Here is a 283,633-nt window from a genome sequence, read left to right as displayed (position 1 = left end):
GAGATGCAGGGATGGTTTAGTAATGTAAGTCAATAAATGTGATCCACCACATAAACAGAATTAAAAACAAAAGTCACATGATCATCTCAATAGATGCAGAAAAAGCATTGTCAAAATCCAGCATCCCTTTATGATTAAAACACTCAGCAAATTCAGCATAGAAGGGACATACCTTAAAGTAATAAAAGCCATCTACAACAAACCCAAAGCCAACATTATACTGAATGGGGAAAAATTGAAATCATTCCCCTTGAGAACTGGAACAAGACAAGGATGTCCACTTTCATTACAATTTTTTTTTTTTTTTTTTTTTTTTGGTGGAGTCTCACTCTGTTACCCAGGCTGGAGTGCAGTGGCACGATTTCAGCTCACTGCAAGCTCTGCCTCCCAGGTTCATGCCATTCTCCTGCCTCAGCCTCCCAAGTAGCTGGGACTACAGGTGCCCACCACCATGCCCAGCTAATTTTTTGTATTTTTAGTAGAGACGGGGATTCACCGTGTTAGCCAGGATGGTCTCAATCTTCTGACCTTGTGATCTGCCCACCTTGGCCTTCCAAAGTGCTGGGATTACAGGTGTGAGCCACCATGCCTGGCCCACTTTCATCACTTTCATTCAACATAGTACTAGAAGTCCTAGCCAGAGCAATCAGATAAGAGAAAGAAATAAAGGGCATTCAGATTGATAAAGAGGAAGTCAAGCTGTTGCAAAGTTTCAGGACACAAAATTAATGTACACAAATCAGTAGCACTGCCATATATCAACAGAAACCAATCTGGGATTTAAATCAGTAACTCAAGCTCTTTTGCAATAGCCACAAACAACATAAAATACTTAGGAATATACCAAACCAAGGAGATGAAATACCTCTACAAGGAAAACTCCAAAATGCTGCTGAAAGAAATAATAGACAACACTAACAAATGAAAACACATCCCATGGTCATCGACGGGTAGAATCAATATTGTGAAAATGACCATATTGCCAAAAGCAATCTACCAATTCAGTGCAATTCCCATCAAAATATCACTATCGTTTTTCAGAGAACAACAACAAATCCAAAATTGCATATGGAACCAAAAAAGAGCCCGCATAGCCAAGGGAAGACTAAGCAAAACAAACAAACAAACAAAAAATCAAAGGCAAAAACCACATCTGGAGAAATCACCTTCCTCCACTTCTAAGAATACCAGAAGGCTATAGTCACCAAAACAACATGGCACTAGTATAAAAATAGGCACATAAACCAATGGAAGAGAATAGAGAACCCAGAAATAAATCCAAATACTTACAGCCAACTGATCTTCAACAAAGCAAACAAAAACATAAAATGGGGAAAGGACATCTTATTCAGCAAATGGTGCTGGGATAATTGACAAGCCACATGTAGAAGAATGAAACTGGATCCACGTCTCTCACCTTATACAAAAATCAGCTCAAGATGGATGAAAAACTTAAATCTAAGACCGGAAACATTAAAAATTCTAGAGGATAACATTGGGAAAACCTTTCCGGAAATTGGCTTAGGCAAATAATTCATGACCAAGAACCCAAAATCAAATTCAACAAAACAAGGATAAATTGTTTTTAAGTTGGGACTTAATTAAACTAAAAAGCTTCTGCACAGCAAGGAAGTAATCAGCAGAATAAACAGACAACCCACACAGTGGGAGAAAATCTTCACAAAATATGCATCTGACAAAGGACTAATACCCAGAATCTATGGGAAACTCAAAACAAATCAGCCAGAAAAAACAAAAACAAAAACCAAAACAAAAAACAAAAAAAAAATTCCATCAAAAGGTGGGCTAAGGACATGAAGAGGCAATTCTCAAAAGAAAATATGCAAACAGCCAACAAACATATGAAAAGATGTTCAACATCACTAATTATCAGGGAAATGCAAATCAAAACCACAATCAATACCACCTCACTCCTGCAAGAATGGCCTAAATAAAAATAAAAATATAAATATAATAGATGTTGGCAGGGTTGTGGTGAAAGGGGAACACTTCTACACTGCTGGTGGGAATGTAAACTAGTACAACCACTACGGAAAACAGTGTGGAGATTCCTTAAAAAACTGAAAGTAGATCTACCATTTGATTCAGCAATTTCACTAGTGGGTATCTACCCAGAAGAAAATAAGTCATACAAAAAAGATACCTGTGCATGCATGCCTATAGCAGCACAATCTGCAACTGCAAAATTATGGAACCAGCACAAATGCCCATCAATCAACCAGTAGATAAAGAAAATTAGGTGTATATACACCATGGAATACTATTCAGCCATAAAAAGAAACGAAATATGGCATTCACAGCAACCTGGATGGAATTGGAGACCAATAATGGTCTTATTCTAACACCATTATTTTAATTCAGGAATGAAAAACCAAACATCATATATTCTCACTCATAAGTGGGAGCTACGTTATGAGGACACAAAAGTCATAAAAATGATACGATGGACTTTGGAGACTCAAGGAAAAGGATGGGAGGGGGTTGAGGGATAAAAAACTACACATTGAGTACAGTGTACACTGCTTGAGTGATAGGTGCACCAAAATCTCAGAAATCACCACTAAAGAACTTATCCTTGTAACTAAACTCCACCTGTTCCTCAAAACCTATTGAAATAAAAAAGAATAATACGTTTTTTTTAAAGTAAAGCCCAGGATGCGTGACCTTGGCATCTTTTCTATCACCGGTAAGATACTAGTCAATTCTTTTCTGGATCATTCACTTTGCATCACATATAAACTAATAGAAACCTAAATTCAAATAGAGCCATAGAATCATCCATAATGTATCAAATTAGTAATTGGTAATGTCAAGTGGATCATGACATATTCAATGTATCCAGCTTGAATTCACAGGGTGATTTAGCTGCTGAAAGCCTTAACTGGCCATCTTCAGATTTTGCCAACATTAAGGGAATTTTAAGGGAAAAATACCACTATAAAAGCAGATTAGAATATCCATGTTCCCTGAAAACCCTAAAATTGTAACTCTTCATAAATCAGCTGAGAATAACTGATCAGGTTCAATTATTTCCTTATCACCAAAACCATCACTGAGAGAATATTTAAGAGTAGTAAATGAAAAGGTCTAGACAGTATAAGTTATTACAGTCCATCTTCTGAGCTGACTTTCCTTTAGGTACACCAAAATATTCCGTAATAGCCAACACATTATGTCTAAAGAGTGATGACGATAAACTGGAAAGAGAGTTAAGAGATTGTTTAGTGCTTCGGATAGGAAAAACACTTTCTCCAATTTGCCAAATAATTATTGGTAGCTATTTTAGATGCATTATCTCTAAAGACAAAGCAAGTTCTAAATTTATGATCTCCATTAAGATAGAATATAATTGTGCTTATTTTATATAGAAAGAAATGGAAGCATGCACAAATTAGGTGACCTTCCCATTGCTGCAGGCGGAAAAACCATGGATGAGAATTTGGAGGATCCTAGAGTTACTTTTCAGCTCAGAACCTGGAGAGGAGGATAACATTTTACTCAACAGAACACTGGGTCAAAAGTTAGAGATTCCTAGCTTTATTATCTGCATGGTATTGTTTCTACTGAAAATAGGAATAAAATATTTGCAACTAAAAAAGAAATTGGCCAATACAACTGCTGGGGTCTCTGAAAACCTTTGCGCCTTTTGGAGCTAGATGCTGTATAAACTTATCCGGCTCATTCTCATTTAGCATAGGTTCATACCAACATATCTGATTGGCTCAGCTGGGCTTGGGGCTCAGTGCTAGCCTGCAATATTAGTGGACAATGTATTCAAATGGAGCTGCAGAAGTTATCTATTGTTTTCTTCAATATTGGAGCTTAGAAGTCGCCAGAATATTATTCATTTTATTATTCATTTCCTCTTTCTTGTATTGAGTATGCTTGGATATTTTGTATGCTTGGATTTTCTGGTTTATAGATTAGCCAATCACACATCCTCCAAAATGGAAATGTTCACGATCATTTAAAGCAGGCAAAAACTGACACGTGACTCTAAGAAAATTATTCAACCTTTCAAAATCTAGTGTTTCTTGCCTCTAAAAATGGGGATAATAGCAGTCCTACCTCATAAAGGTTTCATTTGAGATTAAATGAGATAATGCCTGCGAAGTGCATAGCACTACGCCTGGCACATAGTGCTCAATAATAGTTAAGGTTGTCATCCTTGTTTTATTGGAGTTCTAAATATTTGCATTGTGATGTAATTAATTTCTCTGCTTGGTCATACATATAAACTCTGTGAAGCAATTGAAAACACCATTGAAATGAGAATCAGGCAAAGCCTGATCATGACTTTTACAGGACTGAACACTGCAAATATCATGGTACTCTCCAACATCTGATTTAAAACAAACATATTAGCAAGCTGGGTGCAGTGGCTCATGTCTCTAATCCCAGCTCTTTGGGAGGCCAAGATGCGAAGATCACTTGAGGCCAGGAGTTTGAAACCAGTATGGTCAATAAAGCAAGATCCCATTTCTATTTTTTTGAAAGCCTAACAACACTAAACATACATGCATACTGAAGTCAGATGTTTCCTTCTTTTTTTTTAAAAAAAAAAAAGAAACCCAAAAACCTGCTTTGCTGATTTCTCTAAACAACTGCTTACTTGTTCTATTATGTAATCCAGCCATGGAATTAGCAATTTTTTAATGATTATGTTTTTATAAATTAGAGTGTAGGGTTCTATAGCCATGATTAGTATCTTGCAGTAATTATATACATAGGCTAAATGCATAAGAACTGTGAGTCAACACTGTCATTGAACTGAGTGCTAAAATCATAAATCTTTTTTTTTTCTTTTGGAATCAAACCTTTTTTCTATATTGATATAGGTCAAATTTAATAGCAGAAGTAAATGGGGAAAATTAATTTGGTACAAATTTTTAGGAATAAATCTATGTGTTAAGGCAGGTCAAACTGTATAACATTCATTAAGGAAAATTTGATGTGATGTCACATTGCTGTGCATGGTGTAAGGATAATCCTGAAAAATGGAGTAACAGGTCTGAAGGGCAAGGTGACCATAGAATTAATAAATACATCTGTAGTGGAATTCAATATTGCATAAATGACTATGGAATAGCCCCTCAGTAGATGACAGATGAGACTACTACAAAAGGAGCCATGGGCTGGAGTTATAACTAGTCTCGACAAAACATGCAATGAGTTGATTCCATGGGTGATGTTTGTCGCTAGTGGAATAGATAAGACTGACTGAAAATAGCCTATTGCATCAGCATCACAGGAAAGGCTTCATGTACCTCAGCTTAATAGACTACAAGGTAATTGCGGCGTCTAAGTGGTGGGGGAAGGAGAACTGGCCTGAGTCACAGCCAAGGCACGAGTGTGGGTTCTGTTCCTGACTACAAGTATCACTTGCTAGCCATGTGACGTTTGTATTACCACTATTATCCTTTTGACATGGGCTGATTGCACTCACTAAGCTTCAATGACCTCATCTTTAAAATGGACTATAATCATCTCCACTGCAGTTTCTGTAGGGATTATACGAGATGATGCTGAAAACCACTGAGCAGTGCACTTAGCACATATTTAAGGGCTGGATACACATTACCCACAATTCCACTTTTTTGTCAATCAAATATTTTTATTTGAAAAAATTTAGTCACATTCTAGTTAAAAATTTAGAATTATTTTAATTGATCTGGCCAGGCACCGTGGCTCACGCCTGTAATCCCAGCATTTTGGGAGGCCAAGGCGGGCAGATCATCTGAGGTCAGGAGTTCGAGACCAGCCTGGCCAACATGGTGAAACCTCATCTCTACTAAAACGACCAAAAAAAAGTAGCCAGGCATGGTGGTGGGCGCCTATAGTCCCAGCTACTTGGGAGGCTGAGGCAGGAGAATTGCTTGAACTCGGGAGACAAAGGTTGCAGTGAGCTCAGATCGTGCCACTACACCACTACACTCCAGCCTAGGTGACAGAACAAGACTCTGTCTCCAAAAAAAATAAAGGAAAGAAAAATGAATTACTTTAATTGATCTAATTCAGAGAATTATTAATGAAAAATTATTTTAATTATTTTTAAAGAAGGTTTCCCTCAACTGGGAAAACCTAATCATTTATATATCCAATAAAAACAACTGTTTGGATTATTTTGGTACATTCTTAGTTATTTCTAGATGGTAATGTCTTAATAGTAGACTGGCTTCACAAATTTAAGATAAGCAGCATTAAATGAATAGAAATGCATGTGACTGAGCATTAATGGCCAGTGTTTCAGGCCTGTTTCTGCTACTGATTAGTTGTTTGACCTGTTGGAAATTATGTAACCTCTCCAAGTCTCAATTATTTGTAAGACAAGGAGGTTGCATAACATGATTCTAAAATTTCTTCCTGTGCTGTAAACCTGAGCTGTCCAATATGGCAGCCACTAGCCATATGTGACTATTGAGCACATGCATGGCTGGAAATTGAGATGTAAGATATACACTAGATTTGGAAGACTCCATAGGAAAAAGCTAATGTAAAATGTATCATTAATATCTTTTCATTGTGCTTACATGTTAAAAAAAACTATTTTGAATATATTTGGCTAAGTAAAATATATTACTAATATTAATTGCACCTGTTTCTTTTTTAATGTGGTCACTAGGAAAGGTAAGATGCCATGTGGCTTGCATTTGTGGTGTGCATTTCATCACTATTGGACAGTTTTGTTCTAAGAATTCTCTTGAGTTTATGAAATACGTTTTAGTGAGAGCTCCAATTAAATCATACCCAGAGCTAGAATTCAGATCTTCTGGGAAATTTCTGATAAGTAGATAGTGTTGGTGGCTCCCCCTCCATCTGACTGCAGCAGTTGATTTGCATGGATATGCAGAAATGTAGCCTTTGAGGAAATAGGAGAAGGGAAGGGGAATGGATGAGATTAGAGTCCAGTGGGGACAGATAGAGACTGCAGCCAGAATCCAATGGAGCTGTTCATGGAGTGGGGATTCTGAGACAGTGGAGGACATGTAATGCACTTTTGGTTCCCGGGAAATAAAGCCCTGCAAGTCCACCTGCGAATGGGGTAGGAAAACACTGTAATACTACCATCAGCTGTCTGTTTGTGGAGCACTGGTGATAGCCCACTTCAAAGGAGTCTGCTATACTCATGACAGGCACAGCAGGCACTTCTCAGGTATTAGCTTGAAGGAGTGAAGTAAGAGAACAGAGCAGGCCACACAGTGAGAGAGCCTGATAGATCAATTCATAAACTATGGACTCTCAGACATAATCAGATGAGATTTTGCATAGTACCAATGTCTAGGACTCAAAATGTGGGTGCGATAGCATTTGGGATCTTAATGTTGATAAATATCTTCTCTGTACCAAAGGCCAGCGAGATCAAGGAAAGTTTTTATTTTACTTTTTTAGCAAAGCAACATAAAAGTCTTTAAAAATAAAAGTTGTTTGAGAGCAATGGCACACCAGGTTTTCTGTGTTGTTTGAAACAGCAGGCAGCATGCTCATGGTGTCTTGCCTAGGTCGTCTGGGTGAAGGTATGGGGTACAGTGAAGATGGAGGAAGTATTGACAGATTTGCACCTTGCCACTTCTGTGTTGCCTCCTCTGTTGGTTTATAGCCAATAAAATGTAGACAACATTCACTGTCTTTAGGGGGCATCAAATGCTCCGTTCGAGCTAATTATTGCAGACACAGGGCTCCCAGATCTTCTGGTGTCTAAAGAGAAGCTGGAAACCTTGATTTTTATGTCACATACTATAATATTTAAATGTTAGTAATAGCACAAATTAATACACACACACACACACACACACACACACACACACACACACCCCGTCTGTTGGCAGGATGCTGTCCGAGGTCAATCAGTATACACTGTGATATTTCTAATATTAGAAACCCTATAAATAAGTAGCCCTTATTTGCACATTCTGGAACAATTTTTCAAAGCTTTCCTAGTCTTTTTCTTCTTTAAATAACGCAGGGTTTTTTTGCGGGCTCACTAAGACATGCTTTTCCTGCACAAAGAACCTGAGACATGAGCTTGGCTCAGATATGCTACCACAAGGTGGAGCTCAAACGTTTTTCTTTTTTGTCAAGTTTTACATGAAGTTAATGCTGATTAATGCAATAACAAACTATGATTCTGTGACAACTTAGTGTATCTCCTGCTGAGATTGCTTATGTGCTTTGGTTTTGTTCAGAATTATTAGCTGTAAAAACAAACAGCAAATAAACACCAAACACCCTGAAAACATAACAGCCTATCCGTCTAATTTTTATTTTACTTTTATTGTATAGATTTAGGTTAATTTACTTTTTACCATGACATATGCTGAAGGCAGAGTTAAAGGAGTAAGGAATATATAGAGTTTTGAACTCTCGGGATCCTATAGGCTTACAATTCAAATTTTAAATTTAAAATAGAAAATAAACCCAAAAGAAAACATGATTCTCTGAGACAAGAAACATGTTTCCGTTTAGGTAAAAGGAAAACTGATAATTTGTCCCTATGGGCTGAGGTACTTAAATAATCTCTCTCTGCCTTAGGGCCTAGTCCTTCCTTAGGTTTCCAGCTTTATTTCCTGCCATTCACTTGGAATTTCCCTGAACCTCACTCTCCAAGTACATCAGTCCATACAACGTGCCCTGTTCTGAGATGTGGCTTTGCCTTGTTTGTTTGTTGTTTCATTTCCCAGCTGCTTCTGTTGTCTGGAACGTGCTTTGTTGGCTGCACCCAGACTACTGGAGTTTTTCCTTTTTGTTTCTGTTTTAAAATAACAGCTCTTGTTTCAAGGCTTGGCTGAAATCTAAAGCCCTTCAAGAAGTCTTTCCAGTTCTTCTAAGTCAGCTTCAATAATCTACTCTTCCATGATCATGATAGTACTGACTTAGGCTTTCTGGGCTAATACAGGACTGCTCTGAATACCTGACATGCCCATTCTCTGAGTTCCCACGAAGAGCATTCTTGTTTTACAGCTAAGACCCCTGAAGAGCAGAGAGACTGATGCAGCTGAGCCTCTGGAGCTGGCACTGGAGTGAGACTCATCTCAGTCCTGAGTCTGTGCTCTTACCTGCTAGGCTATGGCGTCTCCCTGAATCGTTACACTACATGCTTCATGGTCTTATATTGCCATTTTTAACTTTTATTATTATTATTGTCATCACAGTGGCTTATTTATCTATGTACTCTATTAATAGAGTTTGAGCTGTTCAAGGCCAGAGGGTAAGTCTTGTCACTGTGACTCAGCAGTGCCAGCTTTGGGGCTGTCCAGGCAGGGGGGGAGGGGTTACGGTTCAATGACTCTGGAGGCCAACGTCCAAGTTGACCTAGCTTTGCCATGTGTTAGCCATGGGGCCTGGAAAAAATGCATGTCCCTGAGACTTAGTGTCCTCCCCTGTAAAATATGGAAAGTAATTGCACTTCTTCCACAGGGTTTTGTGAAAAGTGGTTCAGTTAAAATCTGTGAAGAGCTTGAGATTTAGAGTCTGGCTCATAGAACTCCCTATGTGCTAGGAATTATTATAGCAGACATTTGGCACTTTGAATCGACAGTCCTGGCATTCAAACTGATCTATCACAGTTTTCAAGGCAGCTTTTAAAGCTTTAAACACATTGTCCAGCTTACTTGTTGATGTTTTACTCCCAATTATTTTTAGAATAAAAAAAGTTTAAGGGTTAGCTGGTGACCAGCAGTGATAAGGCAGGCCTTGACTTAGATGTGTGATCTACACTTGTAACCTGGTAAATACTCTGCTGAGTAATACATACAAGACACACTGATTTTGAATAACTGGATCTCAATTTTATACACAGTTAGATGAGCAGGCAACTTTACAATGAGAAAGTAAGACTATTAACTTTAATCTGTGTTTCTTATATTTAAATTCTAGGAGGTATTCTTATGCTTCTGAGTCTCCTATTGACTTCTGCTGAGATTATTCTCACGGTATCGCTGAAGAAATTTGAAATTTCCCGTTAAAGCAGATGCTTCACTCTCCAATTCACTGAAGCTAAAAAGACTCAATCTTTTAAAATTTTACAGAGGTTGTATGGATATCAAGGTTATGATAAAGAATCTAATCTTCAATCACAATATTTTCCTTATGGAAAATTTGATTGGATTTGCATAATTTTGACTTACAGGAAACTGGCCAGTCCCAAGTAAAAGGATTCTCTGTTCCTCTGTGAATTGCATTATCCAGTAATTAGTTTAACACATTGTATTAGTCCTTCTTGCATTGCTATAAATACCTGACACTGACACTGGGTAATTTATAAAGAAAAGAGGTTTAATTGGTTCATGGATCTGCAGTCTGTACAAGAGGCATGGTTCTGGCATCTGCTCCATTTCCGGGGAGGCCTCAGGAAACATACAATAACAGTGAAAGGTGGAGGGGAAGCTGGCTCATATTACGCGGCCAGAACAGGTGCCAGAGAGAGAGGGGAGGTGCTACACGCTTTTAAACATTCAGTTCTCATGAAAACTCTACCATGAGAACAGCACCAAAGGCAGAAATCTGCCCCCGTGATCCAATCACCTTCCACCAGGCCCACCTCCAACGTTGGGGTTTACAATTTGACATGAGATTTGGGCAAGGACTCAGATCAACCCATATCACACATGTTTACTGAGTGCCTGCTACATACCAGTCACTGTTCCAGTGACTGGCATGCTTTCATCTTTGAAAATAACATGGCTATAATACTTATATTTTCTTGGTGACCAATCAAAGTCAAGTGAAAAGCTGAATATTTCAAATAGGTAAATTCAAGCAGTTGAAAATTTAATTGCCTTAATAGTTTACAAGGAAACTAAGGAGGGTTAACCAAAGTGGGCCCAAATGCGGGTCTTCCGACGTTCTCTTCTTGTCCTTTCTCTAATTGAAGGTCTCATCCTAACTGCTGCTCCCTTCGACCACCCCAGGCACTGCCGCCTGGCCAGGAGAGGAAGGTGCCACACAAGAGTGACCCTTCCATCTCTTCCTTTGGGCTCCATCTGCCTCCTGGTTTTCACTGTCTCTGGGTTTAGATTATTATAGGGTTTCCAAATTCCCAACAGATAGTAATCTTTGAAATTTCAGAACAAATAATCAGAATTCCTGAAATGATATTATTCTCTATTTTTAAGAATACCATATTTACATATTTTTAATTAGTAACAAGTGACCATAATATTAAACTATGAATCATTTTTCTACTATAAGATTTTATAGAAAGTTTATTTAAAATTATTATTATAAATCACTACATTGGGACAAAATGATATGTTTTAAAATGACATGTTAAAGTGATCTTTCACTGACATTGACATTTTATAATAGAAAACATTGAAAGAAGGGGGTGTTAAAACAAAACAATTGCGAATAAAAATAATTTTAAAATGTAAACATTATATTATGTATATTTAATGTTTAAAAGTTAACTTTTTTATTTTTAAAAATTTTAATAGTTTTAGGGGTACAGGTGGTTTTTGGTTACATGGATGAGTTCTTTAGTGGTGAATTCTGAGATTTTAGTGCACCTGTCACTCAAGCAGTGTACGCTGTACCCACTCAATATGTAGTCTTTTATCCCTCACCCCACTCCCAGCTTCCCACCCTGCAGTCATCAAAGTCCATTATATCACTTTGTATGTGTTCGTGTCCTCATAGCTTAGCTCCCACCGATAAGTGAGAACATGCGGCATTTGGTTTTTTATTCCTGAGTTACTTCGTTTAGAATAACGGCCTCCAGCTCCATCCAAGTTACTGCAAAAGAAATTATTTCGTTCTTTTTTATGGCTGAGTAGTATTCCATGGTGTATACATACACATTTTCTTTATCCAGTCATTGGTTGATGGGCATTTAGGCTGATTCCATATCTTTGCAACTGTGAATTGTGCTGCTATAAACATGCGTGTACATGTGTCTTTTTCATGTAATGACTTCTTTTCCTTTGGGTGGATACCCAGTAGTGGGATTGCTGGATCAAATGGTAGATCTACTTTCAGTTCTTTAAGGAATCACCATACCGTTTTTCATAGAGGTTGTACTAATTTACATTCACACCAGCAGTGTGTAAGTGTTCCCTTTTCATCACTTCCACACCAACATCTATAGTTTTAACTTCTGAATATAGCCATTCTTGCAGGAGTTACGTGGTATCTCATTGTGGTTTTAATTTGAATTTCACTGATGTTGAACATTTTTCATGTTTGTTGGCTGTTTGTATATCTTCTTTTGAAAAATGGCTATTCATGTCTTTTGCCCACTTTTTGATGGGATTGTCATTTTCTTGCTGATTTGTTTGAGTTTCTTGTAGATTCTGGATATCAGTCCTTTGTCAGATGCATACTTTGTGAATATTTTCTTCCACTCTGTGGGTTGTCTGTTTAATGTGCTGATTATTTCTTTTGCTCTGCAGAAGCTTTTTAGTTTAATTAGCTCTAATTTATTCAATTTATTTATTTTTGTCTTTGTTGCATTTGCTTTTGGGGTCCTTGTCATGAATTTGCCTAAGCCAATGTCCAGAAGAATTTTTCCAATGTTATCTTTTCAAGGCCGGGCGCGGTGGCACATGCCTGTAATCCCAGCACTTGAGGTCAGGAGTACAAAACTAGCCTGGCCAACATGGCCGAACCCCATCTCTACTAAAAATACAAAAATTAGCTGGGCGTGGTGGCAGACGCCTGTAATCCCAGCTAATGAGGAGGCTGAGGCAGAAGAATCGCTTGAACGCAGGAGGTGGAGGTTGCAGTGATCCGAGATCGTGCCATTGCACTCCAGCTTGGGGCGACCGTACAAACTTCCTTCCCCCCTCAAAAAAAAAGAAAAAAAAAACAGAAGAAGAAAAAAGGAAAAAAAAATGTTATCTTTTAGAATTTTTTATAGTTTCAGGTCTTAGATTTAAGTCTTTGATCCATCTTGAGTTGATTTTTGTAAAAGGTGAGAGATGAGGATCTAGTTTCATTCTTCTACATGTGGCTTGCCAGCTTTTCCAGCACCATTTGTTGAATAGGGTATCCTTTCCCCAGTTTATGTTCTTGTATGCTTTGTCAAAAATCAGCTGGCTGTAAGTATTTGGCTTTATTTCTGAATTTTGTACTGAATTTTAAAACACAAAGCACTAGCCATCTTATCCAACAGTCTCCATCTTTGTTTTGTGACAAAAACTGCTGCTTTTATTTCACATTGATGTTTGCTCATTTATTAAGAATGCATCCAAAACTATATTCAAGCTGGGCATTAGGATACATGTAGCTTCATATAAGCTCATTTCCTTTTTTAATAATTTGTTTCTTTTCTATTGAAATCAATATTGCTTTTACTAATTCAGATTTTAGAACAGTTTTTTTGATTTCCCAAGGGAGACGTCTTCAATAATATTCACTTCTTCTTCTTCTTTCATTTCCTCTCTTCGTGTATTTGCAAAGAACTGTAACCTACAGCAAATAATCAGACCTGAGAAACACCAGAAAATATTCCTGGGCAATATTCAAATATTGTAATTCAGCCCTGTGTGGTGGCTCACGCCTGTAATCCCAGCACTTTGGGAGGCTGAGGTGGGCAGAGCACTTGAGGTCAGGAGTTTGAGATCACCCTGGCCAACATGGTGAAACCCCATCTCTACCAAAAATACAAAAAAATTAGCCGGACATGGTGGTGGGCGCCTGTAATCCCAGCTACTCAGGAGGCTGAGGCAGGAGAATCTCTTGAACCTGGGAAGTGGAGGTTCCAGTGAGCTGAGATCGCACCACTGCACTCTAGCCTGGGGGGGGGGTGCGATAAATCTATCTATCTATCATCTATCTATCTATCTATCATCTATCTATCTATCTATCGTCTATCTATCTATCTATCTATTGATCAAAATATTAGAATCGGCTAGCAAGGTTAACTATACTGCACAGAATCACAATTTGAAGTTGTTAATTAAAGGACTTATTTTGCTTTCCAAAACTTGTTATTTCTGGGCATATCAGTCATAGGATTTGTTTAAAGTACACTATACAAATAAACTTGTTAGTATTTATTTTATTTGCAAAAACAACTTACCAGTAGCAGCAGACAGGGCCATGAGCAACTGTTCATAACAAGACAACAGTTATAGCAAGACTGACTGATGAGATGGTTCTTGCTTTTCTCCTCTGTGTCTTGTTTAGGTTCCTGGAAATGTTGGCCTTAACCTTCAGCCACCAAATGTCTTGCTTTCAACTAGAAATCAGTGAACTCCTTCTAACGAGTAATGCCTCCACATTGACTGTTAGTCTTTAATAATTATGGGAGAAGTAAACAGTTTTTCTTTTTTTCTTAGTTTCTCAACTTGGTTTCTTAATTTTTGTTAAGATTCTGAAAAACATAAATTTCCCAAGAAAGACCAGGCAAGAATTTTCACATTGAAATACTCATGTAGTATACCCTTGTGGCTGCTCCCACCTTCTCTGCTGGAACTTTCTCACACTTATCTTGAGCTATGAGTTTCCTCATAAATCCAATCTGTTGGCCGCTTGTGTTTCCAGTATTTCTCACAGTTTCTTATCTAAGTTCTCCTTTTTAATCTTTCAGCATGGCTGAATATCTCTTAAAATATGTTTTCTGTTATTGTTAGGGTTTTGGTATGAGAGGAAAAGATCATGTCCTTTCTGCTATCTTGAAATGAAAGTTTAGCGTTTCCATTTTAAAACTCCATTACTGCAATAACGAGGTAAGAAGAAGCCCTTTATCAATACAGTGTTGGGAAGAAGGAGCCGCAGGATTCTCACCTGCTTTAAAGATAAACGGTGTTATGTTGAGCCGTTCCTTTAGTCTGTGCCAGAGGGGTAAGTAATTTGATAAGAAATGGTTTGGTTCTTCATTTTTTTATCTGTATATAAATGAACCATTCTTATTGCAATAATGGCTTTAATATATTAATCACTGCTTTCTGATTAAATGCTACATTTCATTATACTGTGCTATTGAAATGACAGTCTGTATGATTAGAGACAAATGTCCTATATGAGCAAATCTTACTTCAAATCTGTTAACTGCTTATACCTGCCTCCCTCCTGATCTGGACTCCTCCAATTAACAGGTAATTGTTAGAATATTCAACTTAGGCTTCAATCCTAATGCTCTTATGATACCTACTTCTTTGTTATTATATTTGTATTTGTGCAATGAAGGCTTTATAGGAAAAGGAACAGAATTAGTGAGAAAGAAGAATCTCCCTCCATGCCCCTCCTCCACCCCCAATAGCAGTTTCCATTAGTCTTGTTTTACAGCAGCTATAAATTAACTTCCTCATGAGAAAGAGGAGGGGACACCAGAAGTCCTTGACTTTAGTATGTTCATACTGGAATTTGTTAATGGAAAAACCAAACCCTGTAAAATATATAAAGAGGTTTATACTGAGCCAATTATGAGTAACCATGGCCCTGGGGAACAGTCTCTAGAGGTCCTGAGAAAGTTTGCCTGAGGCAGTCAGGCTACATTTTGGTTTTACACATTTTTAGAGAGGCAGGAACTTTAGGTAAAATCATAAATCAACACATGGAAGATGTACATTGGTTCAGACTAAAGAGGTGAGATGTCTTGAAGCAGGGGGCTTACAGGTCATAGCTGTTTTCTAAGATTTTCTGGTGGCTCTTGCCTGTAATCCCAGCACTTAGTGAGGCTAAGGTGGGAGAATTGCTTGAGCCCGGGAGTTCGAGACCAGCCTGGGCAACTTGGAAAAACCCTGTCTACACTAAAAATACAAAAATTAGCCAGGCGTGGCAGTGCACGCCTTTAATGCCAGCTACTTGGGAGGCTGAGGCAGAAGAATTGCTTGAACCTGGAAGGTGGTTGCAGTGAGCAGAGATTGCACCACTGTACACCAGCCTGGGTGACAGAGCAAGACCCTGTTTCAAAGAAAAAGAAAGAAAGAAAAAAACTTAAATAAATAAAAAAAATACGCTGATGATAATAAGCAAGAAAATATTTCTTGAGAAAAATACAAGAACAAATACACCATGAAACACCACCTAAAATAGATGCTAGGATTACCGAAGGGCTGCTACTAAGCAGGTGAAAGGACTCCTTGCTGTGGATGCTGGAAATGCTAAAAGATGATGATGAAATGCCCGTTGTTCCTTGCTCCTGGAAAATGCCAATAGACACTAAAATAAAAAAGGTCCCATCTCTCCACTCCTACCTTTCAAACTTCTGCCAGTACTTCTTATTGGTAGAAACTAACCAGAAGCCAATAGGCAAGTATCTTAGTCCATTTTCAGTTCCTTGTAACAGAGTACTTGAAACTGGGCAAGTTACAAAGAAATTTATTTCTTACTGTTAGGGAAGCCGAGAAGTCCAAGGTCAAGGGGCCACATCTGGTAAGTGGCTTCTTGCTGATGAGACTCGGCAGAGTCCCATGGTGGCACGGGGCCTCACGTGGTGAAGAGGGTGAGTGTGCTAGCTCAGGTCTCTCTTCCTCTTCTTATAAAGGCACCAGTCCCACTCCTATGATAACTCATTAATCCATTAGCCCATTATTCCATTAATCCATGAATGGATTAATCCACTCATGAGAACAGAGCTCTCATGACCCAATCACCTCTGAAAAGCCTCACCTCTCAATACTGCCACATTTGGGATTAAATTTCAACATGAGTTTTGGAGGGGGACAAATATTCAAACCTTAGCAAGTAACTAGGAAAATAGAATATGCAGGGCCCCTGGACACTCAAAATGCCTGACACAACCTAGAAAGTCAGAAATGAAGGCTAAGAGCAACAGTCAAATGATCAACTTAAACTATTTTTTCTTCGGGGCTTCTGAGTGCCTATAACACATCCCAGAAGGTCATCTATTTGAATTTTGGGATATGTGTTTTTTCTTTTTGAGACGTGAAAGAGATCTGATGACTTTAAAATCTTCATTTGGATTGGTTTATTTTCATAGATTTATGTATCTCCACCAGGTGGAGTCAGAGGCCAGTTTATTAAAGGGTTAAACTTTGGAAATAAATTTGGTTAAGAATTTCAGTTTCAGAATAGATGAAGGAAAGACAAACAATACTGAGGCACTGCTTCTTTCTTCAGATATTCTTGCTGGAATGGTACCTTGTTATTATCATATCTACTTTATGTTTTGTCAATGCGCCCCCGTCCTCTGGCTATAACTTAGGACACTTCGGTTGCAAGGAACGGAGACTCATTCCAGCTGGCTCAAGAATAAAGAATGTTATTATAAATATACAACAAGGAATATCACAGACATTTTTGGAAAAGAAACAAAATACAGCCAGAGCTTACCAGGAACAAGAGCTGCTCTGTGCTTCTCTTAAGGAACATATGGTCACTCTTATTTCTCTTGCTGATGTATTCATTATTCCTTCATTAAATGTACATACTGAGTCTCTACTATGGTGCTAGGGCCTTGATATACAGGGGTAGAAAAGATATTAAATGAAAAGGCAGGTGTTAAAGAAATAAGCACACACATAAAATCATAAATTGCTATAAATGCTATGAATAAAATGTGCAAATTTGAAGAGGGAATGTACATGGGGACTTAATTACAATTAGGAGGTCAGTGAATAAACCATTATCAAAGTGACATTTAAGTATAAACCTAAAAAGATGAGTAAGAGATGGCCAGATTGACAATGGGGTAGGATGTTTGATTGCTTATAAAGGATTTGAACCAGAAAGAATTGAACCATTTTCTATGCATACAGGAACACAAGCCTTATTATTTAAATAGCTTATTATTTTAATATAGGGCAAACATATTTGTGGTGAATGGGGGACATTCTGTCAGAATTAGTGAAAACACTTAGTTGTGGAAATATATGAAATAGCTACAGTTTTATTACATTCAGGTTAGTTCTTTACTTCATATTTGCTTCATGTAGTAATTGAAGATATCAATTGTAAATTTTTTATCAGCCCAATGTTTCCCAACACTTATTCATAATGTAATTTACAAGTGCATGAAAATAACTTGCCTTGCATTTTAAGTTGGCCAGTCTCCCTTCTTCTTGTGGGAGGTTTATTACACTAACTAGCAGATCTGGCTCTCCTTTGTTTCCACTTAAATGGTACAAGGGCAAACTTGAGCCAGGCATATAAACAGTGTCCAACCTGCAAGTGATTCTTCCTTCAAACCAAATCATTGAGACCACAGCACACCACCTGACATCATCTGGCATGGCTGTGTACACTGATACATACCTGTCAGAGGTCAGACATACGGTCCTGTTCTTTTTGATCCTTCGTATGTACCAGGCTAATTATGAATGAGTATTTTGGTCTCTCTCAGTCTGAATGTTGCTGGTAGCTTTTTTCTTTCCCAGGTCCTGACTTCACAGATAACAATCCACAATTAAACTCATTTATTTAATAAAGCTTCAGCGACAGTAAAGCTTCCTATGTTGATGTTTACTTATAGGATTTGGGTAATAAACCAATAGATGGTAGATACAAAAAACTGAGTCACAACGAGCATATCCTAGTAGTCTGCTAAATTAAAAGATTGAATATAAAATAATAACTATTCTATCCAAGCTGTCTAAGCCTAGATAATGAAATATTTAAAAACCCTGCCTAGAAAGCAAATATTCCACTTAGAATTTTTTGAAAAATACCTAGAAAAGTTATTTGAGGGCAGTTTACTTGCATTGCTCGAATTATACAATTGGCAATTTAAATGAAAACTTTCTACTGACCTTTGAGGTCCTCTTGAAGTTTTTTTTTGTTTGTTTGTTTTGTTTTGTTTTTAATTTAAGAAAGAAGAGGCATCCAGCTCTGCATTTTTCCCTCATTAAGACATACCAACAGAAATAACTGGCTGCATTTGGTCTTAGCCAATATCACATGACTATCTATCTTTAGGGATTTTTTTGGCCCCCACACAGTGCATAGTTGAACTGCCAAAATATAAATCAAGATATGAAACTTACTACATTCTTCAGAATTAATAAATATTTTCCCTGGTTAAAGCAAGACTCCCATAACCAAATCATCCAAAATAAACTAGATTAATTAGGTCCAGAATGGATAAGACAGAATATTCGCAAAGGATAACACTGTATACAATTATAAATATTCATTCCTTTATGTTGCTAATTTTAGATTAGGTCAGCCTGCAGATGTATTAGTCTGTTCTCACATTGATATAAAGAACTACCTGAGACTGGGTAATTTGTGAAGAAAAGAGGTTTGACTCACAGTTCCACAGGCTGTACAGGAGGCATGGCTGGGGAAACCTCAGGAAACTAACAATCATGGCAGAAGAGTGAAGGGGAAGCAAGCATGTCTTCACATGGTGGCCGGAGAGAGAGAGAGAGAGTGAAGGGGGGAAGTGCCACACACTTTTAAACCATTGGACCTCATGAGAACTCACTCACTATCACGAGAACAGTAAGAGGGAAATCCACCTTCATGATCCAGTCACTTCCCACCAGGTCCCTCCTCCAACATGTGGGGATTGCATTTCGACATGAGATTTCGGTGGGGACACAGAGCCAAACCATATCAGTGGACATGTAATGAAAATGAAAGAGGCTAGCACACTTTAAAAATGCTCTTTGTATCTCGGTGCACTGACTAAGATGGCAGGGCAGGCTTCAAATGCCCACTCTATCAGTCACTATTGTGCAACTAGGCATCCACTAAACTCTTTGTGCCTCAGTGGCCTAACCTATAAAATAGGCATCATTCCAGCTTGTACACATCATAAGGTTTTGATGAGGATGGGATGAGATCAGGTTTCTAAGGTACTTGGTGTGTAAATAAGCTCTTAATTGAAAATCATATAGTATTATTAATGGCCAGTGATTTTGTTTCATTGCTTATCTCTGCCAGGATGTAACTGTGGGGCAGTGATTCTCACTCCCCCAACCTCAGGAGACATTTGGCAATGTCCAGAGACATTTTTGGTTGTGGGGGAGCTACTGGCATCTACTGAGTAGAATTCAGAGATGCTGCTAATATCCCACAATGCACAGGCAGCCCCCACAACAAGACTCAGACAGCCCCAAATGCAATAGTGCCAGGTTGAGAAACCCTGCTCTAGGGGTTAGTGGGCCTCCTTTTTACTGAGTGTATGTTATCCAAGTGTGTGACTTTGTGTTTTGTGGTCTCTAATTTACTTTCTGCTCCTCTCCCCAATGCTCCCAGACTGTGAACTCCTTGGGGGCAAGTTCTGAGTCATCGTTACTGTGACCATGCCTGCAATGTCCAGCCCAAGGCCTGGCCTAGACGAGGCCTCAGTAAATGCTTGCTGAAGGGTATTTTAAAACTGCTTTTCAGAAACTCTATTGTAAAACACTAAATCTACCAATGGGGACTATATGTCAATTATTACAGTTCTGAAACTATGGTAGTTTCAGTACGTTTGTTCTGACAAGTTACGAGAAAGTTTATGGCACAGTCATCACAGCACATGTTTTGGAGTTGGAAAGACCTCAGTTTGAATTCTACCCTCAATTTACCACTTAGCCTTTTGTAAGTTATAAAAATGTTGACAATAATGCATTTATTCCAGGGATGCTGTGAGAGACTTTATAAGATGGTCAGTGTGAAGAGCCTAGTTCAGAAAATAGTTTCTAGCAGCTAGGATGTGCCATGACTTCAGGCAAGTTCTCAACCCCTACCTCCCCAGCCACAGCCTTCTCTGTAAAGGGGAGATAATAACTTCCTTGTATAGTGCTAAAAGGATTGAATCAGGCCATGATGTGCTTAGCAGAGTTTAATAAATGGTGACTATTATTATTATAATCTTTTCATTTCAGTGGCAAAGAAACTGAAAAAAAAAATAGTTCTCTGTCTTGTGTTTTTCACTTATCCCATCTCTTTTATTAATACTCCCCAAGAGCAGCAGGAAGGAAACAAAACAAAACAAGAGAGGCCAAGAAATGCATTTTAAAATATTTTTCTCATATTCCAAAATAGTGAGATGAATTTAAAGCTGTCTTCAAAAGAAGCATTGGACACCCTTGTTCTTGTAGCTTCATTGGCTGGAAGAGGCATTGATAGCCATTACTTGTGTTTCTGGGTATTTAATCTTTAATCTTCAAAGTATTAAATTATTTCACAAAGATTTGTTTCTTTTCATGTGACAAGAAAAAATAAATTGTGATAACTGTCACCTCCTGCCCCTTCTTTTTAAAAAAAAAAAAAATCATAGGTGAAGCTGCCAAAACCTTGAAAACTTGTATATATCAAACATGCAGCAGTGCAAGGGAGAGGAAGTAGTGTGGGAGCTTTGGAGCCTATACTTCCATATATATGTGAATATAGGCCGGGTGCAGTGGCTCACACCTGTAATCCCATCACTTTAGGAGGCCAGGGTGGGCAAATCATGAGGTCAGGAGTTTGAGACCAGCCTGGCCAACATGGTGAAACCCTGTCTCTACTAAAAAAAACAAAAAATTAGCTGGGCGTGGTGGCGGGAAGCTGTAATCCCAGCTGCTCGGGAAGCTGAGGCAGGAGAATCTCTTGAATCTGGGAGGCAGACGTTGCAGTGAGCTGAGATCACGCCACTGCACTCTAGCCCAGGCAACAGTGTGAGACTCTGTCTCAAAAAAAAAATATATATATGTATAAAATATATATTATACAAAATAAATACATATTACAAATGTAAACTATATTTTTATAATATATAAGTATATAATATACTTACACATTTTACATATTATATATGTATAATAATGTATATTACATCAAATTAAAATATATAAAATAAGGGAATAATTCCTATTTGACTGTGTCTGTGCCGGTGGGGAGGGAGGAGAATTAGTCAGGATCTTTTGGTGTGTGTGAGGGTCAGAGACACAGATGCAAACTTTATTGGCTCACTGAATCATGCCTTAGGATGGACTCTATGCTGGAATGAATTCTGTGTCCAAACCTAGGAAAAACATTGAGTAAGAAGGATGGGCAATTGTTCTTCTCCAAGCAAGAGACTGGAGTTCACTTTTGTGTCGAGAGAGTTGTATACTATGATTACAGGCCCCACTGGAAGAGGTTCCCCCAAATCATATCCTTCTTAATTTTTATTTTTCTTTCTTCTGCAATCATCTGATGGGTTCTTCCTGTGTACTGCACAGACAAAATCAATTCACTGAGAATTGAATTGGTTCAATTTCAGTGGTATTGCAGTAAAGAAAGAGTTTAATAGACATGAGGCTGGCCATATAGGAGATGGAGTTATTACTCAAATCAATCTCCCCAAAGGCTCAGAAGCTAGGACTTTTCAAGGATAGTTTCGTGGGCAGGGGAATAGGGAACGGGGAATGATTATTGGTTGGGGATGCAACCTTAGGGGTGTGGAAAATGTTCACTGAGTCAGTCTCTGGACCACAGGACTGGTTAAGTCATGAGTTGTGGGTTTGGGTGGAGTTAGCCAGTCCTCAGAAATGAAAAAGTCTGAAAAGACACCTCAAAAAGTTAATCTCTGGCTCTACAATAGTGATGTTATCTGCAGGAGTCACTGGGGAAGTTACAAATCTTGTGACATCCAGAACAATGGTTGGTTATCATTTAATGACACAAACATCTTAGCAGAACTCAGGCCCCTCTCATAATCCTAACCCTGTGGGATAAGTCTGAGTTAGGCACCCCTCCTCCATGGTTTGTACCGCCCTCTTTCATAGAACTTACTGCTTTGTGTTATAATTACAGAACTACAATAGTCAGTTTACCCATCTGTTGTGGATTAAATTGTGTGTCCACTATTTCGCAAGATAGAGAAAGAAGGAACCCTCCCTAATTCATTCTATGAAGCCAGCATCACCCTAATACCAAAACCAGGAAAAGACACAACCAAGAAAGAAAACTATAGACGGATATCTTTGATGAATATAGATGCTAAAATCGTTAACAAAATACTAGCTAACAGAATCCAACAACATATCAAAAAGATAATTCACCAAGATCAAGTGGGTTTCATACCACGGATGCAGGGATGGTTTAACATACATAAGTCAATAAATGTGAGACACCACATAAACATACGTAAGTCAATAAATGTGAGACACCACATAAACAGACACCACATAAACAGGATTAAGAACAAAAATCACATGATAATCTCAACAGATACAGGAAAAGCATTCCACCAAATCCAACCTCCTTCATAATTAAAACCCTCAGCAAAATCGGCATACAAGGGACATACTTTAATGTAATAAAAGCCATCTATGACAAACCCAAAGCCAACAAAATACTGAATGGGGAAAAGTTGAAAGCATTCCCTCTGAGAACGGGAACAAGACAAGGACGCCCACACTCAGCACACCTCTTCAACACAGTACTGAAAGTCCTAGCTAGAGCAATCAGACAAAATAAAGAAATAAGGGGCATTCGAATTGGTAAAGAGAAGTCAAACTGTCCCTATTTGCTGATGATATGATTGTTTACCTTGAAAACCCTAAGGACTCCTCCAGTAAGCTCCTAGAACTGATGAAAGAATTCAGCAAAATTTCCAGATATAAGATTAGTGTACACAAACTTAGTAGCTCTTCTATACACCAACAGCAACCAAGCAGAGAATCAAATAAAGAACTCAACTCCTTTTACAATTGCTGCAAATAAACAAAAAAACAAACAAAAAAAAACAAGAAAAAAAAACCTCAGGAATATACCTAACCAAACAGTCAAAAGACCTCTACAAGGAAAACTACAAAACACTGCTGAAAGAAATCATAGATGACACAAACAAATGGAAACACATCCCATGCTCATAGATGGGTAGAACCAATATTGTGAAAATGACCATACTGCCAAAAGCAATCTACAAATTCATCGCAATCCTCATCAAAATACTACCATAATTCTTCACAGAGTTAGAAAAAACAATTCTAAAACTCACATGGAACCAAGAAAGAGCCTGCATAACCAACGCAAGACTAAGCAAAAAGAATAAATCTGGAGACATCACACTATCTGATTTCAAACTATACTATAAGGCGATAGTCACCAAAACAGCATGGTACTGGTATAAAATATGCATAATGGAACAGAATAGAGCACCCAGAAATAAACCCAAATACTTACAGCCAACTGATCTTCAACAAAGCAAACAAAAACATAAAGTGGGGAAAGGACATCCTTTTCAACACATGGTGCTGGGAATAATTGGCTAGACACATGTAGGAGAATGAAATTGGAGCCTCATCTCTTACCTTATACAAAAATCAACCCAAGACGAATTAAGGACTTAAACCTAAGACCTGAAACTATAAAAATTCTAGAAGATAGCATTGGAAAAACCCTTCTGGACATTGGCTTAGGCAAGGATTTCATGACCAAGAACCCAAAAGCAAATGCAATAAAAACAAAGATAAATAGCTGGGACCTAATTAAACTAAAGAACTGTTGCATGGCAAAAGAAACAGTCAGCAGAGTAAAGAGACAACCCATAGAGTGGGAGAAAATCTTCACAATCTATACACTGACAAAGGACTAATATCCAGAATCTACAGCAAACTCAAACAAGTCAGTAAGAAAAAAACAAACAATCATATCAAAAAGTGGGCTAAAGACATAAATAGAAAAATTCTCAAAAGAAAATAAACGGATGGCCAAGAAACATATGAAAAAATGCTCAGCATCACTAATGATCAGGGAAATGCAAATTAAAATCACAATGCGATACCACCTTACTTCTGCAAGAATGGCCATAATAAAAAAATAAAAAAACAGTAGATGTTGTTGTGGATGCAGTGATCAGGGAATACTTCTATACCACTGATGGGAATGTAAACTAGTACAGCCACTATGGAAAACAGTGTGGAGAGTCCTTAAAGAACTAAAAGTAGAACTACTATTTGATCCAGCAATCCCACTTCTGGGTATCTACCCAGAGGAAAAGAAGTCATTAGTTGAAAAAGACACTTGCACATCATGTCTATAGCAACATAATTCACAATTGCAAAATTGTGGAACCAACCCAAAGGCCCATCAATCAATGAGTGGAAAAAGAAACTGTGATATATATGTATACACAATGGACTACCACTCATCTATAAAAAGGAATGAATTAACAGCATTTGTAGTGACCTGGATGAGATTAGAGACTATTATTCTAAGTGAAGTAACTCAGGAATGGAAAACAAAACATCATATGTTCTCATTGATATGTGAGAGCTAAGCTATGAGGATGCAAAGGCATAAGAATGATACAATGGACTTTGAGGGCTTGAGGGGAAGAGTGAGAGGGGGTGAGGGATAAAAGACTACAAATATGGTGCAGTGTATACTGCTTGGGTGATGGGTGCACCAAATCTCACAAATCACCACTAAAGAACTTACACGTGTAACCAAATACCACCTATACCCCAATAACTTATGGAAAAATTAAATTAAATTAAAAATTAAGCATAAATAAATAAATAAATTGTGCATCCCCTTCCAAAATCATATGATGAATTCTTATACCCTAGCACCTCAGGATATGACCATATTTGGAAACAGGACCATTGCAGATGATATTAGTTAAGTTTAGATGAGGTTGTTAGGGTAGGTCCCAATCCAATATAACAGTGGCCTTAGAAGAAGGCAAAGATTGGGGTGATGCTTCCACAAGCCACAGAACACAAAAGCTTGCCAGTGAACCACCAGAAGCTAGGAGGGGTCCTGGAACAAATTCTTCCTCACAGCCCTCTGGAGGAACTAACCCTGATCTTGAACTTCCAGCCTCCAGGACTGAGAGACAATAAATTTCTGTTTGAGCCATCCAATTTGTGGCAATTTGTTACTGTAGCCATAGCAAACTAATACAGCATCTATTTGCCTCTAGGCCTTAAGCTTCTTAAGATCAGGAAACTCATCATCTGGATCTCTATAGTCCCATCTCTGAGTACTTTTTCTCATGCATAGCAGGCATAAGAAAAAAGGTTAAAGCATATAAAAAGGTTTTAGAATAAATGACTATGTAAAATATTTGGCATTCAATGGAGATAATAATGATTATAATACTAACATTAATCATTTTAAAGTTCTATGAAATCCAGTGAAAGGAACAATGGCTTGTTCTGGCTGAGATTCTTTATGAAAGCCTTCATGAGCAAAGTCAAATTTATGCATGCAGAGGGTGAACAACTTGGTAATTCAAGTCGAACTTGACAGCACATGGCCATAGAAACCACCTTTCAGGCTTCTTTCCTTTAAAGCAAGGTTTCTTAACTTTGGCACTAGTGAAATTTTGGGCCAAATAAGTCTTTGTTGTTTGGGACAGTCCTGTGCTTTACAGGATGTTTTTGCAACATCCCTGGCCTTGGCCCACTAAATGCCAATAGCATTTCTCATCCAGTTGTGGCCACCAAAAATGTCTCCAGACATTGCCAATTGTTTAACCTTCTCCCCAGTCCCTGGATAATTGAGAACCACTGCTAAAATCAGGGTGACTTGAAGGTAGAAGAGACTAGTGGTATATTGAGGGCTCATTAATGTTGCTGGCAGTTGGGTGTAGTGGCTCACACCAGTAATCCTGGCATGCTGGGGGGTCAAGACATAAGAATCACTGGAGTATAGGAGTCTGAGACCAGCCTGGACAACATAGTGAGACCCCATCTCTACAAATTAATACAAAAGGTAGCCTAGTGTGGTGGCATGTGCCTGTAGTCCAAGCTACTCAGGAGGCTGAGGTGTGAGGATGACTTGAGCCCAAGAGTTCGAGGCTGCAGTAAGCCAAGGTCATGCCACTGCACTCCAGCCTCGGTGACAGAGTGAAAACTTGTCCCTAAAATAAACAGAAAATCACTGGCATTTACCTGTGTTGAGGGAATGGGTGGAAAGAAATCAGGAAAAGGTCATGTGCTTATTAATTTTATTAAGCTATCGCTCTGCATACCCTCTCTCTCTTTTTTTGTAATTTTAGTGGAGTATGAAACTGAGCTTATTATCTCTTCTATGGGGCCTATCCTTCTTTGAGAGAAATGGGAAATTTAAAAATGTGATAATCTATTGGTGAATGGGGAAAACATCTGCTTAGTGTTACATTAACTAAATGACATGACCAAGCTGTTTTTCATAACCCTGAGGGTTTTTCAGAGTCTAACTTATAGACCGAGCCTGCCTCAGGGATTTCTGGGCTGCCAAGGCAGATATGAGACCCATAAAGACTCCTGGAAGATACTTTTTACAGGATCTGGGAGGTCTAAATCTGGCACCTGCAATCCAGAATTAAGACATTCACGCAACATAAGGCGGATCTGTATTACTCAGTCTTGTTTGGAAAAGGTTTCAGGGTGTCCTGTTATGCTTAGATTCACCTCCATGGAATCTATTCTTGGTAATCATCTTTTGAATAAAGGAAGATGGGGTGAAGCCAAATTCATGGTCTCCAATTTGAGAAACAAGGTTGGTAGGCAAAGGATTCCCCAGAGCACCAAATCATACCACTCTGAAACTTTTAGGCCTATTTAATAGGGAAGTCAGTTCAGGCCAGAAGTAGTCAACCTTTTTTATAACCCCCTTTCAAATGAAAACCTGTTTTGAAGCACAATATGTAAACAGATAAAGAAGGATTGGGATGGAGGGGGGAAGAGGGGGCTCCCCTCAGCTGGTCTGCTCACACCTTGCCTTGCCTCACAAACTCTCCCTACCCTGCTCCATTCGGAGGGCTATGTGGGGGCAGTTTGAAAAACAAGAACCAGCAGTTGTTACTTTAAACATGGAGGCTTCTATCCTGTTAAGTCAAAGAATGAGAATCTCTCAGAAGTCAGCATATCAAGATTGAACTTAAAAAGCCATCACACAAAGAGAAAGAGTAGTTCCATGTGAAGCTCTCACTTCAGTGGGGCCTAAATTAAGCAGGGTGTTGATTGGACAGATCACAGCCATGGAGAAGAGGGCAAGCAGCCAAGCACAAGCACTGAGCAGTTGTATGGGCAAAAGCCCAAGCTGGCTATCATGACCCAGCAATGACAAACTTGGGAAAGTCACTTTCTCCAGTAGCATGAAAGGATGGCCCTCTGAATATCCTAGCTCAGGATTGTTGCTGCACGTAGCCTCGGACTTAGAAGGATGAGAATAAAGCCTAAGGACATGAAGGCTTCAAGCCCTTAAGCCCTCAAGCTCTGTCCATCATGAATGTAGCCTGGGTTTTGCAAGCTAATAAAGTTGGATGAAAGAGTGAGTTTGGTCCAAAATTTGTCAAACAAAAAATATCCAGCCAGAAAGATTCAGGGATTTTTGGTTAGTCTTGTTCATACAGGAAAAAGGAGAGCAAGGAGCAATTGATAAACTTTTACTTCATCTTTTGGTAGAGATGCTGAATATCTCTTCTCTACAAGGAGACCATCAGTTTTAGGGGATACACAGCAAGACCCAACTTTCCAAATCAGTTTGGAGCAGGTGTATTGGCAATCACTCTATGTTCCTCATTCCATGTCCCTCAGGGTGTTCAGGACAGGCTACCCTAACATATGGCACCTTGGCATATTGAATATTTTAGGCTGAAGGAAATTGAGAAACAACATGTGCAAGAAGGTGTCTCTGACCTTTCCCCTTCTTTCTCCCCTGAAGCAGGTCCTAAGATCCTCATATGAGAAATGACCTTCTTATGCCTGGAGGAAAGGAACATCCTTGTCTCCAAGATGAGGGACACCAAGAGGAATCTGAATGAACAGGTCTTGCTTTTCCCCCAGATTATTACTCTTAGTTCATGCTCTTTATTTTCCTCCTCTCATATTTTTCTGCAACTCTCCATTCTTCATCCACCGCACTACAAAATATTCAGGTTTAACTAATTTAACTTCACTTCCTAATGAAGGCTTCCTTGTTACATAAAACTTTAAGTAAGTATGCATATGCATGCTTTTCTCTTTGTAGTCTGTCTTTTGTTACAGGGGTGCCAGCCAATGAGCCCAAGATGGGCAGAAGAAAAAGATAAGTTTTCTCCCCTACATTCCCTCAAGAGTAACCCAATCGCTACTTTGACATTATTCTGCTTTGTGTATCTCCACCTCCTCCTCTCACTGGAGGCTAACAGTGACTGCTATGTGTCTTGTCATGTGTTCTAAGTATTTTACATGATCCTGTAGAACCCTCTTTCAACCTATGGGCTAGGTACCATCTTTATCCTCCCATTACAAGTGACAGCCTTGTATTTAAACAACTTGCTCAAGATGCCACAATGAGACTTGGTGGAACCAGGATTTGAATTCAGAGCTTTCTAGCTTTAGAGCCTTCAGAAGTTCAAATCTACTTCTTCCCTTTGCAAAATTGCCATTGAAATAAAACCGATCCGTTGATGAGACGATTTTTTTCAAGTGTTTTATTGTCAGTTGGTTTTGCCTTATGGTCCTGTGATAAAACTAGTAGTGGTCACAGTAATTGGAGAACTGGGTGTGGTTGGGTGGGTCTCATTACTCAGAGAACTGGGAAGGAATCCTCTTTTGAATATAGTTCCTCTGGGTGTGGAGGTTTGTCTAAGGAAGGAGCAAACATCAGAGCATTCAGAAATAGGGCAAACAATAAAAGAAAGAAAAAGTTGAGTTAATAAATTAACAAACAAACCCACCAAAGGATAAACGAATGAATTAGTTGAAGTGAAAGCACGCAAGAACACTGAGAGTACGTTGTGTGATCCTTGGTAACCTGGCTGGATTGTCACTCAAGACTCTAACAAAGAGACAAAAAAAGCCTCAAGGCTCCTGTCTCCCCATTCTCCTTAGTTATTTCTACCATATATTGACTGTTCCAAATGGAGCAGAGTCAGCTGTGTCTATTTGAAATGCTTTTAGAAGAGTTGCAGGAGGTCTTGTGCACTCCTTTTGAATCTGGTGAAGTTGACTTCCTTTGAGGTGATCCCAAACAGGGTTTGAATGTTAGCTTCGCAACTTAATAGGTTTATGAAGAAATAACTTAAACTTAAGTTTCCTCCACTGAATCTTCAAATGGAGATTCTTTGAGCTGAGGACATCTACCATGTTACTAGGACACTTAGAAACTGTTTAGAATACATAACCCCCACACACACATACACACCCTAATTCCATGCCTATTGCTCAATAAATACAGCTGTCATTTACTAGGGTTGGGAAGAAAAAAAACAAAAGGCAGGAGGATAAAAATCCCAATAGAATTGTCATGATTAATATAGGCATACCACTTCCAGAGTAGCAGCTTGTCTTTCTCTCCTGCTTATATTTGGGCAAGGCAGTTTTCCAACATCAGGTATTTTCTTATTGAAGGATAGGATCATTTGATCACTTCCATATTTTGTTTTAACCTTGGGGCTTTTTGTAATATCTGTTTGTGGTTGCTGTCCAGGTATGTTGTTACAGAGGTTTAACTTTTTCTCAGATTGTTTTGGTGGATTTATAGAATCTTGTTATTTTGATGTGTAGATGCTGGACATGAGGATGGTTATTCACAGATTTAGGTGTCTCGCTTGGCATTAAGGTGGCAGAAGCACACAAGTGTCTCTTGGGTTCATTGCAGATGATATACCTCACCAGAAGCCAAATATTCACAAGAAGAAAAAGTGAATATCCAATGTGCCCAAATTAGAATCACCAAAAAACTTTCCTTTTCTCACACTGCTGATAACAATTCTGTCTGTAGGTCGTGAGATGTGGGTTGCTATGGAAATGAAAAGACTGAAACATATTATACAGAAAAAAATGGCTGAGCTTATACAATATTTAGGAAAATATATTTCTTTGAGCTGGCATTAAAATAGAATGCACTGTCCTGTGATGGTGGCAAGAGTTATAAAGTTGATAAAATTTCCTAAGGTTCTGTAAACCAAATTATATGTATAATGTATTACTTCTGGGCTGAGGCAGGTAAAAGCTAGTGTGCTTCTTCCATTTCTCTCCCCTCCACTTGAAACATCTACTTTTAAGGCCACACATTCCAGATGGCATAGCTATAAGATGCAGGAAAGTCACAGTCCCCACATGAGACTTTATGTGAAAGAGTAATAAACCTTCATTGTGCAAAGCCACTGAAATTTGGAGGTTTATCTTCTGTTACTGCACATGATATACAGCCTATCCTGACTAAATCAAGGAAATTAGGAATATGCTCATAAGATAAAGCCCACAGGCAATGAGATGTCATCCTTAAGAGACTGACCTGAGTTTTAGTCCAGGTCTGCCACAGACTGTGAAGTAGACTTCACACAATACCACTAAACTTGTTTCCTCATCTGTAAAATGGGAATACAAATATGTATTTGATATTTTTATTGTTGTTTACTTCAGGTGTACTTCAGAAGATTGTGGTAAGAACAAATGAGATCATTTGTTCTACTACATTTGATTTGCAAAATCAAAGTGCTTTGCATAGTTCCTGGTGTAAAATAAGCACTTAATAAAATGTTTAATAACACCTTAAATTTAAACATATAAAATAATACAAAAATATAAAATGATTAAAAAATACTGAATAATCTTGCCTTGCTCAAGATATCAGTTAAAGCCAATTTAGGGGTCTACCAAAGAGAAGTTCTTAACTTGTAAGACCCACAGATGGATTTTAGAGGACAGTAAGCCTCATGCAATTGTATGCAAAATTACGTGTATCAACAAATGTGCATTTGTCTAAATATATTGAATCCCAGGTAAGAGTTATTGGGAGCCTCACTTGGGATAACAGACTGTAATAGAATGGAAAATCACATTTAGAAATAAAATATATTACAGAAGCAGAACATAAAAGTTTGGAAAATTTGCAGTCTGAGAATGCAATAGAAAAAAAATCCCATTTTCTGAGGAGAAATTCAAGCTGGCTGCAGAAATTTGCATAAGTAACAAGGAGCCCAATGTTAATCCTCAAGACAATGGGGAAAATGTCTCCAGGGCATGTTAGAAACCTTTGTGGCAGCCCCTCCCATCACAGGCCTGGAGGCCTTGGAGGAAAAAGTGGTTTAATGGGCCAGGCCCAAGGTGCCCATGCTGTATGCAACCTAGGGACTTGGTGCCCTGAATCCTAGCTGCTCTAGCCATGACTAAAAGGGGCCAAGGCCCAGCTCAGGCTGTTGCTACAGAAGGTGCAAGCCCCAAGCCTTGGCACCTTTCACGTGGTGTTGAGCCTGTTTGTGCATGGAAATCAATAATTGAGGATTGGGAACGTCCACCTAGATCTCAGAGGATATATGGAAACACCTGGATGCCCTGGGAGAAGTTTGCTGCAGGGACAGGGCCCTCATGGAGAACCTCTGCTGGGGCAGTGCAGAAGGTAAGTGTGGAGTTGGAGCCTCCAAACAGAGTCCCTACTGAGGCACAACCTAGTTGACCTGTTAGAAGAGGACCACCGTCCTCCAGACCCCAGAATGGTAGATCCACTGACAGTTTGTGCAGTTCCCCTGGAAAAGCTGCAGACAATGCCATCCCGTGAAAGGAGACAGGAGAGAAGCTATATCCTGCAGAGCCACGGGGCAGAGCTGCCCAACACTGTGGGAGCCTACCTCTTGCATCAGTGTGACCTGGGTGTGAGACATGGAGTTAAAGGAGATCATTTTGGAACTTTAAGGTTGAATGATTGTCCTATTAGATTTTGGACTTGCATTGGGTCTGTGGTTCCTTTGTTTTGGCCAATTTCTCCCATTTGGAATGGGTGTATTTACCCAATGCCTGCTGTATCCCCACTGTAGCTAGAAAGAAACTAACTTGCTTTTGATTTTACAGGCTCACAGGTGGAAGGGACTTGCCTTGTCTCAGATCAGACTTTGGACTTGGACTTTTGAATTAATGCTGGAATGAGTTAAAACTTTGGGGAACTTTTGGAAGGGCATGATTGTGTTTTAAATTGTGAGGATATGAGATTTAGGAGGGGCCAGGGATAGAATGATATGGTTTGGCTGTGTCCCCACCTAAATATCATCTTAAATTGTAGTTTTCATAATCCCCATGTGTCATGAGAGGGACCAGGTGGAGATAATTGAATCATGAGGCTGGTTTCCCCCATCCTGTTCTCATGATAATGAGTGAGTTCTCATGAGAACTAATGGTTTTATGAGGGCCTTCTCCCTTTGCTGGACACTCATTCTTTTCCTTCCTGCTGTCATGTGAAGGAGGACATGTTTGCTTCCCCTTCTGCCATGATTGTAAGTTTCCTGAGGCCTCCCAAGGCATACTGAACTGTGAGTCAATTAAACTTCTTTCCTTTATAAACCTAGTCTTGAGTTTGTCTTTATTAGCAGTGTGAGAATGGACTAATAAGTCCTGCACAGGTGTCTCTTATGGGGAAAATCTACATTCTGTAGAGAACACCTTTTCCTTTTCAGGTCTTTTCTTGATTCAGGAGCGATTTATCTAAGAGTCTGATACCTTTTAATGCCTGATAAGAAACATTCATCTTCTATTCTCTCTGAAGTCTACTAACTGGGGGCCTTATCTACATAACAAAACCTTGGCTTCCACCACTCCCTTTGTGTTAGCCCCAAACATTTCTTTCTTCTGACTTCATCTATTTAGATAATGACTCAACTCTTTCAACCAATTGCCAATCATAAAATCTTTGAATTCACCTAATCTTCAAATTGACCTGTAAGCAACCCTCCCCCCACCTTTGAATTGTCCTGCCTCTCCAGACCAAACCAATGTATACCTCACACGTATTGATTAATGTCTTATCTCCATAAAACGTATAAAACCAAGCTGTAACCCAGTCACCTGGGGTACATGTTCTCAGGGCCTCTTGAGGCTGTGTCATGGGCCATGGTCTTCACATTTGTCTGAGAATAAATTTCTTCAAATATTTTACAGAATGTGGCTTTTTTTTTTTCTACAAAGGTATAAAGAACTTTTTATTTTCCTAAAGTGAAAAGAAATTTGTAGGTCTGTGGGAATTTTCATGCAGGGTCAGAAGAACTTGTCTCACTAAATATATTTTCATTGGACAGCAGGAGATAAAAATAAAGCTGTATATTAACTAGAACCCTTGGGTCTCATTTGTTCTATATGCCTGATGTATTAGCAATCATTCTTGCTAGTTCCAGTAATAGTCTTGAATAGTGTGTTCTGACTAGCTGAGCTGTGGTTATGTGCCTAACCCTATACCAGTCCTGATTCCCAGAGGGATAAGAACTCTGATTTGCCAGATATGAATCATTTGCCCTGAAGTTAGAGAAGGATTCTGACTTTCCCAAACCATGTGGAGCGAGAATGGTAAAAAACTAGTTCTCCAAACACATGCTAAGCTGACAAAATAAAACAACAATCAATAATATGTGTACTGGAAACTCTTGGGTCATTTCCAATCTGAAGACGCAAATATTTTAAAAGTGACAAGTAGTATGATCTTGAGAAAAGTCTGATTCTAAAAATCAGCAATCCTGAATTCTAGTCATGACATTGCCTCTAAGTAGCTATGTGACAGGAGCCATACCACTTAACCCCTTGGGGTCTCACTATTCATATATTTATAGGTCCAAGCTAAAATGTATACTAGATCCTTTTCAATTTAGAACACTATGGCAGGCATAGAAAGGTTTTGTCTGTCTCTAGAGGGAGGAGTTTGACTTTGCGGTCATTTATTCTGACTTTCTCCTTAAATCTACGGCAAACAACCTGCCACAACCAAATGCCCTGGAAAGTTCATTGAAATGTAGGTGATTTACAGAAATGTAATTTCAGTGCCTCTCTTTTACCTGCTGGGTATAATCATGGCATAACTGCCTACATTTCTTTGCTTCTAAGAAACTTATGGATCAGGGGAAGTTCAGATGGAACTTTCGTAAGCACCACAAAACCCACCTTTTTCTTTAAATTGTACCATCTCCCTTGTGGGAAAATCTTAACTGGTTTATTTTCTTCCAGAATGTGACTCAAAAAGATTGGAGGGAAAAAAAGTGATAATGCAACTTTGGGTAAAATGTTCTGCAATCCCTTAATATCCCCTGCACAGAAAGTCATTTTCTGCCTATTCTTGCAGTTTGAGATCACAGGATTCTTGACAACCTAATAGCACTTCATGCCAATGAAGTCAGGACTGTCTTTTTGTTTGATGTTGTTTGGAACATGCAATTATCTCAAAGACAGGCTGTAGCTAAGCATTTTCATCTGTCCGCAGCCCTTTCTGCCTGGGGGTAGGATATGACATACCTCTCAGTTTCAGTTATATGCAAAGGTGCCTAGATTTGCAAGGTTCAGAGCTTTTACCTTTCAGAATGTCCAGTGCTACAAATCTTGCTCTAGGGAAGTTATCTGGACCTCTCATAATGATCCTTTTACTTCCAATATTTGTTTGCATGAAAGCTTCAGAAATTTCTATAGTGTCCCACCTCCATCACCATTCAGATTTTATTTTGAAGCTTTTGTCCATCTGTTAGATATAGAATTGGGATCAGATTCTCAGGCCCCAAGCAAGGAGCATTCTGAGTGATGTGCAAGTGTACTCTCCAACCTACTCCTTCCATTTTTGCACTCTCTACCCATCTCGTTCTATGCTTGACTTAGTATTAAAAATTGTAAAGGAACAAATAAGCATTAGAAGGTCAAACCATGGATTTTTGAATGGAAAGCAGATCGTATGAAAAGAGAGCATCCTTTTGGGATTGATGTTACTCAGTCTTCATTCCAGTATCAGTAAGCGCAGTATTCCTTATCTGCATTTCTTCCCCCTGCAACCTTCCTTTGAAATCGAGGGGCAATATGAAAGAGAAATGTCACCCTCCCTCTGTAGTATCTTCCTTCTTACTTTTCTGCAGCCTCCTCTTCTCCACCACTGAACTGCTGTTCTTTGCCATAGCTGCTTCCCTGGTATGCTCTAACTTGAAAAGTACAGTGAGAGCTGTGAGGGCACTGGCTAGCAGCCTGGAGTAATAAAATCAGAAGATTTCAGCACAATCTTTGTACCATCACTTCTTTTCTGGGTGAACTTAAACAAGTCAGTAAATTTTTTAGAACTTAAAATTTCTCGTATATCCAGGGTGATAACATGACCTTCCCAGCTCATGTAACCATGAGATGGTTACAAGAATCAAATACAATAATGTGTGTGAAAGTGCCATGTACTATGCAGCAATGTCACTATAATGAATGATCGAGCAGCTAACTTTTATGGGTCATACTGTGTGCCAAGTTAGTTATACTCTTTTAAGTTAGTTATAAGTTAGTTACATCAATTAAATACTTGCATAGATTAATTCTCACAACCCTCTGAAGTTTTCACTATTGTATCTGTATTTCACTGACAAGATGAAGACAGTGAAACCTAGAATTGCTATTTTACCCAAAGTAGCACAGCTATTCACATCAGAGTAAGAGCTGGTTCTTTGAAGCAAATCTGTGTGATGTTAAAGTTAGCTCTTCTTTGCAATGTCTCTATAGTATTTCTTTTATGTGTGATGATGAGAAAAATGACACCAAGATATCCCGTGGATCTGGCTCCTTCTTAGCCTCCACTCCCTGATCACTGATATCCATATAGTTTCATTATCTCTAGATGTAAAGGTTTGAGAAGAACAAATGGCAAAAATTAGAGTCACAGAACATCCAACATATATACTTTACATATAAAGTATTTTTTGGATGTGTAACCAATAATTTTCAAAAGACCAGGATGCCAGAGTATAAATCCACTCTATAAGTTAGAGTATATTAGAACTGCTAATAAGGTCAGGCTTAGTGGCTCATACCTGTTATCCTGTCGCTTTGGGAGGCTGAGGAGGGGGGAACACTTGAGCTCAGGAGCTCAAGACCAGCCTGGGCAACACGGTGAGACCTCATCTCTATAAATTAAATAAAATAAAGAAAAGAACTGCTAACAAGTACTAAACTCTGTGCTGAATCTAGGAGTATAAAATAAAAGTGTAGCCTCAGGTCTTGGGTTGTCATTTCTCAGTTCTAGTGTGTGAAGCAGGCAGATAAAGAGAGAGTTACAGCTGAGAGCAGTAAGTTCAAGGCGAGAGATGAACTGAGTGTGCTACAGGACACGTGGGAGCGCCAACTGACCAGAAGGATAGAAAAAAGAGGGTGGGAGGAAAGGCTTCTGGGTGGAGACCTTCACTAACTCAAATGTTAAAGCAGCACCTATGTTACCACTATGATAAAATATAGTGCTTCCTCCCCCTGTAGTATCTGTGCCTTCAGATCTTATGCCTTCATTCCTTATTTTCCCCAAACCCTACCCTGACTTTTCACCTAGTCATAGTTTGAGTATAAGAGAATTCTTAAATCTGAGGACTTCTTCCTCCATCCTTTTCCTCAAGACTTGAAATGCCTAAAAACTGGCACTTTCTTGGTTTTTGGAGGAGGTAAGTCCTAATAAAATCCTTCAACCCTTGAAAATTAACTGAGAGTAGCTTAAAAGTCTTGAAATGTTATAGAGGCCCCACAGTCACTTCACGTGGCCTAAGACCTTGGGCACTAGAGTTGTGGAGACCACTGTTTTCATTGCAGAGGAACACTTGGGTACATTTTTGGCTGGTAGGGCCAATGTGTAAGAGAGATGACAGTTTCCTTCATGTGTTCCTTTGTGAAAATGGGCAATAAAGGGACATGAAAGGATTTCTCCAACAGTTTTGTTTTCAGAGGATTACCTTCCATTGAGGCCACTGCCTATGGATCTTTTTGCCAACAGAGATTATCTGAGAGATCTAGATTTAAACATTAAAAGAGGAGAAAAATAGAATATATTTGAAATCTGAAAATCCTCAATGACTTTATGAAACATAATGCAAAAGAACAAAATGTTCTTATGACTCAAACTATGAATGCAAGAGAACAAAATTAAGTTTTGCTAGTGATATTCTATAATTTGCAATTGCTTGACTGGGCCTGACATTCAGTTATTACAGTTTAATATACAAGAATGAGGGCGATTATGTAGTTAGATTGCCTGGCTTTGAATTCCCAAGCTGTTAATTACTAGCCCTGTAACTTTGTCAAGTTGGTTAAATTTTCTGAGCCTCAGTTTCCTCACCTGTAAAATGGAGAATGTACTGCTGGTCTCACATGGTTGTTGAGAGGAGAAAATGAGGTAACGCTTGAGTGCACTTAGAATAGTGTCTAGAGCTTACTCACATGCAGTAAGGGATGCAGCTCTTCTGGACTGTTCCATGACCTTTCATTCAGCAGGAAGGGGCCTGGAGTGCTGCTGAGGGCTGGGGTAGTCTTAGCCCAAGTCAGCAGTTGGGGGAGTAAAGACAGAGCCAAGTTCATGTAGCGACGATATAACTTCTTTTGGATGAGGGAGATGTTGGTGGGGATCAGTCTGTTTGGCAGAGTGGGGACTAACATGTCCAAAAGTCCTAAGGGAAAAGTCACATGTTTTGTGCCTCAGGATTTCAGAGGAGGATTCATGAATGAAGACTCGTGGGGTTGACCTGACCCGTTTGTGCCTGTCTAAGAACATGAGGCACATTCTCTCACATGGGGGCCCTACTTAATACCTTTCAAGGCTTCGTTCCGTTTTTAACAAGAAAGTTGCAAGAACTGTCCCTTCTGTTTTCTCAAATATAACTCAGAACTTCAGAGGAGATTCAGAGACACCTACAAAACTAGGGAAATAGAATATTCCATGATTCTGTCAACAGATTCTCCTCCCACTAGCCCACCTTTGCATTGCCATTCTGCTTACATACTTGACTAGGGCATGGTAAGACACTTCAGCTACTCCCGGATGTTATTAAAGAAGAAAAGAAATAAACCTGACTCCAAAGATATCTGTCTTAGGACCTGTCAAAACAATTCCCATTGCAAGTGGAAAAATGCAATCATTTATGTGTGGGTCTTTGTTATGATTCAATCTGTGCAGCAACTTGGATGAATCTGCAGAGAATTATACTTAGTGGGGGAAAAAAAGCCAATCACAAAAAATTACATACTATATGATTCTTGAAATGACAAAATTCTAGAAATAGAGAACAGATTGCTGGAAGTTAAGGAAGGGGTAAGAGTGGGAGGGATATGATTATGGTAATAAAAGAGCAACATGAAGGGTCCATGTGATGATGGAAATGTTCTGTATCTTGACTGTAATCGCGTTAATGTTCTGGTTGTGATATTGTATTAGAGTTTTGCAAGATGTTACCATTGTGGGAAACTGGGTAAAGAGTACATGAAGTCTCTTTCTATTATATCTAACAATTATGTGAATCTACAATTATTTAAAAGTAAAAGTTTAATACAAAATTCAACTCCAATGAATTTACCATTCATTTTAAAGTTCCTCCTTGTCTGATTTTTTGTGGCTTGACTTGGAATTCAAGGTTTCCTCTGTTTTGACAAGAGAGATTATCTGAGAGATCTAGACAAGTGTTACTTCATTTTCTCCTCTCAATAGCCATGTGAGACCAGTAGTACTTTCTCCATTTTACAGGTGAAAGTCTTGAAATGCTGTCCAGCCTGATCTTCCAATGAAACAGAACCTGTCATATAAACCTGGATTTTCTCCACTTATTTTCAGGCCAGAATGTCCCTTCTGCCTGCACACATTCTGCAAATGTTCTGGTCCTTCTCCATGTCAGAGGCTAGGCCAAATGCTGCCTAGTCCATGGAAGTCACTGCAGGGAGAAGCCATTTTTTCTCCCTTCAAACAATTGCAGATTTTTGTTGCTGTAAATCTTATAACACTCTGTGCATTCTGTCTTTTATTTCCATGATTGTGTGTGTGTTTTTCATTTCCTCTATTAGATTTAAAAATTGCAAGAGCAGGATCTTTCATTTTTATATGAAGCAAATGACTTCTGTGCAGGACTCAGAACTGTGCTTGCAGAGAACAAGAACATAATGCCCATTATTCCTTTTGCAGTTCTCGGTATTTTTTCCACAGTATTTTGACTCTTCAGTGACTGTTAAATAAATATATTTTTATTTTTATATATCTAATTAGCAATTTTACCTTTGTAGCTAAATTATCAATACACTGTTTTGCAGATGAATGAAACTAGTTTGCACTGAGGACTTATAAAAGCTATCATTTAGAGCTTTTCCTTTTTAGACAAAAGGGATGTATTTCAATAAATATAATACATACAAATGAAGCGAAACATGGTTGTTATATAACTTTTTCTTTTTTAGACAAAAGAAATAAAATATAGTAAATAAGATATACACAAATAAGATGCAACAATGGATGTTACATATTTTATCAAATATCAGTTAAATGTTCGCAGTGCCACATGGAATAAAGGCAATAGTACAGAAGTAGGAGTTGGAAGACAAAGCATATTAACTAAACTCTGCCACTGATAATTTAATAGCCTTTCAAGTGTCGCTTGATTTCTTTATGCCTCTGTGAGATGAAGTTACTGGGCTAGAAGAACAGTAGTTTCTTTCCTAGTTCTGACATTTTGTGGTTATAAGAATGTTGGATGACTGAGCATTGGGCACAAATGCTAAGCCATGTGCTTTTCCGTCCACTAATCCTTCCCATTGAATTCATGCGGGCTGAGTCTTCAAATCAATCATCGGATGACCAACATCATTGTGGGTTCCTATGCTGCATTTGAAACCAGCCTCCTGTGTTTGTTGTTCCCTTAGTCCTGCTGTCCCTGACTATTAGCGTAAAGATTAGCCATGATGACTGGTAACTATGGGGTGAAAGGCAGTTGAGTTCATTTAATTAGAACTAGCCCTGCTTTGGTATTAGATGTATTTAAATTTCTAACCTCAACTTTAAGCCGAGTTTTTGGCTCACATTCTTTTCCGCCCTGTTATTTCTTTGATGGGGAATTTTAGCCTTTATCTGAAGGGAGTGATTAAACAACAGCAACAAAAAAGAATGGATGGAATGGGCAAAGCATCACAATTATGAAGTAGTAACTGAGATTGGTCTAACAGCTAGGACAAAGGAAGACTGAGAGAAAGAGGATGTAGAAGGAAGATTCAAAGTCAAGGTCAAGAGGGAGACCTTGGTGTGTACAGGAAGCTTGTATTATTTTTGTTGAAATAATCGTCAGTGCCTAGACATCCATTTAGTAGATATGTAACATGTATCGGGCACTTGTTGTGTCTTAGGAAGCCTGCTAGGCATTTTACAAATATTATTTCATTTAATAGAATATCCTAATTAAATAGATACCATTATTAATTCTTTTTACATAAAGGAAACTGGAATTTAGGAAGATTGGATAATTTTTTCCAAATCCCAAGGCCACTGAGTGCAGAATACGAATTGGAAACCAAATTGCTGGGCTCCAAGTTCCCATGTGATTATGCATAACCAGTGTTCTACATAACATTGTATTGCTTCACAAATATTAGTAGCCACTCTGATCTGCTGAATGGCTACTATATGAGAAAGGTTTAATAAGTGACGTAAGACCATACTACTAGTGCATGGCGGAATCAGAATGTAGCATCTATTTGACTCTAAAAATCAAGATCTTTCTACTGTAATTGGACTTCTAAAGGAAAGTAATTTAAAATGTTTTATGTGACTAAGGGATTTGTAACTAATTGATATGTAGGTATCTACCCAGATGACATCAGAGCGTAGGCAACCTGTTATTAAGGAAAAATATTCAAATAAGCTAGGGAATCAACTAACAAAGGGCAATATTGTAATAACACACACCAAGAGCAGAGACTAAGATCCTCAAGGGAATATTCAACTTTTCTTTACAATTTTCCAAGACAGAAGGATCATTTTCCAGCCTGCATACATACTCTCATCTGGTTTATCACGGAGAATGGTAATTAGTAATCATATATTGAACTATTTACTCTCTAAAACCATCCACCCACTTTTGGCTGATTCTTGCTCACTCGTCCCTTACCTTTCCCTCCCAAGCCAAGACAGTATTAGCAACCTGATTGATTAGGTGTGCTGACAAGTTGTATTGCCATTATTAAGGAATAGTAAGAGGAAAGGAAACCATAATAACTAAATGTAACACATGATTCAGAATTAATTTTTAGATAACGAGGGAAAACGCCATAAAAGACATTAGTAGGCTGGGTGCAGTGGCTCACGCTTGTAATCCCAGCACTTTGGGAGGCCGAGGTGGGTGGATCACTTGAGGTCAGGAGTTCATGACCAGTCTGGGCAACATGTTGAAACCCTGTCTCTACTAGAAATACAAAAAATTAGCCAGGTGTGGTGGCACGCCCCTGTAATCCCAGGTACTCGGGAGGCTGAGGCAGGAGAATCTCATGAACCTGGGAGGTGGAGGCTGCAGTGAGCTATCACACCACTGCACTCCAGCCTGGGCAACAGAGGGAGACTACATTAAAAAAAAAAAAAAGATATTAGAACAATTTGAGAAAAATTTTAAAAAGTTTTAAATAGATCATGTATTAGATGATAATGGTATTTTGTCAATATTAAATTTCCTGAATGAGATAATTGTGCTGTGGTTTTGTGAAAGAATGACCCAACTGAAGGATTTTGGGGTAGAAGGGCATGATGTCTAAAAATTATTCTCAAGTTTGTCTCAAAAAAAAGAATGGAAATGATAATGTCAAGAAAGAAGAATATTTAAGAATAAGGAACAAAGGCTATATGGGAGTTCTTGGCACTGCTGTAGCACCTCCTCTAAATGTTTGAAATTGTTTTAAAATAAAAAGTTAAAGAAGGCCGGGTGCGGTGGCTCACGCTTGTAATCCCAGCACTTTGGGAGGCCAAGGCGGGCGGATCACGAGGTCAGGAGGCGGAGACCACGGTGAAACCCCGTCTCTACTAAAAATACAAAAAATTAGTCGGGCGTGGTGGTGGGCGCCTGTAGTCCCAGCTACTCCGAGAGGCTGAGGCAGGAGAATGGCATGAATCCGGGAGGCGGAGCTTGCAGTGAGCCGAGATTGCGCCACTGCACTCCAGCCTGGTGACAGAGCGAGACTCCGTCTCAAAAAAAAAAAAAAAAAGTTAAAGGAAAATCAGTTGCCTACCTAGATCAGTTTTGTGTTTTCATATTTAGTGTATTTTTCTAGCCCTGATGAATCTTTACATAAGTGACTTGACAAAAAGCAAACAAAATCCTAAAACTCTGGTGGAACACTTCAGCATAGCACTATGGCAGCCTCCTATGAACATGTCTATGAAACTCAGAGATGTCCATTTTTAAAAAACTAAGTTCTTGTGAAACTATTCAGCACATGGCACTAAAGTATTTTCTTTTTCTTTTCCTGTTTTTTTTTTTTTTTGAGACAGTCTGGAGTATAGTGGAGCCATCACCACTCACTGCAGCCTCGACCTCCAAGGTTCAGGTGATCTTCCTACCTCAGCCTCCTGAGTAGCTGGGACTACAGGTGCCTACCACCACATGTGGCTAATTTTTTGTATTTTTTTGTAGAGAGGGATTTTCACCACGTTGCCCAGGCTGGTCTCAAACTCCTGGACTTAAATGATCCAGCTACCTCAGCCTCCCAAAGTGCTGGGATTACATGTATGAGCCACTGCGCCCAGCAGCACTTAAGTGAATGTTCAAAAAGCATTGTATTCCTTTGGTATATCTTTAGGTTATAAACTTGACTTGCTAGGGAATTGGGAATTAACCTGGATGTTTATGGATGAGACTGTTTTTCTCTGGGATAAACCCACCACCCAGAATCAAAGGGCCAATTAAGAGACAGACATGATCTTGACTTGTCTCAAGCACCCACAGAGAATTTTGTGGTTTGGTCTTCAGAGAGACACCACCTCTGCTCTTCCACAGAATGTCAGAATGGTAAGTGAACTCTTTTCCCTCCCTTGTGTCTTGACTCAGGATATTCTCCAGGATGCTATAGTCCTTGTGTCCTACAACAGAAAGCTTTCCTGCATTCCTGGCAGTCACTAAATTCTGGTATCTTGAAAATTTAGTTCTCATTGCCAATTTCCCTTTCAATATATTATTTCACCACCAGACTGGAAAAGCTCAAACATGTCTCCAGAGAACATTAAAAAATCCCAAGATATTCTGTTCTTGTGTTAGTTTGCTGAAGATAATGGCTTCCAGCTCCATCCATGTCCATGCAAAGGACATGATCTCATTCCTTTTTATGGCTGCATAGTATCCTATGGTGTATATGTAGCACATTTTTTTTTATCTAGTCTATCATTGATGAGCAGTTGATTTCATGTCTTTATTATTGTGAATAGTGTTGCTGTGAACATACGTGTGCATGTATCTTTATAACAGAACGATTTATACTCCTTTGGGTGTATACCCAGTAATGGGATTGCTGGGTCAAATGGTATTTCACATCCTGCACATGTATTCCAGAACTTAAAATAAAATTTTAAAAAATCCCAGGATAAATCAGTAAATGAAACTCTAATAGGAAACGCATTTCATTTGAAAATGTAACCTGGTCATGTAGTATACTCTGAAAAAGCCAGGAGAACTAATTTGCAGAATTGCACTTCTAAGTGTTCAAGTGAAATTAGACACTCAAAACATTACACACGTTGCCCAGAGAAAAGATCTTTTGAGTTCATTTCTCCCTCCTGAATTATGTGAAGAAATGGCTAAAATTCTCTGAGTTGGTTCTGTTTGAGTTAGTCACAGAATTTAAGAAAAACGTTTAACCTGCCTTCCATTTCTTGTTGGCTGTTTCAAAATAAAGCCAGAGTTATGTATTCAATAAAGCCAGAATTACGTATCCTTAGAAAATAACAACAACAAAAAGACAAAACAACAACAACAGCAAAACAGGAAAAAGAAAAAGAAGAAAACCCAACTAGATTAGACATTTGTGAATGAGTATCTGATACTGATGTTGTCTCTGCCTAAAAAGTGAATTCCAACCTCTGTCAGTTTGGTATTCCTGGAGATAAAAATACTTTACCGTTTGGACACTGAGGACAATGAGATCATAGTTATGACCGCAAAACTGAATTTTTCAAGATGAAATTTCTTACTGGAATTCCTGTAGCACATGAGCTAATAAGATACTTTTTAACTTTTCAAGGTTTTAAGAATTACTACCGGTATGGCTTTAATATAAATAATGAAATATAATACAAATAATGTCTAGAGACTCAGAACAAGCCAATATAAAACAGATATTTTCTGTTTAATCCTGTAATGCCTTATTTATACAATGAAAATTTTCAAATATTTAAACTTGCTTCTGGCTTTTGTCTTGTTCTGTCCTCTGCCTTCTTTGTTACACATTTTAAAATGTTCTGGTTGCATGCCATTACAATATTAACTTGTCTACCTATTAATTTATTTACACGTGGCTTTAAACACATCTTTTAAAATGTAGACACTGTCTGGCTTCAGGAAAACACAACTCCCTCTGTGTTTGGACACTTTTCCTTCTCATTGTCCAAAGACCTTTCAGTTCTCCCCAAGGCTTTGGTTTCTTCAGTTTTCAAAAGGGTAAACGTGTCCCAAATCTTATGAGGTAGTCCCAGTGCGGTTTATAGGCCAACATAAGTTTGAAAAACTCTTGAAATGGGAGTTAAATTATTTCCTGTAAAAGAAGCCGATGAACTTCATTTGTTCTTACATTGTTACACTTGACTGCAGCAGCTAGTAGTGCCCTAATAATAGAGGCACTGAAGTGTCTGTTAATGTAAAATGATAAACTTACATAAAATCTGAAAAAAATGTTATCCTAAGTTGCTAAACTAATTTTAGAATGTGTATAGTTATACACAAATGTTCATTTCATTTGGGCCTGTCACTTTGTATATGGAAGCACAACAGAAGAATGAGAACGCAAGCACCAATTCTGTTATGAGGGGGGAAATGTGTAAGCTTGGTGTAGTTTCATGCGGAGGACATTTTTTTCAGCTGCTCTCTTTTGATTCCCAGATCTCTCCTTAGAACTCTAAGTGTTCCCTCATTGCATAGGACAGCAAGGGTTTTTATTTTTATTTTTATTTTTGAAAGAGGGTCCCACACTGTCACCCAGGCTAGAGTGCAGTAGTATGATCATGGCTCACTGCAGCCTCGACCTCCCAGGCTCAAGCCATCCTCCTATCTCAGCCTCTCATGCAGGTGGGACCACAGGTATGTGCCCCTATGCCTGGATAATTTTTTTTTTTTTTTAATAAAGATGGGATTTTGCCCATTGCCCAGGCTGGTCTCAAACTCCTGGGCTCAACTGGTCCACCTGCTGTGGCCTCCCAAAGTGCTGGGATTACAGGAGTGAACCACTGTATCCAGCCCAGCATGGGGTTCTTAATGTTAATTGGTGGTAACTGAGGAGGTGAGGGAGGGAAGGCAAAGCCTCTCTGCTAATTTGGAAAAAAAAAAGAGGGTGCTCTATTAAAACTAAGAAGGTTGCAGGACTTCTTGGAACCTATAATATGCTGCCGATGTGCAACTTGAAATTCCAAGAGAGGAAAATATATTGTATAGAATTTTTCCAAATGTTTTTTCAATGGAACATGTCCCGATAAATTTTGTAGAACCTCTTTCCCTTTTATTCATTGCAAATTTGCTCACCATTAAGGTTTATATTCAGTCAAATTTCCTACCTGAGGCCATTCCCAATTCCCTCAGTTAGCCTTCCTCATGACCACTTCTGCAAGTCACTACAAGTTTCTAAAATCCTCATTTTTTAATGACCCCTCCTTTCTGTGGTGCAGAGATTGTGTCTTTATTAACCACTAAATTAAAGATCTTCAGATAATGAACCATTCATTATTCACCTATTTTCTGCAACACTTAACACATACCCAAAACTTTGTAGGAACTCAATAATTGCTTACTGAAGGACTGAGGCCATCAGTTTCAAATAAAATCTATTGATTTCAAGAATTCTTTAGGAAAATACATGTTTCTTTACCCATTTGAGAATGGGTGGATTAGACTTTTACTTTTAAATGTACCTTTATGCTCAGTTTAACACTGTTTTTAAGCGACAAGAAGAAATCACTGTAACCAAAACTTGTACTTAAAAAAATTCAAAAGTAACAAGAATCATGCAAGGTTGTTTTTATTAAGCTTTATATTCAGTTTACAGCTACATATTACAGGGATTATTTCTTTTGACAAGCAGACATGACATCCTAGGAAACTTTTCAAAACAGTCCAAGGACTTTATAACTACTGGGAACAGAGCAATTTACTCTGCAGTTAACATGTATGTTAAGTACTTCAAGGAATCACTAAGGGAAAGAAGCTAAATGCAACTGTTCCCTTTCTATAAAATGATCATCCTGGAAAAGTAGCTACAAAGAAAAATCACATAACTACGACAAAGCTAGAGAGATCATACATCCAAATTTGTCTTTTTTATTTAAGATAGGACTTGGGGGTCACATTTCAGAAGGCAAGTAATTCTTTCAGAACAAGCTACATGTCAAGTTTTCTATGGGTAGTATTAATACTAATATGATTTAGCTTATGTTTAAAAAAATCAAGAAAAGAAAAATTTTGTCTTTAAAATCTACTATATTAGTGACTGTAAGGAGATGCTTAGCTATTGAAGAGCTTCTCTCCACTCTTGTATTTTCTTTATGAGTTCTTCTGAGAGATTTTCACTGTGACTGTTTTGACCTCTGTGTATTCATGGAAACCGTACTCTCCCCTAGAGAGAAGAAAAACATACCCACAAACACCATTTAGCACAGCCGTGTAAATATACTGTAGTTCATGTTTGGTACAAGTTTGTTCTTGTTTTACCGGCTAGGGACAATAGAAAGTATTTCTTGTGTACAGAGCATTTCATATAGTAGCTAGCCAATCATAAGATTTCTGGTCTTACACAGATTCCCTTGTGGGGAAAATTTTCTTTAAAACTTTCATTTTAAATAATCATGTACTGTCAGTTGATTTCTCACAGAAATTTTCCCCTGTTGACATTATTCTACTTGATTTTAAAAACTCGAACTGAAGATGCAACAAGATCATCTTGGAGAAATGAGAACAAAAAGCTGTAAAACTACTCAAAAGACAATTCAACCCAACAAGAATTTTGTCATTTCTAGTTTAGATTGAAATAAGATGGACATAGGACAAGAGGAGAAGTAGTAATATATGATCACTACAAGGTCTACTCTAGTTCTACAGTTTTATTGTAGTACTAGAGTAGAGCTTGTATTTATCATGTGTGATTGTCATAGAAGTGGTAAGGGGATAGAAATTGATCATGGTTTCATTTTTAGTCTAATGTGACCTAAGATGGCTTTAAACAAAATATTTTGCAGCAGTAGTTTCAGCAAAATCTTTTGATTCTTGGCAAAACAAAAACCTGACCTTTATTGTTTATTTAAAGTTTTTCAATTGTTTTCTTTTTAAGAGGAGGAAGATGATAGATTGGTCTAAATTCAGGCTCGTGGGCTTTTTGCAGTTGTTGTTTTTTCCCCTTTATACAACCTCCTCTGTCCCCCACCATTTTCTTGTATAACTCTTAAGTTCAACCCAAATGATCGGGAATTAACTCGAGTCAGTTTGGACTCTGGGATCTTGTTATCAGGTTTATGGAGACCTCCCACCAGTTTTAGAAACTGACTGATTTACCCCTTGTTGAAGAGATGACTAAAAAGATTGGGCTCAGTTATTCTCTATATTGTTTTGTTGAGAGGGTCAAATTACATGTATATAAGAGTAGTCTCAAAATCCTAACACTCATGCACATGTAGGCTTACAGAAGAATAAGATGTTGATCCTTTTTTACCCCTCCGTTCTTGTGATGTAGACAGGTATGTAGAAGACATCATTTTCTGCTGGGTAACCTAATACTCTTACACTGATTATTTTCTTGGGCAATTAAGCTTTTGAAAATACCTTTTAAAAGCTTCAGTGAGCATGTTCCTTAAAGTAATTAAAGGGCTTAGCCTCAGTTGTCTGAAACCCATTAAAAGATAATATTTTAATAAGTATTTTATCTCAGGGTTAGATCAATCAACCCATGACTTTCACCAATAGGCTTTCCATTGTATTTTGGGTCATATAGGCACTTGAAGATCTCAGAAGAGTAATAAGTGGGATTTTTGTCATATTCAGGCTGAAATATGTCCTGCTTCTTAGGATTCCTATGCCTATACTATATCTACAACATAGCCCCGAACATCTGTTTGGATTTCTCTTCATCTTACTATGTCTGTGAGTTACTATTTGTATACTTCTGAAATCTTCAATGTACAAATCACCTGGGACCTTATTCAAATACTGATTCTGATTTAGCAGGTCTCGAGTGAAGCCTGAGTTGGCATTGGTAATAAACTTGCAAGTGATAGCAACCTATGCTTCTTGTCCAGGGTCCACACTGTTAAAAAAAAAAGGCACTAGTACCACATTACATCTGATTTCCTCTCTGTACCCAGGATTAAGACTGGCACTAAATAAATAGGCACAGAAGACCTGTTTGCTGAACACACTTGGTAAATATCAAGAAAAAAAATTCATTTGTGTTCTCACTATACGACCATTAGTTTACACTTCCTTGCTCCCCTTTTCTATGGGACAGGAGGAAAAAAATATGGCGTGAGGGGCTGAGAGCCAATTAAGTTTAAAATGGCATACTAGCAAAGTCTTAAAGGACCTACGTTAACCTAAGTGAAACTGAGTACAATTACACAAAGGGAGGAATTTCTGTCTTTTAACTAATCCCAGTGCCAACACTATGATCAGAGGTGCAAAATCAAGATTTGCATACTCTGTATCACCTTCAAACACATCGGGGTATGCATAACACCATTTTTGGCTCTTTGAGGACTCTGTTCTCAACTGATCAATTCTCTCTATTGTTGAGGAAAATTTGTAATTTAACTCTTGGGAGTCATTTGAGGTTATCGCCTGAGTAATAACTTGTAACTCTTGGAACATCTTGCAGGAAATGACTTGTTTATTAAGTTCACCAAATTTGATTTCAGGTAGACTTTAACTGTAGCATTCTCAAGTTGAATTTTCAAAGTAAAGAAAAACCCACAACTTTTTCCTTTGTATTTGAAAGAAATTATCTATACTATGTTCTAGATTTTTAGGAAATTACTGATGGTTGATTCCTGTTTTCAGTCCTTCTCTTGATTTCTTTATGCCTTCACCTTAAAGTCTGACCAAATTATGTTCAAAGAAATTGACACGTTTGGTCTACTTTAGTCTTGCATTCCTTTTGATTATTTTATCTTTAATGTTCTCAGTGAAATGTGTTGTTAGATAACCAGGCCAGCAACGAACCAACTGCCCTTCAGAGTAATCTAACCTTTGTTCTTAGTTTTTGTACAAAGTAATTAGTTTTGCCAAGAGATTCTCCAGTAATAGAAAGAGAAGAAACTAGGGAAGGAGGAAACCCATTTGTTGAATTTACACTTTGTGACAGTTATGTGGCTAGGGATTTAATATTCAGTATGTCATTTCACTCTCACAAGAACTCTCATTCCATCTTAAGTGGAATGTGAACATCTCCATGAAATATGAGAAAGTAGAGGCTCAGAAGTTAGGTAGCTTGAACTGGGGTGCATGGCTAGCAAGTGGCAGAATCAGGAATCAAATTCAGCTGGTCAGACTCCAGTAATGTTTTCTCAGCTACGCCATGCATTTTTGATGGGCTAATCTTTTGTTCTACTTCAGCAACATCCTAAATATATCCGTGGCTTTTCACTACTCCACTAATAAAATCTAAGTCAAATTTCTTAAATGCAGGACTTCTTAGCCTATATCATATGTAGCTCTGAAATCATATTTTTCATCCCCATATATCCACACCAATCAACCAAATTCACTAGCCCCTCAACATACCACATGTAATGTTCCATGCAAGAAAGCCCTCTTCTCTACTAATTGATATCCTACAACTTGCTTTCTGCCCTAGAGGGAGTTTCATCTCTTCTGTTAGGAGAAGTTTTCTCCTCCATCAACTGCCATTAAGTTTTCAACCACTGGATTTCCAATGGGGTCAGAACTATAGAATCTTAAGCATGGAATAGAGGCTAAAAGATCTATTTGCTTCTTCCACTCTTATCCACACTCACAATCCTTGGCCTTGTCTGACAGATGAAAATAGTGATGGTTAGAGAGAGGCCATCCTGACTTATACTCTGGTAGTGTCTAGGTTTTCTTCAATACTCTGCTCTGTACTTTAATTGCTTCTCTACCTCCATGGGATATGCAGTCCGAGTGTATTACTACTTATTTCATAGTGTATGTAGGTTATTTTGCATGTCCTGCCATCACAGCTATGTAGAGCATGGAATGTGGTGTCATGTCTCTGGGGTTCCTAGGACCTTACACATAGCAAGTGCTTAACAAATGAAAGCATATTAAGAAAGTAGACTGGTCATTTTATAATTCTCCCATTTCACTGACTCTTCAGAGATATTTGTTTCCTTGTAATTTTGCTGATTCGTTAGAGTATGGTACTCAACTATTTAATGCATTTAGAAATTGAGAAAGACACATTTTCACTTGCTAATTACAAAATGAGCAAGTTTACGATCTGTGTTTGATACTATAAGGTTTCTATTCCTTTTTTCTTCATAAATATTTACATTAATACATGTAAAAAAGTTTTAAGAAATAAAATGACTAAAATTGCTTAAACAAAATCAACTAAGCATATTGCCACTACTTTCTGTACTTACATATTATATGTGCATACTTAAAAAGTCTATATACCCTGGTTTCAAAAGCAATTGAAATTTCATAAATGCATTTATATATAAATATTCTTAATGTAGTCACTACTATAAAACATGTTTTTCTCAAATTTCCTTTTAGGTTTAAATTTTAGTACTAAAAATAACTCCTTATGGTAATTAAAAATTTTAAAGTCTACATCAATAATATCTCAACAAATGGGAATCATTCCTCTTACACTGAAATTTCCTTTACATAAGTCACCTAATTTACTTATTTAAATGGTTTATTCAAATAACTAGAGTGTTTACATTTGCACCTTTCTTACAATCACCAATTCATAGTTTCCACCTCTTTTCTGGAAATGTTTCCCAAATGGATTACATTCATATATAGAGCAAGCAATTCGAAAAGCAAGCAATATTACAATCACCAATGTAAGTTGCTTAATATAGTCCCTAAAATATAGTAGGAGCTTAGTAAATTATGTTGCCATTCTGCAATCACCTTTTGCACTTATGGAGTACACCCCACATTTAATAAGCTATTTGTGCTATGAATCTCCAGGAAAGAACAGAGGCAGGTTTTATTTAAGGTGAAAACTATAAGTTAATTCCCTGGGAATGAAAATCATTTTCATAAAAATAAATATTTATCTTAATAGAACGTTAATCTTACAGTTCTCGTCCATTTCCAGACATCTTGAATCCACCAAAGGGGCACTGGGCAGATACAACGCCATAGCAATTCACCCTGAAGGAAAAGAAAAGTGCATTATAGACAATACTTAATGTGTGAAAAAAAAATCCTTTTTGGCAGTTTTAGAAATTTAGAAAGCTCCTTACAAACTCCATTAATTTCAATATAACATACTCATCTTGATAAAAAAAAAGCAGCACTATAAATTAGAATGCAGACATATATGGATACACACTACCTAGAAACAAATAGAATAGTGCAACTACATATGTGGATAGCCATTTTGGTCGTACATTGTGCCCCTGAGAAGTGGTAGTCTGAATTTATAAAAGATAGAATAGTCACTATGCTATAGGGGGAAGGATATGGTTTGCTAGAAGCTAGAATTTGTTGGATAAGTATTCATTACTGCCTATATATTGATCAGCTTGTAATTCTCTTGATGTTTCTGTACTTAACAGGCTAGAATCAATTTTCTTTTGCAATTGTAATATATATCATATTACTCAGTTTATTTTTTTCCCATTAAGTGGTTAAATAAATTGCTTAAACAGAGGCCTTGGCAGGAGTTGGGTTTAATTATAATTTATTCCCTGTCATATTTCATAAAATGTTTAAAGATGCTTATATAAACAAACATAATTACACGAATGGTAGTAATTAGAACCCAACAAAAAATTACAATAGAAGATCAAGATGGGGAAAATTAGAAATGCAGTTTTGCAGACCATAAACAATTTGTTTAGCTTTAAATTTGCTGGTGGCCAAAGTTAGCAAAATCTAATTATTTACCTGATTCTCATTATACAGAAGAGAAAAACACTTTTTAAAGGAGATTTATGTTTATACTTTTCTATCCCTTCATGCTATTTTAATAGGTGGACAACAATGTGGCTTCCAGAGCCTGGGTTAGTAGCTGGAGACTGAGGCAGGAGGATCACTTGAGCCCAAGAGTTTGAGACCAGCCTGGGCAACATAGCAAACCCTTGCCTCTACAAAAAAAATTTAGAAAACCAACCAATCAAACAAACAAAAAACCAGGGTGGCTTCCAGATAAATTGTATTATTCTTTGAAGGTTTGATCATTACTTTTATCCTGAGATAATATTCAGATGTTTTCTTTGTTAAAACACTATCCCAGTTTCTGAAGTTCCACATTCTCACTGGACCATAAAGTTCTTAACTACGTCTCTCATCCTGGAGGGATAATTCCTTTAATAAATTTACACTTATAAAAGGCAGTATTGTCTCAGCTTTGTTTAATTGCCCTTTAAATTGCGAAATCAAATACCTACTTTGAAATTATGAGTAAAATTCCTGCAACTCTGGAGTTCAGTAATTTTCCTGAAAACACCATGCAGCTATTAGGTCTGGGACAATGCCAGAAAATTATTATCTTCTAGGATATATAGTAACAAGATGGTCCCCTCTGTTTTTCATAATAGAGGAAATTCCTGATTGGGGATTCCCAAGCCCCTCAGTGGGGTGATGTCATAACAAGCTTCATCAAACAAGCATGGAACACTTTGCTAGTCAAAAATACAAAACCAAAATTTGTCTTTGTTAAAAAGTGCAGAGAGTAAGTTTGCTCATTTTACTGTAGAGTAGAAATGAAACTATTTTACTGTGAATTAACAGAGAACTGAGAAATGTTCACTTGGCAAAAACTTTGAGTTCAAAATGTTATCTGTCTTCTGTAAGCAAGTGTTTCCTCATGTGTAAAGTGGGGATGATAATATTTAATAGGATTGTTTCAAGGTATGCGTAAGATCGCTTGAAGAGTATTCCTGTTGTAGTACTTGGTATATATATCTTCAGTAAGTGGCGATAATATACATACACACAGTAACTATGCTGAATTTTATTAATGCTTTTATCATAGGCAAATTCTATATTCATCACTAGCTATACTGACTATTCAAGAAGAACTTGCTGAATTTTATTTAAGAGTCTCCCATTAGGCTCACTTCCTATTGCTGTTACAATGGCAATTAAATTGCCACATGAGCTTTGGAGGAGAAATTTAAACTATACACTGATATAATTTGTGTTAATGTACACCCTCACCTGCCCCAAATCAGTTTATACATTTTTAAAGCCCCCGAGATTATTCTAATGAACAGCCAGGGCTGAGAACCACAGCCTTAGAATATTGTATAGGTCCAGGCCAGCATAGTGGCTCAGGCCTGTAATCCCAGCACTTTGGGAGGCCCAAGGCGGATGGATCACTTGAGATCAGGAGTTCGAGACCAGTCCAGCCAACATGGTGAAGCCCTGTTTCTACTAAAAAAAGAAAAAAACAAAATACAAAGATTAGCTGGGCTTGGTGGTACATGCCTGTAGTCCCAGCTAGTTGGGAGGCTGAGGCAGGAGAATCACTTGAACCCAGGAGGCAGGGGTTGCAGTCACCCAAGATTGCACCATTGCACTCCAGCCTGGGTGACAGAGTGAGACTCCAGCTCAAAAAAAAAAAAAAAAAAAAAAAAAAAAGAAGAAGAAGAAAGAAAGAAAAAGAGAAAGAGAGAAAGTGAGAAAGAGAGAGAGAAAGCGAGAAAGAAAGAAAAGAAAGACAGAAAGGAAGGAAGGAAGGAAGGAAGGAAGGAAGGAAGGAAAAAAGAAAGAAAGAAAGAAAGAAAGAAAAAGAAAGAAAGAAAAAAAAAAAAAAAAAAAAAAAAAAAAAAAGAAAGAAAGAAAGAAAGAAAGAAAGAAAGAAAGAAAGAAAGAATATTGCATAGGTCTGATCTAGGTGTGACTTAGTGTTGGGAAGGAAAATAATCTTGGGCTATTTCCAGGACTGAGGGGCCAAAATGAGGCTAATGGGACCAAAGCGACCAAAGACGTAGTCTAGAGACTGACGGTTGAGTATAGAATGCAACAGTTTGAGAGGCACAGACTTCATGTTTATATCCTCTTGATTAAAGTATAAAAATAAGAGATATACACTGGGTCAAAAATGGGAGAGGGAGGGGATCTTCAAAATTCAATTTTTCAAAAATAACTTCAATTACCTCTAATAATCCTAGAGCAAGACGGCTGATATAAGAATATTTGCATACACAAGAGTACCAAGTAAATATTGTTTATTGGTTAAATAGAACTTATTCTTTTACCTCCCTGTATACAGCATAGTACCAAGTGCTCAGAAATTACTTGGCAATTCTTATATTGTGTTAATCAAACATCAATACAATATTTTTGGTAAGCAATTTCAAGAAGCTAGATAAAGTTAAAGAAAATATCCTCCCTAAAGTTCTTCCAATATAGCTTTTTTTTTTTTTTTTTTTTTTTTTTTTTTTTTTTTTTTTTTTTTGAGACAGAGTTTTGCTCTTGTTGTCGAGGCTAGAGTGCAATGGCATGATCTTGGCTCACTGCAACCTCTGCCTCCCGGGCTCAAGCAATTCTCCTGCCTCATCCTCCATGTAGCTGGGATTACAGGCACCACATCCAGCTAATTTTTGTATTTTTAGTAGACATGGCGTGTCACCATGTTGGCCAGGCTGGTCTCAAACTCCTGACCTCAGTCAGGTGATCCACCCAACTCAGCCTCCCAAAGTGCTGGGATTACAGGCGTGAGCCACTGCGCCCAGTCTTTTGTTTGTTTTTCAAGGCAGCAACTGCTTTGCTAGAAGGATAGGTAATTCCAAATGAAAAATCCAAGTCTGAAAAGGTTGAAGGTAGTAATCTGTTAATGTGGTTATTATTGAAAAGGCTACATTCCTTAGGTTGGACTTACCACACTGTTCCTGCCTGCAGAGCAGAGGAGATTGTTATGGCTTTATCAATGTCTTTGGTAAAGACTCCTGCTGATAAGCCGTAGAAAGTATTGTTTGCTCTTTTGATCACGTCATCTAAAGATTTAAACTTCATGATTTGCTGCACTGGTCCAAAAATCTATACCACAAGAAATAAACAAGTAAAAATAATAGGTTAAAATGAAATATTTTAAATGATATTGTAGATTTTTTTTTCCTATACACTATCCTAAATTGATTAAGATTTTGCTTCTCATCTCAGACCTATGTGTGAGAATCCAAATAGGTAACTGCAAAAATGGTAGGTGAAAACAGATAATGGTCAGGTGTTAAATTTCCTTTGGAAGAAGAAAGGGTACAAATAATTAAGGCAATATTAAGTTTCTAGATGTTGGAATTGTGCAACAAATCATTAACTTCAGAATTTCTTTTTCACTTGGGAATATTTTAAATTCACTCTCTAGTTTTTTTATCTTCCAAGTCACTACATAGAATAACAAGCCCCAGAAAGCAATCTACTGGATAAATGAATAGGCAATGATAATCTACTGGATAAACGAATAGGCAATGATTGATAATAATAATGCTTTAAATACCTGTATGCCATTGGTAAAATATTAATACTAATTACTTTTCGTAATTAGCCAAGTTAGGTAAACATCACGGGCTTTTAATCTACTCTGTAGCAAAATCTTAGGCTTAAATATATCAAACAGAATTGTTCATTAATGCAAGAGCTTATACATTCTAAACCATCCTATTCTAATCAAAGCATGAGTTCATTGGTAATGGCTATAATTGCAGGACAGAAAACAAAAATCACAATATGCTTATTCTAACCTAAAGTACTCTTTTGCTTTCACTAAGTCCCCGGTTACTGCAGCCCAAACTCAATTCACCCTGTATCTCAGCCTCAGGTAGAAGAAAGACAACTGGATTTTCTCTTTAAAATTAAGCTCCTGCATTTCAATAAAACATTTATTAAGATCAAATAAAGACTCCTGAAATTACCAGAATTTTCTGGGAAATGTGAATGAAGGAAGACAAAAATCAGAAATGACAAATGGTTTTCTGGTGTTCACCACTGATTTAAGTATCAGAAGGGAGGGGCTACCGTTCAATAGAGGTTGAGTGCGAATCTTAACATTATAAATCTAATCATATTTGAACGTAGGAACCATATACACAGCAGCTACTCTAATAAATGTGTTCATATTTTACATAATTTTAATTGAACACAGCACAGAGCTCCAGGCTCCTACTTTGAAGTAGCAAGCTAGCTGTTCTACTATATATTAATAGATTATAGGAACACAATAAATGTTTCCTTAATTGAAGATTTTTTTCCACCTCTTATCTGGTATTAATCAAGATATGCAAGAATGACAGCTCAATTTTTTTTCTAATTTTGTATATTGTAGTTAAATACTTGGTGAGCATATATATAATGTATCTACACATTATATATATATACACACACACGCACACACATATATACACTCACCAAACATTTAACTACAATATACAAAATTAGGAAGTCTAGCAGCTGAAACAAACAGGACTAAGAACACATAGAAGGTAGGGAGTGATAGAGGGGACGAATGCTGTTTTCAAATACATGGATGGTTGTTATGTAGAAAAAGTCCAGAGGGCAAACATGGAACCAGAAAGTAGAACCTATACATTTACCTCTTCTGTGGTGAGAACACTTAAAATTGACTATCTTAGCAATATTCAAGTATACAATAAATTGTTAACTACAGTCGGGATATTTACGATAGCTCTCTTGAACTTACTCCTCCTAATTGAAATTTTGAATCCTTTGACCAACATTTCCCAACCCTCATCCTCCACTCCCCCAAGCCTCTGGTAACCACCATTCCAATCTCTGCTTCTATGAGTTCTACTCTTTGAGATCCCACATAAAAGTGAGATCCTGCAGTATTTGTCTTTTTATGCCTGTCATATTTCATGGAGCATAAATTTTCCAGGTTCTTGCTGCAAATGACAGGATTCTTTTCCATTGTCTTAAAGCTGTGAAGGCAGCACCTAAAAATTGTTAAGCATCCAGATCTGTGTTGGCTGGACATTTGTGGCTGGCCCCATGGATCCCTTACTACTTTTTAGTATCTATCACAAATAACTTAAACCTCTATCAAGAACAGAATAAAGAGTAAGGTTTAGAGGGAAAGATGTTCCAAAGAGCTGGGAATTTTAAAGTGACACTTTGTATACACACAAACAGACAAAACATGGCAACAAAAAGAACAGAAGAGAATGAAACCATTTACCTCCTCTTTGGCAATGCGCATCTCATCTGTAACATTAGAGAACACTGTGGGCTGCACAAAGTAGCCTTTATTCCCCCACGGGCCTCCTCCACATTCCAGTTTGGCCCCTTCTTTCTTCCCACTTTCAATGAGGTCAAGTATTTTATCATATTGTTCCTTGTCAATCTATTTGAAAAATATCACATGAAAAGAAAAAAAGTAGTCACTTGTAAAGATAACACATTGCTGGGCCTGTTAACAAGGTCTTCAAAATGCTAAAATACTGCAATTAAACCAAATATTGAACCAAAACAGCTAACAGAGGCTCAGATTCATTCTTTGGATATATTTTCTTCTCATGACTTTTAGGGAAAAATCTCTTGAAGACAGATATTTGTATTTAACATTTATTTTATAGTTATATAGGAAAGCATTCAGCACTGCAAACACATAAAAAACACATAAATGACAATCATCATTTATTCACTCTGTAAGAAATGCCTGTTAATCTAAATACATTTACCTGGAAACTATTGTCCTGGCTGAAGTGAAAGGAGGGAAAAGAGAAAAAGAGAACTTTGATACTGGGTTTAATTAGATCTGTTGGGAAGCTTTAAGACTGTTCTTAGAAGACTCCCGAGCCTCTGTTTGATCTCCCCATTTCTGAATCACCCACTCTGACTTGTCCGATGCCCTTGGATATCCCATTCTGACCATAGTCTGGGCCCCCTTCCCAGTTCTGGTCCCACTGGGGCAGTCAGTAAACCTGCTTCCAATTTCTGGCCCGTCCTGAATGTCACCATCCTGCTCCATTAAATGAGCCACATCTAAATATATGCCAACTATTACAGAACTTAAATGGTCTTTATTTAAACACTATTTTTATAAGGAAAATAAATGAGTTTGGAGTTCTGGTTGTGAACACCAGGAACACATACCTCTTCTTCAAGCACTGAAATCCAGGGCTAATTTTCGTCTCAATTTCTATTTTGTGACATTGAATGACTGGGTGACTCTTGGATTCCAAGTAACTGGTGAGGGCTGCCTATCTCAGGTGTAGCAGGGGTTAAGGATTAAAGGAAAAACAGGAGATCTAGGAGCTAAGATGGGTTGGAGGGTGGAAGATCTTGTAGGTTTAACTTCCCACTACTTGAAAAGTTTTATGTTTCACTTTCTCTTACTCTTCTCTGACTCTGCAAATCTTCTCCATCTTCCAAAGCCAAGAAAAAGCTTCCATAAAGTTATTTCTAACTGGACACAGCTCAGCCCCCATATCTAACTAGATTAAGCACTATTTGAAACCAGAAACTATTTTCTAAAATTTGGCACAATATTTGGTACAATGTTGCTCAACAGTCTTTAGTGCAATATTTAATATAATATCCCAGAAGGAAAATATTCCTTCATTTCCGGCAGATCAAGAAAATTGTAGTGTCAAGAAGAAATATTTAAATTACTACATAGGTTGAATAGTAGCAGACTAAGGGGTGGGGTGAGATAAATTCTGCCTGGGTAAGGTATTCTAGTTTCTCAATAAATAGTCAAGGGTCCATGTCCCTCCACATAAAGCTTTCTGTCTTATTGGAACATATTAATCTGACTATGCCCTCAACATCATGATATTTGGTTTTTATTTCAAGATATATTTCCCAAGTCATCATGTTTTCCTGTCTGTGACCACGTTGAATAACCAGTGCCAGTCAAATCCCTGCATACATACTGGAGAAAAGGGCTGAAAAGCCTTATTTGTTGGAAAACTTAGATGGCCACTAACTTATAAAACTACAGGCCTTCGTATTTCAGTGCCTTGCTACTGACAATGTGGCCCTACAACCAGCAGCTGCGGCATCACTTGGTAGCCAAATGTGCTTCTTTGACCCCACCTCAGATCTACCGAATCCCCGGGCACAGGAAAGATTGAGGAACACTGGGTGGAGCTTGGGACTACAAACAAAAAATTAAGCCCTACTTAGAGACTGGTCAGTTTTGTCTGGCTAATTTTGATTCACCACAAATACAAACCTTCTTCAGAAGGCATCAGATTGACCATATATAAACTTGACCTTCTTTCTGGACACCTGGGACTGTTCAATAATGCTAGGATGTAGCTGGGGCTCTCTTATGTGATGGGCCATTGGCCTATGGGCTGGTCTATGAAATGTAATAGGTAGGTCATGATATTGTAACAGTCTCAAAGGAAACATTTTAAGGTGTTTGAATGGGTAAATTCTTTGATTCCTTAGGCTTAATGGGTTAAAGAAGATGAATTGGGAAAAAGCACTTACATGTTCTCAAATTATGCAGAAACCATGTGTCAACAAAAGCAATGAATAGATATAGAAGTAATTGATCCCTATGATAATTGTCACCATAGGTATAAATGGAAGCATGTAATTTTTATTTACTAGACATTTGAGCATGTGGACCAAGCACCCTGATGGATACATTTTATAGATTATCCAACTGCACTGCAGAATTATTCTTCAAGATTGAGGTTTCTATGCACATTCTTCACATAAGACAATAGTTTCAGGGAGGCTGGATTTTATATCCAGCCTGTAACTCAAAAGTTCATCTTTCCGCACTATTATAAGGTGCTACTCTGTGATAATTTTAATATCGTTTATGTGGATATCACAATTTCTGTTTCAAATGAAAATACTAATTTTTCCAAGTTTAAGACAATATATATTTTTTTCTATAAAGTCAAATGGAAAATCACTTGAAATATGAAAAATATACACACATGAATGCACAGATATAATAAAAATATACAAAGTATACGTATATATTTTATAACTGCTCTAACCCCCAAATACTTTGTTTGTAATCTTCAAATTTTTTTAAACTTTAATTTTTTCCCCCAAAACAAATCGTTTTGACCATTATTTTTTCTATAACCTTTTTGATGTTATATTTAATGAGGAAGATTCTGTCATTGTATTTAAAAGCCTCAGTTCACTCAACCACCCCTGGATGAGGCAATCAATAGGCTAAAGCTTAGTGAGTGAGTGTCCCCTTTGCGTAAGCTCTTTCTCCTAACAACAGATGAATATTTAATGGTAAAGGAGCCCAGGGCCTTTTAGTCTTTTGTTTCTCCAAATTCTAACATACCTACTTATCCTACTGACTCAATGGAACTTGTGATAAAAATCTATTCATTTATAGAAACTAAAGTCTTATATTAATCAGATCACTGGATTCTATTCATTTATAGAAACTAAATTCTTATATTAATCAGATCGCTGGATTATTTACTTTAGAATCTTACAAATAGGAATTTTTAAGTCTATTTTAACTTCCTTATCTTAAAACCAATGAGGTCTTCCAGCTCAATTTTTGAGTCTTTTGTTGAATTGTGAAGATGTCCTAATGGAGGAAAGTACTGCCCAACAATTAGGCATTAGGTATCTTAGGTATTCTCTCTTCTCTTCAGATGTATCTATCAATCATCTATCAATCCATCAATAAAATAAGAAAAGTGCTTCACTTTTAGTTAGATAGATAAATAATCACAACAAAAAACTTAGAATTCCATTCTTTTTGGAAATGGGAGACCAAGTCAACATTGATTTGAATATATCTCTTGGCATCCATATAGCAAATATGAAAAAAAAAGGCAACTACTTTTACGTACTCATTAAACCCAAAGACAAATACAAAATATAATGGGATTAAGATAAAACAAAGTATTACCTCACTTGCCACTTATTTTAGGGCTTTTAGATTTCAATACGTGGCACTGCCTAAGTCCTAAGATTTTCCTACTTGGATATCTTGAGATGAACAGGAAAATCCAAGACTGTCCAACTTACTTAGACTGTAAACTCCATGAGGTCCGGGATCAAGTCCTCTTTGTTCCTTTTGGCATTGCCAGGTACCCATCTCAAGTTTTAGCTGATAGCAACGTTCACTAACTTTTAGTTAATTGAATTGACTTTTGGCTTAGTGAATGAGTCAAGAATAGTGTTTGGTTTCAAATTAACAGCACGCAACACCGTAAAACCTTTATTGTGAAAGAACAGAGCCTCTAAGCTTAATGTCTAGACTCCAGAGCAGGATTTCTTGGCAGTAGTCCTGTTGGCATTTTGGGCCAGATAATTCTTTGTCATGGGGTTGTCCTGGTCATTGCAGGATGTTTAGCAGCATCTCTGGCCTCTACTCTCTAGACGTCTGTAGAGCTACCCTTTCTCACCAAGGTAATGACAACTTAAAATGTCCCTAAACATTGCCAAATGCCCGCAGGGTAAGGGGAGCAAAATTGCCCCAGTTTAGAATCACTGCTCTAGAACAAGACCCAAAGGGCAGGAAGAAATTCACAACCAAAGATCCAGAAGCTTAAACAAACAATGAACAGAGAACTATGCAAGGAAGAGGGAAAGATGATCTTTGGATGAGAGAGAGAGAGAGAGAGAGAGAGAGAGAGACCTTTACTGATAATAAAGTCTACAAAGAAAACTGAGTGCCTAGGGGAATAATTGGGCTTTAACAACTGAAATACGAAGTTTGCCACAAAGGAAACTCAGGACATTTTAGGACCCCACGCTACAATTAGGGGGTCAGAGTTACTGATGACTTGCAGAGGATTTAGGGGAGCGCTGGTTATAACTGTGGGATGGCAGCTGAGATGAAGGATTGAGGAGGAAAAAATGGTAGGAAGGTATAAGAACTTCAAAGTAGACAGAGAACTGTATATAGGAATCAAGAGGTGTGCAGATTGAGGAAAGCAAAAAATTCAGAACATTTGTTATTTTTCCTCATGTCTTTAATTCCCAGCATGGCTGGTAAACTGTTTCTAGATATGAAAACTGGGCAACACAAAAACAGGATGATTTCATTATCATTGGGAGTTAGATTGCTTTTAATCACCAAACTGGCACAGCATTGTCACCTAGGAAGGTGTGCAGATGGGAAGTAATCTTACTCAATAAAATCTAGGTCTAAAGAGGATACTTTATTCCTGTGCCCTGAAAATGCTATCCTTTCTATTTTATACTTACCTGAGGGCCTTGAGTGACTCCTGGGGTTAGAGGATTTCCAAGGATATACTTCTTAGCCCGCTCAACACTCCTTCGAACAAACTCATCATAAATTGATTCTTCCACGAAAATCCTGGATGCAGCTATACAACACTGGCCCTGGTGGTAGAATACCCCATGGTGTGCAAATTCAACAGCATTGTCCACTGCAAAGAAGACATTCACATTAAAGATATATTTTCTAAAAATTATATATTTTATATTTTTCTCAGAGGCAACATGGAGATAAAGAAAAATTTTGAGTTGTATAGTCAGACATGGGCTCAGTATAGTTTACCTCCTACCAGCCAGGTGGCAAATTAATCTTTCTGATCCTCCATTTACCATGGAAAAAATAGCAACATACAGAATCTGAAAAAATAGTGGTTACTATTACAACTTTAATATGGACATCACCAAGAATGTAGATTTGATCATGAGATCAAATCTCTTTGGAAATGATTTATATAAATATCTCCAATTATATAATTAGATGACTGTGATTATTTTTTTCAGGCCCCAGATTTTAAACAGATAATAAAAAACCTGACATGTCTATTGAATTAAATAATTTCAAAAGATTCTTAAATACTCTACTCAATAGGAAATGTGATCTTTGTGGGAAAGAAAAACAAAATAAAACAAAAACAACTAAAAAGTAACAAAAAACACTAATACTCAGAATTACTCACTGATCTTATGATTTTATTCTAGCAAGGACATTTTCAAAATCTATCTAAAGTATACCGTATTATTTCATATGTGCCTATAAACTCTTACTTATTTTAGGTGATAAAATGTGCATTAAAAGGAAGAAATAGGTTGCTTCCTTAGTAGACTCTAAACAAGAATAAAATTTTCTTTGCATTTTAATTTTCTAAATGCTGAAGATTCAATTCAATGTTATAGCAACTGGGTATTATTATTATTTATTTTGTAGACTAATTACATCTGCTTAAGTTGTAGCAGAAGCAGTTTATAGACAATCTTAGTAAAATTAGAAATCTGTCATGTTTATAGAATATTTCATAAGGTAGTGTGTTCTAAAATACTTCAATTAAGATCAAAACAGCAACATAGGCTAATTCCGTGAACCATTTGTATTTACAGCCTCTAACGAATAATGCAGTTGTGAAAGAAAAAAGAATGTTTGACCATGCATTTCTGCTAATTAACTTCTATTTAGGAAATAATTGAGAGATTCTACTTGGTAATATAATCAGAAGGAACCTAAAATATTATATAGTGGAGTTATATCAAATTTGTAGGTTTAATATACATAAACTCCACTATACTTGCTAGGAAAAAATATTTAAATATTAGGTGTAATTTTCTTCTGATCATTTCATTTAATGAATGTATGACCCAGAGTGAAGGGAGAGGGCAAATGTGAAACTGCTGTCTCTTCAGTTGGTCTCAATCCAACATCCATTCTGGAGTATCTCATTAGCTCAATGAAATGCTAATAATCACAGATATGGAATTAAAAAAATACACCATGGCACTTAAATGCAAAATGTTTACATCATCTAGGGTTTAGCTGAGGAAATGGCAATCTATTCTAAACAAGGAAGAAATTGTGTCTATTATCTATGTGTTATAACTTTAGGATGATTTAAGAGATTTTCAAGAGTAATTTTGGACTCTACACTTTGATGTTAGAAGCAAATGCTTTTTTTTTTTTGTAAAGTTCAAGTTCACTTCTGGCATTATCAGACACCAAAAACAATGAAGGACGAAAAGTTAACAAAGTGGCTTCTACTCACAGTCAGCATCAGCTAACACAATGCAAGGGCTCTTTCCTCCAAGCTCCAGGGTCACCCTCTTCAGATTGCTTTTCCCGGCAGCTTCTTTGATCAACTTGCCAACCTGAAAGGGAGCATTACAAAGGAGGAGGCTTACCCTGCTCTCATGAACACAGGTTTATTTAGCATTCTAAATTTATGTGATGTTTGTGCCACAGTAAAATTTCATTTGGGAGAAACACCAAATGGCTTTTTTTTTGAGACGAAGTCTCACACTGTCGACTGGGCTGGAGTGCAGTGGCTCAATCTCGGCTCACTGCAACCTCTGCCTCCCAGGTTCAAGCGATTCTCTGGCAAATGGCATTTTTAAAGATCTGGCACCTTTAGATATAAAAAGCTCCCTCATCCAGGCATACAGACATAAAAGGAATCAGAAAAATGCTGATTTTTCTTCATCAGCAAGAAAGCAGAGATATAGAACATGGATAAGCGATATTGATGGCTACGCAGGTTATTTTTAATTTTAATCAGAATATCATCTCTCTACAGATTGATCAGACTTATCATGACCCAGTCGCAACTTAGCTATTTCATTTTTTGTCCCTCTTCTGGCATCTAGATAACTCTATCCAGTCAAACTGACATATTCACTAACTCTTGAATCTCATCCTTCTTCTCATTATTTGTCCACCCCAACCTGGACTGCCTTCAAGTACTATTCTTCTTAGAGGTCCAGCTCATATCTTAGCTTCTCCTTAAATCCTTCTCTGATGACACTAGGTCAGATGCTAGAAGAAATGACAGGACCATTTCTTTTTCTAGTCTCCCAAAAAACCTCATGAAGTCTCCTTCAGAGTCTGATCCAGATTGTATCATTTGTATAGAAATACATTTCCCAAATAGATTGTTAACTCCATGGTAGCAGTAACAATAACATATTACTGCATACCTCTCCTCATTAGTATCTACGACAGAAGGCTCATTTAATTGCAGATTGACAGTTGTCTCTCTATCTCTTTCTTTCTCTGTCTTCCCACCCAACACACACACCTTTGAACAGTGGAACTGGATGAAAGAAATGGGATCTGTGCAGCTACCTCAGTTAGCTAGAATCCTACAGTTCTGGCTTCTTCTTTAATGCTAGTTTGCTCTTTTCAGAGGAAGACTTTGTTTTCCATTATTTTTTCCTTTGTGGATCACTTCCCATCAAGATTATTTACTATAGTTGTTTCTGGTTTTTCTATCTCTAAAAACTTGGCTGGTTCTACAATTATTTCTTTTTTATTATTTGTATGGCAGCCTTAATCCATCAACATGTTCTTTGCCTTTCTTTTTTAAAGGCAATTCACTATTTTGCTTCTTTTATTTTCTAGGTTTCTTCTTTTTACTCCACATGTCAGATTTTAATAAAAAGTTTCTATCCCAACTAAACAAGAGAGAAATAGATGTTTAGTGAGTGTATGTTTAGATTTTATGTGGTTACTGAACTAACTGCTACTGTGCATTACAGAATAGTGCATTAATATGCTAACGTTTTCATCTTATTTAAATATTTTATGTTTCTAAATCAAACCCCTAAAATATTAATAAAAAATAAATTAAAAGGAGATTTGCACTAGGGAAATTCTGTCTGAAATTTCTCTTATATGCCATTCCACAACACACTTCTTATGACCACTTTCAGAAACTGAATTTTCATTTAAGGTGGTCAGGAGTTTTTAATTTTGTAGATAAAAAATTTACTTGCCTGTCACCCTTTGATTTCTCTAAATTCTTTCTGAATTTTTTTTATTGTTTAATTTAGGTTTACTGGAGTAACTCCATTAAAGTAGATAACTTTTGCCTTGGAGAAGGTAATAAAATCAGATATATTTTTGTAAAAGCTACAGACGTCAAAAGAACGAGGATGAAGAATGATTAGAAGTATCAATGAGAAAGAAAGGCTACACTTTTGCTTAGCACAAGTTTAGATGGCAAATAAGAGGCTTGCGTTTTCCCAAAATTCTAGCTAAAGTCAAAACAAGGAGACATTAATTTTTGTCTCATGATTTCATTCCCTTATTTGGAGAAAAGTAAACATTTATCATTTTTCTCAAAGGAGTATGCAATGAAGAAAAGATAAGAACTATTAAGACTCTGGGTAAACAGTGTATTCCATGATACTGTGGCATTGCCATGTGGAGCAGAAGTAGCAAATGCTCATGAAAATGGTCTAACTTATTATGTCTTGCACAATGTGGGTAGAGTTCTATTTTATATGAATCTAATGGGACATTGTGGTGGCTCACACCTGTAATCCCAGCACTTTGGGAGGCTGAGGCGGGCGGATCATGAGGTCAGGAGATCAAGACCATCCTGGCTAACATGGTGAAACCCCATCTCTACTAAAAGTACAAAAAATTAGCTGGGCATGGTGGTGGGTGCCTGTAGTCTCAGCTACTCGGGAGGCTGAGGCAGGAGAATGGCATGAACCCTGGAGGCGGAGCTTGCAGTGAGCCAAGATCGTGCCACTGCACTCCAGCCTGGGTGACAGTGCAAGACTCTGTCTCAAAAAAAAAAAAAAAAAAAAGAAAAAAGAAAAAATTCTTACCTTGCCAAAAGTGTTGTCAGAATGGGGGGTCATTGTTACAATGAACACAAAGGATACAGTCTATTGTTTGCCTCTTTCATGACATTTATCAAATTCCTTAATATCTGCCAAGCAACAAATGTGAAGCTAAAAGAAAATCCAGAAAGAGGTTCCAGGGAGTATGGAACTAAGTTCTAGGAGTTGAAAGTAAGATGGGTTTTGTGGCTCCTAAAATCGTGTTATTCACATTTAATTCCTTAATACTTATTTAGAATTTCTTACTGTGGTGGTTTCTGGAGATAACAATGAATAAGACTGTCTTTGAGGATAATCAGCAAGAGAGAGAGACACATAACAAGGCAATAAGCATGCACTGTTATTATATGTGGTGGACAATGGGAACTCAGATGGGGTGTTTTAAAATTTAGGCTGCTCTGCTCCTGGGACTGTAGAGGCAAGGAGAAAGCCAGAGAGGGAACAGGTGGGAGCAAGTTTAGAGTAGGTTATGGCCAAGTATGAACTAAAAGCCTGGGGGAATGAAAAGATACATGGAATAATCAGGAAGAGATGGGGCAGAGTGGCAGAGATGGAGAAAAAGAAATATTGGGACAGGAAGCTTTTTTCTCACACTGTGTAAACTAGTGTAAGAAATTAAAAAGTATGGGAGGAAAGAGGAAATATGGCATGTACTGAGCACTCAGTAGGGTGATAAATGTTTTACTACTCATCAGCTCATGTAATTGTATTCTGTACAACTCAGTAAAGTTGATCTCGTCTCCATTTTACAAATGAAGAAACTCAAATTTAGTAAGGCTACTTAACTTTTTAAGGACACACTGCTAGGAGGGGTAGAGTCAGAATTTAAACCAAGATATTTTCTAGACTTTTAATCTCCAGGGACTTTTTTTAAGGTAGGTAAAGTGCTCCCCCAATGTTATAGGGGATCATGGATGAACAAAGACAAACTGATGCTGAAGATGAGATCAGCAAACAGTAGCTCCTGGTCCAGATGACCTGGAGAAGGAGTAGGCATAGGATCTAGACCAGGGTTGTTCAATCTTTTGGCTTCCCTGGGCCACATTGGAAGAAGAATTGTCTTGGGCCACACATAAAATACACTAACAGTAAAGATAGCTGATGAGAGTGAAAAAAAAATATGTCAGGCCACGTTCAAAGCCATCCCTGGCTATGGGTTGGACAGACCTCAACAGGTACATGGATTCCCTATAGGGGAGGGTCTAGAATTCTAGGCTGAGGAATTTTCACCTTTATTCCTCTGGCATGATTTCAACCTGTGGTGTCACCATTTTTAAATGTATTGCCATGTCTTGAACATTCCCACTTGTTTTGTCTACAATAAATCTTTACTGTGGGGTTTGCTTTTCCCTATCTCAATTAGGGACTTGCAGAATGCAAACTTTTTTTACTCTGCGTCTGTGAAAAACAAAGAAGACATATATATATATTTATTTACTTCATTTTAAAAAGACCAGTAAAAATAAAGTTTGATTTTCCACCATTTCTGTCTGCTATGTAAATTTGCCTTTATATTGGGGTAAATAATTAAGATTATAAAATAATCAAATTCTGCTCACCACACTATCTGGAATGTCTTTTTTGCTTCTCAACTTCCAGGAAGTTAAAAAAGTAACAATTCCTCAAAACCCAGAGCTAGTTCTAGTACCCATTTGGACATCGTCATTCCTTCCTGTGAACCCTTTTTACAGCATTTTGTACATACCTTAGTACCTTATCACACCCTGCCTTGTCTCTTGTTGTCAGCAGCTTTCTAAGATGGAGTGAAGCTCACTCTTCACTGTCTATACTGTGTACCAATGAATAACATACATTATTTTTTGCATTGAGCATCTAACAAAGTCACATAATTTAATAGAATGACTCAATAATTTTTTTTTGCATGGTACAGTATGCTTCCACCACTTTCTTTTGCTTAGGATAGAACATCATCAATAAATGGGGATCTATTTTCCCAAACTTCACCTTCTAGTCTGCTCTCCCTCCTGCCCACCGCTTCTCCTTTGTGGTTGGGGTCTTTTTCTTTAACCTTTAGGATGGTCAAGTTCAAGCCAGAGAGGCAGAAAAGTTAGTCTAGGTACCACTGAGGGAAGCTGAGTTTCTGGCTCTCTTTCACAGTGTCCAGGAGAAAGACAACCCCAAATAAGGTGCAAAGGGTGAGGCTCTACTATTTAATTTTCATAACCTATAGGATAAAATCATATTCATTCATACAAATCACTATGGCCTAATTTTCTATTATAAATCTTCCTAATAATATGACAAGGTCTCAGCAGCCATATTTCTCATCAGATAAAGTAATGGACATACTAAAAATAGCTTACTCTCATTCTGATTTTAAATAGGTGCATCATGTCATTCAAACTACATCTGCTTATATTCTATCCATATGTTTGAAGGCTAAAATAAATAACAAATCATTAAAAAGATTTTTGTTTTAAAATTGTTGGCTCAAAAATAGTTACATAAAACATACTTCATAGCTGGCAATGCAGACATTCTTAACTTTTGCCCTGAGTAAATAATATTACCTCTGTTGATCCTGTGAAGGCTACTTTGTCTATATCCATGTGAGAAGAAATGGCTGCCCCTGCTGTAGGCCCATAACCAGGAACAATATTCACTACTCCAGGAGGAAACCCTGCCTAAAAGGTACAAAGTTTAAAAGTTACAATACAAGAATTTAATTGAAAAAAGAGGAGAGTAGGGGATTGAGATTGTCTCTTAATGTCAACCTTATGAGATGCTCTGGAAAAAAAAAATTCACCCAACTGGTTCTATTCTTTAGTCTTATTATGTCATTTCTAAGCACACATAAAAAAATAACTTCAAGGGTTGCATTATTGAGGGATAATTTCTTGTCAGGGTAAGTCCATACTCTATGAATCATTGCTCCAGTGATGGCTCTTTCAAATTTCATAATGCTAACTCAAAAAGATTGTATGTAAAAAAGTGTTTGGTAAGTTACTTATGTAGAAAGTAAGTAACATGTTTATTATTCCCATCAGCAAAAATAAGAAGCTGAAGGGATCTCACATTTTTTAGTTCCTAGCTGTTGTTGATTGTTGAGAGCATAACTGCTGAGTTGCAAATTCCCATTGGCGTTACTTAGTAAATTGTTAAGTAAGTACTGTCATCCCATTCATGATTCAATATCACAGGTGATTTCAATCTTCATTAAAGATTCAGGTAGAAGGCATGGGAACTGAGTTGGGCACATTACAATTTCACGTTATTTGCATCAAAATGTTTCATTTTGACATTTCTTTTCCCTGTTTTTAATTTGAATAAATAATATCTTTAAAAGATAAGTTCAGTTTTGTAACTTTAAGTTTCTAGTGATTAACATTTATTTTTTAAGATTTGGTAAGATGAACAAAAAAGGACAATAAATTGTTTGCAAGTATATTAACACAATCTAGATAGTTGATGAAAATGTTTTACGTGCTCTTTTACTGCGTTTGAACAGGAAGATAAATTCAGAGGAACTCATAATAGAAAACTGAATATAAACATATCCACTCATGAGTAGATTGAAAAGTGTTTGGAAATAATATGGCTCAATATTACAAACAAGCATATTGGCATAGAGGCCCTTTCAACCTTACATAGATTAGTTTACACAATTTTGCAGAAAACGCTAGGCCATCAGTGGCAGGTACAAACCAGCTTAATATTTCAACATTTGAAAGAATGCTACATTAATTTCAACATGAATTTATGTTCATGAGAGTTGGACAAAGAAGCAAAAATGTGATCCCAAGGTGACTGTTTGACACCAAGCCTTTGCGTTTGGCTTCCTGTCTGCATTTGGGCAGAGATGAATTTGGGGTGACTGCCAGAAATTGCAGCCAGCAGTCATGCTAAATGTATTCCCCCACTGAACAGGAGCCATCTGTAAATAATGTACTTTATAGTAGCAACAAATGAGGTCTTCCTATTGTAAGTTAGGATTCTTGAGTCCTTGTACATATTTTGATTTAGGGAGACTTACCTCTTTTATTAAAGATGCCACGTGGAGAGCAGTGAGAGGAGTTTGCTCTGCTGGTTTGACAACCACTGTGTTTCCACAGCTCAGTGCAGGCCCTATCTTCCAAATGAGCATAACCAACGGGAAATTCCACTAGAAAGCAATATGTAACAATAGATTCTTTGTATTGCAAAAGGCATATTTGCTAATCCAACTTCCACATTATACACCCCCTGTAGATGTTATGTAATAACTGTGTAGTTTTGTGAAATCATCTGGCATATTATACTTCATTGCTAAAAGCAACTAGTAAATGCTAAAACGCTCTGAGTAAACCAGATATGAGATATGAGAAGGAAGTAGGAGAGAAGCTCAAAATTTAATCAAGTGCTGTTGAGTTATTTTTCTACCAGGAAAAAAGAAAATCACTGCATGGTTTGGCTTATTATGAAGCACACTGTAAGTTATCTAAAAATGCTTAAAAAGGATGATTACTCTCCTTCTCCATAGGTCACTTATTGTAATTATTTACCCAATAATATTATTTAGTAGCTTTTATTTCCAGGAAAAATATCTTGCTAAAGACAAAGATGTCCAGGGTCCAGAGGCCAAGTACTTGGGTTCAAATCTCAGCCCAATCACTGACCAGTCATGTGAACTCATACAAGTTACGTGCTCTCTGTATCTGATTTCATCATCTGTGAGTGCTGATAATAGTCCTCTCTGCCTCAGAAGGCTGTCTTGAGGATTAATCAAGAAAGAGGGCCAGGTGCTCAACACAATGACTGGTCTAGCATAGACATGTAGTACATATCAGCTATTATCACTGTTCATAATTATATAGTTTTTATTGATTTATTGGGATTTTCAAATTAATAAGCAATTTCATTAAAATATTGATATGAATATATTTCAATCTCATTGGAGCAAAAGATAAGTCATGACCATTTCTTCACATAAGGACTTCGCTACCATTTTTTTGTTTGGCCTTTTAAAGCATGTCAGTTAAAATAAAATCATTTAGATAGTCTCCTTTTTGTTGGGCTTAAAAAGTCTTCACAATCCTCGGAAAAAGGCTACTTTTCTCTAAGAGGAATATGGAGGATCTGAGCCTCTTATCTAAAGGTAAAATATATTCCACGCAGTGCTTCAGATTCCTCTGGTATTTTTTTTCCATTTTGATTAAAAAATGTGTGTCATGAGTTGAACACTCTGGGAGCTACCGTTCTGCATGATGAGATGAAAGTGGGTTGGAGAATAGTAGGCCCCACTACATTCCACTAAAATGCTATCCTGCAGATGTGCAGTGGAGAGCACCTTGCCATATACATGTAAAGCATGGCTCTTATAAAGAGTACATAATACAACTTTAAAAAAAACAACCCATAGAGTAAAGGGTTAACATTTATGGATGATGTAGTATTAAAACATTCTCAAGAGATATGCCAGAATATAGATAGGTTTTCAGACTACCTAATTCATGTGCAAGAAGTTTAGTCACAGGGAGACCAAGTTCAACAAATCTTACATTTACTACACATTTAACAAATACATAAGCAGCCATCTGTTTTAGAGAAACCTTCATCATTAGATAGAATAAGAACTCTTCTTTTTAAAATTGAGAATTATATAGGAGAAAAGCTTACAGGAATGATTTGGCCACATACACCAATAGGTTCATGTCTTGTATATGTAAAAAAATTTCCATCTGAAAAATAAAACACACACAATCATATATAAACAAGTGTATTTGACATTCACAAAATTTTGGTTTGGGGCTGATGTGAGAGAAAGGTGTAGACAATAATTTTAAAAACATATATCTGGCTGGGCGTGGCGGCTCATGCCTGTAATCCCAGCACTTTGGGAGGCCGAGGCAGGTGGATCACAAGGTCAAGAGATCGAGACCATCTATATCTCCAACTATTCACAAAATGGTAAGTGAAGCCCTAAAATAGTAATTTGAAATGATAAGAACCATAAAATTGAGTTAGGTGAAATCAAAGACGCAAAATTGGAAAAAATCTGAAAGATAATTAATTCTACCTTTCATCTTCTAGGAGGCCTGATTTGAAAATTATCTTTGTTCTCTAAGTGTTACAAAAAAGGGACGAGAAAGGAAGTAGGAGGTCTCTGGCAAAGAGAAGAACCACATTCCACTTTGTTTCTGGTAGCTCAAAGTTCTACCAATAAGATAATTCTTTTTAAAGGTTATAATATAATTTTTAGAAATAGTAAAATTTAAAACAGTAGAATTAAAAAGAAAATCTCCCTATGAATAATAAGCCTTTCCCACTAACTTGTTCTAAAATGTATTTTATTTGCCTACCAAACAATAATAGCAAATTCTCTAAATACATGAAGAAAATGACAGGAGTATAAGACATTTATTTTCAATCTAAATTTGACCAATTTATGTGCCCCGAAGTTTAATGTAGTCATCCAGAGAGATACATTATGCTTTACGTTCAATTCTGTTCTAGTTCCCACAGAAGCTTCCTGGCTTCAGCAAGAACTATCTTCATCAAGATCTATTTGTGTTTTAAGTGACTTCTCCCATTTTGTCCCAGAGTAAAGTAGGACAGTTCTAAAGTAGCCACATTTCTTAGTACTACCGAGGTCTTACTCTCCTCTCAACTTTCTGCTATCATTTCTGACCTCCTGGATGCTCCAATTAGATTGCAAGTGCACATCAGGGCCAGCCCTAGAGGGTATTGTATTCCTAAAGTTCATAGGTTTGCGTGAATTAAATTCCGTCCATATTGTTTCCTAAATGTGTGTGTTTTCATGTTTCACATGAAATATTTTTAGTATTTCTACTCCATTATGTGCATACCCCAATAAAATAACACATATATACAGATTCACACACACAAACCCTTAACTCAGGCTGCAAACACAGTCCCATCTTGCTTTGAAGATATTTGAAATGAGTCCGTGTGAACTGGCTTGTTTGATTAGTCTGGTCTAACTACACTGAGTTTGACCAGGCACAGATGACCATAACTGACTTATACTGGAACATGTAAAGAGGCTTAAATAATTACGTTACAGAAAGGATATAAATGTCAGTATTGGAATAAAACCCAAATAAATAATTTCAGAGGCCAGCTTTAAAAAGTTTGGGACCTTAGAGAGGCAATAGCGTCAAATCAGTAATTATGGCCATAGGAATGTTCTTACTTTAACATTTTCTAAAATATCTATAATGTTATCTTCATGATTATGCTGAAACAACTTTAAAAGACATTTTATGAATTTTAACAGAACTTCTAAGGTAAAAACTGTGTTGTCTCAAAGTCAAGAGGAAAATAATTTTGCCTTATTTGGTTGACATCTTTAAAAGGGAGAGTTTGAAATTATTCAGCTCTATAGTAAACTCCTCGCTCCTTTCCTCACCATTAGTGGTTTCTCAAAGATACTTACCAATTGGTATTGTACGGCCCTGGATCTTGTCAGCCCAACCTGCACAGTAGCGCAATGTTTTGATGCAGCCTGCTAAATCATTCAGATATGCATTGGAATAGAGTTTTCCACCATTCATTGACTCCATTGTCTGAAAAAAATGTCAAACACCAAATCTAAAATTCCATAAAAGTTTTAGATTGAAAATATGTAGTAAATACTTTGAGTAATCACGTGCTAGGAAATTTTTGAAATAGAAGAAATCTTGTCATCTTGTCTAACCTCCACTTTTTAAGAGTTAAAATGACTTCCTTGAGGTCAAATAGCAAGATCTGGGCACAAAGGGTAGCGAGATTCTGATTTCTAAACCCCAGGGCTCTTTCTGTCTCATTTTGAATGTTCTCCTGCTAACCAACTTTCTAGGAATCGGTCACAATTTGATATATACATAGCATGTGAGAATGAAACCTAGTCTTCTAAGTCATATCAGAATTCCAACAAGATTTCTGTTATTTTGTAATCAACTGTGGGTGACGACTTAGTGTGAGTGACTATTAATGATGCCTCAGTAATAATTTTTAATTTTTGCATCCCATCTGGATATACACAGTCTACTCACACAAACTTAAGTAATGCCTGGATTTTTCATCCATGAATTTCCTTCAGCAGAATTTTAATTAGGAAACTACCAGTGTTGCCATTATTGTCATAATTGCCGTTTGAATGGTCAGGTAAAGTTCAACATTTTCTAGTCATGTGCCCTAACCATTACAAGATGACCTATCTCCCCTTTGGCTTCTCTTCTTAAGGAGGACCTTAAGCTCTTTGAGATCTAATATTCTGTTGGGGTGGTTACCAGGCAGAAATGCACAGGTGATGAACTGTTAAAGCTATTTGTTTCTGTACTACACTCTCTACCATGTCAAAATTTAACCAAATGTGACTTTTGTATGCCTGTACTTTTCCCTCCATAGGATCTTATGCTGACAGGCAGTCAACAAATCAGATAATTGAGAAAAGCCAAGTTTTAGCATTTTCTGCTTTCTTCCTACAGGCCATTTTTATTACTACAGTTTTATTGCACAAAGCTGCTCGTTCTGAATTTTTGTGTATTTCAAATTATGTTGAATATTTGAGTAATAAATGGTCCTTTGATTAACCATACTTGCTATTAACCATACATGCTAATGTTGATTTTTTTAAAATGTAGACTTCTTTGTTACTGCCACTTTCAGATTCTAAAGATGAAATTTGCTCGAAACCTGATCTTGGCATTGGTTTATGTTAAATTGGCTTCATCATAATGCCCAATTGAGACAACAAAAACAAGGAAATACCTCCCCCAACTATATTATGCTCTGACTCATCTAACTGCCAAAACATAAACAAACAAAAATAGTATTCATAAAAACATAATTTTGATAAACCACATTAATAATTGGATTTTTTTATTCTTTGCCTTTTTCACCTGTAAAAAGAACATCATTTAATTATGACCCACAAGACACATGTCAGGAAGAAAAAAAGTAGCCATTTATTAAATATCTTAGTGAGCTAGACTAACAAGAAATAAGATTTATTTTAGAGAAATATTTTGGGCACCCTTAACAAACTTGAGTTTTTCCATCAAAAGAGCTCAGTGGTCAAATGCTTGAATAAACCTAATGTATCATTCTAGGAGAGTCAAACTTCATGTGATCTTATTAAAGCCTCTGAGAAGTTTTAAGGTAAAGAAATTTTTAAAATTTGGTTTAACTTGGGTTTGCCAAAGTTTAGACCGCAGAATCTATTATGGGAGCAGAAATCAACATCATCCATAATTGAAATGCAGATTACTATTTGAGAATAGTCAATGTTAAGGGGCCTATTCATTGGGACAAAAAATGTTTATATTTTGTTTGCAGAGAGCATATAGTGATCCCTAAAATCAAAACAATTTGCCATTTCAAACGCTGAATGCTTTTGAGAGCTCTAGCTACCCATCCAGCTTGGATAATACTCACCGCCAGCAGCAGACGATCTCTTTCGATTAAATCAGCCAAATTGTATAATAGTCGTCCCCTCTCGGAAGCATCCATAGTGCGCCATGGAGATCCAATCTGAAAAGCCTGTCTTGCGGCCTTCACTGCCTTGTCAACATCCTCCTGTAAGTTAACGGGAATTCAATTCAGTAAGCTAAATATATTAGGCAAGCAAATTTAATGCCAATAACCCTATAAAATAGACTGTAGTGACTCATAAGCAGGCACTGTGTCTCCATTATCCCAAAGTCTAGCACATTGTGCACATTCAACTACTGTATGTTGGAATTACTCCTGCTGAATAATCTTTACCACGATGATCTCCACATACCTGGCACATGCTGGATTTCCTAGAATATAAATGTTTAATGATTTTAATAGTTGCTATCATCTGAGTACTTGCCCTGTTTCAAGTAATGTTCTGATGACTTTATACCTATTAGCTCATTTAATTCTCAATAATTTTATGGCACAAATATGTTCCTTGTTTTACAGATGAAGAAACTAAAGCAAAGAGAGAGGGGAGCTTTGATCAAGGTCAATAACTAAAAGTGGCTGAACTGAGTTTTAAACGGAGCCCATCTGATTGTAGAATCTTTGCTGTTTACCACACATTATACTTTCTCAGTGACTGGGTTACAGGAGTTCCAGGTCAAGCTCAAGATCCAAAATAATGAATATCTTCCTTGGTCTCTGGTGACTCAACAGCCTGTCCACTTTCATGAAGAGCCTATTGAAGGGTGAATAAGAACTTTTCTTTGCTGTTGAAGAATAAACCTTAGAAACATGTGCTCATTCCTCTTGTGCAGAGGGAACAGGGCATAGAAATAGTGGAACTAATAGAGTAGGATGTGCATGTGACAACCTCTCATTTCCCAACTGGGTACAAAGAGATCCTTTTAAATCCCTAATCCGATAAAGAAGTCAGTTTCTTATTAAAGATGCATGGCTTAAAACTACATTAATTCAAGTAAAAGTCAAAGAGTAAAGTGACTCCACATTTGGTCTAGCCTCCTGGCCTTCACTCTCATAGTGCCTCCACTCAATTTCTTCTTTCTCTGTTGTGTTTTCTACACCAGGTATATTCTCTGGTTCTTTTGCAATTCACCTCGGTTACAGATATTGCCCTGACCACTCCACTCCCCTGCAGATCCCTGTTCAGACCTCTTCTGAGCTCTTGCAGAACATACCTACTACTACTGCAAACACCATAAAGGAATATATCATTCCAGTGTTCTTTTGTACATAGAACTGGCCACTACATGGAATTGTATAGCTCCACAAATAGTGGCTATATCACAGGCCAGTACGTTGCAATATTTTGCAGGAGACACAATTCCCTTTAAGAATTGGGGGAGAGAAAAAGTAATGATCCTAGATTTTTTTAAAAAAGTTGTACGCAATTAAGCTAAATCCCATCTAAGGAGATATCTTCCCCTCAAATGGACCTCAAATTAACATCCTCCTCCTTAGGCTATATTCAATCAAGAAGACCCACACTTACAAGTCTGTGAATTAAAATTCAAAAAAACTATTCTTCTAGTATTTATCACCAAAATAATATGATCTGGGTCAAGAGAGATATTTTAGAAGCATAATCTGGTCGGATTAAGTAATAATATTTACTGACTACAACAAAGATTCTTTCAGTGTAATACATCACACACTGGTATATCTCACTGTCTAACTTTTCAGAGAATGATGATATATACAAAACATATGTATTTATTGCCTGCCTTTCCTGAGAAATACATATACAGTGCATATTTGGGGCATTCAGTTAATCACATTGATTGCTTATATTTAGACATTGTTTCATGTCACACGTTCTAACTTTTTCCTAAATTTACAGAGCACTGTTTGAAAAAAAGAAAAAGCAAACCACAAAAATCTGAGATTGTCAGCATGATCTGTGGATACCAGAGCTTATAAAATACATGCTGGTCTGTGTTTCAACAGATCTGTATGACACAGCTTTCATTTGGATCTTTCTGTTCAGTGTCCTGCTATTGGTCTTAGCCAAATATGGGCTATCATAGGGATCTTGGCCTCCCAAAGGGATATGGAGAACTGCCTTCAAGATAAGTAACTCTCCCATATGGAAAGCACATCCCTAAAGAATGCCGCTATAAATAAAGATGTTCTTATGATTATGTCCTTTGGAGCATGCGCCCCCTTTTCTCACATCTTATATGTAATCTTACAGACGCAGAAATAGAGTAATGTTAGTTAATATATAGTTTGACATGAAAACAACCCAGATTTGAATTCTGATTCCTCTTCATTAGCTATGTAAACCCTGAGGCATCTAACCATCCATCCCTCTAGCTAAAGATTTGATAAATATTCGACTCTGCAGCATTCTCATCATCCCTCCGCTAAAGACAGCAGAGTGAAGTAAGAAGATTGTCCTTTTGGAATATTCAATCAAATGGGAGAGACATACAATCAAATCACTACCCCAAAACATTATTATAAACCATGAAATATGTTGTGGCATGACTTCTCGAAGGTTCAGCTTTCTTTTCTTTAAAATCAAGATATGTTGCTGGGTGTGGTGGCTTGTGCCTGTAGTCCCAGCTACCCAGGAGGCTGAAGTGGGAGGATCACTTGAACCTGAGAGGTGCAGGTTGCAGTGAGCTGAGATTGCACCACTGCACTCCAGCCTGAGTGATAGAGTAAGACCCTCATCTCAAAAAAAAGAAAAAAGAAAAAAAAGAAATTGGGGTATGTTACCTCACAGGGTTGTAATGAAGATTAATAAGATAACACTTAAACATTTTCTATGTTAGAACACCATGTATTATTCAATGGTGGCAATTGTTACTGTAGTCCTAGCAGTCAAAACTTTAAATCTTAATATAACGCTCAGCAACTTCTCTCTCTCTCTCAATAGAGGGAGATTCACTCTGTTGCCTAGGCTGGTGTGCAGTGGCACAAACATGGCTAACCAAAGCCTAGACCTCCTGACGAGCCTCAGGTGATCCTCCCACCTCAGCCTCTGGAGTAGCTGGGACTACAGGAGTACATCACCATGCCCGCCTAATTGTTTATTTTTAGTAAAGATGAGGTCTTGCTATGTTGTCCAGGCTGGTCTCAAATCCCTGGGCTCAAGTGATCCTCTCACCTTGACCATCCAAAGTGCTATGATTACAGGCATGAGCCACCATGTGCCTTATTTTTTTGTAGAGATGGGGTTTTGCCATGTTGTCAAAGCTGGTCTAAAATTCCTGGGTTCAGGCAACCTGCTTTGCCTTCCAACGTGGTGGGATTACAGGCATGCAGGGATTATAGGTGTGTATTGCTGGGCCTAGCAAGTTCTAATGTATTTTAATACTTCCTTTCAGTTTTCACTGCCCTGAACAATTTTAGGCCCTATTATTTCATATCGTCAATGCTGTCTCAAGTTCATTCTCTTCTCTCCTCAAACTATCTTGGCTACTATCACCAGGCTAATCTTCTGCAAATAATTTTATCTTATCACTTTGTCTTTCAAATGTTTACACCTGTTCCCTTTCATCTACAATCTCAAGGTCAAAGTCCTCCCCGGTTTTCAAGGCCCAGGATTTTCAGACCATATCTCACCTATCCAAACTTAGTGTTTCCATTTTTTCTACTCTATCTGACCCAACTCCTTCTTACCTTTGTGTCTGTAGTTCTCCTTGCCTAGAATATTTTACCAGTATACTCCCTTACTTTCAAAATCCTATATATACTTTAAGACCCAGCTCAAATATCAATCTACCTAAAACCTTGCCAGACTAATCCAGCTCTATGATGGCTACTAGCTAAGAGCCTACTAAGCTCCAGGCACTAAGGAAAGTTCTTTAAAGCCCCATAGTTATTATTATTATTAAGTATCATGAACCTTGGTTTATAAATATGTAGACTATGGCTCATGGATATGAAATCTAGCAGACAGTAGAATCAAACTTTGATCCCACATCTGACTACAAAACCTAGTTCTTACATCTCTGTAAGGCTGCCCTAATAATGACCTCCTTTGCAATAAATATATACTGCTATTTGTTTTATAAACTATAATATTTCTTACAATTCTGGGTCTACAATAGGCAATAAATAAATTTTCAATAATTTGGTTACCTGTTTTATAAACTCAACATGTTGTACTGATTTTATATAAGGGGTGCCTTACATAATTAATTTAACTACATTGGCATTTAATAATAAATAATATTTTAATAGATTCCATGATACTACAAAACTTATACATTATTCAAAAACTATTAGACATAAAGTTATTGTTTTCTTAATTCCAGGACTAGCATTTTTTTAAATTTTTATTTCAGAACTGGAATTTTCAGGGATATAATTTTTTAATTAAACAGAAAACAATTCGGTACATTAACTCAGATTTGCCACCATCAATAACAATTTTGCTGATGGCACTGAAAGTGCTCCTTTTTTGAAGTAAGGGCCACAAGCTGAAAGTAAAAAGACAGTTCAAATGGATGAGATATTAAATGTCTCCTAAAGCACAGTTAAGGAAGGACTGAACTCTTCGATCACTCCCAGATGGTACATTTCCATATTAAATTCATTCAGAGATGGAGAAAATAGTTATCAGACCAGTTTTACTTTTATACCTGTCATAGGCACTTACTTTAATGGACATTTACTTTTATCCCCACCAATTATTTGTTAGGTCATGCCTTAGTATTAAAAGCAGTTTTCAGGATTAGTCAACATAGCCTAAAAGAACAACTGAAGTGAAAAGAAAACAGTTCCCACCCACATCCGTACTTTGCTTTGTAACCTCCATTTGTTCTTGCCCCTCCTCTTTTCTTTATAATATCTTTGAAAGGCGGTATATAGCCCATTGTTAGCCCCATTCTACTTATAAATTAAATCCCTAAAACCTCTTGGCTCATTATATAAAGAGTCAGATACAGAATATTAGGTTTACTGTGACTATGTAATTTACTAGATTTGTACCTTTCACTAAGCAATGTCGGAGTTTACTATACATTTGTCGGCAAAATTGTGGGAACAGCAATAATTATTTAAAAATAAGTTTTAAAATAATTCTTAAAAAGAATATAGTGATAAGAGTGGTAGATGTTTAAACAGTGGTTTACCATGAATAGTTTATATCATAAACATTTTAGTTTTAGTAACCAGATGACCAGCCAACTCAATTGGCATTGTGACCTGATTTGAAGCTTGGGTAGACATTAATGAGCATCCTTGATCTCTTGGGTGAGCAATAGTAATTGTCAAGAAGCACAGAGCAAATCAGTGGTAAACATTTCTAAGGCTTCCAGTATGATCATCAGCTTTCCCTTACTATACTTCAGGAAGGAGGTAAATCCCACAAACTTCATTAAGAAAAGTCCTCAGACTGCCCCTATGCCTAAAGGTTTCAACTGGAACTTTAGGCACAGAGATCTGTTTTCCTAATAAAACTAATCCCAGTGGCAAAGGTCGATGTTCAAGTCTCCAGAACTAAAACATCAATAATATTTTTCTGTTTGTTAGTTGCAAACTGCAAACAGATCTGGTCCTCCTCTTGAATGGAGAGAGAAAGTACGTAGCTCTCAAGGGCTCACTCTGTCCTTGCCCTTTATTGCTTTTCTCACCTTCCCAGGCCTGCTAGAGCCACTCAAGCAACTAGAGGAACATTTGACGTGGTGGTGTGTGGATCTCCTGAAGTCTCCGATAAAAGGCGTTCATTCTTCTTTGAAAAGTGAAGAATAAAGTTCTCTCTTATTTCTAGGAATGGCTTATAGGGCACAGGCTTCTGGGGCTCCTATAGACCTTGCCAGGGATGATCAGTATTTCTATGCCCAATCTTGGTTTGGTAGCATTTCAGAGAGGTGCAGAGAGATCACCACAGTACAGTTTTCAATCACTAACTTTCTTAGGTGTCAAAACTCCTTGACCCCTGTTAAATGTTAATGCTTGAGAGGAGATACAACTTAACAGCTTAACACTTTAGTTCAGTGGTTCAAGATGCATTCCCCCACCTGCCTCCCAACCAACAACATCAGCATTACCAAAGAATTGATAAAAAAATGAAAATTTTCAGGTCCCATTCTAAGATTATTGCAATGAAATCTAGGGGAGGGTGGGGCTCAGCTATCTGTGTTTTAACAAGCCTTCCTGGACATTCTGAGGCAGGCTAAATTTTGAGAATGTCTGCCATAGCCAATAGTCAGGTTAGTACTAAATTCCTAATGTGAGGAATGTGGAATATACGGAAATTCAACACTTGATGAGAAAGAAGACTATTTCATAGATTTATAGAATATACTATATCTATAGTATAGTATATCTATCGAATATAGTATAGCATACTTATAGGATATACTGTATCCAGAAACCAAGGATATAAATGAGAGATGTAGTGTTGATCTCTACAAGAAGTATATTGTCTCAGACAAATTAGCCTGTAGCTGTATAATACAAAGGTTATAATACAGGCAAATACAATGTCCTATAACCACACAGAAGAGAGTAAGTCTGCTTGAGAAGGTTAGAGAAGGCTTTAAAGAAGTATAAAACCCTGGCATGACTGAAGCTTTAGGATATGCCTGGCACCGTTGAAGCGCTCTATATATTTAACTCCTCAAGCATTTTCTATCTCCTCATTTTACATGAAAAAGAACAGAATCTCAAAGAAGGTAAGTACAAACATCGAAAATCTATGCTCTTACTATAGAGGGTGACTTGAACTAGGTCCTGAGGACTACACTGTGGATATGTACAGAGGCAGTGACTAGCAAGCAATTGTTGGGGACAGACACTGGGCATGACTAAGTTGAAACTCTTAAGTTGATTGGGTGGCCTGGGAAAGAGGCCATAAACAAAGGTTGAGTGATATTATAAAGGACCTTTGTTTGTGGACTTTTTCCCACAGACAGTGAGAAGCAGAATGGAGAATTTATGCTTTGGTGAACTCTTCGGTATAAAGAGTAAATCTGAATCTGAAAGCCAGTGACATTTGTCATCATTCTATTTTGTTTCTACTTCTCAAATTGTTAACCCGTATGGTTGAACTCCGTACTCCTGTGGCTTGAGACTTCGGTCTTACTTGTTTTCATCGTACGGAAATCCGAACCCGGGGCCTCTCCTAAATCCAAAAGGGCCCCCTCAGGTCTGTCACTGTCTTGGAATCAGTATCTGCATGGCCCAGTACGTTGAGATTTGTGATCTCATTTTTGCGATCTCATTTACTGGGGCTAAAGTAATGGAAAAGACTGGGCAGAAGACTGGCAGGAACATGTAATTGCTACAATTAACTAAAACACATTGTCATGAATAATATTATCCTTGGGTATTGCTGACTTTAATTTCCCAGAAGTCTTTTCCTGCAGCAAAAAATAATAACAATAATAATAATAGTAATAATAATAATAATAATAATAATAAAATAAAACATTACCTCTTTACAGAAATTTAAAGCTTGGCGACCCCTGGGCAACTAAAGAGCAGAAAAATCATTTCAAATTAGACTTAGAAACACTTACGTGTTCAGATAAATATTCTGAAGTTTTTTACTCTCCTCACCCAGGAGGAGAATAAAAAGTTTATTTAATATTATGCTATCTAATTTTTTATTTTTTATTTTTTGAGACGGAGTTTTGCTCTTGTCACCCAGCTGGAGTGCAATGGTGTGATCTCGGCTCACTGCAACCTCTGCCTCCTGGGTTCAAGTGATTCTCCTACCTCAGCCTCCCGAGTAGCTGAAATTACAGGCATGCGCCACCATGCCCAGCTAATTTTTGTATTTTCAGTAGAGACGAGGTTTCACCATGTTGTCCAGGATGGTCTCAATCTCTTGACCTTGTGATCTGCCCGCCTCAGCCTCCCAAAGTGCTGGGATATCTTACTTTCATAATAAGAAAGACTATTTATTTATTTATTTTTTTAACGGAGCTTCACTCTTGTTGCCCAGGCTGGAGTGCAATGGCACTATCTTGGCTCACTGCAACCTCTGACCCCCGGGTTCAAGCAATTATCCTGCCTCAGCCTCCCCAGTAGCTGGGATTACAGGAACCCACCACCATGCCCAGCTAATTTTTGTATTTTTAGTAGAGATGGGGTTTCACCATGTTGGTCAGGCTGGTCTCAAACTCCTGACTTCAGGTGATCTGCCTACCTCGGCCTCCCGAAGTGCTGGGATTACAGGCGAGAGCCACTGCGCCTGGCCAACCCTATCTTACTTTCATAATAATCACAAAGTGAAGCAGTAGCCCTACTAGGCACAGGTTATAGTGTCAGAGGAACAGCGTTTTAATGTTGATGTAATTATTTATTAGCAATGTCACCTTAAGTAAATTACTCAGCCTTTCTACTCTGCCATTTCATCATTGTTTGTAAAAATGACTCAAAATAGTACCTCCCCTATAGGGTTTCTTTAAGTTTTAAATGAAGATAGCATTTAGAACTTGAGAACAATTTTCACTAAATAAAAATTGGTTTTTGTAGTTTCTTAGCTGGAAAATAACAACACTTGTAATTTGTTAGTCAATTTAAGTTATTCTATAATTTAATTTTTAAAGGTGTTGAATAATAATATTAATGCAGTGATTTTTAATAAAATAACTTAGTAATATATTGTTCTAAAAGTTCTATAATAACTTTTAGTTTTATCTAGCAACATAAAAAGAACAATTTCATATGAATAAACAATTTCTCTCCTTTTTCCTTTTCTTTTTTTTTAGGCTGGAGTGCATTGGTATAATCTCGGCTCACTGCAACCTCTGCCTCACGGGCTAAAAGTGATTCTCCTGCCTCAGCTTCCTGAGTAGCTGGGATTAGAGGCATGTGCCACCATGCCTGGCTAATTTTTATATTTTTAGTAGAGACGGTGTTTCCCCATGTTGGCCAGGCTGGTCTCGAACTCCTACCTCAAGTGATCCGACTGCCTTGGTCTCGCAAAGTGCTGGGATTACAGGTGTGAGCCACAGCGCCCAGCTGAGGATTTCTCTCCTTTATAACATATGATCAATCCCTTCTTATATAGTCTGTAAAATAAATCTATATACTATTTCAATTGAAAATAAAGGAAAATGATGTGGAAAAAAAAATCACCATGACACCCAGAAGCACAGGTTTATCATTATAACATAACTACAGAGCATTTTTTTTTTTTTTTGTAACAAGGACAACCATATTTTCATGGCATGTCTTTTGGAACTTGCAATGGGGTTCAGGAGCTCAGAATGGCAAAAAACCAAGAAACCCGGCATAAAATGAAACTAGTGTTCAGAAACTCACCTTATCTCCTTCTTCTACCTGGCAGAGCTCCTCCTCAGTTGCAGGATTAAAGACAGGAAATTTCTTGCCACTCACTGAATCATGCCATTCATTGTTTATGAAGATCTGTAGAGATGAAGAGAAAATACACACAAGGCACTTAAATATGCAGCAAATTTTGGAAATTTTCATAAACTTAAACTAAAGCATTTCATCATGCCTAAATGATGCACATCTCTTCACCTCTCAAAACTTTCTGGCTGTTTAAGACATTTTGTGTTCACATGTATAGACATGTACTAAAATGAAGTACATAATGCTTTTAAGTTTAAGGTATGCAATCATTTCAACACTAGAAAATACATACCGGAGAAAACAATCTAGAAAACAATGCTTTTACCTGAAATGGCCATGAATTTGAGGCAAAAGCAAAGGCTTTTGTGGGCTTGGTCTTTATTAATGATTGCTGCTATTTTCCACTTTAAATTCTGAACATCCTCATTTTGGGCTACTGGTGATTTGAAATCATAAGAGACTATTTTCTAATCCTTTAATGTTTTAAAGTTAAAAAAAAGAATTTTGCTAAAGTAACGGATTCTAAAAGAAGTTCACTTAGAGAAAATTAGCTAGTCACGTTATTTCATTGGCTTTTTAAAAGCATATGGTTTTATTCTCCTTTTCAAAAGATTACCTGGTAATTTTGTTGTCTTCAGACAAAATCAGGAACAAGATTTCTTAATGGTAACTATGAGAAAGAGACATGCAGCTAAAGAAACAGTAAGCACTAAAAAATATGGAATTTTGTCTGTGTGTACTATAAAATAGAAATACTTAAAAGCATCAGTATGTCATTTAAAATATCCCAGTTTCAACTTTCATGTCACTGAATTTGTCTTTTCTTGATGACACAAGCTTTCACATTTCTTATTATTTGAAATATGAAAACAATCATAAATACAGTCTTGGATAGTATATAACTTTCTGTTAGACTTATGACAAGATGGACTAGTTTATTCAATTTTGAATCAGAGGTAGCTAACACAGGGAGTAAAGGAAGGTGACATATGTGCTGGATTATAACATATATCCTAATTCAGACATCCCTTCTTACTTGATATTTAAAGATAAGTTATTAATAGTTCAACCCCAAGGGAGAATGTAATGAAACACTCCTCCAAGGTTTAAATTAGCTACTATGCTAAAATGCAAATTACTTATTTATTAAAAATTCCCCAGTTATCACTAGCATAGCTTAAAATTCTATCAGAGTAATAAAATGTATATTACTATGTATACCTAAATGCCTGAATATAATTCATTCTATATTCTGTGATCTATTATTTAGACAAAATATACTTCCCCGGTCTCCTCTATACTTCCATTGGACAATTTGTCACTTTTTAAATAGTCATTTTGAAGTGTCTGCCTTCCATCAAGGGCTGTGTATGGTTTTGCAGTTTATCTTCAGTGTCCAACACAATCTCAGCCCTCAAGCGATTTTAGCCTCAGTAAAAAATTCTTGAATAACTAACTTAATTGAATCAAAGATCTATAATCCATCAGCTACTCATGGATATGATCTATAATGTTCTGCAAATGACTACTCTATAACACTTGTGATTTCCAACAAAATGGGGAAGAGGATAAGCCGTCTTGTTTGCCCATTCATGCCAATATAATTTTCCATACAAAAAAACAGCATTATTTCCATACAAGAAAATTATCCTGTATAGTTAGAAACATTCAAAGGAATTGTAGTACTAGCCTGAAATTGATGGTAAAACACATGGGCATTCCTAAATAAAGGGAAAAGGGGTGCAAAGCTGTTCAGATGAAGAGACTAGATGTGCAAAAATACATATATGGGGATATGAGAAAGATGGAAGAAGTATCAAGAAACCCTATCAGATTACAGAAACAAGATTAACTGAATACAGATGAAGACCATAAAATTCACTGTATTATTTTTTTGGGAAAAAACACTAGCCTCTTAGATCAACTTGAGGAAAAATAAATTCAGATGAAAGTGCTGATTTGCCCAGTGTCTCTTAGAGTGAATCAACACTCTAGCTATCAGAAATACATTTTACAGAATCGCACAATTATTCTTAGAGTGTTTCCATTTATGCCCTTACAGCTTAGTATTTTTCTTCCCAAGGGATGGCTGGAAAAGAATTTAATCAACTTGTCCCTAACTCAGCTCACTGTCATCTCTAGCTTTATGCTGCTCTCACCCCAAAGTTCTAAAGCTTGCTCATGTACACTGTCCCCCAGCCCTCCCTCTCACACACTGTCCTTCTTCTGTTAATGACACAAATAATCCCTAGGTACCCTTTTGTATCACTTTGTTTTATACAATTATAAAAAAGCTTTCCCTGTTCTCTTTGCCCCCTACCTCTGCCTAATTAAAATTTAATTTTCACCTTGTCATTATAATCTTCCTCAGATTCTGTCAACAGCCCTCCTCAGAATACTTTAGTGATCCTCTATTGTCAGACTGCTTAACATGGCACTGGAGGTGGTTCACGATCTTGCCCCAACATGCTTTTCCAGTCTTTTGCTCTACCATTCCCTCAGTTTACCCTTTGTTCCAGCCTCATTCTACTGCCTCAAACACCATGCTGTTTTTTGCAGCATACTTTTATTCGCACTGTTCTTTAGACTAGAGTTCCACTATTTTCTTCTATTTTTACTTCGAATTCTAGCTTACTATGTCATCTCCTCATGAAGATTTCACTAGTTGCTCCAATTGAATTTAACCTCTTTTTCCTTTCCAACATAACATACTAGTATCCTACTGATAAATTACTTATGTTCTGCTTTGTGTTAATGTTAGATATCTACATATCAGCCTATGAAATTCCAAACAAAAAGCTAAAGATATTGCGATACCTGCCGTAGTCTTTTAAATCAAGTCTTTCAAAACCTGCATCAGATTTACTCACTTGCGAATTCTGCCTTCTCTCTGCCTAAAGATTGTATTACCGCCTTAGATTTTGTACCTCTAAACTAAGGGAATACAGATCTCATTTTGGCAGAGATCCAGAATTTCACCCTTCTACAATGTAATTTCATTAAAAATAAAATAAAACAACATACAGAATCAATTACATTTTGCTAGGCCTGTGGTCGGACTTTCTAGTTCTCGCCTGAGTCCTCTTATCCTTAGGTCTGTGATAATCTGTGCTTTCAAGTTCTCAAGATCTCAATGTATTATAGCTTATTTTACTCTCTTTACACACTTTTTGGTAAAAGAATTATTACAATATGTATGTACCATCTAGTTCCATGATCAGAATTTGCATCTAAGCTGTACATAAAACTGCCACTTCAGATTAAAGCCAGTGAATGTTTTGTAAATGAGCATTAACCTGAAGTAATAACACATGTTTATCTGGCAGCCTGCAGGCAACTGAAGAGATCAGCTGTAGAGGACCCCAAATTACCAGCACTGTTCTGCATTATTCAGTTTTAACCTTTAAGACAGGAGGACACTGTGAGCCCAACTTGAGTTTGAACTTGTGTTGACATTTATATAATCATGATTAGTAACTTTTATCACAAAAGTGTTTGTCCAATAATGAGTAAATACTTGAGACATAGTCTGGCAGTTATTGTGGAAAAATGAGAGATGAGTTAGCCATGGCCTCTGCTCTCAGGGGCTTATAATCTAAGAGGAGAATGTATTCATGTCAAGAGCAGCCAGTACAGAATTAAAGACTGTGAAGCAAAATGGCCAAAGCAGTGGTGTTGTCAATAAATGGTGGAGAGGGGCATAGGCTGGAAGAATGCTTCTTTGAAGGATGGGACCGGATTGGTGGAAAGAAGGAAAAAAAAAAAAGAGTAAAGGGAGGGACAAATCTTTGGAGGTTTGTAACACAGTAAACAGAGCAGCTCCCAATAGAACGGAGTTGCAGTGGACATAAGTCACAGATAAGGCCTGACATTGAAAATAAAGTCAATTTGTGGCAGATCCTGATCCCCAGAGAAAAAAGTTTAGGCTCTATTCTGGATATAAAAAGGGAGAGAGACCAGATCAAATGGATGTTTAGGAATACTGACTTTAAAGTACCACAAATGGATTTGAAGTAGACCAACCAGAGTCCAGGAAATTAGCCTTGAGACTAATTTCATAATCCTTTCATAAGGTCACAAGGTTTTGAAGGAGAGTGATGTAACAGTGCAGTCTACAAATTATGAATTATGCCATTCTCCCACAAACAGAGGCGTTTCAGCATGAAAAGGGAACCTGGCATAGGTAATGTGATGACCTAGATTGTTAGAAGGCCAGGTATTGCCCAGTCTTTTTCTTCCCCTTAGCTACGGATAATTTATTCACAGGACCTACCTCAAATACCTTTTTTTTTCTGTTTTAATTATAGGAGCTTTACATTTGGCATTTGCCTTCCAGCTAACTGTGTGACCCAATGTTTTTGTATAATCACTGTTCCTATAGTTATATTTAATGGTTATATGGAGAAGTCTAAACAAATGAATGTTTGTTATAATAATTATAAAATTTACATTAGGCTTGTTGAAATGTTCTATAATGGTGACAATCTTATTTTCCATTTGTTTTTTGCCTTTAGCCAGCTTAGAGGAAAAGAGATATTATAAAAGTAAAATATTCTTGGGTTCTATGTAACCATTATATATTAACTCAATTCTAATTATGAATTTTGAACTTAGGTTACTTTTGAATAATACATATGTAAAATAGACATCAACCTTCAGTTTGCAATATTGATTGGAAATTATAAATGCCTATGCATACTCTTGGACTTCAAGTACTTTCTATATGGAGAAGCAATCAATAGAAATGTTGAGGCAACTTAGAAATTGTTTTAGATATGCCACATTTTAAGAAATGCATAATTTTACCTTTGATAAACAAGTAGCCATTTCCTGGATTCAATTGGTGTCCAAGAATTAGTCATAATTGTGAAAAAAAATTGCCTTTCCAGAGTAAAAGTGATTATGTCTTAATGTATTGTGTATAAAGCTACAGTTCTAAATAAGCATTTTTCTCAAAATATTCCTGGCTTGGATAAAGCTAGATTTGACTAGTGGGCAAAATAAAGCCCTATTTGCCTTATCTGCTGATATGAGATTTTGGAGCCTGTGGGCTAAAGTGGAGAGCCCCTGACTCCTTGCAAAAGATACTCAGAGTGCCTTAAATTAATATTGTCTCAGCAGGGCAGCAACTGGGCCAGCAGCTCTAGACTCTGTAAGGGAAGCCAATACTTTCTTGGTGGGAGAGAGATTTTAAGAGATCACATTTTCAATGCACAAAGAATTTCTTTTAGATTTTCCAAAGGAGAGGGAGGGTGATGAGAGTTCCCATTTAATGTCATCCATGTGAATTTTCAAACTTGAGAGCTGAGTCACAGCATAGGCTGCATGGGTGGTGGTGTGAACCTGTGGAGACTGGTGTGTGCTGTAAATGTGTCAACCTTTTCTCAGCTTAGGAACCTACCAAAGTACTAAAGGCCGCTGGGAGTCAGGGAGAATGAGATTGGGGATGAATAATGAGGAGGAAAGACTGAACAAAAGTCAGGTGGGGTGTTAAACATTTAAAAGAATCAAAGCTGGATCTCTGGCAACTGCTTGGCACCCTAACCCTGAGGCAGGAGAGCAAAATGTTGAGACTCAAAGTTAAAAAATGTAAAAGGAAATTAAGGAGGAAATAACAAAGGGGAGGAAAATTTTTAACTGCTGTCAAATGAATGAAAACAAAATGAGAGAATGACCAAAACAAAAAATAGGAGAAATAAAATTTTCCTTTCATTTGCTTTAAATTATAGTCTGACTTTAGTAACATGAGTATATACTCTTTTTTCTTGTTGTCTGCAAAACCCTGTCAGCCTTTTCAATTGTGTCAGGGCAAGAGAAAAGATGCCACAGCATTTGTTTTGAGCCACACCATCACTGTATCCTAGAGATGATAACAAAACTTGTCAGCAACTTCTGTACATCACGTATTTTCTGTATCAAAGAGTTAAGATGTAGAAGCAATAGAAAGTTCTGCCCATTTTTAGCAGTATCAAGACCCAGTAATACAATTGCTTGCATGTAAGCCCTCTTCCTTCTAAAAGAATGCCAAATATAAAGCAGAATTCAGTAGTTATTTGTACTCCTTTGATGTCTAAAAAAGTATCGATAGAGCAGTGGAAATAGTCAGTGGAAATGGGACCTGGGTTGGGGGAGGGAACGGTTCAGGCAAAGTTTTTAGAGATGTGAGATTTGTGCAAATTCCCCAGTGAACAAATTTCCATTAGCAAGTCAAACATTACAATGAATCAGGTAGAGATAATATCAGAAAACCAAATATTAGCAACACTTCACATCCTTCTCAAGCAATGCTTCTAAGTTTGTGGATACTTTTGCTATATACATCTATACGCACACACTCACCCAAAACATGTCAGCGTCAGGAAAACCAGTATTACACAAATTTACTTTTCTGATTTATTAGATTTTAAGTAAGGGTTTGTGAAGAAATCCTTGCTCAAATTCTTTCGAACATGGTTCTGTGTTGTCACTTACACTTGGTAAACATATAATATATTCCCTGGCTATAGTTATAATAGCATCATGATAAATCAAACCAAACTGTACCCCCACCACCACCATCCCAAGCCAGGTAATTACCATTTTCAGATATCTCCATTTGATGTCTGTATTTCTATGAGATTTATTTTATGCTGATTTGCAACCTATTGTCCTATAGATTATCCATGCCATTTCAGAGTCATTACCTTTACTGTGGGTTGGTCTTCAAATGAGTTATTTTTCATATTCTCTAAGAGTGTTTCCCCTCATTCTGGCAAGTACGTAGTGACAAATTCAATAGGTTAAAGTCCCAGTTACAAAGTTATATAAAGAGTTGTACTGAGAGCCCTTATGAAATGGGGACAATACCCTCTCTTAGGACATGTGTTCTTTACTTTAGAATTGTTAATTCCGTTTTCTTACAGTCAGGCAGGTGCCAGAAAACAAAACAACTTGCCAGGACAGCAGTCCTCAGAGATGAGCTAAGATATTGCATTCTAAATATTAGTAAATGATTATCTCCCACCATTAAAATCAATGATTGGTACTGTCACTGGTTTGTGGCCATGATCCTGTTTCTGCTTAGCTCTGGCACTTTCTGAAAGGAAAGTTTCTGATGTGGCTGAGTGCGAGTTTCTGGGAGAAAATGGAAGCGCTATCGTGAAGTGACTGGAAGGTGATTGCTGCATTGAAGTTATAAGGCTCACTCACCTAAAACTTTTAGACCCTTGCTGCTGGTCAACAGACATTTTGGTAGCATCAGCAAAAGCTGAAAGACTGTTAAGAACACAGAATCTCAGACTTCAGCCCAGATCTATTCTTTCAACCAGAGTAAGGAATGAATGATAAAAATGCAGTAATAGGTGTGAAAACAGTTGTTAGAGCTAATTGGGAAAGGGGGATAATACCCCCTCCTCTTAGGATATGTGTTATTTACTTCAGATTTTTTTCTTGATTAGGTTTTCTTGAGTGAGATTCTAGTACTACTGGTTTTGTTATCTAAGGAAACAAGGATATCATGTGGGAAAGCATCAGACCCAAGATAAAAAGATTTAGAATCCAGTTTATTCTGCTTTTGCATTTTAAAAGCTATGCGACCTTAAGTCAGTCATGATCTCTGAGCTCAGGCTCCTCGGGTTTGAAATGGGACTATGCTAACATCTTTTCTAGCTCCTCCCAGTGGTTACTGATGAGCCTCAAATGAGAAAAATATATGAAATCAGTTTTGAACTGTGATAAGCAATATAAATATAACTTACATTGAGAACAGAATGATCATATAATTCTAGGAGTCATCTTGGGAAAGAGAATCGAGGAGAGAAAGGACTAAGTAGTTAATAAGTGCCAGCCACATTCCACAAATTACCTGACTTAATTCTCACAGCCACTTTCCAAGGTAGTCATTCTCATTCCCAATTCACAGACAGAGGAACTGAAGCTCCAGGGGCTGAGAAGCCTGGCCAAGGTCATATAATTAAATACATAAAATAGCTGGAAATTGAAGCCAGGTTTAGCTTGTTCAGTCACTGCACCTTGCAGCCAGTCAGCTATTTTTTCACCTGCTTCCAAGCCCAAAGCAAACAAAATATTGCTTCAGTTAGAAGGAAGTTAAAAACATTTCCCAAGTGAAAGCAGCATCACAGCACAATCAGCTTTGCTTTGAACATAAGTCCCTTCCTGTTTTAAGCACCTCTCAGTGATTTTCCTCAAAATCTGCCAGCCAATCTGGCCCCAGCCTGTATTTCAGCTTCATCTTATCCATTCTCTCCATTATTCAGTTTACTCCAGCCAGATTAGCCTTTGGATAGTTCTTTGAGCATAACATGCTCTTGTCCTCGGGGTCTTTGCATGTGGTAAGACCTCTGGATCTTTGTTCTTCCCCACTCTTGGCCACCTTATTCTCTATATCCCTCAGGCTTACCTTTAAACCACCTTCCTTAAAGGCTCCCTTCCTAAAAATCCTCATCAAAAGCTCTTCTCCTCATTCTCTCAGCTTTCAGTTATTTTGCTTTAAACATTTATCATAATTTCTGATTAAAGCATTCTCTTCTTTTCTGCCCCACACTATTCCACACACCTTCCAGGAATAGAGGCTCCATGAGACATGAATCATATTAGCCCTCTTATATCATGAGAACTAGCATAGGGCACTCGTTCAAGGCCTTGTTAAATAAGAGGAAGGAAAATATGGGAGAAATGAAAAGCAAAAGGGAGAAACAAGCAAAGGGGACAAAGGAGGTATTTGGAAGTTCATGTAGCTGAATTTGTTTGTTGTAAAAATTTAAAGAGATAATCATGGGGGAAAAAGAGCACTTCAAATTCGTGCCTGGAATGTATTATTCAATGATTCATAACTCTTCTCCATTGAAAATATCTCTTTAACCCAGAAGGGTTAAACAAACCAGAAATCTAGGAAAGCAATCTCCTACTCTAACCAAAATTGATTCCATAGGAGTTGAAGAAATGTAGTTCACACAGACATTTCACATCCACGTCAAAGTCCTCTGCCTCATAGCCTCTCGTCCTAGCCCAAACGTCACATTTTCAATCAAAGCAGAAAACCTATTTCCTTCCAATTTTCCCTATTGTTCTCTTTTTCTAAGTTGGCTGCAAACTTTCTCCTATTGGCCTGGGAACAGCTGAGCAGCAGCTGGAAAGGCCATGGTAATCAGCAATGGGCAAATGAAAGTCAGGATGAAGAAGGATACAAGAGGATTCTGGCAAGTCAGTGTCCCAGAGTAGTGGAATTGACCTTAAACAAGTCTCTTGCTAGTGTGTTAGCTCAAACTGCCAGCATTGGCAGTGTAGCTTTGTCACTTACTTGCTGTGTAAATTTAGTAAGTTACATAGCTGCTCTGTTCCTCAGTTCCCTGAACTGTGAAACAGGAATAGTAACCTCCTCATAGGGTTATTATGAGGATTAAATAAAATCATTGTCAAGAACTTAGACAGTCATGGCAGAGTAAGCACAATAAATTTTACTTATAATTATTTATTATGTGTGTGTGTGTGTGTGTGTGTGTGTGTATGCATGTATGTACGAGTAAAATGTCATTAGCTGATGAAGATCTTTTGTAGCATGAACAAACTGTGGTTTAATGAGTGCAGCTTACTAATTAAGTTAAACATTTTGGGGTTTGAATTCTGTCTGAGAATGCTTGTCTTCTTGAATTTCCTATTTCCTTTTTATAAAAAAGAAAAAAGAAAAGGTAAAACAATAGTATTGTGAAGGAAGAATGGCAAACAAAGTTACCAAATCCTGTAAGAGAAAATTTTTGATCCCTGAAATCTTGGAAGACCCTTGGAACTTCACTCTGATACAACCTTTGTCAGATGGGACATGACTGTACAAAAAAGAGTGACAGAAAAGCTAGGAGAAGACATGAGGAATACTTGTGGGAAACAGGTCTAGGAAAGGTTGGGTAAAAGAGAAAATTCTGGAAAAACTGGAAAGGATTCAGAAAAATAGGACTAGGATCACTAACGTTAAATCATTTCCCATGTGCCAGGCATTATTTCAAGGGCTTTGTATGCATTAAGTTCATTTAATACTTTCATCGATCTTAGAAAATAGGTGCCTTTATCATCCCCATTTTAAACATAAGAAAACTGAGGCAGAGAGAGGTAATGTAGCTTGCCCAATGATCACATAACTTTCAAAGAATCTCTTCATTTAAAGGCTCAATAAAATGGAAAATGTGGGGTTCATTTAGAGTTGGAAAGAGGAGTAATGAGGATAAGGATGGGATACGAGTTCATATTAGTGAATTTATAACGATGTTTTTGAGGTTTTAAATTCCAAAAGCTTTTGTATAATTTTAGAAACCATTTCTTAAACTCTGATCTCTCTTTAATCTACCCCAACAAAGAAATAATCAGACTGTACTAGAAAATAAGTCATAAAAAGATATACATCAATAAATTCTTTTGTTTGGGTGAAAAGCAGTCCCAAGCTTGAGAGTATGTAGCTTTTCTATCATAGTTGTAATATTTTTTTTTGTTACTCAACCCTGTCTGTTCTCTCCAACTTGTCCTAACAACCAATATACTTCTAGCTACAATAATTAAAAAAAAGGACATTAGAATAGTAATAGAAAAATAACACAAGACTTTAGGGGCTGGTAATAGAAGATAATTCCTCAGACACTATAAACTCCTTGCTTACTTGGTTTGTAACCAGGGAACTTATTATAGTTAATAACCATCATTTTTTTTTAACTCCTCTTGCAAGTGCAAATTCAATCCAATTCTTCACTGGGACATAGTAAAAAAAAAAAAAAAAAAAAAGGCAAAGGCATTTGAAAAAGCTCACCCATTTAGATTTAATTACATACATAACTGGTGTCCTCCCAAGTGTGAAAATGCTGTAACCAATAAATCAAGCAATAAAATGCTATCTGAGCAGAACAGATTTATATAGAAGATGCATGAGAAATCAAAATTCACTGACTTGTTTGGAGTATTTTTACCCAGAAAAGTTCTTAAACACAGAGCAAAACGCCTGCTCTTTGAGTCTTGCCTTCTTTTGGACACTTAGGTCAGTCATTTTCCCTAGAGGGGAGCTGTTGCACAGTGACTTCGAAGTGGATAGGTTTCAGTCTCAAAATCATCTCTCTGTGTTAAGGGATCATTAGGTCTGTGCTTGTGTGTTAGATTTTTAGGACCATCTCATTTGTCTAGTACCGCTTCTTACATGCTTAATTAATGACTACTAAGTGAAGCTTAATTCAGCAGGAAGGTTATTTACATTAGAGCTTCCTTGAAATACACACAAAAGGAAGACTTTGCAAACTTCTGCAAAGCCAAAGGAGTGGGGAGACAGGGGCATCCAGACTACCAAAATGTCTTCTTAGGTAGTATCATTAAAAAAAAAAAAATTCCCATTAATAATAGTAATACAATAATCTAAGCATTGTCAACAATTTTGAGCTTCATGAAATGTATTTTTAAATGTACCTACTTTCAATTGAAATTTATTGTGAATGACAAACTTGGAATAAGAAAATGAGGGAGACTGGACTCTTGCAATCTTTTGGGCATACCTTTGCCAAATGTAAATTGTTTGAGGGTATGGATTTACTGCATTTTTCATACTACCATTTGTAGTAAAATTAAATGGAAAAATCTTTTCCCTTTAATAAAACTTCGTGATAACAATACCTTAAAATACACTTCATAGCTGCTGGTCAACCATGTTAAAGGCACAATCTGATCTCTGCTGCTACTTTCCTGAGGAAAAGAGCCAATCAGCTGAGCAACTTCCTCATTTGTTGTGCTTTATGAAAATGAAAATGCAACAGACCTTAGGATTTCAAAGCCATCCATGGTTACAAGTAAGGAAATAAATATATAACAGCGGGGACTTTTACTTTATCATTAAATTATAATGCCCTTTGTTTTTCTGTTGGCTAATTCAGACAGCAAAATGGCTCTCCCTTGAGTTGCAAGAGTTAATTTCTTACCATACTTTCGGCATCACACCATAAAGATAACTTTAAGTAATTTTGGTTAGATTGTGTTTTATTCATTTGTTTGTTTTGGAGTTCTGGGATCTGACAGGAAAGCAGTGTGAAACAGGCAAAGTTCAGAGTTACTCTCAGAACGATAAAGCAGGATCCATTTCCTAGTTCCCCCCAGCTGTGGATTTTAAAGTCTGGATCTAGCTCCTGCTCTTGTTTCTCTAAATATTTATCAGTTAACAATTACACATCTCCTCCAATGGCAACAAATTTGGCTGAACAAATAATGCTTTTCTTCTGCCCCACCAAAATATGCAAAATAATGCAAGTACATCTGAAGTTTTTTGAATCCAATTATCAGACTTAAGTCCCCCTATTTTAACACTCATTTTATTAAACATATTGGAAAGTTATGTTATTTCAGTATGCTCTCTTTCTCCTCGTTTGCTTTCTATTGTTCCTACTCGTTTGGTTCTTTCCAGTAAGCGTCTCTAGTGAGTATTTTCCTCTCTTATCATACATGCCGGCTATAGTGAAGTTAATAGAAGTGCTTAGTAAAGTCCTCTGAATCCTGGTATAAGAATCCTTTCACACAGAAGAGAATTCCTTTTGCTTGGAAATATTTTAAGAAATAAATTTATGAAAGATTGTCTGATATGATTTAGATCATATTTGATCAGGACACTAAACTGAGACCTGCATTTTGCATGCCTTTTATTTTTATATTTGCAAAGGGCTCTTTACACAAGTTTACTTAAATTGACCTTTAATGCTTTACATAAATGTAGTTTTTGCAAACCCGAGTCAAAGCAGAAAATAGAAGTTTTACTCACCTTAGTATATTGAATCTTCAAATCAGTGAGTAGGACAGGTAAGTCTGGTGTGCCTGAGGATGACATTTCTGATTCGGCTCCTGGAACACAGGTGACTGGCTCAGCAATTTGGTTCTGATAGAGCACTTGGCTTTATTTGTTCCTTTTTTATCTGCACGGGCTAAAGTTTATTTGCATACTCGGATACGATTGGATGAACAAACTCAGAGCAAAAAAAGAAAACGACACTACTTATTTGTAACACCTAGGGCAGGAAGCCTTTGACTTTAAACTTAAATCCTTAAGAAACCAGTGCTCCAGCATCGAAGTTGCACCTGGAGACAGTGCACTATTTGCAGATGAATTAATTTACAAAGCCGAAACCTGTGATAAGTGTATGCAGCAGCTGCTCTGGCCACTAAGGCCAGTTATTATTTTTTTGACTTTTCATGCTTTTTAATGCTACTGTGTAACTTTCTGTTCTCTGACAGACTTGGAATCAGAGAATTTGAGGATTGAAAAGAGTCTAAAAGGGCACTTGTTCTCAGTAGAAGCTGGTGAGGAGAGAACCCTGGCCAGGTGTCTTCAGGACAAGGCTTTCAGGAAATCAGTCCATCTCCCAGAAAATCAGGGTGCTGTTTGGGGAAGAAAGGCCCTTTATCTACACCCTACCCTAAGTTAGTTTTAAAATATCATATCAGTCATATGTATTTTCAGTGCTGGGTAAGTAGACCTACGGTGATCTCAGAAGCCCTAAATTATCTTTATTTTCTATATGTGAACAGAAAAGCCAGCAGGACTTTTAGGGAATTTGGAACACACTGTCACACACAATCACCACAATTAGAAATATGGCAATATCATCTATTAAAACTCATTTAAAATGAAAGTAATCCTGGTTTTGGAAGTTGTCTGTATTTATCAATATAGGCAGTGTACAAAGACTAAATTTAAGCAGGGCTTCCAAACAATTCAAGTTCTTAAATTGATGTTTAGCTGAAGGACAATTTTTTAAACAGTGTTACTTCCATTTTAAGTACAATACTTTATTGTATTGTAGCTCTAGCAAACGTTACAATAGGAACAAGATAAAATACTTTGGATGTTCTGATTATGAAGAATTAACCAATTTTTTCTCTAGTGAAACTTGCCAATTCCCCTGAATATGGGACTTACATAGGGAAACTAAAAATTTCTGGTTTGCCCAAATCAGGTGCAGCACTTGTTTCCCTTCCTACCCTCATTTCATATACCCATTTTAGAGACACACAGAGGGTGAGTAGCTTACTTATGGTCACAGATCTATTAGTGCAGGACCAGAATTTCCTTTCAGGCCAGTCTGACTCCCAAACCTGGGCTCTTATTTCTGTTTATTATTTCTGCCCTGTTCTCCACAAGAAAACTCCTACATGGGTTCAAGCATCAACTGCTTTGGTTTTCTCAGTGAATAGTCACCCTTACAGGCATTTAAACATAACTTTTTATTCATGTAAGACAAGGGTTTGCAAACTTCTTCTGTAAATATTTTCAGCCTCTGGGCTGGATGGTTTCTGATATAATTTACTTGACTCTGCTTAAAAGAAACTGTAGATGATAGGTAAATTAATGGGTGTAGTTGTTTTCCCATAGAACTTTATTTAAAAAGACGGAAGGCAGGCCAGATTTGGTGCACGGGCCAACTCCCTAGATTCTAAGGCAATATCATTCCCAATGCCTTTGACTCCCCCGTGTCTCATGTTTGAAGACCAGATAGAAACTTCTGTGTTCTTTCAACATTTCTCTTTCTTTCTTTTTGGAAAGTCTAATTGTTTTCTCTCTCAAAAATGTGTTTTGAGTTAAATGCACAATTACACAACAGCTGTTACATAACTTGAGAGTGGTGCTCTGGCCATGCCCAAACAGCTGTGTTTTGCTGCTTTCTTCTCCCAGAGTCACAGTTGTTTGTGGATTCAAATACTGGTTTATTTGATGTCCAGGCGATGAAAGCTCAAGGCTTCATAACATACTTGGCTTGTCATCTCACTTCTTATATGATCATTCTCAATTGTATTTTATTGGATAATTATGTAAGAACAGTCCCTTTATACCAGGCATTCCTGAATGTAGGCAAAAGGAGTTGCTTTGGAGACAGGTTACCACACCTGCCCATTTAATTTCAGCAAATATTTACTAAGTATCATTTATGCATCCATAATTCTTTAGCCCTAACCTCACTTAAGCAGATCTTTTCTGCCTAGAAACCACAGGGCCTGAGACCTATGTTTTTGAGGTAAGTATCATCCTGCCCTGAGAGCTTATTTTGTAGAACAGCATATTTCTGGGAATTGCTGCATATGAGGAAAAGATTTCATCAGACTACTTCTATCCCTTACAGAGGAAATAGTGGCTTTTGTGAGAACCTGGGGACCAAGGTTGCACATTTTAGGACTGGACCCAGGACTGTACATTTTTATGGTATGCCAGGACTATGCAACAGAGGAGGAGCTGTCCCTTTAACTTGAGGGTGATCAACAAAGGATGTTTCATCTTCTTTTTCCTCCTCATGAACAAACTAAATCACACTCACACACATACACACACACACACACACATGCAGGCACACGCACATATGGAGAGAGAAGCAAGAAACATAAGAGGATAGTTTATTCATCTCTTGAATTTGACTTCTCCAGCCATTTGTGAAAGCTTTCATTATACCAAGAAACATGTAGATTATGACTTCAACCATTCTTGAAACTACTCTTTCATTTTACAACAAACATCTCCAGAACTCCGTCCAATCCTCAGTTCCTGAAAAGATAAAAGGAACCTAATCGGCCACCCAGTACTTAAAATTTTTTAAAAATGTTGAAAAAAGTCATATGATGAATTAAAAATAGCTTCTGCAATGGACTGAATGTTTTTTGTTCAGTCACAATGCATATGTTGAAATCCTAACTCCCCATGTGATGGTATTAGGAGATGGAGCCTTTGGGAGGTGTATTAGTCCATTCCCATGCTACTAATAAAGACATACCTGAGACTGGGTAATTTATAAAGGAAAGAGGTTTAATTGACTCACAGTTCAGCATGGCTGGGGAGGTCTTAGGAAACTTACAATCATGGTGGAAGGGGAAGCAAACACGTCCTTCTTCACATGGTGGCAGCAAGGAGAAGTGCTCAGCAAAAGGGGGAAAACCCCCTTATAAAACCATCAGATCTCATGAGAATTCACTTATTATCATGAGAACAGGATGAGGGTGACCCCCCTCCATGATTAAAGTACCTCCCACCAGATCCCTCCCATGACATGTGGGGATTATGGAAACTACAATTCAAGGTGAGATTTGGGTGGGGACACAGAGCCAAATCATATTAGAAGGTAATGAGGTTATAAGGGTAGGACCCTCATGAATGGGATCAGTGCTTTTATAAAAGGGACTCCAGAGAGATCTCTCGCTGTTTCTGCCATGTGAGGATGCAACGAGACGCTGGCAGTCTGTAGCCCAACAGAGGGCTCTCACCAGAACCCAACTATGTTGGCACCCTAATTTCAGACTTCAAGCTTCCAGAACTGTGAGAAATTAATGCCTCTTGCTTATATGCCACTCAGTCTATGGCATTTTTGTTATAGCAGCCTGAACAAACTAAGACAGCTTCTTTTCATATTTCCTGATTTCAAGATCCTGGAACCATTTACTGAAGGTGAATCTCTCCTACTCCAGTTACATGACCACTCCGCTAACTATTCTCTGTTGCCTTAGCATGTCTGCCTGTTGGTAAACCTAGCAAGAAATCTATCCCTATGCTTTTGATTACTACATTTTTATCAGATACCATATCGCTTTTATGCTTATTTGAGTTTTAATAATTTGGGAAAAGTGGATCTTGTATGTAGTAAGAGACTCTGTACTTAGTTGGCAAGTTGATGTTAAAAATGGAAGTAGAAGGCAGAATTCAAGTATATGAACATATGTATTTGTTGACTAATTTCTGTTCACATGCCCTTCTTCTTCAATTAGAAAAATTTCCTCACCTCTGATTTCTCCTGCTCCTTACGTATCCTTTCATTGTTTTTCTCTTTGGCTTGTGTTACTGAGATAGGATAGATGCCCCTCTTATCTGGTCTAACCAGGACACTAACTGATTAGTAAGGTCACTAAAAGAAACAGTACTTTAAAGCCTCTGTAAGATAATTATTTGAGTTTAAATAGGTTTTTGATAAAACTTATGGGTTGAGGCCATTTCTTGGAACTGGATTTGCTGCTTAGAATTTGAAATAATCTTGCATAAATAGTGCTCATAGTGTTTTGTCTACAGCTTCCAGTTTGTTTCCTTAATGTGTAGAAAGAAAGACATGAAAGACATCAATGAGTTGATCAAAATGTAGACTACTTCGAGATTTCCACAATTTTTTTTTTTTTACAATTCTCATGCAGATTATCCAACAATGTGTTTAGAAATTTGATGATACTGTTTGTAATATATTCAGTTTAATTTTCGTATAAACAACTTTTCTTACCACCCCTGCCCTGGCAATGAATCAATATTTTGAAGCTGTTGAAGGGGACCAGAAGACAAATAATTAAAGAATAAAGTTCTATAAACTGGAAAACATAAGACAATGGATTCTTTCCTAGAATCTCTGGAGAGACCCTGACATGTCCACTCCTTTGATATTGGCCAATATCAGATCTGATTTCAGATCTGATTTCAGATCTCTGGCTTCTAAAAGGTTGTTTTAAACCGCCAAGTTTATAATTGTTACAGCAGTCATTGGAAACAAATGCACTAATCAATAAAAGTTCAAGTTCCTAGATGTCAAAATGTATATGTTGTCATTGATCATACACCAGTCATTCTTCGTGTCATTCAGGTTTATTGTTACTATCTAAATATGCTCATTTAAATAAAGGTAAGCTTTCTATCTGTACCTTACAATGAAAAACTCATCAGGTGTTTTATATATTTTCTATACATATATATTTATGTATACATATGTGTATATATATATATATATATATATATATATATATATATAGTAAAGATGGGAAAGAGGTTTATTTGGCTCATGTTTCTGTAGGCTGTACAAGCATGGCACCAGCATCTGCTCAGCTTCTGGTGAAGCTTCAGGAAGATTTTACTCATGGCAGAAGGCAAAGGGGGAGGATATATGTCACATGGAGAGAGAGGGAGCAAGAAAGAGGGGGAAAGTGTCAGACTCTTACATAACCAGCTCTCCTGTAAATTTATTACCATGGGGAGAGCACCAAGTCATTCATGAGAGATCCACCTGCATGACACAAACACCTCCCACTGGGCCCCACCTTCAGCACTGGAGATTACATTTCAACATAAGATTTGTAGGGGAAAAACATCCAAACTATATTATTCTGCCCCAGGACCCCAAATCTCATGTTCTTCTCACATGGCAAAATACATCATTCCTTTCCAATAGTCCTCCAAAATCCTAGCTTGTTCCAGCATCAACTCAAAAGTTCAAAGTCTCAAGTCTCATCTGAGACTCAAGGCAAGTTTCTTTTACCTGTGAGTTTGTAAAATAAAAAACAAGTTATTTACTTCCAACATACAATGGTAGTACAGGCACTCTCCCCATTCCAAAAGGGAGAAATTGGCCAAAAGAAAGGGGCAACGGGACCTACACAAGTTCAAAATCCATCAGGGTAGTCGTTAAACCTTAAAGCTCCAATGTAATCCTTGAATCCATGCTCTGCATTCTGGTATGAGAAATGTGGTCCTGAGGCCTCTGGTAGCCCTGTCCCCAGGGCTTTGCTGGGCACAACCCACATGGCTGTTCTCAAGGGCTGGAGGTGAATGCCTGCAGCATTTCCAGGCTCAGAGTACAGGCTGCTGGTGGCCCTCCCATTCTGGGCCTAGAGGGCACTGGCCCCATTCCTACAGCTCAACCAGGCAATGCCCTGGTGAGGACTCTGTGTTTGGGGCTGTAACCCCACATTTCCACTTAGCACTGCTCTAGTAGAAGTCCTCTGTGGGAGCTCTGCCCCTGCATCAGGTTCCTACCTGGGCATCAGTCTGAATACCTGCAGACTTAACATTGCATGGAAGCTGCCAAGCCTTATGGCTTTCATCCTCTGAATCAGTGGCCAGAGCAGTATCTAAGGCCTTTTGAGCCAAGGCTAGAGCCAGAGAGGCCTGGTATGGGGAGCAATGTCCCAAGGTTGTGTAGGGCAGCAGGGCCCTGAATCTGACCCTGAGAACCACTCTTCCTTCCTAACCCTCTGGGTCTGTGGTGGGAGGGCTTTGAAATGACTTTGAGGCCTTTCTCTCATTGTCTTGAATGTTAGCACTTGGCTCCCTTTTAGTTATGCAAATCTCTCTAGCAAGTGGTTGTTCCTCCACCTGGTGGATTCTTCTCCTGAAAATGCTCTTTCCTTCTCTACCACATGTCCAGACTGAAAATTTTCTGAATTTTTACACTCTGCTTTGCTTTTAATGATAAGTTACAACTTTAAGTTTTTCCTTTGCTCCCAAATTTGATCGTAGGTTGTTAGAAGCAGCCATGCCATATCTTAAGTGCTTTGCTGCTTAGAAATTTTTCCTGCCAGATTCTAAGTCATTACACTTAAGTTTAAACTTCCATAAATCCCTAGAGCATGGACACAATGTAGCCAGGTTCTTTGCTAGGGCATAACAAAGGTAACCTTTGCTCCAGTTTCCAATAAATTCCTTATTTCCATCTGAGACCTCGTCAGCCTGGTCTTCACTGTCCATATTTCTATTAGCATTTTGGTCATAATCACTTAACCAGTTTCCAAGAAGTTCCAAACTTTCTCTCATCTTTCTGTCCTCTTCTGAGTAACCCCTCCCCAACAAACTCTTCGAATTTCTTCCTGTTACCCAGTTCCAAAGCTGCTCACATTTTCAAGTATCTTTATAGAAATGCCTCACTCCTTGGTACCAATTTTTGATGTTAATCCATTTTATGTTGCTATAAAGAAATACCTGAGACTAGATAAGTTATAATTTTTTTAAAGAGGTTTATTTGGCTGACAATTCCACAGGCTGTACAAGCACGGCACCAGCATCTGCTCTGCTTCTGTTGAAGCCTCGGAAAGCTTTTACTCATTGCAGATGGCAAAGAAGGAGCAAGTATGTTATATGGTGAGAGAGGGAGAGTTACATTTTAAAAACCTTCCAGTTTTGGTTGCATTATAAATATTTATTATATTGCAAAAGTATTATGCAATAAATAACGATTTCTGTGAAAGCTGTTGCTTTTTAAAGTAATTATTGTATTTGGAGAATATAAAACTTTTGGTTTGCATTTGCTTGCTTGAATTTGTTTTCACATTTTAAAATTATACATACATATCCAGATGTATGACCATAATCCAAATTTATCTTCCAGGCCCTGGCTTTGCATTTCAACTGCTTTTCAGATAACTAAGCTAAATGCCACACCTCATCATGTAGCTGGGTTTGCAAACCTGAGAGCATGCATATTTGTTTTATGTGGACTGTGCAATGCTATACAAATTAGAAACATTTTAAACCCCAGATTTTAACTTCTTAAACTGTCAGAAGACCTGAAGAATAGTTTTGGCCTCTCTGCTACCCATTAAAATCACCTGGGGAATTCAAAACAAACAAAAAATAAAAGATTCTGATTCTGTAGGAGTAGTTTGAGCCCAGGTGTGTTTAAAGTGCCTTAGGTAATTCTAATGTGTGGTCAGCTGTCAGAACCATTGAAGCAGCTCTGGGTTCCATTTCCTCATAGTGCAACCATGAAGGTGAGTAGTAAAGGTTCTCAAAGTTGGAGCAACAACTACATCCACTGGGAACCTTTTAGAAATGCAGTGTCTGACCCCATCTTAGACCTACTGAATCAGAAACTCTCTGGTGGGGCTCAGCAGTTTGTGGTGTAACAAGCCCTCCAGGTGATTCTGATTCATGCTCAAGTTTGAGAATGACTGCACTCCAACATAGACCTCGATCTATCTCTATTATTCATTCTAGTCTCCTTTCACTTAGATTACTACCTAGTCCTTTATTTTATTTTTTAAGACCACTGAAGGAACTCATTATCATTTTTGCAAACATAATCTTTTTCTTGAATTTCCTGTCTCTGATTAGGACAAAACAACACCAACCGAACTTCAGGCATTGGCAGTTTCTTGACTTTTTTTTCTGTTAAAATATTAATTTTATTTAATGAAACAAATTAACACTTTCAACTTTCCAGTATCCTTATGTTTTAGATTTAGGTTTTAAAGAACATATAGCTGGACTGCTTTTTAATCCAATCCGTCTTTATTTAATGTTTATGTTTAATATGTATTTAATGTGTATATATATTTACTCCTTTATTTATATCTATTGTAATTACTGATGTACTTTGTGCTTTTTCTTTGTCTTTAGATCAGTTAGGATTAAATTTGGCTGCTCTCATAGAAAACCCAAAATAAATATTCAAGATGGAAATGGATTCTTCTCTTTATCCAGGGCAGCCATGGTGTCAGAATGGAAAGACAGAGGCTGCTTCCAGCTCACTGCTCTGACATCCCTAAGGTATGGCTCTTTGCCTCCTGATAAGACAAGACTGCTAGAACTCCAACAATTACATTTAAATTCCAGGACTCAGAGGAAAGTGACAAAGGTCTAGGGTCCATCTACATTTTGAGGAGGTTTCCCTGAAGCTTGGAGCTCATTGACCTTAGCTTAGTCCCATGTCCATACCTAGCTATAAGGGTAAATAAAGATTGTAAGCTTTCTCTAGGTAGCCTGGTTCATAGTTAAAAATCAGTGCTTGTAAGGGCTAATATCCAGAATCTACAAAGAACTTAAATTTACCTGAACAACCCCATCAAAAAGTGGGAGAAGAATATGAACAGACACTTCTCCAAAGAAGACGTTTATGTGGCCAAGAAACATGTGAAAGAAAGCTCATCATCACTGGTCATTAGAGAAATGCAAATCAAAACCACAATCAGATACCATCTCATGCCAGTTAGAATGCAGATCATTAAAAAGTCAGGAAACAACAGATGCTGGAGAGGATGTGGAGAAACAGGAATGCTTTTACACTGTTGGTGGGATTGTAAATTAGTTCAACCATTGTGGAAGACAGTGTGGCAATTCCTCAAGCATCTAGAACTAGAAATACCATTTGACCCAGCCATCCCATTACTGGGTATATATACCCAAGGATTATAAATCATGCTGCTATAAAGACACATTCACACGTATGTTTATTGCAGCGCTATTCACAATAGCAAAGACTTGGAACCAATCCAAATGCCCATCAGTGATAGACTGGATAAAGAAAATGTGGCACGTATACACCATGGAATACTATGCAGCCATAAAAAAGGATTCATGTCCTTTGCAGGGACAGGGATAAAGCTGGAAACCATCATTCTCAGAACACTAACACAGGAACAGAAAACCAAACACCGCATGTTCTCACTCATAAGTGGGAGCTGAACAATGAGAACACATGGACACAGGGAGGGGAACGTCACACTCTGGGGCCTGTTGCGGGGTGGGGGTATTAAGGGAGAGATAGCATTAGGAGAAATACCTAATGTAGATGATGGGTTGATGGGTGTGGCAAACCACCACGGCACGTGTATACCTATGTAACAAACCTGCATGTTCTACACATGCATCCCAGAACTTAAAGTATACACATAAAAAAGAAATCAGTGCTTGTTTTATTAAGAATGGGGAGAATGACTATTGCAGAGATAACTAGCAGTTTCTGCTCCACACTCTTCTTCTTGCCTATCTTCTGTTTTACTGATTATAATTTATTTATTCCTGGCCAGGCATGGTGGCTCACGCCTGTAATCCCAGCACTTTGGGAGGCCGAGGTGGGCAGATCACTTGAGGTCAGGGGTTTGAGACCAGACTGGTCAACATGGTGAAACTCCATCTCTATTAAAAATACAAAAATTAGCCGGACATGGGGGCACGTGCCTGTAGTCCCAACTACTCAGGAGGCTGAGGCAGGAGAATCGCTTGAACCTGGGAGGCAGAGGTTGCAGTGAGCCGAGATTGTGCCACTACACTCCAGCCTGGGTGACAGAGGAAGACTCCATCTCAAATAATAATAATATTAATAATAATAATAGTAATTTATTTATTCCTACTTTTTCACTTCTGTTCTTGTTTGGAAGAAATGCTTTTTGTTAACCTAAAAATTTTAACAAACTTACATGTAAATATAATTACCATTTTTTTCTTACAAAGAATTCAGGGATTTTTGAACACTCTCATTGTCCTATTCTACATGTTATAGTTGTCTGTTATAAATTTTTGTTCCGCCTTGATTTATAGCATCCAATTGGGTCATAATTATATCATTATTATTTTATTCACTCAATTCCTATTTTACTTTACCTGTTTATTAAATTTTCTTCACCTATTATTCATTATTTAATCTCAGTATTTCCTTCTTGGTTTAATTTCACTCTTTGAGAGTCTGTAGAGGTTCACATTCTTGACCAGTCTTGTCAGGAGATTGTGAACTTTGCTAGTTTTTCTTTTCTTTTTTTTTTCTTTTTTGAGACAGAATCTCGTTCTGTCTCCAGGCTGGAGTGCAGTGGCTGGATCTCAGCTCACTGCAAACTCTACCTTCCAGGTTCAAGCGATTCTTCTGCCTCAGCCTTCCAGGCAGCTGGGACTACAGGCACGTGCCACAACACTGGGCTAATTTTTGTATTTTCAGTAGAGATGTGGTTTCACCATGTTAGCCAGGATTGTCTCCATCTCCTGACCTCGAGATCCACCCGCCTTGGCCTCCCAAAGTTGCTGGATTACAGGCATGAGCCACCACGCCTGGCCTAGTTTTTCAAAGAATTTTGGGCTTTGTTGATTCTATGTTTGTTTGTTTTTATTAATTTCTGTTCTTATTGTTTCCTTCATTCTATTTTCTCTAGGTTGTTTCAATGTTCCTTCTCTAACTTCTTGATACTCAGATAATTTAATTTTCCAGCTTTTCTTTTTTTTCATTTAAAGCCCTAAATTTCCCCCTACGCATGTCTTTAGCAGCATCCATAAGTTTCTGTATAGCATTTTCTCTTTTACTCAATTCAAAATACTTTTTAACTCCCATTATGATCTTTTCCTTGATTCATGGGTTATTCTGATGTGCACTTTAAAATTTCTCTATTGGTTAGTAATAAACAACCTCAAAATCTTTGTGGCTTACAAGAGTAAGGCTGTTTTTTATGTGCTTACAAGTTTAGAATAAATAAATAAATACACACACACACAAATGTGACATATATATCCCATTTATTTCTTCTTTAATTTTTCACAGTCTTTTTTTGGCATTTTTTATATTTAGTATAAGTGATAAACTTGACTTGGATCTTTCTAAGTTTTTCCAGACTTACTGAGGTATACTTGACAAATAAAAATTTTATATATTAAAGGTATACAGCTTTATAATTTGATATATGTATACATTGTAAAATGATTACTAGTACAAACTACCATATCAATCATCTCTCATAGTTATGATTAGAATTCCTTGTTGTATTAGTTTGGAATTATATATTATTTTTACTATTCTTTTTGTGGTTATTCTAGAAATTTCATGTATTTTTTAATTTATCAAAGACTAAAATTAATTAGTACTTTTACTCTTTTCCTCAGTGAATCCAAACACAATAGAACATTTTAAATTCTATTTACATCTCTCCCGACATATATCATTGCAACATCATCGTTGCTGGATATTTACTTAAATGTTTGAATGCATATTAATATTACTGGATATTCTATTTTTTACTCCAGATTTATTTCACCATTTTTTTATGGTGAGAACACTTCAAATCCACTCTCAGCAAATTTCAAGTATGCAGTACAGTATTATCAGCTATATTCATGATGCTGTACATTAGATTTCCAGAACTTATTCATCCATATAACTGAATATCCATACCCTTTGACCAACATATTCCCATTGCCCCCACTTCCCTCACCTGGTAACCAACACTTTTCTCTTTGCTTTTATGAGTTCCACTTTTTTAGATTCTGCATGTAAGTCAGATCGTGCATGTCATTCTGTGTCTGGCTTATTTTACTTACTGTAATGTCTTTGAGATTCATTTATGTTATTGCAAATGGCAGGATTTCCTTCCTCTTAAAGGCTGAATAATATTCTACGGTATATGGATCCCACATTTTCTTTATTCATTCATCTATCCACGGATACTTAGGTTGTTTCCATATCTTGGCTCTTGTGAATAATGCTGCAATAAACATGAGGGTGCAGATATCTCTTAATGATACTGATTTCAATTCCTTTGGATAAATAGTAAGTCCTCACTTAATGTCATTGATAGGTTCTTGAAACAGCAATTTTAGGAGGAATGGCATGTAACAAAACCAATTTTACCATAGGCGAATTGATATGAAGAATAGTTAAATTCCTATAGCATGCTTCTGATCACAAAAACATCACCAAACTTCTGAGTAAAGGCCAAAACACTTCTAATATTAAACATTGAAATAAATGTGAGCTATACATACATTTAAGAAAGATTAGTACAAACAAGATGATTATTTACCTGCTGATTCCATTTCAGGGTTGTGGGTCGCCAAGCCTATCAAGCAGCTCAGGGCACCAGGCGGTAACTGGTCTTGACCAGGATGCCATCCCATTGCAGGGCAAACTCACACAAACGCACCTATACTCACGCAGGCTGGGACCACGTGGGCATGCCTGTTCACCTAACCTAACATGCACAGATTTGAGATGAGAGAAGAAACCAGACTGCCCGAAGAAAGTCCACACAGATACGGGGAGAATCTGCAAACTTCTTACAGACAGTGGCCCCAGCTGGAAATCGATTTTTTTTCCTCAGCAATGTTATAATGAAAAGATGTTGAACAAAGCAATGTTATTGGAGGACCTGCTCTATACCCAGAAGTGAGATTGCTGGATTATATGCTAACTCTTAGTAACGTTTTGTGGTTTTTCCTGCGCAGGTCTTGTACCTGATCTTTTGTCACATCTATTCCTAAGTAGTTCAGTTTGCTATGCTCTTGTAAATGGCATTTTAAATTTCAATTTTCTATAGTTTGTTGCTAGTCTGTAAAATGCAATTGTTTTTTGTATATTGATCTTATATCCTGAAACCTTGCCAAACCCACTTGTTAGTCTTATTATCTTTTGTTTTCCTGGTAGATTTATTTAGATTTTCTACATACGTAAACATGTCATCTGCAAATAAAGACTATTTTACTTCTTCCTTTTCAATCCGAGCGCCATTTTATTTATTTTTCTTGCCGGATCATGTTGTATAGAATCTGCAGTAAAATGTTGAATGGAAGTAGTGAGAGGCAAATATCCATCTTCTTTCTCATCATGAGAAAATGTCTTAAATCTTTATTATAATGTTAGCTGTTGATCCATCTTAGAGCCCCTTCACCAGGTAGAAGATGTTCCTATTCTTAGTTTGCTGAGAGTTCTTTCATTTAAATCAGAAATGGATGGTGAATTTGCCAAATGCTTTTCCTTCATATATTGGGACAATCAAGTGGTGACTTGCACTTACTGCTTTTTTTTTTTTTTTTTGGATGGAATCTTGCTCTGCTAGAGTACAATGGCCTGATCTCTGCTCACTGCAACCTCCACCTCCCAGGTTCAAGCGATTCTCCTGCCTCAGCCTCCTCAGTAGCTGGGATTATAGGTGCCCACCACTGCGTCGGGCTAATTTTTGTATTTTTACTAGAGATGGGGTTTCACCATGTTGGCCATGGTTGGCCAGGCTGGTCTTGAACTCCTGACCTCAAGTGATCTGCTTGCCTCAGCCTCCCAAAGTGCTGAGATTATAGGCCTGAACCACGCGCCCAGCCATTGACTGCTTTTTAAAAGTTAAACCAATGTTCCATTCCTGGGATAATTCTTACTTGGTTGTGAAGTAGTAACTTTGTATATACCTTTTGGGTTTGATTGCTAAAATTTTAAGAATTTTTGCATCTCTGTTTCAGAAGGATATTATCTACAATTTTTAAAAATGTTTTTGTCCAGTTTTGTTATCAGGATAATCCTGACTTCATAGAATGAGTTCAAAATATTTCTTTTTCTTTGATTTTTTGGAAGCGTTTTTGTAGATTTTGTTGTTACAGGTTTGAAGGCAAATCCAGTCTTTTTAATTTCATCTTGGCTGGGAGCAGAAATCTGTTCTTTTAATTTCTTTTAAATGTTTTAAAAATCATTTATACATATACATAGCATAAAAATTTAAGTAGATCTTAATCAGGTATTTTAAATACAACCAGACATTATATTTATATGGTTTTATACATTTATTGAGATACACTTGTTAAGCTATATTGACATATTTTTCCTTTCTATTACTATTTCTGCATCTCCAAACTCATACCTAGAATAATTTTATCTCCACCTGAAAAATGCCCTTTAGTGATTCATTTTATTTCTTTTAGTGAAAGTTTGCTGGTGATGAATTCTATCAGATTTTTTTTTCTGGTCTAAAGAAATCTTTGTTTTACCTTCACTCTTGGAGTATATTTTGGCTGGAAAAGACATTCTAAGTTGGCGGTTATGTTAGCACTTTGAAGATACCATTCCAATGCCATCTATTTCCTTTGTGTTGTCCCATCAACTGTCAACCTAATGGTTGTTCCTTTGAAGAAAATTTGTCTTTTTGATTGTTCTTGTTGATAAAAGTGTTTTCTTCTTTTTATCTTTTTCTTTTTCTTCAGCTTCACTGAGACGTTCCTGTGACTGGATTTCTTTTGATTTTCTTTTTTTTTACAAAAATAGACGGGGTGTTTCTATGTTGTCCAAGCTGGCCTCGAACTCCTGGGCTCAAGAAATCCTCCTGCCTCAGCCTGGATTTCTTTGTATTTGTCCTGCTTCATAGGGCTTCTTGAATCTGAGTCTTTAAAAAAAAAAAACACTTTTATTTTAGATTTAGGGGGTACATATGCAGGTTTGTTACATGGGTATATTATGTGAAGCTGAGGTTTGGGGTATAAATGATTCTGTCACTCAGGTACTGAGCACGGTACCCAATAGGTAGTTTTTCAGCCCTTATCCCTCATCCACTCTCTAGTAGTCTCCAGTGTCTACTGCTCCCATCTTTATGTCTATGTGTAACCAATGCTTAGCTCCCACTTATAAGTGAGAACATGTATTTATTTTTCTGTTTCTGCATTAATTTGCCTAGAATAATGGCTTTCAGCTGCATCCATGTTGCTGCAAAGGACATAATTTTCTTCTTTTTTATGTCTGCATAGTATTCCACAGTGTATATGTACCACATTTTCTTTATCCAATACACCATTGTTGGGCACCTAAGTTGATTCCATGTATTTGCTATTGAGAATAGTGCTGCAATAAATGTACAAGTGCATATGTCTTTTTAGTAGAATTATTTATTTTTCTGTGGGTATATACCAAGTAATAGGATTTCTGGGTTAAATGATAGGTCTAAGTTCTTTAAGAAATCTCCAAAACTACTTTCCACAGTGGCTGAACTAATTTACATTTCCACCAACAGTGTATAAGTCTTCCCTTTTCTCTGCAGCCTCACCAGTATCTGTTGTTTTTCACTTTTTAATGATAGCCATTTTGACATGTGTAAGATAGTATCTCATTGTGGTCTTAATTTGCATGTTCTGATGATTAGTGATGTGGAGCATTTTTTCATTTGTTTGTTGGCTGCTTGTATGTCTTCATTTGAGAAGTATCTGCTCATGTCTTTTGCCCACTTTTTAATGGGGTTATTTTTCACTTGTTGAGTTGGTTAAGTTCCTTATAGATTCTGGAAATTAGACCTTTGTCAGATGCATGGTTTGCAGATATTTTTTCCCATTCTTTAGGTCGTTCATTTACTCTGTTGATAGTTTCTTTTGCCCTGCAGAAGCTCTTTAGTTTAATTAGGTCCCACTTGTCAACTTTCGTTTTTGTTGCAATTGCTTTTGAGGATGTAGTCATAAACTTCTTCCCAAGGCTAATGTCCAGAATGGAATTTCCTAGGTTTTCTTCGAGGATTCTTATAGTTTGAGGTCTTACATTTAAATCTTTAATCCAACTTAAGTTAATTTTTCTATGTGGTGAAAGGTAGGGGTCCTAGCCACTCTTCTTCATATGGCTAGGCCACTATCTCTGCATCATTTACTGACTAGGGAGTCCTTTTACCATTGCTTATTTTTGTCAGCTTATCAAAGATCAGACAGCTGTAGGTGTGTGGCTCTATTTCTGGGTTCTCTATTCTGTTCCACTGGTCTATGTGTCTGTTTTTGTACCAGTACCATGCTGTTTTGATTACTGCAGCCTTACAGTATAGTTTGAAGTTGGGTAATGTGATGCTTCCAGTTTTGTTCTTTTTGCTTAGGATCACTTTGGCTATATTAGCTCTTTTTTGGTTTCATGTAAATTTTAGAATACTTTTTTCTGGTTCTGTGTGAAATGATGTTGGTAGTTTGATTGGAATAGTATTGAATCTGTACAGTGCTTTGGGCAGTACGGCCATTTTAACAATATTGATTCTTCCAGTTCACGAGATGGAATGTTTTTCTACGTGTTTGTGTCATCTATGATTGAATCTGAGTCTTTATGACATTCATAAGTTTGGGAAAGTTCTGAGATATAGCTTGTGTTCTATTCTTCCTCTCCTCTTCTTTAAGAACTCAAGTTATGCTTTATTAGATTATGTCATTGCATCCTTTAGTCATTCATCCTCTCTTCTCTATTTTTTATTATTGTATCTCTTTGTGATGCATTATTGGAATTTTCTTCCACCCTAACCAGTTTATTAATTCTTCCTTCAACTATGTCCAATTCCTATTAAACAGTTCATCCAGTGAATTCTTGATACAGGTCTTTGTTAGTTTAATAATTATTTTGTTATTCTTTTTTGGTTTCCAAGCCTCTTCTGAAATTTTCAGTTTTGTCTTTTAAACATAGATATTTTAAAGTCTATATAATCCAATATACGAAACCTCTCCATTTCTCTTCATATTGTCTGTTGTTTCCTCAGAATTTTGTTCAAGATTTCTTTTTTTTTATAATCCTGCTAGACATTATGTCCTAGGCATTGAATTTAACATTTTGTGTATAGAAATAATCACAGACCTATGACAATATTACCTTCTTTCAAAGAATATGTGTATTTGCTACTGTTAAGCTCCTGGTATCTCTAGCTCTTCCAGAATAACACTGGACTCTAGTATTCTGGCATCAAAGTAAGTGGCTTTCATAAGGACTATTCCCACCACTTCTCTGCATTCTCTGGACTAAGTACCACGAAGTTAACAATTGTGTAGCACAGCCTCTCAGATATTCAGGTATACCTTCTGCACCCAGAAAATGCCCCCAAAGTAAAGGTAACCAGGACCTCCATCTTTCCCTAGAATCTAGCCCAATAGTGTGCCACCATCTGGTTAGCAATTTTATATGTTTAAGAGATTTGTTTATATAAATACCTTGTCCAGATATTATAGTTGTTCTTCAGGAAAGGCTTCAGTCCAAATTATTTGTTTTCCCATTACCACAATCAGAAGTTGGGAAACTTTCCTTTTTTTCTGACATTTTCTTCATTAAAAATTTGGATTAAATAATATTTCTATATTATCAGCTTATTTTTCTCTGTCAGTCACTTATACATGTCGTCTTCTCTCTTCCTTTTCCATGATATTGTTCTTACTACGATATGTCTAAATGTTTATTCTTTTGTGGATTCAGTCTGATACCTTAATCTGGGTTTCATTGTTTTCATTAGTTTTGAAGATTTCTTAGTCTTTATTTTTGTTAGACATACATTGGACCTTCTCACTCTAACCTCTGTATTTTTAAATCTATTTCAGAATTCCTATATATTGATTTCCTCTGCTGCATCCTAGATAAATTTCTTATATCTATACTCTAGTCTACTTAGTCTCTATTCAGCTATTTTTAAATTTGCTGTTTTACACATTGAGTTTTTAATTTCAATGACTTTATTTTGTAGAGCTTAATTTGATCTTTTAAAAAACTTTGTGCTCTTTTTGGTATTGTCTTGTGTTGACTTCGATTAAAAAATAGTCTCAAATCATTGTTTAACTAAATAATTCAACAGAATTATAAGATGGATTATGTCTTCATGCATAAATGAAAGAAGAAATATTAAAGTTCTTCTTCTGGACTTACTATAAATATCTCAAAGTAATTTACCAATTTAAATAGTATTACTTAGGCAAAACACATACAAGAACATTTGGAAGACACATTGCATAAAACACAGCAGTAATCTTCAAAGTTTGAATGTTTTAAAAGGCTTGTTTGTTTAATAACACTTCCAAGGGTGTGTTATGGAATAGAACAGGATTATACTCTTATGCAAATCTTTATATGGGAAAGAAGAATCATATGGAGGTGATTTTGTAAATGTTCTCAATTTACCACATAATCAGAACTAAATGCAAGACATAAAATTATATCTGTTCCTTTGTTACCTCGGAGGACGAAGGAACATTTTATTCTATCTTTCTGATATTTCTTTGATAGACATCTAGGAGGGACTGTAGTTTTAAGTCTAAGTGCTGAAACACTGACAATGAGTATGGAAGGAGTAACTCTTTTTTCCCACCCACACCACAACCCAGGTTAAGAGCTATGATCATGTTGACTTCCCATCTAGGCATTCAGAGAACATATTTTTCTATTATATTCTTTTGTGACTGTAAGCTATTCAAAGATGTGGCCTCTCAGTTCCTGCTTCCTTTTCATGCAACCCTGACTGCTCCCCTCACTTGGCTATTAAGCTATTTGGCTATTAAAGCTGAAAATTCTCAAGGGCGGGAATAGTTTGTTTACCGCCCAATTCTTAGTTTCCTCTTTGTTCTTTTGACTTCTTGAGATTTTTTTCCTTTCTTATCTAGCAAAGTATGCATTTGATGGCTACTTATTATATTTGTATCTTGCATTTTTAACTGTGTTTTAGAAGAAGAATTTTCACATTATCTAGCTGGCTATACTGAGTGAAATGGAATTTTTTTTTTTCAATCAGAAGAGAAAAACAGTCACAGTCATTTAAAGAAAAAAACCCATTGAGCTATAAATCTGCTAGATTTTTATGGGTCTTCATTTTGAGTTTGTATTTATTTTGTGAAACTTTTTCTTATGAATAGCAATTGATATTAGAAGATGTTCTTAGTTTCTTACATTATAGTTTTATTTTTGCTTAATTGTTATATAGATACATAAACGCATGTGTGTTGGAAGATCTTTCCTAATTTGAATCTGTTCTTTCACCTTTTCCCTTTTACAGACACTCTTGGTTAATTTACCGTTAAACATTACAAAATTATCTCAGTTTGTTATTTTTCCAATATAAAGTTTTATATTTGTATTTAGATAGAGTTCCACACTGAACCTAAATTCAAGCTAAAATCCACTTCTATTGAGGCATTTTTGGGCGTGTCTGGAGGAATAATTACACGTGGCCTATCATGAGCATCTTTAAAGGATGAGATGAGATCTTCTTGGAAATAACACTCTCTAAATGAAGATAGCAGCAGATAAGTAAATCTGGGTCCATAATATGCTTTGGTTGTCAGACATGAGAGTTGAATCTGATCACAACTGGTCATTTGCTATTGAAATTTGCTTTCTGACCCAGCACCCTCTCTCCCAAAGATGGTCTCTAATTATAATGGTAGAAACAAAATAGGCTGAAATTAATTAATAAAAAAGTGCTTAATTAATGAAAAGTCATCCTCCATCATAGGCAGAGAAATTACAGGGGTAAGTGATTATTTTCTATTTCTATTACCCACATGATAAAGAAAAATGCAAAAGGGAAGAGAGACATATTCTACTCACAGTGGCTTAGGGGCATTAATGAATCCAGACAATACATTATCACTGGCATTTTTGAAGACTCCTGTATATTGCTCATGGCAGCAAAAATTCCCAGGAGACAGGGTAACCAGGGAGATTTGATAGCAGCCAGGCTGCAGAGGGATATTGCAGCTTAGTAACCACCAAGAGTGAGATTGTACCCTTGGTTCTAGTATCAGCTTTCTTACGTTGTAAATGGTGGCGGCGAGGTACTGTCAGATGACTTTATGGAAGCAAAAGCCGTGGTAAGAACCCTCGCTAAAAAGAATGAATCAAGAAAGGAGAAGCAGATGAGACATCACATAGATTGGCAATAGCCAGGGGCTGCAGAGAGCGGAATAGAGAGAAACTGCTTAATAGGTTAGGGGTTTTACTTTGGAGTGATAGAAATGTTTTGGAACTAGGTAAGGGTAGTGGCTGTAACACTTTGAGAATGTACTAAATGCCACTGAGCTGCTCACTTTAACATGGTTAGTTTTATGTTATCTGAATTTCACTTCAATAAATTATTTTGAAAATATAAAAGAGAAGCAGAGAGATACTCTTTCAAGTATAACAACCCAAGACCTACCCCAAATAATGTATGATTTTTTGATAGGGGATAGAGACTTTCCAACATCAGAGATATTAAAAGCCCGAGAAATATAGTTTTTATTATTTTGAAACTGACTCAGCAATGGATGCACTGGGGAAATGTAAATTTTATGCCATTCAAAATATTTTGTTCCCATGTTATATTGGTTCAATTGCAATTCTTAGGTATTGTGATGATATAAATAATGATTAGCATGTATTGGATAGATCTTCAGGAATATTCTAAAAGGGTAAATTTTGTGTATATTTTTTGTTATTTCTGATCATTTTCTGAAAAACTAAAGATGATTTATCTTATGTTCTCCCTCATTTAAAGACTAAAACAAAAGTAGATATTAATTTATAATATTAATAAGTCATCCTCATTAGTTTTGGGAAGGGCCTGGACAAGATCCGGATAATTAGAAACTCATTTCTCTCTGAAATGAGATTACTAGAGCTTTAAAGAAAGGAATATCAACTTAGAATATGGGATTTAAACATTTAAAAAACAAATGGTATATGAACATAGGAAATAGTTTCCCTCAGGTGATAGTATCATGATCTGTCCTGGACCCAGATTTCAAAGCCTCCCTCTAAACCATTGGGAGATATTTATCCTACGATCTAACTTTCCTAGCCAAAAAAGTAATGGAACATTTCTTTCTCATATAGTCCGATATGAAGACTGATTTCTTAAATAGATGGGTCATAAACTCCATAAACACGTATTATCTCCTAAAATTATCTGCAGGCACTCCAAACTATATTTTCAAGAAAATGAATGTCAAGAGTTAAAATTCTTGGAAAGGCTATGGTTCATTTAGGTTCACTTAGCATTAACAAGATTTTTTTCCATTTTCAAATAAGAAATTAGGTATTGAATCCAATCCGTCCAAACTGCAAAATTCTAAGAAGCACCCAACTAATGCCAAAAATACTTTTTTGTTGTTGTTGTTGTTTGGATTTTAAGAAGCATCCATGTTCATAGATTCTACTTTGCTCTACAGAATTGCAAATTATTGATTCCTTGCCACTTGACTCAAGTAGATTTCCCAGGGGAATTGAAATTGATATTATGTAACCATCCTTAATTCAACTACCATTTGAGGTCATCTGATGCCTGACCCCTTAAAAATGTTTTTTATGTTTCTTCATATCTGAGCTGTCATTGATATGTGCATGGAAAAATTATTTTACCCCAGTCAACATATAGAAAGTGGCTGGTGGAGTTCTCCCTCAAAAGTATAAAACGGTAAATTCATAAAATTGTGTTAATAAAATAATTCTTTCTAAATATAAACCAAGGACAGAAAAACCTTGGTGCCTCAGTCTCTTGTAGGCATCTGGCATAGAAAAGGCATTTCACTCAGTAAATCCATACTAAGTCCTGTGGCATTCTGGATTCATACCAATGAAATATCCAGCAGCTGATGATTCTATTCCATGTGCCTGGCATCCTACACTCCAGTGTTTTCAATTGTTGGAATCCTGTTCATCATCCCAAATCAAACTTTCAAAGAACTATGTTAACTAAAACACAAACAGCAACAATGACAACTGGCAATTATTTCTAGCTATTGTGAACATGATTCTGCTCTAAGTGCTTTAGAAGTCTATGTCCAAAGTATTATTATTTCCTCCATTGTACAGATGAGAACACTAACGTTTGGTGAGGTCAATAATACCCCCAGAGTTCTACTGCCCTCCTAACCATTCCGAGTCAATTTAGTCCCTACCTCCTCTGACTGGCTACCCACTACAGAAATTTGATAATCTTATCTTGATACATCTCTTCATCTAGCTCCCATAAATACTCTGGCTTATCATTCTAGCACCGGGTAAATTGAGGGAATGGCCTGCGTCACTCAGCTTTGTACCAAAAGTGGTGCAGAGGGAAGTGCTTTGCATATGATAGAATCTTTCATAACTATTTTCACATTTTGAAAATTATTGACATTGATGCTAAAGAAAAGCACCTAGATTTGGGTATAGACCACCCAGTATCTATTCAATGAATAGCTAATGATTTATTAGTTCTAAGTTTCTTGAGCAGTAGTTCAACCTGAGTTGGCATAGATAGACTACTCGTATTATAGTTTAGAAGCAAGACTCCCAACCAGCATACTTGGTTCAAAGTATGAAAGTCATTAGAAAAAGTCATTTAGAAAGTCATTAATACCAAATTTTCATTTACAAAACTATGCATGAGCTGCTTAACAAAACAAGAGACCTGGTGAGGGGCTTTTCTTTTTTTTGGTTAATATACAAGGCTATTTCCACAAAACTTTATATTTATTTGCCTTGTGAGACAAGGAGACCATGACCATATCACCTTGCCAGTGTTCTTAATTTGTGGCAATTTCGTATCACTAGTTGTTTTTTTTTCTCTTAGCTTGAGGTTAATTTATTCTGTGATCACATTGCTAATCTGCCAACTTTGTTCTCATGGAATAACTAAATATACAGATGTTTTGGTGACTAGAAAAAGATTATATTTCCTTCTCTCATCTCTAGTGAAAGAGACAGAAATTATGAGAATCGTTCATAATTCAGTTTGAAAGTAGAAAGCCCCAAAGAATTTTTATGGACTTTTCTTTCAAGAAAATATCATTAATATGTTATTTGATCATCTCCACATTTGGAAGCATATTTTTTACTCTCTGTTTAGTGTGGATTGGGCTGGTGTTCTTCTGCTAGGTAGACAACTGTTACTCCCTCTGAGGGAGAGTCTGCTACTTTCCCACCAAAATCGATGACCCTCATCTTTCATAGCAATAATACCGAGGCTGCCACATTACTGCACAGCACGTTTCCAGAAGTTTAGCATGCCACTTCTTGGTCTGTGATTTCAGACATTGACTGTACCTCCTCCATGTTCTCTCACTTTCCCACCAGCAGGAAGCTAGATGAGGTGGAAATTCAGGTCTGATCACATAAATAGTTACAGTGCCAAGGATATAGAAGGAATTTGGTCTATGAATGATCTCAAAGAATAAGGTTTTCCTGAAAACCTGGAGTGAACTCATATGGACCTTTATGGGAGAAAGACATGGGCTGCTCTGATCAATAGGTCACTGGATTTTGGACATCATTTATAGTAGCTTAGTCTTGTCCTGACAAATACACCTAGTCTGAGTGGATATCCCTGTACTACAGGGATTATAACACTAACACAAGAACAGAAAAACAAATACCACACGTTCTCACTCGTAATTGGGAGTTGAATAATGAGAACACATGGACACAGGGAGGGGAACATCACACCTCAGAGCCTGTCAGGGGGTTGGCGGCTAGGGGAGGGAGAGTATTAGGAGAAATACCTAATGTAAATGACGGGTTGATGGGTGCAGCAAACCACCATGGCGCATGTATAACTATGTAACAAACCTGCACGTTCTGCACATGTATCCCAGAACTTAAAATATAATAAAATAAATACATAAATAAGTATTTGTCAGTTTCACCTTTTACCTATGAGTTTTTTATTTGCCCGGAATCGATTTTGTCTTTATGTTGTCCTAACACAATTTATTAAATAGTTCCTCTTCTGTCCCTCTTTCATTCTGTCATAAATTAATTTTTAATACATATATTACTTTGTTTCTGTTTTCTTTATTTGATTGAACTCAATCTTTGTCCAAATATATACATTTAGTTTACATAATATGCATACAATTTTGTATACTGTTTATTTCAAAAGTTACAAAACCACTTTCCATATTTCCACCCTGTTTTATAACTATAATATTTATGCCTACATACATTTTTACAACATGTGTTTTATCCATTTGCTTACTGTTGGTCAGTTAAGCTTTTCTCAATATATTTGATATTATGGAGAATGCTAAATGATTATTTCATGCATATATCTTTTTCCTCTGCTGAGTAATATCCTTAGGTTATAATCATAGGGATAGAAACATTGGGTAAGAGTAAAGATATTTTATGGTTTTGAATATTATAAATTAAATATTGCCATACTCCATTCCAAATGATGATTTCACTTTAATATTTTAAGTCCCTGATTCCAAGTTATTAGTAATGAAATGATATGTTAGCTGAATTTTAATTTAAATTTATTTCATTGCCTATAAAGCTAAACAAGTTTCCACGAGTCTCTTTATTGTGCCTGTCTCTTCATGAGTGGGCCTCCTGCTCATTCTCTTTATACTGAAGTCTTAATGTTCACATGCAGATTTGAATGAGCTCTCTATAGGTTATAGGTTTATAACTATATTATATAGTTATAATATATACTATATATAGTTATATTATATAGTTATATTTTATAATATAACTATATAATATAGTTTATAACTATATTATATAGTTATAGTTATTATGTAACTATAGTATATATAACTAGATTATATGTACTAGATAATATATAATTCGATTTTTTAAGAATCAAATTTATTTTAAGCTCCTACCTAGCTTTTCTTTTTTTTTTTTCATTTCATCATAAGGAACACATCACTCAAGATTAATCTTGAATTTTTGAATAGAGGCAATGGATGCTTTTTTCAGCTGCATTTTGGCACAGACATGGCATCATCTCTCTGAAACCACTGCCACTTATACCTCTGGGAACTGGAGATTGAATTACTGCTCTGTTTGGAGTTACCCGCAAAGACTGGCTTCAAAGATGAGGGTTTAAGGATTATCCCATTCACAGCAGTGGCAGGCATGGAAGCAGAGCACAGTGAGTCATCCTCATCCATTCGTGGGCACCCAGCTTAGCTGGTACTTCACATCTGACAGTGTTCAGCTTTTAGGTGAAGGAACATCAAGTGCTATGTTAGTTAATTACACCAAGCTTAGAATGTGACTCCTGTAGTACCTGGGAGGAGATGCACACACAGCCTTTACTTCTTCACATTGGCTATTCACCGGCGTGCAATAAACCACAAAGGTTTCCTTGGACTGAACCCCAAGAAGAACTAAAAGATCTCATACTTCTTTCACTCATTTTAACTAAGAATGTACCTTTTTCACCTGTCTGAGTTTCATGATGGAAAGTGTTTTACAGATAACATCATAGCCCCTCATTCTCCCTCTCCCCACCCTCACACAGCTAGTGAGTCTTGCTCATTCAGGATTCACGCATTTTGGATATATCCTCTCTTCTTTAGTTATATTGCTATCACTCATCTGGATTATTTTAATTCCTCAGTACAGCTCTCTGCTTCCATTTTTTTCTGACTTTTGCTTTTGATATTAGTGAGAACATTTTAAACTACAAATACAGAAACTCAAACTGTGCTAACAAAACAAAATTAAACCAACAGAGCTTATCGAACCAAAGAATTGTAGTAAGAGAGTTGGCTTCAAATATAGCTGGATACAGGGGCTCAGATGATGCCATCAGGATTCTCTTTCTCCATCCTCAGCTCTACTTTCTGACACTCTTGCTTATAATCTTAATCATACTGTTTTATAATTATGATTATATATGTTTTCTCTCCTAGATTTAAGGCAGAAATAATTTTAATTGTCTACTTTCTCTGCCAAACCCTGTACTATAACTCCTAGCTAATGCCTGAACAAATACATGTTGATTAACTGAATGCATGCATGAAATAAGATCCCAGATTTTTGTGTTAAAAGGTTATTGAAGGCCTGATGTTTCCAACCAAATGAATCTAGTTGCTCAAAAAGTAATTTGTGCTGAGGGACCTCATCTAATAATGTGGCTCAACAGGGTGGCAGAAACATGTTGGCACAGCAATTTATTTGCAATGCTGAAGACATTCTGCGGTTTGGAAGCATTTCCAAATAGTGGAGTGAAACATTATATAACAATACAAGAGATTAAAGGCCTGAATAATGCAGTATATTAAAAGTATTTCCTTCTGGGACTTGAATCCCCTGGCTCCCATCCAGTACTCTGCATTTCTAACTACTTATACGTGAACAGTTGCTTTAAGACTCACACATATTAGATAAGCCAGGGCATAGTATGTGTTCATGAAATATATGTTTGAATAAATTTTAATTTCTTGTATGTTTCCATCTCATGAATATCCACAAAATGGTTATTAAAGAACAGAAGACAACCATTTTAGCAAGACTTGAACTATTATGATCAAGCACACCCTGAAACTTTTTACCATGTGGCCTCTTTCTCAGAGCAACTGTAGATTACTGCTTTCTTTTCTACTGACTCCCTCAAGTCCTTACCAAAGAAGTGATTATTTTCACTAAGACCAGGGCACAAGAATCACATAATTGTGGGAGACACTATTCACATATAAAACAATGTAGTCACATGAAATTCACTTGTGTTTACTAGGTTCTGATGTCTGTAAGCCAAGCTAGAAGTAGAACTGTGGTGCAAACAGCAACACTGACCACAAAAATGCTCTTATGGGTACCACCACACCAAATATAAACAAGACTTCAGGTGTATACACAAGGAGTATGCCCTGTTGCAAAAGACCATACATAAGGGCCTTTTGTGTTGTAATGAGGTGCAAAGTTATGCGAATGCCATGGGAAAAGATAAAGGTGTAGATTTTCATATCACATAACAGTGATATGAAAATTAGTTTATTATCTTTATCAGCAAATAATGCTGACTCACTGTGCAAGAAATGAAAGGTCAAACTCTAATATATAGATTAAATCCAAAGAAAAGTGCACTTTCCTTAGATGAAAGACATGGTCTTTGTCAAAAGATGCTGTATGAAGTCATATGCCCATTAGTGATTTTTATTTAATATATTAAATTATTATCAAGATGATAGTAACATTCAGAACCCTATGAGATGCACCTAGTGGTGCCATCTATCAGAGATGTCACAGTGCAGGCGTGCTCTTTATTAACAGAATCATTCTTTTACATATACACACATATTTATAAATAATATATATTCTAGACAAGTAGGTTTATCTTACCCCAGGGTATTAGGGTACAAGGTCTTAAGACTAGGAACTACCTTAAAGATCATCTAGCTTCACTGTTTCATTTTTCAAGTTAGAGGAGTAATAAAGAAATATACAGTAGATATTACAAACTACCTATAAAATACTGAATACCAATTATTTAGGCCAACTGGGAGCCTATTAATGATTTGCCAATGAATCCAGTCCTCCTGCAGTGATAATTTACCATAATTATTGAGCAGTTTTCCAAAATGCCTTGTTTCTCATTTAGCGCTTTACATTTTCTATAGTGGTTTCATAATTTTCAGAAATGTGAGACAAATAATTGGCAATTTAGTGGTGGGGGCAGTGATGAAATTGTCTACAGGTATCCAAATAGACACAACACTTTAGGGCCCCACATTTCAGTGGTCTACTTTGAACTGTAGATTTTTGTTTTCTTTCTTTATTTTTTTTCTTTTTCACTTCACTGGAAAGATATTTTGTCCATTTTATTCTGCTTCGTATCCTGAATTAATCTGAAGGAAGATTCTGATCTACATTTTTGGCTCTTTAACGAGTAGATTTCTTGATATAGTCTCAAGTGTTAGTTCTTTGATCTTCTACCGAAGCCTGCTACTCACAGAGGGAGTTATTGTGTATGCTGGGCTTTAGGGGAAAGTGTGCTTTGAATAACCCTACCTCTGTTCTATGTTACTGTTCAGATCTTTATCTCACGTCCCTTAGTATTTTGTAAACCCTTTTCAGCTGTTGCCAGCATTACTCGCTGATAGCTTAACTACATTAAGGGAGATGTGTTTATGAACAATGGAGAGTGTCCTTCATTCATCTTTGGGCTTTTCATGATAAACAACTGACTTTCTTAATAGCTAACCTAACATGTTTTGAAAAGACATATAAAAAGACTATGCTGACGGATTAAGGAAATGCTGACTCTCTCAAACAAAATCCAGAACCTCGAAAGATTTATCATTGGAAGCAGAGTCCCCACAAGGACGTCCATTTTGAACAAAGTGACTCCAAACTTGTTCTCTCGAGTTTCCACTTTCCCATGGGTGCTGGTGGTAGGGGGGAAAGTTCTTTCTACATTTTATGTTATTTTTTTCCTAACATTTGGCGTTAGGAAATGTTACAGTACAACTAAGCCAGGCTAGATTTTCAGAGACTTTTACATACAAATAACGAAAAGGAAATAAATGCGGAAAATACATGATGGACTTTCTTTTAGTGAAAGATGTGTAGATTTCCTTCAGGGCCAGGAATTAGCCTTATTTCTCCAAATCTCTGACACTTAGGACAAATCTTAACACAAAACAACTGTTTTATATCTTGAATTAATGAATACTCCAGTCACTAAAATATGTGAGTAATTTGGATAACAGAGTACACATGGCTAGTGTGCAAGTAGGTTCTTTCAGTTTCTAAACCGCTGCCCCAAAAGACTGGACTAATTTTTAACCCCCTTGCTTTGCTTTCTTGTTTCCTAGATCTGGCCTCTGGAGAAGTGGAGATCACCATCTTAAAACCCTCGCCCTTCAGTTGCCTTCTGGACATGCAGGCAAAGCCACAGTGAGGAGAGGCGGATCCTATTCTGCTGCTCAAGGAGGCTCCAGGCTGTTGAACAGACAGATGACACCCAGAATGTCTCCATCTCCACCAACCCATACCTTATGGTGCAGGCAAAATAGTCTTTCAAAATACCGAAAGGATCACTCCATTCCTTTGCTTAAAACTCTTCAAAAATTTACTCTCACTTGTAGGCTAAAGCATAAAATTCTTGACAAGGCTTACAACTATTTTTTAAATGGCATAAATATATATAGATAGATAGATTTTTAATATGGCTTAAACAGTATTTTTCAACTGACAAAACAGAAAATCAGTCAAATTAATTGTCAAACTAAAATGTAGTATCAATTCAGTAAGTTGAGACCAGCATTTACAAAAATAAAATGCAGTGGAATATGTTAGTGTGTACTGCATGTAGAAGGAGTCAGTATTATTCATGAACTTTAAAAAAAATGACGCTTATGTGACCATATGTAAGTATATCCTATATTAAATATGACATACAAATATCATATCACATTGTACATTACCTCAATATTTGCTGGAAATGATGAAAGTTCCTGAATGTACTATTTCTGAGAAATAACTGTGTCATGGGGATAGGGAACCTAAGCAGATTTTTGAAAGTGAAGCAGCATGACTCATTCAAAGGAACACATTTCTAAGGAGGAATCTAGGCTTCGTTATCAGCAGGACATCTGCCCAGGTGTCTTTTCAAATCTGGCCATCATAGCCAAAGTTGGACAATGATCCACTGGGTCCACAAATCTTACAGTGAGAGCACTCAATGCAGAGAATTCTTATCGAGATTAAAGTTTCCTGGGAGTAGTCCCAAGTTCAGAATCTCAAACTCTTTTCAATTCTTCACCCCCACCCGCTTCATGATGATGACGTGGAGGACCTACTTTTGTAAGTCATCTGCCTAGGCTCCTCTGTGATGTTTGAAAAATCTACAGTTTGCTCTATGTTTTAGGAGACTGTGAAACATAGACTATTTTTCGTAAGCCTATTGTAAATCAAGCCAGTCTGTTAAAAAAATTCTTTGAAAGAAAAAAATAAATCTAATTTAGATGTCTTCTGTGGTTACAAAATGGCTTAACAGACAACTTTTGGTGAATACATCACAGGAGTTACCAGAAATCAGATAATGTGCGTGGGAATGTTAGTCAATTATTAAGAATTATCCTCAAAACTGTTCCAAAAGAGTTAATTTGATTTTATGTACCTACTAAGGAACACAACGCTATGTATAAAGCTCGCCTGCATTTATGAAATTTAAGCTAAATACTGGCAATGGGAAGCAAAAAGTGGAATAACTAACTAAAATATCCCCCATAGAGACCAATCATTGAGATAAGTATAAAAATAGGTGCCAAAATACAAAGATCATCCTTTTAAATGATTTTTCACAATCTATTAACAGCTCCAATTGGGAAAATTCTCACAAAAAAATTAAAATACTGGATCAAGTGGAGAGGATCCTGATTCCAGTCAAGAGTCAGTGTCTCAGTTCCAGCCATCTGAAAGTCAACAAGGTAGGCCTGGACAAGGAGAAGTGCCAGGCTCTCAAGACCTCTGTGTTCCTAACTGGAACACAGTGCTTTAGAGCAGATGGGCCTGCCTTTCAAGCTCTGTGCTACATGATTCCATGTGCACATTCTCTCAGGCTGCTCATTAAGGTACTTATTTGCCATGGAAGATAATAATCTGATTCAAATTATGTATCTAGAGAGAACAAATTTAACATTAACATGAAGTTTTCCTACCTTAAAATTAAACTATTTTGCATGCAAATATTTAAGGAACAGCTGACCTAAGTTTTCTCTATTAAATATAATATAAATAGAAAAAAAAATCCTCATCCCAACATCAGGTTGCAGAGAAAGTTGTTAATCATCAACTTGCACTGTTAAAAGCAATTGCGGCTGAACAGCTTTCAGCTTTCACTGCAGCAATCTGTTTCAAAGTCAAGATTCAGATAGCCTCTTGATTTTTACATGTTGGATGTGTGGGCAGTAAATCTATAGATAAATATTTTTGTAGTTAGGCATCATATTGATGACACTGCATTTTGAGAAAAGTAGAGAGGAGAACTGACTACATAAATGTAGTTACATAATAACAAGAAATAATTGCTTAATGGTGAAAACTTTTGCCTATATATCATTTAAAAAGGCCATATACAAAGTGCTAAGTCATTCTATTACAATCGGGGTTAAATTAGTTTGACGGTAAAGTTCATAGATAAGAGAAAAGTTACTCTTTAAACCACCCCCTCCCCCACCTGAATGCTTGGTGATAGGATGTCATCGTTAATGATTTGAGTTCCCTAAAGAAAGCTCTGTAGCCTTAGGAGAAAGCTAACGACGTGTAACAGAAATTTACTAGAAGGATTCATTGTTTTTCTATACTTATACTAGACTGTATAGTACAAGAGGAAATTATTTTAAATAATACTTAATCTGATATTTATCGAGCATCTGAAACATTCCTGGCACTGTGCTTTACATATAAGGGAAAGAAAATGTTGAATAGATCACTTAATATTCTGCCAATCTTGGCCCTTCTAATGTTTTCTCCACAAAGGCAGACCATTCCTTGTGAAACACAAATCTAGTCGTCATGTCACTGCTAATGCACAAGCCTGTTCAGTGGCTCCCTGTTGTACTCTAGCTGATAAAATTCAAACTCCTTAGTGTGCCGTGTTAAATTTCCTTCATGTTGTAGTCCTAGCTTACCACCTCTAACAGCCTCACCTCTCTACTTCCTTGCCCATAAATTGAGCTTCCTCATGTTACTTTACCACCCTGAATAGAACTCCCTCTTTGGCTTATGGGAATTAGAATATGATATTTTCTCTATCTCTATCTTTTCCTCTCTCTCTCTCTCTTTTTTAATTCTTGCCCATCTTTCCTCTCTCTCTCTCTCTCTCTCTCTTCATTTGGTTAATTACTATTTCAGGTCTCAAACTTGATATGACCTTATTCTAGGAAAACTTCCCTGGCCCCTTAGGAGTGGGGTCAGTGTCCTTCCTTCATGTGATCTAATAGATGCTTGATCCAAAGCATCTAATGACTTCCAATCATGGAACTTACCATACTATGGTGTCTATGAATCTGTCATATGCACTCAGCTATTACAGGACTGTGTCTTGCTAGCACTGTATCCCCAGAAACCAATATAGCACATGACTTAAAGTAAGTCTGTTCAATACATAATTATTAAATATAAGAGTAACACATATCATGGTCCTAGGGGGAGATGCAAGAAAATATTTTCTTTGTGTACCAGGTTCATAACAGATTTTTACAAAATTTGTTCTGAAGATGAAGTACACTAAATGGTTAATCACCATGATTCCAAAGCCTAAAGTTTGTTCCAAGAAAGCTGTGGGCAGCAAAATATGGAATTATTTAGAGACTCTCTGGCAGTAACACTGGAATTGTGAGAAGATTGTTTAATGTAACTATGTAGAGTAAGTCCCTGGGAGGAGCATGCCTGTAAAAAGTAACTGTGCTTCCATTTTTAGGCATCTGTGTTCAGCATGGTGCCAGGTACATGCCGTCTCCTGCTTGGCAGCCCAGCGTAGAGTTACACCCTCTGCATTGCATTTCATTCCCTTTATAATTTACATAATCCTTCTGCCTGTGCCTATCATTTTACAGAGCAAAAGGAATCCCATCATGAGTACACTAAGCCATATACTTGGCTGCATCACACAAATGTTTTACCTGGATTATGTATGGCAGTGCAAGCCCCCAAGTGATGATAATTTCATTGTACTTAACACAAAGTCTCCCTAGAGACAGTGGGAGCCGGGGGAGGGGATACCTGAGGTATAGAGAAATCAAGCCTGCTAAGCATAATCACCCTTGAAAACTTGTCTCCTTTCAACAACTTGTGCTTTTAGACATGCATTCTCATCTAGGGTATTTAAAACTTACCTATTTCAATAAAATGGTTCCAGTGTCAGCCCCCTTTGAAAACTTTATACTCACACCAAACTATCACTGTGATCACTTGTGAAATACTGGCTTTGAGAGGAAAGACGGTTCAATTTTTTTTTTTTCTGAAATGATGGTGCTTATTAGATCTCTAAATATTTTTAATGATAAGACAGGCCACCATGTTAACTTTAAAAAAATGTATCAATGAAAATACATAGAAATTAGCAGAAGTAAACTGAGAAAGAAGTAATGCTCTGAGTAAAGGGATACACAGTAAATCTTGGTTGCAAACAATAAAACAATTATGAAGGTGCTCATAGTTCATTTATGTTTGCACAAATTTACAGGCTAATAAAAACAGAGCACTAATGCATTCAAAAATCTCAAAGTGCCAAAAGAACTGAGTGCCATTTCACGGGTGTACTTTAGATACATTTTTTGATAACAAGATGAAGCGAAGTAAGAATGGTATTTGAATACATCAGTGTGGTTTAGTTCACCAATGTCCTACAAGAGACATTTTACTTCTCAAACAGAAGCGCTAAAGCTAACTTCACAAAGAATTTGTTGATCACTCTTTGGCATTCAGATGTGCCCAACTGTAGGATCCTATAATCAGAGGGCCAATAATTTCTATATAATCCTTAAAGACAAAAATATATAATGAAAATTATTCATTACTCATATTCTCATTTATTTTTTGCATTATTAAAATATGACTATGCTGTCATTAATTTCTTCAAGTTAATAAAGTCCTGGAGAAGTTCTGTTTCAAGTATTACCCAAATACCCTTTAATACAGATGTAAGAGGAGCTTGATGATCACACAAATGTAGGGTCTTGGGTGATGAGAGCTAAGCTGAGTCTAGGCATATGCATTCTAGGCTGATTCTACCTCTGACTATAGGACTTTGGGCAATTCTGTTTTGCTTTTCACTATGTCAATGGTTCTCAAACTCATAATCACCTGGAGAACTTGTTAAAATATGAATTGATGTCTCCCATCCCCAGAGTTTCTAATTTAGTAGATTGGAGTGGTGTCCAAGAATTTGGATTTCCTAACAAATTCCCAGATAATTACTAATGCTTCTGCTATGGGACATATTTTGAAATGGGCAATAAACACATCTCACAACTTGCTCTTCTTTACAAGAGGGCAGCAGAGGGGTCACAGATGCAGCATCATAGAGTGGTCTTTAGATGACAACATGGGAGTAGCGTGCTTTCATGGGAATGGAGTCAGGAAAGGTGGGAGGAAGAAACTTTGGATCTAACTCCCAATATTCTCAGTTTATTTTAGCAAAAAAAAAAAAAAAATGGGAAATGAATTGCAACCACGTTCAAAAACCCACAGTAGACTAGAGAAGAGTGAAGAATGTGTCAGAGCATTCTAAGCACATTCGCTAGCTCTGTCCTTGCCCATACTTATATCCTGGAGCTTAAAAATCCAAAATTATACATGAATGTAAAGGGGCAAAGCCAGCAAACAGTTATCCTGCTGGGGGGAATAAAATGTCTTTCCTTACATACAAACTGACAACTCTCATCAGCTTTGTATTTAAAGAAGAACAACAAGGTTGGATACAGAATGTGAAGAATTACTGTGTTTTAACTAGACTATGTTTAAATTTAAACAAGAGTAGGCATGTTCTTCATGATACATATAAATACATATTCACTTTTATGTGGCTAAATATGGCATTATAAATTTATGAAAAACATATTTTCTAGTAGGAACACCACAATAAGAAAAGATTTAGTTAGTTCATAAGTTTGTAAGTGATATCAAGATGGAGCTCCCTTTTTATATTCTGGAGTGTAAATCCTTCTGTTACTATTATAATTAAGTAAATGTATGTGAAACAATGTTTTTTTCTGCACTTTAACTGGTGTATTACTTATTACAAGCAGCATTAAACACAATAAAATGCTAGTATAAAAATTGTCTGCAATGGGATTTTTTTTTTTTTTTTAAACAGTCTCTCTCTGTTGCCCAGGCTGGAGTGCAGTGGTGCCATCTCGTCTCACTGCAAACTCCGCCTACTGGGTTCAAGTGATTCTCCTGCCTCAGCCTCCCGAGTAGCTGGGATTACAAGTATATACCACCATGCCCAGCTAATTTTTGTATTTTTAGGAGAGACGAGGTTTCGCCATGTTGGCCAGCCTGGTCTCGAACTCCTGACCTCAAGTGATCCACTTGCCTTGGCCTCTCAAAGTGCTGGGATTACAGGCATGAGTCATGGCGCCTGGCCTGGATTTGTCTTATAAAAGCTATTGTCTCTTCAAAGATGAGGCTGCATGCTTTTCTTATTTGCACATCATTTTCTGCACAGAATTCTCCTTTGTCACTGCAATTCACTGCCTCTTCATGGAATTACCAGACAGTTCAGCATATTTATAGTTCCAAGAATTACATTACTGAAATAAGTATTACAATGCCACCCTATTTGGTGGACGTCATGAGCAGAAACATAACAAGACATCTGCTTCCTCTGAAGGAAATTGCATGAGCTCTCTGTGTAATTTTCAACGAGAAAGCGAACACTTTGATAACCTAGAACCGGTTTGTGTCATTTACCCATAAAGGTCATTCAAGTTCATACCAACTCAAGTCCAGACACAAAGCTGTCTGTATAGTTGTCTGTACAGATTTTGCAAACTCAAAAGGTTCAGTAAGAGAAAGACTTGCAATTTTAAAATAATTAATTGGCCCCCAGTACTTCAGACCCTTTTTTACTGACTGGCCTTGGGTAGAAAAATTTGTATAAAGCACTAGACAAGAAAAGCTTATAGTATGATCTTTTCATTACATACTTACAAAACAACATAATTTGTAAGGAAAACAATTTTACATGATTTTCTGTTATAAAAATTTGGTCTTTTTCACCTCATCAATGTGTCAAAAAAAAGGAAGTTAGTTTAAGATATATTTTAAAGGTATAAATAATTTGAATAAATAAAATTATAAATAATGAAAATAATTTCTGAAATAGGTGCACAGATTTGACAGATATTTTTACATATTAAACTAATGCAAACTTTATGTTTAAAAATTTAAGTTCAATTAAGTAAAAGTTCATCAAGAATTTTAATAATATATATCCATTTACTTGGAGAGGAAAGATTATTATATTTGACTTTGCTTCTCACATAATGGTGACAATAATAGTATAATAATAGAATAAATTTTCAAGACTTTTTCTTCCATAAAATTAATACATCTTGTCTCTAAAAGGTGAACAGTCTTCAGAACATATAGAAGGAATATAAAAGTAGAAAAATTGTATAATAAGGGGGTGGAGCCAAGATGGCCCAATAGGAACAGCTCCGGTCTCCAGCTCCCAGCCCCAGCGACACAGAAGACGGATGATTTCTGCATTTCTGCTTGAGGTACTGGTTTCATCTCACTAGGGAGTGCCTAACAGTGGGTGCAGGACAGTCGGTGAAGTGCACTGTGCGCGAGCCGAAGCAGGGCGAGGCATTGCCTCACTCGGGAAGCGCAAGGGGTCAGGGAGTTCCCTTTTCTAGTCAAAGAAAGGGGAAACAGACGGCACCTGGAATATCGGGTCAGTCCCATCCTAATTCTGCACTTTTCCAACGGGCCTGGAAAACGGCACACTAGGAGATTGTGTCCCGCACCTGGCTCGGAGGGTCCTATGCCCACGGAGTCTCACTGATTGCTAGCACAGCAGTCTGAGATCAAGCTGCAAGGCGGCAGCGAGGCTGGGGGAGGGGCGCCCGCCATTGCCCAGGCTTGCTTAGGTAAACAAAGCAGCCAGGAAGCTCGAACTGGGTGGAGCCCACCACAGCTCAAGGAGGCCTGCCTGCCTCTGTAGGCTCCACCTCTGGGGGCAGGGCACAGACAAACAAAAACTCAGCAAGAAACTCCACAGACTTAAATGTCCCTGTCTGACTGACAGCTTTGAAGAGAGTAGTGGTTCTCCCAGCACGCAGCTGGAGATCTGAGAACTGACAGACTGCCTCCTAAAGTGGGTCCCTCACCCCTGAGCAGCCTAACTGGGAGGCACCGCCCCAGTAGGGACAGACTGACACCTCATTCAGCCGGGTACTCCTCTGAGACAAAACTTTCAGAGGAACTATCAGACAGCTGAATTTGTGGTCTCACGAAAATCCGCTGTTCTGCAGCCACCGCTGCTGACACCCAGCCAAACAGGGTCTGGAGTGGACCTCTAGTAAACTCCAACAGACCTGCAGCTGAGGGTCCTGTCTGGTAGAAGGAAAACTAACAAACAGACAGGACATCCACACCAAAAACCCATCTGTACATCACCATCATCAAAGACAAAAAGTAGATAAAACCACAAAGATGGGGAAAAAACAGAACACAAAAACTGGAAACTCTAAAAAACAGAGCACCTCTCCTCCTCCAAAACAACGCAGTTCCTCACCAGCAACGGAACAAAGCTGGATGGAGGATGACTTTGACGAGTTGAGAGAAGAAGGCTTCAGACGATCAAACTACTCTGAGCTACGGGAGGAAATTCAAAACAATAGCAAAGAAGTTAAAAACTTTGAAAAAAAATTAGAAGAATGGATAACTAGAATAACCAATGGAGAGAAGGGCTTAAAGGAGCTGATGGAGCTGAAAGCCAAGTTTCGAGAACTACGCGAAGATTGCAGAAGCCTCAGTAGCAGATGCGATCAACTGGAAGAAAGGGTATCGCTGATGGAAGATGAAATGAATGAAATGAAGAGAGAAGGGAAGTCTAGAGAAAAAAGAATAAAAAGAAATGAACAAAGCCTCCAAGAAATTTGGGACTATGTGAAAAGACCAAACCTACGTCTGATTAGTGTACCTGAAAATGATGGGGAGAATGGAACCAAGTTGGAAAACACTCTGCAAGATATTATCCAGGAGAACTTCCCCAATCTGGCAAAGCAGGCCAGCATTCAGATTCAGGAAATACAGAGAACGCCACAAAGATACTCCTCGAGAAGAGCAACTCCAAGACACATAATTGTCAGATTCACCAAAGTTGAAATGAAGGAAAAAATGTTAAGGGCAGCCAGAGAGAAAGGTCGGGTTAACCACAAAGGGAAGCCCATCAGACTAACAGCTGATCTCTCGGCAGAAACTCTACAAGCCAGAAGAGAGTGGGGGCCGATATTCAACATTCTTAAAGAAAAGAATTTTCAACCTAGAATTTCCTATCCTGCCAAACTAAGCTTCATAAGTGAAGGAGAAATAAAATACTTTACAGACAAGCAAATGCTGAGTGATTTTGTCACCACCAGGCCTGCCCTAAAAGAGCTCCTGAAGGAAGCACTAAACATGGAAAGGAACAACCGGTACCAGCCACTGCAAAAACACGCCAAATTGCAAAGACCATCGAGGCTAGGAAGAAACTATAGCAACTAACGAGCAAAATAACCAACTAACATCATAATGACAGGATCAGATTCACACATAACAATATTAACGTTTAATGTAAATGGGCTAAATGCTCCAATCAAAAGACACAGACTGGCAAACTGGATAAGGAGTCAGGACCCATCAGTGTGCTGTATTCAGGAAACCCATCTCACGTGCAGAGACACACATAGACTCAAAATAAAGGGATGGAGGAAGATCTATCAAGCAACTGGAAAACAAAAAAAGGCAGGGGTTGCAATCCTAGTCTCTGATAAAATAGACTTTAAACCAACAAAGATCAAAAGAGACAAAGAAGGCCATTACATAATGGTAAAGGGATCAATTCAACAAGAAGAGCTAACTATCCTAAATATATACGCACCCAACACAGGAGCACCCAGATTCATAAAGCAACTCCTCAGTGACCTACAAAGGGACTTAAACTCCCACACAAAAATAATGGGAGATTTTAACACCCCACTGTCAACATTAGACAGATCAACGAGACAGAAAGTTAACAAGGATATCCAGGAATTGAACTCAGCTCTACATAAAGTGGACCTAATAGACATCTACAGAACTCTCCACCCCAGGTCAACAGAATATACATTTTTTTCAGCACCACACCACACCTATTCCAAAATTGACCACATAGTTGGAAGTAAAGCTCTCCTCAGCAAATGTAAAAGAACAGAAATTATAACAAACTGTCTTTCAGACCACAGTGCAATCAAACTAGAACTCAGGATTAAGAAACTCACTCAAAACTGCTCAACTACATGGAAACTGAACAACCTGCTCCTGAATGACTATTGGGTACATAATGAAATGAAGGCAGAAATAAAGATGTTCTTTGAAACCAACAAGAACAAAGACACAACATACCAGAATCTCTGGGACACGTTCAAAGCAGTGTGTAGGGGGAAATTTATAGCACTAAATGCCCACAAGAGAAAGCAGGAAAGATCCAAAATTGACACCCTAACATCACAATTAAAAGAACTAGAAAAGCAAGAGCAAACACCTTCAAAAGCTAGCAGAAGGCTAGAAATAACTAAAATCAGAGCAGAACTGAAGGAAATAGAGACACAAAAAACCCTTCAAAAAATTAATGAATCCAGGAGCTGGTTTTTTGAAAAGATCAACAAAATTGATGGACCGCTAGCAAGACTAATAAAGAAGAAAAGAGAGAAGAATCAAATAGATGCAATAAAAAACGAAAAAGGGGATATCACCACCGATCCCACAGAAATACAATCTACCATCAGAGAATACTACAAACACCTCTACGCAAATAAACTAGAAAATCTAGAAGAAATGGATAAATTCCTCGACAAATACACCCTCCCAAGACTAAACCAGGAAGAAGTTGAATCTCTGAATAGACCAATAACAGGTTCTGAAATTGTGGCAACAATCAATAGCTTACCAAGCAAAAAGAGTCCAGGACCTGATGGATTCACAGCTGAATTCTACCAGAGGTACAAGGAGGAACTGGTACCATTCCTTCTGAAACTATTCCAATCGATAGAAAAAGAGGGAATCCTCCCTAACACATTTTACGAAGCCAGCATCGTCCTGATACCAAAGCCTGGCAGAGACATAACCAAAAAAGAGAATTTCAGACCAATATCCTTGATGAACATTGATGCAAAAATCCTCAATAAAATACTGGCAAACCGAATCCAGCAGCACATCAAAAAGCTTATCCACCATAATCAGGTGGGCTTCATCCCTGGGATGCAAGGCTGGTTCAACATACGCAAATCAATAAATGTAATCCAGCATATAAACAGAACCAAAGACAAAAACCACATGATTATCTCAATAGATGCAGAAAAGGCCTTTGACAAAATTCAACAACCCTTCATGCTAAAAACTCTCAATAAATTAGGTATTGATGGGACGTGTCTCAAAATAATAAGAGCTATCTACGACAAACCCACAGCCAATATCATACTGAATGGGCAAAAACTGGAAGCATTCCCCCTGAAAACTGGCACAAGACAGGGATGCCCTCTCTCACCGCTCCTATTCAACATAGTGCTGGAAGTTCTGGCCAGAGCAATCAGGCAGGAGAAGGAAATAAAGGGTATTCAATTAGGAAAAGAGGAAGTCAAATTGTCCCTGTTTGCAGATGACATGATTGTATATCTAGAAAACCCCATTGTCTCAGACCAAAACCTCCTTAAGCTGATTAGCAACTTCAGCAAAGTCTCAGGATACAAAATTAATGTACAAAAATCACAAGCATTCTTGTACACCAATAACAGACAAACAGAGAGCCAAATCATGAGTGAACTCCCATTCACAATTGCTTCAAAGAGAATAAAATACCTAGGAATCCAACTTACAAGGGATGTGAAGGACCTCTTCAAGGAGAACTACAAACCACTGCTCAATGAAATAAAAGAGGATACAAACAAATGGAAGAACATTCCATGCTCATGGGTTGGAAGAATCAATATCATGAAAATGGCCATACTGCCCAAGGTAATTTATAGATTCAATGCCATCCCCATCAAGCTACCAATGACTTTCTTCACAGAATTGGAAAAAACTACTTTCAAGTTCATATGGAACCAAAATAGAGCCCACATCGCCAAGTCAATCCTAAGCCAAAAGAACAAAGCTGGAGGCATCACGCTACCTGACTTTAAACTATACTACAAGGCTACAGTAACCAAAACAGCATGGTACTGGCACCACAACAGAGACATAGATCAATGGAACAGAACAGAGCCCTCAGAAATGATGCCGCATATCTACAACTATCTGATCTTTGACAAACCTGACAAAAACAAGCAATGGGGAAAGGATTCCCTATTTAATAAATGGTGCTGGGAAAACTGGCTAGCCATATGTAGAAAGCTGAAACTGGATCCCTTCCTTACACCTTATACAAAAATTAATTCAAGATGGATTAAAGACTTAAATGTTAGACCTAAAACCATTAAAATCCTACAAGAAAACCTAGGCAATACCATTCAGGACATAGGCGTGGGCAAGGACTTCATGTCTAAAACACCAAAAGCAATGGCAACAAAAGGCAAAATTGACAAATGGGATCTCATTAAACTAAAGAGCTTCTGCACAGCAAAAGAAACTACCATCAGAGTGAACAGGCAACCTACAGAATGGGAGAAAATTTTTGCAACCTACTCATCTGACAAAGGGCTAATATCCAGAATCTACAATGAACTCAAACAAATTTACAGGAAAAAAACAAACAACCCCATCAAAAAGTGGGCGAAGGACATGAACAGACACTTCTCAAAAGAAGACATTTATGCAGCCAAAAAACACATGAAGAAATGCTCATCATCACTGGCCATCAGAGAAATGCAAATCAAAACCACAGTGAGATACCATGTCACACCAGTTAGAATGGCCATCATTAAAAAATCAGGAAACAACAGGTGCTGGAGAGGATGTGGAGAAATAGGAACACTTTTACACTGTTGGTGGGACTGTAAACTAGTTCAACCATTGTGGAAGTCAGTGTGGCAATTCCTCAGGGGTCTAGAACTAGAAATACCATTTGACCCAGCCATCCCATTACTGGGTATATACCCAAAGGACTCTAAATCATGCTGCTATAAAGACACATGCACACGTATGTTTATTGTGGCACTATTCACAATAGCAAAGAGTTGGAACCAACCCAAATGTCCAACAACAATAGACTGGATTAAGAAAATGTGGCACATATACACCATGGAATACTATGCAGCCATAAAAAATGATGAATTCGTGTCCTTTGTAGGGACATGGATGAAACTGGAAAACATCATTCTCAGTAAACTATCGCAAGGACAAAAAACCAAACACTGCATGTTCTCACTTATAGGTGGGAATTGAACAATGAGAACTCATGGACACAGGAAGGGGAACATCACACTCCGGGGACTGTTGTGGGGTGGGGGGAGGAGGGAGGGACAGCATTAGGAGATACACCTAATGCTAAATGATGAGTTAATGGGTGCAGGAAATCAACATGGCACATGGATACATATGTAACAAACCTGCACATTGTGCACATGTACCCTAAAACCCTAAAGTATAATAAAAAAAAAAAAGAAAAATTGTATAATATAACTTGTAATAAACATGGATTTTTTTTTTAAAGTTTGGTATATTTTTGCAATTCCTCTATTGTGCCAGGGGCTAGCAGAGTGAGTGGTGAAGAATGAATATTCTAAATTGTGTTCATAATTTTATTTTTCAAGTTGCAACTTTAGAAACATATATAGAGCATCAAACTTTTCTTGTCTCTTTCCTCTACATCAAAATACCACTCTTATTAACAAAGAAATAAGCTGAGTTTTTCACTTTTTTTCTTGAAAGTAAAAATAGGCAAAGTTTGGTCATGTTAGAAGATTTGAAAATACTTTTTTGTTACTAAGGCAGCATCTGAGTTATTCATATTTTAAATAGAAAATTATGAATGTGACTATTATAAATATAAAAGTCACTTTTTGACAAAAAGATGACAGTTGCAAAGTTAATAAGCAAATACAGGGAAACTAATATTTTAATGATTGACTTCTATTGCTCTACAAAATCTTTTATATAAACCTCATATATTTTATTGAAATTATTACTTTTTTTGTATTTGATTAATAACTTATTTTTTTTAAATGTAAAGAGAGTCTTGCTATGCTGCTCAGGCTTAGAACTCCTGGCCTCAAACAATCCTCCTGCCGTCAGTCTCTCAAGTAGCTGAAATTTGATTAATAACTTCTTTATGTGAATATCATTTAAAAATTATTTGCCATATAGTCAGATACCATATCTTTAGAAAATCTAAAAGCATATCTGATGATTACTAAAAAAATTTTGAAAAATTTTGTAGTAGCTATGTAAACTAACTGCACCACCCTACACAGTAGCCACGGGCCACATGTAAGTGCTGAGCACATGAAACATGGAAAGCATGACTGAAGAACTGATTATTAAATTTTACTTCAAAAAAATGTTAAGGCTGGGCACAGTGGCTCATACCTGTAGTCCCAACACATTTGGAGACCGAGGTGAGCAGATCCCTTGAGCCTAGGAGTTTGAGACCAGCCTGAGCAACAGGGAGAAACACCACGTCTACAAAAAAATACAAAAATTAGCCGGGTGTGGTGGTGCATGCCTGTAGTCCCAGCTGCTCAGGAGGCTGAGATGGGAGAATCACTTGACCTGAGGAGAGCAAGGCTGCGGTGAGCTGTGATCACACCACTGCACTCCAGCCTGGGTGACAGAGTTAGACCCTTTCCCAAGAAAAGAAAAAAATTAAATATACTTGGAATAACTTTCTCAAACATAAATTATATAAAATGTAAATACATATAAAGTACATCTGATGAAAATTTAGCCTTTGGATTGAAATTTGCTTTAAGTGTAAGACACACAATTACAAAAAAAAAAAAAGAAAGGGAAACAGGTATTGGTTTTTAATGTTGTTTATGAGTTGGATTAATAATATTTTGGATATATGGGATTAAATAAAATACATTATTGAAATTCCTTAAAATTCACCTATTTTAATTTTTTTAAAAAATGGCTCCTAGAAAAATTTAAATTACATACCTGGCTTATATTTTCAACTGGACAACATTGGTCTACATTGTAGATAGAAATTAAAATTCACCAATCTTTGCAGTTTATAAAATCTGTGGCCAATTATCATTATATGTGTTTTTGAGCATATCTATTAAAACTGACTAAAGATCAGAATTTCGTGATAGTCACAGCTAATCTAATCACACAGGGCAAAGATTTCTCCTTAACTTGTGGGACCATTTCAATTGCTAGTAAAGTGCTCAGAGCCCCATATTAGGTTAGTTATTTTTTTAGTAAAGACCTGAGTTTATAATATCCAAGCATCTTTGCAGGGTCACAGTGTACAGTTGGGAAGGTTATTTATGACACAGGACTGCTGACTAAAAGACCCAGCTTATACTATGCTCATGAAACCTTGGCCCTGCCAAAAACCTGCATTTGTCTGGCGTAAGGAGCTTATTTCCTAATTGGCAGAAAGACAGCATACAGGCTAGCTAACTCTGCATGTTTTCATCAACATGCAATATTGCAGCATGCAATATTATAAAAAACATTCTCAGATGATTGTTTTCTGCCCAAATCATCCAGGTGGAGTGTATTACTGTAAGTAATATGCAGTGAAAATTCTGGGGCCACCTTACATTTGCCAAAGGTTTTACTATTCCCCCAACTATCACATACATTTTATCAATGTTCTCATAGTAATAAAAGGAGATGTTAAGCAGGTATTGTCCTCATTTACAGACAAGAAACTGGAATTAAAATGTCTCTTTGGATTGGTACAGAATTCAGAATAATCACATTTGCCCTTTGCAAATAAAATTGTAGCTCCTATAGCTTGTGAAGCAGTCTCATAGACATAAACATTGCAACTAAAATTGAATGTAACATTTATAGGCTAAGAACAAACCCAACCATATGTCTCATTGAATTTTGGTTTCTAATAAAAACATATAATCATATTTTATTATTTAATTTGTGTTTTAATTAAGAGACCCAAAGAGTACATATAGTATCTCCCAAAATTTAACATATTTTTATAATTATTACTTCTATATAACTTATCTACATGAATCCATGAATAAAAATTCTCCCTTGAGAATGTTCCTGAAAATAACAGCTACCTTTAAGAAACAACTTTGCATTATAGTCAATTAAAACCTATTTATTCTTAACATAGTTAAACATAAACAATGTTTTCATGCTATATATTTTATTTAAAGATAAGGGAAACAACTTAGCTGGTGCTTTTATGAATCTAGAGGGCTCTGAAGAGAATATCTTTAGGATAATTCCTTAATATCCCTTTTGGAAGAGTATTAGTAGTTTCTTATTCAATGTAGATTTCTTAAGTAGCTGACATTTATTTTATTTCCTACCACCTGATCTTGGTACCTTAAAATCTGTTTTTTATTTGTTTTACATTTATTCATGTTCTAATGGCTCCTAGTGATTTTCAATTAGAATTTTCTTAAGGAATGAGTTTTAAGATCTTTCTCCCTATACAATGAGAATTGTTGGTACCTATATATTTAAAAAAAAATCTGTATTTTCTAAACATTGATGACTCATTGATTATACTCTTAATAGTTACTAATTTTAGACCACTAAATTGGAAGCTTATAGTTACCTGAATGCAGTAAATGGCAAGCATATTTAATTATGTCAAATATTATGCCTCTTTTGGTATTTTCATAGATATATTTGTACACTGAAATTTAGACCTGGCCTATGTCACATAGATTTTGAAGACTGTCTTACCTTTATAACAAAAGTTGGCTTCCCAAACCTATACTCCTAAGCGAAGTTTCCTTTGGGGTGTCAAACCACACCACAGCTGCCAGGTTTTCAATATAATGGAACCACTAATATTTTATGTTTATTTCATTCTCATGTTTATCAAACCCTTGTGGTCATCAAAAGAGATTATTCAGGCATATACTTTATCCACATTGATTTGAAGGGGAATTTTAATAAAACATGACAAAATGGAAATTTATTTTAAATGTAAAAATGTGAATTCACACACAACTATCACACACACTACTCATTCGGTAAATCATATAATGGACATTGTCATTTTGACATGTAGAACATTTCTCTTCCTCCATCACCTTTGAATTAATCGGATTGTAAGGGCGGGTAAAGGAAAAAGGGATGGAATTTGGAATTCCCAATGGCTCCCATTGCTATTTATGTCATTGAACCATTTTGAAGTCAGGTAGATGTTAACCTAATAAGGGAAGCCCCACTGGCTTTCTGTCTCCTCCAGACAATACAATGGCATAATTGTGTCTGTGCTTCTCTTTTCAATTGTTCTACTATAACACAGATTGAGAACTAACCACAGATTCTAATTAACTCAAATTAGACTAATGAGAGAGATGATAACTACTACTACATGAAGATTAAGAAATTAATCCTAATTTGAAACCTCAAAGATGTTGGGTACAAAGGAAATAAATGTTAAAAGGACAAACTGGGCCACAGCTTCATAAATGTTGAAAGCAAGACTAACCAATCAATGGCTGTAGCCCATTTGAATAAACGTTCCTGACTTTCTAGAAGGAAGAATTTCAGCACCTACAGAAGAGCATCCCAAGTTTCCTAATGACATTAAGCCTTTTCTTACATTTAATTCTCTATTTATCATTAGCTTGGAGATGGGAGGAGTGGAGCTGGCAGGAATAGAAAAATAACTTATCGATTTAAAAATCTGTGCTCAGCAAGTTTTTTCCAAGTATAGAAAATTTAGAAAAAACTAAAGTATTACAATATATCTTAAAAGACATTATGTAAAAGTATAATGAAAACTTTTAATTTTATTGTTTGAGGAAACCCTTAATTATAAATGTGCATTAAGGAAATTTCTTATTTGAAATGTTCACATTTTCTATTTTCCCATGATTTACAGCTCATTAAAATGTATTTCTTTTACAATGAGCACTCAACTCTTATACTGTTGCTTCTAATGTTCACTCATTTCTCTGAATTTTCAATTATTTACTATGAAAATAAACTGGTAGAGAAGAGAAGAGGTGATCTTATTTAGTGTTACAGAATTCTATAGCAGTCTTGCTTGAAATCCATTTTATATATAAGTTTATCAGTAAGTATATGTTAGTATTTTGAATCCTTGTGGTTCTACAAAGGATATAAGGCAGCAAAACTTAAATACAAATTAAGTATTATATAAAATATAGAGCAATATTATCAGAATTAAAAATAAAGGCTACATAAGGGAAGAAAACGAAAATGAAAGCTGTTTGGATGATATTAGAGGACATATAATTGAACATCAAATGTAACACAGAATTTTCTGGAAGCCAAAGTAAAAAAGGAGATAAAGTAGGCTACATGACTCAGGATTTATAAAAGTGGAATCTCATTAATTCCTCAATGCTTTCAAGAAAATTATTTAAAGTCTTTCAAATAGGAACTCATATGTAAGACACTAAGTAATCATTTCTTCAACACCTGCAGTTTATAGTAGATGCTTGGCACATTTGTAAGAAAAATTTGGATTGATATTCCAAATAATACTAAAAAGAGAATTTTGGTAAAGTGCATTTAGGCAGTTTTTCCATGCACCAATTTTAGGCTCTTTCAGTTGATTTTCTAGTACCCTCGCTTCTCTCCCTCTTTCCCCACATTAGAAGTAGCTATAAGCTCTATTTTCTCTCTCTCTAATATACCAGGTGGGATGTTACATTCAGCATATGACAGACTTATTGTCAAGTAGGTACAAAAACATTCAAATAATCAGTTCTTTAAAGCAAGTGAAATTCCATCTCTCTGCCCTTCAAGCACTGACCAGTACTTTGCATAAAATATTTTCTGGAAGCCAAGTGACAATAGTCTTGAGGAAAAATGTGCTAGTCATCTAGCTGTAATTAGGTGAATCCTTTATTATGCCAGTGGCCCACGGACAAGAACAGGAGTCCTAAGACTAGGATGCAGCTTTTAAGGATGTTAGGACCCTGGTTCCTCAGGTTCTCAAAATGGAAAAATGTGTTTCAAAGACCTCTTCTGTTCAAATGCAGATGGAGGTAGTGATATTGGAGTCATTGTGATGTGAAGTCATTGCACTGGGAATAACCTAAGTTATGAAATAACGATTGTGATCTTTCTTTTTTTTTTTTTTTTTTGAGATAGTCTTGCTCTGTCCCCCAGGCTGGAGTGCAATGCTGCCGTCTTGGCTCACTGCAACCTCTGCCTCCTGGGTTCAAGTGATTCTCCTGCCTCAGCCTCCTGAGTAGCTGGGACTACAGGGGCGTGCCACCAGACCCGGCTAATTTTTGTATATTTTTGGTAGAGACAGGGTTTCACTATGTTGGCCAGGCTGGTTTCAAACTCCTGACCTCGTGATCCGCCCGTCTCAGCCTCCCAAAGTGCTGGGATTACAGCCGTGAGCCACAGCGCCCAGCCACTATCTTTCAAATGCTCTAACCATTCCTGGAGAGTAGATCTCTAATTATAATATTTCAAATGTTAACAATTCACTCTAGCAAGTAGAGTACAGTTAACTTATTCACTCGTCTATGGCATACTTTGTTTTATTGCACTTCACTTCATTGTATGTCACAGATACTGTATTTTTTACAAATTGAAGATTTGTGACAACTCCGCCTCAAGCAGGTCTATGGGCATCACTTCTTGAACAGCATGTGCTCACTTCATGTCTCCATGTCACATTTTGGTAATTCTTGCAATATTTCAAACTTTTTTATTATTTCATCGCTGTTATGAAGATCTGTGATTAGTGATCTTTGATGTTTCTACTGTCATTGTTCTGGAGTGCTACGAGCCATGCAAGTGTAACACGGTGAACTTAATTGATAAATGTTGTGTGTGTTCTGCTCCACCGAATAGCCATTCCCCAGTCTCTCTCCTTCTTCTGAAGCTTCCCTATTCTCTGAGACAGGCAATATTGAAATTAGGTCAATGTATAAACCTACAATGGGCTTTAAGTGTTCAAGTGAAACTAAGTGTTGCGCATTTCTCACTTTAAATGAGAAGCTAGAATGGTTACGCTTAGAGAGGAAGGCGTGTCGGAAGTCAAGATAGGCCAACGGCTAGGCCTCTTGGGTCAAACAGTTAGCCAAGCTGTGAATGCAAAGAACATGTCCTTGAAGGAAATTGAAAGTGCTACTCCAGTGAACACACGAATGATAACAAAGCAAACAGCCTTATTGCTGATATGGAGAAAGTTTTAGTGTTTTGGAAAGAAGATCAAACTGGCCACAATGTTCCCTTAAACCAAAGCCCAATCCAGAGAAAAGTCCTAACTCTTTTCATTGAAAAGAGTTGTTTTTTTTTTTAAGTAATAAAGTATTTTTAATTAAGGTATGTATAATTCTTTGGTAGACATAATGCTAGCCCACACTTAATAGACTACCGTAAAGGGTAAACATAACTTTTATATGCACTAGGAAATCAAAAAATTTGCGTGACTCACTTTATTGTGGTGATCTGGAACCAAAACCACAATATCTCCATGCCTGTATCATACAATCTATGATGAAGTATTTAAAATGAATTGCAGGTAACGTAACAGGAGTTGTTGTAATCTACCCATAAGAAAACATTAAGTTTTACTGAGATGTCTACATCAAAACTTTCCCTCAAATGTCTACTAACAAACGCATCATTCTTCATTAATTACACAACATATTTAATGTATAATAATAAATGCAAACATTCTTCTTTTTAGTACTTCATTATGCATAGTATTTTGTGTTTTAAATTATTTCCCATACATCATTTAATTTAGCAACTGAAACACTGTAAATTGGAATACAATAGTGACCAGTACCTTTGACATACAAAAGAAGACAGAAGGACTCACTCTGGGAAAGTGAAGTGTCCAGAGCCACACAGCAAATCTTGATAGACCTGGCATGGTCTATTGAGACAGACCATGGTTTTCCAATGAGTAATCTTTCTTAATGATCTTTTGTAAAGTTTTTTCAACTGTTTTTCCAGGAAAGACTACAAGAGGAAAGCATTGACATTCTTTTACATGTTTCACTTCCTCTCATTATTCAATAAAATGACTTTAAAATGTACTCTTTGGCTTGGTAGAATTTCTTTAATGCTTCCTGAAAAAAAAAATTCTTCAGGATGAAATTTAACTATAAATCGAGCACCATTTTTATTTAGCAAAAAATGTGAAGCCTGTGCTTCATAAAACTCAAAACCTTCACCATATAATAAGCCTCATTTAAAATATGAGTGGGAAATCTTGTCCATTTTTGTTATCTGGGAGATAATTAGGTTGAAATTATCTCAGTTTATAATGTATTTCTTCTCTACCTTCAGTGCTTTCTTTAAAACAGAATTAGCTCCTCCTAGAAAAATACTCTTGATTCATGAAAACACACTAAGTCATATGGAATGAGTTTTTGTCTCATTTGTGCCAGTTATTTGCTAATTGACTGCCTCATTCTTATAACTGCATTAAACCTAGACTGAATCTGAAAAGAGGCAGTCATATAAATTAGAATGTTTTAGGGTTTATGGGAGTACTAAATAGGGGCAAAATATGTTAGGGTCTTGTATTTGTTTTTCTGGCAAAGTCTTATTTCTTCAGATTCCAACTCAGCATCACCTCCTCTGAGCATCTATGTTTTAAATGTACCCTCTTACCCACCTTACTGGGTACACTCTTCTCTGCTTTTTGCTTTTATCTGTAATTGCATTTTGTGCAGAGTTTACCTAATTCTTTGCTTCTCTTCTAAAACTAGTAGTCCATAGAGAGTAAGAACATGTTAGTCTGTAGCTCCACTCCCAGTGCAGTGCTAGATACAGAGCAGATTCTCAAAGAAGTTTGTTAAATGAATGAATGGATAACAAATGAATGAAATCCAATGGAATGTGGGAAATATTTGGCCATCTATCTTGCAGGATTGTTGTGAAGCTCAAAACTGATAATGTGTGATAAGTTAAATTAAACCTTGTAAAACGAAGTGCCATGGACAGTTTCCCTTAACTTGCATAACTTTAGTAAAAGGCTGGGGATTTGAAATAAACTAAACTAAACTAAAACCCAACCATACTCAGTTTGTAAATGCTGACCTTGTGCAGACTAAATCTTACAGCCCTTGAGTGAAGTCGTCTACCCCAACAATTCATCCTCCTTGGCATGGCCCTTGCTGAGGTTAATAGGAACTGTGGACATCTCAGACTGCCGAAACATAAGGAGATATGACAGGAAACCAAACGGGAAACTGCTGGCTGCCTTGGGCTCACTAAGATCTGTGTCTAACAAGGCAGACTTGTCGCTGGGCTCTTTGGAGGTGAAATGAAGCGATGGACTAATGCTGGGCACAGGAGGCGCCAGGTCCTGACAGGCTAAGGTGTGACCTGCTGAATCCTAACCATCCCAGACATCTTTGGAAGAACAGTGAGCTGGGCGATGGCCAGGGGCAGGCAAGGTTGCAGGGGAAGGAGGTGTATGCAGAGCCCACAGAGAGTAGAAAAAGAAAGGGCAAGTGAGATTACTGGTCATCTGGTGTCTTAGATCACACGCAAAACAAACGTCAAGCACAACAGCAAACACAACCTTTGAGCATTACTGTCTCCAAAGAGTATTTACCAAGTGCTGTCTGGCTTGATCTCCCAGACTTGGTTAAATATGCATTCTATTAATGTTGTGTTTCTGACTTTCTTTCCTTTCCTTTTTTGTTGTTGTTATTATTTCTATTTTTAAAAATGTAAGACTTTACTTGCTTTGACACTGAGGAAAGGAAGGTATAAGAGTGAGAAGAGAGGAGAAAATTCCTCAAAGCATTTTTTAAAAAGCTTTTCCAATAGAAATATAAAATGTAATTAGGTATATATAATTATATTCTTAAATATAATTTATTATTAAGCATATTATTAAATATAATATATGGATGATTCTTTATATTATTAAATATAACATATACATATAATTCTACAAGTTATTCTTCATTTTAAAATACTAATATTTAGAAGTGAACTGACAATTCATTTAACTCATCATTTTTATAAGCTACCTTTCTTAGAAAAACAGTATCAGTAGTAACATTAAAATGCATTTTACTTGATGACTGAAGGCATACAAATGCATTAAAACATTTAAATATATTATTGTATTTTTTATATCAAGAATAATTGAAAAATGAGAATGTATAAATGAGGTGAACATTTTTATATACCTGTATTGTGGCAACTTCATCACTTTTTTTACAGTTCTTTGTTTATGTGAATATTGTTCCAAATGAATCCAAGATCTAGGGAAATACAAATGATATCTTGCACATCCTCGAATTTTCAACATCTAGCAAAATTTGGAGGGAATAATAGGTTCTTAATTAAGGATATACAATAAATTTTAACATCATAGCAAAACTCCCATACACCCTCTTTCTCCACAGAGGCACAACTGCCAGCTATTTGACTTCCCGCACCAGAAGGGTGCATTGGTTACAACTGATGAACCTGCACTGACACATATCATTATCATCCCAAGTCCATAGTTCACACTAGGGTTCGCTCTTGGTGTTGTGCATTCTGTGGATTTGGGCAAATGTATAATGACATGGCTCCATCATTGCACTATCATACAGAACAGTTTTACTGCCCTAGAAATCCTCTATGCTGTGACTATTCTTCTCTCTTCCTGCAAACCCTGGCAACCACTAATCATTTTACTGCAAAATTTAGCCTTTTCCAGACTTCCCTGTAGTTGCAGTCATACAGTATGTAGCGTTTTCAGACTGATATTTTTCACTTAATGATATGCATTTAAGCTTTCTCTATGTCTTTTTTATGGCTTGATAACTCATTTCTTTTCAGCACTGAGTAATATTCCATTATCAGAATGTACCACATGTACTTATTTACCTACCAAAGAACATCTTGGTTGCTTCCAGGTGTTGGCAATTATAAGTAAATCTGCTGTAAACATCCATATGCAGATTTTTGTGTGAACTTGTTTTCAATTCTTTTGGGTAAATACCAAGGCGTGTGATTACTGGATCATATGGTAAAAGTATGTTTTATAAGAAATTGCTAAACTATCTTCCAAAGTGTCGGTACCATGTCGCATTCCCACTAGCAATAAACAAGAGCCCTTCTTCTTCCACACCTTTGCTAGCATTTGGTATTACTAGTGTTTTGAATTTTCAACATTCTAATAGGTATGTCATTGTATCACATTGCTGTTTTAATTCTCAATTTCCTACTGACATAGAATGTTGAACATTTTTTCCTCTGTTTATTACCATCTGTAAATTTTATTTGGTGAGTTGTCTGTTCAGGTCTTCTGTCCATATTTTAATCAATTTGTCCGTTGTCTTATTGTTGAGTTTTAAAAGTTTTTTGGTATATTTTGGATAATAATCCTTCAGCAGATGTATCTTTTGCAAATATTTTCTTCAGTCTGTGGCTTGCCATCTCATTTTTAAAAACATTTCCTTTTGCAGACCAGAAATTTTTAATTTTAATAAAGTTCAGCTTACTATTTATTTATTTCATGGGCCATGCCTTTAAGGGTGTATCTAAAAAGTCAGTATTATACCCAAGATCATCTAGGTTTTCTCCTATGTTACCTTATAGGAGTTTTATAGTTTTGCCTTCTTACATTTAGGTCTATGGTCCATATTGAGCTATTTTTTTGTGAAGGCTGTAAGGCATATACCTAGACTTATTTTTTGGCATGTGGACTTCCATTTGTCCCAGCACCATTTGTTGAAAAGACTATCTTTGCTTCCTTGTATTGCCTTTGTTCCTTTGTCAAGGATTAGTTGACTCTATGTATGTGGGTCTATTTCTGAGCTCTCTATTTGTGTTCCATTAATATATTTACCTATTGTTTTGCCAGTGCCATACTGTCTTGATTACTGAAGCTTTACTGTAGTCTTGAAGTCTAGTAGTGCAGGTCCTCCCATTTTGCTTCTCTTCTTCAACATAAAGTTGGCTCTTCTGGGTCTTCTGCCTCTCCATGTAAACATTAGAAACAGTTTGTCAAAATCCACAAGATAACTTGCTGGAATTTTGTTTGTAATTTTATTCGCTCTATAAATCAATTTGTGAGAATTTATATCTTGATAATATTGAGTCTTTCTAGCTATAAAAGTGAAATATCTCTTCATTTGTTTAGTTCTTTTTGTTTTCTTTCATAAGTGTTCTGCAGTTTTCCTCATATAGATCTTGTACATATTTTGTTTACATTTAAAGTATTCCATATTTTTGGAGTGCTAATGTAAATGCTAACATGTTTTTAGTCTGAAATTCCACTTGTTCATCGCTAGTATATAAGAATGCAATTGACTTTTGCATATTAACCTCATATCCTGCAACCTTGCTATAATCACTAGTTCTAAAATTTTTTTTTTATTATTATAATGTCTTTTTCTGGTTTTGATACTGAGATAATGCTGGCCTCATTAAATGAGGTATGAAGTATTCTCTCTGCTTCTAGCTTCTGGAAGAGATGTAGAAAACTGATACAATTTCTTCCTTAAATGTTTGACAGAATTCACTAGGGAACCAACCTAGGGTGTTGTGTGTTTTGGAAGGTTATTAATTATTGATTCAATTTCTTTATTACATATAGGCCTATTCATATCGTCTATTTATTCTTGTGTACATTTTGGCACATTGTGTCTTTCAAGGAATTGGTAGAATTTTGGGGTATAGAGTTGTTCATAATAGTCCTTTATTTTCTTTAATGTTCATAGGTTCTACATTGATGTCCCATCTTTAATTTTAATTTTATATATCTACTTATTTGTTTGTTTTTTTTTGAGACAGTATCTCACTCTGTTACCCAGACTGGAGTGAAGTGGCATAATCATGTCTCACTGCAGCCTCAACCTCCTGGGTTCAATCCTCCTGCCTCAGCCTCCTCAATAGCTGGGACCACAGGCATAGACCACCATCCCTGACTATTTAAAAATATGTATTTTTAGAGATGGGGTCCTGCTATGTTGCCCAGGCTAGTTTTGAATTCTTGGACTCAAGTGATCCTCCCACCTCAGCCTCCCAAATTTCTGGGATTACAGGTATGAGTCCCATCTTTAATTTTTCATATAAGTAATGTCTGTCTTTTTTTTTTTTAGCTAGCCTGGCAAGAACCAATTTTTGGTTTTTTTGATTTTCTCCATTGATTTCCTGTTTTCAATTTCATTAATTTTTTCTCTAATTTGTATTTTTTTTTTCTTCTGCTACTTTGGGTTTAATTTGTTTTTCTAGTTTTCTAAGGTGAAACTTTAGATGATCAATTTTAGATCTTTCTTTTTTTCTAATATATGCATTCAATCTATGTATCTTTCTCTAAGCACTGCTTTAATGCTTTTTACACATTTTGGTAAGTTGAGTTTTCATTTTGTTTTAGTTCAAATATTGTTAAATTGCTCTTGGGATTTATTTTTGGACACGTGTTATTTTGAAAGGTGTGGCTTAATCTTTAAGTATTTTGGAACTTTCTAGCTATTGTGTGGACATGTTTTCAGTTAATTTAGGTAATTATCAAGGAGCGTGATTTTTATTAAACTTGTTCAGATATGCTTTATGGTAAAAAATGTGGCCTATCATGGTGAATGTTCCATGTTAGCTTGAGAAGAATATGTATTCTGCTATTGTTAGATGTAGTCTTTAGATGTCAATTTTATTCAGTTGATTGACGGTGCTGTTGAATTCAATTATATCCTCACTGATTTTCTGCCTGCTAAATCTATCTGACTTATAGCTCTGACAGACGGGTGTTAAAGTCTCCAAATACATTAGTTGATTCATCTATTTCTCAATAAAGTTCTATTAGTTTTTGCCTCATATGTTTTGACACTTGGCTGTTAAGTACATACACATTAACAATTGTTATGTGCTCTTGGAGTTTTGCTTCCTTTACCATTATATAATGCCTCTCTTCACCTCTGATAACTTTTCTTGCTCTAAAATGTGATCTGTCTGAAAACAATGTAGCCACTCCCACTTTATTTTGATTACTGTTAGCATGATATATTTTTCTCCATTATTATTTACTTTACTTTTAATCTATATTTGTATTTACATTTAAAGTAGATTTTTGTAGATAATATATATTTAGGTCTTTTTTTTATTCATTCAGACAATCTCTGTTTTTTAACTGGTATATTTAGATCATTGACATTTAAAGTGATATAGTTGAATTAATATCTACTATATATTTTACTGTATTCTGTTACCCTTGTTCTCTGTTTCTATTTTGGTCTTCCACACCTTTTCCACCTTTTGTGGTTTTAGTTAAATCTTTTATATGATTTTGTTTCTCTCCTTTCTTATCATATTAATTATACTTCTTTATTTTAACCTTTTTTAGTGATTGCCATAGAGTTTGCAATATACGTTTACAGACAATCTAAGTCTATTTTCAAATAACACTGTACTGCTTCATGGGTAGTGTAAATATTTTATAATAACAAAATGTTCCTAATTCCTTACTCCTGTACCTTGTAATTACTGTCATTCATTTCATTTATACATAAGAACATATATATACACACACACATACATTTATATGCATGTATAATCAAATATATTGCTGCCATAATTATTTTCAGCAAACTGTTAACTATTTGATCAATTAATAATAGAAAACTTTTTTACTTTCAATTATTCTCTGATGTTCTTCATTTTTTATGAATATCTGAGTTTTTGACCTATATTGTTTTCCTTCTCTATGAAGAACTTCTGTTAAATTTCTTATAAGACAGGTCTACTGGCAACAAGTTTCCTCAATTTATTTTCTGTATGAGAGACTTTTTATTTCTCCTTCCTTTTTTTTTTTTTTTTTTTTTTTGACAGAGTTTCATTCTTGTAGCCCATGCTGGAGTGCAATGGCGTGATCTTGGCTCACTGCAACCTCTGCCTCCTGGTTTCAAGCGATTCTCCTGCCTCAGCCTCCTGAATAGCTGGGATTACAAATGCCCACCACCACGCCCATCTAATTTTTTTGTAGTTTTAGTAGAGACTGGGTTTCACCATGTTGGGCAGGCTAGTCTTGAACTCCTGACCTCAGGTGATCTGCCCACCTCAGCCTCCCAAAGTGCTGGGATTACAGGGGTGGGCCACCGTGCCTGGCCTCTCCTTCACTTTTGAAGGATTATTTCACAGGGTATATAATTCTAAGTTGGTGGATTTATTTTCTCTCAACACTTTGAATATTTTACTCCACTTTCTTCTTGCTTGCATGGTTCATTCAATCATGATTTGTTGAGGTCTGATTGTGGCAGGTAATCTAATAGAAGCCCTGTCCCTACACCCAGAGAGAAGGAATCCCTGCATTAGTAAGTCAGGGGGCAAGCTGTCCTTGGGACCAAGGAAAATGTTTTTCCCTCCTAGACCACGATCTGGGTAGCAGAAGCCTGAATTCCCTGTCCAAATAGCTCTGAGCCCCTTTCCAGTGCTTAAAGAGTTGGCTTAGTCAAATGTAATTTTCTTTGTTCCTCTATAGGTAAGGTGTTCTTTCCATCTGGCTTCTTTCAAGATTTTTCCCTTGTCTTTGATTTTGTTGTTTGAATATGGTATATCTAGGTGTAGGGTTTGGGGAATTTATTCTGCTCGTTATTCCCTGAGTTTCCTAGATCTTTAGTTTGGTTTGGTGTCTGAGATTAATTTGGGGAAATTTTCATTTATTATTGTCTCAAATATTTTTTCTTCTTTCAGTTTTTTTCCATTATGTATGTGTTATACCCTCTGAACTGTCCCACAGTTCTTCGATATTCTGTTCTGCATTTTTCAATCTTTCTTCTGTTTGCTTTTCAATTTGGAAGTTTCTATTGTCATATCCAGAAGCTCAGTGATTCTTTCTTCAGCTGTGTCCAATCTACTAATAAGCCCATCAAAGGAATTCATTTCTGTTTCATTGTTCTTGATCTAAGGCATATCTTTTTGATGCTTTCTTAGAATTTGCATCTTTCTGCTTACATTATCTGTTTTTGAAAGTAGTTCATTGTTTCTATTAAGTCTCTGCCATATTTTGAATGTTCCCTCCAAAACTCATGTTGAAACATAATCCCCAATGTGGCAGTATTGAAGGCTGGGACCTTTAAGAGGTGATTGGATCATAGAGTGCATTAATCCACTCATGGATTAATGCATTAATGAGTTAATGGATTAATGACTTATCCTGGGAGGGTAACTGTTGGCTTTATAAGAACAGGAAGAGAGACCTGTGCTAGCATGTTGGCATGCTTAGCCCCCTCACCACATGATGTTCTGAACTACCTCAGGATGCTGCAGTGTCCCCACTAAAAAGAATGCTCTCACTAGATGCAATCCCTGAGCAAATTGTTAACTATTCAATAATTTAAGAATAGGAAAGCCTTTTTTTCTATAAGAAATTCCCTTTCTTTATAAATTACCCAATTTTAGATATTCTGTTATAAGCAAAATAATGTATACAAATTACATTCTGAAACTTATTGCAAGTCAAATTAAATCACTTTTGTTAAAGGTCTAAAGGATCTAGCAAATTGTGTGTTTCAAAAGGAAAAATAAATGTTCTTCTTACTGCTTTATGTATTCTAAATATATGTTCTAAATGCCACATAAAGATAAAAGTTCGGCTGGGTGCGGTGGCTTATGCCTGTAATCCCAGCACTTTAGGAGGCCAAGTTGGGTGGATCACCTGAGGTCAGGAGTTCGAGACCAGCCTGACCAAATATGGTGAAACCCGTCTCTACTAAAATTACAAAAATTAGCCAAGAGTGGTGGCGTGCGCCTGTAGTCCCAGCTACTGAGGAGGCTGAGGCAGGAGAATTGTTTGAACCTGGGAGGCGGAGGTTGGAGTAAGCCGAGATGGCACCACTGCACTCCAGCCTGAGTGACAGAGCAAGATTCCATCTCAAAAATAGAATAAAATAAAATAATAATACAAAAAGACAAATGTTTATGGGCTTTAGAGAAAGTGCCTTATAACCTTCAATTTATTACAGTATATTCATATAGTAAATATCTTCTCTTATTTTCTAATTTTCATAGAGCTGAAAATATAATGTGATCAATTAAATACTCATTGCCAATAATAAACCCATTGGAAAATCTACCTGCTCAGACTTCTGGTTTCTGGTTCAGCATGCAAGGAGCTTACCATGCTCATGTTTGCCAGTCTGAGTGTGTGTGTGTGGTGATATTCTATTGTTACATTCATTTGTTTACATTCTGTTAGTGAAGTTGAGCTTATTAATGTTGTTAGCCATCCATAATTCCTCTTCTGTGGAATGCACCACCTGCTCTTCTTTTCAGTCCAGGATCAAAGCTACTTTTCTTTTCAAGGTCTGAGATCAACATAGCAGTAGCATGTTGTTACCACTTTATTGTAACAACAAGTTTGTCCAAGCTGGACAAACTTAAAAATCAACTCTTCCAAATCCATCAGAGAGGTGAGGTCATAGGAAAAACTGCTACTCCAAAATTTTAGAGACAGGCAGATATAGAGAATTACAACTTACTGTACCAGAAACCTCCATGGGAATCAATTCCAGGCTAGGAAAATCTAAGTTGTAATTAACAAATTGTTGGAGTCTCAATGCAAACAAGTCTGAGAGCTCAAAAATGCAGGGGTACTAAGTCATAGGGGGAGGCCCATACTCCATTGATTGTATGATTATATAAGCAATGCATAATCTTTGTAAAACTTCAAAGAATACAGCAAATCATAGGGAAGGATGAAAAAAGTCCTTTGAAATCCTGCTACTCTTATATACTGATTTGTAGTATTTTGGTTAAATTCATTTATGTATTTGTATGTAATATCGCACTTATGTATAAAACAGCATAAATGGAAAAATATCTTACATACTGGGACACATATTTAATAAATATAGTTGTTTTTTGTGAGCTGACATATCTTCTTCCTGTACTCCATCCTACCCTCCCCACCTGGTCCCCCACTCACCAATTATGCAACCAAAAGTTAACTATCTGGTATATATCTTTCTATAACTTTCTCCATTATTTTAGATTCATATACACATACATACAAATATGCATGGTACCTATGAAACACGTTTTGCCACTTTGTTTTACATAAATGAAATATTGTATCTATTTCTCCGTACTTGCTTTTTTCCTTTGGTATTTATCAAGAACATATTTCCAGGGAAATATATATAGAGCTGAGTCATTCTTTTTAATGACTAGGTAATAATGTATGAAATAACCACAATATATTAAATTATGCCTCATTGTGTAGACATTTACTTTGTTTCCAAAATTGTCAAATATCTCTTTGTCACTATATCCTTATGCATTGAAACTTTTATTTTTATGGTATAGAATACTAAGAGTGTGGTTACTGAATACGAGGCTATGTGGATTATTAATTTCAACACATAGCACCAGAATGCTTTTCTAAAAGGCTATATCTGTTTATACTTCCACCAGTGATAGACGAGAGTTTCCTTCCTCTCTTGTTACCATGCTCATGTTTGCCTGTCTGAGTGTGTGTGTGGTGATCTTCTATCGTTACATTCATTTGTTTACATTCTGTTAGTGAAGTTGAGCATCTTATTAATGTTGTTAGCCATCCATAATTCCTTCTGTGTGAAATGCACCACTTTCTCTTCTTTTCAGTCCGGGATCAAAGCTACTTTTCTTTTCAAGGTCTGAGATCAACATAGCAATAGCATGGAAAATTACAGTGCTCTCTGTGTGGCAGCGTTTTGAGGAAAATACAAGCACTATACATAAAATAGTGGTTTACTCACAAAACTCCAGGACCATTCTCTGAATTGATTTGAAGCCGGTTAACAAATGTAAAATAACCATTTTCCTGGAGTGAAAACTAAGGAGTTAATCACCTTAAGCCCCTGACAAACACTAATCAATTTTCTGTGTCTGTATACTTGCCTATTCGGAACATTTCATGTATAAAGGAAATCATACAAGATGTTACTTTTTGTGTTTGGTTTCTGTCATATGATGATTTCAAGATTCGTCCATTTTTTTAGCATGTATAAATTCTTCATTTTTTTGTTGCTGAATTATACTTCCTTGTACAGCTATATCACATTTGTTTATTTATCAGTTGGTAGGCTTTTGGGTCAATCTAATCTGTGTTCAAATCCAAGTTTTAACATTGATTTCCTTTGTGAAGATGGGTATGTTAAAAGAAAGAAGTTTAAATTCAATTTTATCAGCCTCAATACACTGAATTATATATATATATATATATATATATATATATATATATGAGATTGAATATTATATATCCAATACACTGGAATACACACACACACACACACACACACACACACACACACACACTAGACCTCACAGGGTTTGTGAAGATTAAGTAAAACAATATATGTAAAATACAGTATCTGGCCCATATAATAAGTACCCCTATCAGTCAGGAAATCAGAAACCACACTAATTATAATAACAGAAAGAATTTAGTATGGAGAATAGCTAAAGAAGTAAAAAAGGGACATGAAGGGAAGAGAGAAATTAACTGCAGGAAGTAGCTTTGCCAGTAGGGCTGAGGGAAACAGGAAGGTGTTGGGATGGGTTATCAGAGCCCAGATGCTGGGAGGCGGTCCCACAGGGCTGAGATCCAGACAGCTCAGGGGAAGATTCTGCTTGTCTTACTCTGTTGTCTTTTAAGACGTTGTTTTTGCTGCTGCTAGGGAAAACGATCTGAGTACGGAAATGCTGAAGGAACAGTAAGCAAATAGGGTGGAGTCTGCTTTCCTCCCTTCTGCCTTCCGTTCTCCCGCCAGAGCCTTCTACTAACAGAACCTAGAAAGACACAATCTGGCAAGGGAGAAAAGTAGATTGCAGAGTCTCCACTGAGCATAGAGTGAAGAGTTTGGTACTGAGAAAAGCTAGTCTAATAAACTGGCATAGTCTACACATTTGACCATTCTATATCTATACACCTTTCTATGAATTTTTGAATTTCCATAAAGCAAAAGCTATGCTATTGTCCAGAAAGATGAAGCAACTATCCATCCTTTGCTCTTTCCTCTCTGTAAAAGAGAGAGCCATGAAGTCCCAACCATAGTAACAATTTCCAGAAAGAGTCACGGTATCAATTTCTGACTGATGCTCATTACTCCTCAAATTCTGTCACAGTCCCTCCTGGAAATTGGTAATACAAAGTCTAAAGTGTAAAACCACCATGATCCAGTAAGCTATATGTAAAATGAGAGAAAAAGAGAAATAAAATAAATATAAATTAGCTAATATGCATTACTATGAATATACCTATAAGTAACAAGAAAGGAAGAAAGCTTATATCACTGCTCTTGTCCTCTTTTCTGAAACTAATCACGAGAGCATGGTTAACATTTCTAACTTTCGTCTTTTCACGTCTATTCCATGTCCCCCTTGTCCTCAGCTGACTAGATTTCTGTACTAGTGGGCTTATCTAAATTTTTGTTTCTGAGGGATGTGAATCCTCAGTAATGGGTCTTTGTGTAGTTGCTTAGTTTTCTAAGTGCAGTGGCATGATTTTGGCTCACTGCAGCCTCGACCTCCAGGGCTCAAGCAATCCTCCCACCTCAGCCTTGAGTAGTTGGAACTACAGGTGCATGGCACTATGCCCAGCTAAGTTTTGTGTTTTTGATGTTGTTGTTGTTTTGTTTTTGGTAGAAGCAGGGTTTCGCCATGTTGCTAAGGCTGGTCTTGAACTCCTGAGCTCAAGTGATCCACCCACCTTGGCCTCCCAAAGTGGTGGGATTACAGGTGTGGGTCACTGTGCCTGGCCTGGACATAAAGTGTTAATAGGTGCTCAGAGAATCCAGTCATTGTGCTCTCTGCCTCCCTCACTGTTTGGAAGCTACTCAGGTTCCCTTTGGTAATGAACATCAATTGCTCTTCTCCATACAACAACCTCCTTCAAGTGTTGGCTCAATTGCATGAGCCCAAGGTGTCCAGGCTACAGTTTTAACTTCCAGTTTAACGGAGTTTTTGGTGTCTATGTGTACATTCCTCCCTTGGGATCTAACCATCTGTGAACTAAGCTCAAGGTTTTCTTTCTCAGTTATAAGGAATTCCCTTGGATTGAGTGAGAGAAGACAATGAAGATGAAGTAGGTCTCAAAGGACATGAAGGACAAATTGAGGCATTGAACCACCTTCTCATGTGCATCTCTTAAAAGCATGTCCACTTGATGATTAATTGCTTGCCAAACTTATGGCTTGGTGGACCATATAACACCCAGTTTATGAGGGGCAGTTCAGATTGCACAGTTATTTTGATGTTCCTTGGTCAAGCTTTCAGGCTCTACAAAGATCAAAAGCATTCCAGTAACTGTTTTTCAAAAAAAGAAGCAAATATGTTGAAGACATAGATTTGCTCCCAAACCCTAGAGGTCTGCATTGTAATCCTCCTATCAGGGCTTGCCAGAGACTCCATGTGGTGCCTCTGTATACCACAGATACTTAAGATCTTAGGAACTGCTGCTGATCTTCAAGGGGAATTGTAGCTCACACTACAGTCTGGACTTGCTGCAGAGCCTTGGCTTGCTCTGGTCTCCACTCAGATTTGGCAGTTTTAGATGTGACTCAATAAATGGAAATGGTAGCTGGGAATCAGATCCTTGAAGAAAGGATACTTGCCTGCTTCGTGCTAGTACTACCAATGGGATATGGGAAGGCTTGCTCTGGGAGTGCTGAAGGAAGCCGGGGCACTGCCGGGACAAAACCTACAGAAACAACAAGCAAATAGGAAAACCATGTTCCTTCTCTTATTTCTGCCTTTAAATTTCCCTTAGCTCCTTCATTGGTAGACTTTAACAGGAAAGCAGCTAGGAGGGGGTAAGATTATTTGCAGAGTTGCGACCTCTGTATCAGAAAACTAAGCCAGAATGGTAAGATAGGAGATGACACGGAGTAGCTTAATAATCAGCACAGAATGAAACTGATCATCGACTTACTCTACTGCAGAACATTTATAAAAGAATCTTAAACTGGCTTATTTTTCATATTACAGAAGTTGTGTGTATTTATTGTGGAAAATTTATAAAAAAAGAATAAAATAAAAATTATTCATGATCACAGTATTTATAAATTTTGCTTCTACTGCCCTTGTTATACATACACTGACACATTTGAAATGTTTTAAATGTTTTCAATAACTTGCATTAATAAATAATACTGTGCTAAATACTTTTGTTGAAAATTGTTTGCAGTTATTGTTGTGCTGAATTGTGAAGAAATGTCCACTCTACCCTTATTATATTGTGTTTGAATCTTAGAGATATTTACTCTCTATATAAATTCTTCTGAAAGAAGTATTTGCCACATGAAGAAAAGCGATTTCTTAGAGATATTTACTCTCTATATAAGAAAAGCGAAATCTTAGAGATATTTACTCTCTATATAAATTATTTTAAGAGAAGTATTGACCACATTAAAAAATATCAATTTCTTGAATAGAAGTTTAGATGCAAACTTCCTCTTTCTCTCTCCCTTCCTGGCTCTTTCCCTCCCTTCCTTCTTGTCTTTCTCCTCCCTCCCTTCCTTCTTTCCTTTATTCCTTCCTTCTTTTATAATGTTATGGTGTGAATATGAAGACATTACTTGGATTATTGCACATTCCTTTCTGGAGCAGAAATTATAACTAAAAATGCATATGAGGAAAGAGTTTTTGAATGTGGGTAGTGATGAGAACAGCTGGGATGTAGACTGGAGGAAATGGCAAGGACATTCAACATAGATATAAATGGAATTGCTTAGCAGAAAAACTTGGAATTTCTTATGCTGGAGCATAAATTTGAATCAAATATATATATATATATATATATATACACACATATATTCTTTCTTATAAATATAAAATGCTAAATCTTAAAACCATCTGTGCTCTTTCTGCAAGTTTGAAACTTGAATTTAGGTAAGTCAAATTGAAAAAGTCTAGGGATGCTGTTGTGTTGCCAAGCAACATTACTAATCTAAGATCTCATAATCAAGTGCCATGAAAAATTTGGACACAATAAATGTGTTCCCAGAGCAAGTGAGTCAGCATCAGCTATTTCAGGAAGAATTTGTAGGGAGCCCAAAAGTCTCTCATGAGGATGAAATTATCTTCGGGCTATTTTGCCTTTCTTTTGCAATGCAAACTCTTACACCTCAACTCAGGGGTCCCCAAATCAGACACAGTGAAGGAGATAAAATGTATCCTAGTCCATCCTATGAAGGTCCACACATTGAAATGAGAGGATCCCCTCCATATGCAGAGACTAGAAACCCATGCCCTTATTCAGAGGATGGAAGCCCGTGGCTAGAATCAACTAACTGGGAAGTGGGTGTCCCATCTGGATCACCATATCAGACTGAAGAGCAGGAAGAGGATGAGAAAGTATGCTTGTGCTCTTGTTCCTGGAAATGTTCCATTTAAATTTCAATATTTCTTTCCTTTCTTGTCCAAATATCAGTTCCGCTTGTAGTTATTTTTTCTTTTGTCTTGTTTTCCCTGCCCCAAAGAACTGTCCTAAAATGAAATTTGTTAAAGATAGAAATTTGTCATTCTCTTTAATGAGTCTGGCCAAAGTGGAACTTCTGAGAATTGTAAGGAAATGATTCAAAATTGCTAGTGGGGCCTCCTCCCCACCTATGAAGACATATGTTTATTTAAAAGCCAAAAAACTTTAAGCCTTGATTTCCTATGGAGCTAAGAAGGAGAATTGACGGAGACAACCCAGAAGAAAACCCTTCTCCTCTCTGACAAGAATAAGAAGCCTAGAATGGATAATGATATTAACTTCTACAAATTGCTTTATATCTTTACTTTTTTTTTTTTTTTTTGGAATGCATACACCTTTCCTGGATGTTCTTGAATGAAGATGTCAGCATCTGTTAATTGTTGGCCTAGAAAGTTGTGATTGGATTTAACCCAGTAGGGAAGGTCAGTTATCTACCAAAATAATTTAATTAAACACGGAAAATACTTTTGGGTTTTACTCTTTGAGAAGGTAGGACCCTTTACTTTTTATTATTCTTCTCCCATTCAGACATATGTAGTTATTTTCCATAAGGCTAAGTTATGTTATTTGGACTACTTATTATAAATTTGTATGTACATTGCTTATATATGATAGGGCAATATTGTTAACCTGTTATTGTTAGTTATTATGTCAAATTATAGAAATGATACGATATTCCTGTATTCCTTTAGATTGCCATTGTAGAACATTATTTGAAGTAATTTTTTGAATTTTATAAAAGTGTTTCAATACAGTTACTATGAATTTATTATTTGTTACTGGAGTGCTGAAACTTATTTAATGCCAAACCAAATACCAAACTTGGAATTATATGGGTTATAGTTTTCAGGTTATTTAGGAGATGTATGCTATTTCAAATTGCTAATCTTCTCAAATAAATAATTATTTATCTGATTTTTTTGTAGCAGAATTTTGTAACACTGTGTAATGATTTAAACTTACACCAGCTGATACTAGAAATTAAGGAAACATTAGAAACACTTAAGAGAAAAAAGTTATTCTGCATTTGTAGCATTCAAGTAAATGGTTAATTTCCTTCTAGTTTTTAACTATCTTTAACCCTTTTGATCATTACAAAATATCTTTTTCTCTAGTAACAAATTTTTATGTTCTCTTATGTTATACTCTATGATTTTTATATCTTTCTATGTGAAAACTATATATAAAATATGTAAAATGCTATTGATCTGAAATACTACATGTATCCTATGTGTATATAAATACTAGGTATAATACTACATATGCAATATATATAGATAGATAAGAAAATAATCTTTTCATTTAATTTTAAAGAGTAGTACTAGTTTTTTATGTGAGTCCAATGCGATATTAATATATCTATTTGTGGTGATCCAGTAAGTCACAAACAATGAAATATGTATTTTGGTGGCTATAATGTATTTTTGCCCCATTATAAATGTGCTGGATTCACCAGTAGTGTGTAATTGTGGTTATCATTTTTAAACACTTGCTTCTGTTTCTTTGGAAAACATTTTTTGTTGTTGTTGTCTCTTAATATAGCTGTGGTCAGGAATATGGGCAAAATTACAAGTTTTGCCTTGATGAGATTTGCACTTAATCATCTCTTATTTTCTTTTTTTGATATATGAAATTAATATTCTGTAGGAAATAAAATAAATTTGTAGTGGTTTAAACAATAATACTCCTGAAGAGGAATCATAATGTTGTTTAGTAAAATAGCTATATCTAATTTGGGATGTTTATTCTGGCAAGTATGCTTTCAAAATATTAATGTTTCCAAATTTGTGGTCATTTTTAGTAATATCCTGCCTACATTGTATCTAGAGAAGAATGGTTAAAGAACAATATCGAATAAGTGCAAAGCATTGCTGTGATTCTCAAAAATAATCTAAATTTGACCTTACTTAAATGATCGATGTTATCTAAAGATAAACCATAGTCTCTGAAACTGGTAAATGTACATCCTAATGCACCTAGTATGATTCACTAACACCTCAAATTTGTTTTTATGGGGCTTATCTAAAAGTATAAATCTGGGACTTAGATAGATAAGCATGTGGAGAATCATATAAACCTGTAATGAAATATATATTATTGGAATCTTTAATCAGTCACAAGCACTCAGTGAGTAGTACAGCATAATGATTTAAAGCACTGACCTTGGACCAGATTGGCTAGCTTCAAATTCTGCTTTTGCCATTTACAAGCTGTGTAACCTCAGGAAAGTTATTGAATCTCTTTGTGCTTTAACTTATCATGTGTAAAATGGGAAAAATACTAGTACCTGCTCTTGTAAGAATTAAATGAGCTAATATATTTAAAGCAGTAAGTCTGGCATATAGTAAGTGCCATGAAAATATAAGATACTTTTCTGGTTACTATTAACTTAGCACCCTTCTGTGCTCTATGAGGACTTTAAAAATGCCTGCTTTCAAGAAAGCTTAAAATATAATACAGGAGATAAGAATCATAAATAAGATACAATAATAATAAAAAAATGTATTAGTGTAGTATTAATCTTCTACTTTTAAGATGACGTTATTTCTGACATTTCTCATCTTCAATATGGTTATAGCCTTTATACCTTCTAATACCAACAAATCTACCAGCTCTGTGACTTTGGAAAAGTTACTTAACCACTCTGTGACTCAGTTATTGTGAAGATTAATGAGTTAATAAATGTGTAGGGCTTAGAGCAGTGCCTTGCATACAGTAAATTCTCCATGAGTATTAGCTATCATTATCATAATAATCTTTTACATTTTACATAAGGCTATAGTCTTCACAGTTTCAATTTAGTAGTAACAAATCCTTACTGAGTGCCTAAAATGAGTGAGGCACTACTAGGAAAAATATGCTGAAAGAAATTTAAAAAGTAGCTTCAATTAACAGTCATAATATTTATTAACTATCTTCTGTTACCCAATGTGTACTGTTGCAAGCTCTAATTATACCATGAAGAAAGAGTCAGAGCAAGAGTGAGTGAGAAAGAGAGAGAGAGAGAAGCTCTGATAAGAAGAAATTTATAGTAGAAAGGAACCAAAAATTTTTCTTTTCTTTTTTTTTTGAGACGGAATCTCATACTGTCATGCAGGCTGAAGTGCAGTGGCACGATCTCTGCTCACTGCAACCTCCACCACCCAGGTTCAAGCAATTCTCCTGCCTCAGTCTTCCTAGTAGCTGGAATTACGTGCCCGCCACCACGCCTGGCTAAGTTTTTGTATTTTCAGTAGAGACGGGGTTTCACTATATTGGCCAGGCTGGTCTTGAACTCCTGACCTCGTGATCCGCCTGCCTTGACCTCCCAAAGTGCTGGGATTATAGGCGTGAGCCACCTCGCCCAGCCAGAACCAATAAATTATTAAATGAATAACCAATGAGGTAACTTCAGATACTTATTATAATATGAGAAAACATAAAAGGAATAAATGATTGAGAGTCATGGCATAGAATGTCCCAGGTAGGTTAGAGAAGTCCTTTTTGGAAATGTGACCTAAAGACAAAAAAATAAAAAGCTTCAAAACATAAAGAAAAGAAAGAAAATGAAAATCTTCCAAAATACCAGAACTGCCAAAAATGAGCAAAAGAAACATATCATATATATGTTTATAGTCAATATAAGATAAAATGGTAGAACCCAGTTAAAATATATATTATAACAATATGTAAATGGATTTGTTTTTAACTTACTAAAGGCAAATATTTAGATTGGTTCACAAAACAGAAACAAAACTCCACATTGTAATGTGAAGTATGGCTTTAAAAAAGTAATTCGGAAAGTTTAAAATGAAAGGATGGACAATATATTTCCAGGAAAATATAGCAAAAAGTCACATTGTTGATAACACTACTAGATTGATAACACTGCAAGGTATAATTCCACCTAAAAATAATTTAACAAGATTAAGAAGAAAACACTATAATGCTTAAGAAGTCTACAATTTATAATAAAGTTAAGATAGGTACCTCAATAATAACAAATATATCTGATTTGTAAGTATTTATGAAAACATTCACCCAAATTGAATTCTATTAGATCACATAAAAGACCTCATTACATTCCAAAGAATAGACAACGCAAATAACATTCCTTGAACACAGTTCAACTAACTAGAGAGGATCAATTAATTTCCACTTGGAAATAAGCATTTCTATCAAATAATTATTGAGTCAAAAGGGAAGTACAAACAAAATTTCAGCATTGCTAAAAACAATAAAAATTAAGACATCATATGCCAGAATTTATAAGATGCAGCAAAAACAATGCTTACAGAAAAATTTCACCAACCTTAATGAAAAGAAAATACTAGTGGTATTAAAATAGTTTCAGAGCATAGAAAAGAAATAAAAAGTCCAAATTCGTTTTATGAAAAAAGATTAGTGATGATTTTTAAAATTAATAATTGAAAAAATAAATTATAGGATAATAACACATTAATATTGATGTCAACATCTTAAATAAAATATTAGCTAATAGAATCTTACACCATTAATATATCCCAATCAGATTTGGTTTACTCTTGGAATGCAAAAGTGCTTCATTATTGGGAATAAACATTAACAAATGTAAGAAGATAAATTATATAATCATCTCGAAAGGCATTTGACAAAATTAAACATCCATATAGATACCCTCTATTATATATATACACATATTTGTGTTATATACTTTATACCAAAAGGCAGCATAATACTGCTCATATTATTTTATAGCACTCAAATGATTAACTTATAATCCATCTAGACTTTAGCTGTAGCTTCTTGTTTACAGTATGTTAATAGAGGTAGGAGGAAGAGAAATTCTAGGCAGACAGGGGTGGCTGTCCAGTGAAACCCTACCTTTAAACCAAAAAAAAAAAAAAAAAAAAAACACACAGAAAAAACTGGCCAAAAGTTAGAACTTCTATTCCTATTTGCTCGCCCTCTCCTGATTGATTTTTTCTGGACAATGTCCTTTTACCAACTGAATGTTGCCTTTTCCAAAACTACCTACGGCCCACCCCACCCCCATCCTGTGCCTATAAAGAGCCCAGACTCAGTAAATAAAGGGAGAGATGGCTGGACTTCAAGGAGACAACTGGAATTTGGGGAAGAGATGGCCAAACTTCGGGGAAGAGACAGTGGACTATGGAAGAGATGACCGGACTTCAGGGGAAGACGACCCGCCCATCCTGTCCCCTCTCCAGCTCTCCTCTCTGCTAAGAGCCATTTTCATTGCTTAATAAAACCTATTTGTTTGCCTATTGCCTCTGGATGCTTTTTTATTATGATAGCTGTGTTGAACAGTTGCAACAGAGACCATAAGGCTCACCACAACCTAATATATTTATCGTTTTTAGAGAAAGTTTGTTGAGCCCTGTTACAGGCTGTGCTAGGAGTTTTGTCTTTGTGAAAAAGTAATAGAATGCCATCATCCGTGTGGAAATGATGCCTCTTGTTATAATGCGGTGAACTCATTGAACAATTAGTAGATTGATTATGAAGCAATGAGGCAGTAGTTCAGATGAGAGATGTATCAGGTGGTATCTCACTGTGGTTTTGATTTGCATTGCACTAATGATTAGTGATGTTGAGCATTTTCATATGTTTATTGGCCACTTGTGTGTCTTCTTTGAAGAAATGTCTTCAGTTCCTCTGCTCATTTTTTAATTGTTTTTTTTTTATGTTGAGGCGTAGAAGTACTTTGTGTATTTTTGATATTTACCCCTTGTCAGATATATGATTTGCAAATCTTTTCTCTCATTCTGTAGGTTACATTTTCACTCTGTTGACAGTGCCCTTTGATGCACAGAAGTTATTAAGAATAATATAGTACAATTTATCAATTTTTTCTTTTGTACCCTGAAATTTTCATGTCATACACAAGAAATCATTACCAAATCCAATCTCATAAAGTTTTCCACTATGCTTCCTTTTAAGAATTTTATGTTTTTAACTCTCCCATTTAGGTCCTTTGATCCATTTTGAATTTTGACATATGATATAATGTAAGGATCCAAGTTCATTCCTTTGCATGTGAATATTCCAACACCATTTGCTGAAAAGACTGTCCTTTCCTCATTGAATTGTCCTGGCATGCTGGTCTAAAATCATTTGACTATATATTCAACAGTTTATTTCTGGACTTTCTGTTTGATTCCATTGGCTTATATATATCTGTCTTATGCTAAATAGTACCATACTGTTTTGATTACTATAGCTTTGTAATAAGTTATGAAAGCAGGAAGTGTGAGATCTCCAACCTTTTTCTTTTCAATATTGCTTTGTCTATTTAGGTCCCTTCAATCTCAAATGAATTTCAGGATGGATTTTCCTATTTATGCAAATAATACCATTGGGATTTTGATAGAGATTACGCTAAACCTGTGGATTACTTTTGGTAGCACTGACATCTTAAATATCAAATATTCCAGTCCATGAACATGAGCTGTCTTTCCATTTATTTGTGTCCTCTTTAACTTCTTTTCAGCAACATTTTGTGGCTTTCAGCATACAAGTCAAGTCTTTCATCTCATTGTTAGGTTTTGTCCTAAATATTTCTTTTTTTTTTTTATGCTATTGTAAATGGAATTTTTAAAATTTCCTTTTCAGGTTGTTCTCTGTTAGTGTATAGAAACACAACTAATTTTTGCATGTTGATTTTGTATCCTGCCACTGAGCTGATTTCATTCATTAGCTCTAACAGTTTCTTTTTGGTGGAATCTTTAGGGTTTTCTACATGCAAAATCATATCAGTGAACAGAGATAACTTTACTTTTTCCTTTCCAATTGGTTGCCTTTGATTTCTTTTTCTTGCCTAATTGTTCTGGCTAGGCCTTCCAGCACTATGTTAAACAGAAGTGGCAAAGTGGGCATTCTTGTCTTCTTTCTGATCTTGGAGGAAAAATCTTCAGTCTTCCACCAGTAAGTATAATATTGGCTATAGGCTTTTTATATATGAACTTTGTTATGTTGAGGTAGTTTGCTTTTATTCTTAGTTTATTGCATAGTTTTTTATTTTTAATAAAATCATGTTGAATCTTGTCAAGTGCATTTTCTATAGCAATTGAGATGATCAGTAAATTTTTGTCTGTCATTCCATTCATGTGGTGGATTGTATTGTTTGATTTTTGTATATTGAAATATTGTTCCATTCCAGGGATAAATTCTAATTGGTCATGGCATATCTCTTAGTCCATTTGTGTTTCTATAAAGGGATATTTAAGGCTAGGTAATTTATAAAGAAAATTTGTCTCAGGGTTTGGTAGGCTGTGTAAGAAGCATAGTGCCAGCATCTGTTTCTGATGAGGGGTTCAGGCTGCTTTCACTCATAGAAAAAGTGAAGGGAAGCCATCAGGTGCAGAGCTCACATGGCCAGAAAGGAGGCAAGAGAGAGAGGAGAAAGAGGTATCAGGCTCTTCTTAGCAACCAGCTCTTGGAACTAGCAGAGCAAGAATTCACTCATTACCACAAAGATGGCATTAAGCCATTCATGAAGAATCCACCCCCGTGACCCAAAGACCTCCCAACTAGGATTCACCTCCAACATTGGGGCTTAAATTTCAACCTAAGATTTGGAGGGGACAAACAAACCAAATCATTGCAGTGCACAATCCTTTACCTACACCACTGAATTCAGTTTGCTAATATTATGTTGAGAATTTCTGCACCAATATTCATCAGGGATATTGATCTTAGTTTTCTTTTTTTATTTTTATTTTTTATTATTGTACTTTAAGTTTGAGGATACATGTGCACAATGTGCAGGTTTGTTACATATGTATCCATGTGCCACGATCTGTAGTTTTCTTATAGTGTCTTTGTGTGGCTTTGTTATCTGGATAATGCTAGCCCCATATAATGACTTTGGAAGTGTTCCCTCCTCTTCAGTTTCTGGAAACGTTTGAAGAGAACTGGTGTTAATTATTCTTTAAATGTATGGTAGAATGCACCAGTGAAGACATCTAGTGCTGGGTTTTTCTTTGTGGGGAGAATTCTGATTATTGATTCAATCTCCTTACTAGTCATAGGTCTGTTCAAATTTTCTTTTTCTTCATGATTCAGGCTTAATAGCTTGTACGTTTCTAGGAATTTATTTATTTAATCTAGATTATCTAATATTTTGGCATACAAGCTATTCATATCCTTTTGTAATTCTTTTAACCTCCAATTTGTAGTCTTTGTTCAATTTATGAGTCCTTAATTGTCCAGTTTCATGTTGTGTATCATGGCTGGGCCAATGACTCTTTCCCTGCATGGCCTCATGGGATTCACCCCAGCCAGGGAGTCACACCCACACTCCTAAGAGCCAGACCACCATTTGAGCTACTATGGCCACTGTCATGAAGGTGTCTTAGAATAAGGTGTTGTGGTAGTGATGGAGAAAAGTGGCTGGCTTGAGGTTTGTTTAAGAGGAAAAATAAAAGATTTAGTGATGAATTGGATATGCGAAATGAAGAAGAAAAGAGGTCAGAGAAGACTTGTGATTTCTGGCTCATGCAACCAGAGAGAAAGCAATATCATCCACTGAGTTAGGGGATGCTTGAAGGAGGACCAGTGTATTGCTCATTGATTTTCACTCTGGGGAGGAGATTACGAGTTAAATTTGGATGCACCAATTTTGAAGTTACTTTTAGATATCCAAGAGAAGATATATATTAGAAAGTTGGATATACAATTCTGGCATTTAAAGAAGAATTCTAATTACATATACATCTTCTCCTGCGGGTTATTAAAAAATTTAGAAGCAACCCTAAGAGATAAATAAAGATGAAAGTCCAGGATCAGAATTATTCTGAAAATATTAGATATAAAGACCTCTTCTCATTGGGATTCGATCTCCCCCAACATAAGGCGGAGAAACTAGAGAATGGTAGGAATCCTCTACAGGCAGGTATCAAATGGACACAGAAGAGCTGGAGGAGAAAAACATATTCCAGTGATGATGGACCACTCCAAGAGAAAAAGAAATAGACAAGACTCAGGGCTTTTCATGAACAAGAACTTCAACACCAGTTATCTCCCCCAATAGAGGAAGCTATCACCAGTGAATGCCAGATTCTCACTGAATTTACCAAACAGGCAAGCTATTTCTCTATCCAAGGGAGAAATGGCGAGGCAGAGGGAGGAACCAGAAGTGTTTGTTCTTATACTGTTCTGTGTTAGGGAATGGAGACTGAAATACCATTTCCTTTATGGCAATGTGAGGCATTGTGGTAGGGGAAATTGAGTGGCTAAAGGTTTCCCTTTAATAAAATAAACCAAAATCATATAAAGAACAAAAAATAGGTATTTGAGTTCAAAATTATTTTGTTATATTCTAATTTTAGAAAGGAGAAACTATGGAGCTCAGTTTATATAAAAGAAAATAATATAATTACATTTTTAATAAGCAAAGATGATGGTATATTAGTTTACATAAAAAATATTATAAGAAGTCTGTAGATGGCTGCCTAGAAGTAGCATTCCAGGGCTTGGCCATTGTCATGAGCCAAGTGTTCATGGAAAGAGAAAACCTCCACAGCCTGAACTTAACCAACAATAATAAAGCCTAAACACCTTTATCTCTTGAAAATATTCACTGTGGTGAATAGCAGGTATAATGTAATTGATCTACCAGGAAATATCTTATAAGACTTCAGTACGGCTGCAAAACTGTTCCACCCTTACTTAGCTATTATTCCACTACAGAGCTACTATAGGGCTAAATTTTGAACTCTTACTACTGTGCTGGTTAATCACTGATTGACTGTATTTTCAGTGGGAAAAAATAGATATCTCGTTATAAAGTTAAACAGCCTTTTATATAAGTAATATCTTTTGTTAGTAATGCTAATGGGGAATTTTCTTTTATAATTTTAATTTTTGCCTTCTAGTTGTTCATAAACTCAAAATCTATGCATATTTGTTGTTAAAACTCAAACATTATGAAGGTAGACACAGCATCAGAATACTGTGTGGTATTCAGAACTTAGTACCAGCCACTTCTCTCCATCCCCACCAACACCTTATTCTAAAACATCTTCATGACAGTGGCCATATAGTAGCTCAGACAGTGGTCTAGCTTCTGGGAGTGTTGGTGTGACCCACTGGCTGGAGTGAATCCCATGGGGCCAGTTTTTGCACTTTCTAGAAGGCATTTCACCTTCTCCCTCTCTCTCTCCAGAGTATCGTAATTCACAGTTCCCACTGTATAGCTTTACAGAACTTTATTCATGCATTTACACATTTATATAGCTTTTTTAACATAAGGAAAATCGTACTACATAGTATTAATATTTTCATTATTTCTCTTGCTACTATTTTTATTTAACTTGCTTTTTTCACCCCACCTAAGCCTCCAAATTGGCACATATAGAACTGCTTGGTTAACTGTAACAATTACAAGGCAATATTTAGCACTGTGTGAACACAAGATGTTTTATAGTATTCAGAACCCAAAACAACATTTTTATAATAATCCTTAGCATAATATTGGCAGACCTTTGGAAATAACTATTTTAGCTGTATGTTGAAACTACAGGCCAGTTTCTATAATTAATATCATGAGAGACAGTGGAACTTAATAGAAAGAGCATTGGAACAGAATGAGCCCTTGAACTAACTTAGTCATTTGACCTTCTGGGACTTACTGTCCTTATTTGTAAACTAGAAGATGTTGGTCTAGATTTTTTCTAATAGTCCTGCTAGCTCTAGAATGCTATATATATATATATATATATATATATATATATATACACACACACACACACACAGTATTGGAATTCCTAGTTTTCATTAAGAACATTTCCATATTTGGCAAGTGTTAAATACCTACCTTCACTCAACACTATGGGCAAACTGAGTAACAAAAATATATGTTATCTGTTGTGCATGTCATATATTCATTGGGAAATTATTTTTTCTGATATCTTCTTCAATGATTGCCTCCAACAACAAATATTTTCCAAAAAGTACTGGGGCCATTTTAGATATTAGTTCAATTTAAAATAAAGAAATTAAGAACCAGAGTAGAAATTCAAGTATAAGTGGTTATGAGAGGTGACAGCGTGCTGGCAGTCCTCACAGCCCTCCCTCGCTCTCGGTGCCTCCTCTGCCTGGGCTCCCACTTTGGTGGCACTTGAGGAGCCCTTCAGCCCACCGCTGCACTGTGGGAGCCCCTTTCTGGGCTTGCCAAGGCGGGAGCCGGCTCCCTCAGCTTGCCGGGAGTGTGGAGGGAGAGGCGTGAGCGGGAACCGGGGCTGCGCATGGCGCTTGTGGGCCAGCTGGAGTTCCGGGTGGGCATGGGCTTGGCGGGCTCCTCACTCAGAGCAGCCAGCCGGCCCTGCCGGCCCCAGGCAATGAGGGGCTTAGCACCCAGGCCAGCGGCTGCGGAGGCTGTACTGGGTCCCCCAGCAGTGCCAACCCACCGGCACTGGGCTTGATTTCTCACCCGACCTTAGCTGCCTTCCCGCAGGGCAGGGCTCGGGACCTGCAGTCCACCATGCCTGAGCCTCCCACCCCCTCCATGGGCTCCTGTGCGGCCCGAGCCTCCCCGACGAGCGCCACCCCCTGCTCCACGGCACCCAGTCCCATCAACCACCCAAGGGCTGAGGAGTGTGAGCACACGGCACGGGACTGGCAGGCAGCTCCACCTGCAGCCCCGGTGCAGGATCCACTGGATGAAGCCAGCTGGGCTCCTGAGTCTGGTGGAGATGTGGAGAACCTTTATGTCTAGCTCAGGGATTGTAAATACACCAATCAGCACCCTGTGTCTAGCTCAGGGTCTGTGAATGCACCAATTGACACTCTGTATCTAGCTGCTCTGGTGGGGCCTTGGAGAACCTTTATGTCTAGCTCAAGGATTGTAAATACACCAATCGGCACTCTGTGTCTAGCTCAAGGTTTGTGAACACACCAGTCAGCACCCTGTGTCTAGCTCAGGGTTTGTGGATGCACCAATCGACACTCTGTATCTAGCTGCTCTGGTGGGGCCTTGGAGAACCTTTGTGTTGATACTCTGTATCTAACTGATCTGATGGGGAGGTGGTGAACCTTTATGTCTAGCTCAGGGATTGTAAGCGCACCAGTCAGTACCCTGTCAAAACAGACTACTCGGCTCTACCGATCAGCAGGACATGGGTGGGGCCAGATAAGATAATAAAAGCAGGCTGCCCGAGCCGGCGGTGTCAACCCGCTCAGGTCCCCTTCCACTCTGTGGAAGCTTTGTTCTTTCGCTCTTTGCAATAAATCTTGCTACTGCTCACTCTTTGAGTCCACACTGCCTTTATGAGCTGTAACACTCACCTTGAAGGTCTGCAGCTTCACTCCTGAAGCCAGCGAGACCACGAGCCCACCCGGAGGAATGAACAACTCCAGACGCGCGGCCTTAAGAACTGTAACACTCACTGCGAAGGTCTGCAGCTTCACTCCTGAGCCAGCGAGACCACAAACCCACCAGAAGGAAGAAACTCCCAACATATCCGAACATCAGAAGGAACAAACTCCAGTCGCGCCACCTTAAGAGCTGTAACACTCACCGCGAGGGTCCGCGGCTTCATTCTTGAAGTCAGTGAGACCAAGAAACCACCAATTCCGGACACAGAAGGATAAAATCAAATGAACTAAAACAAAAATTTAAGTTTAAAGTGAAGAGGGAATATCCCTTTAGTTGTGGTAAATACATGCAGGAGAAAAAAAACACAAATAAAAGATGTATGGAAATAATATGGGGGAGAATAAAATGTTTGGGTAGCAATTGCCGGGGAATGAAACTATGGCGTCATTCCGCTTCCTGGAAAAGAATTGCTGCTCCCCCTTGTGGCAAGTGTGAAAAGCTGGCATCGTGTTAAAAAAAGTATTTCATTCTAACGCAGTGTTACAAGATCTGTTTGAGTTACGGTGACACGCTGCCTTGAAGGGGGAAATAAATGGCATATGTAGGCAACTCAAGTAATGATTCTATCCCAGATATAGGCTTAACGTCACCAAAAGAAAAGGACAGAGGATGTTAGGTTGTGGCTAGAGAGACCACAAAGGCTGACTGTGGTCAACACACGTAATTGGTTAGTCAACACCTACTTAACAAATATGTGTTAAGTTAATGTCAACAATTTTTTAAGTTTGAGAAGAGTCAGTGCTGAGAATAGTACAAGGTAATATTAAAAAGTCATTTTTTAAAAGTATGACACTCAGCTGGAAAGATAAAATATAAAATAGCCACAAGGAGACAGTTAATTACAAGTAGATTCTGTACCATACTGAATGGCTTAGAACAGAGAGATTATTATGGCTAGAGAAGAATCGCCAGAGAAGACAGGCTTTTAATAAATCATGTAGAAAAGCATAATAAGCAGGAAAATAGTCAATATTGTTAGAGTTTTGTCTGTATAGACTAAAAGCAAGAAAGAGTACCTAGGGCCAGATTAAACAACCTTGCACTAAGTGCTTTGGATTTTATCCCAATTATTTTATAGATGAATGATTGTATAGATGAATAGAGAAGTGTCATATGGTCAAATGTTTCAAGAAGTTTAATCTGGGAAAATGTATGCAATAAATTTCTCTTAAGTGCATGTAAATTTAAATGTTTAAAAGAGGTGTGATTATTAAAAAATAAAGTTGTACCTCTCTAGTCCATCATTCCCTATTCCCTTACTCTGCTTTTTTTCATATAATTTGTTACTGCCTAACCTTATATTATTACACGTGTGTTTTTCTGTTTGCTTGTATCACTAACTGGCTGTAAGTTTCATGAGGGTAGGGGCTCTGTTGCTTCTGTTTACTGGTGTATCCCTAACTTCTAAGACAGGATATTTGATAAATAAATGGTGGACATTTGATAAATATTTGTTAATATTATAAATAAATCTATACTGAAAAACAAGAGGCTTGAGGCAGAAAGAACAATTGTCTGTTTATCAAGATGATAAAACTTGCTCTTGGAGAGAGGAAGGAAATGAGGATAAAAAAGAGACATTCAATATTTTGAAGAATGAATAAACTGGACTTGATAACTCACTGAATGTGGCTGATGAGGAAGAAAGAAGAATCTCAAATTGCTGAGGCTTCAAGATTATATGCATGGGAGGATGGTGACAGTGGTGAAAAACATTCGGACAGGCTGGCGTGGTGGCTCTCGCCTGTAATCCTAGCAATTTGGGAGGCCGAGGCAGGAGGATCATTTGAGGTCAGGAGTTCAAAACCAGCCTGGCCAAAATGGGGAAACGTTGTCTGTACTAAAAATACAACAACAACAACAACAAAAATTAGCCAGGCATGGTGGCTGGCCCCTGTAATCCCAGCTACTCGGGAGGCTGAGACAGGAGAATTGCTTGAACCCGGGAGCCGGGAGGCAGAGGTTGCAGTGAGCTGAAATCACGCCACTACATTCTAGCCTAGGCCACAGAGTGGGACTCCACCTCAAAATAATATATATATATATATTGGGGCAGTCAGTTGGGAAGCATGTTTTGGTGAGATAACAGATTAAACTTTTGACTCTAACAGTTAGAGATATCTGATTAGAGTCCGGGAGACAGGGCAGAGTTGGAGATTTTACTTCACGGTAGGGATGATAGTTAAAGTAGTGAGTTTAGATAAGATTTCTGTGGGACAAAGTCTAGATGCAGCGAGAAAGAAGACAGAAATATAAACCCTATGCCTATTTAAGCCATCTTGAAAACTGTCCTGAAAACCGAATTCTGGCCCATTCATAATTTATGCATTCATCCCACACATATATCTTGAGTTCTGAATAATAAAAATGATATGAGGATTATGAGGAACTCACAACTTAGTAGTGGAGACAAACAAAAAGGGAAGATTCACACACACATTTTTTCTAAATAAATCAGCCACCCTGTCTCCAGCCAACTGTGGACCTACTGTCAGGCCTTACCATCTTTCAAAACAAGCCGAATTTTATGAGACAATTTCTAATACCAAAATATAGGACATTAATTAAAATGTGTGGGCCAAACAAAACATGTTTGTTAGCTAGATTTAATGTGCAGCCCATCCTAACTTATTTACAATCAGGAAGACAGTCTTTTCTCCACCTTACCTCTTAAATTAGACAATCTGAGGGGAGAATGCTTTTAGTCCCGTGAGAATCAGATTAAACATTTAACAATTTAGTAACAAGGGACATTTTAGGAAAGTCTGGTATACGGGTAGGTAGAATCACTCTAATTAGTATGTCTTTATTTATTTAACAAATAACTATACAGTCTATACTACCTGGTAGGAACTCAGTATATAATGGCGATCAAATTAGAAACATCAACGTTTTGTTCAGGGAAATTTCATCAGATAGGAAAAGATTTAGGGTCATTACCAATGGAAGGAAGAACTCTAACAGCTAAAATAAATAACTGAGAAAGTTGGGCGTGGGGAAGACCATTCCTAGTGAAGCATTTATCTGTCTGTGTGTATTGCCTGGGGTGGGAGGATGGTGAAAACGGCCCTAAAAATACATAATGTGGATAGAAAAAAGAGACAATGAATCAATAATAAAATATAACACATTTCTTTCTTGTAGGAAATAGCAGCAAAGAATCAGTTTGGAATGAAAACTTATTAAACCAGTGTCTTTCAATTTCTCTGGATTATGTCATAGTAAAAAAATTATTTTCCCTTTCCATAGTGTACACAAGAGGAGACACACACTTAGGTGTATACACACACACTAAAACCAAATTTTACATTAATATTTACATTTACTACATATGACACCTTGAGATATTTTCCATTCTGTTTTATTTTGCTTTTTAAAGGCACTTATCATGACCTTATAATGAGTCAAGCCCTCCTCCAGTGGACTAAATAAAACGGACACATGTCACTGTATATCAGTCCTTACTTCTTCTCAATGGGCACCATGGATTTTCCAGAATGAGGTCCAGAAAGTGTACAGTAGGATCTGAGATACAGTACGATTCTTATACTATTAAGTTATAGTCAGAATTGGATAATTTCCTTATTTATTCTTTTTGATGCCATACTACTTTATATCAAGACGCTGTGCTTATTTTCAGGAACTTCTTACTTTTACCAGTCAAGTAGATCATAATATTTTAAGAGTATACAAACTGAAATTTTATGATGGAGGATATCCGGTATAAATTTACGTTTCTTTTTGTAGAACATGTTTGCATTTAAAGATATGCATGGCTGGGTGTGGTGGCTCATGCCCCTAATCCCAGCACTTTGGGGAGGCAGAGGCAGGAGTATCACTTGAAGCCAGGAATTTGAGACTCAGCCTGGGCAACAAAGTGAGATTCCGTCTCTACAAAAAATAAAAATTATTAAAAAAAAATAGCTGGATGTAGTGGTGCACACCTGTAGTCCTAGCTACTCAGAAGGCTGAGTTGGGAAGATTGCATGAGCCCAGGAGTTCAAAGCTACAGTGAGCTATGATCGCACCACTGCAGTCCAGCCTGTGTGACAAAACGAAATCCTGTCTCAAGTAAAGAAAAAAAAGAAAAAAAGAAAAAAGAAAAAGGATACTCATGACCAAAACATCAACAATAATTTACAATATTAATTGATTATTGCTTTAAGTTTCAATTTGCATGGTAAGGGTGACATTAGAAAAAGTAGCCCAAGCTGCATAGAATTTCAAAATACACAGGTCTCCCTTTAGGGCTCTTATGATTAATGTTGGCTCATGCTATTATTTTTTAAATCTACTTAGCTAACCTGTTGAATTTTGAAATAATTAGGAAAACAGGGTATTATATAGAAATTGCCACCTATGCACAAAGCTTTCAGGAGTTGAATTTCTGGAATTTGATTTGCTTTATATTACGTTCTTTAGAAAATGTAAATTGAAATACTATAGAGTAAAACTGATATTTTCACATTATGTAACAAATCTTTAAGACAGAAACCAAGACCGAAGCCAAATACGCAAGTAAAGTGAGGGACTATATAATTGGTGACACAGGACATACAAAATAGATTTAGATAAAGTTTTCCATCAGTCCAAATTTTTGAATTGCATTTCCCACATAATAGAAAATAGACACGTGGATTCTATAACGGGTTTATACTATGACGTCATTTGATTTCCCTGCTCTTACATTCTATCATGTGGCAGAGGCTAGAGCAAACCTTCAGTGATATTTACAGAAACCATTAATTTTGTTAAAGATACCTTAGGAGAAATTAGTAATTGTTTGTGATGTTATGAGTGCAGGTTGGGAATGTAGTCTTGGGATTCCTGCTGAAATTCAAATCCTGGCCCCAACTTTAACTGGCTGTGTAACTGTGTAGAGCTACCTACTTCCATTGTATTTTCCTGACAAAAATGCACAACCTGAACCTAGTCATGAAGAAACAACAGACAAAGCCATATTTAATGGCAACCTAACAAAGAATTAGCCTGTACTCTTCTGAAGTGTGAAAATTATGAGAGACAAAGGCTAACTTGCGAAACTATTCTAGATTGAAGGAGTTTACAGAAACATGACGACTAAATGCTACGTGCTTCTGCTATAAAGAACATTATCAGGCAAATTAAAGAAAACAATATTATTTTATCAATGTTAATTTTCTGATTTTAATAATTATACTATGGTTATATAAGAGAATTTGTTCATTTTTCGGAAATATACTCTGAAATAGAGGTAACAGGGTGGCATGTCTGCTACTTACCTGCAAAAATTTAGAGAAAGAAAATGATAAAGCTAAGGTGAAATGAAAGGTTACCATTTGGGGAAATCGTTTGATGAATATATTCTTGCAAATATACCCTTGGACCATGGTCAACTGTTCTTTAAAAAATGGCCTACTCAGAAGGCTGAGGCAGAAGAATTGCTTGAACCTGGGAGGCAGAAGTTGCAGTTAGCTGCCACTCTACTCCAGCCTAGGAGACAGAGCGAGACTCTATCTCAAAAAAAAAAAGAAGGCATAATTATACTGAACATAAAAAGCTCTTACTAAGGATTAAATGAGATGATGTATGTAATGCTGAAAATTCTAAAGTTTTGCGAAAAGGTTCACTGAAAGGCTTATTGGTGGTGGGGGTGGGGAAACAGGGCAAGAGGCAGGCCGTTAAAAACATATTCTTCTTTGTAAGCAGAGTACTAACATCAAAAATTTACAATTCCAATAAAAATTTCAACACAGTTAAACCTCCAGTGGCAGTTTCACCCTTTGCAGTCTTTTACCGTGGGCTCATGGTTTCTCCTCCAAATGTAACTCAAAGAGGGCCTTCATTTTTAACGGACCAGTTTCTTCAAAATAAAAAAATAGACTTCTTAATCACCACTTTAAAATTTTTAAACCACAAGAGTAACTGTTTTTGAAGAATTTTTAAACCACAAGAGTAACTAAGAGTCTTCATGTGCACTCTTAGTTCCACCAAATAGCTAACTAGGTGGACAGCAGGCTATTTGAGGATTTTCAGGATTTAAGCTTTTCCCCACTCCTCCACATTTTCATATACTGATAATGATTCTCTTTAACTGAGAAAAAGTTTACCCCTCCTTACTTCAAAACATTAATACGTTAGTCGAAATCATAAATTCAGTGAACCTACTTCTTGTTTAAAAAAAAAGCACGATTCCCCTAGCAGATATAAGCAAATTTCATTTATGGAAACATGTTTTATGTTAACAGACTATATTATTTCCTAAGTAGGAAGAATAAAAAAGCATAAATTTTATTAACAGCACATGGTCAAACATGGGCAATTTGAAACTGGAATAGTATTATTAAGAAGTAGAATAGGCTCTAATTAGAGTCTTAGAAAAAATAAAATCATAACGGACCATCTTTTCCTGAAATGAGTGAGTCCTTCTTAGAACAGACGAATTAGATGTGCTCTTCAGTTTGTTTCCAGCCTTCTAAACCAATTCACTGTATTTTCAAGTGAAATCCAGACCTATTAGTGTAGTAACAGTAAGTACTCCTAGGGTCAAGTATTCTTTAAAATTGTCTTTATAAAAGAAGAGCGGCTTTTATATTCATTTAAGAAAATTTCAAATATTCTAATGCTACCATTTTAAAATAAAGGATTAAAAAAGAGTCTTGGTGTACTCAGTTCTAAAATGTTTAGCAGTAATACATGAATAAAGGATTAAGCTAAAAAGAAATGTTTTTGCAATCAACAAGAGAAGTTGCTTGGAGAAGAAGTTTAACCACATGCCCAGTTTTTCTAGTTATTCCACAGCAACAGCTGAATGAGAAACATGTAGTATGTAACACAGAACGGTTTTATGATGTTATAAACTGAAAAGGAAGCCCAATGTGTGCAGATTATTTTTCAGTTGAGAGTTTCAGTCATTTTCAAACTGTGGTAATGTATACTTAACATAAAATTTACCATTTTATTTTTTTTAAGTGTACAGAGCAGTGGCATTAAAGGGGCATGAGGTACACTCACATTGTTATATAGGCATCACCACCCATCTCCAGAACTGTTCTCATTTTCTCAAACTGAGGCTCTGTACCCATTAAACAATAGTTTCCCATTTGCCCCTGCACCCAGCTTCTGGCAACTATCATTCTACTTTTTGTCTCCATGAATTTGACTACTCTAGAGACCTTACATAAGCGGAATCATACAATATTTGTCCTGTGACTGGCTTTTTCACTTAACATAGGATTTTGAAGCTTCATTTATGTTGTAGCATGTGTCAGAATTTTCTTCCTTTTGAAGGTCGAATAATGTTTCATGGCTTACGGATACCATATTTTGTTCATCCATTTATCCTTCAGTAGGCCTTCAGATTGGTTGAACATGGGTGTACAAATTATCTGTTCAAATCCTGTTTTCAATTCTTTAAGATACATGCCCAGAAGTAAAATTGTTGGATGATGTTAAAGAAGAAAATCATTCTGAAACTTATGAAAATGGTAAAGAAAACTTTGGACTGTTGTGATAGGTGGCAAGACTATCACCTTAGGGGGAGAGAGAATACAGCAAGGACAGCTGGGTGTCCAGAGACAATCAGCAGAGTGACTGAGTGAGTGGACAGAAAACTACTAAGAGGACACATGAAGGTAAGGTGGTTCTTTCTAACCTGACTTAACAGAATTCTCGCTGAAGCCAGACTGTGGTGATCTGATATCAAATGTGGGGGGATGAAGAACTTGATCAGATCCCAAGGGTGATCAGATATCAAGGGTGGGGGATTGTCTCTAAAGGGACTTAGCAGGACTCTTGGTGTAGTTGGACTAGGCAGGCCTAAGACAGGGCCCCAAAGATGAGAGCTAGTTAAAAAGAGGGCTGAAGAGAGACTAACTAAAGTTAGATCAGAGAGAGAGAGTCTAGTCAATTATATGTAATTCAATGTTTTATTTTTTGAGTAACCACCATACTGTTTTCCACAGCAGCTGCATCATTTTACATCCCATCACGAATGAACAAAAGTTCCAGTTTCTCCATGTCCTTGCCAACATCATTTATTTCCTGTCTTGTTTTTCTTTTGTTTTGATTTTTAATAGCAATCTTAATGGGTATGAAGCAATATCTCATTGTTGCAATTTTGATTTGCGTTTCCCTGATAATTAGTGTTGTCGAGCATTTTTTTCCATGGGCCTATTAACCATTTGTATACCTTCTTTGAAGAAATGCTTATTTGGTCTTCGTCTGTTTTTAAACCAAGTTTTTGTTGTTGTTATTGAGTTGTTAGGAGTTCTTTTTATATTCTGGATGTGAATTTCTTATCAGATACATGATTTGCAAATATTTTCTCCCATTATGTGGGTTGCCTTTTTACTCTGTTGAGAGTGTCCTTTAATACAAAAAAGTTTGTAAATATTGGCAAAGGAGAAATTGATCTATTTTTTTTTCTTTGTTCCCTGTGCTTTTGGTGTCACATCCAAAAATTCATTGCTAAACCCACTGTCCTGAAAATTTTTACCTATGTTTTCTTATAAAAGTTTTATAGTTTTAGCTGTTATGTTTAAGTTTTAATTTTTGTACATGGTGTAAGGGTCCAAATTTATTCTTTTGTATGTGGATAGCCAGTTTTCTCAGCACCATTTTCTAAAAAGATTGTCTTTTCCCCATCAAATAATCTTGGCATTCTTATCAAAAATCATTTGATAATATATGGGAGAGTTTATTTCAAGACTCTCTCTTCTATTCCATTGGTCTACACAGTCTTTATGCCAGTACCACACTGTTTTGACTAGTGTAGGTTTGTGTACTTTTTGAAAAGAGGAAGTGTGAGACTTCCAACTTTGTGCTTCTGTTTCAAGTGTTTTAGATCTTCAGGGTCCCTTGTGATTTCATACGAATTTCAGGATGGATTTTTCTATTTCTGCAAAAACACCATTGGGATTTTGATCCGTGAACATGAGATGTCTTGCCATTTATTTGTTTCTTATTTAATTTCTTTTAGCAATGTTTTACAGTTTTCGATGTGAAAGTTCTTCACCTGCTTAGTTATGTTTATTCCTAAGCATTTTCTTCTTTCCAATGCTATTGTAAAATAGAATAGAATTGTTCTCTTTGCTATGGACCTATGTATTAGATACAGAGCATATTAAGCTAATAAACCGCATCACAAACCAACACATGTGATTATGATTTACTTGACAAGCCTGAACACACATACATGAAAAATTAAAGAGTAATTTATTAGTACTGCTTTCACTTTTTAAAAATCACATATCATGCATGTTGTTTATTATTTAAAATGTAAATGAACATTCAGTGAACTCCCTGTTGTTATTGTTTTCATCTTCACTCTCAATATGTGCAATGTTCATTGGTAATCTTTCACATTACTAATGCGAAATTTACCAAAATAAAAAATATTTATAAAAAATTAGATTATAAAAAATAAAAAATGTTTGAAAGAAAATGTTTGTGGTTTGTAGAAATTGAGACAGAGTAAAAAGTTAGCACAGTAGAGCATATGCCACAAATCAAGTGTTGTTTATCTGAAGGCAAACTTATCTGTGTGATTTCTGCAATGGAAAAATTGGAGTCTCCAAGGAATGAACTAGGGGGTGTTAAATTAAAATTTATATTTCATCGTAGATAAGTGACATAAAAGAACTCTTGAGCTGAATCCTTATAACTTAAAAAGTAAAAATTTGGTAATATTTTATATTTTTGAGAAAAGTGGCTGAGTGTGGTTGCTCACGCCTGTAATCCCAGCACTTTGGGAGTTGAAGGCAGATGGATCACTTGAGGTCAGGAGTTCGAGACCAGCCTGGGCAACATGGCAAAACGCCATCTCTATTAAAATTAGCTGGGCGTGGTGGTACACACCTGTAGTCCCAACTACTTGGGAGGCTGAAGCAGGAGAATTGCTTGAGCCCAGGAGGTGGAGGTTGCAATGAGCTGAGGTTGTGCCACTGCAGTCCAGCCTGGGCAACAGAGTGAGATACCGTCTCAAAAAAAAAAAAAAAAAAAAAAAAGAAAGAAAAGAAAGGAAAAGAAAAGTGAGAATTCCCTGTGTTGTAGAATAAGAATACTTTTTTCCTTACATGAATTATCTATTTCAAATGAGTACATCAATAAAACTTAGCATGTGATTTTCAATATTACATTTCCCAATATAGCAGCAGCAACAATATTAATAAAAATAGCAATCATAGCTTCATTAATTGAGACCCTCTTATAAGTCAGCATTTGACATATACTTTTCTAGTCATCACAGCAAACTGCAAATGAGGAAAATGAAGAGATTCAGAAAAGACAGGTGAGTTTCCCAAAGACAAATGGCTAGGACCATGCTATCTTTCTTCTTCTATATACTTTGGTATTAGTAATCCCCTATTTCCTTTTGATACCAGCATGTCTATCATGCAAGCATGACAAGACAGACTTGCTGGTCCCATTTCTATTTTCCCATTGGTTTGCAAGCTAGTGTACAGGGACCACACTTTCCTCTTAATATAGAGGCTGGTCATATCAGAATCCATTGTGTGTCAGTAGCATTTCCTGGGAATCTATATGTGTCAGTATCATTTCCTGGAAAGGTTTGCATACTACTAACTTTGTATCTTCAAATAATGTTAAGAATTTTAGCACTGAACTATGAGAACAACACAAGCAATATTACAATAAGGAAAAATAAGTGAAGAACCATTGTAAGGACAGAAATGGACATACTGATAAAAACTTTGATTTATAGAAGCATGACTTAAAAATCAAAGTAGATCAACATTTTATTAACAGAATAATATATGCTCACTGTAAAAAAAAATCAACACAGCAAAGTATGAAGAGAAGGTAAATATCTTCCCAAATCTCTTCATGAACACATGAGAACATGCCTCCAGATATCATCTCTTTACAGATATATGTGTATGTGTTTGGGTGCATGTGTAATTTTATATAGATAATTCCTTCCTATGCATGTGGTGCGGTGTCTACTTTTTTACTCAGCAATGTGGCAGGGACATCTTCATGGTTATAAATATTGAGATAGTGCTATCATTTTTAATGGATGCAAAGTGTTCTTTATGTAAAATGCTATATTGAAAGAAACATAGGCGGTTTTAAAATTTCACTGTCATAATCAATGCCACAATTAGCTTTTGTGTGCATGCATTTTAATTCCCTTGGCTAATGATCTCTTCAAGATAAATTCCAATATGTTGGATATTTGGGTCCAAGGGTAGAAGCATGATGTTACAGTATAAACCTGTAAGCTACTCAGTTAGAAAAGTAGAAACATGTTGTTTAGCTACTTGTATAGATTTGCCAACCTGTATATACAAATACCTGTAACATGTAAGGAATAAGTCCATTTTTATTTTTCTATAAGATATTACTGAATAATTATTGAGTTTTTCTGAACAGAATAATGTTCTCTCAAGGCTTTGTGATCCTGTTTTGTTATTGACATTGTTGTCTAACACAGGCACCAAGTATAGCAGGCACAATTATTAACTGTTCTCAGAAGTTCCTGATAGAAGTCATAGTAATCCACCAACAAACTGTAAATTCCACACTTCCTCAATTCAGACATATCAGACACCAACAGAATGGCAGGCCAAAAAAGTTATTCATGGACTCATTAGTTCCTGATCCCAGATGTAGACAGCCAGATTGAAATAACTTTCAGAGGAGGTTTTTGTTGACAAACATTCTTGGCACATTCTTCCAAAAAGGTATCATTCTGAGGAATCTAGCCTGAACATCAAAACAGTAGCATAAAACTCATATTTTATTGCTTTCTCTTCCTATATTTTGGCCCCCAAATAGTTATCATGAGGCTTAGTTTTCATCATTCCACATCCTGATTTTTAACAATAAAAAAATGGTTGGATCGCAGTAGAGGCAAAGAAACAAAGGCAGCTAACATCTGCCATACTTCATTCACGTATGATTACCTTTAAGTTCTTGCATCAAACTCTATTTCAGTTATCAGAATTGTAGCAAATGGGGTTTTTCTGTATGTATATCGAGCAAGAGGGATTAAAGATGCTTTTCTAAAAGCAGCCAATACGGGTAGTCTATATTTGAGACTTTATGAGTATCTCCTACTCACTGTCAAGAACACTGCTTTGTGTACATGTGGGAGGTATTTATGTGTGTGGTGGTAGAGGGGTGGACTTGGACATATGTGCATGTGATCAGGATGGAGGGGCAATGCTAATAAGTAATGCAAGTCTTCTGTATACAGAAATTTGATACATTCAGATACAGACATTTGTGTCTGTAGAGTTGTGGCTTTTATGATTGCCATTTTGATAAGACAAAAGGAGAAATATTAAAGTTTTTATTTCGTGGGGAGAGGTAGTGGCAAGCTTCCTAACAGCATCTTCTCTAGAAAATCTTTCTAACTATTTTAAATGCAAGATGTGTAAAATCCTTCTAGTATCGTGGGAGTCCAGACTTCCATAGCAGAGCTGACTGCAGGGGGCAGTCAGTTTATAAATATGCCAAATATCATTATATGGGCAGCATTGCCCAAAAGAATATATTTAGTTTGGCACAAATGCCCAGAGAGCTGTTTTTATTGGGTTTTCTGGAAATATATCCAGAATGGAAATTTTTATGTCAACATTTTATTGAGAACTCTCAAAAGATACACTTTCGAGGAAATAGAGAAAGCCAATTTGGGCAGAAGGTGAACACAATCCACAAGGTATATGTGGGTGCAACCAAAGCCTTAATCCATCTTCTAAGGAGCTGTGGAGCTGGAATGAGGCTTCACAGCTTCCTTGGACTGAAGCAGAACATCAGGGCCTTTGAGTCTCTACATTCATCAATCGCTGACTGTAGGCCACCTGGAAAAAAGGAACATCTTGAGGGAGGGAGTGTTCTAAAACCAAGAGCAAAATTTCATGAGATGCAGTTAAGAACCATCAGCAGCAGAAATTCCCATCAGCTGCCTGGATGTATGTGTTGACCCTGAAGAGCAGATCTCGGCAAGACACCACAGTATCCACTCCAACAGCCAAGGAAGGAAAAAGGGAGAAAGCAGGGCTAGGTTTCATAGAATCAAGTGTGTCTTGAAGACTGGTGTTTTCAGGTCTACAGGGATATCCTAGGCAAAGGGAATATTGAACACTACAGCATAAGGACTGGTAAAACTTAAAAATGTGGGCAAAATTCTAGGCCCATACTAACTAAGAGGAAGGAGAGAGAATCAAAGCAGATAGTACAAAATGAAAGGGACCCAATAGCAAAAGATGACACTGGAAAGGCAGATAAGAGTCAGTCACAGATGATAATGAATGAAATTCAAAGCACTGTACTAGCTAAAGGAAGTGAATAAGCAATGCGATCAGATTTGTTCATTTGAAAACTGATTAGACCAGCAGAATGGAGTATGACTGGGCAGAGACTAGCAACAAACCCACTAGATCTGGAGCACAGCAGTCATGTTAGTTACTCCCAATATCCAGTCTACCTGCCTCCCTTACTAATTGCCCTTTCTTTTCTTTGCAGTGGTTGCCAGCCAAATACTTTATCATCCTATCTAACATGATAAAACTTAAGCAGAAGTCAACTGGTGGCTTTGGGGAAAGCTCAAGTGTCTTCAGTGATAGAATGATACAGATGTGACTGACATTGACGTTTCCACCCTTCTTTTCTTTGGAACACAGATACGATGGCTAGAGCTGCAGCAGCCATATGGCAACCAAAGGGAAAGGCCTAAAGAATGGCAGAGATATCACCCCAAGTGTCATGAAGGTACCGAACCAATGGAAGCGGTCACCCACATGTAGGCATTTTGTCACGTAAGAAAGATAAATTCTATTCATTTAAGCCATTTGTTCTTACTGGCTGCTGAGTGTAATATACAAAGCTATTAAAATAGTCCAGAAAATATTTGATGGGGACCAGATCTAGGAAACAATTGGGAATAGAAATGCCAGGACAATGAGAAACATGTAGATGGCTGAATCCACAAGACCAAGTCACTAGCTGTGGGTTACAAGGGCGACTGAAGACTCAGGAATCACTGAGATTCTGATTTAAGAATATTTTTTTCCATGTTCACCTCCTGCCATCTTGTATCTCACTTTATTTCTTAACCATATTTAGTTCTTTTGAACCTCTTTTCCTTTTAAAATGTTCTTCTCTGCTACATTGCTTCACTCCAACTTCACCTGGTAAGCTCCCATTTATACTTTAAATTTACTTCAAATATCACCTTCTCCTTAAAGTACCGCCCACTTAATCCCTAAAAGTAGAATATTCCTCTTCTGTGGACAAAAACTACTATTTTTGAATGATTATCATGTGCCAGATATTAAGTGCTTTACAGAGATCAAGTAATTTTTATTCTTTTAACTACTCTCTGAGGCAGGTACTGCTAGATGTATCTTATATGACAGTTTCTTACATGAGGTCACATCAGTAAGGATGGTTATTGTTTACAGTAGAAACTTCAGGTTTCAGCTGAAGAATTCTCCACTAGAAGGTGGCACAATCAAAGGCAAAGGGCATAGATATTAAAATATTTGGTTTTAAATCTTTTTTTCCACCACTTACACACTGTTAGCCTGAACAAATTTTGTAACTTCCCTGGGCTTCAGAATTCATCATATGTAAAACAGAGAAAAAAATAGCAATCCCTTCAAAGTTTGGCTACGAGAAATAACTGAAATACAAATGACTTTAAAATGCCTAATCCTTGTAAGCACACAATAAACATTAGCTGTAACGATTATTATCGTGGTATGGATTTTCCTCTTAACCAATGGGAATGCAAGGCAATTCTCGTTACCCTCTTCTGTCAAACCTTTTAAATAACACATTATTAGTCAGCTATTATCAATTGTCTATAATATGGGTACTTGCATAAATAATTTGATAGAGTTACCTAATGTTTATACATTAATCCAATGTGCGGTTAGTTACATTAGAGAAGAGACTTCATGAAAAAACATTAGGAGTAAAACTTTTTTTTTGTTTTTTTTTTAGCAGTAGCTAAGTATGACATGATTAAATGTCAATTAGCATAACGTCTGCCAGACGGTCAGAAAATTCCTGTGGTTTGTCGGCTCTTGTCAGATTTTTTTGGTTGTGTGAATTTGAAGTCTAGATATTTAGAAACCCATGATATTTTTTTGAACCTGACACCACAGTAACACAGTAGGTCACGGCCTGAAAGTTACCATTGAGGGAACATATTAGGTTGAGCACTCCCCTTGGGGGCTGGCTTTCTCCCCTCTGTGAGAAAGTACTGACTACCATTGATTATTCTTGGGCACTCTCATTAAATCTGACCTTGAAACTCAGAATATTTAGGAAGCCAAAAACTTCAATGCTAAAAACAACAAAAAACCTTGCATTATGTAGAAAAACTGGCATTTATCCAGATGGGGCAAAAATGCCTTAGTGCAGATGGGAATATTTTCTCAAACCAAAGCTACCAATATTGCACTCAGAAGTTAACTGTTCTAGTTGTGGAAATGCAGGTCTGTCTGGTTGGTGAAGACTCCCGATGAATCTACCAAACTCATCTGAGAAAGTGGACCTACGTTCCCTTTATTTTGTGTTTCATCGATCCTCCCGCCCCTGAACTTGCTGACCACTCAGAGAGCTGCGCGCATTTTCCTAGTGCCAAAATCCAGTTTGGAGAAAAGGAGTTCAAAATTCACATCACAGCAACCTCTCTGTACCGCTCCTCCCTGTTTCTCCTTCCCTGCTCCTTGTTATACATCTTTCTATCCTACCTTCGTTTGTCACCAGCAATTTTAAAATGATTTCGTCTTTCCATCTCCCTTCTTCTGTCTTGCTTTCTTCAAAGATCAATTTCCATCCTACTCCCTCCTACAGAAGCCTTTGCTCCAAATGCCTTCCCTCTGACTCCACTCACAATGGAATCTCCCGGCTTCCCAGACCCAATCCTGGCCACAAAAGCCTCTCCACCCCTCTCTCCTGCTCCCAGTGCCCTTGATCAGGCTCCAAACTCCTCCCCACACAGGTCAAAGGTCCACCCCTCCTCTCCTGTCTTCCACGAAGGGGTGTTCTCACCAGGCCTTTCCCTCCAGGCAAAATTCTGCCCCTGCCGGCTGCTGCTATGGAAGAGACTGTTTGTGTTTCTTAGGACACACACAGCTTTGCCAAAATCCTTCTCTGTCTTTTGGTTCCTGCACCAGATTCCTCACACTGACCCCCAAGATTTCTGGGCACAGGAGAGCCTTCCAAGCTGTAACTGGGCTGAGTGGGTTTGTTGAGACTGTTGGATGATTACGCTGTCAAGTAGTTTTCCCCTAAGAAAGTCCTCAACTGGAAATGCCCCATAGTCACATTGAAACGCTTTTGAAAAATGCATCCATCTCTAGAGATTTTGATGTAATTGGTCCACGTGGACACTGCTATTGTTTAACACCTCCTGAGGGAAGTCTAATGTGTGTGTCTAGACTTCAGAATCACTACAGAAACCTTCAACCTATGTATGTCTTTCTCACCAGGCTTTTAAAAAAAAATTGCTTAAAATTCACTTTGAATCCTTGGTGGTATAGCAGCCCACCCTTAGGGAGCCTCATATCCCCTGTCCTCTGCCTGAGTTTATCCTCAAAACACCAGGAACAGAATGTGCTTCAGTGCTTTCCAAGAATGTTGCTGAGAAAGTTGGCAAAGCATCTGAGCCTGGTAAATCGCCAAACAGAATTTAGTAAAAGAAATGAGAAGAGCCCAGGCTGAGGAAAAATATAAAATAAAATCCAGGGTGATCACACAGTTACTTACATTTGTTGATGAACTGCTAACTGTTCCAGACACTCTGGAAAAGTAGTATTGTTGGGCAGTTAACAATGTACATCACACTTGGCTTCTGCCCTTTTTTTCCTTTTAGCTTTCGTTATTGAAGGCTGGAGCTGGCCTTAGACGTCTTCTACTCTGACGTGACCATTTTACAGATGAGGAAACTGAGGCCAAGAGAAATTGTAATTTAACAGAAATTCCAGAGCTAAATAGAAGACGAGAGAGGCTGGAAACACAGTCATCTTTCTGAGTCCAGTGTTTTTCCAGCCCCACATACCTCCCACCTACTTACTACTCAGCTTTGGAAATGCAACTGATTATTGTCAGTGTAGAAACTGGCAGTTTTTTGTGTATGCTCAAGAGAAATCGAATTTTCTCCTAGGCAAGCACTAGATGTAAATAATTGGTAATTTGTTATTAAGCTCGAAGTGGGAAAAAATGGGAAAAAATGACTTTATCTCTCCAAGTCTCCCTATAGCAAGATGATTTATTACCTCTCAGAGATGTGAGTATTGAAAGACAGTGCAGACTTTGTTTACTGCTATATCTGCCACATGGTAAGACTGTAATTAATGGTAGTTTTTCAAATTGTGGATGTTACATTGATTAGGTACTCAGGTTTTTTGTTTCTCATAAAAAAATTTATCTCTCAATTTTAACTCCAAAGTTTATCCCTTAAAAAACAATGCCAGGCAAATTGCTGTACTTAGCCACATTTTATCCGTGAAGCTTAGAAAGATTAAATAAGGCCAGGCGCGGTGGCTCACGCCTGTAATCCCAGCACTTTAGAAGGCAAAGACGGGTGGATCAACTGAGGTCAGGAGTTCGAGACCAGCCTGGCCAACATGGTGAAACTCCATCTCTACTAAAAATACGTAAATTAGCCGGGAGTGGTGGTGTACACCTATAATCCCAGCCACTTGGGAGGCTGAGGCAGGAGAATCGCTTGAACCTGGGAGATGGAGGTTGCAGTGAGTGGAGGTTGTAGTGAGCCGAGATTGCGCCATTGTACTCCAGCCTGGGTGACAAGAGCAAAACTCCACCTCCAAAAAAAAAAGAAAAAAGAAAAAGAAAGGTGAAATAATTAGACAAGACACATGAATGAAAATGTGTTATCTTGAATATTAACAGCGGGAGCTACTTATGCTGAGTAAGGGCTTTAAGATAAATATGACTTTGATCCTAGGTTCTTTTTCTAGGAGAACAAATTGGAATGGTTTTTAGCACCCTGTCACTTTCATCTGAACTGGAAGACAAATTCGCTGCTATTTGCAAAATAATCTTTCAGTTTATTAAAATTTATTATTTTTAAAGCTTAGAAGAAACAAAGTGTTGGTCTTCTCAAAAATCAAAGAGAGCTGGACATTTACACAAGCCAATGAGTATACCCATCAGTGCTATTTGTTTCTATAAGTAATTTGAGAAGTGTGAATAGTTTAGTTGTGTTTTCTTTTAAGAGAGTGGAAATACTAAATTTTCCTTTCTAAGTCACTAGGCTGCATTCTCTACCGACTTTCCTCTTCTTCTGTTTATAGTTACCATAAAATGCAATAGTTAATAAAAATATTCTGCATGTATATAAAGCATTACTATTATTATTATTTTGGTTAGGATCCTCTTGGTCACAAGTAACAGAAACCAGTTCTAGCTAGTTTAAGTGGGAAATAATTCAACCTAGAGACAAGAGTGTACCTACTCCTGAAGGTAGAAGTGGTGAATGGAAGATCATGAGGCCTCTCTTTATCTTTTATTTCTTTCCTTTATACTTCATTTATTTTTCCAACATGCTTTCTTAGGTCCACCTGACGGGTGAAAGACCACCAAATCATATCTTCGGAACTTAGATTTTATAGATCTAGCTGCCCAGAGAAAGGATGATCTTTCACAGTCCCCTTCCCTGTTCCTAAGGAGGATTTATCTTGGGCTAGTTGCCCATTCTTAGATTAACCACCCATGGTCATAGAGCAGAAAGAATTGAGAAACTCACCCTAATAAACAGCCTGGGAAGTCCAAAGATGGAGGGAGCAAGCAAACAACCAATTAGATATCCATTAAATGGCTTGTAATTCACAAAGTACTGTTTTTTTTTTTTTTTTCTTTTGAGACGGAGTTTAGCTCTGTCGCCGAGGCTGGAGTGCAATGGTATGATCTTGGCTCACTGCAACCTCTGCCTCCCAGGTTCAAGTGATTCTCCTGCCTTGGCCTCCTGAGTAGCTGGGATTACAGGCATACACCACCACGCCCGGCTAATTTTTGTGTTTTTGGGAGAGACTAGGTTTCACCATGTTGGCCAGGCTGGTCTCGAACTCCTGACCTCAAGTGATCCACCAGCTTTGGCCTCCTAAAGTGCTGGGATTACAGGTGTGAGCCACTGCACCTGGCCCCAAGTACTTTTTAAAAAATAATAATCTGATTTGATCCACAGACAATGACAGACTACTCTGCAGCCAATTCTCTTATGGCACTTTCCACTTTCTAATCTTATTTTTATTTACCTAGTTTCCTCATTAGTCTGTGAATTTTTGTTTTGTATTCTTAGTGCTTGATATTAGGGGGTGTGGTAAACATTTACTGAAAGAATGTGACTAAATCTGTGAGGTAAGATAGTTAGAGGAGAAAACTGGGATTCACTGAGGTTAAGTGGAGGCACTGAGGTCCCGCGAATGAGTATAAAGTCATCTGCTGGAGCCTCAATCCTTTTCCAAGTCACCAGACTGCTTTCTCCATTGACTTTCGTCTTCTTCTGTCTATGGCCAGTGACTCACGTTGCAGGATTTTGGTCTGGTGATTAGAACTGTGAAAAGAATCAAATTAGGATAAAGATGCCATTCATTTTGCAAGAATTTGATTTTGCTCTTTCAGTGCATCAGGTAAGAAGGGCTTTCAACTAATCTCAAAGAGTCTGTACTTTCCCCCTAAATGTTTAAAGGGAGAGAGGCTACTTAGCGTATGTCTAAAACTACAAAAATAAGATAGACATTTTTCTGTTTTAGGTGTTATGTTCCCAAAAATGATTCTCGACCTGGCAGTCACTCCTGGAGAGGTGACCACTTCTCTCATCGTTTTGGTGATGGTTTTTGTTTTTGTAAGAGCTCTCAGGAGCAAGGGCAGAAAGCAGGTGTCTCCTCCTGGCCCTTGGTCCTTCCCCATCATAGGGAATCTTCGCCAGCCTGGAGATCATCCTTACCTTACGTTAATGGAGATGAGGAAGAAATTTCTCCTCAAATTTGGCATGGTGCCTGTCTTGGTGGTAAATGGAATGGAAATGGTGAAACAAATACTACATAAGGATGGGGAGCATTTTGCAGGCAGATCTAACATGCACACATTTTCTTTCCTGGCAGAAGGAAAGAGCCTTTCATTTTCAGTGAATTATGGAGAGAGTTGGAAACTTCATAAAAAAATTGCCTCTAAAGCCTTATGAACTTTTTCTAATGCAGAAGCAAAATCCTCCACTTGCTCTTGCTTACTTGAGGAGCATGTCACTGAAGAAGTTTCTGAACTGGTGACAGTCTTTGTAGAGTTGACTTCCAAGAATGGAAGCTTTGACCCCAGAAATGCGATCACCTGTGTGGTGGCCAGCGTTGTCTGTGCCCTTCGCTTTGGCAAGAGATATGACCACAGTGATCAGGAATTTCTTACGATAGTTAAAACGAATGACGACTTACTCAAGGCCTCCAGTGCAGCTAACCCTGCCGATTTCATACCATGTCTCCACTACCTTCCAATGCAGATTATAAATGCTCCTCGGGAGTTTTACCAGGCCCTGAATGGGTTTATTGCACTACACGTACAAGATCATCTTGCTACATGTGGTAAGGTAAGGATTTAATCTTATACCGGCACAAGGGTTATAAACGAAAGATAATGGTGAAATGCTTTGAATATCATTGGTTCTTTTCACTACAGGTTTGTCACAATGACCTGTACCCAGGCTATTAGTAAATTTGAGGTCCAGACAGTGAGATTGCATGACAGCATTACTCAGTTCTCATATAAAACCCTAAGAAAAGTTCTGAATTCTTTAATCCTTAAAAAATTTCCCCAGAAACGTAAATTTTCTCAGTGTGTGCATAGGGTATATACTTGTATTATGAACGTAAATATAATTGTTATTTAATCTAAATCTGTTTCTAACTTTTTTTCATGAAGGCTTATACTTTTAAAATCCAATTATGGTTGTCTGGTGTATTTCTAACTTGCTGCTTCTAAAGGTTGTTTAATATCTCTCGACGTGACCCCCTTGCCCCATACATTTCACCCATCTCATATGGACACCCTGATTGTTTGCAACTCCTGGCTTGCACAGAAAGTGCAAATATTGAATATTGTGATAAAACTAAGTAATTGCCTGATAAATGATGAAGAATAAGTGAGTTCCTTGAAGAAACAAAGCAATAATTTCATCTCTCCCGTTTCATATCTGGCACCATGATCTCAGACTTACAGGTATCACAAATATTAGCATATTTTTATCAGATAGTATTTTTGAATAATTACAAAGGATACGCTATAGGAAGCTTTCAAATTACCTTCATCTTCCTCTTGAGTTTATTTGTTATACAGACGTGAATTTTAAGATGAAAACACACGTATTAAGTTCCTGCAGGTGGCAGAATGGACCTTTCTTGTGAGGCTATCAAATTATTTGGGGCCCACTTTGATGGTCAGCAGAAGAATAAATTTCTGTCTTGAAATACGTATGTACTAGGAAGAATCCTAATTCACAAGGGCAATTTGCTGAGATGAAGTCATCAAGAAAAAAATAAAACATCAAGAGGTGGGATCATTAAGCAAATGAAGAGGTGTAAGTAGTTAAGTTCCTTCCAATGAAAAAGAAGAGGCAGAAGACAATCTGTTTCAAGGTACCAGACGGGAATTCTAGATCAGGTATAGTAAGTATCAGCATTTGTAAGGTGTATAAACTTTTATTCCCATTCTCTCAAATACCCCAGCCCTCTCTCTTTCTCCATGGTGCCTGAAGTGAACACAAAATCCTTCCAATAGATTTAAAAACCTTTTTTGGCAAGGTGCAGTGTCTCACACCAGTAATCCCAGCACTTTGGGAGGCCGAGGTGGGCAGATCACTTCAGTCCCGGAGTTTGAAACCAGGCTGGCCAACATGGTGAAACCCCGTCTCTACTAAAAATACAAAAATTAGCCAGGTGTAGTTGTGCATGCCTATAATCCCAGCTATTCGGGAGGCTGAAGCAGGAGGATTACTTGAACCCAGGAGGCGGAGGTTGCAGTGATTGGAGATCACGCCACTGCACTCCAGCCTGGGCAACAGAATGAGACTGTGTCTCAAAAATAAAAATAAAATAAATAAATAAATAAACTTTTTAAACATTGCCAACCAATTTCTCTGTAATAAGTTATAGAGAATGCTGATATTTTCAAGTTGTGCTTATAGATACAGGAACTCTTCTTTATTAATTGAAAGAAGTTCCGAGGAGAAAATTGAGTTTGGTAACTTGGTTTTCTATTCCACACTATCAAGATTAAGCATTACAAATCTTAAGCAAAAATGGTTGCAAGGTTTAAGATGATCTATTTACATTCCTTATATTCCAAGACTCAATGGGTTCCCTTCAAGTTATATGGTGATATGGCTCTTCCTGCATGGGATTTAAATCGATATACAACATAGACAGGGATGAAAAGTCATGCTAAGATTTGTCTCCCCAGGATCATATCCGAGACATTACTGATGCTCTGATTAATGTATGCCACAACAAATATGCTGCTACCAAAACAGACACCTTGAATGACAGTGAAATCATAAGCACCGTGAGCGACCTCTTTGGAGCTGGTATGTGAGAGAATTTAGCAACACGTAAGACCAATAAAAATTAGTTGCAATTTGTTGTTATCCATTGTTCAGAGTTTACAGGACTTTGCTCTTCCTATATCGGCCATTTTATCTAGTTGATCTCACATCGTATACATTTGTTATCTATCTTCTTACGTCATTCAGAAAACTTCATTTTGATCTCAGGAGTAGAGACTTGAGTTAATAATAGCCCACAGTTAATGGTGCCTTCACATTATTGTCCATGAAATGACTGTCCTTGTTTATTACTTTCACTTCCAGTCCCTTCACCCAATCCATTGACATTTATTCTGAAACTATTAAAAGTGCTATTGTTTTTGTTTTATGTATTCTTATAAAATAGGCTTTTTGTATTATCATGTACTTCATGTAAATATAATTGTTATTTACATCTAAAGCTGTTTCTAACTTTTTTCATGAATCTCTGTACTCTTACAAGCCAACCATGATTGTCAGGTGTATTTCCAATTGGCTGCTTCTAAAGTTCATGTAATATTGGATGTCTGGCACCCCCCATATTTTACCCATCTCATGTGGATACCCTGATTGTTTGCACCTCCTGGCTTGCACAGAAAATGCGGATATTAAATGTCGTGCTAAAGCTAAGATGACCACTCTTGTACATGAATTTTGCCTCCTTTTGAAATACAACCTTATGCTAAGAAGCAGAATTTCTGGGTCAACTAATGAAAGAATTACTGAGTTTTGATGCACATTGCTAAATTCATTTTCACAGAGACTGTGCCAATTCGTACTGCTACCATATTACTCTCATTCTTAAATTTTATAGTTTCCTTTAAAAGTCATTTTTTATCTATCACATTTATTAGAGTTCCTCTAAGATACTAGACTGCAGGAAGCCAATTCTCAGTATAAGAAAATATAAAATATCATAAGCATTTTAGCAGTTTCATTTTATGTGGAATACTCCTCAAAAGTATTTATTTTTCTTCTTTATACCATATTTATTGGTAATTGGGTTCATTTGTTTCTAGGATCTATGCATTTGTGATCATGAATTCTCTCTGCAAACAGAAGCATTTGTTTTGATTTGCATTATTTTTCCTCATGCAAATGCACGAGCCCCCACATATGTGTGTGTGTGTATTTATTATTTTAATCATGATTTCAATTTGATGGATTATTTCATCTGATTATTTATTATAAAAATGTGACCAGGCTGTACTTTGTATTTTCTTCTGACAACTTAAATAATGCTATGTACAAATATGAGTATTTGTCAGAACATTTTTAAATGCCTGAACATTAGTGAGTACTAAAGACTGTGTGTGCATGGGTGTGATAAATACATCAAGTGAGTTTTTTAAATTTATTTTTAAATTGGCACATAAAATTGTATGTATTTATAATATGCAACATGATGTTTTAAAGTATGCATACATTGTGAAATGGCTAAATCTAGCTAATTAAAATATGCATTACCTCACACAGTCATCATTTTTATGGTGAGAACACTTAAAATCCACTCAGTATTTTTTAAGAACACAATATATAATCGTCAACTATAGTCATCAGACTGCAATAGATCTCTTGAACTTATTCCTCCTGTTTCACTATAATTTATTTTGATCTTGATTCAATGAGATAATATCAATATATTTCAGAAATATATAATACTTCCAAGATTATCAAGTAATTAGCAAATATAAAATTATGGCAGATAACAAAAATGACTAGGATAGAGAATAAAACCATCTGACATGTACAACACAGTTAAAAAATGGTTTGGGTAAAATGTGCACAAAACAGTATTCAGTATAATGGATTACTATATAAAACATTTATTTGCTAAATAAACATATCCGATAGAGTTTATATTTTAATGTAAATAGAGGAATAATGAAAATTAATAAAACCATAAACTTCCACATGTACCTGCTACCTCACTAGTGAGATGTAATAAAATATTTTATTAGAATAAATCAGTGAGCTCTAAACCGTATATTTTAGTAGATAAAATTTGCAAGCACTCTGTTCCATCAGATCTACTATAATTATTAAGATTTATGTTTCCATATTTAACTTTTTTTTTATTATACTTTAGGTTTTAGGGTACATGTGCACAATGTGCAGGTTTGTTACATATGTATCCATGTGCCATGTTGATTTCCTGCACCCATTAACTCGTCATTTAGCATTAGGTGTATCTCCTAATGCTGTCCCTCCCCCATCCTCCCACCCCACAACAGTCCCCGGAATGTGATGGTCCCCTTCCTGTGTCCATGAGTTCTCATTCTTCAATTCCCACCTATGAGTGAGAACATGCGGTGTTTGATTTTTTGTCCTTGTGATAGTTTACTGAGAATGATGTTTTCCAGTTTCATCCATGTCCCTACAAAGGACACGAATTCATCATTTTTTATGGCTGCATAGTATTCCATGGTGTATATGTGCCACATTTTCTTAATCCAGTCTATCGTTGTTGGACATTTGGGTTGGTTCCAACTCTTTGCTATTGTGAATAGTGCTGCAATAAACATACGTGTGCATGTGTCTTTATAGCAGCATGATTTATAGTCCTTTGGGTATATACCCAGTAATGGGATGGCTGGGTCAAATGGTATTTCTAGTTCTAGATCCCTGAGGAATCGCCACACTGACTTCCACAATGGCTGAACTAGTTTACAGTCCCACCAACAGTGTAAAAGTGTTCCTATTTCTCCACATCCTCTCCAGCACCTGTTGCTTCCTGATTTTTTAATGATGGCCATTCTAACTGGTGTGAGATGGTATCTCACTGTGGTTTTGATTTGCATTTCTCTGATGGCCAGTGATGATGAGCATTTCTTCATGTGTTTTTTGGCTGCATATATGTCTTCTTTTGAGAAGTGTCTGTTCATGTCCTTTGCCCACTTTTTGATGGGGTTGTTTTTTTCTTGTAAATTTGTTTGAGTTCATTGTAGATTCTGGATATTAGCCCTTTGTCAGATGAGTAGGTTGCAAAAATTTTCTCCCATTCTGTAGGTTGCCTGTTCACTCTGATGATAGTTTCTTTTGCTGTGCAGAAGCTCTTTAGTTTAATTAGATCCCATTTGTCAAATTTGCCTTTTGTTGCCATTGCTTTTGGTGTTTTAGACATGAAGTCCTTTCCCATGCCTATGTCCTGAATGGTATTGCCTAGGTTTTCTTGTAGGATTTTAATGGTTTTAGGTCTAACATTTAAGTCTTTAATCCATCTTGAATTAATTTCTGTATACAGTGTAAGGAAGGGATCCAGTTTCAGCTTTCTACATATGGCTAGCCAGTTTTCCCAGCACCATTTATTAAATAGGGAATCCTTTCCCCATTTCTTGTTTTTGTCAGGTTTGTCAAAGATCAGATAGTTGTAGATATGCAGCATCATTTCTGAGGGCTCTGTTCTGTTCCATTGATCTATATCTCTGTTGTGGTACCAGTACCATGCTGTTTTGGTTACTGTAGCCTTGTAGTATAGTTTGAAGTCAGGTAGCGTGATGCCTCCAGCTTTGTTCTTTTGGCTTAGGATTGACTTGGCGATGCGGGCTCTTTTTTGGTTCCATATGAACTTTAAAGTAGTTTTTTCCAATTCTGTGAAGAAAGTCATTGGTAGCTTGATGGGGATGGCATTGAATCTATAAATTACTTTGGGCAGTATGGCCATTTTCACGATATTGATTCTTCCAACCCATGAGCATGGAATGTTCTTCCATTTGTTTGTATCCTCTTTTATTTCATTGAGCAGTGGTTTGTAGTTCTCCTTGAAGAGGTTCTTCACATCCCTTGTAAGTTGGATTCCTAAGTATTTTATTCTCTTTGAAGCAATTGTGAATGGGAGTTCACTCATGATTTGTCTCTCTGTTTGTCTGTGATTGGTGTACAAGAATGCTTGTGATTTTTGTACATTGATTTTGTATCCTGAGACTTTGCCGAAGTTGCTAATCAGCTTAAAGAGATTTTGGGCTGAGACAATGGGATTTTCTAGATATACAATTCATTTCATCTGCAAACAGGGACAGTTTGACTTCCTCTTTTCCTAATTGAATACCCTTTATTTCCTTCTCCTGCCTGATTGCTCTGGCCAGAACTTCCAGCACTATGTTGAATAGGAGCGGTGAGAGAGGGCATCCCTGTCTTGTGCCAGTTTTCAGAGGGAATGCTTCCAGTTTTTGCCCATTCAGTATGATATTGGCTGTGGGTTTGTCGTATATAGCTCTTATTATTTTGAGATACGTCCCATCAATGCCTAATTTATTGAGAGTTTTTAGCATGAAGGATTGTTGAATTTTGTCAAAGGCCTTTTCTGCATCTATTGAGATAATCATGTGGTTTTTGTCTTTGGTTCTGTTTATATGCTGGATTACATTTTTTGATTTGCGTATGTTGAACCAGCCTTGCATCCCAGGGATGAAGCCCACTTGATCATGGTGTATAAGCTTTTTGATGTGCTGTTGGATTTGGTTTGCTAGTATTTTACTGAGGATTTTTGCATCAATGTTCATCAAGGATATTGGTCTAAAATTCTCTTTTTTGGTTGTGTCTCTGCCTGGCTTTGGTATCAGGACGATGCTGGCTTCATAAAATGTGTTAGGGAGGATTCCCTCTTTTTCTATCGATTGGAATAGTTTCAGAAGGAATGGTACCAGTTCCTCCTTGTACCTCTGGTAGAATTCAGCTGTGAATCTATCAGGTCCTGGACTCTTTTTGGTTGGTAAGCTATTGATTATTGCCACTATTTCAGAACCTGTTATTGGTCTATTCAGAGATTCGACTTCTTCCTGATTTAGTCTTGGGAGGGTGTATTTGTCGAGGAATTTATCCATTTCTTCTAGATTTTCTAGTTTATTTGCATAGAGATGTTTGTAGTATTCTCTGATGGTAGATTGTATTTCTGTGGGATTGGTGGTGATATCCCCTTTTTCATTTTTTATTGCATCTATTTGATTCTTCTCTCTTTTCTTCTTTATTAGTCTTGCTAGCGGTCCATCAATTTTGTTGATCTTCTCAAAAAACCAGCACCTGGATTCATTAATTTTTTGAAGGGTTTTTTGTGTCTCTATTTCCTTCAGTTCTGCTCTGATTTTAGTTATTTCTAGCCTTCTGCTAGCTTTGGAATGTGTTTGCTCTTGCTTTTCTAGTTCTTTTAATTGTGATGTTAGGGTGTCAATTTTGGATCTTTCCTGCTTTCTCTTGTGGGCATTTAGTGCTATAAATTTCCCTCTACACACTGCTTTGAATGTGTCCCAGAGATTCTGGTATGTTGTGTCTTTGTTCTCGTTGGTTTCAAAGAACATCTTTATTTCTGCCTTCATTTCATTATGTACCCAATAGTCATTCAGGAGCAGGTTGTTCAGTTTCCATGTAGTTGAGCGGTTTTGAGTGAGTTTTTTAATCCTGAGTTCTAGTTTGATTGCACTGTGGTCTGCGAGACAGTTTGTTATAATTTCTGTTCTTTTACATTTGCTGAGGAGAGCTTTACTTCCAACTATGTGGTCAATTTTGGAATAGGTGTGGTGTGGTGCTGAAAAAAATGTATATTCTGTTGATTTGGGGTGGAGAGTTCTGTAGATGTCTATTAGGTCCACTTTGTTTAGAGCTGAATTCAATTCCTGGATATCCTTGTTAACTTTCTGTCTCGATGATCTGTCTAATGTTGACAGTGCGGTGTTAAAATCTCCCATTATTATTGTGTGGGAGTTTAAGTCCCTTTGTAGGTCACTCAGGACTTGCTCTATGAATCTGGGTGCTACTGTGTTGGGTGCATATATATTTAGGATAGTTAGCTCTTCTTGTTGAATTGATCCCTTTACCATTATGTAATGGCCTTCTTTGTCTCTTTTGATCTTTGTTGGTTTAAAGTCTATTTTATCAGAGACTAGGATTGCATCCCCTGCCTTTTTTTGTTCTCCATTTGCTTGATAGATCTTCCTCCATCCCTTTATTTTGAGTCTATGTGTGTCTCTGCACGTGAGATGGGTTTTCTGAATACAGCACACTGATGGGTCCTGACTTCTTATCCAGTTTGCCAGTCTGTGTCTTTTAATTGGAGCATTTAGCCCATTTACATTTAATGTTAATATTGTTATGTGTGAATCTGATCCTGTCATTATGATGTTAGTTGGTTATTTTGCTCATTAGTTGATGCAGTTTCTTCCTAGCCTCAATGGTCTTTACACTTTGGCATGTTTTTGCAGTGGCTGGTACCGGTTGTTCCTTTCCATGTTTAGTGGTTCCTTCAGGAGCTCTTTTAGGGCAGGCCTAGTGGTGACAAAATCACTCAGCGTTTGCTTGTCTGTAAAGTATTTTATTTCTCCGTCACTTATGAAGCTTAGTTTGGCTGGATGGGAAATTCTGGGTTGAAAATTCTTTTCTTTAAGAATGTTGAATATGGGCCCCCACTCTCTTCTGGCTTGTAGAGTTTCTGCCGAGAGATCAGCTGTTAGTCTGATGGGCTTCCCTTTGTGGGTAACCCGACCTTTCTCTCTGGCTGCCCTTAACATTTTTTCCTTCATTTCAACTTTGGTGAATCTGACAATTATGTGTCTTGGAGTTGCTCTTCTCGAGGAGTATCTTTGTGGCTTTCTCTGTATTTCCTGAATCTGAATGTTGGCCTGCCTTGCTAGATTGGGGAAGTTCTCCTGGATAATATCTTGCAGAGTGTTTTCCAATTTGGTTCCATTCTCCCTGTCATTTTCAGGTACACCAATCAGACGTAGGTTTGGTCGTTTCACGTAGTCCCAAATTTCTTGGAGGCTTTGTTCATTTCTTTTTATTCTTTTTTCTCTAGACTTCCCTTCTCGCTTCATTTCATTCATTTCATCTTCCATCAGCAATACCCTTTCTTCCAGTTGATCGCATCTGCTACTGAGGCTTCTGCAATCTTCACGTAGTTCTCGAAACTTGGCTTTCAGCTCCATCATCTCCTTTAAGCCCTTCTCTCCATTGGTTATTCTAGTTATCCATTCTTCTAATTTTTTTTCAAAGTTTTTAACTTCTTTGCTATTGTTTTGAATTTCCTCCCGTAGCTCAGAGTAGTTTGATCGTCTGAAGCCTTCTTCTCTCAACTCGTCAAAGTCATCCTCCATCCAGCTTTGTTCCGTTGCTGGTGAGGAACTGCGTTCCTTTGGAGGAGGAGAGGTGCTCTGCTTTTTAGAGTTTCCAGTTTTTGTGTTCTGTTTTTTCCCCATCTTTGTGGTTTTATCTACTTTTGGTCTTTGATGATGGTGATGTACAGATGGGTTTTTGGTGTGGATGTCCTTTCTGTTTGTTAGTTTTCCTTCTACCAGACAGGACCCTCAGCTGCAGGTCTGTTGGAGTTTACTAGAGGTCCACTCCAGACCCTGTTTGGCTGGGTGACAGCAGCGGTGGCTGCAGAACCGCGGATTTTCATGAGACCACAAATTCAGCTGTCTGATAGTTCCTCTGGAAGTTTTGTCTCAGAGGAGTACCCGGCCGAGTGAGGTGTCAGTCTGTCCCTACTGGGGGGGTGCCTCCCAGTTAGGCTGCTCAGGGGTGAGGGACCCACTTTAGGAGGCAGTCTGTCTGTTCTCAGATCTCCAGCTGTGTGCTGGGAGAACCACTACTCTCTTCAAAGCTGTCAGTCAGACAGGGACAGCCTCTGGAGGTTCCTGCTGACCTTTTGTTTGTCTGTGCCCTGCCCCCAGAGGTGGAGCCTACAGAGGCAGACAGGCCTCCTTGAGCTGTGGTGGGCTCCACCCAGTTCGAGCTTCCTGGCTGCTTTGTTTACCTAAGCAAGCCTGGGCGATGGCTGGTGCCCCTCCCCCAGCCTCGCTGCCACCTTGCAGCTTGATCTCAGACTGCTGTGCTAGCAATCAGTGAGACTCCGTCGGCTTAGGACCCTCCGAGCCAGGTGCGGGACACAATCTCCTAGTGTGCCGTTTTCCAGGCCCGTTGGGAAAGCGCAGTATGAGGGTGGGACTGACCCGATTTTCCAGGTGCCGTCTGTTACCCCTTTCTTTGTCTAGGAAAGGGAACTCCCTGACCCCTTTCACTTCCCGAGTGAGGCAGTGCCTTGCCCTGCTTCGGCTCGCGCACAGTCCGCTTCACCGACTGTCCTGCACCCACTGTTTGGCACTCCCTAGTGAGATGAAACCGGTACCTCAAGCAGAAATGCAGAAATCACCAGTCTTCTGTGTTGCTCGGGCTGGGAGCTGGAGACCGGAGCTGTTCCTATTCGGCCATCTTGGCTCCACCCCATATTTAACTTTTAAAATTGATTGTAGAAATAATTTAGTTTCTTCTTTGGGTATAGGGAGGTTTTCCCAAAATCATTGATTTTACTCTCAATGTTTCAATAATCTACCAAGATAGATAACTGCTGGTTGCTTAAGCCTTGATATAAAAAGCAAAATTTATGATAATCAAAATAAAGATCCTGATAGTCACACAGATAGTTATAAATCTTGGATATAAGGTCCATGGCTCTACCGTGAGTGAAAGCAGTGCTTTGCATGCACTATTCATGGCATGTTCTTTATTCTAGAGAATAAAGTTCCTTGTGCTAGAGAATAGAGTTGAAATATTCCACACAGAAGTCCAAATTTTCACACTACACTGTACTCTGCTATAGACATCATGGTCAGTAACTTTATTTGAACAGCTTACCTTTACAATAACTTATTGCAGTATGAAGTCATATTAGAAATTTTCTGAGTTAAGAACTGAAGAAGCCAGTTGCTCACTTTGAGAGATTGCCATGTTCAACAGATGTGAAAACAGGCTTACAAAGTGAAGTTTGGAAAGGAGCTAACTCTGTTCTGCAGCTATATCTGGGTATACTTATTGTGCATATTGTGATGCAAGTTATTTAGAAAACAACAACCTTTGTCTCTTGTGTGATCCATGTAAAATATTTTACCATTTCTATGATGCAAGTTTCTCATTTGTAATGTGAGGATAATTGTGGCCCCCATCTCAGATGACAATGTATTTAAGTGGTCAATGTTTGGTAAACATATTCATCATTACCCATGTTGTCATCATCATCAGGAAAATCTAGAAATTAAACATATTGATTTAAAAACTTATTTTTTACTACTGGTTTTATAAGATTTGAGTAGGAAACACAATAACATTACTTTTGGCATTAGGTCATCATAGAGGTGAATTTACGATTAAGACAGTGTAGAAGAGCTTTTTAATGTGGAATTTCTGAGTTTTAGGTTTTCAAGAATTGATTGAGTACATTCTTCGATGTAGTAATCATAAAGTAGCCCTTGAAAAAAGATGAAGTTCGGCATACAGAGTTCTTTGCTTTTATTTTCAGTAATGAAACCATTTAGCTGATGTATGGATAATCTCAAAAATAAAGATACTCTGTTTAAAGAGTGAAATCGAAACTATAAAATATCCATTAAAACTTATTCAAATAAATTGAATCTGGTCAACCCTTCATTATGTGCTCATATAATGTTCAAATTTAAGTATTGGCTCTGCCTTTTATGAATTCAGTCACCTTGAGCAAAACCCATAATGTCTTTGAGGTTCAGTAAAATTAACATAATTAGTTATACATTTCCTATCTATATTACGATTTATAAAATATGTATTATATATGTATGTCAACGTATCATATATATGTTATATATTGTGTGTATATACACACACACACACACATACACAGAGAGAGATAGAGAGCACACTCCTGGATCAGAGTAACTACTCAATAACTTCTTATTTTTATTACAAATAATAGCCATTATTATTATCTACATCAATGGTGTTTAATGTAATACAATGCTTCCTGTGTTTTCACTAGTCTTATAAATAGTACTTATATATTTTTAAAATTTTATTTTATTTTTAATTATGTTTACAAATATACAACATTTTAAAGTGATATAGTTCAGTACTATTGAGTATATTCACATGGTTGTGCAACAGATCTCTAGAACTTCTTCATCCTGCAAAACTGAAATCCTGTGCCCATTAAGCACTAATTTCCCCTCTCCTTCCTTGCCCTCGGCAATTTCCTTTATGCTTTGTTTCTATGATTTTGACTACTTTGGAAACCTCTTATGAGTGAAGTCATGTAGTATTTGTCCTTTTGTGATTACCTTATTTCACTGAGCCTAATGTCCTCAACGTTTATTCATGTGGTGGCATGTGACAGAATCTACTTTCTTAAGACTACATAATATTCCACTGTATGTATACATCACAGTTTCTGTATCTATTCATCCATCAATAGACATTCGGGTTGTCTCTACCTCTTAGCTATTGTGTATAATGCTGCAATGACCATGAATGTGCAAATGTATCTTAAATATCTTGCTTTAAATTTTTTTTGGATATATAACCCAGAAGTAGGATTGCTAGATGATATATAAATACTATTTTTAATCTTTTAGAAACTTCCATACTATTTTCTATAGTAGCTACACTATTTTGAACTATCCTAATGGGTGAGAAGTTCAGCAAAGCACATATAGTTTGGAAATGACCTTAATAATAATTTTATTATGATTCTATTATTTTTTGGCTAGATTTCCTTCTGCTAATTCTTATTCTTAATCTAACTTCTAAATTCTTAATCTAATTTCTTTAGATTTCTTTCTGCTAATTCTTAGCAGTCAAATACGAAATAAAATGAGCAAACTGATTTAACTATGCTTTTTTTCATGACACTCGGTCTCTTGGTTCTTTTTTAGGGTTTGAAACAGTATCAACATATCTATATTGGAGCTTTCTTTATTTGATACACTATCCAGAAATTCAAGCCAAAATTCAAGAAGAAATTGGTAATATGCTTTCAGATGAAAAATATAATTCTTACAATTATCGTTTTTCTTATTAAATCAAAAAATAATTTTCTTTAAAGATGGAAACATTGGGCTGAGACCACCCAGATTTGAAGACAGGAAAATTTTACCATACACAGAAGCTTTCATAAATGAAGTATTCAGACATGCCTCTTTTCTTCCATTTACTATTCCACATTGGTAAGCATGTAATTCTCCTTTAAAACAGCCACTAGTGGTGGGGTGGAGGCATTGAAGAATCTTAGACATTGGAATACCTGAAGTTCTTTAAAATGTACATTGTATTATGGTTTTAATATTACTTTAAATCTTATTTTATTTTTAAACACTGTAATAAAATTTTTGTGTTCAGCAAAAGCACATTTTGTGAACATTTTTCATTACTAAACTATGTTGTCATTAACTTTTATTTTATGTGTACTAACCACAGGGTCAGAAAGTTATGGAATGTCCAAACAACAGCTAATCCAACCATAATATGTATTGGGCTGTGAAGAGTCACGCAAACTTGCTTAATTTCAGCTAAGGAGTTGACTTAGCTTCCTTCTTATATGGATTCATTTTTAGTAGCCTAGAATTTTGCTGGACAGTAAACTAAGGAAGCTAATGTTGTCACAATGAGATTAAACTGAGTATTCATTTGCAGATACTTGAAACTTTACGGAATCTTACTCCAGAATCTCTAGCACGCAAATGCATGCCAGCAGAGATTAGGTAGATAGCTTCATTAAATGCATCTGTGGGGAACCAAAGTTCTAGTAGTTTGTTCTGTTTTTATTCCACATAATTAAAAAGTATTAAAAAAAAAAACACCTGGAATTCTCAGTGTTCGTTCTTCCCTCTCCCTTTAGCCAGTGGAGTGGGAATATCTCTCTTCCCAGGAGACTGATGTAATCATTTAGTAATTGGTGTGACAGCATGCAGTGTCCTTAGCTCAGTGTCCCAAAGGACAAGACCGCCAGCTGAGCAGAGTCAAGGCCAGACAGCAAGTGACATAGTTCCCTGTATTTTGCCCCTTGTTTGCTCTCTTTATTCACACACAATGGCTATTTTTTCACAGTGCTCCATTTTTTTTTTTTCTAGCTGCTATGTCAGATCCTCTCTCAGTTAAAGCAAATTTCATTTTAACATAAGTTTAAAAAAATTAAAAAGTTATACCTATTTAAAAGCAACTCTTCTGTCCCAATAACTTTTATAAGGTGACTTAGGGTGCTTCATAAGAGTATTATCTCTACTTCTGCTACATACCCAGGAGCAGAGAGGCTCTGCCAAGTTTATAGGCATCATTTGGAATGAAAGTGATCATCTAATTAGGGCCCTGTAAACTCATCTGAGGGTCTAAGTGATAGAGAGAAATATGTATTAGGACATAGATATTCATTGTATTATTAAAAGTAAGGAAATACATTAAAATGTAAAATTAAAAGAACTACTGCATTGGCTAATGAAAGCAGCATGATATGAACCAGGAATTTTGTGCACACAAAAGAGCTACCTTACTTATATTGTTTAAGACTGATTTATTCTATTACACTTGGAAGTTTATTGTTTTTCATTTAAAATGAAAATAAATCAAAGACACAAAATATGATAAAATAAATTTAAACAAACTAAATGAAATAAGCTTAAGTAAAAGCAGCAAAAGTTTTCTATTACATGTAACATATATACACAGATACAAAAACACACAGGAAAGACCAAACCATATCTTATTGCATATGCGTTTCTTAAAAGTTGTGTGGAAAGCCACATATACACATGAAATTTAAGGAACATAAAAGGAGAGAGAGAAACTTTACAATTCACTCTTATATTTTAATACCAGTGAAATAAAATTTTACATACCAGGTTTCCAAAAACTAGGAGCATATAACTTCTATGAGTAGAATCTGAGCAGCTGAATCCATAGAGGGAGTGTGGACAGGGATGTGTTGAGATAGGCAAGTGGCTATGCATGAGAAAAGGTAACCCTTCCCAAAAGCGAGTCTATTGCTTGTTTGGTCTTCCCCCTTGTTGGGTTTTGAGAAACTCAATAAATAACATTCATATTATTTGCCAAAGCTCAGTACCAGCCACAAAATAGACACAAGTAAAATAGAAATTATATTATTAGCTTTTTAAATAATCAGAGCTAGTTTTCACAATGTGGCTTAGAGCTAGATCAAGTAGACCTCGAAATTGACATACTTCTCTACTCAGTCTCCGGCTAGGTTGAACGCTTTCAGGTCTCCTGTGGAAGGACAAAATCTGACCCTCCAAGCTCAGCCTATTTCTGATTGTAAATTAGATGTACCTTCATTACAAATTGGCTAATCTGAAGAGAGAACCCAGAAGTAGTGAGACAATGCCTTCTCTCAAACTGATCAAATTGAAATATTTCTGCTTCTCTTGGGGAAGTGAGTGTGAGAGTAGGTTAGCGAGGTAGGGAGTGCCACAGGGAAACATAAAATGATTGAATCCAATCCATGAATAATTATAGAGGTATAAAGGGGAAAGGCAAACAGGTTTCAGGAAGGAGTTTGAGTATCAGACTAGAAAAATAGAATATTTGCTTTGGAGGCAACTTAGAGACCCATCCAACACAACCAACACCTTCGTTTCATAGCTAGGAAATGGAGTCGCAGAATAGATAATTTGCCCAATATCCCACTGAGGGCAGCATCCAAAGTTCAGATTTCCTTGCTCCAATTCCATTGTTCCTTCTACCCAGTACTAAAAGGTGTGACATTTTGTCTTTCTAATTTATTAATAGTAGACACAAACACATTGAGCACACAGAAGTACTTAATAATTCTCTTAATCATTTCCTGATGTAATTGGATCTGCCTGCTTATGGTCAACTCTGTCATAGAAATATTGAGATAATTTTCTATGGAAATGTTTAGCTCATGGAAGTGCTTTGAATATATTAAGTGCACAATATGCCTAATATATGCAAGAAAAATAAATTATTAATTTGACAAGAAGTGGAAATTGTTTTAATTAATGAAAGAATGAAGATGCATAAAGATATATTATTACAGTAAAAAAAGACATAAATAAAAATAGTCTGTCAGTTGCAGGTGGCAGTTTAGAGATGGGTAATTCGAATTGACAGGATGTACTGTAATGCTGTTTTTCGCTTTCTTAGTACTACAGCAGACACCACTCTGAATGGCTATTTCATTCCCAGGAAAACTTGCACCTTTATTAACATGTATCAAGTAAACCATGATGAGTAAGTCACCAGAATTAATCTTTTGATAAATTTTCTTGCCTGCTTGGTTGTTTACTGTTTCTTAATCTGGAAAAGACTTACAGTCTTCTTAGCCAACCTTCACTCCTGTTTCTCTTGAAAGATATTGGAAAGAAGTTCAGTTTCTCTCTTCATCTATAATGCAAACGGTGATATACTGACACAAATTGAGGAAAAATCCGATATAGGGCAAATCCAATTTCAAAAGTGAGCTCATTGGGAGAGATTGGGGCCGAGGACTTCATGGGCTCACCCTTTGCGTAGTCATGGCTAGTACATTGAAATGGAGTCTGAAATCCCCCACTGGAATGTAAGCCACCAAGCAGGGATTTTTTTTTTCTTTTTTTGTTTGTTTACTTGTTCCTCTACCCCAGCACCTGGATCACTGCCTCACACATGGTTGGCACACAATAAATATTTGTTGAATAAAATAGTGTTAGAAGTTCACCCACATCAGCTATGAAAGAAAGGGCTGAGATGAGAGTACCTAATGAAGTGAAAGTGAGGATAATGACAGCGGCGGTGGTGAGAATGATGATTACAGCTAATATTTATAGACTCCTACTGTGGGCAAGGCACAAAATCTTGCAGTATCTTTCCTGAGCCTCAATAGTAACACGATGCTTTGGTGCTATCATGATCCCCATTTTACAGGTAAAGAAAACTTCAGCCAGGTTAAACACATTGCCTAAAGTCGCATGTTCAGAAGGTGGCAGAGGTAGGACTCAAATCCAAATGTGTAAATTTTATATAATGGAAACCAAGTGCTTCCTGTAGTGGTCAGGGCTTGATGTCTCCAGTAACTGGCAGAGACTGCATTCTTATGCACTCAGCAGACAGTAAATATGTTATACAGTCTTTTCTCTTCACCCAAGATCTCATCTGACTGATGTTTCAGGCTGCAAGCTGTAAGAGAGGGAAGTGATTATCCTGTGTACCTAATGGCAGCTTCACAATCTCTGTAAACAGAAAGATGGCAGAAGACTATGCATATGCTGTCCCACTGCAACACTTACTGTCACAGAGATTGACACTTCCATTTTCCACACCTAGGCATTTTGAAACCACTATAAGAAGAAATACAGCAAGTGTATATTTCATAACATTTATTCTTCCTTAGTATAATCCTAAGTATTCTATCAATAATATCCTAGGAACTGGTGATTATAATGAATATTGAGTAATGTGCAAACAAACTGAGTTAACATGGGTGCTCCTAAAGAAATACCATTTGTATGGAGGCACTTGTTTAAGCTGAATGAGTATGTAATTTAAGACTTGATATTATGGGAAAATTCTTCATATTTAATTAATCTAAAGCATAGGTCACAAACTCAAGCACTTATTGAGCAATGAAAAATACCAAAAATAAGTGAATTGCACTTGGTGAAGCACTGTGAGGAGGGGAGGTCATCTGCCGCACCTAACTCAGCTCAGTAAACTGTTGGCAAGCAGGACAATGTCCCAATGTTGTCAGCTTTTACAGTTATAAAAGAGAACCTGGAAAATGCACATTTTCATGTGAAATCTTATTTTTAAATGTTGGCAATAGTAAATTATTTTTAAAAGATTATGAGAGCAAACCAAAATGTATTGGAGGACTGTGTACAGAACTAGTCCTCTAGGTCTGTGGTCTCTGGTACAGACAGAAACCAGTTTCTCCTTCTAGAGAGATGATGACATCTACACACAAAGAGGGCCAGTTCTTTGTGAAGCCAGGTGGGTCCCTGATACATGGTTTAGGACCTACAGAAAACATGCTAGCATTGGTTGTCATAAACAAGCCAAATACGGTGCCTGTAACAAAAGACAGAGATAGAAGAAAGAATCAGGTATACAGTGATTTGGGAACTGTGGGCAATCCCTCAATTAGAGCTGCTTTCTGGAGACCCAGATCCTCTCTGTATTGTTGTAAAAAGGCCATTCCCTAAACATGTTTTTTACCAGAGTGAGAGATGTGGCCCAGTCTCATCATTCTTATTCATTCTGCTTAAAGCAAAAGATATTGAATATTTATTACTTTTTATTTATGTCACCATTTTGGAATATTCTTATGAGAATTTTATGGAATTCTTCATTTAAAATAATTAAATTCATGGCTAACCCATACCTTGAAGTTAGCTTGCAGGAAAGCCGAGCTAGAACTGGCTCCTGTATAGGGTTGGGCATGAAGCCAAAACCATCTCAACTCCAAGCAGAACTTCGCACTTCAGCTAGTTCATATGCTTAGATTCTCAGACTGAGTGGAGGGTTTCTTATTCAATTCAGAAAAATTGATGAAATAGATTTTCAAGTATTTTATTCACCAATGAATTGGTAGTCATTTCAGTGAAAATTAAGTGTAATTGTACTAAATCTTATCATGACTAGATTTGTCAAATATTAAAGGAAAAAGTGACATATTCATAATTATATATAATCATACGTCTCCATAAGTACTTGTACATATATGTGTATATATACTTCATTTATGTTTACCTCCTTTCTCTATATATAATTTCTAAGGAATATTCTAAACTTAAAGTAGTTCATGAAAAACAAAATTATTGTGGAAAAGTTGCCAACAATAGCAAAAATGAGAAAATAATTTCTTTTTAAAATGTTGTTTTTGTCTATTTTATGCAGAACTACTTGGGATAATCCTAGCTTATTTAGACCTGACAGATTTCTAAACAAAAACAGAGAACTGAATAAAAGTCTCGTCGAGAAAGTTTTGATATTTGGAATGGGCATCCGAAAGTGTCTGGGAGAAGATGTTGCACGCAATGAGTTACTCACTTTCATCACTACCGTTCTGCAGCAGCTCAAGCTGAAAAAATGCCCCAGAGCCAAGCTAGACCTGACTCCTACATACGGGTTAGTCATGAGGCCAAAACCATACCAACTCCAAGCAGAACTCCACCCCTCACGTAGTTCATCTGCTTAGATTCTCAGACTGAGTGGAGGGTTTCTTACTCAATTCAGAAAAACAGATGATTTGAGTTTATTTAACTAGCAATGTGTAGTTTATTCCCCTGAGCTATGCTATGAATTCAACTCTCTGACATATTTTATCAAGTATGTGGTATAGCTTTAGTTCCAATCTGAGACTTACAGTCGTGTGAGGATATTTTAAGATAATAATAAAGTGTGATGTAAATCAGGGGGTTTAAATCCAGATCTCACACAGTGGTGTCCCGGGTGTCATGTGAGTGTGAGTGGAAGGGAAAAGTGAGTGGCAGATTGACCAGGCAGGCAAGGGGACTCTGTCTACCTTCCCTTTATGCTAGCTTCAAATAAACAGGCATACTCATCTTTGCTTTAAATATGGGGTTCAGAATAAGAAAAAGGTTCTGATGTTAAATATTTTCAGTGATCTAGGGCATAGGTGCACAGGAGGGCCAGAGAAGGGAGCTAGAGTAGCCTAGCAGAGAGCATTGCATGGTCACAGTAGATGAGCTGGGCTAGAGTTAGAGAAGTAGAGAAAAGGAGATGACAGGGATTGCCTCAAGCCAATTTTTGTATCAGATTATGTATTTTTGTGTATTAAATTTTTAATTTTAAGGCAAATTGGTGTTTTCACAATGTTACCAACTTCTTTTGGTACATGCCAAATTTATATATATATATAATTAATAGCTAACCAGGACTGCTGTAATAACAGAACACCAGAGGCTAGGTAGCATAAACAACAGAAATTTACTTTCTCACAGTTCTCGAGGCAGAAAGTGCAAGATCAAGGTGCCAGCAGACTTGGTTTCTCCTGAGGCCTCCCTCCTTGGCTTGCAGACAGCCGCCTTCTCACTGTGTCCTCACAGGGCCTTTTCTCTGTGTGCACACATCCCTGGGGTCTCTCCCTCTTTTTATAAGAACAATAGTCATAATGTATTAAGGCCCCACCTTAAGAGTCTCATTTTAACTTCATTATTCCTTTTTAAAATTTTTTTTATTTTTATTTATTTATTTATTTTTGAGAGGGAGTCTCGCTCTGTTGCCCAGGCTGGAGTGCAGTGGCACGATCTCAGCTCACTGCAACCTCTGCCTCCCAGGTTCAAGCAATTCTCCTGCCTCAGCCTCCTGAGTAGCTGGGACTACAGGCATGCACCACCACACCTGGCTAATTTTTGTATTTTTAGTAGAGATGGTGTTTCACCATGTTGGTCAGGCTAGTCTTGAACTCCTGACCTCGTGATCCACCTTCCTCGGCCTCCCAAAGTGCTGGGATTACAGGCATGAGCCACTTCACCTGGCCAACTTCATTATTCTTTAAAGACCTTATCTCCAAATACAGTCACATTCTGATGTACTAAAAGTTGGGATGTCAACACATCAATTTCAGAGTCGGGGGGGTGGTGGGGGACACAACTGAGCCCATAATAGCATGTTATGAGAACAAAACTGGCTGCTGATTTTTAAAAATGCTTTTAAATGTAAGACTCAGCACTAAGCATATGCTTTATTAATTGGATTTGTTAACGAGCTAAGGCATATAAGTGAACTTAAAATGGGCAGTGAAAGAACTAGTATTTCAGATTGAAGGTTTGAGGTGGAGTTGCATTATAAAGGATGTGCAATACAAGCTGGGAGGTAAGAGAACATCTGGGATCTAATTCAACTGGGGAGAACAGTGAGAGAGATGTGGCTCTCTAGATGATGATGATCTTGGCCAAGATGTGACAATGGAAGCAGAGAACTTTTAAGCAATTCACAGACATTGAAAATTAAACTCAGGGCTGGGTATGGTGGCTTATGTCTGTAATTCCAGCACTTTGGGAGGCCGAGGCGGGTGGATCACGAGGTCAAGAGATTGAGACCATCCAGGCCAACATAGTGAAACCCTGTCTCTACTAAAAATACAAAAATTAGCTGGGCTTGGTGGTGCACGTCTGTAGTCCCAGCTACTCTGGAGGCTGAGGCAGAAGAATCCCTTGAACCTGGGAGGCGGAGGTTGCAGTGAGCCGAGATCGCGCCATTGCACTCCAGCCTGGCGACAGAGTGAGACTCCATCTCAAAAAAAAAAAAAAAAAAAAGAAAGAAAATTAAAGTCAATACTTAGTCTTTTTTCGAACATAAATAAATTCAACATTCTCCTTGTGAATAAACAATTGAATTGCTTGTGCTTCTCTAAGAGCTTTTGAAATTATTTATATTACTCTCATGGCGTTGTGTCAAAATGAAACTATTCTTACATTTTTACCATAAGAAACTTGTCAAATTTTCTGTATACTCAAGAAACATGGGAATTATTAGAAACTGTGAAAAGCTTGGTATCTATTTATCTGATATTTTCTTGAAAGAATTGCATTTTTCTAACCACTTTATTAAAAAAAAAGCAAAGCTTATACTTTCAACACCTTGTATTGTAAAATTCTATTTTGCACTCTTCCTCTGCTCCTAAGGCATAATTAAATAGTATACTATTGGGCTTTTCATATAATTTGTGTTTGTATTTTATGTATCTTTGGAAACAAGGATGAGAATAAAACTGGGGAAAGAAAGTGTGAAAGCAAAATAAGAATAGCTTTTCTTTGTCATTTAATATGTAATGATAAGTTCATTTTAATTATGTGTGTTTGCTTATCCTAAAGTAATAATTTGTTTCATGAAATATTTAATCAGAAACAACATAGTATAACTCTCTCTCCCTCTCTCTCTCTATATATATATAAACTTGTACTAACAAAGACACATTGAATAATAATCTGGAAACTACTCACAGAAATCATTATGACTATAGAGAAGTTGATAATATATGGATATATGCATCCACTGGGAATCCAAGATGAGTGAGGTCTTAGAGTCAACATGTATGAAGTACGAAAGCAGAGTTACAGGAATTAAATACCCTGCTTCATACAAGTATATGCAGACACTTACCTCTCCCAGGCCTCCTTGTAGCCACAGTCCTTGGGGGTTCTTGGTAACGTTATAAAGACAAAGATCAGTCTGGAAACATTATCCACTCCATGATGCAAATGAGTGCAGGATGTGCCTGGTCTCAAGTCTTTTACAGAAGAAAACTTGCACCCAAAATTTAAAAGAACAGGATTGCCTCCTACATTGCAATTCTCTAATTTATTCCCAGTTAAACCTATAATTCAGATGAAACATCAACCCATAATAACACAAGAAGAAATCTGAACTATTTTAAAGAAAGGCAGAAGAGGTCTTTGGGGATTTCACTATCTACATAATTATTAATTAGGCTGTGAAATCCGTCCTGGTTTGCAGATGGTTCCAGGACTCTGGAAGTGTAGATACACAATTTGATATTTCAGATTCACACGGGACCTCCTCACAAAATTCAAGTCATGCTTTAAATAAACAAATACAAAAATCCTATGCTACATGCACTTTAAATCAGAAATAGCTAAAGGGAGTTGTTTTCATGGCTTAACAAGCTATAAAAAGAAATTCCCTGTGAGGAATACCTCCACTGCATTTCTCTTTAGATAAACAAAAAAATGCAGGATGCAGTCAACGTATTTTCTATCATATACATTGTTAACACTGGAAGAGCCAAAATACATTAAAAAATTAAGGTTTATAGGTCTTTTATCATTCAAGTTGTTTCCAGACAATAGCGTACTTCCATTCAGTTTGACTATCAGGCCCCACAAACAGTAAACTCTACACACAAAAGTGTTGTTTTTATCTGCTATCCCTATTTACTGATGCATGGTGCATGAATACATTTCCCAGCATAGTGAGACGATTAACTTACAAAACATTCATTTTAAAGGCTTTTAAAAGTCTTTCTGAGTTTCTGATGTTTTAAGATTCCTTTATTAAACATAATTTTCTCTTTTCCAGATATTATAGTGCCATTCATTTCTATATGGTACTGTGCTGGGTTGTAATCATTTGATGATCTCTTGATTACATCCTCCATCCCTGCCCCAATACCTGGTTCCATTCATTATTTTAAGGCTGATCTCTACCACCTGGCAATCTCCCCAAATGCAGGGGCCAAGTCTGTTTTGCTTCCTATTGTATCCCCAGTGTCTAGCACTATTTGAAGCATGTAATACACATTTAATTGGATTGAATTGGCTACAAGGAGGCTGAACATTCAATCCATTCACATTGGTTTGAATGTTTGGTGAATGATGGAATGAATTAATGATTAAGTGAGTGGATCTAGTGAGAGAACAGGAAAAGCTTTAGCAAAAAGGAAGTGTCTAAGAATGTCTGGTAAAGATAGTATTTCTGATATCTCTGCTCACATTTTAATTTCTACTGTGTTGCTTACAACTCCTCGGCCTAAAAATCTGTTCGGTCTTCTCACACTTTTATAATCTACAAGGTCCAAGTCTCATCAAAGAAGCCTTTAATTTTTTAAAAACATTTTTTGTTATTATTATTTTAGAGATGGGATCTCAGTTTGTCACCTAGGCTGGAGTGCTGTAGCACAATTATAGCTCACTGCAGCCTCAAAGTCTTGGACTCAAGTGATCCTACTGCCTCAGCCTCCCAAGGAACTGAGACTACAGGTGTGTGCCACTACACCCAGCTATTTTTATTTTTATTTTTTGTACAGGAAGTGTCTCGCTATGTTGCCCAAGCTGATCTCAGACTCCTGGCCTCAAGTGATGCCCTCACCTCAGCCTCCTGGGGATTACAAGTGCACGCTACTGCTCCAGGCTCTCTCTCTCTCTTCCTTTCATTTTTATGGCACATTTTCATGGAAATTAGCCCTCATGTGTCTTTCCAGAACGATAATCAAAGTATGTCCTTGGTATTTAGGAAGCTTTCCAAAGCCAACATCTCAAGTGCATTCCAAAATGTCACTGAACTTTTTCCTCTCTTCCCGTTGCATCTTGCCAACACAAATGCATGGGTAGCTGACAGTGTCATCGGCTCCACCAGAAACATTGTTGTCTGATGGCATCTGCCACGTCTTCTGTCCATTCTGTTGGAGAGAAGGATCCCTATTCTCTCCCGGGACAGTTTGTATCTAAGCATGGATATTGAGATTTACGCATTTTTCAAGGGTGTAATTGAGATTTAGCTGTGATTTTGAAGAAAATTTACTTAAAGGTTTGGGGCTATTGGAAAGGATGACTCCAGAAAAATTAAAAAGTTCTATAGCCTACTGCTTAAGCACAGACTCTTCCCAGACTGCATCCTGGAACAGTTCCTTGCATTCTTTTCTCCCTGTGGATAGGTCCCCCCACGCACTCCCTACCCTGACCACTCCAATCCCCATTAGAGCTGTTCACTCCAATTTATGAACACTTCGAAGTTGGTAAAATAAAGAAGCAAAGGAGCCTTCTCTCAGCCCCAGAGAACTGTCTTTTCTGGCCCTTGTCCTGGGCAGAACTCTGAATCTTCACTTCCTAACCCAGGATTAGCTAGGACTCACAGAGGGAAAGTCTGATCCTATAATCTCAACAGATATTTATATTATTAGTTTCCAAAATGTGGGATATTCATCTTTATTTATCATCATCTTGTTATGCCAAAATTATATAAGCAAGCATTCATCTTGATTTGTTCTGGTTCTCTCAAGCTATTGCTATTTCCTTTCACTGCCAGAGATCGAGTCCCTAACAGCATACTCTGTGTGTCAGGCAATATAGTAGATATTTCTGAATTATTAATTTTGACACAAACCATGGAACAGGCATTAGTACTAATCTTTTTTTTTTTTTTTTGAGACAGGGTCTCATTCTGTCATCTAGGCTGGAGTGCAGTGGCACCATCTCAGCTCATGGCAACCTCTGCCTCCCAGGTTCAAGCATTTCTCCTGCCTCAGACTCCTGAGTAGCTGGGACTACAGGCATGTGCCATCACACCTGGGTAATTTTTGTGTTTTTAGTAGAGACGGGGTTTCACCATGTTGGCCAGGCTGGTCTCAAACTCCTGAGCTCAAGTGATCCACCCACCTCAGGCTCCCAAGATGCTCTGATTACAGGCATGAGCCACCATGCCCGGCCTAGTACTAACTTTTCGCAGAAAAAGAGGCTCAGAAAGATGAACATGCCCAAGATACTCTTCAGTTAAAATCTACATCAAACTCAACTCAAAACTTATGTAGTTTCCATATGGCAATGGTTTCAACAGTATATGCCTTAATTTAAAAGAAATTCTAGCAGCATCTCAAAATATAAAGTTGTGTTTGTAGTACGTTCCAAAGTTATTCCGTTCAGAAAATCAATTTCAGGTAGGTTAAAGACCTTCATAAGAAGAGTCAAACCTTAGATGTTTAGAAGAATAAAGAAAAATTTCTTAAACAAGATACTGAAAATGCAATCCATAAGAAAACAATTCATTTTCTACATTGAAATGGTAAATTTCCGCTCAAAAAAAGGCATAATAGACAAAAGCTAAAGAAGCCATAGAGTGAAAAATGATATTTGGAACACATAGAGCAGACAGAGGAGTAGTATCCAGAATTAAGAAGACTTTATTCAACTTAATAAGGAAAAAGTCACTGATCTCCATCCCAATAAATGGGAAAGGCTTATAAATAGGTGAAAATATGAAGGGCCAACAAGCATAAAAAGGTACCTACCTCAGTAATAATCAGTGACATACATATTAAAGCAACCTAAAATACCATTTTGCACATAGTAGTTTGGCAAACAATCTACAATTTACAAATAGGTCAATACAAATAGTGCTAAGTATTTGGAGAAATAAGAACTTACATTCACTCTGATTGGGTATGTAAATATGTAGAAACATTTGAAAATGTTTAATAAACTTGAAGATTACTTGCTTGAGATTTAGCAATTCCATTAGAGAAATCCTCACACATATGCAGAAGAAGGCATGCATTATCCATTCCAGCTTTTTTTAAAAGTGAAAAACTAGAAACAACCCAATGCTCATAAATAAGATGCTAGATATACATAATTATGTTGTACTCATATAATAGAATTCAGTAGTATAAACAAGTATGCTAGTGTTACATAAATCAACATGAATACATTGCTGAAACATTCAGTAAAAAAGTAAATTGCAGAAGTACATATGGAGCAAGATATGATTATATATATATATATATATTTTTTTTTTTTTTTTTTTTTGAGACGGAGTCTTGCTCTTGTCGCTCAGGCTGGAGTGCAGTTGCATGATCTTGGCTCACTGCAACCTCTGCCTTCTGGGTTCAAGTGATTCTCCTCCCTCAGCCTCCTGAGTAGCTGGGATTACAAGTGCCTGCCACCACGCCCAGCCTTTTTTGTACTTTTAGTAGAGACAGGGTTTTGCCATTTTGGCCAGGCTGGTCTCGAACTCCTGATCTCAGGCGATCCGCCCACCTCAGCCTCCCAAAGTGCTGAGATTACAGGCATGAGTCACCGTGCCCAGCCTACGTAATTTTTTTTAACACCTGAAAAATCATGCTGTGTTTTGTGTGGACATATTCAAGTGTTTATACTATGGGAATAAATGCTTACATGAGGGTGATAAACACAAAATCCAGTATTCTGTGGAGAAAGGATTTAAGATGGGGAAGGTATCACAGAGTTTCAATGATATAATATATAATTTCATAGAACTTGATGATGAGTTGAAGGCTGTTCATCACGTTTTTTATTCTAGTTTTCTCTATGTTTGAAATATTCCAAACTAAAATTTAAAACTGAAGTGTGATAATGCATGCAGATGGTTAATATTTCCTGCTATTTAATGATTGTTGTGGAAGTTTATTTTTTGGAATGAAGGGATAACATATTACAAATAGCAAATGTAAAATACTGCGTGTACACTTTTATTGATTTTGTTAAAAATATAGGAAAAGAGAAAGATGTAGCAATGTGTTGTAAATAGAATGCTGACAAAACTATGATTTTTTTCAAAAAACATAATACTATAAATACAGTACTATATTTAGAGCATAAGCCTAATACAGAGCATATTGTGTTTATTTAAGATTATACATTCCCTTCACATCTGTGAACTCATGTAAATGGTAAAGAAATGTTTAAGGGTGGCAAGTATCTGTCATAAAGCTGGTAGAGCTGGTCCAGAGGGAGAGTGAATACTCAGACTCAGACTAGACAACTGAACTGTGAGTTGAAACTGCAGGATATAGAAGTTTTGCATTAATTAAATGAAAACAAAAGCTGGCAACTGAGAATACAGGAAGACAAAAAACTGTAAGTACAAAACCTTAGATGTCTGAGATTATTCATTGATTCGTCAAGAAACTGCATACATACAAAACACTTTTATTTCATGTTAATGTTTTCAGGCCCCTAGTCTAAGCCAGGCACTTTGGGTGCCAAGCATAAAAAAAAATGACTAAAATATTACCCCTAAGTTGCAGAACTCCTTAGAGTAGACATAAATAATGATAATACAATTTTATATATATATATATATATATATATGCATTTATATACACAGATACCTCTACATAATGTGTATATATAGTCATACAGTTACATACACATATTTTAGTTGTTCTAAGACTGGTCATAAATATTCAAGCTTCCTTCTACTCTCCTTACACATATAGATGGGGTATGCTGCAATAACCTCCTTTTGTAAAACAGACCTTGACGTTGATAGAGTAGGGCTGGGCTCCTGGCTGAATCCCACCCTTAAGCCTGGAACCTTGGCCCCAAGTGAAAACAGCTGACCCCATTTTTCCACCCAAATGTTGCCTTTTTGGCCTGCCCCACCCCTATCCTGTGCCCATAAAAGACTTCAGCTGGCAGAGCAACACAAGCAGCTGAGCATCAAGTATACAAGCAGCTGAGTGGCGAGCAGAGAAGCAACTGAGCATCAGAGACAACAGATAAACGTGGCTAACCTCAGACAGTGCAGCTTCGGAGATGGGCCCAGCTGGAGATGGCTGGGTTTAAGGGAAAGATCACCTTCCCATTCCCTTCCCAGCCTCCCTTTCCACCGAAAGCCACCCACCGCTCAATAAAGTCTTCTGCATTCATCACCTTTCAGTTTGTGTGACCTGATTCTTCCTGGATGCAGGACAAGAACCTGGGCGCCAAGAGGACAGAAGCTGCCACTGTGACCTTCCACTGAGCTGGTTGACACTTAGCAGTCCCCGGACTGCAGAGCTGAAAGAGCATTGGTTGTAACATGGTTTGACACCGTTGTGGGGCCCACACAGAGCCTGCTTCCTCCAGAGAGGAGTGACTAGCCAGTTCTAGAGTTCATTCACTCTGGTTCCCTCATTCTGTTGCTCTCATGCTTCCTCCTGCAAGGAGTGGCCAGTGGCAGCCTGAGTGAAATGAGCCACTTCAGTTCCTGCTGGCGAAGGGGGTAGAGGGAATTATACCATCTCAACACGATGGATGCTTTTTCTTTGATAAGCATATTTGTATAGCTCTACCAATTTACCTCTTTGCACAGATGGTCACTTTTCTAGAGTCTTCATTCCTTGACTCCTCTATGCCAACTTCACCTAGCTTACACTATTTCCTAGCATTCCATACTTGCAGTCCTCATTGGGCCTCAGTCGGCCTCTTACTCTTCTGCCTAGCATTTTGACTTTCATCTGTCTGTTTAGCATTGCTAAAGGCTTTTGCCATCTCAGAGTAGGTGAAAACAGGGTAGTTTAGAAATCCAGCAGATTAGGAAGAGAATTTAACACATTTGAAAGGCAGAATGTCACCTATCGTCCTAGCAGTACTTAGCTAAGTGACTTAAATGTAAAGTCATTGAACATGTACTGGATAATTCATGACCATTTAAAATATTTATTGATTGGCAATCTACTTCACTAGGCGTTTGTGGGTCATAGAATAGTATTGCTTGTAAAGGCTTTTGAAAGGTAAAATTGCTATGGGCAGTGAAATGATTTAGAAGATGGTATCTCTTTATTTAACAATTGATATGGTTTGAATGTATGTCTCCTCCAAATCTCATGTTGAAATGTAATCCTCAGTGTTGGAGGTGGAGCCTGGTGGGAGGAGTTTGCATCATGGGAGCAGATCTCTCATGAATGGCTTGGTACCATTTACGTGGTGATGATGAGAGCTGGTTTTTGAAAGGAGCTTGCAAGAGTAGGGATTAAGATGGTGGATACGAGGCAGGACTAGCTTGCAGCTCCCTCTCAGATGGACACGCCAGTGTGTGGAGACTCGTATCATGGACGTTTGCTCCAAAAACGATTGCAGGAACATACCAGCAAAGCTAAGAGAATCCACAGACCTTTTGAAGGAACTGGATCACTGCTGGAGGCTGCGTGAGACACTGAAAAACTGTGAGTCGGATTGCTTTCTCAACAGGGAGGCGGTGGTCTGGAGCAAGTTCTCAGCCCTGGTAACTGGCTGCCTGGAAATAGACTCAGTGCCGTTGGGGGGCACAGTGAGAGTGAGACTGACCTTTAGGACTGTGGGCTGTGTTGGAACAGAGTGAAGCCTGTGACTACCGGCTTTTTCTGACTTCCCTGGTGACATATATGACTCAGCAGAGGCAGCCATAATTCCCTTGGAAGTATAACTCCATTGGTCTGGGAATCACACCCCCATTCCCCACAGCAGCCACAGCAAGCCCTGCCCAAGGAAAGGCTGAGCTCAGACATGCCTATCTCTTCCCCTACCTGGTAGTCTTTCTCTAGCCACCCTGGTAGCTGAAGTCATAATCTGGAGCTCTATGGCTCTGCCCACTGCCTGAGAAACCTGAATACTTAACCAGGTGTTCCTAGGGCAAGTCTGCATCCTCCCTGTAGGACCACAGCTGATACACTCTTGAAAGCGCCACCTCCTGGCTGGAGGCTAACCAACACAAAACCAGTGCACTAAACAAAAACACGACACAAACTCAGGAGTCCACTTAACTCCCCTGCTACCTCTATCAGAGCAGGTAGTGGTATCCAGGGCTGCAAGACCTGAAGACACATCACATCACAGGACTCTTTGCAGATACTCTCCAGTAACAGCCTGGAGCCCAGTAGCTCAACTGGGTGGCTAGAACCAGAAGAGCAAAAAGAATCACTGTAGTTTGGCTCCTAGGGAGCCACATCCCTTGAGGAAGGGGGAGAACACCACATAGAGGGAGCATCCTGTGGGACAAAAGAATCTGAACAGCAGCCCTTGAATCCCAGATCTTCCCTCTGACATATTCTACCCCAGACTATGAGAAGGAACCAGAAAAACATTCTGGTAATACGACAAAACAAGGTTCTTTAATACCCCCAAAGGATCATACCAGCTCACCAGCAATGGATCCCAACCAAGATGAAATCTCTGAATTGCCAGAGAAAGAATCAAGGAGGCACCAGAGAAAGGCGAAGTCGAACTTAAAGAAATAAAAAGCATGATACAGCATATGAAAGGAAAAGTCTTCACGCAAATAGAGAGTATAAATAAAAACAACCATAACTTCTGGTCAAGGAGACACTTAGAGAAATGCAAAATGCACTGGAAAACCTCAGAAATAGAACCAAACAAGCGGAAGAAAGAACCTCAGAGCTCGAACATAAGGCTTTTGAATTAACCCAATCCATCAAAGACAAAGAAAAAAGAATTTTAAAAAATGAACAAAGCCTCCAGGAATTTTGGGACTATGTTAAATGTCCAAACCTAAGAATAATTGGTGTTCCTGAGGAAGATGAGATATCTGAAAGTTTATCCCAGGGGATAAACAAGGAAAACAAGGGGATAAACAAGGAAAACTTGTTGAGGGGATAAACAAGGAAAACTTCCCCAGCCTTGCTAGAGATCTAAACATCCAAATACAAGAAGCTCCAAGAACACCTGGGAAATTAATCAAAAAAAGATCATTGCTTAGGCACATAGTCATCAGGCTATCTAAAGTCAAGATAAAGGAAACAATCTTAAGAGCTGTGAGGCAAAAGTATCAGGTAACCTACAAAGAAAAATCCATCAGATTAACAGCAGATTTCTCAGCAGAGACCCTAAAAGCTAGAAGGGACTGTGGTCCTATTTTTAGCCTCCTTAAACAAAACAATTATCAGCCAATAATTTTGTATACAGTGAAACTAAACTTTGTAAATGAAGGAAAGATACAGTCTTTTCTAGAAAAACAAATACTGAGAGAATGTGCCACTACAAGAACTGTTAAAAGGAGCTCTAAATCTTGAAACAAATCCTCAAAATACATCAAAATAGAACCTCCTCAAGGCATAAATCTCATAGGACCTGTATAAAAATAATGCAGTGAAAAAAACCAAGGTATTCAGGCAGCAAATAATATCATGAATAGAATAGTACTTCACATCTCAATACCAACTCTGAATGTAAATGGCCTAAATGCGCCACTTAAAATATACAGAACTGCAGAATGGATAAGAATTCACCAATTAAGTTTCTGCTGTCTTCAGAAGACTCATCTAACACATAAAGGACTCACATAAACTTAAGGTAAAGGGCTGGAAAGAGATATTCCATGCAAATGGACAGCAAAAGTTAGCAGGAGTAGCTATTCTTATATCAGACAAAACAAACTTTAAAGCAACAGCAGTTAAAAAGACAAAGAGGGACATTATATAACGATAAAAGGACTAGTCCAACAGGCAAATATCACAATTCTAAATATATATGCACTTAATACTGGAGCTCCCAAATTTATACAACAATTACTACTAGACCTAAGAGATGAGATAGATGGCAACACAATAATAGTGGGGGACTTCAATACTCCACTGACAGCACTAGACAGGTCATTAAGACAGAAAGTCAACAAAGAAAGAATGAAATTAAAGTATATCCTAGAACAAATGGACTTAACAGATACTTATAGAACATTCTACCCAACAACTGCAGAATATACATTCTATTCATCAGCACATGGAACATTCTGTAAGATAGACCACATGATAGGCCACAAAACCAGTCTCAGTAAATTTAAGAAGTTCAAAATTATATCAAGTATTCTCTTAGACCACAGTAAAATAAAATTGGAAATCAATTCCAAAAGGAATCCTCAATACCATACAAGTATATGGAAATTAAATAACCTGCTCCTAAATGATCTTTGGGTCAACAACAAAATCAAGATGGAAATTAAAAAATTGTTTGAACTGAATGATGGTAGTGACACCACCTATCAAAACCTCCATGATACAGCAAAAGAGGTGTTAACAGGAAAGTTCATAGCATTAAATGCCTACATCAGAAAGTCTGAAAAAGCACAAATAGACAATCTAAGGTCACACCTCGCAGAACTGGAGAAAGAAGAACAATCCAAACCCAAACCCAGAAGAAGAAAAGAAACAACAAAGATCAGAGCAGGACTAAATTAAATTGAAACAACAACAAACTAAAATACAAAAGACAAACAAAACAAAAAGCTGGTTCTTTGAAAAGATAAATAAAACTGATTTACCATTAGCAAGATTAACCAAGAAAAGAAGAGAGATGATCCAAATAAGCTCAATTAGAAAGGAAATGGGAGATATTACAACTAATACCACAGAAATACAAAAGACTATTCAAGACTACTATGAACACCTTTATGCACATAAACTAGAAAACTTAGAGGAGATGAATAAGTTCCTGGAAATACACAACCCTCCTAGATTAAACCAGGAAGATATAGTATCTCCGAGCAGACCAATAACAAGCAGTAAGATTGAAATGGCAATAAAAAAAATGCCAACAAAAAAAGTCCAGGACCAGATGGATTCATAGTTGAATTCTATCAGACATTCAAAGAGGAATTGGTACAAATCCTATTGATACTATTCCAAAAGACAGAGAAAAAGGGAATCCTTCGTAAATCATTCTATGAATCTAGTATCATCCTAATACCAAAACCAGGAAAGGACATAACAAAATAAGAGAACTACAGGCCAATATCCATGATTATAATAGATGCAAAAATCCTCAACAAAATACTAGCAAACCAAATCCAACAGCATATCAAAAAGACAATCCACCATGATCAAATGGGTTTCATACCAGGGATGCAGGGAAAATTTAACATAGGTAAATCAATAAATGAGATACACCACATAAACAGAATTAAAAACAAAAATCACATGATCATCTCAATAGACACAAACAATCATTTGACAAACTCCAGCATCCCTTTATGACTAAAACCCCCAGCAAAATTTGCATAGAAGTGACATACCTTGAGGTCATAAAAGCCTTCTATGACAAACCCACAGCCAACATTATACTGAATGGGGAAATGTTGAAAGCATTCCCCCTGAGAACTGGAACAAGACAAGGATGCCCATTTTCACCACTTCTATTCGACACAGTGCTGAGGTCCTAGCCAGAGCAATCAGACAAGAGAAAGAAAAAAAAGGGCATCCAAATTGGTAAAGAGAAGTCAAACTGTTGCTGTTTGCTCGTTATATGATCATATATCTATAAAACCCTAAAGACTCATCTGCAAAGCTCCTAGAACTGGTAAATGAATTTAGCAAAGTTTCAGGATACAAAATTAATGTACACAAATCAGTAGTTCTGCTATACACCAAGAGCAACCAAGCTGAGAATCAAATCAAGAACTCAACCCCTTTCGCAATAGCTGCACAAAAAATAAAATACTTAGGAATATACCCAACCAAGGACGTGAAAGACATCTACAAGGAAAACTAAGAAACACTACTGAAAGAAATCATAGATGACACAAAAAAATGGAAACACATCTCATGCTCATGGATGGGTAGAATCAATATTGTAAAAATGACCATACTGCCAAAAGCAATCTACAAATTCAATAAAATCTCTATCAAAATATCACTATCATTCCTCACAGAACTAGAAAAAAACATCGTAAAATTCACATGGAACCAAAAAAGAGCCCACATAGCTAAAGCAAGAATAAACAAAAAGAACAAATCTGGAGACATCACATTACCCGACCTCAAACTATACTATAAGGCCACAGTCACCAAATAGCATAGTACTCATATAAAAATAGGCACACAGACCAATATAATAAAATAGAGAACCCAGAAATAAACCCAAATACTTATAGTCAACTGGACTTCAACAAAGCAAACAAAAACATAAAGTGGGAAATGGACACCCTATTCAACAAATGTTGCTGGGATAATTGGCAAGCCACATGTAGAAGAATGAAACTGGATCCTCATTTCTCACTCTATACAAAAATCAAGATGGATCAAAGACTTAAATCTAAGACCTGAAGCCATAATGATTCTAGAAGATGAGGTTGGAAAAAAAACCTTCTGGGCATTGGCTTAGGCAAAGACTTCATGACCAAGAACCCAAAAGAAATGCAACTAAAACAAAAATAAATAGATAGGACTTAATTAAACTAAAAAGCTCTGTACAGCAAAAGAAATAATCAGTAGATTTAACAGACAACCCACAGAGTGGGAGAAAACCTTCACAATCTATACAGCTGACAAAGGACTAATATCCAGAATCTACAAATAACTCAAACCAATCAGCAAGAAAAAACAATCCCATCAAAAAGTGGGCTAAAGCATGAATAGACATTTCTCAAACGAAGATATACAAATGACCAAAACAAGCATATGGAAAAATGTTCAACATCACTAATTATCAGGGAAATGCAAATCAAAACCACAATGTAATACCACTTCACTCCTGCAAGAATGGCCATAATTAAAAAATCAAAAAATGATAGCTGTTAGTGGGGATGCAGTGAAAAGGGAACACTTTTATACTGTTGGTGGGAAAGTAAACTAGTACAACCATCATGGAAAACAGTGTGGAGATTCCTTAAAGAACTAAAAGTAGATCTACCATTTGATCCAGCAATCCTACTACTGAGTATCTATCCAGAGGGAAGGAAGTCATTATACGAAAAAGATATTGCACACACATGTTTATAGCAGCACAATTTGCAATTGCAAAAACATGGAACTAGACCAAATGCCAATCAATCAATGAGTAGATAAAGAAAATGTGATACACAGACAGACAGACAGACAGACACACACACACACACACACATCATGGAACATTACTCAGCCATAGAAAGGAATGAAATAATGACATTTGCAGCAACCTGGATGGAATTGGAGGCTTATTCTAAATGAAGTAAATCAGGAATGGAAAATCAAACATCATATGTTCTCACTCATCTGTGGGAGCTAAGCTTTGAGGAAGCAAAGGCATAAGAATGACACATTGGACTTTGGGGACTCGGGAAAAAGTTGGGGGTGGTGAGGGATAACAGACTACATGTTGGGTACAGTGTACACTGCTCAGGTGATGAGTGCACCAAAATCTCAGAAATCACCACTAAAGAACTTATTCATGTAACCAAACACCAACTGTCCCCCCAAAACCTGTTGAGATAGAAAACAAATAAATCAAAAATAAATAAATAAAAATACATATTAAAAAATAAAAAATAGAGGAGCTTGCCACCTCCTCCTTGCTCTCTCTCGTCTTATGATGCACCAGCTTCCCTTTTGCCTTCAGCCATGATTGTAAGCTTCCTGAGACCTTCACCAGGAGGAGAGGCAGATGCCATGCTTTCTGTACACCCTGCAGAACTGTGAGCCAATTAAATCTCTTCTATTTACAAATTAAATAAAAGAGTTTTGTAGTCTTAGATATTCCTTTATAGCAATGCAAACAGACTAATACAGCAATATTCTTAGTTTACATAATGGAATCGAGTGCATGAAAACTATTATTTGAAGCAGGTGTAATATTAGCCATTGGCTTTGATATAACAACCAAAGATGTTGTTTCTCCTAGGCTATTGGACAACATATATATGAAGTCCATTATCCTATAAATACAAAGTTGCTGTTTGCATTTTAGTTATAAATTTTTATAAATGATTCCCTCTATTTAAGGAAAATTAACTTGCTCACTTCTCCTATTATTGCTTCCAGCTCTGTACTACACACACAGACAACTGTGTTGGGAATCTTTTTATTAAAATATAACATACATACAGAAAAGCATACAAAACATAACTATATAGCTTGATGAATTTTTACAAGCTGAGAACTACCAGCATCCCAGAACCCCTGTCCTCTGATTCCCCTTACAGTTTCTGGTTTCCGTGCTCCAAAGACAGCCATTATCCTGACCTCCAATGCCTATAGTTTAGTTTGTTTTTTAATTGTATATAAAGGGAAGTAAACAACACATGCTCTTTGTGCCTGACTTCTTTTGTGCCACACTGCATTTGAAGATCCATCCATGTTGTGTTTGCAAGACCTGTTTCCATGTTGCATAGTTGCATTTCATTTATTCTCATTGTTGTAGAGTGTTCCGTTAGGTGAATATAGCAGTTTATGAGTTTGTTCTGCTACTAGTAATCACTTGGACAGTTTCTAGTTTGGTTCTATTATGAATAGTGCTGCTTGGGCATTCTTGTGCACATTCTTTGGTGAACATTCTTTGGTACACATTTCTGTTGACCATATGAACCTAAGACTGGAACCGCTGAGTCACGAACATTCATTTGTTTAATTTTTGAACTGCCAGCTAGTTTTTCAGCGTTGTTGTACCAATTTACACTCCTACCAGTACCATAAAACAGCTCTCTGGTTGTTCCACACCTTCTTCAACATTTGATATTTTCTGTCTTTCCCATTTTAGCCACTTTGATGGAAAACATATCCTTATTAAAGACACAGATCATGAAAAACATCCCTGACCTGATACCTTAAGTGAACTCAATTTTGGCAATGTTAGCTAGTTTATTCTTTCTTAATGACATGCATCTGGGACAGATTGAGTGCATCCATCCACTGAAGTCCTTCAAAAGTTAATGATCTCCCATTCTTCCCCACCTCCTACCAAATACAAATGATATTAGCTCACAGTTACCATGGCCCCCTGAGAAAGCTGTTTTACCAGTACTTCTTTTTTATAGTTTCTTTCAGTAGAGATGCTATGGGATTTTCTCCATTAATCAGATCAAACTCTACATTTAAAATACATTTCAGTTATTACAATGTCTACATTTTGTTCACAATTTAAGAGTCATCTAAGAGTAGTAACTTATGTTTATCTTGTGGCATGCCACTTTTATGTTTTCCAGAATCTTATTTTTCATTGCCATGATTGGACTGAAAAACAGGATGTTTTTTTCTATTGACTCACATTTCTAAAATTCCTTCTTGGTCAAAAGTGCAAGTCTGTTGACCCTTTCAACTTTTGTTTGAAAGGGACATTTTTGAGTTCTTATTAATTATTTTTCATTGCCTTTGTGTTTCTTTTGCTCTGTTTTACTCTATCTTTTCGAACGAGTACCATTCTGCTTCTTATTTACTTATTTTTAAAATAAAGAATTGGAGTGATTTTTCATGCTTTTCTAGAAGTATCATTTCATTAGAAATGAAAGCTTAAGTGCTAATTGTAAAATAGTTTTATTGATAAAATTTGTAATTTCTCTTTCTGTTGCTTACACAGTTTGATAATCCTATGAATTCTACAGAAGGAATTCACATGTAATGATCCTTTAATAACTAGTGCCCCAGAAAAATAAACTTATTCTACACCTAATTTAATTTTCAACACTTTAAATATCTTTAAATTTGTTTCTTCGTTTTGTTTCTGGTATCTTTTGCCTTGCAGAAATATATAATTTTAAAAGAGCCAAATATATCTAGCTTTTCCTTTATGGTTTCTGTGATTTCTGTCATACTTGGGAATATCTTTCCCATCTCAAATTTATACAAATAGCCTTCTAAATTTTCTTTCAATATTTTTCTTAGAGCAAGGATTCATTTTTCTTCCATATGGATAATCAAACATACAAGCATCATTTACTAAATTAGACACTCTCACTAAGTTCAATTAAAATCCTATAACTACTAAATCTTTCTATGGATGCTCAGGCATATATGACTAATGTATTTACCTATTCCTGTGCTAATATTATACACTTACCTTTGATTACAGTTACTTCATAGTTATTTTAGTATCTGGAAGTCTCCTACTTTGCCTTCTTGTTATTATTCAGTATTCATAAATTTCTTGACTATTTCTAGAGATATATTTTTCCACATACATTCTAGAATCACTTTATGTTGTTCAACAGAAAAGCTTATTAAGATTGTAATTTAAGTTGCATAACATTTCTATATTAATTTTAGAAGTAGTGACATTTCTATAATAGTAGTATCATTAGGAATATTTTATGTACTTCATTTGGATTTTATAAATTAACTTTTATATAAATCTTATGCTACTCTTGCTATATTTAAGTCTAAGAATTTTCATGTTTAGTCCCTATTATAGATGAATCTTTCTTTTTTTTCTTTTGCTTCAAACTCGTTATTGACAGAGAAAAAGTTACTGATTTTCTTAAGGTATGCAAAGTTAATTCTAAGGCTTTTCAAGAGCTACTGGAAAGAGACGGAGACATCTTTATTCCTGGAACAGAGATTTTGGCAAACATCTTATCATGAGGAGTCTGAGAATCACTCAACATGAAGGGAAGTAGAATATAAGGGTGGAGACATGGCAGGTTCTGGAGCTATTATTTGAACTACTAGAACAAGCTATATTTGAAACCATTACCAGTTATCCTTTACATTATTCCCTATGTTCATTTAATTTACGTAGGTTTAGGCCAGGAACAGTGGCTCACGCTTGTAATCCCAGCACTTTGGGAGGCTGAGGTGGGCAGATCACCTGAGGTCAGGAGTTCAAGACCAGCCTGGCAAACATGGTGAAACCCCATCTCTACTAAAAAAAAAAAAAAAAAAAGAAAAATTAGCTGGGTGTGGTGGTGTGTGCCTGCAATCCCAGCTACTCAGGAGGCTGAGGCAGGAGAATCACTTGAACCTGGGAGGCAGAGATTGCAGTGAGCCGAGATGGTGCCATTGCACTACAGCCTGGGCAACAAGAGCAAAACTCCGTCTTAAAAAAAAAAAAAAATTAAGTAGGTTTAAATAGGTCTTATTCTTCATTGTTTACCAAATAAGATGGTATGGAAATTTGAATTTGGCTTCCCCAGATAATTCTTATGCTAGTAATCTTCAGAAAAAATACCAGGACCAATACACTCTATTACTATCATGAGGATATAATGAAAAATAATTTAATGGTATAGAGTTGACCATAAGAGAGTTGCTTCAATGTTATCAGAGATGTATAGGATAAAGCTGAAATTGCTTCATTAAAGAGCTGAATTTTAATAGTTACTGATATAATAAAAGTATAGAAGGCTCTAAATGCAAAACTATAAAAATGAAATAAAGTAATTGTGTGAAAGGAAGATGAAGAATATTTATTTTATTGCTTGCAAAATATAAACATATCAAATTTATATTATGTATCAAATTTATGTTATATATCAAATTTACATAATATGGATTTGATATATTTATATTTCTCTTCCAATGGAGAACTTAGAAATTCACTAGGCAATCATTACTTTATTCAAGGCAATTTTATGAATTAAACAAGATGCTAATTATACTATCAATAGCGTAACTGTGCTTTTTGACTCAAAGAAAATATAACTTGAACCCACAATGATGTGAAGTTTCTTCTATATAGATCTTTGTTTATCCTGCTGATTTGTTTCCTCATTATTGGCTTCTTAAGAAGTTATTGCTCAATTCTGATTTTGTTTGTGTTTCACTTTTAAAGTCACATTGAGACCAATGAACATCTTTCAAGTATTTGATTATATTTGTGATTATATGTAGGGAACTTCTTTTCTTTCTGTTGAAAAATGATTGGGACTCAAATAAAAGTAGAACTGACCATGTATCACTCAGGGTGCCATAACATAACTTCTGCATCATTGGTCAATTCGTTTATTCAGTCTTTCATTTCACTCCACACCCGTATGGAGTGACTATGATGCAGACATGTTTATATACACAGCAGAAACATCACTGGAAAAAATAGACAAAAGTTCTTGCTCTCATGGAACTTAGATTCTGAGAAGGAAAGATATCAAATAAACCTTAAACAAATATAAATACACTACAGATATATAAATTATGTAAAGTGGTGGTAAGTGCTATGAAGTAATGTGAACTAGAGTAGGGGGGATAGAGAATGATAGTGGAGAAGAGGAAGGATGCCCTTTCATATGAGAGTCAAGAAAATATCTGATAAGGTGACATTTATTCATGGAGTTGTAGTGAAGGAGAAATCAAAATGGATATCTAAGGGAAACACCTTCCAGGCAAGTAAGGACCCTGAGACAAGAATATTCTAAGTGTATTCAAGGAATAGCAAGAAGGTCTAAAGGGCAGGATATGATATTCATTTTAAAAGTTTGCTCTGTTTGCATATGAGAATAGATTGTAGAAAAGCAAGTGTAAAAGGCTATTACACACTTGCAAGATGTTTACTAAGAGATGATATTCAGTTTAGTTTGCTGGCATGCATCAGAGTTTAGAAAAGAGAATGAACCTGGAGGGACAATTTGAAGATATTCAGAATGACTCTGCAGATTTTGCTTGAGTAACTAGAACTATATGAAGATCAGGTATGTGTGTGGGTGTGGGTGTTTGTGTGTGTGTGTGTGTGAGAGAGAGAGTGTGTATTGAAAAGGCGTAGATTGAAATAAATCAAAGTCCAGTTTAAATTTAAGATGGCAACTTGACAGTAGATGTAAGCCAAAAAATGTATAAGTCAGGTGTATCCAGGAGATGCTGGGACTAAAGATATAATCTTAGGAATTTTAAGCATATAGTTGGTATTTAAATACTTGGAATCGGATGAAGTCACCTACACAATGAGTACAGATGGAGAAGAGTTTATGAAGATAAAGAGAAATCAGCAAAGCGGAGAGCAAATAATTTTTTTTCCCAAAAGAAAGGGAGTCATTAGTTATATCAAAAGCTGTTAATAGCTGAAGCAAGATGATTATGGAGAAATGACACTGAATTTTTCAGTGTAGAAGTCATTAATGACCTTGACAAGATCAGTGTATGAAAACATTTTCTGTTTCAGTGGGCAACTAAACATAGTCTGACAACTCTTTTAGGGTATCAGATTCTACCCCTGCTCGTTGTCTTTGAGCTATTTTGCAAATCTTTGTAAGTGGTAGGTAACAAACAAATTCTGACTTGTCTGGTAGTGACATTAATTGACTTTCTGTGTCCAGTTTGGTAGTGATCTAAATGAATGTGGAAAAATCCGTTCTGTCTGCATTTCCAATTAATTTCAACATTCTGTGCTCTAGATAAATTGGTGCTGTTTGACTTTTCCTTTGAATCAGTTATAATATCTCCCTGGCTCCCTCATATTATGTGAGTAAAATTATTTAACACATGTTCATTTTCATACCTGAATGAGGGTCATGATTTCACCTTTTTCTGAAAATTATCTTTTTAACATTAACGTTGGTGTGGTGATGTAGGCAAAAGACTGGCTCAGATGTACTTGACAGAAAATGGAAAATGGGGTCAAGATGGTTGATTTGATATTCAGAAAAACCTTTTTTGGTAAAGCACATTGAAAAATCTCAACACAATTTAACAATTTTTAAAATTATGGTGGGAAAGTAAAAACAAGGAAATCTAGAAGCTTGATACACGAAGGCAATCCAGGCCTGGCATGGTGGCTCATGCTGGCAATCCCAGAACTTTGGGAGGCCGAGGTGGACGGATCACTTGAGGCTAGGAGTTTGAGATCAGCCTGGCCAACGTGGCAAAACCCTGTCTCTACTAAAAATACAATTATTAGCCAGGTGTGGTGGTGCACGCCTATAATGTCAGCTACTTGGGAGGCTGAGGCACAAAAATCACTTGAACTGGGAGGCGGAGGTTGCAGTGAGCAGAGATTGCATTCCAGCCTGGGCGATAAAATGACACTCTTTCACAAAAATAAATAAATAAATAAATAAATAAAATAAAATAAGAAGGCAATCCAGAGGGGTGAGTGAGTACTGGATCTGCTAATGTGAAGAGTCATGAGATCTTGGGACAGGAAACAAAGCTTGAGACTAGAGCGCTGGTAGGATCCACAGCATAATGCCGGGAGTGGCAAAATCTCAAGGGAAAAACCTGACTTTTCTTTAAAATGGAGATGTCTGAAATACTTGTCTGTCCTGAACCTAGCTCTAGATAAGCCAGAATAAAAGAACAATTATCTGCTGAGAATTTCTAACCACAAGGTGGCACACACCTTGTTTGTTGAAGAGCTGAGGTACAGCAAGGTGTGGCTAGAACACTGAACCGAAGGAATTGTGGTATGACCTTAGGTCTTGGCTGTCATCTCCTTGTTACCCTAACATAAAAGGTTGTGAACAATAACTTCTCTATGTCACTGGATAATTCAGTCATGAGGCTGTCTCTTGATTCCCATCATAAAAGCCCAAACATTATTCTTTTGTTGCCATGCACACTTGCAGGTACAAGGATGTTAAAATCTACGCACCCCTCCCTGATTCTTATCTTGCAAAATTTGCCTGTTACGTAATAATGATAGTTCCTTGAGTTTTTATCAAGTAGTATGTTTACCCAGAAAAGAACAGTATTTTAAAAAGATGTTCTTATACAATTCTCCCCACTTCTTGCATTTTTTATTTTCTTTGGAACAAAAATGTTATTTGCCTTTGTTGGCATGGACAGTTAGTTACATTTTTAGGGGAAAATCTCAGAATGAGAAACTAAACTTGAACTAAAATAAATATAAGTCTTAGTAAAAAATCTGAGAAATCAAATGTATTTATTTAAAGTAAGCTTAGATCTTTTTTTGAGCTCAAATCCCCTGATAATTCAATCTGAATTTATTTTGGTGCTCTCTCACTCACACCCATCTTATGAAAACCAAAGCATTTGGGGGTCTTTTACCCATCCGGTTACCACTGAGATGCCTTGTCTAAACTTACAAGGGCTACTGAAATCTGAGAGCCTTGGGTTTTAGTGCCATCTGGAAGCCCAGTAAACTTTGCAAAGGCTGTGAAACTCAGCCTAAACTCCAGCCCCTCAGGCATACTAGGCAGCCACACCCCTCCCACCTAACCCAAAACTCTGCTCACCTCCTGCAATGCTGTGAAGGAGCAAGCTGTAGGTTCCCTGGGAGTCTGCAGATCTCTCTTCCCATCCTGGACTTCTGGGGCATGCCTCCCCTCCCTTCTTCTCTTTTCCACAAGGCACGTGTCTCCCTTTCCCCTATCTGGCATAATTCCCTCAAGGAGTGCCAGGAAGGCAGATCATCTGCTGGATAATTAGCCTTTCTGTCCTACAGCACAAACCTCCTGTGAGGTTAAAAGAATGAAGGAGCTGGCTGCCTTCTTTAAGTGCACATGAATGTAAAAAAGATCCATGAAGCACAAAACACAAATTCTGTCTCGATTAGTTATGCTGATTCCCAGCTTGTAGCCTCTCCTCATAACCTGAAAAACCTGATAAAGGAGGGCACGCTCCATCAAAACATACTGTCCAATTTGTGAATGGTTGAAGGAGTGCCCCAAACCTCTATCGGCGGTCTGGCCTTTATAATCTTGTACTCGCAGTGTTTTATTCCTGAAATCTAAAGCTGAAGGAGAAAAATTACAAATGTCATAACTCATTTACTTAAAAATTATCTCCTTCTGTATATGCAGATGCTTCTTATTCTCTTGCAATCTTTCCAAGCCCTTTGCACTAGCTGTATTCTTTAGCACATTAAAGAAATAAAATCATTCCTTGACTTTCATGGGCAGATAAGATGGAAATGGCAAGATACTGCTGGGAATAATAGGCAGAGAAATGTTGCTTTTGATAAGAAACCAATAGAGTTATACCTACTTTCTTTTTTTTTTTTCTTTTTTTTTGAGACGGAGTCTCGCTCTGTCGCCCAGGCTGGATGCAGTGGCGCGATCTCGGCTCACTGCAAGCTCCGCCTCCTGAGTTCACGCCATTCTCCCGCCTCAGCCTCCAGAGTAGCTGGAACTACAGGCGTGTGCCACCACGCCCGGCTAATTTTTTTTTTTTTTTGTATTTTTAGTAGAGACAGGCTTTCACCATGTTAACAGGATGGTCTCGATCTCCTGACCTCGTGATCTGCCCGCCTTGGCCTCCCAAAGTGCTGGGATTACAGGCGTGAGCCACCACGCCCGGCCGAGCTGTACCTACTTTTTATACATGTCTTCAATGACACATTTATGATTAAACTAAAGATGTTGGAATGAAAATGACAAGTGATCATTTCTCAACATACAAGAAAGTCTATCTCAGTGTATCCCTGGTCCAGGAAGAGACTACACTTTAATAAATGTGTTTTTTGGGGACTAGCTCAGGCTGAGAATGGAAAAGGCTCTGGTAGCTCCATCAGCTCTTTAGTTTCCTGGGTATGTATAACTCGGTATTATTTGGTTGAGAAATTAAAGGGTTTTCCTTCAGTGTATTCTTAAATCATTATACTGACATTTTATTATTCTCATGTTTTCTTTCATTATGAGAAAATTGTTGGGGAGGTGAGCATTTGCAAACCTCTTTTTATATTGCGTTTATTATGTGGAACTGGGAATCTCTAAAACTCCTTTTACTTTGTACTGACTAAGTGGCTATGGAAAACATCTTTCGAGAATGTAGGACAAAATCTCAGAGGAAAAATACTGAATAAAAGGTTTCAACTCTTGCTGGCATTACAGTATTTCCTCACAAGGGGACTGCATTTCAAATAGTCTCTTTTTTTGTGTAATACAGAGGAAAGTATAATTTATTCTAAAGTTGGCATCACTACAAAAAGTCAGTCAATGCTCAACTTCTGGTATTTGATTGGTTGTGAGGGGTTTTGCTTTGTTTTATTTCTGTACGTGGAGAGGAAAGGGACCAAGCCAGCCTTTCTGGATTTTGGAACTGATATACTCTAGCACCACCTACTGGGAAGGGATTTATAGTGCCCCAAATTAAAAGAAACCCAAACTCAAAATCTTCTGATGCTTTCTCTCAAAACTTTCATTTATTTTTCTTCTTTTCCTATTCTTTTATTTTCTGTAGATTTTCTATTCATTTTTATTTGTTTCCCTTTCTCTAGTATAAATACTCTAGCTTTCTCAATGTAATTCTCATACACAACTGTCTAAAACAACTCCCTAAAACAACTGCTTTTATGGCACGTGGAAAGGTTGGAGGTGAGAAAAAAGCAAGTCTATTTTAGGTCATATGTCTTCACCGTAAATGACGATTCATGGATATTAAATTCATAACGCATTATCTTACATGTTAAACATTAATACTTAATATCAATATTTAATATTCTCAAGACCAGAATCCATTGAATTGTAATTCTTCCACTAACTAGCTATGAGGCTATATAACCTCCCTAAGTCTTTATTTGCTCACTTGATAAAAAAGCAATGCTAATAATACATGTTGGATAGGAATGCTTTGAGAATTAAATGATATGTGATGTATGCAAACTTCAGCAGAGCACCTTTCTTGCAGTAAATGCACAATAAATATTTTCCATTATAATTACCCTTCTGAGGACAAAGTTCATGTTTTCATTCATCTCTGTAGCTTCAGAGTCATAATAGAGGGTTTATATATTTCCTTCTATGTCTCACTATATACTAGAAAATTAATTGTGTAGAGTACAGTAGAAGAAAAAAAAATTATTGCCATGACTATGAGCTAGCTACTCTGCTAAGCACTTTGTAGGTGTCATTTCATTCACTGGATAGAGGATACAGAATCTTGATTTTTTCCATTCTCAGTGTATTAGTCTGTTTTCACACTGCTATAAAGATACTACCTGAGACTGGGTAATTTTTAAAGAAAAGAGGTTTAATTGACCCACAGTTCCACATGGTTGGGGAGGCCTCAGGAAACTTACAATCATGGCATAAGGCAAAGGAGAAGCAAGTACCTTCTTCACAAGGCGGCAGGAGAGAGAGAGAGAGAGATCAGGGGAAAGTGCCTCTTTTAAACCATCTCACCAGATCTCGTGAGAACTCCCTTACTATCACAAGAAGAGCAGGGGGAAACTGCTCCCATGATATAATCACCTCCCACCAGGTCCCTCCCTCAACATGTGGGGATTATAATTCAAGATGAGATTTGGGTGGAGACGCAGGGAAAAAACATGTCACTCCATTTCATAACTAACTTTCTAGGTAAAATTTGGGCACTCCTCCCAAGGGCTTAGTTTTCTTCAGAAAGGAGTGGGCTATACCATCTTTAAAATTTCTTTCAGCTCTATTATCTTTACTATAGTTTTACCAGCCTTAAAATTAGATTTGGGTATAATTCAGCAATCATACTGGCTGGGATTCTGCCTCTTTCCATTTTAAAATGAAAGAAGTAAGAATTATAGGTAACTAGAACAAAAGGTATCAGAGGTCATCTAGCCAACCGCCATTCACAGAAAAGCAAACAAAAAAACACAAAACACACACAGAAAGGTGAAGTATTTTCTGCCCAATGTCCTAACACTAGATGTAACAATATTAAGAGTTTAGTCCAGAAAATTTGGAAGAGGTGAAACACCTGGATTTTGTATGCTTTAGTTTCTCCAGGATAGAAACAAAGGAGAATGTAGTGCTGCAGTAAAAATATGAGTAAGTACACATATCACAAATAACCTAAGGAAATATACAATATTAGATTTGGTGTAGACCTCAACAAATCTAAAAAGGCTAAGACCATCTAGCTTATAACACGTATCTTCAGAAATATTCTGAGGTATAGCATAATGGAGTGATTTTTGAAACAAGAATCCTCTTTCCTTTTTATTTAAGTCTAAATTTAAATTACATTCTAGAAAACTTGAAAAGAATATGAAAAAGTCACCCAAATTATATGACACTAAATGAATGCTTTGATAGTTAAAAATATTTCTTACTATGCATATACTTTTTCTATGCATATATATACAGTAATTATAGTATGCATGAATTAGTTTTATTATTTGATTACAGTTTGGCATATTGTTACATGATCTCTATAGGCATCAAATGCTTGCAACATTATCCAGCAAATGATCATATAATTTATCTTAACATCCACCTATATCATTGAGCATTAAATTTTTCCTCTTCTCCCCTTCCCACCCTCTCTCTCTCTCTCCCTTCTTTCCTTCTTTGCTTTCCCTCCCTCCCTCCCTCTCTCCCTCCCTTCCTTCCTTCCTTTCTTCCTGCTTTCCTTCCTTCTTCCTTCCTTCTTTCGTCTTTCAGCATTTTAAATAATGCATTGTATTTATGGCTTTCTCTGTGTTTTAGAGTCTTTCTGTCAAATAAACTATCAGAATGGTTGTCAAATTGCTTTGTCAAATTACTAACTGCCTTCTTCCAAAGTGTATAGTATTTAACAATGCCATTGGTAATATAACATTTTACACATTTTTCTCTACTCTCAAATACAAGAGGAATGAACATGTCTATTTAATTTCTTGTCATTACTGACATATTTAGACTTATTTAAATCATTTTATTTTGTATTTGTCCTGCTTTGTTGTTTGTTCATTCTTCCCCTTCCACTTTCTTTTAAATTAATGACCATTGTAATATTATATATTTTCTTTATTGGTTTGGAAATAATATACTGAAGTTTTTGTTCCCTGAACTTAAGTTAATGTATGTAACTTAAAATGTATAAACTAATTAAACAAAAACCCAAGCATACTAACTCCAATCAGATGCCTTCTGACTTTAAGTCAATATTATCCAGTATTTTAATTCCATTATGATTCTTCAACTTTATTTATTATTATTATATATTCAATGCTTACTTAAATTTACCCATAGATTTACTAATTACTTTGGCTGACGTTACCTCTTGAATCTCAGTGTCTCTTTTGGGGTTGGATTTTTTTTTTCCTGTGGTTTATCCTTGAGAAGTTATGTTCGTGAGATTTTTCTGGGTACTCATTCAGTTTTCATTTTCCTGAGGTACCTTTAGCGTGTCTTTATTTATGACAATTGTACCATGTTATTTTGGGTAATCTTCTCTTTTTTCAGAGAGATATTATCTTCGGACTACTGTAGTTTAATTCTGATCTCTTTTTTATATAAGATATAATCTGAGACATGCAATGTATGATATGTAATATAGTGGTATACATAGATGAATTATATATTTATAATATATATGTAGCTCTATAATTTATCTTTCAACACATATATTTTAATATTGTTTTAGATTCGACTCACGTTTGGATCTAAAGATTTATATTTTTCATAAATTTTGGCAATTTTTCAGCCATTATATCTTCTTATAAGGCCTTTTACCCACTCTTTTTTCTTGGACATTTCTTGGACACTCCAATTTTATCATTCTGTTATTTTATTGTATTCTATTCTGTATTTTTACTAACTTCTCTTTTGTAGATTTTATCCCTCTATGTCTCTGTAATCTGAATAGCTTCTTCGGCTCTACCTCCAAGTACTCTCACTCTACTTATTGTTGTGTAACCTGCTATTTAATCCACTCAATTAATTTGTATGACTAGAGAAAATACTTTTCTATTTCTAGAAGTTCTACTTGGTTTTTCTTTACATATTCCTACACTCAACCTAAAGAGATGGGCAGCACTCTCGTTAGCTAGTGACACCCCCTAAAAAGAGGGAATACTGTGCCAGGAAAACTAGCTCCTGTCAGACCCTGCAAGAGAACATGGCTTTTCTCTCTCCCACTATCTTCGTTAGAATATAAGATGATCATATTTTTTCTCCATTTTCCGAATTTTATGAAATGCATTTATTTTTACAAAAATACAAGTTTAAAGTAATGCATGAGTTTTTAATAAAATTATAATTAGAGATATAAGAAATATGTTTATTCATTAAAAAAGAAATTAAAAGGGCATGAATACATCTATTTCTAAACTCTGAAAACATATTAAAAGTCAACATTTGACAATTCTTAGAATGTTTTTAATACAGTTCTAAGTTTATGCTTAAAAAATAAAATAGCTAAAATGTATGCACTGGTGTGCAGTCTCAACCAGGTATTTTCCTAAGATCTTTCTATATGTTATTATCAAGCAACCCTGTAATGTAGGTTTCTTTTACTCTCATTTTAGAATGAGGATATTGTGACACAAAAGGATCAAACTCATTTGAAGTTACGTAATTAGGAAGTGATGGAACTGGTTTTCAGATGCATACTTTGGATTCAATTTACATGGGTTTTAATTCCTGTGGTATTATAATTTTTAGGTATTTGACAATTAAGAAAATTAAAATCAAATTTCAATCAACCATAGACATTCCTTTAGCAGTCCTTTAAGATCATGTCCATTCAGTCTGGATAATTCTGCTTTGATTTGGTGGTTTATTGTTTTTGTTATGTATTTGTTTTCTTTTGTTATTGATAGTCTCTGTTTGCCCGTTGACTATTTTTCATGTAATAGGCAAAAGGAATAAAAATAAAAGTAAAAAAATTTACTTTTTTTTTTGTCTCAACTTGTGCCAAATTTACTAGGAGCAGAAAGAATCTTTGTGATGATGTTTTGGAGCATAGGCAGGATGGGATGTGTATGGGGTCATAAGGAGCAGATCTGCAAGATTGGGAAGCCAACATTCTTATCAGTCTGCCATAGTGAAATCTTTCGTTCCTGGCTAAGTAATTGTGGTTACACTTTCAAAAGGTCAGACATATTTGTGGGCCTCGATTGTTGATTGGATCTTGGTAATTTTGAAACATTTTACATTTCATTTTTTTTTTTTTGAGACGCAGTCTCGCTGTCGCCCAGGCTGGAGTGCAGTGGCGCGAACTCGGCTCACTGCAAGCTCCACCTCCCGGGTTCACGCCATTCTCCTGCCTCAGCCTCCCGAGTAGCTGGGACTACAGGCGCCCGCCACTGCGCCCAGCTAATTTTTTGTATTTTTAGTAGAGACGGGGTTTCACCGTGGTCTCGATCTCCTGACCTCGTGATCCACCCGCCTCGGCCTCTCAAAGTGCTGGGATTACAGGCGTGAGCCACCGCGCCCGGCCTTACATTTCATTTTTTGATCAATATTATACTATAAATATGAAACAGATTCCAAAATAAACACAAATGCTTTCTTTGTGAAATGTTCTGTTGAATAATTTATACAACTTGTAAAATTAATTTAGATAATACAGAATTTTTTAGAAAGGCATTAATTTGAATTTCTGACTTTATGTTTTCTCCTTGAGGTACCACTTTCTTTGACGGAATATTTTCCAATTGAAAATAAAAAGATTAGGCATCTTTCCCCCTTTTGTGCATTTAGCACAGAAGATTATAAAATAGCATTTATTTCAGTTTTGAAGAGTTCAGAACACTTAAGTTAAAAAAAAGGGGGGGGTCTCTAAAACAATTCCTGGGCATTCATTATGAAGTTAAGTCTTTCCATTCATAATTGTTTTGAATTTCTAACATTTTGTGGTAAAATGATTAGATCCTCTTTTCTTCCTTATACCCCATTCCTCATACACTCATCATTTCCCAATAGAAGTCAGTTTTCAGTATTATAGATCAGGTTATTTTTAATAATATAATATGTTATAAGAGTTATATCATGAAGAGGTTATTAATTGGATTGAAAAAGCTTGACTATTTTTTTCTGAAACTGTATCTTGGTGCCAGATAATTTTGGAGGTTCTTATCTCTTTTTCTTTTTCATACGTAACACCTCAAGTTTATTCCCAAACTAGGAGCAGAAGCAGATATGGAGAGACCAAACAAAGTGCTTGGTTTGATCCAAAAACCTAACATTAAGGCTTAGCATAGCATTTATGATTTGCTGGATAGATTAGAGAAGCCACTTCCAAATCTCCACCAATGTGCAGAATTTACTTGGGGTAAATTGTATGTCTTGGACCTGATGAGGACTGACTAGACATGCTTCAGAATCTCATGTATGTGTTTAACCAGATGATATTAAGGTTTTTGCTTATGAAATAAACCATCTCATCACATTTCAAATCAAGAGGAGTTTTACTTGGTTTACACTTAGTATTGAGAAAGAAAGAGAGACAGAGACTTCTTTATTAGTTCATCTTTTCAGTCTTCTTTTAGCTACTTGCTATTTCTTTTGTAGCTTTCTGGTTCATCCAGAGTGACTTGTGTCTCTTGATATATGTATAATAAGTATGCCATAAAGGAGGACAATATTATTAATGTAGCAGATGACCAAGAGTGGATTTAAACTCATTTCAATAACTTACAGAGGACAAGCCAAAAGAAACAACCCCCCAAAATAAATTTAATGTCATAAAACATTATTACTATAACTATAAAATGACTCATATATACATTTTCAAAAGCCTTTTCTTAAGGTGGTTGTTTGAAATGATTACAGTGAACACCTTAAAAACAGAATAAGGACGAGTGTGGCATGATCCTTCTAGGTCGATGGAAATTTAAGCCCTTCACCTGTGTGGCAAAATTACCACTCTGTTTTGTTCAGCTCAGAAATGTAAGCATTCAAACTAAGAGAAAAAGTGGAGAAAGCAGGGTAAACTAGCTTGAGTAAGTTCAACGTATTACCTTGTGTGGTAGGCAGAATTGTAATATGATCCCTGGGATACCCGGCCCTGGATGTATATGCCCTGTATGATTTCTTCTCCTTGGGTATGGGTAGGATTGTAAATATGATAGGGTGTAACTTGCATGACTATGATACATTTTATGGCAAAGGACATTTCCAGATAAAATTAACATCTCTAATCAGTTGATTTTGAGTTAATTAAAAGGGAGATTATCCTAGGTAGGCTTGGCCTACTCAGGTGAGTAATTTAAAGAGAGGGATTGGGGCCCACCCTGGGGTCAGAGAGATTCTCATACTGATCTCTAGGAAGTGAGCTGCTGTGTCCTGTGAGTGCCATGTGGCAAGGAGCCATGAGCACCCTCTAGTAGTTGAACTCAGTCCCTAGGTGTTGGCCAGCAAGAAAATGGGGAATGCCATCCTCCAACCACAAGGAACTAATTTCTGTCAACAGCCACATAAACCTGGAAGGGCATCCCAAGCTCTAGAAAGGTATGCAGGCTGGCAAACACCTTAAGCTTTATTAGATCCTGAGAAGAAACCCAAGCTAAGTTGTACCTAGACTCACAGAAACTGAGATGTTAAATATGTGTTGCTTTAAGCCATTGAATTTGTGATAATTATGGAGCAGTACAAAATTAATATACCTTGTATTTCATTCAATTAGAAAAAGCGAAATCTATGTTGAGCTAGCCTAGGCTCAGTATTTTATTACTGAGATAGCATATGTCTGAGTGTATTTATATATATGTATATACACACATATATATAAAGCACTGGATAATTTTTTTATGTAAGTTCAATTAAGTTTGCATGTAAGTTGAATAAGAGTTGAAATATTGGCTTTTTCTTAAAAACAAACAAACAAACAAACCCCTGCACTTTAGGAGCTTAAAGCAGTGACTGGAAGTTAAAAACAAGTTTATTATATGACTCAGCAATCTAAGTATTTATCAAGAGAATAAAAACATGTTCATACAAAGATGTATTCACAAATATTCATAACACCTTGTTCATAATACCTTAATATTGGAAACAGTTAAAATATTTTAAAAACAGATGAATAGAGAACTTCATAGGATGGCAGTACTCAGCAATGGAGAGAAATGAGCTTCTGAAATGCAAAACTGTGGATTAATTTCAGAAATATTATAATTGGCAAGAGAAAAATTTAAAAGGCCATATATAAAATAACACCACTTGAATAATTTTATTTCTATGAAATTCTAGAATAGAATAGAATAGAATAGAATAGAATAGAATAGAATAGAATAGAATAGACTAACATATAACAGAATGTCAATCAATGATTGCTTGGAGCAGAGAGTGGAGGTGAAAAGTGTTTTAGAGGGATGAAATGTGTTGTATCTTGATTGTGGTGGTAGTTACACAAGTGTATACACCTATCAAAATTCATTGAACTACACACTAAAAATGAGTTTATTTTAGTGAATGTAACATATACCTCAAAAAAGCTGATTAACAAAAACAGTAGCTGGTATATAGTGAAACATAAAATAAATACTTATAAATGAGCAAAACTTGACTTAAAGTCGATTTTATTATTTAAATAATTTGATAATGTATTTTAACAAATGTATTTTTCATAGTAGCCCATATGGATCTATATATAAATAGCCATAGAATATACATTACTAATTTGAAAATGTAAAACGAATGTCCTAAATCATTTATCTCATCTATCTTCGACGGTGGGCTATTGCAAGAGTTAATTTGGGGTGTTTTCCATTTTTAATGCAACCCAGTGGTATTTTTTTCCACATCTTGATGATTCTAATGAACTTTGGTCATCATAGGCTTGCTGAAAATATTTATCACAAAATGATTAACAACACAGTTTACAGAGTCATGAAGACATGAAGAATCATAATGGTTACATTTTGATACTGGAGTTAATGCATTCTGAGTTACAGGGAAAATAATGACAAGTAAACTGGCTTGAAAAATTGTTGGTCCAATTATTCCTTAGGAAATAAGACTTTCATATCTTTAGATGTATAAGGATAAAGTGATTCTTTAAGTAGTCATGAATTTAAGTTGCCAGATTCTTAAAAGGAAAATCACAACATTAAGAAAGTTAAAATATTTATATAGAATTCTAAAATAAATATATTAAGATATCTTACAGGAAATTTGGCAATGCATATCAAAAGGCAGAGGAATATAATTCAGACCTCAAACTATTATTATTCTCTTTGTCTTGCTTTCAGATATTACATTAGATTGTCTTCTTCTTTATGCAAATCTACAGTAAAGTAGGATCAGTTAAAAGCTGTAATTTTACGTCGAAAACAGCAATTTTATTAACTAGTAAATGATAAGAAAATAAATCCAAGATTGTATTTCTATCAATTCATAGCTCTTCAGTGATCTTTCAAGATCCTCTGGCACATCCTTAAAGAATGCTGCATGGGAAAAACTGTTTGCCTGTGTATAATTATCTACTTTATTGTGCTCAAACCTCTCACCATCATTTTTTTTGTGAGCAGGTGATGGATTCTTTGTTGTGCAGGAATATCACAGTATATGATATGGACCTGATAAAAAAAGAAGATTAGATAATTTTATTGACAGAAACTTTAAACTCTGCACTTGCCCGATTTAACTGTTCTATTCCACCATTAGAGATTTTTGGACAAAGGTTAATTGCTCAATAGGCTGGGAAGTTATGAGAAGGATTTGAGAATCAGGGGCCATTGGATTAGATGCCATTTAAAGTTCATTGTGGCTGGAGATTCTATGATTCTGGAGATTCTGATTTCAGAATGCATTTTTATTCTTTCCCAACTCAATGTGCATAGAAAACTGACCAATTATGTTTTATATTTGCATAGCACTTAAACACTGGCTTATAAATTTTTAAATAAATCCAAACAGGTGAGCTAAGACTGTTTGTTTAATGCTTCACCAGGGTTTACGCAACTCTTGGTGCTATAGAAACAACAAGCTTTTTGTACTTACCCCATGTAACTTCAGGGAACTGCTGTTTTTTTTCTGATTCAGTTATGCATTGTTATAATACAATTTTTATTTCCATGACTTTTTGTAGCAAAATATTTACATTTTGCGAACAGTGGAGGTCTTTTCTAAAATTTCATTTTTCTTTCTTGTAAGCTGTAAGAAGTTTGTATTGTGTGCTTTAACTTCCTTGCATTTTCCCTTATTACAGAGTGAATAATTTTTGCAAGTACATATAGACATATTCTTTTAATAAATAATTCAATGATTTTATTTTAAGATATGCCTATTATTGACATTTTCTAAATAAGTGCCATTTTGTCTATGGCTGTCTTCCAGGCCCCAACCATTTAAATTATTCAGGCTCCAGAGCTCACCACTCCTGTACTTAGGTAATTAGAGTTATAAATACTAACTCTGAGAATAAACTTGACCATTAACACGACCAACTTCCAAAGTATTGACAGAAAAATAAAGAAAAGAGAGGGCTAAAATTCACAAAAATTGAAATAGAATCATGACATTTAACTGTTTATTAAGTATTTATTGTTCATGGTAACAATAGGATACTCTATAAATACTTTGTATGTACAGTCGATAATAGCCATCATAATTACAGCATCTGTTTTTAACAAGCTTTCAATATTTAAGATACCAAACCATCAACATCTCTTGTCTTTAGTATCTGAAAGATAATAGCTCCTTTAATTAAAGGCCAATGAGGAACATGCAATGCAACCCACACAAAAATCAAACCTATGATTATCTCAATGTTTTAATTAACTGCGCCGTAAGCATAAATTACAGTCTTGATGATGGTGAAGAACACAGACAAAAAGTCTATATTACAATTATTTTGCCTTTGACCTTGCTATGGATCATTCCTTCCAATAAATACATTATTGTATTAACAATGCTTTCCTCCTATAAGAGATAAGAAAAACATTTATTCTTGATTAGTTTTCTTGCTATAAATTGAATTTGAATTTGTGAAGGCAAATGTGGACTGTCTGCATATCAGTTAAATGTTTTCTTACAATACCTGTCTACTCTGGAGAGATAGGATTAAATCAGAGGAACTGGAAATGCATGAGATGGAAAGTTCAGGAACCCTAGTTCACAGTCGAGGAACCCTAGATCACCACTCACCAGCTGTATGAGTGTGGGTGATGTCACATAAGGTCATTGCTTTTCCCTGAATAGAGTAAGAGGATTGGACCACATGAGCTTCTTGCAAAGTGAGCCCCAAAGGGCTTGGTTTCCTAATGAATGTTCAAGCATTTGTCCTTTTGAGACCCCCAATTACTTTATCTAAGCATCAACAAAGCATCTCTGTTTTTTTATCATTATTTTTGTTTCAATATGTTTTATATTTGGGGTTTTAAGGGTAAGATTTTCTTAGGAGAAAGAAGCCTCTAATGTATAAAAAGGTTTTGAAAACCACTGGTCTGAGTTAGCAGCAGCACTCTTTCTAGTTCACTAGTTCTCTGTTTTGGTTTATTCTGATTTGGTGAGCCATTTGTCCCAGCACATTTGACCAGGAAATTAAAAAAAAAAAAAAAAGATAAAACACTTTCCCTCTCGTGTTCTTAATCACCGAAGTTTCATTTAGAAAATGTCACCAGTATTTCCTGTGCTAACTAAAATTTGCAGCAGTGGATTGTTTCTTGAGGACCATTCAATCTCCTAGGTTTACTTTCACTTTGTAAGATCTCTTTAATAGCTCTTTCTTATTTGAATAAGGCCTATTTCATTTCTTCCAGTGTGACAAAGGACCTTGCTATGTGTTGTTCTAACAGGATATTCTTCCTTTCCTCCACTGGGCTAATAGCCTGGAGAAAAAGAATACAAGTTTAGTTTTAATTTCTGGATAATAATGATTTTGTCTTTTAATCTATGAAGTAGAGCAAACAGTATTATCCTATCATATGATAAAAAGCACCAATACAATGGACTTATGAAAAGCTAAGTATGTAAAAATATCAAATACTTAAATTCTGACACGTGTTTTAAAATATATGTATATTTTTAAACTGCTCCAGAAATGTTGGGGTAAATAGTTTGAAACTTTAAATTGAAGAGTTTGTTTCTGTTGTCATTTAATTTTTTTCAAGTAACTGAGTGCTTATTTAAGGGAAGGAGAAAACCTTTAATAGTTACTTTACAAAACACAATACATGCTTTTAAAGGGTAATTTCTACCTGTACTCTAAATAAACAAAAAGCAAAATGAGGTAAATAACAAAAGGAACATTTTATTAACTAAAATGTCCCTAGGGAATAGTCAACATTAACTTAATAAATAATTGTGGAATGAATAGATGGGTAAGCATCTGTTTTAGTCTGTTTTGTGCTGTGATAACAGAATACTGGAGAGTGGGCACTTTATAATGAAGAGAAATTTATTTTCTCATAGTTCTGAAGGCTGACAAGTTCAAGATTGAGGGGCTGGCATCTGGAGAGAGCCTTCTTGCTTCATCATTCCATGGCAGAAAGCAGTGGGGCAAAGGAGAGAGTCCAACTCCCGACGACACTTTCATTAAGGCATTAAACCTACCTATTTGGGCTGGAACCCTCATGGCCTAGTGACTTCTTACAAGCCACATCTCTTAGTACTGTTACAATGGCAATCAAATCTCAACATGAATTTTGGAGGGGAAAAACATCCAAACCATAGCATTCTGTGCTTGACCGCCCAAAACTCATGTCCTTCTCACATACAAGATAGATTCATTTCATCCCTAAAAGTCTTAACTTGTTCCAGCACCAACTCATAAATTCGAAGTCCAGAGTCTCATCTAAATGAGATACGGGTGAGACTCAAGGCATAATTTATCCCAAAGCGAATCCCCTTCAGCTTTAGCTGTGAGCCTGTAAATTAAGTATGTTATATGCTTCCAAAATACAGTGGTGGGATAGGCATAGGATAGACATTCTCATAGGCAAGAAGGAAGAAGTAACAAACAGATCCCAAGTAAGTCTAAAACCAAACAGGACAAACAACATGAAACATGTTGTTTGATAGTGTTAAGGCTCCAGAATAACCTTTCTTGACTCTGTGTCTCACCTCCTGGACACACTGTGCTAGGGGCTGAGCCTTTGAGGTCCTGGGGAGCTCCACTCCCATGGCTTTGCTGACTACAGCCCACATAACTGCTTTTGCATATTGGAGTAGAAGGCCTGTAGCTTTCCCGGGTTGGCTTTGCACTCTGGTAGCTCCATAGTTCTGGGATTTGGAGCTGGCTCCGTTAGGCACTGCCTCAGTGGAGACTCTTTGGAATTACTCCACTACTGCTGCAGTTTTTTCTCTGGGCCTCCAGTCTATTTAGTAGGTACTTTAAAATCTAGTTGGAGGTAGTCATACTTCTACAGCTCTTGTACTGTGCACCTGAAAATTAGCACGAGGTGGATGCTGCCAAGATTTACAGCTTATACATTCTGGAGTAGCAGGTGAAGGCACATCTGGGTCTACTTGAGCCATAACCGGAGTGGCCAAGGCAGCAAGGCCTGAGACCCCATCGGCTCCCCATGACTGTCCCCTGAAGCCATTCTACCTCAAGGCTCTAGAACTCAGCTTGAGATAGGAAGGACAGCCTCAGAGATCTTTGAAATGACTTCAGAATCTTTCTCCCATTATCTTGATATATAGCACCATGCTTTCTTCTATTCATACTAATCTCATCAAAGAGTTGCTTGGCCATACCCATTGTATTCTCTCCCAAACATATTTTTATTCTTTACATGGCCAGGCTGGGGATGCTCCAATTTTTTTTTTTATATCTGATACCTATTTATTTATTTATTTATTTATTTATTTATTTATTTATTTGAGACAGGGTCTCATTCAAGTGCAGTGGCATGAATACGGCTCACTGCAGCCTGGACCACCTGGGCTCAAGCAATTCTCCCATCTCAGCCTCCTGAATAGCTGGGACCACAGGTGTACACCATCACACCTGGATAATTTTTGTTGCATTTTGTTTTGTTTTTGATTAGAGACAGGGTTTTGCCATGTTGTCCAGGCTGGTCTTGAACTCATGGGCTCAAGCAATCCTTCTGCCTTAGCCTCCCAAAATGCTGGTAGTACAGCCATGAGCCACTGCACCCAGCCTGCTTCCCTTTTAATTACAAATTCTATCTTTCAATAATTTCTCTCTTATTGAATTTTGCTATATGCTATTCGAAGAAATCGTGCAGCTCCATCAATGCTTTGCTACCGATAGATTTCTTCAGCCAGATATCCTAGTACATGGTTCATAAATTCTGCCACTCAAACAGGGACATAATTCAGCCAAGTTCTTTGCCACTTTATAATAAGGATATTATTTCTCTAGTTCCCAATACCTTGTTCCTCATTTCCATCTGAGACCTCATCAGAATTACCTTTACTATCTATATTTCTATCAACACTCTGGTCATGATCACTTAAGTAGAGTTGTCCCTCAGTATCTAAAAGGAATTTGTTCCAAGACCCCCAGTTGATACCAAAATCCATGACTGCTCAAGTTTCTTATGTAAAATGTCATAGTATTTGCATGTAATTTATGCACATCCTTTCATATGCATACTTTAAATCATCTCTAGATTACTTATACTACCTAATACAAAGCTTACACATTACTTCAACAGTACAGTATTCAACATTGTACTTGGCACACTGCAAATTCAAATTTTGTGTTTTGGAACACCGTGAATATTTTCCCAAATATTTTTTATCCATGTTTTGTCGAATCCACAGATGTGGGATCCATGGACATGGAAGGGCAACTATAATCTCTAAGAAGTTTCCGCCTTTCTCTACAGTTATCTTTTTCTGAGCACTCACAAGAATTGCCCTTAACTCTTTATCTACATCAATCTAGGCTTTTTCTAGCCTGCTCCTCCAAATTCTTCCGGCCTTTTCCCTTTACTCAGTTCAAAGCCGCTTCTACATTTTAGGTGTTTATTATGGCAACAGCCCCACATCTGGGCATCAATTTTTTGTCTTAGCCCGTTTTGTGCTACTCTAATAGAATACCTGAGACTGGGTAATTTATACTAAACATAAATTTATTTTCTTACAGTTCTGGAGGCTGCGAAGTCCAAGCTTGGTTGGCCCCTGGCAAGGGCCTTCTTACTTTACCACAATCCCATGATCGAAGGTGGAAGTGTGGCAGGGCAGTTTTCCCTGACAATCACACAAACAGGCCTTCCTAGCACCCCAGTTACACAGACAAATTTCCACAGCACTGCCTTAACATTGAGCAGATAGTTAAACCTAAGGAAATCGGTGCCCAGACATCAAAGCTAGAAATGAAAAATGTGGTCAGTAGGAGGTCTGCATGTGCTTTTCCCTCGCTGGAGCAAGGGAGAATGATAGAGACACCCTTACATTCCTAGTGCCAGGACCCGTCTCTGGTTGATGAAATCTGAGATGAGTCAAGGTAATGGAGGCAGCTATTTGAATAGATTTATTGGAGAGTCTAAGGCAGCTCTCTGAACCAAGCTGTAAAGGAGATAGGCTAGAAATAATCACTCCAGTACCACAGTAGACAGGGCTTGAAGGTACTGGGGACCTCACAGCTTAATCAAACTTAGCAAGCACTTTTTTGCCTCTGACCTTCTAGTTGAAACAAAATTAGTTACAATAGACTTCGGTGAATGCTGCACGTTGGCACATGACCCCAGCCTAGATAAGCACCAAGAAAATTGTCACACTTGGAGTTGGTCTGGTGGAATTATCGCTGACCTACTCCCTGAGTCTGGTTACAGCAGTAAATTCCCTTCTTTCCTAGTTTGTCTGCTTCTCCTTATTGGGCCCTGAGAAAATGCAGCCGGACCTGGCTAGGTTCCGGAAACAGAAGAGCAAGAAAGAGAGCTTACTCCCCAAAACCCATTTTATTAAGGCTTTAAACTTGCCCATGAGGATTGAGCTCTCAAGGCCTAATCACCTCTGAAAGGCTCCACCTCTTAACACTATTACAATGGCAGTTAAATCTCAACATGAGTTTTGGAGGGCACAAATATTTAAGCCACAGCAATATCTATTACATCAGATTTTGAAGATGGCTTTGAAGACTTTGCATTTTCAATCATAATTTTAAGAAACATTTTCACTGTATATTTTCCCTAGATCTTGACTTTCCAAAAGTATCATAAGAACAAAATGTGTTCCACATCTACCATTCATTTGCCTTCTGAAATAATTCTCCCAGAAATAACACAAAATTAATTATTTTAATTAATGGTCTAAATGTTGGAGGAATATCACTATATCACTGTAAGTTTTAGTTGCCTAGATTGATAATTAAGTTTTACATTAATAATATTTTCAACAATTAAATTACAGTCAATGGGAGTCATATTTTTATATGTCTTTACGTCAAAATCTACAGTTGATATTTTGTTACAGCAAGTTTAAGTGATTTTTAGCTAACTGTTCTCATGTTTAATTTGCTATGCTGCTATGAAATATCAGTGTTCTAAAGAACTGTGGAACTAGAATATGGGGTAGAGAAGATAAAAGTAAGTTAAATTAAAATCCATATTTATAATTACATACTTTAATTTTGTCATAAAATTAATTCAAGATTTGCAAAGTCAAATGTTCTGTGTTCTCAATATTTTCATGGATTACTTAAGCTTTGAGAAACCTAGCTTACTGATTTATGAATTTGCAAGTTATCTTGAAATATTTTCTATGGAATCTGTGGTGATTTATTAGCTGCTTTAGGGTTTAAAAGCAGAGAAATATTTAATTCATTTTAAGATGCATTTTTGGGACAAATACTATCAGAAATAATGTGATTACTTTCACAATACTTTTACCTTTTTTAAAGTTCTTTTTATGTTTTCTCTTGTAACAGAGACAAGTATTTACACTCAGCTTACATGGCCAAGATAGGGAACATTCTTCATACTATCTACTCATTCATTCACCACATTAGGTGTTGGAAACAGAACAGTTGAGGTTCTAACGAGGACACTGTTTACAGACAGGAATCTTGTAAGCAAGAAAGTAAATCTGAGAAGGTCATGGTAGTAAGAGTATAGTAAATATTTGTTACATTGAAGTGAATTTAAAAATTTATAACAAGAAAATTAATGACAATTTGTAAACGACAACTAATGATTACATTTCACCACTGAAAATCAAGATACTAGTAATTAAGATCAATTATAATACTTATCATTGAAGGGGAAAAAGCACTGATGAAGAAGAAAATGCAATTGAAATGTCCTCCCGCTTTTTCATGGCTCTCAAAGGATAGCAACATTTCAAAGTAGCTAGAAAAGAGAACTGGAAGTGTTACCAACACATAGAAACGATAAATACTCAAAGTGATGGATACCCCCAACTACCCTGACCCGATCATTACACATTCTATACATGTAAAAAATTCTCACATGTACCCCATGAACATGTAAAACATTATGTGCCAATAAAAGAAAAAAATAGAACAAGATTTAAAAATAATAATCTTGATTAAAATGGTTACTGCCTCTGGCTTGCTCGGCTCCATCATTCTGATTTCCTCTAGTTCAACTGGGAGTAAAAATAATTGTGTGTGTTTTTTTTCCCCTTAGGTCAAATGCAGTGTTCTGTAAAAAGTGGGTTATTTATTGACTTTTAATCCCAAGATCTGTTTAAGATATACGCTTCTTACATATTTTTACCAACTTTTTTCTAAATGAAATAAAGAAAACTCAGGGAAAATATATCTCATGTGAAGTTAAATAAACATTTTATCTTACCTTAAAAGTAATTAATAACCTGTGATTATGAGCCCAATGAGGGCATTATGGCTGAGCCACCAATGAGTGTGTCTTATGCATCTACTCTGTGTCTAACTCTAAGCTAGAGGCTGCTGAGTAAAAAGTATGGTCGTAGGAAACTGAATCCTAATCTCCTAAGAAAATGTGTGTGTGTGTGTGTGCGCACGTGCATAGGTGTGGATGCGGGTCTGGAGGGAGTAGGAGAGGTGGTTAGGTATTGACTCAACCCATGATAAAGAGGTGACTCAGGCAAGAGCAGTTTCTCATACTCAGGGAAAGAACATTCCGGGAGCTAAGTGGAAAGCAGAAATCCAGTAAGAAAGAAGGAGGTGATTAGAGTTCATGAATGGAATTGGGCCAACGCGGTGTGTCATTGCTTCAGGATTGGCTCTCTCACAGGTAAAAGCAAATGTGGAGTACCTGGACATGGAGCTGGAGTGAGTGTCAAGTAGAGGAGCAATAAACAGTGAGTCACATACGGACAGGAATAGCCCCATGTTGTCTATTAATTTGGATTTTGCTTTCCACGGTCAGTTATGCTTGCTATGACATGGTATGAAATGGGGATCAGCCATTCAAAGAATCCAAAATGGCAGATAACTTATTTATAAGTGCCTGCATGGGGAAGGGATGGCTAGGGAACCATATCTGCAAAGTAACCTGCCTGTTTCTTAACACACACACACACACACACACATTTTAAGATACTTTTCCATTGTATTCTTTCCCTAGATCTTGGCTAGCCACAAGTATCATGAAAACATTATATATACATACACACACACACACATATATATATACACATATAAATATATATGCAAAATTATTTTAGGCTTTGAGAGCTTTCAAAATACTACTCAAAGTTTTTATAAAGTTAATGATGGTTTTATTTCATTTACTGCATTATTCCTCTGCTGTTTACTCCAAAATTAAGTCTGGTCATTACCACTTAAGATCATGTTTTTATAATCATTGATTCAATAAAACTCTAAATTGCAGTGTCAGGCCATTTTCTACAAAAGTCAGAGGGAATAGTCTCCTCTTTCAATGATAGAGCATCTACAGTTTTGAATATTCTCAAGCCAAGGCACAATATGAATCTAGTGAGTTACTTATCTAGAAAATGTGCTTTATCTAAAAGTCAGAATCTATATCTCAACATGACATTGTGAAGTGATTCTTAAATCTTCGTGAGTCAAAAAAAAAGACCCATAGAAGAAAATGGCAAATACGCATTTTGGTATCTATGAAATAAATGTCTTCAAATATATTTCTTCTGAACATCAATTGACATGATGGTTTCAATTTGTTAATGGACTGCCTTGTGCATCAGAAACTCAAATATCAGAAGGATATTTACTTGAAGGTAACCAGATTAATGTTATTAAGAGTTATTTTAGTTTTCCTAAAGCCATGAGAAAAGATTACATTTGTAAGTTTGTTTTTATTCTCTTGTTCTGTTTCTACATCCAAATCCCAGGACATCATCTTCCCTGGGGATACTGTTGCATTTGGATGGCTATGTGCAAATTTTAAATTTTCCTGGACTTTTTCCAGCTCCACCATAATTTCTTGCAGTTCTTGGGCAGCTGATATAAGTGGAAGAATAGGAAAGAATCTTATAAGAAATTTTCATTAAAAAAGCATTGTTAATATTTCATGAATAAAAATTATAGAATTTAGTTTACAAACAGCATTGATCCAATGTGCATTTATTAATTTGCTTATACATTGTTGCACTCTCATTCATTCAATATTTATTGAATATTTACTACACGATGAACACTTAGTTTAGAATAAAAAAATGCAATGATGAACAAAAGACTCAGTGTGTCTGACAAAGTTTATATTCCAGTGAAAAAGAACAGAAGCAAATGACTAAACACATACGTTAAAAAATTGAAAGGTTGTAACAAATATTAGCAAAGATGTAAATAGAGTACTGTGCATATACATTACTGGGGAGATCTGATTAGGTAAGGCTGGTTAGAGTAGTTTTCTCAGTGGGAACAACTTTTGAAGTGAATCTTGAAGAATGAAAAGAAGTTGACCATGCTGAAAATGAGAAGGTGAGTGTGAGAGAGAATGCTTCAGACGAGAGAATAGAAAGCTAAAAGGCTCTGACGGAAGAAATAGGTTGACAATATCTTGGAACTTATCATGAGCTAGTGTGACAAGATCCCAGTGAGTAAAAGAGAGTGGCTCAGGCAGTATGACAGGGCCTGGATCAGGCAACTTAGTGCCTTGTAGGAAATAATAAAGAGTATGGGTTTTACTTGCAGTCCATTGAAAGCCACTGGAGGGGTTTAGGCAGAGTTAAAGCAGAGCTCTGTGACTGCTGAATGATGAATAAATTGGTTGTGCCAAGACAGGAAGGGGGAGACCATTCAGAAGTGGTTGTAGTTTACCAGGCAGCAACTACAGATGTTGGTGACTCAGGTCAGAGTACCGGATGTAGAGATGGATGGATTTAAGATATATTTTTGACAATTAAACTTACACTTTTAAAATTCCAAATAAAAGAAGAATCGAGAATGAACGACTCTAAAATATTTGGGCTTAGTAAATTCATAATATCTATACTCTAATTTTTAGATGGATAAATTAAATTCTACCTCATAACAATAAAAAGGTACTCATATTTGAAGGACTAATTATTTTTCTGATTTATCTTCCCACAGTGATATATTATGACATAGTCCCCTACATTTAGAGTTCCTGGAACTATACAAGGAAAAACATAAGGAAGCAAAGCATATGAGAGTCACACCTACTATTACTATTTACTGGCCATCTATTGCATTTATAACTTGTCATGCTCCGTCTTCTCAGGATCTTTTGTTAAGTTACTTTATTATATATGATTTACATGCCTCCCAAAACTGCAAGCTTTTAAAGTGTACAATTCAACTAATTTTAACGGACCAATATACATCCATAAAACCACCACCACAAACAATGTATGAATTATTTTAATTACCCCCAAGTTTCTTGTGCTTCTTTGCACATTAAGATCCCACAAGAAAATGTTGTATGTATATAGTCCTATGTATTTATTTTAAATTCAGAGAAAAAATAATATTTTTAATTTACCCAGATATTTATCATTTATAATGATTTTTTCTTTCTTCCTTAATATATGAATTTTTCTCTACTACCTACTTTTTCTTCATCCTCAGAACTTTCTTTCAGCATCTCTCCTGGTGCATGTACAGGGACAATACATTCTCTTAGTTTTCTATTATCTGAAACATGTACAATTTGCCTTCACTTATGAGGGATATTTTTGCTGGATATGGAATTCTGGGTTGTCAATTATTTTCTCTTTCAGTACTTAATTTTCCCACCTTTCCAATTTATAAATATTTTTAAAGATTTTCTATGAACTTAAATTGTGTTCCCTTCTGTGTGATGTATTGTTGTTCTTTGTTCTGCTTACTTTCATGATTTTCTCTTTATCTCTGGATTTCCACCATCTGATGAGGATGAGCTTAGGTGTGACTTTCTTCATATTTCTTCTGATAGGTGGTGCCGACCTTCTTGAACCTGTGAAACATTGACTTTCACAAAACTTGAGAAATTTATCCATTATTTCTTCACATTTTTTCCTACCACTTCTCTCTGCCTTTTTCTTCTGAGAGTCTTATTATAAATATTAGAAATTTTCATATACTCCTACAAGATTTCTGAGGCTCGGTTCTTTCTTTTTAAATTATGTTTTCTCTTTTTAAAAATTGTCTAATTTATATTAATCTATATTAAATTTTACTAACTCTTCTTTATATGATTTCCATTCTGCTGTTAAGCCTATTTTAAAAAATTAGATATTGGGTTTTTTAGTTACACAATTTCTACTTGGTTATTTTTCATATATTCTGTTTCTTGGGTATGATTTTTCTCATTTCTTTTATTATAAGCAGTTAAAAGAGAGAAATCCTTAAGCATAGTTATACCAGCTGTTTAAAAATCCTTATCTGATAATTTCAACATCCAGCTCATCTCAGGATTGGACTTTGTTGACTGTTTTCCCCTTGAGACTGACTTTCCTGGTTCTTTACATCATATTCTTTTCAGTGTGATTATTGTGTCTTTGATACCTAGAGTTGTTATATATCTTTGGTGAATTTTGATTTTTTTTGTGTGATTTAGTAGGCAATTAATTTGATTAATTTGATTAGCTACAAGAAGTTGCAGCTCAAAACTCCATTTGCCTCTCTGGACCTTAACTAAGTTATGTCCTACTCCCCAGAACATGTGAATATGTCAGGTTACGTGGCAAAGGGCAACTAAAGTTGCAAACGGTATTAAGGTTGCTAATCAGCTGACTTTAAATCAGAGATTAGCCTGGATCATGTGGGCAGGCCTAAGGTAATCATAAGAAACCTTAAAAATGGAAGAAGCAGTCAGAAAGGGCGACGTGACAATGGGGGTAATGTCGGAGACATGCTACGCTGCTAGAGGGTCATAAACTAGCAAATCTGGGCAGTGTTTGAGGCTGGAAAGGCAAGGTAATGGATTCTTCCTGAGAGCCTCCAGAAAGGAATTCCATACTACTGACACCCGCATTTTAACCTACTGAGAGTTATTTTGAATTTGTGACCCACAGAACTTTAAGATGATAAATTTGTGTTGTTTTAAGCCATTAAATTTGTGGTAATTTGTTAGAGCTGCAATGAAAAAAATACTAATTTTCTTTTGTATTTTTCAAAATATTTTCAAACTCCCCCAAAGTTTGAAAACCAACTCCAGAGAAAAATAACATTGCTGTTTAGCCAAGTGAATGGTTGATTTTGTAATTGTACAAGAAGTATTTTAAATTGAAATTATAATTAAGGAGTATCATTTCTCATACTGACTGGGGTAAGATTATGGAGACATAGTCCAGCCGAATTCCCTCAGGCCTAATCTTTTAATTCTTCCCTCATGGTTCTCTTGCATAGCTCCTATGTCTTAAACATGGGGCTGGCTCAGAGCATGAAGTTTCATAAGTGAGTCCTGGCTAAGTTCTTTGTCTCTTTTTTCAGTAGCCCAAATATCAATGTTGACACCTTAAAAGGTACACAGTTCTATAAATTATAGACAATTCCCTGTTTCAGACTCTTTTTTAAAATATAAATACATGATTCAAACAATTTTTTTTCTGCAAACAAGAAAAAAAGTTGGAATAATGCATGGCATTCATATTAAACAGTATTCATCAGCACTGAATGAGAATTGCAAAGGCTGAGAGACAACTAGCATTTATCTATCACATATGTTCAAGACGATCATTTTTAACATCTATGTGATATCTCTCACATATGTTGAAACTTTAAAGACAGTTGCTGCAAAAGTTTTGAAATATTTCCTTTACACCACTGAGAATAAAAATATCAGAAGGAAGAGAAGAAATATACAGATAATACAGCAATAATGAAGTTTAGTATGAAAAGAGAGTTGTTTTCTAGTACTGGTTATAATTATCTCTGAGGTTCAATTTAGTATTTTATATATAATTACCTTTCTAGTAGGTTGGGTGCAAAATAATTAGTGTTTTTTTTGTTTGTTTGTTTGTTTGTTTTGAGATGGAGTTTCACTCTTGTTGCCCCAGCTGGAGTGCAATGGTGCAATCTCAGCTCACTACAACCTCTACCTCCCAGGTTCAAGCAATTCTCCTGCCTCAGCCTCCCAAGCAGCTGAGATTACAGGCACACACCTCCACACCCAGCTAATTTTTGTATTTCAGTAGAGATGGGGCTTTGCCATGTTGGACAGGCCTGTCTCAAACTCCTGACCTCAGGTGATCAACCCACCTCAGCCTCCCAAATTGCTGGGATTATAGGCATGAGCCATCGCACCCAGCTACGTAATAACTTTTAATGGCAAAACCACAATTACTTTTGCACCAACCTAATATAAGACAGTTTACATTTTAAAATTACCTTCAGTGTGCTTTGCTAGTTTTTGTTCTTCTATACTACTAAATCATAATATGCCTCACACATTCTCTTGAGTATGTTTATTTTCCTGTCAGAATCACTCTATAGAGAGAAGAAAGGCTTAGAGCATCCTTGCAACCACATTATCTAACCATAAATCTCTGCTCCTATAACTGAGGGACATTCTGTAGGATGAAACCTCAACAAGCCCCGTATACTAGAAAAAGACAGTAACTGTCAAGGACACCTGCTTTTTAGTGTGCAGTATCTGTTGAACAAGAACAGCTGGTAACTCTGGATCTCATGGGTGCTAAGTCACTTTTCAGCCTGATGTTAATAAACAATCACCTCAAACTAAATGATAACAATGGTGTTCTATGGACAGTTTTTGACTTAATAAATAAAAGCTCACAAATCTGTCTTGGAAAGGTTACCTTACGGCTTCAAAAATCTAATCTTAGTAGCTTAAAAACAAAGCTTTAACAGAAGGTAACCTTAAACACAACACCAGGGCCTGTGCAAGATCTCTACAGAGGGATTTTTCTTTGTTTTGATAATTTTTCCTGCTCACTCAAAGCCTATGGGAATTTTTCAAATCAGGCTTTATTTAGTACTTCTCCATAATTCCCTGTAAATGAGAATGATAAATTTAGTGATAGAAACGGTTCATATTTGGGGTGACTGGAAAAGGATCAAGTTCTTAAAAAAATGGCAATAAGTTCTTTCACATAGATGTATCGTTCACTGACTTCTGTGCCATAGTACCACTGATCTTCACATTTTTCATAACGCAATATCTGATGTTCATATTTCTACCTATTAGCATTTTTGACTTATTTAAAAACATCAGTAAGAAGCCAGAAATAGTCACAGATTTACTAAGGAATAGGCCAACTATTTTTATTCTAAGTAATAGTGAGAAAATCAAAGCTCACATTTCTGAACTTCACTGGGGTAATGATTAAAACTCACTGTTAATTATTGTGCATGTTTTGCACGTTGAAAACTTCAGAGACGAAGTACAAATTAATGTGAACATTGATCTTCCCCACCTAGAATTCTATTGTTATAGAGGCAGAGATTTCACTTGATTGGTTCATTGCTGTATTCCTAGCATTTAGCATACTACCTGACTCAGAGTATGATCTAATAAATATTAGTTTAATAACTCAAGAAATTAAGAATCTGACAGAAACAAATAAAAGTCTATAAAAAAATCAGTTGCACTTATATTTAATGTAGATATTATTTATTCCTGAAAACCTCATGCCTTGATAAAGTAAAAATATAGTCTTGGAGGCTTGAATGCAGATTTCTGTGAGTATTTAATGTCTCCCTGGATTGCACTACTATTCACAAGGAGAGGGTACCTTTCAAATATATCATCTTGCCTTTCATATCATCAGCATTTGTCAAGCCTATGTATGTGGGACAGGAATGAAAATGTGGATAAGTATGTTTCTGTGTGTGCATAAACTCATGTATATGCATATGTGTATTGTGTACCTAGATGTTTTCTCACCTGCAGATCCACAAGATAAACTCTGAAAGATTTTAGGAGTATGGTCAGATACACAGGGTTTCATCTATGCTCTTGGCCAGGAGGGAGAGCTGTCACCTGCTAACTACAGCATGACTCTAGGTGCAAACTCATTTTCTGTGAGGATCCATACCTCACTGGTAGCTTTTACCTAAATACAAACTATAGATTTTGTTTTCTTTATTTTTATTTTATTATTATTATTATTATTTTTGAGATGGGGTTTCTCTCTTGTTGCCCAGGCTGGAGTGTAATGGAGCGATCTCGGCTCACTGCAACCTCTGCCTCCCAGGTTCAAGCGATTCTCCTGCCTCAGCCTCCTGAGCAGCTGGGATTACAGGCACCCGCCACCACGCCCAGCTGATTTTTATTTTTAGTAGAGATGGGGCTTCACCATGTTGGCCAAGCTGGTCTTGAACTCCTGACCTCAGGTGATCCGCCCGCCTCAGCCTCCCAAAGCACTGGGATTACAGGCGTGAGCCACGGCGCCTGGCCCCCAAACTATAGATTTTGATTGTCAAATAACGTCAGTAGGTCAATCAAACAAATGAAAACCTAATAAAGTATAACATAAGACCTATTGTGACACCTATTGTAACTTTTTAACATAAAATTTTTTATAATGCTAGATAATAAGTTGGGTCAATGGTAAATTATTAACACTTAAGTACTATAGCATTAATAATGGTAGAAAATGTTTATCACTGTTCACCTTCTCTTTTTTCATAAACTCCATCTGCTTGGTTATTTGTGCTTATGTTGCATTTGGTGCATGTCTTGTCATTTGCAAAAAACGAGTAAAACAGAAAAAAAGTAGAAGATGAAATGCTCATATGACTACATAAACAAACTTTTAAAGATGTAACACAATGTTTTCAGGGTTCACCTCAAAACTTTTCATCTACTACATATAGGTTCTGTATTAAACATTTTAGACATTGTCTTGTATAATTCTAAAAAATTATCTTCACAATTGGTCTTATAAATCCAATTAGCAGATGAGGAAATAACTACTTAGAGAAAATAGGTGACTTTGGCCGGGTGTGGTGGCTCATGCCTGTAATCCCAGCACTTTGGGAGGCCCAGGCGGACGGACCACGAGGTCAGGAGATGGAGATCATCCTGGCTAACACGGTGAAAACCCGTCTCTACTAAAAATACAAAAAATTAGCCAGGCGTGGTGGCTGGCGCCTGAAGTCCCAGGTACTTGGGAGGCTGAGGCAGGAGAAAGGTGTGAACCTGGGAGGCGGAGCTTGCAGTGAGCCGATATGGCACCGCTGCACTCCAGCCTGGGCGACAGAGCGAGACTCCACCACACACACACACACACACACACACACACACACACACACACGAGAAAATAGGTGACTTTGTAAGGATCATACTACTCAGTGGTTAATTTGACATTTGAACTTTGATCATTTGACTCTAATTCCCATATGATTATCTCTTCTTCTAAATTACTCTTCTGATCAGCTGTTTACCAAACCTCTAGTACATGCCAAATATGAGGTCATTTCTTTTCCTCATTCCCATGGTGAGCATTTGAGAACAAAATCTTACTCGATCTCATAGCAATCACTGTATGCTAAGGGCGCTGATGTTATTCAAATAATTTATTATTATTATGTTAGGAAGTCTAAGAAGAGCTTATTGTTCTGCTCTGATCTGGTTTGGCCTGACTTACAGCAGAATATTCTGGAAACCTGAGGTGGCCAGTGGCTTTGTCACTTCTCTGGAATATTGAGAAACCCACAGAGACTAAGAGGTTGGTTCATTAAGAAGCTGACTAGGGAACAATAAACACAACCTGTCCATATGTCACCACAGTGGCTTTGTTAATGATATTGATTCTACATTTACTACAATGACTAACACCATTATAATGCCTCGTGTTTGCATTTCAAGTAATAAGGAAAGAAGTCTTAAATCCAAACCTTTTACTAATCAAGATTGCCATTCATATGTGTTATTCGAAAGCTAAGTTGGATCTTATTTGCCAGTATGTTTTCAAAACAGAAGGTGAGTTACTGAATAATTTTATTTATTTATTTATTTATTTATTTATTTATTTATTTATATTGAGGCAGAGTCTGACTCTGTCGCCCAGGCTGGAGTGCAGTGGCGCGATATCGGTTCACTGCAAGCTCTGCCTCCTGGGTTCACGCCATTCTCCTGCTTCAGCCTCCCGCGTAGCTGGGACTACAGGTACCTGCCACCATGCCCGGCTAATTTTTTGTATTTTTTTTAGTAGAGACGAGGTTTCACCGTGTTAGCCAGGATAGTCTTGATCTCTCCTGACCTCGTGATCCACCCGCCTCAACCTCCCAAAGTGCTGGGATTACAGGCATGAGCCACCACGCCCAGCCTACTGAATAATTTCATTTAATTCTTGAAAATTGCACACAAAACACATTTTAATAAGAAAATACATTTTAATAAGAAACATGAAGCAGAAGCTTAAGTCTTGTTTAAATGGGGTCATTCTTCATAAGTTTACGTACGTGTGTGTATCTATGTAATTGCCAAAGACTCATTATTTTATAGCAAACTTATCTTAAAAGATTCTATTATCTATACTGACAACTATTACACTTTGATTTGTTTATAATAGGTGAATTTTCAGTCTAGCTTTAGCATGTAATTTCAAAATTAATACTATTTTGATTTTTTCAACAATTCTTGCTTAACCTAATGTATCCTACAAACAGGTTGTATGACCAGTTTCTTAAGGATAGTTGAATATTATATTAATATTATTGTTTGTTTAAAATAGCAAAAATACTTAATCTCTACCCCTATCCCCCCATGGTTAGATTGTTGACTTCTTCTTTGATTGGTGGTTTAATACAGAATGAGAGACTGGGAATTGAAAGAATGAAAACTTAACACATTCTGTCCACAATGCTTTGAGTCCCCAGGTGAGGTTTGATTTCGGTCGCTCTTAAAATTCCTAAGATCCCACACAGACAGTGTAGCACATTGTCTAATAGTACAGAATCCACAGCCGTATGGCCTGGGTTCAAATTCCATTTCCAACACATACTAACTGTGGGACCTTGGGCAGGTTGCTTAAAGTCTCTGTATGCTCACCTATGAAATGGGAATAAAAACAGCACCAATTTCATAGGACTGATAAGCATAAGTAAATTAATATGAATAAGACACATAGAAGTTGGCCTGACAAAATAAGAGCTGTATTTGGTACCTTCTGTTATTATCTAAACAGACTCAAATATTTAGATCTTTGTAAAATTCTGAGCAGCTCATGTATTCATTCAGCATTTGTTCTCTGAACCTGTGTTATATGACGGGTGGTATTCTAGATTCAAGCACTACATCCATGAACAGAACTACAATTCCTGCTTCAATTATTTCCTCATATCAATATGCTGTAACTGTAGCCTCCTCAAAATTCCAACTGATCAAAAATATTGTCTATTTCAAGATTTTTGCTTTTCAATTTTAGTAACAAATATCTAGTTACAGAAACTCATTTATTTACACCTCTAAACCCAATTCTCTTTGTCTCCTTTCATACTGTTTTTACATTCAGTGCAGTGCCTAACATATACTAAGTATATACGAAAAATATGAATAAGTAGTCAAAATGGAAAATATTCCAACCCCAGTCATTATTCAATGATTTTCAGATACATTCTTGCCTGTCAATTCTAAAATTAAAAAATTCTAAACAGGTAACATTAATTTAGGATATATTCAAAATCTCTTGTGGAATAAATATATTCTTCACTTTTGGGGATGATTACTAGGTTGAAAAAAAGTTGTCCATCTTTTATCCAGGTGTCACTGAACTGGTATTATAGGAATATTTGAAATACCATGAATCTGGACTGCATCCCTCAAAACAACACTATGATATATCTTTGTTAGTGAGCTTGTTTTTTCATATTTACCAAATGCTTGCAAGGGTGTACTCTTGTTTATAGTATTTTCATAGATTTCTGGGATGAATTTTATATTATTTCTAAGATAGATGTCACTTAATTCAATAGGTAAATGTTCAAATCTGCCTATATTCCTAAAAGGTATGAATGCATTTTTGTGCATTTGTTTCTACACAAATCAGAAAAAATTAAAACAAAATACATTTGCTGGACCTACTTCTTTCATGGAGAGCATATTTACCTTGGTGATGTAAGATGCAGCTAAAGTATATGGATCAGAGGGCTGCTTTGCTGGGAACACTTTTCAGCTCGCTGGCCTCGGTCATCTTCATTACTACTCCCAAGTTGTTTTCACTGGCCATTGTTGACATAAAGGCAGAATAAAATAAACATAATAATAGTGTTATATTTCTTGGTTTTCTGAGAAGCATGTTTTGTGAAGAGAAATATATATACATATGAAGTTACATATATATAGTGTGTTATATGTACAATGAACATTTACATAACTAAATTACATTAACATTTTCTATTTTAGCTTTTTTGCTTCATCTTCATCAAGATTTCTATCAGCTATTGCTCAAATAAATAATACCTACATTTGATAAAGGATGTGTTCAGGAATGAGATTGCTCTACAGTATTCCCCCCTCATCTGTAGTTTTGCTTTCACGGTTTCAGTTACCTGTAATCAACTGTGGTCCAAAAATATTAAATGGAAAAATCCGGAAGTAAACAATTCATGATTTAAGTTGCGTGCTGTTCTGAGTAGCATGATGAAATCTTGAGCTGTCCTGCACCCTCTGTCCTGCCTGCTCCCTTGTCCAGAGTATCCACACTGCAGAGCTGCAGGCACGCCCAGCCATTAGTTGTTGACTTAAGGAAAGGAAAATTGCAGGCTGAGGTTGCTAAGATCTACGATAAGAATGAATCTTCTATCCTGGAAATGTTAAAAAAGGAAAAAAGAAATTTGTGCTAGTTTTGTTGCCACACCTCAAACTGCAAAAGTTGCAGCCATGGTATGTGATAAGTACTTAGTTGAGACAGAAAACGCATTTAATTTGTAGGTGGAAGGCATGCATAGAAACATGTCCTATTGATGGCAATAGAGTTTAGTTATATCCTTGGATTCAGATATCCATGGGCATCTTGAAACATATCCCCTACAGATAAAGAGAAGCTATTGTATATTCCTTCCATTCCTAACAAGTTCACTAACAATCTTTCTTGTCAGGTTTTGATATCAGGGTTATACTGGCCTCATAAAATGAGTTGGAATGTATTGCTTCTTCTTCTAATCCATGGAAGAGTTTTGGAGAATTATTGCTCATTGTCTCTTCAAATACTGCCTATTGCTTATATTGTTTCTTATTGCTCTGGATCAGATATCTTTTGTATATTGAACGTTTTTTCCATTTGCCATCCTCTCATAAGCATATTTACTTCTTAATACATTCTTTATACATTTTAATGACCTCAAAGATTTTTTCTATTATATATAATGCTTCAATAAGCAGATACATATAATTAATTTTTCATGCTTTTTCACTGTTCTCTTAGGATACATTCAAAAGATTGGGAAGAAAAAAATAATGGTTAAATACAAAGGCTTTGAAGTATTAAAAACCTGATATCCTTTCCTAGTGGTACGCCATTCAATCAGTTTGACTTTAATTAAATGATTACCCTTCTCAGGACACATTTTCTTCATTTGTAAATTGTTGAAAGTAATACCTACCGCTTAGGGGGTTTGTGACTTAATGGGCTGATGTAGAATTAATATGTCACCAGATATTTATTAAGCCACCCAATACAAAGTAGCTACAATTATTATCCTCCTCATCATTATGGAAAAAAAGTTTATTTTGTTGGCTTAATATAACAGATATAAACATACCTCTTTGTATCAGATTTATTCTTATTCTTAACACCTTACATGACATCAATTCCTACCACCTCCAGGTTTTATCAATATAGCACAAAAACTATTTTTTGAATACTTATTGTTATGATAAGCAAATAGAAACACATTCTTTTTTAAAATTTTTTTAGAAACAAGGTCTTACTCTGTTGCCCAGGCTGAAGCACAATGGTGCAATCACAGCTCACTGCAGCTTCATGTTCCTGGGCTCAAGTGATCTTCCTGCCTTAGCCTCCTGAGTAGCTGGGACAATGGCGAGCCACCATGTCCAGCTAATTTTTTTTTTTTTGTATTCTTTTGTAGAGGCAGGGGTCTCCCTATATTCCCCAGGCTTGTCTTGAACTCCTCCTGACCTCAAGCAATCTTCTTGCCTTGGCCTCCCAAAATGTTGGGATCACAAGTATGATCCACCATGCCTTGCCTGAAACACATTCTTCAATGTTCTGTAATTAGTTGGTGGAATAGACTATTTGTATGTTATTTATCTTGGTATGGGTTGTCTTTTATCAAACTTGTTCTACCAGTTAATAAAAACATTTGCATATTATATAATAAAATACCTTTGTCCATAGTTGTATTATTTTCTTTGTATCTAATAAGCCAACTGAAAAAACTAAGTTTTCTGTTGATGCCAAATCTATTCATCCAGGGCACTCCCAGCTCTTCAACTTCAAAAAGGATAGGTAAACTTGGGTGAAAAACATTCATGGGAATGTATTTTGAAGAGATCAAGGTGTAACCTCAAACCAACATTAAACTGAAAGAAGAAGAACCCTGTAGTAATAAGTCCCACAGAGTAAGGAAGATAAAAATACTGCTTTAATTACTACTTCCTCACTATGGCCCAGAATTTTAATCTCTCAGATGAACGCTGTTCATTATTGAACAGGTGCAGATTGGAGAAACTCTGCCAGAACAGTGCATAGAAAAAAAGCTATACTGCATTGCCTTATTTTAAACATGCCTGAAGGTGCATTTAGTTAGTAGACAGCATAGGTTATGTTGACTTTACTCTGTTTTGTTAGAAACCTCTCAAGTTTTTACATCTCTATCATCCAGGTTGAAATATAAAAGGTTTCAGTCATGACCCAAATGAAGCTCAATCTGTGCATATAGAATGTCTATTTTCGATGTTAAAGATCTTGGGATTATAAAATACACTGGCTGCTACACATATTGCCAATAAAGTACTTGCTGATACAACTTTCCCCTCTCTTTCTACCCAAGGGTCAGTCTCTTTTGAGAATTAAAAAGCCTGAGTTTTAGTGGTACAAATATATGCCAAATTGCTTTTATCAATACTGTTTTGTGAAATAATTTTAGCTTAAAGAAGAGAGTGGATGGAAGGAATAAGTTATGCTCCAGGGCCTGGATATATTCTTATTCCCAGGTTAATTTGAGTATTGAGAATATTAGTATTGAGAATACTCACATGGAAATCATAAAAAGCCAAAAACATAATCTCTGTGGAACACCTGTATAAACCAAACTTATACAGGTAACTCTGAACTACACAAGAGCTTTCTTCTGTCTTCTCCAGGCCTGTTTCTCAGGCTACCTTCTCAGGGCTACTATGCTTCCCATGTCATCCTCTTCCTTGCTATGAGCTAAGAGGACCTTAAGGAGGACCTAAGATGATGTCTTGTTTTCTTGCATCTCAAGGACCTGCCACTGTGAAATAGCAACACTTTTCAATCGTGAAAGAAAGGCAAAGAAAGTAACAGAGATGCTAGGCCTGACCACAATGAGCTGCTGAACAAATACCAACAGAGATCTATTTTCAGATGTCTTGTTATGTAATAAAAATATCCCTCTATTGTTAAACTTTTTATTACTTGTTAGTGGGAGCATTCGTCACTGAAAAACATGTCCCGACTCTTGCTTGTTACTTTGACATTTTTCATTAAGTTGATGACCAGGTTGGTCTATCATTGTCTGATATTTTCCTGTTGGCTTGGGCTAGCACACTGATGTCTGATTAAGTATATTTTTCTAGAAAATTAAAATATTTGTGAACAATTAGAACAATCAATCAAACTGGTCACTCTTTGGCCCATTTCAGCATTTTTTTTTTTTTTTTTTTTTTTACTTTTAGAAAACTATCTCTTACTGGGGGACAGAGAAAGAGAGAGAGAGATTCTTTAACCTTTACTGAATCCTCTCCAAAAGAAGACTTCCATTCATACAAATAAAAACCCAATAATCATAAGATGGCAGCTTAGTACCAATCCCATTCCTGTTTCTAAAATCTTTCCAAATCTCTTCCTTCAACCCAGCCCAGTCTTTTCCCTCTCTCTTGTCTTTGTGCTGCTACTCTTCCTTTGTTACAAATAATTTCCGGCTCTGAGCAGTGAAAATCAATCCGGTGGATTTCAGCTGACAGGTATTACTTTTCCCTTCCTCACTCACTACTCCAGGCCATACAAACAAGAAAAAAATTCTCACATGTGAGTAATGTGAGAAGTTCTAAGTATTCATCTGTCATTTTTCTTGTATTATAGCAAGGGATAATGTGTTTAAAAGAATATTATATTTAAAAGCAAGTGTTTAAGAACTATAAATAAGGAAGAAATATCTTATTATTATCACTTTATAGCATGACTCTCGTTTTTCATATTCCAAAAGATACCTTTAAGACTTATGTTGCTTTGGGTGTTGAAAATTCCTAGGTTTGTAATAGTCTTATAAGTTTAGAGCAGCACTTGGATATTTTGTTTGCTGCTGTTGGTTTTGAAGTATTTGACAGCTCAGCGTTTCTGTCTCTGCTAATCTATGCTTAGCTCTAGCTGACTGCCTATTCCCTCTGATTCATTGCATGAAAGAGAAACAGTGGCTTTCTTAGTCATAAACCTGACTTCATATATCTTGACTGAAACTAAGGGATTCAAGATTCACAGCAAAATTATAAATGTAATTCATGGTTTCTCTGACTGCACTTTTCCCAGTCATGAGGTTCGGCCCTCACAGAGGCAAGGATATTCATCTTCTTTTAAGTATTTTCAAACCATGTACTAGTTCTATTTAAACTAAAATCTGCAGGCCTATTAAAATCATTGTAGAGCCTTGATTCTGCTAGTAATATCTAGTACGGATTGTTTCCAGTTTTAGAGATCAGGCCGTTTCTACTTCTGGACTATTTGAACACACATCTGAAGCAAACACATTAAAACATACTAACAGTGTCTTTTATGTAGCAATGAGACAATGAATCAATAATTTGTGCCATCTACATCATACTCAATTAAAAATTTTGAAATTAGTTTCTATATGGTAGAATTTTACAATTGGGAAGATCTTCTTTAATAAAAATCTTGATGGATGGAAGTTTATTCTGTACTGTGAAAAAATGGTCACTCAGGTCTATTAGGAAAACACCTATTGACCATGGGGTAAAAATAACCTCAGCAGGGTTTTTGTAGATTCTAAAGGAAAAGTGGAGAAAATGATTAGGAGTAAGATCAAGTCTGTTGTTGGGAAAATTAGCTGTTATGTTGAAAATGTATTGCAACTTCTAAATCGGATAGACACATGTCTAACCACGTAATCTCGTTCTTGTTCATGTAATCATGTAATGCTCATACCTGGGTTGTAATGCCCTTTTTTTTTTAACCATAGTAGGATTCTAGGAAACTTAGATCTCCAGAACATCCTCCATAGGAGAACTTAGTTCTGAAGTACTCATCCTTCACAGGATATCAGTAAAGACAGATGGGTTATGCTATGGAAACAAATCTCAATACTCAGGGCTTACTGTATACAAGTTTACTCCTCTCTTGCCCACACAGTCATTTGTGGTTCAAGCAACTCTCTAGGACAGCTTCCTTGCAAACAGTGACTTGGAGATCCAGGTCCTTTTCTTTTTTTTCTTTTTAAATCTTCTAGCATTATCTTTTGGGACTGCAGTGATCACCATGGCAAGGGAAGAGAAATAACTCACACTGTCTCTTAAATGCCTCATCTCATAGGTGATATACTATTGCTGTTCATATCTCATTGGTCAGGGTAGTCTTTATTTTCCCAAAATAACTACATGGAGACTGAGAAATGTGGAAAAGCACATAGGATATTTGGTGAGTTCTAAGGTTTGTACCTCAGTACATTTGTCCCTCTACATCCTCACTTGGGAAGAGTCCAGACACAACTCCTTTGACACAATTCCTAGCTCCCTCTTCTCTCAACACAAGTCTTAAACCAACCCTTGCTGATGGTGATGCTACAAGAGCTCTACCTTGATACCTGTGGTACAGCAGAAAGGGAACTGTTCTTGAGAGCTACCAAATCACAGCTGACTTTGGGTGAACAAGATATAAAGCTTTATATATTAAGCTGGTGAGATTTCAGGGTTCATTTCACTACCACAATATAATCTATCTTATCCTGAATAATATAATTGAGTCGAAAATGTCTTCTTTCTTGTGTTGCCTCTCCAAATCACCAACTTTGCTATACATTTTACCATTTGTATCCTTGAATCATCCCTCAGATTTATTAGAAACTCTTACAACAATCTTGGCTCTGTACTGATCCACAGCTTTGTCCTGGCTCTTCCTGGTTCGATGCTTTCTCCTGCCTCTTCTCAGTTCAATGCTTTCTGATATTTTTATTTTTCTGTAGGAACATGTTTTCTTGTTGCCAAAGAGAAGCAGGAAAATATTGATCTGTAGGCAACTCTCAATAATTAGGACTATAATTAGATTTCATCAAAACTGTTCATGCTAGATAAATCTGATGACATTGGAAAGTTTATGCCTGATTAGACTATTTAATCTCTCTAGTATTATTGCTGTTACTGAGAACTCATAAGCGGAAATTCTTACGAAGGCAAAAGAATATATTTAAAGCTATGCTTTTGAAGGTGTGTTAAAACCTCAAAGATTACCTTTTAAAAACCGTGAGCATTGAATACCAGGATTCATGTATATTTTGGATTAAAGTTTCATCTTACCAAGCAATTAATCATAGCTTACCCTGTCCATATTCTTTATTGCTTTTAATTCTTTTAGTCACACAGGGTGGGTAATTTTTTGTTTCACCAGGAACAATTCCAGGCAAGGGAGCACCAGGGGAAGTGACTACTTGTGTCATGCCTCTGATGACAAATCTTTTTAGGTAATCTTCAGCTCCTTGAAAGAGTCATAGAATTTCTTGGAGATACAAAGTTTCTGTAAGCATATTATTTTTTCATTATGTGAAAAGAAAAAAAACCAAATGTTTAAGTTTTGGACTGCTCTCAGAAATAAACAACATGATTTTAACCATATTTTGAATATTTTGTATTCATTTCAATAAATAAGTGTAGAGGTCTTAATATGTTCAAATTAATATGTTAGGCCCTTTGGGGATTGGGGAGGGTCAGATAGTAACTTAGGCCTTTCCTTTCATGTACCCACATTCTTAAACTACATTTAAAAACAGAGTTACATTTACAAGATCACCTTCATCAGAGCCAACAGGTAAAAAAATAGAAATTATATTGTAAAAATAGGAAATTTTAAGTTAACATTTCCCTCATAGTAGAAAACATAGGTTTTACAAACTATGTTATCACTGGAATATGATAAAATGATACAGCAGTTCCTTCCCACATTTTCATATGAATCATTCATATAATGTAACCTTTCTCCTAGTCTTCTAGTTGCAGGTCAGGGCAAGGGCGCCCTTTCTCACACTGGAAACTGCTTGATCATTGGAGAAGCACCTTAGTTAGATGAATGACTCAGGATTGCCTAGGGGATTCAAGGATCAGACAGCTTAAATGTAACCTCGTTAATTCCTGATTTGAATTATTCCAATTGTTGGTTTTCATTAATGGCTAGGAAAATCTTTTTCTGGAAACTTTTCAGCCCAGTAATGTGAGCTTCAAGATCCTGACAATATGGGTGGATTTTCTAGCACCTACATTAAACTCAGATTGCACAATCAAGTTTTCACTTGAATGTAAATGAACCCGGAGACAATCTTGAGGAGATGGAGCCCATTTTTTCTAATGCATCACTACATATTTAATACTCTGATAAAACTGCTGGATTTCTTTCTCATATCGATACATATCAAACCAATGTGTTATATGTATTAGAAGATTCAATGTGCTCCATGTTCCTCCATTATCCTTGATTTTCTCTTCAAATACTTATGTCAAGAGGAGTTATTCATTCAGAAAGACCATCCTGGCTAACTCGGTGAAACCCTGTCTCTACTAAAAATACAAAAAAATTAGCCAGGCATGGTGGCGGTATCCTGTAGTCCCAGCTACTCGGGAGACTGAGGCAGGAGAACGGTGTGAACCCAGGAGGCAGAGCTTGCAGTGAGCTGAGATCGTGCCACTGCCCTCCAGCTTAGGAGACAGAGCGAGACTCCGTCTCAAGAAAAAAAAAAAAAAAATCGAAACACTCTGAAAAGATCTAATGAAATTGCAGGTAGGGTAGATGTACAATATTTAGGGTCAAATAAACAGCCTTCTTTGGCAGAATGATTTTAAACTTTTTTTCATAGTTGAAACACCGTAAGTGTGATTAATAAATATACTAAACTGAAATACTTTAATGAAAAGAACATTGAGCTCCATGGGCTATCACTTAGCTTAATAGAAGTATCTTCCAGGATTCCAGTAGAATAAGGGATGACATACTCAAACAGGAAAATTGATGAGATTTCTATAGAGATAATTTCTTAAAGGTATGGGATGGAGTTTTTCCGAAAACAATGAAGGACAGTACTGTGTCCAAGGACTAGTGATACCAAGAAGCTATTACTAACCTCAGGCCGGAAAGACCAGGGAAAGAACAGTTATCATAGCCCAGAGAGAGCAGCTATATGGAGAAGGCCATCCAACAAAAATCTCCAAATCTCCTGCTTGTGACTTCCTTTGGCCAAACTCAACAGGAGGTTAGAGAGAAAGGAAGCCATCAAGGTAGCCCCTAAATATCAATTCCCCAGAATATACAGCAGGGTAAAAAATTGTGAAGAGTCAATTTGAGAAAGGAGGAAAAACAGAAATACCTAGCAAATTATACAATTAAAACAATTAAATGGCATGGTTGCTTTTTGGCTGACTAAGCTGGACTCCATATGCCCCTCTTATCAGACAGCATTTCTTCTCCTCTTGTTTACCCATAGGCTCATACATCCGACATTGTTTTCATCTACTGATATATGTGAATGCTTTCTCGGGGAAGAAGAAACATATTTTGGAGGTTGGCAGGAGGACCTTAAGTAGTAAAACAAATCAAAGTTGAAATAATGTCTATCTCTTACACGGTTTACTGGATTCATTTTGAGACAACATGGAGAAGTCAGTAAGATACAGTGAGAAACCAGGGGATGAATATAAAGAGATTTCAGAGCCCACGTGTAAAAATGAGGAGTTGAGGTAGGCTATTTTCCCTGTCTCTACGTGGAATCCAGGAATATTTTGGCAACTCCAAGACTGGAAGCTATGAAAGCATCTGGAAACAATACTATTGGCACAACTATAGAGCCCATGATGATGAGTGGCAATGGTAAGGCTTTCTCAAAGGTCTTCATGAATAGTAGAATTAAACCACAAATGAGACCTGGTGGAAAGAAACACCAGGACAGACATGGTGGCATGTCGGTAATATTTAACAACCCCTCACCAAGGTTGGGGAAAAGCCCTAGCTTGTCATGTTTTCCACCACAGCCAATTTCAAGTTACCAACAATCACAGAGCTTGGATTTGGGGATTTGGGAAGAAATGTGCACAACTGGCTCTGCTGAGCTGCTAGGAAGCCACTCTAGCACAGTACTGGCTACAGGCCCCATATCCTTATTGTAGCCGAAAACTGACTTCGAGTACGTATGAGATGCTTTTTAAGTGACCATGCACTTTCATGGGCATTACTTTCTACTAGTCAAGTGGTGGTTGCCATCATGACTTAGCAATAAAAATAATATACTACTTAATCAATTTCCCAATTGTCTCATATCAATCTGATCTGAGGTATTTGGGCAACATAAATTATATGTCATAATTCTAAGAATTTATAAAGGTATGCTGATGGTCTTTATGTGTAAAATAAAAAAGAATACAAATGGGATGGAGCAATACAGTGTCTAACAGAAGGTCATATGGGCCCTATATATTTATTTCTTTTGCTACTTTGCAACCACCAATATTTCTCCTGCTTTGACTTGGGTTGTTTCCCTTTTGAGTTTGCTTTAGTGACTCTCTCTTCCTTATTCAACATAATTGTTTCCTTAACTTCTCCAGAATTTTTTTCAAGGTAGCGGGTGACTGTTCATGCCTGGTTTGACACAACAGTGGCTTCTGAATTTGCATAAGTAAGGCAATATGAATCATTCTAGCTCCATCTTCTCTTTCCTGGTTGTAACATTCCCAGCTTCAAATAGACTCATACCTGCCTTTGTATCCCCTCAGATTATTGTCAGTCAGCTGTGCCCTCTGATTCTGCTACCTGACAGGTTCTTGAAACTTGCTGGCAGTGTACTTCAGGTTAGGTAGCTTATGAGACATTCTACTGAGAAATTAAATTGCTGCAAAATACTAAACCAGAGACATCTATTTCAAAAGCTCTATGTAGGCAAAGTGTGTCTTCTTCACAATTCTACATCTACCTTCAGTGTCATTTTACTATTTATTGTCTGTTTTGTGTTCTATAATATAGCAAACAAGCAAGTGCATGTCTCTTGAATCAGAAGTGATAAAGCTATCATCAGGAAGACTAGGAATATCAACTTCTAGTGGCTTTCTACTTTGGGAATACAACAGGTTGGGAGATATTTTGGAACAGGGTTAATCACCTTGTTTTCCAGCAATCATATCAAAAATTAAGTCACATCTACCTGGTTAAAAAAAACAGTTTTGTAGTAATTTTTTTTGTATTTGGTGTTAAAACTTCTGTTTCTGAAGAATTTGAAAAATTAATTCATTCGTTTAGTCAACAAATATTGATTTAATGTGGAAACTTTAGGAATAAAAATACAAACCAGATACAGATTTTTCCTTCCAGGACAGTAGACTCTCCTAAGAGAAATACATCATGTACACATGGAACAATGCTAGAAACTAGGATGTAAAAAGTCCTTTTTCATAGAAAAGACTATGAGAAAAGTAATAATAAAGATAAGAAAAGAGAAAAAAATCTTTTCAGGTAGGAGATTAGAAGAAGACATTTGGAGGACTGGTGTGTCCATCTGTGCCTATTGGGGGTGAAATAGTAAGTGAGGGAATTTCTCATAGAAAATAAATTTTGGGACACTTAAAAGAACACCAAACAAGTTGTTTTACCTAGAATACAAGAGTTATTACAAAGCGTAACAGAAGGAACTGAATTAGAAAGGGACAGTGGATCTATAATTCAATAGATCCACTTAATTCAATAATTAAGGTGTGAACTCATTAAAGGTGTTTGACCAGAAACCTGGATAATTCAGAATTATTCATGAGGACATTTAATCTGGTGATAACACATAATTATGGGGAAGACGGGAAAGGTAATATTAGAGAAGAGAAAACCTAACAGAAGGCTATTGCAAATATAACAAGGCAAAAGCAGTGATATTCTAAATGATGATAAGCTCAGTGAGAATAGAGGGAGAGATGAGATAGACAGGGATCAGTTATCAACATTTATTGAGCATTTACTCTATGCTAGGCACTGTGCAAAGAATTCTGTAAGGATTATCTCATTTTAACTTCAGAACAAGCTTATGAGGTAATATGAAAGAAATGAAGCTTTGCATTTTGTTTACAGTCAGGAAACAGCCAAAGACTGCCTTTTACACTTTCATAAGATGAGCTGCTCCTTTGTGAACTGCTTTTCCTCATACAAGAGGCTACAGATTAGTTGGAAGATCAAATAAGAGAAAACATAAAAAGAACTCTGAACTTATTCATAAGCTGCCATTAATAAATGGTAAACTATATGAACTAACATTACTTCATACAATAGACAGTTAAGATTGCAATACTTTTTAAAGAACAAACAATGATTTCTAGGTTTTAGAGTTAATACAAAATAATGGCCTCTTTGGCAAAATGATTTGGTGCATCAGAGAGTCTTTATTATCTTTTTACATTGGATGTCAAAAAAGATGGAGAAAGAATCTTTAATTTATGATAAAGGACAAGAAATGTTCTAATTTTCTTTCTATTTCATCATGTCAATGAAGGAAACTTGTAGGACAAAACCTGAGTGAAGTATGTGTTCAGTTTTATAAGTTTGATTTATATCTATCTAAGGCTCCTTGCTCAGTCTGATTCTTATTTATTATTACTTTTCAATAAAGGCTAATTTTTAACCTCAAGAAAGAATATATATATATATATATATATATATATATATATATATATATAGTGTGTGTGTGTGTGTGTGTGTGTGTGTGTGTATGGCTATGGTTTCAATGCCTCTTCCGAAACTCATGTTGACATTGAATTGCCATTGTGACAGTATTAAGAGGTAGAACTGTTATGAGGTGATTAGGTCAGGATGGCTCCACCCCTTGAATGAATTAATGTCATTATTGCAGGAGTGGGTTCGTTACTGCAAGAGTGGGAATTTATAAAAGCCAGTTTGGTCCTCTCTTGCTTGCTATCATGCTCTCTTGCCCTTCTGCCTTCCACCATGGGATGATGCAGCATGAGAGCCCTCACCAGATCCTGGCACCTTGCTCTTGGACTTTCCAGCCTCCAGAACTATGAATCAAATAAATTCTGTTCATTATAAATTACCTAGTTTGTGGGTATTCTATTACAGCAACATAAAATAGATAAAGACATATATATATATATATATATATATATATATATATATATATATATATATGAGAGAGCTGCTGCATTTACTCATTCGCTTTTATCAGCAGGTGGAGAAACTTCAAGATGTATCCAAATGATCTTCCCGGGTCCATAGTTGATATTCTATTATATAAAAGCAATCCTGGGTAAACTTTTTAGAGCAACCTACATTGACCAAGTATGAGTGGCAATTTCAGGTTCCTTTTCTGGAAAAAACAGGATGTCTAATGGAGCAAAAGCTAAAATTGTGAGGACAGAAAGCAGGTGTTCTGCAAATGGTTTCCTGGCAATGAAGGCTTAGGGCCAGAGAAGACACCATGGGTGTTCTTCCCTCTGATTGCTCTTTCACTACATTCATAGCTGCCCCATTGTGCTCTCAGTCCCGTGAGACAGCACCCTGTGATTGTCAGTGGCTGCTGTATTAGTTTGCTAGGGGTGTCTTTAAGATTGGGTGTCTTAAACAATAAACATTTATTTTCTCATGGTCCAGAAGCCAGAAATGTAAGATTAAAGCATCAGCGGGTTTGTTTTTTCTGAGAAACCTCTCTCACCTGTTATGGCAAGGAGAGAGGCCATTTCTCTTTAAAAGTCCTATCTCCAAAACAAGTCACATTCTGATGTACTGGGGGTTAGGACCTTAACTTATGAATCTGGGTGAGGGACCTGCAATTCAGGCCGTCACAACCACTTTATCTGCACGAAAGGGAATTAAATATGCTTGG

At 36.8% G+C, this 283,633-nt stretch overlaps 2 protein-coding genes and 2 long non-coding RNA genes across 6 annotated transcripts; 2 read left to right on the top strand and 2 right to left on the bottom strand.

The window, feature by feature from the left end:
* The first annotated feature begins 8,335 nt into the window (after positions 1–8,335).
* On the top strand, positions 8,336–11,594 carry LOC115835840. Its single transcript, XR_004030833.1, has 3 exons — positions 8,336–8,346; positions 11,454–11,461; positions 11,514–11,594. It is a non-coding gene; the product is annotated as an uncharacterized LOC115835840 (long non-coding RNA).
* Positions 11,595–16,867: 5,273 nt separating this feature from the next.
* LOC105738469 lies at positions 16,868–19,267 on the bottom strand. Of its 2 annotated transcripts, none has more exons than XR_001114272.1 (4): positions 19,174–19,267; positions 18,178–18,306; positions 17,257–17,379; positions 16,868–17,168 (listed from the first exon to the last, which is right to left on the bottom strand). It is a non-coding gene; the product is annotated as an uncharacterized LOC105738469 (long non-coding RNA). The 2 variants fall into 2 exon arrangements; XR_004030831.1 differs by having other exon boundaries at positions 16,868–17,164.
* Positions 19,268–46,707: 27,440 nt separating this feature from the next.
* On the bottom strand, positions 46,708–239,886 carry ALDH1A1 (aldehyde dehydrogenase 1 family member A1). 2 transcript variants are annotated; one of them, XM_030809876.1, is made up of 14 exons: positions 239,713–239,776; positions 98,859–98,938; positions 86,036–86,140; positions 76,775–76,915; positions 74,793–74,922; positions 73,013–73,074; positions 71,391–71,519; positions 69,928–70,041; positions 64,813–64,915; positions 63,029–63,213; positions 58,050–58,214; positions 55,740–55,897; positions 51,986–52,060; positions 46,708–47,318 (listed from the first exon to the last, which is right to left on the bottom strand). In XM_030809876.1, exons 2-14 carry the CDS (start codon positions 98,922–98,924, stop codon positions 47,246–47,248), a joined length of 1,506 nt encoding a protein of 501 aa, XP_030665736.1. In that variant the 5' UTR covers positions 98,925–98,938; positions 239,713–239,776; the 3' UTR covers positions 46,708–47,245. The 2 variants fall into 2 exon arrangements, with proteins under 2 accessions (XP_030665736.1, XP_030665727.1); XM_030809867.1 differs by lacking the exon at positions 98,859–98,938 and having other exon boundaries at positions 239,713–239,886.
* On the top strand, positions 196,111–215,920 carry LOC100582268 (cytochrome P450 1A1-like). The gene is given in 6 exon segments (XM_004087051.2): positions 196,111–196,920; positions 198,789–198,912; positions 209,580–209,669; positions 209,750–209,870; positions 212,821–212,907; positions 215,551–215,920. Coding segments are annotated over 6 exon segments (1,602 nt in total).
* Positions 239,887–283,633: the final 43,747 nt, after the last annotated feature.

Source organism: Nomascus leucogenys, chromosome 1a (assembly GCF_006542625.1).
Source record: "Nomascus leucogenys isolate Asia chromosome 1a, Asia_NLE_v1, whole genome shotgun sequence".
Lineage (NCBI taxonomy): Eukaryota > Metazoa > Chordata > Mammalia > Primates > Hylobatidae > Nomascus > Nomascus leucogenys.
The sequence above is the reverse complement of the archived record's forward strand: the minus strand, read 5'-3'. Positions and strand labels throughout refer to the sequence as shown.

Excerpts from the sequence above, each read along its gene's own strand:
- ALDH1A1 (XM_030809867.1), bottom strand. The coding sequence starts at position 239,856 with ATGCCAGATAGGGGAAAGGGAGACACGTGCCTTGTGGAAAAGAGAAGA. Across the intron at positions 71,520-73,012 it reads TATGTGGCCAAATCATTCCT|TGGAATTTCCCGTTGGTTAT; the intron begins GTAAGCTTTTCT and ends ATTGCTTTCTAG. Across the intron at positions 47,319-51,985 it reads TCTGGAAATGGACGAGAACT|GGGAGAGTACGGTTTCCATG; the intron begins GTAAGATTAACG and ends TCTTCTCTCTAG.